A 236,296-nucleotide genomic window follows, 5' to 3' on the forward strand; every position below is an offset into this window, starting at 1 on the left:
GATGCATGAATTAAACCTGATTATAAAGATACATATCCAACGAAGATCAGCTTACACTCAATATTAATATGAACACATAACATAAACGCAATGAAGACATGCTTACATTCATGAATGTGAATACATGACATAAATGCTAAGTGGTGTAGATTTAACATACTTAAAGCTTGAGGTTGAGGAATAACTCGGGAAAATTCCATGACAATAGAGTGACTTTTGTGAAAAGGAAAAGGGATAAACTAGTGATTAAAGGCTTAAAGTAGTTTTGAAATAGTGAATTGGAAGTGCTCTTGTGCCGATTGAACAAAAGAAGTGACTACGGTTAAAATAAAAATAATTTAATCATGTGGTAATGTTTTAAATATGCATTTTTTTGTCAAGGCAACTTCTTGAGATATGACTCAGTATGCAAATTAGCTGAAACCAGTGGTGACAAAGAAGCTTCCTGTCTGGCTGTGTGTCTGGGGCTTTCAATGAAGGAAACATAGCAGTGACTGAAAAGAATTACTTGGTAAAATATATAATGGTAGAATACAGGATAATTAAATAAAGTGGTCAGGTCTGTCCAGAAGTGTAGATTTGGGCAAGAAATTTATAATTTAGTGATGACACATTGTTATAACGTCTTTAGAAAGTGCTTAAAGGGGAATTTTACTGTTGTGCAAACTGTGTGGCTTTTAACAAGATTTTTTGTGTATTTAGCAGGTGAAATTATGTCAGTTGACCTCAGATTGTCAGGACGCTGAAGAACCTTTGGCCACTGAAATATGATGTGGGGAAATGAACAGAGGGAGTGATTTTAAGTCTGATTTCAGACTATGTAAGTATTAATTAAGCCAAGAGTAGGACAAAACTTTTGTGGCCCTTAAGTTCTAATCCCGATAACATATTGTAGTGGGTCAGGGCTGTTCGGGGTTCTGTTTGTACAGTTATGTTTTGTTTATGTTGCCATAGTGACAGGTGACGCCCTCTCGCTGCGACGGTGTGTCCTTCCGAGGTCAGAGGGCGCCCTGCGTTGTTGTTGTTGTTGTTGCCGCGCTGAGCAGTTAGCTAGCGGCAGTGTTCTTCTGCAAATGTAAATAAACGGCTGTGCTCCCTGGCTAGCTCACGGAAGCAAGACCAAACGATACCTCCGTCTCCTCCTTGTCTGAGCTCGCCACATTGGTGTCAGAAGTGGGATAGCTCACCCTCGCCGTAATGGAGAGAGACATTCAGAGGCTGGAGCAAGCCGTCGAGGAGAACATTCCCCGCTTGGGAAACTGGCGATGGAAGAGAGAGGATGTGAGCGGCTATGTAAGTCCCCCGACGGGTCCCGATGGTGCAAGCGCACCGCGGCGGCGGCCCGTCGCGACAGATGCTAGGGCAATGCTTCATGGGCTACCTCTGTCGACCCACACGCCGAGCCCCCAACCGCGAGCAGTTATGCCTACCACGCCAGTTAAGGTACCGAAATACAACGGGCTAACCCAGTTAGAGCCCTACCTCTCACAAGTGCGGCTAGCCGCCAGACATAGTGGCTGGAGCGAAGAGGAGACTGCTACACACCTAGCACTAGCATTAGAGGGAGATGCACTGCAGATACTCCTTGACCTAGCCCCGGCAGAGCAGCATGAGCTCCAGGCCCTCACCGCGGCACTCGAGAGGCGATTCGGGCAGCGGCACTCCACTGATCAGAGCAGAGAGCAGCTAACCAACCGGAGCCGTCGACCAGGGGAGAGCCTGGGCACCTTTGCAGCAGACATGTTGCTGTATGCTCGTTGTGGCTACCCAGAGTTTCCAGCAGCGGCCCGTGAGGAGCTTAGCCTGCATGCTTTTCTGCGAGGACTTTTCCCAGAGCGACTACGCCAACACGTCCGCCTGGCCATGCCTCAGACCCTCCGTGAGGTGCTCCTTGAGGCTGAAAGGGCCGAGCAGGTGCTCACCTCGCGACCTAACCAGCAGCTGCCCCCCCCAAACTACCCCCAAATCAGAGCCGCAGCTGCGACGGGGAGGTCGCCGAGATGTCCCAGCTGCAACCCTCGGTGCCCTGGAGGCGTCCTCGTCGACCAACCGACCGCTGCTACCGGTGCGATGAGCCTGGCCACGTGGCGCGTGACTGCCCAGCACCAGCCCCGAAGACCGGAACTACGCAGCCTCAGGGAAACGAGGAGGGAGCGGTGTAGCGAGGGGACCACCGCTCCAGCTTCCTGCCCCCCTCCAAGGACGATGCACAGTGGTGGGCTGAGTTGGGCACCTCAAGGGACTCCACCTGAGCTGCTGTGTTGAGGACCAGCCATGCCAGGCCCTGGTGGACACGGGGTCTACCATTTCCCTGATACGACCTGGCGTGCTCCCTGAAACATCCGGGCCACTGGTGAAGGGTTGGTTGCCCACAGACACCCAGCTGATGACAGTGACGGGGGAGAAAACTGTTATGCGGGGGAAGAAACCGTTGCGGATCCGAGTGAAGGATCTAGAGCTGGTGCACGACTTCTGGCTCGCCGACATTCAAGACCAGTGCATCATTGGCCTGGATCTGCTGAGCCGCTGGGGGGCCTGCGTCGACACCGCAAAGCTGGCTATCACTCTTGGCGCAGAGACTTTTGCTCTCCAGCGCGGCCAAAAGCAGGGAGCGGGGACCAGACGAGACAGGCGTCGGGCAGCTGCCGCTCAGCAGATTTCGGATGCCGGTGGCTCCGGGTCATCTCCACTCGCCTCAGCCTCAGCCTCTCAGCCTGACAAACCTCCTTCGACCGAGACCATCGAGGCTGTTGATGACCTTTGGCAGCGCAGCAGCGTAGGCCTCAACGTCGACCAGCGCCAGCGGTTGAGGTGCCTCCTGGACGAGAATGTGGACATCTTTGCCGCCAGTGACAAAGACTGCAGGCAGACGAGTCTGGTCCAGCACACCATCGACACCGGCTCTGCTCAGCCCATCCGTCTGCGCCCACACCGGCTGCCCCTCTCGAAACGGCAGGTAGCGGAAGAGAAGATCCGTGAGATGGCTGCGGCTGGGGTGATCGAGCCATCCAATAGCCCATGGGCGGCACCCGTGGTTCTGGTGGGGAAGAAGGATGGCAGCCCGAGGTTCTGCGTGGACTTTCGCCGTCTCAATGCAGTCACCAAGAAGGACTCGTACCCGCTGCCGCGGAATCGACGAGGCCCTAGATTACGTTACTGGCTCCAGTTGGTTCAGCTCCCTCGACCTACGCAGCGGTTACTGGCAGGTGGAGCTAGCCCCCGACGCAAGGCCTAAGACTGCATTCACCATTGGACAGGGGCTGTGGCAGTTCAGGGTCATGCCATTTGGGCTCTGCAATGCGCCAGCGACGTTTGAGAGGCTGATGGAGAGGGTGCTCGTGGATATCCCTCGTAGCCGCTGCGTTGTGTACCTGGATGACCTGTTGGTGCACGGTGGCGACTTCGACAGTGCACTGTCTCACCTGAGCGAGGTCTTGAGTGCCATCTGACGAGCTGGGCTGCGGCTCAACCCCGCGAAATGCCGCCTGTTGGCGAGAGAGACCACGTTCTTGGGCCATGTGATCAGCGCTCGAGGTGTCGCCACTGACCCCGCAAAGGTGGCTGCGGTCCAGGACTGGCCGACTCCCTCGAACGTCCAAGAACTGCGGAGCTTCCTGGGCCTAGCCTCCTACTACCGTCGGTTCATCAAAGGGTTCGCGACAATGGCCAGCCCCCTCCACCGCCTGACTGACAAGGGACAGCTGTTTGGCTGGGGGGATGCCTGTGCTGCGGCTTTTGAACAGCTGAAGGAGGCCCTCACCAAAGCCCCAGTCCTAGCCTACCCCGACGCCCGGCAACCTTTCATTGTGGACACTGATGCTAGCAATGTAGGGGTCGGGGCGGTCCTTTCCCAGCAGGACGAGGCTGGAGAACGGGTGGTGGCGTACTTAAGTCGTGCCTTGGGGCGAGCCGAGAGGAACTACTGCGTGACCCGGCGGGAGCTGCTGGCCGTAGTGCTAGCAGTGCGGCACTTCCAGCCATATCTGCACGGCTGCCGGTTCCTCCTGTGCACTGACCATGCATCTCTGACTTGGCTCCTGAACTTCAAACACCTAGAAGGGCAGGTGGTCCGCTGGCTGGAGGTCCTTCAGGGCTATGACTTCGAAATCCAGCATCGGCCAGGTCGACAGCATGGCAACCCTGATGCCCTCTCCAGACGGCCCTGCGTAGCCGTCGAGTGCCGCTACTGCCTGCGACAGGAAGAGCGGGCCCAGGAGGTGCTGGGGGTGGCTACTGCTCAGGCCACAGCCGGCGGAGGGGGGTGGCTCCCATTGACAACGCAGCAGCTGAAGCGGGAGCAGGAGGCCGACGCGACGTTGGTTCAGGTGGGGGCCTGGCTGGAGGCGGCGCAACGCCCCACCTGGACGGGGGTGTCGGGACAGGAGCCCGAGGTGAAGGCCTACTACTCCCAGCACAACAATCTGGAGACCCACGACGGCCTCCTGTACCGGAGATGGCGGGCCCCTGGTCAGGGCAGAGATCTCCTGCAGCTGTTGGTGCCTCGGTCGCTGCGGTCGCAGGTGCTTGAGCTGGTCCATGGCTCGGTGGGGGCAGGACACTATGGGAACGCCAAAACTCTCCGCCGCCTCAGGGGACGGTTCTACTGGCCTGGCTGTCGACGGGATGTGGAACTTCATGTGCACTGCTGTGATACCTGCACGGCACAGAAGGGCCCAACTCAATGCTCCACTGCCCCCCTTCAGCAGTACCTGGTGGGGGCCCCAATGGAAAGAGTGGGAGTGGACGTCCTAGGGCCTTTCCCCGTCACCGAGTCAGGGAACCGGTATGTGTTGGTGGCTATGGACTATTTCACAAAGTGGCCAGAGGCCTACGCGGTGCCGGACCAGAGCGCAACGACGACGGCCGAGAAGCTGGTTCACCCGTTTTGGGGTCCCGGCTGAGCTCCACAGTGACCAGGGGCGTAACTTTGAATCGAAGGTCTTCGGGGAGATCTGCCGGCGACTGGGGGTGGAGAAGACGAGAACCACACCGCTCCACCCACAAAGCGATGGCTTGGTTGAGCGCTTCAACCGCACGCTGGCCATTCTCACCAGCCGCCACCAGCGAGATTGGGACCGACATCTGCCCCTGGTCCTTTGGTCGTATCGGACTGCGGTGCAGGAGTCCAGCCAGTGCACACCTGCCGCTCTGATGTTTGGACGGGAGCTCCGGACGCCTGTGGATCTGGTGTTCGGGTCCCCCCCCGAGCCGGAGATTGATGGTGGGCCAGAGATGGACTACTACAGGAGGCTCAGGGAGCGGCTGCAGGTGGTTCATGGCTACACCCGCCAGGCCCAGGCCAGCGCCGGAGTACGACAGAAAACAGCCTACGACACCAAGTGCCGAGGGGGGGTTTTCATGCCTGGCGACAAGGTTTGGGTGTACTGCCCGGTTCGCAAGAGAGGAGTGTCCCCCAAACTCTGCAGTCACTGGCAAGGGCCGGCAGAGGTCGTGGAGCGGCTAACAGACGTGGTGTACCGTATCCGCATGCCGGGCCCGGGGCGCATGGTGGTGTTGCACCGGGACAGGCTCTCACCGTACCGACCACTCGCTCCAGCAGACGCCGGAGCAGGGGATGATGGTGGCACCCCATGTTCTGACCCAAGTGACTTTTCCCCCGCCGGTCGTGACCGGCCGGTGCGCCAAAAGAAGGCACCTGGACATTTGCAGGACTTTGTGTGGGGTAATGGGGTCGTCGGGGACGACTGACCCCTTAGGTGGGGGCTATGTAGTGGGTCAGGGCTGTTCGGGGTTCTGTTTGTACAGTTATGTTTTGTTTATGTTGCCATAGTGACAGGTGACACCCTCTCGCTGCGACGGTGTGTCCTTCCGGGGTCAGAGGGCGCCCTGTGTTGTTGTTGTTGTTGCCGCGCTGAGCAGTTAGCTAGCGGCAGTGTTCTTCTGCAAATGTAAATAAACGGCTGTGCTCCCTGGCTAGCTCACGGAAGCAAGACCAAACGATACCTCCGTCTCCTCCTTGTCTGAGCTCGCCACAATATTGATAGATTAATAAGCAAAACTTTTCTGTGATTAAGATTTTTGGGGTTGTTGGTTTAGTGATGGGTTGATTCTGTCAGTTAGTTTGGGTTGTTTTCTTATTTTAATAGAGGGAGTTTTACTAATCATGGACATGTTTAGAACTGGGCCCTTTATAATTGTAACAGTGCACTTAGAAAAAAAACATGTCAGGTGATTATGTTTTGTGCTTTGATGAGCTAATAATCAGCTCTCCTTTTTCTCATTTTTTGTTTGCAAGATGAATTAACAGCGCTATAAAATTTTCGGGGGAGCAAATAAAAGGTGAGCTTTTCCAGATTATAATGGGCTGAGGAAAGGCCGACCTGTGGGAACTGATTTTTTTTCCCCCTTTAAAACAGTAAATTATTAAAAGAGCTGGTTTGGCATATATATTTTGGTTAAGTCTGATAAAGTAAAATCAAAATGTACCATTACATTAAGAGAAGCAAAATGAAATCAAAATATGGAAATTGTGTATGAAGAACATGACTGATAACTGTTCTGTCTTAAGTTTTGTTATAACACAGATTGCATTACAAGTGGGAAAATTGAGTTTTAAAATGAAGTTAACAATAGGTTTTTGGTTCTAGGCAGCTCTGAATGGAGTCAGGAGTTTAAAACATTTAACATGAGGATTAAACTGATTTTATTCTTGAACACAGGTTTGGAGGTCCGGAGGAAGTGTACCTGAGAGGAGAATTGCTGAGGATTTTTTAGAGAAATAATATGATTAACTTTTTTCTTCTAATTTTATAAGAGGTGGTGAAGCATTTTCAGTTTCAGTTATTTATGTGTCAAATAAGTCTTTAGCTTATTTGACACATAAGATGTGTCAAGAAGGGGTGATTTTGGGTTTAATTTGAAATAAAAATGACTTTCTGGGTGTTTGATAATTTAGCTATGATAAAACTTACTCATAAGTAATTGCTTTTATGCTTAAACTTAATTGATTGAAAATGCTTGTTTTCTCTGATCTTTTAGTAGAATAAGTGAAAGGTGACAGTGTGCAGTAAAAGGTCAATGTAAAAACAAAATGCTTGCAGAGACAGATAACAGGAAGTTAAGACAGAGTTTGCTTGGAATCTTTGCACTTGCTGAGCAACAGGTTTTTGTACAGGATGTTAATGATCAGATAAGAGAAGAAGAGAGCTTGTTAAAAGGGTGTCAAAAGTGTCGCTTACCCAAATGAATAACGTTGAAGATTATATATGTATAAATGATTGTTTATACACACATTGCAATTGTGCTCATAGGAGTTGTCACTCAGTCAAGTGAAGGTCAAAAACGTCGTTCAGCGTGACTGACTGAACTGATATATTGTAGGGATGACCTTGAGTGCCGATGGATAAATGCCAACACGCTTACACACATAATTAGGCGAATCCTTTTGATTAGAGAGTCCCGAACATGATAGGTTGAATCAAGTTTGGAGAATTAAGAGAACAATTGATGAACATAAAAGGTTATGGAGGCGTTGCAGGGAGAGGTGTTTTGTTTCCTTTACAGGAGATTTCTGGACCGCAGAGGAAAAGCAAGGAAAAGCTAATTATATCGGTTTTTAGTTAACAGTAGTTATTGAGGGAGTCAGTTAATTAGGTTAACTAATAAAATTAGTTAAAAAGGGGGAAACTGTTAAGAAATAAATATATATTCTTAATGCTTATTTGCTGATTAGATTGTTTTATGAGAGGCCCAGACTTGACTAGGTCACAGGCTGACAGGAAACTGCATGTTTTTGCAGTATATGAGGAGCAGACAGAGAGTGAAACTAAGTTCAGACGAAGGGTGACAGGTTGCCCTGACAACAGACCTCAGAAAGGGGAAGTTATTGCAAGCTGCACAGGAAATGTGACACAAAGAAAAGAGGAACTTGTACCATATAAGGAGTTGTTTGTATCGAAACTATGTGTGACGTGCTGCAAAATATATAGCGAGACTGGCTGCTGTTTTTTCAGACTTGAGCTGGCGTTTCTGTGTGTGTCTCCATTTTCCGGAAAATGTGAAATTAAGGATCATTTTTTGAGTTACACTTTGAGCCGTGTCTTTTTTGGCCGTTGAAGAATACAAAGAACTGGATTTAATACTAGCCACAGATATTCCTGCATCTACAATAACGCCCATCTCTCCTTCTCCAGGACTGTGATCCTGTTCAGTCCCCCGTGTTGCACATTCCACTTGTGAAATTACCTTCGGTGTCAATAAAAAGTGTGAACTCTGAGTTGCTGTTTCCTGGGTCCTGCTTCAGAGTCTGCTTAATGTATTCGCTATTTAAGGTCATGACAGTGTAATGATGATTAAATGAACAGTTACTTTCAATTATCATCTGGGTCATAAAAATAATGAATAGCTGCTAAAGTGAGACAACCTTAAGTGTCTGTGGTATTGAGATTCATCCCATCTAAGAGAAAAGATGCATGACATGGACACACCTTCTTTCCAATCATTCCCAGAATAGTTTCCAAAGTCCTTTGACTTTCTTGTGTTCCCCTCCCCTAACACACAACCTTTTTCCCAAAGTGGAACTTTAATTGGTCCTGACCCACAGTGTGAAGTGGAGATGACATGACACTTTGGCTAATGACACAGTCTGCCCTGTTGAGTAGGGATGGACATACACATACTCACATGCACTAATGAGGAACATGGATTCAGTCTGAAGTTAGATGTTCAAAGTGAATCAAAGTTCTGAAGTTTCTCTGAAATGGGGCTTTATTTCACACTAATAAAGTTCCATCTGTCGGATGCTAAATGCAGTGCTGCTGTGTGAGTGTTTGTGTGTGTGTGAGAGAGAGAGAAAGAGACTATACGTTCCCACACACAGTAAGACTCCTTTGCACACTTTGCTGCAGACCGCTGCACTGTCATTCAGAAGCAAGGGGCCCAAAATTGCAATCACTGACTGTAACTCAGCTTTGACATTTTCACCTGAAACCTTGTAAGCAAGATCACAGACTATGTAGAAGTCATGGATCATGCATGATATAACAGTTTAACAAGAGGGGGGGGAAAGCTGTAACTCAAATAAAAATAAATAAATAAATAAATAAAAAAAGGCAGCAGGCAATGTCAGCATATTTTTAAACATTCAAGAGACAAGTTAGCTTTTCTAAATCTTGATGTATTCCACCAAACTGCCAAATGGTTTCACAAATTCATGGACAGAAGATATAAAGAATGATGATTGATTTATGTGAATTAAACAATCCTTGGCAAAGCCACAGTAGTTGAAGGCATCATTTTATTTTTTATTGATGTAACTAAAATATTACTGCTTTGATTTCAGTCATACAATTGTGATAAAAAGATAAATTCATCATGCTCATGATATTACACTGGAAATGTGGGCTTAAGCCCGAGTTTAGTATTCCCACACACTGACACAACATTAAACCAAAAAAATAAGAAAAACTATTGTTAGGGATGTTATGGATGACATACACACTCAGCAGTAATAAGTAACGACGATAACCAATTACATGGTTTCCCTCTATCCTGCTATCTTCATATAGTCATTTATTTTCTTTACACCCTTTTTGTGCCTTCGCTGTTTTCTGAACTGTTCGCTCCTTCCCAATGGAGTACTTTGAAAAAGGGAGAATATATTTTAATTGTTCCTTCTGCCTCCTCCATCCATATCTGAATTCATTCATATTCTATCATGATTCACATCCCAGTAGTCACATTTTGCTCTGCTCAGCAAGTGGGAGTGCATTTATGTGTGCATCCATTCACAAATCCTGTGTTTCTGCAGTACGTGCCTGTATTATTGATTTGTTGCACCTGGCAGCAACTGCATCTCAATCCACTGACTCGTCTGCTGAAGAAATTACAGTACCTGTGTGTTTCCGTCCTTTTGTGCCATTTTCTCAAGCAATTATTCTAACATTCTAATTTTCACTCACCCACCTCCTCAACTTGTCACTTCACTACCTCATTATTTTATTGAAAAAGCCTTTTTAGTAAAGTTTCCTTGGGTCAGATTGCAGTCGTGTTATTTTGTATCACGCTTGCTATTAGTACTTGCACTCTTTCTCCTCCTAGTTGATTGAAAATCATCCTCCTTTTGTCTGTAGGACTCACACATTCAACATAAAATGTGTTATCATGCACACAGAGGTTAATTGGATGAAACATGAGCTAGACCAAATTACCCCATTATTTATTTTAACAGTGGAGGTTAGTCAAGGACACGATGGCTGTTCAGAGTGCATTGCAGCTTCTTTTTAAACATACAGCTCTCAAAATCATAAACTCTTTCCTGATTATAGAACAATGATTAAATAGCTTCTGGATGAATGTTTGAACTGATCTTTTTAAGAAATTACATTCCCTACTACGCAAGGTTGTCTTTTGGAAATGGTCTTTATCCGGGAATTACCCGAAATCCCATAGATCTTTTGATGTAATGTAACAACACCCACATTATATTTTCAAGCAAAACAATACGAGCGAGCATATTTGCACAATTTCAAATGAAAGACAAAGAACATAAGTAAAACTGATATTATATTTAGTAAAAGGACTAGATGTTGTAGTCCCTGATAATGCATTGCTTTAAATGGCGAGAATTATGAGGGATGGCTGTTATGAGGAAAGGCAGCGCAGAAACCTTACCAGCAGCACACATCGTTGTGTGCCTTAACTTTCGGTCTTTTACCCAAGCTAATCTGCCATTTTTGGGGGGGATTAGAGATCTGATCTAGGTTATCATATTAAGATTTGGGACACATTGTCAGTAGTGGACCTTGGATTCATCGGGTGTTTCGGCCATTATCACTAGACACCCTCATACAAGGAGGCCCTGCCAGGGTTGATCAGGCCCCGGAGTGTGTCATTGGTTTATGTTAAATTGTTATTTCTCTTATTCTTTCTTCTGTTTAGTTTTCTACAGTTTATTTTCTCCTATCTATTCACTGCAACTGAGAAATAACACTTACCTCGTTAGTATTTATGGAGCCTCACTTCTTCAAAGGAGAAAAGGCGATAGAGAGAAGTGAGACAAAAGGGACAAGATAGGAGAGAGCAGAGAGGAGAGCCGGAAGGGGGGCGCCCGATCTGGCTTCCCACACCTCCCCTCGGGCTGTACGCTCTACCTTGTTACAGTTGTGCAGTGGAGTCAGTTTCATCGGGACTGATTCTCAGATTGTCAAATAGTCCTGAAATCTGCTTCGTAACATCTTCCTTACAGCTGAATTTAGAAGATTTTATACCTATTTCATGCAAAAATTCCCAATGTATGGAGGGGAGAAAGGTTCTGAATTTCACTTTCAATCACTTTTATTTACACTGTTTCTCCACATGTTGTGCCTCTATTATTGTGAGGAAACTCAGTTGTATCTTCTGACAATTTAACTCTTAACAGTCACAGCTTAGGGTCTCAGGGACATGGGCCTCTATCCCATCTGTCACAGGCCATTTTATTCTAACCTTTACCCTAAAACTAAGTATTAACCTTTATGTACTGTTAAGGTCAGATTTCACCGGTTTTGACATTTGACAGCAGTAAAAGTTCCCTAAATGTCATTTGTTTAGCATAAATTTGATGATTTCTCATAAAATTACTAAAAATACACAAAATATTTTAAGTTTTTAAATCTTTAATAGTTTATTTTCAATCTCATATAATCAAATCATTATGGTTGTTTGCATTTCTTAGGTTAAACAGGACATGATAGTGTGTGATATAGATGTTTTTCTCTAAAACTGAGGGCTGTAAAACATTAAAACTCACCCACTCTCTCCCTGCTCTTTAAAAGCTGCTCTTTCTGTAAATAAAACAATATGTGCATCTTCCACATTGTGTGTCTGACAAGGTAATCAGCAACACAGGGGTACCACAAGGGACTGTCCTCTTCCCCTTTATCTTCACCCTCTACACCACAGACTTCAGCCACCACAAAGAGACCTCCCATCTTCAGAAGTTTTCTGATGACTCTGCGGTGGTTGGATGCATCGGTGAGGGTGATGAGTTAGAGCAGAGTACCGGGCTGTGGTTGACTCCTTTGTCACGTGGTGCAAGCAGAATCATCTGCAGCTCAACGTGGCAAAAACCAAGGAATTGATTGTGGACTTTAGAAAGACCAGGAAACCCTTGACGCCTCTTCCCCCTTCAATCCAGGGGGTCAACGTGGACATTGTGGAGGACTATAAATACCTTGGAGTACACATAGACAATAAACTGGACTGGTTTAAAAGCAACACAGCACTTTACAGGAAAAGCCAGAGTCGTCTCTATTTTCTGAGGTGGCTGAGGTCCTTCAACATCTGTCGGAAAATGCTCAGGATTTTCTATGAGTCTGTTGTGGCCAGTGCTATGCTGTTGCATGCTGGGGGAGCAGGTTGAGGGTCGCAGACGCTAACAGACTCAATAAACTGATCCGTTAGGCCAGTAATGTTGTGGGGATGGAGCTGGATTCCCTTAAGGTCGTGTCAGAGAGGCAAATGTTGTCCAAGATAAAGACAATACCTCCCACCCACTCCATGATATACTGGCTAGCCACAGGAGCACGTTCAGTGAGAGGCCGAGATTACCAAAGAGCACCACTGAACGACACAGGAAATCATTCCTGCCCGTGGCCATCTCCCTGTACAACTCCTCCATCTAACACACTGTAAACACTGCATTCTTTTTGCACACGGTCTTTTCTAATCTGTAATATTCCTGTCAACATTCTTGATATTTATTTATAATCACCTCTGTCAATTCTTGATATTTATTAGTGATTAGTATATATTGTGCTACTTTTCAAATTTCTTAAATCTGTAACATATTGTATTGTTAAATAGTCTAGTCTGTTTCTGTTACTGTTATTTATACTGGAGCAACTGTAACCCATCTAATTTCCTTAGGGGTTAATAAAGTATGCTGATTCTGAGCTGATTTGATTCTGTCAATGCTGAGTTAGAAAGGGTAAACAAATATCTGCCTTTACAAAGGTTTACCCTTAGGCTGTAAAACATTGTGCTATAGGAGTGCTACAGGGTTCAGTGTGTCAGAGAAGCTCACTTCTGACTGCTGACAGGTGAATTGTTGAGGATATGCTGAATTTTTCTGTCGGTAAGACCACTGTTTTAGCCCCTGTTAGCCATTGTTAGTTGTTGTTATTGAAACTGTTTTGGAAGTTGATGTGAATTTGATAAATAAACAAAAGATGTGAGAATGTAATCAAACTGTTTAACAGAGAGATTTTTAGGCTACTCGAGCCTAACATTAGCTGGGATAATGCTAGCTTATAGTAAGCTGTTGTTGTTTAGCCAACTGGTTGTCAGCTATCTGAAGAGGGCAGGGTTGTGTGTCTAATCTGTAATTATTAAGTAATTCCGACCATATCGGGAATAAAATGTTCATGTGTTGCAGTCCCGATTTAAGTTCAGGAGATGAGGTTTGAGGTGAGGAAGAAGAAAATGACATTTAATAAGATACCTGTGGTGCTGTCTTTTTCCTTCATGTTTTCATTTATTTGATGAAGGGGACAAAACATGGGTATGAATCTTTATATCTTGAGTCTGAAAGTGCAGACTCAGTGGCCATGATTTGTCTTCTCCTCTGTCTTTGGTGTTTTCTATATGTGGCCAGTCTCTTGCCACACATGTAAAAGGCTAATAGTCAGAAGTATGTCTTTCCTGGCCACTTTATTCAAATATTGTGGGGGGGACATGGTTGCTTCCACTCCTGGGTATTTTTATTAGAGTAATTCTAAGTTTATGAGAATGCATCAAGATGCTGACATAAATACACCACATTCTGTGTATGTCAGTTAAATAATCTCAAAGAATTACTGACTGTTCTTTTAAAACGTCCATCTGAATGCCAGGAAACCTGAAATATCCTTACATTTTAAAAATGCGCTCACTTATCCAAGCTCTAAAACCGAAAAGAGTGCTTCTGAGATATTAGGCATACAAATACACATACACAAAGAAAAAGAAAAATGTAGTAAGAAACAAAAAGACAGCTTGGAACTAATGAGGTGTGTGTGTGTGTGTGTGTGTGTGTGTGTGTGCCACATTGTGGTGCAGACTAGCCAGTTCCTTGTCTTGACACATGGGTTTATTCTTAGATATCTGGCTGCTCCAAGGTACAAGAGCCTGCAGGGAAATAGAACACACAAACGCACAAAATAAGTGTACATACACTAGCAAAAAAGGCATGTACACACACAAAACCACAGGGTTCAGTGCTGTCTGTCAGATGAGTGACTCTCTTTGCGACAGTGCTGCCTCAGTCAACCCCAGTACTCTTAACCCAAGGTCAGTTCTGACACACACATATACACACACAAACAGACACACACAAAAGTACAGTTCAAATCAGGACCCACACACAAGCTTTTCCAAGATGATCAGCCTCCTGGTGATCAGAGTGCAAAATAAGAAATGGTAAATAAATCAGTAAATAAAAACAACTTTCTTCATTCCTTTCAAAACCCTTTTTTAACCAACTGTCTTTATGTTGCTCAGAGTGTATATGTTTTAGGAGGAATATGCAATATATTTTTCAGGAAACAACATAGTTTATGGGAAATAAGGAGTAATAAACTACTGATTTTCTTTGTTTTAAATCCTAGTTAGCAGTAAAATAGTTGGTAGGATGCAGGGAATATGTCAACTTCTTCCAAACTAAACCAGTATCCCTAAGAACTCTCATTCAGCTTATATTGCAGTATCAATGTCAAGAACCATGTCCAATACTTAAAGCAGTTTGCCTGAATGGAAAACATGTAGAAGTACAAAGTTTGCATTCTGCAATTAAGACGTCTTTTTGTGAACCTTTATCATATTCTTCTGGTAACAGAACACACAGTATTGTATGCTGTATGAAGCTCATTCCTTCTTTTCACTCGTGTTATCAATCATACGTAGGGTGATTAGAAAAAATGAAGAGTGAGAGCAGGAGTGAATATGACAGAAAGATGGAATGATGAAGAAAGAGGGAGTTGTAGAATGAGCGAAACCCATTACAGCTGCTCTAAGCAGAGATTTATGTTCAGTAGAACTTATTACAGACAAAGAGTGAACGAAGAAAATGCTGGTGAGAGAGAGCTGGAAGAAAGCCATGCATTATTCATTTGGTTCCTCGCAGCTTTCACACTCATCTCCTCCAACGTTTTCTTCATTTGCCTCAGAGATCCTCCCCTTTCTTAACATTTGTTTCTTTCATCTCCCTCCCTTGTATTATCTTTGCTCTACATTTCTGACTCTCATTTTTCTTCACTTTTGTTGATGCAAACTAATTTTTGAAGTCTCTGCAACCTTTTCCAGACACGCAGGCCTGTGACCCTTGGGATACTTAGTATGCAGCCATGACACAGATGTCCTGGAGCCATCCAAATAGCAAATATCACAGTGAACATAGCTCATCCTGGACAGATGAGGAATTTCATTTACTGAGTAATTGAATAACTTCTTAATAGAAATATCATCCCTATACCCTAAAGGAGGCCTTATCCTGATGCAACCCTTAGTTTGAGACTAACACATTTTCCCAAGATGTCTCCAAAACAACTCTAATGCTACTGATTCTTCAGGGATTTTGTTTCTGTGAGGACAAAAAAAATGTAAAAAAAAATATGCATCAAACACAAATCTCTGCTCACCTAGGGCTCTGTGTGAGTACTCCAAACCACACTGTATTTAGTGACAGGGTCTGCTTCATGGCTGCTGAAAGCAAGAGCATCACAGGGTAGCTGACGTCATTAGCCAGACATCACTGAGGTAGAGCGTGAGCCTTAGAGCTAGCATTGCATAAGATGATTTTTGCATGTGCAAGAATTTGATCAATATTGTAATGTAAAGCAGACCATGTTAATCACTCAGTGTGTTTGCAATGTGATGGGACACTGTAGTGTTACAGTCACTGACAAACAGCAGTACTTGTGAGTTTATGCTTCCAGCTACATTGACATTGATTAGAAGTTCTCAAAAGGTTAGAATGTATTGTATTTTTTAAGCTGAATTTCAGCCTTAATTTCACTTGAAATATCATCCTCTTTAGCAACTAAATGCTTTATGTTTGTCTGTTCATGTTTTGCTTACATAGCAAGATATCAGCTTTTACTATGTTATCAGGTCTGAAGAACAGAAAGTTAAAAAACAAAAACACTATACATTGGAAAATGTTTGTGCATGTGGTTTTATTTTGATATAGATAGATAAAGATATTTTTTAGATCAACAGTAGTCAAGTTAAACTGACTTTCTAAAAATGGTTAGTTTATGCAAGGAGTAAAACAGTTTAGCTCCACTTCACTGAAGGAAAAGAAAGCAAGAGCATTAAGACAGGTTTGTTGTACTATTTATTTACTGTTGTATCAACCAAGAAGTCCGAATTGCACTGCTAAAAAGAGCTGATATATTAAACAATGCTAGAACTGCCCGTGAAAGTACTACCAGTAGTTCTGGTAGGATACAGTCATTAAATGTCAAGTAAGGGGAAAAAATGCAATGGGTGGAAAAGGAACGCATGCTTGCTTTAGTTTGGTACACCGGCATAAAGATGGGCATGAGAGATTAATAAAATGATTACGATGATGGAAACTAGCAATTTAAATCATGAGCTTTATCACGTTTGCATGTGAGGGACTGAATGACAAAATGAACTTTCACTCTGGGTCAAAATCAAAGGGTTTTTAATGTCCAAAAGTAGCTGATTTAAGCTATTTCGTTTAAAAATAAGTGTAAGTAACTGAGTGAATACATTCAGTGAATTACTGATAAATATATGATGATAAATAATTCCTATGACAATTTGCTTAACTACTTATTAATTGAATACCAACCCCCCTGTACTCTCTGGTAAAGTAATATTTCTTTTCTCAGCTGAATCCCTTGTGTTTCCAGTCGACCTGCCTCTTCAAATAAAAGATGTAAAAAATGTTCTTGTTCAGATTAAACCCTTCCTGTTCTTTCTGTTGCTCTGTTGTTGATCCGCCTTGGCATTTCTCTGCAGGCACTCATGAGGCCAGCTGTCACTGACAAGCCCAACCCTTCAGTTATAATATCCAGAGTAGACACAAGAGGGTTGTTTCCACTCTCCTCTTTCTCTCAGTGTGCAATGTGTTACTGCATGTGCCAGTTCAAGGTCACTGGATGGTCACATCCTGTAGTTTTCTTAAGTCACAGCACGCAGCATATGTGTTGCGTATGCAAATGTAAGTGTCAGACCAGGAAAAGACCTTTCAACATTATGCCCTGTGTAAATATATTTTTAGTGACTTGTTTCCACTTGAAAGTTACACCTAATAGTATGAATGGTCTTTTTGATTGAGATTTTAAAAATTCTATATTCAGCAGTCAATAAATTGCCATTTTAAATTTTAAGAAAAGTGATTGATAGTGTGAAGCCAAAACGATGTAGATGTTCATTGTTAACAGTACTTGGGCTGACTGAGCTGTTTTGGTAAAACAAGGCAGATTTTCTCACTTCAAAAGGGCAAAACCATCTTATTTTATAAAGGCAGACTGTTTGAGAGATTAAAGTATTGGTTTAGTGAGGTGAGTCTGGCCATAACTGTTCCTGTTATAAGAAATTTGTGACGTGTCTACGATGCCGTCTTTGATTAACGGGACTGCCGTCCATCCTCTTGCTCACAGTCAGCTGAGATTCCCTTCAGGTTTTAAGGGTTAGCAGATATAGGAAATGCATGGCTGAATGTTAACAATAACATGAAACTGAATTGCAGATTTAGGCTGGCTGGGACTTTCCATGATCCTCTCAGTATTCTTTCTCCACTTTCCATTATTTTCACCAGTGTTGCATTATGGCATGCAGTATTGACATTAAATTTTGTCTGCTCTATTCCAGAGTTTACTTTGCCCTTGATGTGCAATATTTTATTTCCTTTCTCTTCCCCCCGTATCCTCCATTGAGTCAGAGCAGAAGGCTGCCCCTACCTGAGTTTGTTTTAACAAGAAGCGACATCTGGCAGAATCAGAGTTATTCTTTCTCACTATGTTGGGAAGTAAGAACTCAGTTGATCATCAGCTCTTTTGTAGGGATTTACCTTTCAATGTAAAGCATCTTTAATTGACTGGAGTTGTGAACTGGCACTGTGTAAAAGATCTGAACCGATTTGACTTGAAGTAAACTGAATTTAACTGTATTTAGTGTAATTGAGTTAAATTAATGGACAAACATCAGACAGCTTTTTTTTCTATGTGATACTAAAATGAAATCACGAAGGTAAAGAATCGATCAGGATCCAGTAATTCTCGCCTGTAGCCAGATTTTCCTGCTAATTAGTCTGTAACTTTCAGGGTGATCCTACTAACAGTTACACAAACAAATATCCCTGCTAATTATAACATATGTTAATACAAAGGTATGTGTTTAATACATTAAATTTAACATCTAGCTCATCCTAATGTAACTAAATTTGTACTGATACTATTTAAGAAATATTCACTGTAGTCACATTTCACTTGATGTAGGGTCTAAAGTATCACAATATGATAGAGTGCACTATATACAGCAAGTATTCACTTTCATGGCATTCTTTTGAATCTGATATAGTGAGTATAATTATTGTTTTCCAATGTTATTAGCAACATTTGCAATTATGGTTAGCAATAAATGTAAATAGAAACAATGTTTAAATTGTCTCCATTTTGATCATAATTGGAAGTGGCTCTCTGACCGTGCAGTTCTGGCTGACGCTAAACGTAGCAGTCCAGACCTAAAACGACAAAACGTGTTTGTGTCTTTTAGATGATGCAATATTTTCACTGAACTAAAATTTATGAAGATCTGCCAATACGCAGACATACACTTGTGCAAGTACAGAGACTGCTGATTTATTCATCAGTTTCACACTCAAGCTTCTTCCTAGCAAAGTGTGGACAAAAGAGGGAGGGTGAGAGAAAGATTTTAACACAGAATTGTAACTAGGAACCATTGCAAAACAGACAAAGGTACGGTGACATGATGGAAATCAACAACGAAGCAAAGCAGTGTCTGAGCAAAATGTCATTTGAATGAGAGTAAACGTTATCTCAAAGTACCAGCCTATCCAACAACAAAAAGAGGAAGTATGGTGATGCTAATGCAGCAGCAGAGACTATATAGAGTGAGTTTTGGGTGGCGGCGGATAGAAGCAACTAACTGTAATCCACACTGCTGCGGCTTCTTCATATTTCACAAAACTGTACTAATCTTACCTAATTAATTGCTGTGCTTATCTTAAATGAAATGGTACGTTATTATCCTCAAACATAGCCAAGTGTTTTAATATTGTTTTGTGTGTGTCCAAACCTGACCAGGTCTTAACTGTACCATTTTAATGGGCCTAGAAGGTAAAAATGACAATGTCCTTTACCTGCATTAGAATCCATACAGAACTGAGAGATGGATCTTTGATGCTTAATGCCTTGATCTGGCGTCTTGATGGTGTGTTTCAAACTTGAGCATTAAGGGAATGTGAATTATTATTGTGCTAAATCAGATGAAGATAGAGAGCAGCAAAACAGTGATTTATTAGATAAAATATCTCACACATTATCCCTTCAAGCAAATTTCTGGCAGTGAAGATAAGAGGACCCCCTCCTGTTAGACCGTCTGCCATGAGGGAGGAAACTTGACTCTGATATTAAAGGAAGGCTCCAAGAGAGTGATAGATTTAGCTGCCCCGAGTTGCAGTTTTTCAGTGATCATTAGCACTCGCGCTCTTTCCATCCTTTCATCTACTGTCCTAATCATTCAGTCAATAGTAGCACCACCACCCCACTCTGCAATCCATTTTCTGCATTTAATATTTTTGGATAAGACACCCTCCTACTTTGCTTAAATATGTGTGCCAATGGTAGCTCAGGATTTGAACCAGCTTAAGAACCAAGAAGGTTATTGTCAGGCTGGAGGGGATTTTTTCCCTATTCTTCAGCTACTGTCATGAAATATATGGTCTTTCCATTCATTTGTCAGGTCATCCCTTTAAATTTGGTGTCATTCTCCAGTTTTTGCTCTTGTTCTGTCTTTCCCAATCCAGATTGCCAGTGACATAACTGACAGTGAACTCTAAATCTTTCTGGGTGACTCTTTATACTTTTAGAGTGAAAGTTGTTGGATGTGGTTGATGGACTGTATTTGAGAACCCAACGACATACTCATTTTTCCCTCCTCTTCAGTGTGTCTTTTCTCTAAGGCCCAGCTGCTATGACTCCATTCTTCCTTCTCCCTTTAGCTTCCTTCCCTCCCATTTTGAAAAATGGCAGACTTGAGCCAGAAGGCTCAGACATTTCCTTTGCCTTAAACCTTCTTATGAGACAGATATGTGAAGTGTTGAGCCATGACCCAAATGGATACACGAAGAATAGAGGATTATAGCAGAGAGAAAGGGGAGTGAAGAGTGAAGAGAAGTAGAGAAGCATGGTTTGCATTTTTCATTTTGTGCCTTCAAAAGAAAGCCATTGTCTTGATTGCCTAAAGCCTTTTATGCTCATAACCAAACTGCATTATCTGCTGTGCCAATTCCTTTTCACATGGTCATGATGTCTTTTGCCACTAGCCATTATGCTAATTCCATTCCATGCATTGGATCCTTATAGATTTTGCATACATCAGATTAACACTTATAAAGGTGTGACTGACTGACACCGCATTCACCTTTTGGCCTTGGAAATAAATTTTTTTTATTTGGGTGTCTTAGCATACTTGCTTAGTGAAGCAATAAAGCAATGGGGAGTTATGTAGTGTAAGTTCATTATCACTAGGAGCACTATTAAGCAAGGTTTTTATGAGTTTGTCTAACATTTTGTGTTATTATGAATGCATTCCTGACACAATTCCATCAACAGACAGTCAGTGCTACGAATAAGATGTATAGCAATGTACAAAGAAGTAAGAAAGGTCTCTGTGAGTGTGTGTGAAGTCTAGGACGCAACTCACATAGCTGGCATGCCTGCATTTTTTTACAGTTTCACTGCTACGACACTACTTGGTGGAGGAGATACTGTTTTCGAGTTGATAATTCTCTGCCAGTTGCACAAGAAGAAATTGCCAGAATGCATAGAAGGCAACGACCGTACTGAACAGGCCATTAACAGTAATTATTTGCCTAGTTGCATGTCAGGGTTTCAGAGGGGTTTGTGATTACAACATGCCTATGGCGTAGATTTAATGCAAAAATCCAACTTTAAAGACTACACCTTGGTCAGAAATAATGAAAAAATATTGTTTATAGACATCCTCCTTGGGGCACCTTTAATTATGTAACAGCAGCACCATTTTAACACTCAGTAAATCAAAATGTTTATTCTAAATTGAGCTTTTGTTGACTATTTCTCCTATAAACCTCCATGTACCAACAACCCTTGGTATTGTTGGTACATCTGGAAGTACAGTAAATGAAGGTTCTTACAAACCACTCATCAGAACCATTGTTTAGCTAATTCATGGAGGACCCCAGCTCAAGAAAACTCACCAGGTCAGAAAGTTTGACTCTCTTCAAAAAATTCCTTTGAAGTCCTGCTCAAAGGAGCTGTCCCCTAGATACATTGGTCTGTATGAAACGGAGAAAATCATCAGCCCATCAGTCTGTGAAGGTTCTCAGTCATCCAGGTCATTGTAGTCTAAGGAGCTTGGAAAGAAAAGCGTCTGGACTTCTCTAGTTTTCTTGAAGACGTTTCACCTCTCATCCGAGAAGCTTCTTCAGTTCTAATGGCAATGGTGGAGAGTCCCAGATTTTAAGCCCTATGGGAGTGTGCCCAAGAGGGTCATAGACCCCCTATTGATCCTCTACCTAATCACACAAGCCAAGGTGTGAAAACGGGCGTGGGTAACAATCAGCCAGGGTTTCGGCTGAACCCATTGTGAAACCTAGCCCCACCCTATCATGTGATTTACTGAGGTCCAGACACTTTTCTTTCCAAGCTCCTTAGATCAGCCCATCTGCTGATCTAAAATTTCCTCCCTCCTTGAGGATTCTGTCTACCTTTGATGTTTCTCAAATTAAGCCTGTTTCAGTCCTCTGTGACCACACACCTGATTTTCAAACTGGTCACTGTCTGCAACAGAAACTACTCTCTCCATCTGCAACTACTTCCAAATTTGCACAAGATGTGAAGGAAAGAAGTTCCACTCACCTGTCTGCACACTCTCCACCACACCACATCAGCTGCTCTCTTTCTGGTTTCCATCAGTTATGTCAATTTTATCCACCTCACCACATGTTAAGCAGTAATGCCCATATAAGAACTCCAACTCAAACACTGCACAGTAAATATTGACATATTCAGAATACCCCTAACATTCGCTAACCTGTGTTCTCTCTGTCAGATTTTCTGCTCCTCCTAATTCCACTTATCTGTTACAGACCTCTGACTCTGTGAAAGTTTCACTTGTTTCTGTAATAAACATTAGTAAAATTGCTGTCTCCAGATCTGCTTTTCCATCCTGCCAGTTTAGCCACTATGACAAGTCATGACTTTTCAGTTTTCTGTCTATTACCCAGAACCAATTCATCCAGATTTAATCTAATTCTTTAGTCAGCATTTCTCTCTTTACAGACTCTGTTTTCTCTAACTTTTATCTTATTTTCTCATCAACAGCTTTTCAGCTTTTATCACCAAGAAAACAGAGAAAACAGTGAATCAATCAATCTAGCACCTGCTGCAAGATTGATTGATTCACTGTTTAATTTCCAGCTTAGTATATTTTTCTTTGTGTGCCATTGTAAAGGTCGCTCCAAATGTTCACATTTTTGTCTTTGAATGTTCTCTGAATGTGCCAAAGCACACATTGAGGAGCATCCCAATATTCAATCATTTTAAATGAAAAAAAAAAACCTACCTCTGTGTAGGCACACAATAATGTATACATACAGTATATGTATGCTACAAAAATATCAGTTATTATTAAATCCATTGTCTCATTTGTAATGCACAGATGAGTTTGTCTCTTTTGATGTCATGGTCACACACCCACCCATACTCTGGTAAATGTTCTCATCTGTGCAAAATGCTGTATATTGATGCAAACATATGCTACCCTGTGCTGCTTGTTATCATGAAGCAGCACTCATATATCCATTTAGTGAATACATAATCAGTGCAGTTTATAATCCTGATTTGGCTCAAGCATACATTGTGATGAATGTGTGGCTGTAAGATGAATTGGCTTTTTCAGTCATGGAACCTATTTTTAGCTCAGTATATTATATTTTAGCTTACAAAAAGCTGTCTTTTTTGTCTTCAACTTGGTATTTGTGACCTATACCTTCTTTTTAATTTTGTAGAAAGAGGAAGAGAGGAAAGACAATTTAATGTGGCTGGACTGTAGGCTGTATTCATTTCTCTAATTTACGCCTCTTCATCTCCACCTCCATCCTCTGTCCTGCTGTCTGCAACCTGGAGCTCCACTTCAAATGCTTTATTGAAGAATGTCTCAATTCATAAAATTCTGCAAAGCAAAGAGAGAAGGTTGATGAGTTATATTTAAGGATACAAAGGTGTATCTATTGAAAATGTGTTTGTTTATTCATTGTATAACAGTCCATGCATACAGCTGAAGGAGAATCATGGAAGGACTCTTCAAACAAATAGACTTTTATATTTAAGAATTTGTTTTTATCAGATCTTCTGTGGAACCAGCTTCCAGTTTGGATTCGGGAGACAGAAACTATCTCTACTTTTAAGATTAGGCTTAAAACTTTCCTTTTTGCTAAAGCATATAGTTAGGGCTGGACCAGGTGACCCTGAATCCTCCCTTAGTTATGCTGCAATAGACGTAGGCTGCCGGGGGATTCCCATGATGCATTGAGTTTTTCCTTTCCAGTCACCTTTCTCACTCACTATGTATTAATAGACCTCTCTGCATTGAATCATATCTGTTATTAACCTCTGTCTCTCTTCCACAGCATGTCTTTTATCCTGTCTTCCTTCTCTCACCCCAACCGGTCGCAGCAGATGGCCGCCCCTCCCTGAGCCTGGTTCTGCCGGAGGTTTCTTCCTGTTAAAAGGGAGTTTTTCCTTCCCACTGTCGCCAAAGTGCTTGCTCATAGGGGGTCATATGATTGTTGGGTTTTTCTCTGTATCTATGAAGCGCCTTGAGGCGACTTTTGTTGTGATTTGGCGCTATATAAATAAAATTGAATTGAATTGAATCAACTGAATAAACAGTCTTCGTGTCTTTTCACCACTTGTATGTTTGTGTTTGAAATGAAAACCAACAGAATATTTTGTGCTACACTGTAAATGCAATTAAACATAGTTCAAAAGATTAAAAAAAATCTTGCCTCAATCCCTTTCTCTCTCTCTTGTGACTTTCTCCTCACATCTCTGGTGGTTGAGATTAAAATTGAAGAAGCGTAACAAAAATGTGCAAAGGACTGTTAGGAAATATCCTTATACTAGGTATTATCAGAAATCTAAAAAAATCATCTGCTTCAGAGCTGTTTAAAGTCTGCTTCAAGATTATCTTCTTGTGCTCCTGCTCCTTTTTTTTTTTTTTTTTGCCCCACATTTGTTCAACTGTGATGCATGCTGGATCTCATGCAGTGTGACAAATCTGTGATACTTCAACTTTATTTTCATTTTCAGAAACAAATCTTCCAAGAAGGGCAGATGGTGAATTTCAATTGTGTGTCTGACCAAAAAACTCTGAGTGATGTGCATCACATTTCAAATTTCCACTGAATGTCCTGGTTGAGATCAAGAAGAATGTCATTTAAAATCTGCATGTGCTTGCTCAGTCTGCACACTGGGCAAATGAAGTCTACATAACCCTGTGAATATTAAAAGTAAAAATGGTAAATGGACTGATTCTTATATAGTGCTTTCCAACTCTCTCGGAGTACTCAAAGCGCTGTACACAACATGCCTCATTCACCCATTCACACCCACTCATACAAGCACTTCTAAACAGTGCAAACTAATCTACATTCACACTCTGATGAATGCATCGGAGGGCAACTTGGGGTTAGTATCTTGCCCAAGGATATTTGACATGCAGACTGGGGAAGCCAAGGATTGAACCACCAACCTTCCAATCAGTAGCTGATCTGCTCTATACATTACCTGTATTTAAATGAATAAATACATTTAAAAACCCAGCTGATCCTCATATGACACATATGAGACTTGGAAAATTGTGAACTCTTGAACTGCAAACTGGTGGGTGATAGAGACTTTTTCACCACCAGCTATGCTTAAAATCCATCTTGTCCACCAAGTGCATTTGAAACCAGACTTAAGTTCAAATTGTGACTGATTGTTCCTATTGACAGAAAACTGCATGACAGATGTGAGCAATGGGGAAAAACAAAATTCTCTGCTGTTCCCACGATTCCCTTGCAATTGCAGTAACAGATTGTCTCTCATGAGGTGCACACATATCATAATCTGGCTTTTGTTTGTTGGTATTAAAATCCCCTCAGATTTATTCTAAAAAGAACCTGCTCTCTCTCTGTGTTTCTGATGGGAGTACTGTCCTTGAATTCCTCTTGCTGCCCATCACTAATCTTCTTTTGTAGACTCCTGTTTTCTGCGAGCACGCTGTTAAGCCTGTGTGTATACAGGGAGTGCAGAATTATTAGGCAAGTTGTATTTTTGAGGAATAATCTTTTTTATTGAACCACCATGTTCTCAATGAACCCAAAAAACTCATTAATATCAAAGCTGAATGTTTTTGGAAGTAGTTTTTAGTTTTTTTTTAGTTTTAGCTATTTTAGGGGGATATCTGTGTGTGCAGGTGACTATTACTGTGCATAATTATTAGGCAACTTAACAAAAAACAAATATATACCCATTTCAATTATTTATTTTTACCAGTGACACCAATATAACATCTCCACATTCACAAATATACATTTCTGACATTCAAAAACAAAACAAAAACAAATCAGCGACCAATATAGCCACCTTTCTTTGCAAGGACACTCAAAAGCCTGCCATCCATGGATTCTGTCAGTGTTTTGATCTGTTCACCATCAACATTGCGTGCAGCAGCAACCACAGCCTCCCAGACACTGTTCAGAGAGGTGTACTGTTTTCCCTCCTTGTAAATCTCACATTTGATGATGGACCACAGGTTCTCTATGGGGTTCAGATCAGGTGAACAAGGAGGCCATGTCATTAGTTTTTCTTCTTTTATACCCTTTCTTGCCAGCCACGCTGTGGAGTACTTGGACGCGTGTGATGGAGCATTGTCCTGCATGAAAATCATGTTTTTCTTGAAGGATGCAGACTTCTTCCTGTACCACTGCTTGAAGAAGGTGTCTTCCAGAAACTGGCAGTAGGACTGGGAGTTGAGCTTGACTCCATCCTCAACCGGAAAAGGCCCCACAAGCTCATCTTTGATGATACCAGCCCAAACCAGTACTCCACCTCGCTGGCATCTGAGTCAGACTGGAGCTCTCTGCCCTTTACCAGTCCAGCCACGGGCCCATCCATCTAGGGATGGGTATTGATAAGATTTTCACGATTCCGATTCCATTTTCGATTCTGTTTAACGATTCGATTCTTTATCGATTCTTTTTTTTTTTTTAAAAAAAAGGAGAACACTAAGGTCGATTAGCTTAGAACTTTGTTTTATATCTTCTCTTTGAACAAGATAGAAATTTAGCAGTAACATGGCCTTACAAACCCAACAGTGAGATCTTAAGAGATCCAGCCTATGGCTCTTCAATGGGGTGTCACAGGGTCCCCGGGGAAAAAATTGTAAGTGTAAAACAATAAAATAAATATTCTTCTGTAGCAATAACAAAGTATAACATAAATTATTCTGTAGCAATTACACAAGAATATCCAGTAATGTCCCTGCCTACAATTAAACACATTCACTTACCGAAAATCGGGGGCATCTGCTGTAGCAAATGGGTGCAAGCCTTTTACCACAAACTCAGTCACTGCTCGGTGACATTCGTCTATCCTGGCCTGAAAGGAGACGCTACCGGTAGACTGCAGCGACAACTGCCAGCGAGCGCCAGCCAGACTCTGTCTCTCTCATCATGGTCACCTAAATGCACAGTAATGGCAGGTTTTGTAATAAGGCAGATCGCGCTAACATAATATGCACTGTTAGTTGATTATTTACCTGCCGCATTAACGGGAGAGGACGTGCAAACGTTACCGCTGCTGCTGGGTTGAGATTCACGAGTCCGGAGCAGAATTAAAATCACGACATCCATTTAAGGTTATCGCGTGTTTTGTGAGCAAATGCTTTTGCATATTCGTAGTGTTTCCTCCCTTAAATGAAATATCTACTTTGCAAGTATTGCAAGTTGCCCTGTTGTCATCCGTTCTCGTAAAGTATAACCAAACTTTTGAGCGTTTAAGCCGCTTAGGCGTCGTGTTTCCTGCCAGGTAAATGACGCTCCGCAACGTGGTGACGTCATTCGGGGCGACTGGAATCGATAAGGGAATCGTTTGCAAAAATGGCAAACAATTCCAAGGAATTGAAACAGTGGGAACCGGTTTTCGATACCCATCCCTACATCCATCTGGCCCATCAAGACTCATTCTCATTTCATCAGTCCATAAAACCTTAGAAAAATCAGTCTTGAGATATTTCTTAGCCCAGTCTTGACGTTTCAGCTTGTGTGTCTTGTTCAGTGGTGGTCGTCTTTCAGCCTTTCTTACCTTGGCCATGTCTCTGAGTATTGCACACCTTGTGCTTTTGGGCACTCCAGTGATGTTGCAGCTCTGAAATATGGCCAAACTGGTGGCAAGTGGCATCTTGGCAGCTGCACGCTTGACTTTTCTCAGTTCATGGGCAGTTATTTTGCGCCTTGGTTTTTCCACACGCTTCTTGCGACCCTGTTGACTATTTTGAATGAAACGCTTGATTGTTCGATGATCACGCTTCAGAAGCTTTGCAATTTTGAGACTGCTGCATCCCTCTGCAAGATATCTCACTATTTTTGACTTTTCTGAGCCTGTCAAGTCCTTCTTTTGACCCATTTTGCCAAAGGAAAGGAAGTTGCCTAATAATTATGCACACCTGATATAGGGTGTTGATGTCATTAGACCACACCCCTTCTCATTACAGAGATGCACATCACCTAATATGCTTAATTGGTAGTAGGCTTTCGAGCCTATACAGCTTGGAGTAAGACAACATGCATGAAGAGGATGATGTGGACAAAATACTCATTTGCCTAATAATTCTGCACTCCCTGTATGAGTGTGTGTGCATCACTGTATGTTTCATTGATAAAAAGGAGTGTGTCTCTGCTGGTGTTCTGTGATATTTAGGGAAAGGCAAAAGAAAGAAAGACAATAAGATGATCCTGCCAGTTCAGAGTGAATAGCCATAGGTATGGGAATGATAGAAATGAAAGTGGGAAATTCCTCCTTTCCTTGTCTCTACCTAAGCGTTTAGTAAACCTTAGGACACTAATGCTCCATCACTTCTATCATCCTTTGCGACCTCCTATTAATGGGCAGTTACCAAGGTCACCAGTTCCCCCATCCAATTAAGGTACCTTTGTGCAACTCCTTCTTCCCAGTTCCTTGTAATTTGACCTCTGTCTTGTTCAGGCCAGCAGGGCTCACATCAGCTATTGTGCTTTCTTCAGTGACATGAATGTCAGGCCATCAATTGATTTGTCAGTTGACTGTTAGCAACACTTCAATTGTTTATATAGATAGATAACCATAAGATCAACTACCCAGCTTTAAGCTTAAAGACAAACACAGCAGATATATACTGTATTTGATTGTAAGACCTAGGTTTATCACATGTAGACCTACATGTGTAGGTCTTACTTACTTTAGACAGACCTATCTGTCTAAAGTTTGCAATTTTATCACAATGTTTGTGTAGTTAAACTAACCATGTCAGTTAAATTTAATGCATTCAATTAACAAAGGTCATTTTTGGGCCGAACAGACACTTGGCTCTATCGATGTGTTCCAAATGTCACATTAAGCTGATGCATGCCAATAGACTTGACCAACACAAACATATGTCTTTACTGTGTGCCGGAATTTTTTTCTTTGTCGTTAATAAAAAGCACGTTAATGACAAAAAAAGTTCAAAATGGTTGACATTTGCGTGAGTTTAAATTGTCATTGCCTTCCATTTGCAGTTGTGATCATAATTATAAGTGTCACAATTCTAGCAATGGCGATCTGTTTTGTATTATAAACTTATGCAATGTTCTTTTTATTTTTATGTAGAATAGAAGTAAAAATAACACAATTATTTAACTATTGGCTTTATTTCTGTTATAGTAGCAGGCATTTTTGACCAAACAGTCCACATTAGTGAAGTTTTACCTGTTTAATGTCAGTGTACTTTCTGTGCAGACTGAGCAAGCATATTCACAGTTTCAATAGCATTCTTCAAATGCAGGCGATTTTATCAAATGAAAGCCGTATAAAAGGAAATGAGGGGAAGCAAAGACGCCTGAATGACATACAAAATAGGTTCTGGTACAAAGTCAAAGGTACACATAAAAAAGATGCTATTAATTTATGACTGAACGAAGCAGATTGAAAAACCATCCTGTGGTCTGCTGTATCAAAACGTGAGATTCTTTTTGGAAATCATAGATGCCATGTTCACTGGGTAATGAGGAAAGGAAACATCCAGCTTGCTATCTGCACACAGTTCACCAGCATCTGTGTTTGAATGAGTGCACATGACACTGGCACCTTGCAAATCCTTGGAAGACTTCATTGTTGCTGGACTTTTTTTTTTAATGGAAGACATTGGTGATAATGTTAAACCACATTCTGCAAATATTCCAACAGCCTGGCTTTGTTGTAAATGAGTAGGAGTGAGAAGCTGGAATGTCTGCAGTCATGACCAACAGTATCACCTTTTGAAAACATCTGGCACATTATAAAACAGCATATACAATGCAGTGGGACTGCATTGAAAGGTAATGGCCTGAAGGTAAGTTTCATATATCCACATAGAGATCTGGAGTTACCTTATAGGATGGTCATGTGTTTTTCTTTCATTCTCTTATTTTCGGTTTAGTTTGAGCTTTTTCTAACTTATTATTCATACTAATAAAGATAACCAGCAGTTACAGAATAGACTTTATGTCAGGATTGCGTAGAAGACCATAAAAAAATCATCATCAAAGAAAAAACAGAAAACACAGTGCACAGATCTCTGACCATTCATTCACCCTTTGTAATGACTCTTTGATTAAACTCCTGTTTCTTCTCCAGCCAAACCAAGTGGATAATCTTTTACACATGAGTGGCTTAATTTAATTGCATTATTTCGGCATCTCCTTATTACGCTGGTGTATTAATGGTGTATGATCGCATTCATCCGTTTTCTTGCTCTTGCTCCCAAATGGGAAAACACAAGCTTGACCTTGAGAGGCTGCACTTTGGCTCAGGGTGTTTTGGTTATCATCGTGTGAAGACATGGAGGTTAGCTCCTGTGTGTCTGTGTCTCTTTCCTCTCTGCACTGTTTAAAAGTGCTGGAATAACTCTACACAGTTATTTAACCAGTTACGGTCCTAGTCTGTCTTACACATGCTAATATGGTCATGATTCGTATTGAGGTTGCACAGAGATGCAATAGATAAAGTATGAAATATAAATGAAAGAAGACGAAATAGTGTTAAAATATATTTTATATAGAAATGTAAGGCAGTGGGCAAACAAAAGAAAATACAGGCAAAAATGTCTCAGATTTGCATAAATAAATAATGATATTTTATGCCAACTTTTTGCTGAGTAGACAAAGGTTCTCTGTTCTCTTATTAAATTTTGAATTTTCAAAGTAAACTCCTCTACCATTGGTCCATATTTCCCAGGTTTACTACTGTAAAATTGAATCATAGTAGCAAAGAATTATAGTAGTCAGCCCATATTTTCCCATAATCCTTTGCCATTTACAGTAAATTACTGTATAAACCTATTACAGTATCATACTGTTGGTAAGTAAGTAAGTAAGTAGTAAGTAAGTTTATTTATTAAGCGCTTTTCATAGACAGGTAGTCACAAAGCGCTGCACACAGAGATTAAAATAAACAGTACGATAAATAGAAAAATGCACAATATACACAATATAGAGTTTAAATGTAAATTAAAAATATAAAAATGTAAAAAGCATTGGTCAACAGAAAGCTTGTTTAAACAGTAAAGTTTTTAACTGTTTTTTAAAGGATTCCACAGAGTCAACCAAACGTAGTTGTCGAGGTAGACTGTTCCACAGCCTTGGTGCCACAGACTGAAAGGCTCTTCAGACGTGTTCTGGGAGCAACCAACAAACTCTGAGTCTGTGAGCGGAGACAGCGAGCAGTAGTGTATTTTGTGAGAAGCTTGGATAAATAATCTGGGGCTTGGCCATTTAGTGCTCTGTACGTTAAAACAATAATTTTAAAACGAATTCTAAAATCTATTGGGAGCCAATGTAAAGAACATAAAATAGGAGTGATGTGAGCTCGCTTGCTAGAGCGAGTTAGTAGTCTGGCTGCTGCGTTTTGTATAGCTTGGAGGCGAGAAAGAGATGATTTATCCAAGCTGGTAAACAGGGAATTACAATAATCTAAACGCGATGACACAAATGCATGGACAATTTTTTCCAGTTCAGCTAAGGAGACCATATGTCGCAATTTAGAAATATTCCTTAAATGAAAGAAACAGGAACGAGACAGAGATTTTACGTGTGAGTCAAGGCCCAGAGAAGAGTCAAGTATTACTCCAAGATTTCGAATATTTGGCTTAGCAGAAGAACAGAAAGGGGCAAGAACCTGACTGATTTTAGAATATAGATCAGGAGGAGCTATAATCATGGTCTCTGTCTTGTTCATGTTTAAAACAAGGTAATTGTTAGAAAGCCAGTCAGAAACCTGAGTTAAGCACTGGACTAGGGTGGACAGCCTATCCAGCTGATGAGGCTTAAAGGACATATACAGCTGAATGTCATCGGCATAGAAATGATAAGACAGGTCACTAAAAGACTGAATAATGCCAGCTAGAGGAAGCATATAAAAAGAAAATAATAATGGACCCAATACTGAACCCTGTGGAACCCCGCAGGTTAGGGCAGCAGTGTTAGAGGAGAACCTATCAGTCCTAACAGAAAAAGTCCTGTCTGATAAGTAGGAAGAAAATCAGTCTAAGGCAGTTCCAGATACACCAGCCAGAACCTTCAGCCTGTTGAGTAGGATTTTGTGGTCGATGGTGTCAAAGGCAGCGCTAAGATCAAGCAAAATGATCACAGAACAATTTCCTGCATCAGATGCCATTAGTAGATCATTATAGACCCTTAAGAGAGCGGTCTCCGTAGACTGCTGCTTTTGAAAGCCAGACTGAAAAGGGTCAAAAATCTGCAATCGGCATAGTAAGGACCTGAACTGATTTTCTACAATCTTTTCTAATAATTTACTTATAAATGGCAAATGGCAAATGGTGTTGAGCAGTGTGATACTATTCAGATTTCAGAAGTCAGTTACAGTGTAGTGTCCTTTTCTCTGTGTTTTCTCCTTAACGTTTATCTTAATAAGAAATCTGATCTTTACTTAGGAGAGGGCACAACCGATCTGTTTCTGGGTGATGAGGAAATCATACACACTCACTCTGCTTCTGCATCTCAGTGGAATATATCCTATTTCACATACTGAAATATTCCTGCACTATACGCATACTTTTTTACTTCACCTTACACGTACACATCCGATTTCATGCACATTCTATGATATGCTGCACAGCCAACTTGCTGTACCTGTACTATTGAGTTATACCTTTTTTCTTCAAATTTTAGCCTCATATTGTCTGTTGCATACCCTTTCCCTTATAGAGATATCGCTCACACTCTTCTAGTAATCTGTTAATTGACCTCCAGAATTGAAATGAGAAGTGAAGTGAGGGAAAAGCCATGTTTGGCTCATTTGTGACCTGCAGTATTTAATGTGTATAGTAGAAAATGAAGAAGCAGTGGATGACCAAGCCAGCTTATAATCGATAAAGCACAAATAAAAACTAGTTGTTTCCAGATTATTAAACATGTTTTTTACAGGCTCTGTGCCCGTCTTTGCTGTTGCTGTGGAGAAAGAGCCAGCCTCCCACACAGCATGAAACATCTCCTTCATTGATGCTTGGCAGAGAAAATGCCGCTCACTCTTTTTCTGAAAAGTTCAACCTTGCAGAGTTTTTGAAAGCACTTTGCTCTGGTGAAACAGCTGCTTGGTGCTATGATTGTTTGCGTAGCAACAGCCTTTGTGTGCTGTGAAGCTGCTTTCATGTTCAGTAAATTACAGAAGAATTAATTATGTCTATGAAGAAAGACAGTCTATAAAAACCTCTCAACAGTAGGAAATAATATTACATTAATAAGTGTATGGTGCAATAAAATCTACAGCATCCAGTTAATGATTACAAAATTGTGTTTATGCCTTGTTTCACTCATCATTCACCTAAGACTTCACAGGAGTTATACTGCATAATAGTAACTACATTAAAAAATATAAGGTAAATAATTCAAATATAGTCTTATTTAAATCTGATTTAAGTGATTCAAGTTCCTTCATTTGAATTTCCAGGCTACTGGAAGAACAAAGCAAGCACAGTACTCCAATTCTTTTAAATCATTTAATAATACTTAATCATGTGGCTAATTAATAAGGGTTACAGACATGTTAACAATTGAACATAAACAGACGGCTTGCCTGCGGTTTGCTGTATTGTCATCCATACATTAATTTACTCAATCTGTAGTCCTATTATCTGAAGGCCAGGCTGTACAACTTGCCTCAGCTGTGAATCCCACGAGTCCCTACCATCAGCACTGCTGCTGTTGTGCTGCCAGCACCAGCACGCCGTGAAGGAAAAAGTGAACTCATCAGAAAAGTACAGCTTTCACCAAATGTTCAAATAACTTATTAATGGCCTGTATTGATTTTCTGCTATGGCTATATGTTACAGATGAAGAGTCCAGTTTCTCCTTTAATTTAATGCAGTTGCTTAAATAGACACTCCAGAAGTGGATTAATATTAAAAATGCCAATTGATTTCAGTCAGTGTGTGCAGGCGAATTGCTTAGCTTAATTCAAATTTTGTATTTGCACAACCGAATGGAAAACACAGCCAGCTTGTAGTTTAAGTAGAAGCTGATGTAGTATTTTCTCATAACAAGACATCTCCTTGGTGCTACTGCAAAAACAATGCTGAAGTCAAGCAACTGATGAGAAAGCAGATTTCCATGTTCAACACTTAAAAGGAATTTCAAAGTATACTGCAGACCTACAGTGTGTTCTCAGTCTGCTTCTCTCACTATGTGCCTTACTGACTGGCTGCTGGCATTTTGTATGCATCTTTTGAAGCAAACAGAGCTCTGCTCACACTCTTCAGACACCAAATTTCTGTAACTTTCTGAAACTATTCAATAATCGCACCTCCTTCATACAGGAACTGGTCAGATGTGTGGTGGCGAGAAAATTGCCAGGTTGTGAACTTCCCTCTCTTTCCGCAAGCCTTAAGAAACAATTGACTTTCCTTCTTCTGCTTGTTGGACTAGATTAAAGACTGTCAGGTTTTCTCTCGACTGGCCTGTCTGGCTGTTTGCTGCTTTTGATGACGGGCAAGACTCCTTTGTATTCTACCTGCCAACTTCTTCGTCTTGCCTGTGTGCCTACCTACCATCTGTCCTCTTCCCTATTTTCTATTGAATTTAAAAGAAGAAATAACACAAGTAAACATGTGATTCTTGACAAATTCTGTACTGAAGCTTTACTGTGCCAAACTGTGATGACTTAGGTTCACTTAAAGCTGATCATCATTAGCTGATGCTTTCTCATCTCTTTTTTCTCTCACATTATTAAAACAAAATTATCCAAACGTCAAAGTGTATTTGCTCCTTTTACTATTTGCATATTCATGTCTCTGAGTATGCCGTATTTAATTAACGTAAAACGCTTGGTAAACATTTCCGTTTACAGTCTCTGAGTTTGGTTTCCTGCTCACTGCATGTACTCTGCAGCCTGCAGCTACAGCTTCTTGTTAATCTTCAATATCTGCTGTTACTCCCAAACATCTACTTCTATGTTTTTCCATAACACAAAGCGCTTTGCCAGAATAAATAATTGAAGGGAAAAAAGACTTAGTTGATGTTAGCATGTTAGCAAACTCTATTGACAACAAACGTGTTCTTTCTTCTTCCCTCTTCCATGTTTCTGCACTACACTACAGAGAACCCACAGTGGGCAGGACCAGGCATGGCTACATTCACACAAAATCCGCCAATGCAGCACCTTCTCAGAGAGGTGTGGGAGTGTTAATTTCAACCATAACCATCATGAAATTAGTGGGAAATAATAAAATGGGGCGGAGGCAGTGGATAAGATTGCCAGACTTTGAAACAGCTCCACTTGCACTTGCTGTTTATGCACCAGGTTGCCTTACTACCACTGGGGTTCAATGCTGTGTATAGAAACAATAACCGCTAAATTTTCGTACTAAAAGTTGCAGATTATGTGGATTTCTGCCACCATTAGTGGGGCTGCACATAAAGTAACGGAAAACTGCTTTGTTGTTTCTCATAAAAATTAGGTGGTAGCTAACATCTCACTTTATGTTGGTTTTGTCGTTTGTATTGATGATTCAGTCAGGGTGGTCGAATGAGATACCTGACATTATGCAAAAAAAAAAAAATGACAGAGGGGAGTGTTTGTGGAGCTAATAGTGCATTTCCAGTAGCTTTAGTACACTATTGTTGCACAGTAATGAAATGCTAGATGTTCTTGATCGAATAAATTTTGTTTGCAGAACATGAAATAAATATGGAAAGGAAAGGAACAAAAACAAAATGACTCGAGGCAAAAATGGAGAGCCACAGAAAGAATTCCACATGTTCATTGTCAGGGAATGTGCTGCTTTTGACAGTGGGTGTGTGGGGTTTTTTTTCATCTCTCTCTGGAATGACAGTTACAGTAGATCATGAAGAGCTGACTAATTGCTGTTCTCCTCAATACTTTACCCTACATCTTTCTAGCTTGTCTCCTCTGATATCATTCTTTTACTAATGAAATGACATTGAAGACGTTCTCATTAAGTGTCTCTGCCCAACAAAGTAACACAGGGCTAATTAAGCAGAGGAAATAGTGTAATGGTCAACTGTGATAAGATACGGAGCAAAATGAATACGCGTATTCATTAATTGTTTAAAATTCAGCCTTGGTGAAACAATTTCATCAAACCTCGGGAGACTAATAACAGCCTTCCTGACAAAAAAAACATGTGCATGTGTTTGTGTGCACCTGTTAGTGAGAGAAAATCCATTTCAATAATGAGTCTGTCTGTGTGAACTGAAGCTGTGCAGGGTTGTAGGAGGTCACTGTTGCCTCTTTTGTTGCAGGAGGAGCGAAAGCAGTGTCGCATGAATTAGTGTGTGAAAAATCATGTCCACTCACACACACAGACATCCACATGGACATGAACACACAGAGATTGCTGTACACTAAAAGACCTTGCACAACACACAAAACCTCTTCAGAATATTCTGAGAATATCCTTGTACGCTGATTCATTTGTTGACCACTGGTAATACGTCTTTCATGCTAGGACAAGGCTGTAGCAAGGTCTATTTTCTCTCTGCCTTGCGGCGGTTCCCAGTTTTTCCTACCTTCAGTCGTCATATTTCAAAACCCATCTGTGCACCTGTTCTCAGCCCGCTAAGCAGCTCCCAGACACTTTTTTTTCAACATCCTAGTCATTTTTAAGATTCAGATTCAGGATACAGTATTGTAGGTCTTCTTAAATGTACTGCAAATACACAGGCTTTTCACAAGATGCAAACCATTAATAAATTATGAATAAATAACTGGTTTGGACTCTACTGGGAAAAAAAATTTAATTCAAATTTTAAAAAGTTGGAATAGAACAATATTCTTGTTCTATAATGACGTGAAACGAAGGGTCATGATCCACAGCAAATCACGCCATTTGTCAAACATGGTGGAGGCAGTGTTATGGCATGGTCATGCATGGCTGCCAGTAGAACTGGGTCACTAGTGTTTACTGATGATATAACTACTGACAGAAATCGCTGGGAGCACTATATAGAGCTATACTCAATTCCTATTCTAATCAAATGCTCCAACAAAGACAAGACAGTGTTTCCCAAACAGACTATGAATAATGGATCTAAAGGCTTCAGAATGCAAAGAAGTACCCTTTTTTTTTTAATGTAATTACATTTTTTATTTTTCTAAAGGTAAATCACCTACCCTCATTCCAGTTGAGCATGCTTTTCTTTACTTACTGAAGACCACAAGCAGAAAGACCCATAGACTAGCAGTAACTATAGGCAACTACTGCAAAGTCCTTGAAAACACTTCAAGAAAAGAAACTGCATTTGGTGAGGTCACTTAGTTCCAGATATCCAGCATTAATTGACTGAAAAAGATTATCATGTAAGCATTAAAGATCATGTAAAAATGGCTGTAACAGGCCATCTATCCATCCATCCATCCATCCATCTTTTTAATCACTTGTCTAATTCACCGCCACATCACAACAGCGCTTTCTTGGGTTTCAGGGGGACTGGGCTGTTTCCCAGGGTACACCATGGCCACATAGCAAATCTGTTATAGTTATTGCAATATTTTTGTTAAACCTCGAGCAAAGTTATGAAAATTCTATCACTGTCCAGACTGTTTGTGAAGGAAAAGAAAAGAAGGACACAAAAAGGATTGTGGGAAAACAAATACATAGATCAGCACAGTATTTGATCTATATTAACTCTGATGGGAAAAAGAACAGACAAAAGTAAAGACAAGAAAAGTGGAAACAGGAGAAACAAAAGCAGCTGTTTAAGGGTACAAACCTGAGTGACAAGGGAACCTACTGCCTACTGGGACTTCCAGATTTCAACCATGTAGAGTAAGCACAAGCACAACAGCTGGGCTAATCACTGCTCTCACACATCGTGTGTGCTGGCATATGTGTCCTATGGGGGGGTCTACACACGCTTGTGTGGTCGCTTACTAATGTGTATGTGTGTCTGTGTGCAATTAGTGCAGCTCAGTGATGCAGATGTGCGTGCATTTCCACATGTGTGTAGTATATGTCTCTGTGTGCATCATGTCACAGTGTGTGTAATGGTTAGGCTTCATCTACCATAAAGGAGTTGAATGTCGTGACAGGGCATGAAAAAACAGTCCTAAAGTTCTAGTCAGGATGGTTTACACATTCGCCTAACAAGTGAAAGGTCGCTGGTTGATTCCAGCTGGAGACACAAATCCCTTTTGGGGTTGCGTCAGGAAGGACATCTGGCGTAAGACTTTGCCAAATCAAAACATGTGGACTACCCGCTGTTGCGACCTCTTGTGACAGGGGAGCAGCCAAACGTAGCTTAAGTCAGGTCGTAGTCTTTGACTTCTACACTTATAGTAGCAGCCACTCTTAAAATTTTACACACAACAAGGAATAAAATTACCATTTTCATGATATTTCACGTGTTATTTATAGTTATTTTTCTTTGCTATACAATGGCTTTTGTCTGCTAGCATGTGTGATAGAGCAGTGTCATGAGCTGAGATGGTGTAAGAGAGAGGCATGGTGCTGAAAAGAGTTCTGCTCCTGGATCCAAAGCCAGTCAATAGCTGAACATGGACATGTACTGTATTAACCAACTGTGTTGTTGCACATGCAGTCTCGTGGGTTTATATTAGTTTCAGCTGTGTGGTGTCACACGTATCTACTTGTTATATTTCATTAAAGATGTATGTAGTGTATTTATCGTGTTTCTGTTTTTCATTAGCATGGCATTTATTCAAATGGGGTTTGAGCCAGATGTTGACTGTGTCAGCGCACTGTGGTGAGCTACAATAAAGCCATGATTTAAAAAAAACAAAAAGAATTTTACAATTAGATTTTATTGGCGATTCCATAAATACATGTTTTTAATGTCCTGGTAACTATTGAATAAGAGAGGCAGGAGTACTGACCTTAAATAGCTGGCTGAAGGTGTTAACAAGAAGACTTCTGAGTGGCAACATGTGCAGGTCTTTAGTTAAACTATCATTTAGGTATTGTGGTTTATATTAAAAAATAAATAAAACTTAACGACGAGTGTTTGTGTTTCCCCCAATTTACACAATTTATTTAGCACAATTTTATATATGAAAACTGATTATATTATTTTTTTACTTGTCATAAGGTTCACTAAACACTCTGGTTTTAAATAATTACAATTTTCAGCCAATTGTTTTATGGCTCCGGCTTTACATGGTTAAAAATTGAATAAACTGCACTGAAAAGCTACTATTGAGCAGTAATGATCACATTTGCAACACATTTCACATGGTGCAACTTTAAAAATAAAACTGAGCAAGAGGAGGAAGTTGTTTGTTTCATTGTTTGAATGAATGTGAAATATTACTAGTCTCATCTGGCAGTTGCAGCACTCTGATAGGCACTTGAGCTACACGGCTTTAAAATGACACCTTTCACCTGCCTGAGATGATTATTCTGAGGAACAGCAATCACCTCCATCTTCTATTTTTGCTGATTTGAAAGCATGACAGCCCTCACCACCCATATTTTTTTCTTTTTAAAGAGCATTTTTTCCATGGGGCAGCTGTTTCTTATCTCACCATCATCTTTTCCTCTTTCCCTGCTTCTGATGGATATGGGCTCATGTCATCAACTGCACGGCTCAAAGGTCATACATAAAAGTGGCCAGTAAATATAGTCAGAGAACACAATCTAAGCACATACAGGTCAACACGGTTTTTGTGAACAGAACAATCACAGAAATTAGGTTTTTGTTGAAATGGCCTCTGTTGTTTTTCTGTAGTTTGTAGGCTGTCAAATATCCCTGTTCTGTCAAATCTGTCTCAGTTATGTGCACAAGTTGTCTTTAGATGTTGTATGGGTCATGGCAATACTGAAACTGGTCAAACTCTATACTCATCACATATGGACACTTGATGAGAACCCTTTTGCATCACATTTTAAATTACTGAGTACCGTTAAGCAATATAAGCAGTGTGTTTGCTTCCAAAAACTACCCCTGGAATCTGGGGTCCTGTGTCCTTATACCACAATTACCCACCCTTCCATACAGGAACTTTGCTTTCTGTACTGACACCAAAGGACAAATCTCTGTAATACCAGAGGCTTATGAAAAATGGCAGAAGCAATCCCGAGATGAGTGCAGGAGGGTATTTCACACTGCAGCAGCTTAAAGCAAAAACAGACAAAATATTGTATACTGTGTTGGAAGTAGACTTAAAAATATCTTCTTCAGGGTAATAGTGCACAAAAACATGTCTAAAGGATTTTCACATTTCAACACTATAAATAACATTATAACGTACACCATGCTTGGCTGTTCTTCTTGGCTGTAGCATCCTCTGGCTATATTTGTTAATAATGAATATTAAACTTTGATAAATATATTTTTAACATCCATTTCAAGGTGACAGCACATATAAGCATCCTCGAAATGTCATTGCAACTCACAGAAAATCTCTCAAATAAATTTGGTGGATATAAAATAAATAAATGGGTTTTGCTGGTTTTAGGAGAAGATTGTGTAATTTACAACAACACATGGAATCCAGTTAGATGGGGGGATGGGTTAGAATACATGTCCAGACACACAAGCACACACACACACCACTCACACCCACGGAAAGAGGGAATGCCTTCATGCTGAGAATCTAACACATATCTTACTTCATGAATTCTCAAGGTGAACTTAAAACATGGATTGCTCTTTATGCTGATGCTCCTAAAATGTGAACACAAAGACACATAAGCCTGGATTAGACATAATTTAAAACAAATGTAATGTTAAGCAATAAAGAAACTATAGATGGATATGTATGAAATATGTAATACGAAATCAAAGGTGATAACAAATTAATATTCAATGTCACTGTTGTTCTTTTTTCTGATCTGCTCTTTCAGAGGTCTGTCTGCATTTGATATACACAGCTGGAAGTGACATCCTACACACACACACACACACACACACACACATTTTTTGTTGTCATTTTTATCTCTCTTTGCGGGGATAACACCCTGGGAGTTGAATCAACAGCTCTGTAATGCTGCACACATCACGCTTTATCTAAATGAGCTCAAAGGGCTTGTGCTTGTTAGATGTCAACACCTCCATTATTTTCTACAGGCTTCGTTTGAATGTGCTTCCTCATCATTTCATGGGGTTTTTAATGTGGTTCATCCTAAGAGCTGCATGTGTTTTCATTCACGTGTATCAGTGTGCAAGACTATTAATTGGGAAAGCCATTAGTGGTAAGGTGATACTGGATTATCTGCCTCCAAAGTATGAGCCTGCTCTTCTGCAGATGTGCAGTGCAGAAATAAACTTCTTCTTCTGAATACTTTCTGAGTATGATTATGGTAATACTTTAAATATATGACAGTTTATTAATTGTCTTTTTTCATTTGCTAGTTAAATAAAACACTTTGTGTCAGTGTTTGGAGGACATTGTGTACTGCTGTAAAGTCTCTCACAAGGCGAGAAATACAAAACCAGACACACAAACCAGGGTCTTTGACAACTACTTCAAGCAAAGCCCTTAGCACTGAGGGTTAGTGACAGTTCTGCCGGATGCAAGCCAAGCCTCCTTTACATCCACTTTCACACACGCACGCACGCACACATACATAGAGGGGTGATTAGGGTCAGTGACAGAATGCAAGCACAGCCCTTTTGTCTTTTTTCCCTTCATCTCTCACTCATTTCTATTGCTTCCTTTTGTGCTACACCGTCACCCAGAGGTGCTCAGGGCCAGTGACAAGGCCCCCCGAGGGCCTAAATCCTATCTGACACTGACAGCTGACCGCTGACAGACTGTCCACAAGGGAAGTGACGCTATCAAATACACACCAAACCCATCTTTTCCCCCCTTCAGTATCCTGTTTTCTTTATTTTTTGCTCCATCTTTTGCCTTATTTCCCTTCTTTCACTCACTTCACATTTGTCTTTTTTATTTTCTTTTTTCCTCTTTTTTTTCTAGACATAAACCGATAAGCCACACAAATTGTCATTTCCAAATAGATGTATTGCTTTTAATGTTACATAGCATCTGAAGCTTGTGGCTTACCTTGGTGTGAAATTTACGGAAGAGGATTAGGACCACTGGGGGAAAAAGGGTGGACACGTCTTTTTTTTCTTTTCCAAATTCTGAAAGTCTGAATTTTGACTTTAATCTCAGAATTTTGACTTTTTTCTCGGAATTCTTGAAAAGAAAAAAAAAATTGGCCCTAAATTGGGAAGTGCATGGACTTTTACATTTCAAAAGGCTGCTTGGGCCTTTTTTCCTAACAAATATTCATGGATTCTTGATACTTTTTATACAATATTCCTGGTGAAAATGTGCAATATGAAACTGATTTTTAAAAGATATTAGCCCTACTGTCCTACATGTTTGCCTTCTAAAATGAATCGAACTTTGAAGAACTGGAAAACGAATCAAAGTATGTTTGTGATACTGACAGACATTGCAAGATAATATTATTATTTGCAGATTACATAATGGAGAAATCAAAGAAAACTAGATTTTAATTGGTTCAACAAACACCATTTTGCTTAGGGTGTCCTTGGAAACCCTTAAGATATATTAGGAAAGCCATAAGTATTCTGCATACAACAGCTTCAACATCAGATAAAAGACGAAATCCCAATAAACAGATCAGCAACGATAAAACCTCAAAATGTTTTCCATCTCAATTATTTAATGAGACGTCAACATTTAAAATCCTATCAGTAAGCAAACTTCTGATCGCTTTTCCTGTACAGAAACTCCCTGAATGGATTATGAATAATTAATGGTTAGCTACTTCTAGATAAGTTGTCAGTTGATGTACAGCGTAGTATACTACTTGATCTGCATGAGTGTGCACAAAATATAAATGCTGCCATTAATAAATTTTGGAGTTTCAAGCAGCTCTGTGTATAAATCAAAGAAGTACTTGTTTGCAGCGTCAATAAGAACTTAAAAAGCTTCACATCAGGTACAAACACACAAACGCCCTCAAATTCTAGCCTTCCCTTCACGTTAGTTATTATAGAACCACATTAATATATTATTACTTTGAACTGAACTCTTGAACTCTTTGCTGAACTTTTTCTTTGGTGTTTCATTTTGGGACACTGCACTTGAAAAAAGAAAATCTAGAAATTAATAATTATATTGAAGCTTAGAATATCATGCACTAGAGGCAAATCGGTTTCTCAACTAGATATTCTCTATTTAAATATGTTGTTCGCATTGTTATTGTCATTTTTATTGTCAGAAAACAACCTTTCAACTGCATGAAGATAAAACAGCTGATATTTCTGGAGGTATTATTAGCTCATGTGGGTTTATTTCAATGTTTATTGTTACATTGTTTGTTTTTGTCATCTCTCTATGCTTTTCCTTGTGTGTCTCCCCACATTCCCCTCTCCCTACTGTATCCAGCTATAGGACATTGCTATGGTCCTCAGTTCTGCTTTAGGTTTCTTCCTGTTTTTTTCTTTCTTTTTAATCATCATCACCATAACCAGGTGCTGCTCATACCGTAGGGAAATGTTCAGTTTCTGTCTAAGGTCTTTAAGGTCTCTACCTTCAAATGTAGTCCCCTGAAATAACTTGAGCTTTGAATAAGTGCTGTGTAAGAAACTAGAGTTAAAAGAAAAGCAAAGAGATTAGAAAACGTGCATCCTGTCTGCAGACACAAGCTATAACACTGGGCGAGTAACGTAAGTGAAGATTTTGAAGATATGGTTACATCTCCCTATTACACTTATTAGCATAGTAGGCTAAGCTTTATGACATGAAAAGGGAAGCTAGACTGTAGAATTAACTGCTTGTCTTTTATATCCCTCGCTGTGCCATTTCAGCTGAAGCAAGCATTATTAAAAGTATCTGATGTGAAATGAAGACTGAGCCTGGACCCACACTGCAGGTTTTCATTCCTGAATAGATGCTCATTTTTGATTTTTTGGATGACTGTTCATATCTATTCTTGGATGTAACTCAGATCTGATACCAATGTGAACTGACAGCAACCCCTGGAAAGATGTGCACAAAAGAGCAATGAGAAAACATGTCACTTTTTCTGCATAAGACTGCCTTTCTCATTAAGTCTTGACTGAATTGAGACGTCTACACAAACAGCTGTCTTGTTTCTTGTTATTCTGGTCCTGCTTGCCAGCACTGGCTCAGTCAGATTTCTCAAAGGGAGTCTTTTGATTTAAGACTTTTTCATTTTGCCCTGTATCTTATTTGAAAAATATGAGGTATGTCTAATTTGTCCAGCCTATCACTTGCAGTCCATTTTACTGTGAACTGCAGTTGCTCTCTCTTAGTCCCTTCAATATTTATTTGAAAAATACAAAAAAGACCAATGTTTTTGTTTTTGTCTTTTTACCTGTCTTTGTCTAGTTTTTGCATCACTTAATGCTGAAGCCACATCATAGAATATCTGTTTAAAACTTGCTGAAAAATAAAAATGAACAAGTCCAAAACAGATGAGTAAAAGTTCGACACTGAGACTCATGCTCCTCTTTCAAAAATGGGGTTTCTGAGGTTGGGTACACAGCAAAATCTCCAGTGTCAAATTAACACTAGAGAGTGTCTATATGGGTCCACACCTCTGAGTGTTAAATACAACACTGTTGAGTGTTAAATTAACACTTTTGACAGTGTTATATGTTTAAAAGCAACCTAGTCAGTTTTGAAGATTAACAATGGCTAACACTGAGCAGTGCTGATTTTCTAACACTGGAAAATAACTCAAAATGTTAGAAATATTCCAGTGTTAGAAAATCAGCACTGCTCAGTGTTAGTCTTTGTTAATCTTCAAAACTGACTAGGTTACTTTTAAACATATAACACTGTCAAAAGTGTTAATTTAACACTCAACAGTGTTGTATTTAACACTCAGAGGTGTGGACCCATATAGACACTCTCTAGTGTTAATTTAACACTGGAGATTTTGCTGTGTACATGCAAAAGTTGGGGGGGCGGGGCGTAGTTTACAGTTTTATTGGTCGATCACCAGAGCTTGTGTGATTAAAAAGAGAGATGCAAAAAACCAACCAAAATAACAACAACAAAAAAAAGACATATACCTTATGCATAATTTATTGTACTATACTCCAGGGGTAATGAGGGCCAGAATGATCTGGAATATTTTTGGTGCAGATATCTGTAAGTTGTAATATATCAGCATCTTGCTAGTGCTACATAAGAGGAGCGAAGATAAAGGGAATAATGTTTAACTCCCTTTTTAAGCCAACAATTTCAATTTTGCAATGTCTCTAAAAAAGCTCAACAAATAGTAAACTTGTGTGTGATTTTTCAAACAGTATGTCTACTAACCAAAGGTACAGTCTCAGAGAGACAACGTCACTCAAAGCTGACGAAATATAAAAGAAAGAGGTGATCTTTAAAGGTAAGGACTGCTCAGTAACATTTGATGACCTAGAAATGTAAAGTGTACATGTGATGTCTATTTATGCATGTCTATGTCTATTTTATTAGCAGCAGCAGATATTGTGTCGTGATATGTATTGTGTTGCTCAATAACGTTAAGCTTACTAACTTTTTGTCAGGGTGCATGAAAATACTAGTTAAGTTTAAGTTTACAGTGATCTACTATGTTGTAGTGGTGCAGGGAAGCTGTGGTGTTCATCATCAGTGTTAGGTTACAATGTTCACTCACTGAATTCTACCTTTATACCATTTTTTTTTCTGTCTGCAAGGTTAGAAATCTACCGTGATAGCTCAAGTAACAGTTGCGTGTACGTTATTTAATTCATTTGACTAAATCCACAAAGAGCTGCAACACAGGTTAACTGATCACTTGCCTGTGCAGCCTGTACACAAAATCTACTTGGAGTCACAATAAAAATTAATGTTACTTATTTCTAATTGATTCTTTTACTCCAGGAGCACCCCTGCCACCCGCCTTAGGTTCCCACTTTAACCCTGTAATCATTTTTCTCTGTAGGAGGGGAGACAAAGTCACATATTTGTAATGTGTTTGCTTTGTTGAATATTATTGCTAGAGTAACAAATTTTGTTGCTATAGCATGGTAGAGGACCACATGGTCGTGGTTAAGGATGGCTTACATTTAGTTGGATTATTTGCTACTACTTGTTTGATGTGGGGCAGCTTTGTATAGAGTAATCCTTTTGGTTTATGGCTGTGCTCCACTTTTTCCTGTTACTGTTGTGTTTTCAGTAAACTTTGTGTGCTCCTCATATAGGGGCATCCATGTATGTTAAGGGAAGTCAACTTAAACTATCTGAGAGCATTTAATTTTTCTGTATGCAGTAGTTAAATACCAAAGCGATGCTGTGGTGTCTCAAGCTTGTTTGTGAGGTTGCCTTTTACTTCTGTAGATTGGTACACTGGAGTACCTTGATTTGTGGTTGCTGCATGCCACACTTGTTTCCAGTCTTCCCTGTTTTGTCTTTCAGGTCTAACGGTAGAAAAGACACTAGGGAAGCATTTTCTTCATTTATTTAGAGCCTGCCTTTGAGAGGGGGGGCCCTTATCTCCTTGCACTGGCAGTGAATCTCTCACAGGGTGTTGTCTGGGATTAATTGCTAATTGTCCAGACCTGACAATGTGTAGAAAAAGCCACTCTTGAAGTTGGCTTAGGAGGGGCAATGGTTGTTGCTGGACTTGGTGATGTTTTCCTGGCTGTCATTTCTAGCTAGTAATTTAAAATAAATCCCTGTTTAAGTCTCAGTCTTTACTTTATCTTGTGTTTTATGAGCTGCTTTAACAGCTTTTAGAAGAGTATTTTGTCCCATTGGTAATATAACAGTATTGGTTAATGTAGATATCCTTGTCTTGTAGCTTCTCCAAAAAAGTACTGTTCAGCAAGTTATGTGGAGCTAAACAAATTATTACTGCTTAAAGCCAAGATTCTTAATGTGACGAATGGTCTCGGGAGCTTGGAAAGAAAATGATTGTCCCCTGACCTGCCAAATCCCACTTTCGCCCCGACTGTAATAATTTTTCTCTTCACCTCTCATCCGAGGAGCAGTGAGACGTCTTCATGAAACTTTAAGAAGTCCAGTTGCTTTCTTTCCAAGCTCCTTAGACCACCATGACCTGGATGACTGAGAACCTACACATACAATGTGTTGAATGGGATAATATGTAAATATGGAGGCTTATTGAACTGTAAATTATATATGAAGAGACACACTTTTTAAGCATACCTTGCTCTATCGAGCCTGCAAATCAGTTCAGCTCTGTCTAAGAGAAATAATCGCTTATGGATTATGTTAAGTGGAAGACCAGCAGCAAAATTATTAAAGGGACAATTCATTTCTTCATTTGCTCTGCTCCATCTTTGACGTTATTAAAAGGTGAGTAATTCTAAAACCTTTCAGAATCCAGCTCACCCTTTCTGTCTGCAGTAATTGTCTCCTCAACACCTGTTTCTTATCCAATTTCTTTCTCACAGTTTAAGCTGGTGAGCTTCTCTCTGGCAGTCCAATGTACATTTAGGTGTTTTTCTTCTTTTCTTTCTAGGAGAAGATTTAATGAGAAAGTTGAGCAAAGAAAAATTTGACTGCATTCATACTCTTCATTCAAAGTGATGTATTACTGGGAAATATCAACTTAATGCAAGTGATCTGAAAATGTATTCTTGCATAATGTAGAAAACATCTAGATCCAAATGCCTGCTTCCTCTTCAGGCTTTCAAAACACAGCAACTCTAGCAGTGAGAAGTAGTTCTCTGGAGTGCAGAGTAATGAAAACCTCTTTCCGTTTCCTTGGTGACACCCACACATGAGCTTTGCCAGTCAAACACAGCAGCTAATGACGACAAAATAACACAAAAGAAATGTGGAAATGGTTCAGGTATGCAAAGTCTGCCATTGAACACACCGCTGAGCTTAGAGATTGGAATTTATAATAACTAAAGTGCTGTGCAAAATATTTCTTCTTCCGAGTTCACAATATATTACTAGAGAACAATGCAACAACATTGCTTATTTTTGTTATCTAAAATATTTTCCCCTATGGGATAAGGGCTCAATAAGGTTTCCTTGAAACTGCAACAGAGGTGCTTAAACAATTTCTGCATTCACTTGTGGTTTTTAGGGCACAGTGATTACATAGACTGCTAATCATTTTAGTAAACACAATCATGGCTTATTCAAGGTAAATTAAGATGACTTTGGTGACCCTCTGGTTATACACATTTCGCCATATACTGCGGTATCATGCAAATAGAAAGCATTATAACATTTTATTGCGCTCACTTGCTATCGGTGTGTTGTTAATGTTTGTGTGAGTCTACAAGATGACATTATCATTTAGCTCATAAAGCTTTGCAGAGCTTGTGTGAAATGAATACAGTATTGTACTGTTGTATATAACTGGCAACAACCAGGTTCTGGTCAGGCAGAGAATTAGGCAGAGTCAGTTAAATTACTGAATACAGCATCTTTTTCAGTGTCAGAAAGTGGAGAAGTGCTGCCGGTGTGAATTTTAAAAGGACAGCAGTTGTTTCACAAACTTAGTTGTTCAGGCATTTACTCCAAATACTGCAGGGGCTCTCAATATTTTAGGCCTGTAACAACCCAGAAGGGAATAGATTCATTGTACCTTAGTATTTTCTTTTCTTTTTTCAACTTTTCATGAGATTTCATGCTGATGTTCCTGTCTACAGATTTAAAAAACTACTGGCAGTGTAAGCCACAAGCTTGCGGGTGATGAGCTCCCTAAGAGTTCCTTCAGTCTGCCAGCTCAGTGCAGTATTTGAAGAGGTCCGAGCCAACAGTAGCAGTTAGCTGAGCCTTTATTTATGAAAGGGGATTTGCTTTCCTCATGTTAAGTAGCTGGGAGAGCAGCAGCCAAAGCAAATCACTAATACTTCCTTCCTCTTCCGCACCCTTCTCTCCTACTCTTTGCTTTAGGAACTTAAGGACATTGGGTACCAGCCCAGCAGGGTTTTAGCTTCTGTTATTATATCTTTATATTATAGACCGCATTCATATTCTGACTCATACTGTACAAGCAAAACAAGCGCCAGACAATTGTGGTTAAACTGCATTTCAGCCCTAAGTTTTAATCTGACTCCCTTCCCACCTCACCCTGCTCATGGTGTTGCAAGTGGTCGCTAAAGTGCTTTCCAAAGTAAACTCCTAATCATGCACTCCCTCTGCAACGCCTCTGCACTTTTAACAGGTAAAAGCCTAATCTCTCTACCCCTTGTTTTGTGTCAGCATCTGTCTTTGTCTCTGTGTGGGTTTATTTCTGCATGTGGAAATGATGTAATTTGTCAAAGTCTTTGTGAACAAGCGTGCTGTGTTTTTATTAGAAATAATATCCAGGGGAAATAGCTGCACTATGGCAAAGTTGCATATCTATTCATTTTTTCCTTGGAGCTGCTGTGATTTGAAATTGGCAATGTCCTGTCCCAGAAATCACTACGCCGTTGGAGTCTAAGTGCTTTGCTCAAGGGCAGGTCAATAGTCGTTATTGACTGCTGAGCTACTGTACTCTACCCACTCTGGTTTTTCCCGGACACTTCATGAAATTCACTATGTAGGACAGGCACACGCCTTGTGGCCACAGAGCAAGACTTTAGGCTGCCCAGTGGCAAATCATCAGGCAACTTGGGGGGGAAGTAGCTCCTGAACAAAACTGTTTATGGTGTGCTGATGATATAGTATGGTGGTTGAAGGAATAATTCAAGGATTTTCTCAATCCCACTGTCACAGAGGAAGAGTATGGGGTGAAGAGTATAACTTGCACATAGCTATGGATAAGGTAACCAGAGTAGAAAAGTAGCAAAGTTAGATTAGGCTAGATTAGGTTTACCCCAATTCCTTAAGGCTTTGGATGCTGTGTGGTTGAAAAGTCTTGGCGATATTGCGTTGTCCTTCTTTTCAAGAAGGGAAGTATGGGGTATCAGGCTCATTGGTGCTGGCTATTTGCATTTTTGGATGTATTGTTCATACTGGCAATAAGTCTGACTTGTTTCTGTGTGTTGGACTCTACCAGGAGTGCTTTTTCACTCCATGTCAATCTTTAGTGACAGAAAGCAAAGATAAGGGCTGAGGATGCTGCTCTACTTTTTATAGAAGATGTGCTTCCATTGGCTTTATCAAACCATGACTTCCAGCTTGATGGTTTGGTGCAGAGGGTTGACGTGGTTAGGATGAGAATTAGCACTTCCAACTGTAAGCCAATTGCTCTCAGCCAAGAGAGAATGAAGTGCCCACTTCAGGTTGGGAATAAGATGATGCCCCAAGTGAAGGAGACACTTGTGACTTGCTCACTAGAGAGGGAAGAAGGGAGAGGGAGATTGATGGACAGTGTGGTGAGGTGTCCTCACCAATGGCAACAAAGTCTGGGTGATGAGATCAGAGATACAAGCAGGAAGCTTCCTCCAAATGGTGTTTTGGTTCAGCCTTAGTGATGTGGGATGAAGAGTTTGGTCATTTAGGAGGAACTCAGAGTAGAGCTGCTCAGCCAGTTTAGCTGGTTAGGGCATCTGGGAATCTACAAGGCATCTGGATGCACCACATTAAATTTATCTACAAGGCATCTGGATGCCTTGTAGATAAATTTAATGTGGTGTGTCAGTGGGAAGTAGTGTATAGCTAACTAATACAAGTCCCATAAAAGCTAAAGAGATTTTACAGGCAATAAAGTTACTTTTTACGGAGAGCAGAGGAACCTGCAAAGTTTCAGGTTTTCACTTACATTTCTAGACGGAGATCAGTCCAAAATGAAAACTGCAGTGCATAAAAGCCTCTGTGTGCCTTTACTCAGCAGTGCTCTGCAGAGTTTTGCAACCTCACAAGTCAAGTTTCATACAGATTGTTTCATTATTATTTTTTTGTTTGTTTTTTTGGTGGGTATTGGCTCTATTATCCATAAGTTTGTATTTCTAATGGAAGTTTTTGCCCAGTAACACACGCAACTGCAGAATATCATAGGACCTACAGCCTGTACTGTAGCAACCTTTATGCCAAAAATGGTTAAATTGTTACTAAATTATGATTTGTCAGCACATTGAAATGTTGATCACTCAAATCCTCCAGTAAAAGGTCTCCATCTTTAGATGCTGGCTGCTCTTTCTCGTTTGATGAAAACACAAGGTCAGGTTTTGTCTTCTTTTCACAAATATGATGAAAGCCTTGCAACTGGCAAAATCCTGTTTTGCTGTCTGTGGGAATACAACATGCCGGTTTTTAGTTTGAGGTTTCATGTTCCAATCAGATGAACAATATTATTACCTAATGTTATGTTCTTTTTACAGTGAAAACCAGTGTTTACATGTGCATATCTGCATTTTCAAGTTTTATGTCATGCAGTAGGTTGTCTTTCTATTGTATAATTCCCTGTTCATATGACTTGAAGTGGTGAGTCTTTTTTTTTTTTGGCAAAGGCATACTCATAGGAATTTAAATGAAATATAAATAGTCCTCTTGTGCTTAAAGTCATGGTAAAAATGGAACCAATTGATTATAGCGAAGCATTTAGAGACCGAACTGAAAATGTGATAAATATAGATGACATAAATATTTGAACTCTTGTTATACTGTGCATGAATGGATCTGTTTTCTTGCTTGCACCATATTTATATATAATTATATTGGGGCATGCTTTCTGATTCATTATATTTCATCTCTGGAGTTTAGACCTCAAAGGTTGAACTCTACAGAAAGGTACAGAATGCAATTTAAGCTGGTTCTGGTCATTGTATTACAGCAGACAGATTTCACTTCACACTTACTGCTGTGATTCTTGTCAGAAAGCTAGCTGGTCTTTTTCTAACAAGAGGAGACAAACTGTATTGTTTTTCTCAATAATTCTCAATTCCTAAAACTTTTTTATAACTCACAGCTCTGTGAGCTCATCCTGTCTATATACCATAGAGGCAAGGGGAAGCAATAAAGAAGTCATTTGAGATTGGCTGCATGAGTTTAAATGCAAAATTAATGGGTACAGTTTAGCACCAGAAGCGCTGTGGTCATTCATGAAATACAGCAGATGAGAGACACATAAAGCTGACTTTGATTCATAAGCTGCAATGTTCAGTATCAACATTCACAGTTCAGCAGCTAATGAAATCCTGGCACACTGAAACAGCCATTTACAGTCTAAGATCGGTGACTTAGCAGAACTCGAAAGCAGAAGAAATGATATAAGGAAGCTCTTCAAGAAACTCAAAGGAGTCCAGTAGCTTTCCATCCAAGCTCCTTAAATTACAAGTAGAACAATCAGGTTCAGCAATCTGGATGAAAATATGGATTTTATGTATTAGAGGTCATGCATTGCATCTATTCAGAAAGCCTATTAACTGTAGAAAATGTTATTAACTGTAGAAAATGCTCTCCAGCCTACATACACTAGATAAGCTAGTCATTAAAACAACATAAATGTTTCATAGATGATTCAGTTTCTTCTTTTTTCCTTCACATGAAACTAGTAAGTGGTAACAACTGTTCCTAAAAACTATGTTGCATGCACACATCTTACTGTGTCGACATAAAAAAGACAAGTACTGACTCTTATTCTTTCATTTTTTCATAAACACACAATGTAGCAGCCTCGACAGCTGCCAGTGACAGCAGTATCCATAAAAATACATAAAGACATGTTTTCTTTTACATTTCGTACTTTAAATATTATAGGTTCAAATAAATGTTTGTGAGGAAGACGTCAAAATGTGCATTAAAAAATAAACCTGATATCAAAGACCTCAAGTCACAAGTGACTGGCTGCAGTGACAACACACAAAGGCTGAGTCACAGGTGCTTCTCTCTCCAAGATTTGCAGTGACACACTTCCTGCCCACAGAAAGACCCATATAAAAAGCTCCTTCCAAACACAAAAACACAATTTTTCAGTGTCTCAATCAGTTTGGAGTAAGAGCTTCTGACTGAAACACACATCATCTTCTCACCTCCTTGTCCCTTCAACTCTGTCACTTTATTCTCTTCTTTTCTTGCTCCCATTCTTTTTCATCTTCATACCCCCACCTTTCCCCTTCGCCTCCCGTATTGGATCCCATTTGTTGTTCTTCCTGTTTCTACATGTCTCTCCCTCATTGTTCTGCTTTGACTCAGAAAAGAAGTTTTTAAAAGAAGCAGGTGTTTCTTTCTTTGATTTGCTGGCTCACTTGCTTTGTAGTTTTTCATTGCCTGTCTGCCACAACATGGGACTGATGAAGGAATTGGCTGCTTTCTGTCTCCTCAGCAACATCAAATAATTTGCACACAGAGGAGCACTGGTCAGACTGGGGACTGTGTCTTTGTGCGTGTGAAAAGAGTGTGTGTAAGAAATAAGTGGAGCTCTTTTAGCCAGAATAACCGAGACTGATCAAGAGATAAATTCAAATTAAAGGAAAAAGAAAGGAAGAGATGTGTGTGGTGAAATGCTGGCCAAACAGCCTGCTCAGGCTTGATAAAAAAAATTGTCATCATGAGGTAAAATATGTCCTGTATGTTTAAGTCAGTTTGTTCACTTTTACTATCTAAATGCTTCCATACCCCCCCCCCCCCCCCACACACACACACGGTTTATTGCTCAGTTTTTATCTTCCAAGCACACCTGCAAACTGCAGATTTTCAGCAATGGAGAAAGAAAAAGGTAAAATTGGAAGTTCTTATAACAGAAAGTTGTAGAATCTAAGGTGAGGATTAAAAACAGGAATCGACGGCTGTAATTCATCATGTGTTACTCTCTCTCTCTGTCTCTCTCTGCCCTGTAGGTACTGTGAAGGTAGTTATTCTTTATTTATTTTTTTGTGCTGCACTTTTTTTCCTCTCTTTTATTCTCTGGCTTTTAAAAAGTAGGACAGCTCTACAGCAATACTCCAAAAAGAGAGGGAGGAGTTTTGTGGAGGGACAATGGAAGAAGAGAGAAAGGTGAATGAGAACGAGCGAGAGGACCAGACAAAAGGAGAGACGGAGCGAGACAAACTGCAGCCAAGTCCCCTTCATCTGATGGGCTCTTTTCCAATTAGAATATTAGTTGTATGACATATTTAATAAATTCCTATGGGAAGACTTCACGTCACTTTTAATACATTCAGAAAAAAAATTATGGAGGGGAGACATGTACAGCATAGCAACACAGCCTGCACCGCATTATGCTTTGGTGGTGCCCCTGAGGCTCAGAATGCTGTTTATACATGATAAACAAGACTGAAGCTGATCTACATACACTATTAAAAGGATTTGACTACATTTACATCTTGGTAATATTAAAAGGATTTCAAGAATAAAAGGAGACACAGCCACTGTTTAAATACAGAGGTTATGCTTCCCAATGTGTTAGGGATCTAAACTTGGAACTGGAGTGGTAGCAAGAAGAATAAATACTTTATTACCATATTACTATGGCATCTTTAAGATACTGAATTTACTTTAGGTGATGCTGATTCTAGAGCATCATGATTTCTGTAAGTGAATTGGTGCGATTTTACTTTTTCATGTCAAGCTTAGTTTTCCCCTTGTGGTTCTTTTATTTTTTTTAAACGATTTAATTAAGTCTAGAGTGTAAAGTTTAATTTGGAAAAATTATTTTCTCAAAATCTGACAAAGACATATTTCCCCACTGAGTATCTAGTGTAAGACTAAATTAAAATGGGACAATGATATTAGTGTTTACACATAAATTAGGACTTGAATTCATGGAAAACTGGTAGAAAATTCAGTCTCATCAACATCTCATCACATTATGTTGTGCTGTCAAATCTACCAGTGCAGTAATTTAATGTATGCAGTTCCTTTTAGAGCAAGCAGTCCTTGTGGGAGTTATTAGCTGAGCAAGAGGTTTTATGTGCACTTGAACACAGAGGCCTCTGTGGCTTTGTTCTAACAGGCACAAATGTTATGAAGAAGTCCACCATGCATGATTATGGTTTGATGGGCCACAACATCACTCCAATTAGAGACCGCAAATGCAGATAAATACAGTGATGACCTTTAAATGCCTGTAAAGAGCCACAACAAGAAATGGGGTTTGAGCCCAGACTACCTGCTTACAGTGCTGCATGACATTAACACAATACAACAAAGTACTTTTCTTTGTCTGTGTGGTAAACTGCCAGCTATTGAAAATGTATAATAAATGTGCAATTTCCCACTGTGATGAGTAGAGAGTCAGCAAGATATCAAGCTGCCACAGTACAAAAGAAAAACCTCTGCACAAGACAACCTCTTTGCATCCTGTATTACAACCCCAGTGTAATATAAAACAACAACAACAAAAACAGCTGTGTAAAATGTAAATAAAAACACAATGCAGTGATGTGCAAATCTTGTAAACCAATATTCTATTTATCACAATAAAACATGGAAAACATTTTTTTTAATTGTTTAACCTGAGAAAATGCCCCATCCATCCATCCATCCTCTTCCACTTATCCTTACAGGGTTGTCTATCCCAGCTACCACAGGGTGACAGGCAGGGTACACCCTGTACACATCGCCAGTCTGTCGCAGAGCACAGACAAACACAGAGGGATATATTAGAATAACCAGTTAACTTAACCCCACTAACAGTCCACAGACATACAGTTAGTGGGGACAGAGAGAAGGCAAACATAGGGAGAACATGCAAGCTCCACCCAGAAAGGCCGTACCCAGATGGTGGGGTCAAACTCAGGACCTTCTTGCTGTGAGTGCTAACCACCACGCCATCACGCAGCAGAGTGGGCATTGAATGTACTATTTACTAATTTATATTTACTCGTTTTCAGTTTAGTGGCAACAAAACATCTCAGCCAGATGTTTTCAGATGGTGAAATGTTCAGGACCCTGACTTTTCTTCAATGAAGCCATGCTGCTGCCAGTATTCTCTCAATGAACTTTTTTAGACCTTCCCTGAAAAAGACATAATCTGGATGGAAGCAAATAGAATTCTAGAAATTGCTTATACCTTTCAGTATTGATAGTACCTTTCCAGATGATGGTACCCTCCATACCTTTGGCGATGCAGGCTTTTGAACGGAGCACCAATAACAAGCCCTGTGATCCCTCTCTTCTTTAATCTGAATATTTTTGAAAAAGAATTGCACATTTTGATTAATCTGACCTCAGAATACTTTTTTTTACTATAGCTGAGTATATTTTAAATGGTCTTTGGCTTGCTCGGAGAGCAAATAAACATTTCTTGTTCATGTTCAATTCTTCTGCCCGCATTTGTGGATGGCGAAGTGAACTGTGCTGACAGGCAATGATTTGTGGAAGTGTTCCTGTTCCCATGCAACAATTTTCATGACAGAATGTTTACAAGTACTTTCAAAATACTTAAATGGTTTTCAAGATATAGTTAGAACCAGACCTCCTTATTTCCAGCCTGTCAAATACTTCTATTTTGTCAAAGCCTCAAATTAAGCATATTGTGCTTCTTTGTTATATGTGCCATGACATACTGAATTAAACAGTGGGCCCGCACTCTTATCATTGTCACAAAAGAAGAATTTTAAAGCAGTGGGTAAGCGTAATTTTTACTCAAACCATTATCTTATCCTAAAATGTGTAAACAAAAAAAAGTAACATTTTAGGTCAAAACAAATGAATGAATGAAACCAAAACAAACCAGTAGTTCTGACAGACAAACTTCAAACCATCATCATCACCAATCATCAACCCTCCAGCATCTTTAATATTGTCATCATGGCAGAAAACCCAAATAACTTATTGTGCTTACTTGCAGGATGCATTTAGTATTATTATTTGATGCTTTACATTACATTGTAAGACTAGATGACAAGTATCAAAGGCTGTTGGTGAAGGATATGGAAGGTGTTGGGGTTTTTTTTGGTTAAATGTAATTGTTTGTCATGAGTAACTACACCCCAACCACAATTTTTCATTCACCTTGACCCAATGTCAAGGTAAGTAAAGTCATATCTTAACATTACCACCAAGTAAGCACAGCATTAATTCTGCCATGCTGCAGAGTTAAGCTCAGCCAGCATTTTGGGTATATCAGTTGCGCTATTGATGCTGCGTCAGCCTACACAGAGATGCTGCTACCTCTGCAAGCTACTTCGCAAACCTAGCTGCACCCCAGGTTCTCTATTTCATGCTATTCATGCTATTTCAGTGGCTTAATCAATGTGATGTCTCTTGACATTGACACCTGCTCTGTTCTCTGATGGGGCTTTTGCGGAACATGTTGCCAAATAGAAATTACAGTAGATGGAATAACACTCCAGTATTAACCAAAAAGAGCCTGATAGAACTATGTTCATAATCCTACAGTGATCACAAGAGTCAGTATTTTCTGTGAACATCTTAATGATATGTCTGTTGTCGATTATCATTTCTGGCTGGTGCCAAATAACTAATAATGTAACATAAGTAATTTCCTCATTTCATGAATAGAAAGCATCATCAGGTCACATAGTTGCTGTAAATTAACTCAATACACAAATAATTTCTTTAGATAAGGTTACATATAAAAGACTTACATTTGCATAATAATGATTTATGGGGTATTTATTTGTGCAATTAATATAGATATACTGATTATAATGAATTTTCATATTGTTTGAGAACACATCTCACCTTCTTCTGTTTTTTTTATCCATTTTGTGGGAAGTTTTCCTTTGCAAAATATTAAAAAGTTGAAACTGACTATATGTGGGATGACGATTTGTCATGTATCCAAGTTGGATTCAATTTCACACATTGAAACAGTCACTTGTAGAGAACAGTAGAGTGTAGAGTAAAGTAAGTACATAAAGCAAAACTGCATAAACTGTGTAGAAATTCCTCAAAGTCCATGTCCATGGTAGGTAGTCCTTATAGGAAAAATCCAGAATTTAAATTTTGGTGCACATGTTTATCGCACAGAAAGTACTAAACCCAAGATCTGAAAACTGCTGTTCACAGATGCTGTCCATCTAATCTGACTGAGCTGGAGGTGTTTTGCAAAGAAGAATGGGCAAGGATTTCAGTCTCTAGATGTGCAAAGCTGGTAGAGACATACCCTAAAAGACTGGCAGCTGTGTTTGCAGCAAAAGGTGGTTCTACAAAGTATTGACTCGGGGCTGAATAATTACGCACACCCCACTTTTCAGTTATGTATTTGTAAAAAAATGTTTGGAATCATGTATGATTTTCATTCCACTTCTCACGTGTACACCACTTTGTATTGGTCTTCCACGTGGAATTCCAATAAAATTGATTCATGTTTGTGGCTGTAATGTGACAAAATGTGGAAAAGTTCAAGGGGGCCGAATACTTTTACAAGCCACTGTAGCTGGCTTTTAGGAATCCATTTGCTCAGTATGATAATCAGGTTCTTGCGTGGCAGGATTCAGCAATTAATTCAATAACTTGGTGTACTTTGCACTTCTGCTGTTGTCTACTGTTTGCTAAGGTTTAGCTCAAACTGAAATTGGGACACTAAAGCAGACAACTAGCCCTCTGTGATTTTTTTCCCCTCTCCACCTGCAGTCTAGTTCTCAAGTCCAAAAGAAATTTGTCAGCTCAGCACCAGAGAGGCATCGAGGACAGCAGTGTCTCACAACCTGTGCTGATGCTGCTGAAGATTATAAAACACTCTCTTCTGGTCCTTAGTCCTGATTGGCAGAGTTATATTTAAGACCAAGTTGAATTCCATTAAGTACTTGGATGGTGCTGCATAAACTGCCTTTCACACTGTATCTAAAAGCACCGCTGAGTAATTTTCATGACCCTAAATGAGAATTGCCTCATGTTTAGATGGACATAATGTGTGATTGCAGACAATGGAAGAGGCCACTGAAATGAAACAACCCAGTATCTAAAGAGGAAATCTGATCAATTCCCCTAATTTTAATGTATTTCCTTCTATGTTCTACCTTCTTATACTTCAAACCATACACAGGCTGCAAGTTACATTGTAAAAAAAAAAAAAAAAGAAAAAGGAAATATATATTATATATGGCATAACTAACGGTTTCTTTAGCTCCTTTTTAAAAAAAATCTGCTCTTAATGATTTTTTATGTAGCCCTGCTTATTGCTCTGCCCAAAAGTACAGTTGTTCAAATAGCCACTTTAGACATGTTTCAAGAACAAGCCAATCAGTATATTCTTCCATGTTAAAATACTTAACTTTGGCGCAGAAAAACTAGGTTTTACAGTCTGGTAAACAAAACCAGTTCACTGAGAAAACTTTCTGATATTGTGTGGGGTGTTTGTCGCATAGGGAAAGAAAAAAACTTACGATTTTTAAAGTTTTAAATGATGATTGTGCTGTGATGAGACTATTATCGGAAAAATAAACTGGTAAAGGAAGATGTTTCATTTAGAAAACATTACATTACCAAGGCTGTCCTCAAGGAACTGATCATCAACCACTAAAGTGAAATTCTTTATAGCCTGTTTATGGCTTCTATAAATTCTGTATGTGTGCGCCAGTTGTTTGATTCACAGCACTGAGTGTACAAAGCATTCTTACAGTTGTTTAGTTGTTGTGCAAAACTGTTATGTGGCTGGTTGTACATCTTCAAAATAAGCTAAGCGTTTAAACAGCATGGGAATCTGAGTCAGGACCTCATGACACTAAGGTAATGAGGATATACTGTACCAATATGCTGTTAATAGCAAACTAAGTTATCATGTCTTTGGTGTGAAGAGCGCAAGATAGGCTGCCGCCACAAAAGCATTTCCAGTAAAATCAAATTATCTGAAAATGTCACTCGGGAAACACAGCAGTTCTTACACAAAGAACTATTTCTCTTTCATGTGCCTTTCTTCTACACTTTACTGCTTTTTTCCTTATAAGTTGTCATTTGTTCTATGTCTAATACGAACCATTCGGTGAAAGCATGTGGTCTTCTCCATCAATTGCCTTCAAACAAACCTATTTGGAAAAATACGTACGTACATATTTGAGAGGCAAGGACCCATATATGAAATAGCTCCTGTTATGTAATGATGCTCAACGGCAGCTTGGGAAAGTGCTGGTCATGACTCTTAGTGTTGTTGTGAGACTTGAAAACTACTTTGTAGTTTTAAAGCCTTCCCTTTGCCAAAGCTGAAATGTTATGAAATGCTTTTTTCTACCGAGCAGCAATTTTCAGCTGCAGGCAGTTTTCTTCGCCCACTGTGGTGATTATCGTTGGATATTATGAAAATAGCCCTGAAGTATTTAACAAAAGGAGACTTTTTCTTATAAATGTGACTTATTTTAATGCAAATCTGTCAAGCTAAGCCAAATATAATTTTATGCTATTTACTATATATTGGCCTTGAATTCTCAGTCTCCTACATTTGTAATCAGCAAAGTTATCAGACACAGTTCAGAATATTTTCAAAGGTTCTAATTCATATAAAAACTGAATTTAATTTAATGTATGCTTAATGGAAAAATAGACTAGGTCAAAGCTCCTGACTGTCAATAAAAGCAATAATAAGACCATGATGTGGATTCTAGTAAGTTTATTTCCACTTCTTCTAATTGAACTTTTTATTGACTAGTGAGGTGAGCATGAGTGAAACTGAATTATGTGATTAATAGTGGAAAAGTGAAAAACTACCCTCAGCCTAAACTCTCCTCAAGCAAAACTAATCTTAAATAATTTCTTCTTCTCTGGGACACATAAACGACAAATCAGGGCCCAGCCGCCTGGACTTTATTAATGCTGTTTATCAAAAATTGTCCATTGTGAGGGGTAATGGAATGAAAGAAATTAAAGAAGTCATTGGAATTAACAATGGAGGGCTTTGTCTGTCACGCTGGTGAATGAAAATATAAAAATGAGGGGATAATGTCCATTTGCAAACACAAGAGAACTATAACAAGAAAATAAAGCTATTTTAACTGTGAACAAGCATCACATGAATGTTAACTCTGTATTTCAGATGCTTTGAACATGTGGTTGCTCCCACCATGACCTGTGAATATGCCGAGCAATGCCCAGAGCACCTACACTGTAAAAGCACAGATAAACTAGAATAACTGCCTTGTAATGCATTCAGAGTGGGAAGAATGAACAACCCAAAAAATTAATATATCTGTTTTCACTGCTTTTGCCAGCTGGGTGGCAGAATTACAGGTTGTGTAAAATACATTGCATCTCTGATATCACCTTACCTTTGCTATTATATTGCCATAAAGCACTTTTTACCCTTTTCATATCTTTTGTAAGAGTAAGAATTTCAATTTTTTTATGATTCACTCCACGCTTTGCTACATTCTGTCAGAACAGACTCTTGATTCCAGAGTCACACAACAGTTACACAATCTCTTCTGCTAAATTTCTGTCTCAATGATGATTAATTAGCTACAATAAAATGGATGTACCACTTTATTGTACACAAAAACAACATTTAGATGATACCCCCCAGTTCGCTCCAAGGATGAGATACAAATCCCTCTGGGGTTGCATCAGGAAGAGTAAAACTCTGCCAAATCAAACATGCAGAGCTACCCGCTGTCGCTAACCCTTGTGAATGAAGGAGCAGCCAAAAGTAGCTTTTATTGCAGGCTTCAATAGCTTTCAGGTTTATCTTCGCTGCACTTCCAACACTGGAAAAGCACTACTCTCATTACTATTTCATGCATACGTAGGAATGAAGACGTTTAAAGAGATATTCCATGTCACTAAAGCCACTTATCAGTGTATAACAGGAGGCAGGAGGAGAGGTGAAGAAGAGTGATTCAGGAAGCAGTGCCAGGTGAGTTGATTGGCACACATGTTGTGCATTTCACATTAACTTTGGTCCCCCTATTTCTGCAGTAAGTGGAGGGTTGGTGACACATGCACAGCCATGGAGAGCTGCTTCTGCAAAGCTGGCCCACAGTATCACTCTATGATCAACAGATTTGATTTGGGTTATCAAATATTAAGCTTTAATCACCCAACTACTAATACTTGCTTTTTCCCCCCTCTGTACCAGCAAGAATAACTTTTATATTTTCATCCCTTTTCAGTTCAGTTCGTTTTATTTATATGGCACCAAATCACAACAACAGTCGCTTCAAGGCACTTTTGCAAATGCCCCTTGAGGTCACTTTCATGTGAGATCCACTAAATAAATTTACTGGTATGTTTGCAGACTGGTCATTAAACATTTCTCTAAGGCCAAAATACAAACACTGGCTGTATATTACACTTGTAAATGTTGCAGTAATTGGAGCAATGTTTCATTTTCAATAATGATGTTTAAATTTGTCTTTGGATAGATGACTTTTCAATTTTTATTTTTATTGATCTGCAAGGTATAGAAACTAGTTTGCTACCTGTGCAGTGACAAAGGGAAGAAAAAGATATAAAACTTGGGCAACTCAGAGTAGCATGATGAATGATAGCACTATGATACTGCAATAATGCAAGCACAACAGTGATCACATTTGGTTTAAGTTTAAGACCTTATGTGTGTTATACTGTTTTTCTGGTTACACATTTGTCTTCTGGGGCTCGGGATATTGGGAGAATCTTGATATACGAGTTTCTAATCCAACATAAACACTTCTTTTGTCAGATGGTTATAAGAGTTTAAAATCAGATAGCTTACACTGGTGTTCTTTAGATGAGGAAAATGAGAAAAAGAAAATATCAATTTATAGAAAATATCACCTGTCTCTTCACTTTAACAGATCATTCGTGTTACTTTATTGATTGTTTTTCAGCAACCTTGTGAACTTGACAGCAGTGGCAGTGTAGAGCTGATTGATTTAGGCTTTAAAAAAAGAAGTATATATTCTATATAGCTTTTAGCAATCGTGTGTGTGTGGTGTGTCTACACGATGCGTTTGGTTCCATTTTCTGATTCACCGGAAACATACAGTGACGTGTCCGCTGTGTAAATGTCAGCCTTGTTTGCAGTGCAAGTAATGAACAAAGTTGTGGATCGTTTGACTGAGAGAAATCTTGTATATGAGGGAGAAAGGACATGTAAAAAAGGGGCAGAGAACCTGCAAATGAAAAGATTAAGCAAGAAAGAAACAACCAGTGGTGGAGAGATAAGAGCAGATTATTGTGTAAGAGAGGAGGGAAAGCACAAGCAGAGACCTAATACACAAAGATAGAAGAAGTGAGGTAAAAGAGGAAAATATGAAACAAACAAAGAAGAAGAAGATAGGGAAGTGATAATATTTATACAAATTATTGTATATTTTAAGACAGAGGATAGTCATAAGAGGAAAGAAGACAATATAAATGAGGCTGAAGGAGTAGTTAAAACACGCTAAGAATGATTAATGAGTTAAAAAATAAAAAATGCAGTATGGGTGACTGATGTCTTAAAGAAATGCTTTTTGTTTTTCTTTTTGCTTGAACACATTTTTGGGGAACTTTGTTATCCCTGGAGACTTATCTAATTTTCTTCAGATTTTTTCCCAGGTTTTAGACAATAAAAAAAATGATTGTACTTATTACATAAAGTGAGAAGAGCAGGGTAGCGCATTTAAAAAGAAAATCCTTTCAATCTTCGCTGTATTTCAGCTTTTCTTCTTGCTCGCAATCTGTTGGTCATTTTATTGTTCCTTTGTCCTACAATGCTTCCATTTTGCTTTCCTTTGTTCTCCATTCATGTTCCTAGACTGTTACTTTCTTTACATAATTACTAGATTTATCTGAAGTAAATAAAACCAGTGAGCTTTGTTGGCAATTGAAATGGCTTTCTTTTCCTGCCTTCCTCCGTTATCTCTATTATTAACTGGGCTTTCATGCACCTGGACTGCATCATGAAGTTCAGTCACAAGGGAAAACCCTTCTAAATGGGGAAGGACAGTGGGGGAGCCAAAGCAGCAGAGAATAAAACTAAAAAGTTCCAGTAGTTACAGCCAATTAGGTAAAAGTCCAATAAAATTCCATTTTAAAATACAAATCCTGGCAGTGTCCTCACACTTCCTCTCCACTCCTTCGCACCAGTGCCAACTACAGGAAAAGGAGGACAGAGGCAGTCACTTTCTTTTATTTACCAACAGTCCTTCATCTAACAACTGGGTCGGAACTTACCTAAATGGGCAGAGCTCCTAACTCTGCCTGTCGCTGTTCTCTGTTTGACAAGCGTGGCTAGTGCCTCACCATCCGAGGAGATAGCCACGCTCTCCTGTCCCCTCCTCACAGTCTACCAAACGGTGTCCCTTTCCTTTTCTATTTCAGGCTACATTGCTGTAACCTGTTCCAGCCGTAGTCCCTGGTAGTGGTCGTCGTCATCATCATCATCATCGAGTCCTTTGTCTGTTACGTGCTGCTCTGCATGGCTGTCTCCATTTCGTGTTCCAACACCCCATGATTGCTCTTTCATCCTTCTTGCCAGGTCCTCTTATTGGTCTTTAGGTGCCCGCAAGGCTCACCCTGATTTGTCAATGGCAGAGTCTTTCCAGGGCATGAACTCCCACTGGTGTGTAAAATTAGTGATAAAGGGGTGAGGAGTCTCCCAGAAACAAGTCAAACAAACATCACAATAGAAGCATGTAATAAAACTGTAAGAATAAAAACACTCATCATTTTGAAAAGATTAAAAAAAATGATAAAACACAGCAACCCATGTAAAACAGGACAAACCTATAAAAAACATCTCTTCTCCAGGATTGACATGTGTTTACTGCCTTCAAAGTCAGAGATCAACTCTTCTGAAAATCCCCTTTCAAATTTGTCACATAGATGACAGTGTTTACCTACCATCTCTTTTTTGTTTTGCTTCAGTTGTTCTGATAAACTGTGCAAACTATTTTTTCTTTCGTGAATTGCTGAGCTCTTCTAACTTTAAAGAGGGGACTATTAACGCTCAAGTCTTTTTTTTACCAAGTCAGAAAATAATTTCTAAGATAAAAACCATAGAGCACCAGAAATAGAAGAAACAAGCAGAAACGCTATGCTAGGTTGCACAACAGAATGCAAAAACTTTCATTTGCAAAACTACAAATCTACTTTGTAGAAAGCCTTGGACAAACAGATCTCAAATAGGGGAATTCACAACTATGTAATAAAAACATCAGTTTTTCACATTATGGCCCTTTCTTGGTCCTTTGTGTGTCTTCTTTAGTTCTACAAGCATCTGATGTTTTATAATGAAGATTTTTATTAGTATTAAAATCTGATCTTCTCGGCTTTATTGTAATATAGTATACCTAATGTAATGCTCTGGACTGTGCCACTTGGTACTATGGTATTTTGCACTGCTCTGTTTTTACTGCAGCCCAGGGCTACTTGAAAGTAGATGAGAGGAGAAAGGAGGGAGGAGAAGAAGAAAAAGAGGAGCCCAGGGCTATTTTTTTTTAGCACAATCCCCTCCCAACCCCCAAAATAGTTCCCTGTTTTTAGGCTGTCCCCAATAACAGGAGTGTGGCTGCAGGTGAGAGAGAGAAATGAACACATGACTGTTCTTTCCAGGGCATTATCATAGTCCTAATTCAGGGTCATTTTAATAAAAGCAAACAGGAAGATACTAAGACAGGCATTTTTCAGTACAAGCTTGTACTCTCAATGTGCCTTTTTTTTTTAATGTGATGGACAAAGTATAAGAATTACTTTACTACCTGTGTGGGATTATGAGAGATGTTACCTTTGATCCTCATTAAGAAGTGTCTGCATTGATGGTGTAGATGAGTTTTCATGCATCTGAAATCACTAACACTGACAAACACGCACACAAACAAGCATGCATACATGTTTTGGCCTTTGTGTTGCTGCAGACAGAAACTTGACCCTTTGCGGGTGAAACTCTGCAGCTTACGTGGAGATTTTAAAAAGAGATCGAATGAACTTGCATATGTGACTGTTGCATAACAGCTGTTTTATGTTTGAGCTCTACTACAGTTGTTAAATGTTTAAAGGTCACACTTTGATATTGTCTTAAAACAGTTGCATTGCATATATGATCGTGTTAAATGCATTCTCAGTCAAAAGCCTCCAGCCCAACAAAGACACTTTGAGCATGTGATGTTACATGCCACTGATAGGTTTTTATGTCTGGGATTAAATGTATGGTTGGATATCTGCTGACCTGGCATGACTTGGAAGGTTTTCTCTGAGAAGAAGAAGAAAAGGTGAAAGTGCACTATGTGTGTGTGTGTCATCTCAGTCAGTGTTTAAGGACACAGCCGACTGCAGGCTGGTCTCTCCTCACAGCTGATGTCTGATACTCTCCCCTCTTTCATTTTGTTTCTGCTACAGTTTTTCTGTCTTGACATTTCAGACTAATTCAGTTCAGCAGACTGATCATCGCTGCCCTCCAGAAACCTCACCACTCAGCAAGGGCAACCTTTCAACAAACCTGCTCATCTTTTCTCACAGATTCCCATAGATTTCCTTTATTTTTGGTTCACTTTCCTTCTTGTTTGGTATTAGATTTGTGCATTGTGTTTTTCTTGAAACATCAACCACATTACAGCCGGTCTGTTTTTAGCCAGTATAAGGAAGAAATATAGTTTTAAATTTCAGTCCACTTTTGTGTAGACCTCAGTAAGTAGACTTTTTTTTCACTTGTCCCAATCCAATCATCCAACCTGGAGAAAATGGAAATTTAATGCATTCTCACTGAAGGGAGATATCAGAAGATAGGCATAAAGGTCTTCTAATGCTGGCTCCTTAATGCATCAGACATGCAAACATTACAGCAGATAATGGCCACCCTTTGAAGAGAAGGCAAATTTGGAGCTTGAAGGGTTTGAGGAGCAATGTGTCCAATGTTTTCCGTCAAGTGAACAAGAATTTGGAAATTCTGTTCTGCACAATGTTTAGTTCAGGTTAATTTTCACTTGCATTTGACTTTTGCTGTCAGTCTATGGTAACCTTGTTAAGGTTAGAAACCAAAAACCTAAATTAAATAAGATTCAGATGAGGCTTTCATTATGGTAAATGTGATGTCAAGGGGTCCTAAACAAGTGTCCATAAAGACATCAAAATGATATATGCCATAACCCTTGCACAGCAGTTTAAAGTACACCGTTTGCATATTTAGTACCCAGTGGGTTTGACAAAACGGCTGTATTCGATGTCCTACGATTGGGCTTGGGAACTGTTACATCCTGTCATTTATTTAGTTTTTCTGTGGGTCTATTTAGGTTTAAAAAAACAAAACATTTCAATACAGACAAGGTACGCCTGACTGTAGGCGAGAGACAGAAAAGTGATGATGTTCCTTAGTGTAGTGGTGGAAGACTGGCATTTACAAAGAGTGCAGTAATTAGTTTTAGATAGGTGTTAACATTGCCCCGTTTGCTGTTTAAGGACAGCGCTAGCAAGCACTCTCTGCTTATGACCAAAAAATAAAAAACAACAACAACAACAACAGATCCTTTTAGATCTGAGTTCAGCCTTCGACACAATTTCTCACTCTGTACTTCTAAGCAGACTTTCCTCTCTCGGCATCTCTGACACACCCCTCGCCTGGTTTCAATCATATCTCCTCGACCGTTCCCAGTTTATTCAACTCAGATCATTCCGCTCTCGTCTATTCTTCACCTCTGGTGTACCTCAAGGCTCAGTTTTAGGCCCTCTTCTCTTCATAATATACATCCTCCCTCTAGGTACCATTTTCCGCAAATTTGATCTTCAGTTTCACTGTTTTGCTGATGACACCCAGTTATATCTCTCTTGCAAACCTGATTCCTCCCTCCCACCTTCCTCCCTTTCAGAATGTCTATCCGAGTTAAAATCCTGGTTTACCTCTAATTTTCTAAAGCTCAATGAGGATAAAACTGAGATCCTCCTTATTGGCACCAAATCCAACCTTTTGAAGGCGAACCATTTCTCACTCACCATCGATAACTCCACAGTTTTCCCTTCTCCTCAGGTTAAGAGCCTTGGTGTCATCCTAGACAGTTCACTTTCCTATAAATCTCACATCAATAATCTCACGCGTTCTGCCTACTTGCATCTATGTAACATTAACAGATTGCTTCCTTCTCTTTCCACCCAGTCTACGTCCATTCTTGTACATAGTCTTGTTACCTCCCGTATTGACTACTGCAATTCTCTTCTGCATGGTCTCCCCCAAAAATCCCTCCATAAGCTTCAACTGGTTCAGAACTCTGCTGCTCGCATTATCACCAGAACCCCCTCCTACCAGCACATCACCCCTGTTCTTCAGGAACTTCACTGGCTCCCTGTGAAATTCCGGATAATATTCAAACTTCTCCTGCTCACCTTCTAGGCCATTCATAACCTCGCTCCTCCTTACCTTTCTGACCTGTTAACCACTACCTGTTCTGCCCGTTCACTTCGATCTTCTTCTTCTATCCAGCTTGCTGTACCTTCCTTCCGCCTCACCACCATGGGAAGCAGAGCTTTCAGCTGCTCTGCTCCCAGGCTGTGGAACTCTCTGCCCCCAGAAATAACATTGGTTCTCTCCCCCAGTTTAAATCCCAACTCAAAACTCATCTGTTCAAATCTGCATATTCACTGTGAATCCACTGTTTGTTAATTTTATCTTGTGCTTTTGTTTTATTGTTCTTATTCTGCCATTGTTTTACTAAGTGTTTTATCCTATTGTAAAGTGTCCTTGGGTGACTTGAAAGGCGCTCATAAATAAAATTTATTATTATTATTATTATTATTATTACCCCCCCCCGCCCGCACTTTCGTGTTGGTGGAAAAATGCACCATGTCGGCCAATCAAAAAATGATATGGCTACATGACATTTGGTTGTTTAGGAAGAGGGGGAAGTTTTAGGAGTGACGGAGAGAGAGAGAGAGAGTTTTGAGATGTGAGAGATTTATGACGTTTAGCGTGTTTGGAGTGTGTAGTTAATGTGTTGTCTTGTGTAGTTAGTGTGTAGTGTTGTGGATAGTTTTGTGTTGTGTGTCAGAACAATGTGGCGACTGCTGTCTCCAGGTAGAAAAAGGAGTGATGCACCTGCTGCTGTCAGACCTGCAGGTATCAGGCTGTGATGTTCTCCTTTATAGTGGACAGAAATTAGTTTTTGGGAGTGGCACAAATAATTTGTGTGGCATCTTATTGAATGCATAACAGCTGATTGTTCTGTAAATAGTTTGCAATGGTTATTTTTAAAAAAAGGTAAAAGGTAAATGGCTGCAAATAACTTTGTTGTTTGCAAAACTTGTGCGTATGATTTTAAAATGGACAATTTATATTTGCATTTAAAGTTATGAAATATGGATTCAATAAACATGTTTGTGGTTGTTACAGTAAAAAATATAACGTTTTCTACTTGGATTTTATGTTTTTTGTCTGATTTTAGATCAATTGTGTTAATACAGTATGTCAAAATAAAACATAAATGTAAATTCAGACACGTGAGGTTGTGCTGAAAAGGATGATACCAAACAAGGCAAAGTAAATCGTTTGAAATGTAGAGGGAAAATCAAAAGTAGTTAAAAATGGCCAATTATACCCTGGACCCCAGAGGGTTAAACATTTTTCTTTTTAAAGTAACGCAATAGTTACTTTTCAAGTAATTAATTACTTTTAGAATCTTGTAACTCAGTTACTAACTCAGTTACTTTTTTGAAGAAGTAACTAGTAACTATAATTAATTACTTTTTCAAAGTAACTTGCCCAACACTGATGGACATAAGTGATTGTGCTTTTCTTTTGAACAGCATTTTATTATTAAATTGTATTGTTTTGTGTGCACTGAAAAGACAAACACTTGAAGTGACAAACAAGAGACGAAAGGTGCAAAAACAGTCAAAGTTGGGTGAACATGTCAAACATATTATGGATTCTCTGCCAGCTCAGCTGACACCGTCTGCAGAGAAGGAGAGAGAGAGATGCTTTGTGACTCAGCATTATTTACAGATACTCTGTTTGGAAAGATTATTCACCACAGTCCCACTCCATGTGTATTAGTGTGTGTGTGTGCATAGATATATGACTGTCTTTTGCAAATATGAGAGAACAGCCTTTATTGAATTTTTAATTTCTTATCAGTGTGTATACAGCACTGATTACGATTTATCCACACAAAATGACCATTCCTGGCACTGAAAACTCTAATTATAGGAACACGCCAAAGACAGCTGCCACTAAATACACAAGTCATCCATGCATCTGTTTTCTGCCACTTATCTGGGTCCAGGTCGCAGAGGCAGGAGTCTGAGCTGAGATGCCCAGACCTCCTCCTCTTCAGCCATGTCCTCCAACTCTTTTCCCAAGCCGACCAATAGCCAGTGTCTTCCAGGGTCCTCTCCTTGAAGAACGTGCCTGAAACACCTCTTCTGGGAGAAAACCCAGTGGATTCTTAGTCAGATGCACCTCAAGTGATTCTTGTTGATATGCCCCTCTACTTCTAGCTTCTCAAGAATGAGCTCCTCCTGCTATCTCTAAGGGAGAGCGCTGCTGTCCTTCTGTGGAAGCTCAGTTGTATCCACAATCCTATTCTTTCAGTCACTACTCAGAGTTTATGGCCATAGGTGAAGGTATAAACCGACTGATAAATTGACAGTTTTGCTTGTTTAGACTTTCTTCTAGAACATCTAAATCAATGTTGTCCTGTAAACAGCTTTTATACTTCCCTAAACTTTCCAAAGGTTGCCTAGGTGTTAAAAAGGCTAGAATTTCAAGTTCTTTGCAAAGGTTCCTTCCTCGACTTTCCACTTTGCCACTGTCTGTTTATTGTGGCTCTCAAGCAACTGTTCCCTCTATACTGACAGTGATGGAGGTGATGCACCAGTAGGCACGTAAACAAAAACTGAAAAAAGCTACTTTTTGTTTTCTTTAATTTTACACTTCAGTTAGAAAACCTTTCTAACAGATGTGCTTCCTATCCTTGCTGGCGTTATCAGCCATTAAACTCTTCAGTGAAGCTACATTAGCGCATGAGCACTAAGATGATGCAATCAATTAATTGGAGAAACGTACTGGCACTTTTTCACATAATTTGTAAAGCACTCTGCTTTTGCTTTGATGGTATTTTAAGTGCCCACGTATAAACACTTTATGTAAGATGTTTTGTAGTAGTAGTAGTTTGAGTAACACGCCATTAGTGGCTTTTTTACCTTAGCTGTAGGTGTCCAGAAGAATCACATCACTGAGGTTTAATTGGAGCTGTAAACTACTCCTGGAGGACAGTGCCTTAACAAGACAAAACATCCCCCTCTGGCTTTTTGTGTATGACTGTGCATCTCATTCCTGTTAAAATAGTGTGGCCTTGTATGCACAGAGGTGCGAGTGGGTGTGTGTTTGTTAACGAGAGAGCAAGACTTAAATCCATATTGCACATGTGGGTTTCCTATTCTTACTCACTTTGTATGGCTTTATGTGTGTACAAGTATATGCATAACCGGATGATAAATTTCTGGTTTTGGCATAAAGCTTTATTCATATTTTAAACTGCCACATCCTAATTATACCAAAATGTAAACTATCCTTCTTCAAAACACCAGACTAGAATTATTATAATCACGACAGTCAAATAAAATGCAGAGATAACGACCACGTCTCAGCCTGTATCCTACAAGGACTTTAATGTATTGCAGTTTGACAAACTACCACATGCAGAACTTTGAATTGCTTGCTTTTTCCCAAAGTGAACAACAATGAAATTCCTTTTCTTCTGACTGCTTCCCTTAAGGGTCACTACAGCGGATCGTCTGTCTCCATTTCACCCTACCTGTAGCATCTTTCCACTGTCACAATATCCTGATGAGTTTAAGGGCTCAGTCACTTATTTTGGCTCACACCAAGTAAAACACTGATTCGGTTTAGTAAATTGATGACAGTAAAAAGATGACAGTAATGGAAATGCTCATCTTGGGGTTTTAAAATGGAGCTTCAAGACCAAAGGTGATTTCATGGGAACTGTCCATCTTTATATTGTTGCCATTCATACAATACTAAGCTCTTATATAACTCACATAGGTGTGTTTAAAAACGTGTGCATTTCTGCTCCAAAACTTTAAACTGTGATTCTGTGGATATTTATTTGCATTTGGAGCAGCCCCAAGTGGCACTTCCACTTTGGCTTAATTTTTCAGTCTCAGTGGATGTTTGCTGCTTAATGGACACTTTACTGTGCAACTTTGTGGCAGGAAAACATTAAACTAAACATTCAGGATTAACATTTGAGCTAAAACTTTTAAAAAACCAGATGGCATCAGTCTCAATTGAACATTCTGCAGAAAGGGCAGAGACAAAAGTGGAAAAGTTACATTTATGGATGAAACGTTTCTTTTTTTCAACATACTCTCGTTAACATTTGTGGAGTTGTATAGCGTATGCACATTTTTGCAACATTAATGCTTAACTTCCTCAGTTTAGGAAACTCCAAAGCTTCCCATGGATTACCAACACGCTACTTCTGATGAGTAGGGATGGGTATCATTTAGGTTTTATCCGATACCAGTACCAAACCGGTACTTTTGAAGTGGTGCCGGTGCTTAAACGGTGCTCGAACCGGTGCTTAAAGAATGAAGAACACAAACTTTGTCCAAAAACCTCTCATGTTTAGCTGTTTTTTTGTAAAAAGATAACAATGTTAGCCTTTTCTGCACCTATAGGGGATTTATGGCATCACTCTTGGCTGGAAGCAGTGATTAATCAATGGAAAAAACACAAACTTTGTCCAAAAACCTCTCATGTTTAGCTGTTTTCCACTTTTTCTTTGGTCATTTTAGCCTTTTTGGCCAGGGTGAAGGGAGCATCTGCCATCAAACAAGAAGACAGCCACATGTAACTACGACGGTGTTTGCTAGTTCACCTTACATGCGTTAATTTAATAACGTGGTTAGCTTACACACGAACAACATTAAGCTACTCACGCAGAGAAGAACGGCTGCTGCTGCCATCATCATCATCCGTCATCATTTCTGCTACACTGGCAGGGCTAGGGGCCAGGACTCTAATCTTCGGGTTTTTGGGGGATGTTGCTAACTCTGGGTCCGATAACAGGCAACCCACCCGCAGTAGATGTGCTCGGTGTGAGGTCTCGCAGCAAGCTATCAAATACGGTGCATTTCTCGGCTTTTAAAAAAACGCTATGCGTTGCCAAGTGTTTCATCAGATTTGAGGTGTCACCTCCTTTGCACAGTATCACCTTAAAGCACTTGTTGCAGGCTGCTGAGTTTGCATATTTTGCTGTGAAGTACAGCCAGACTTTTGACCGCTTCGCCTTGGGCATTTTTAATCTGTAGCTCTGCTCTAAAAGAACGTACGTACCTGGGCCCGCCTACTATCCTTGGAAAGGTAAAATGATTGGCTAGAATCTAAAGTGTATGACATCTCAGGAAAAAAAGCACCGAAATGTGCGCTGCTTTTCGGTCTGGTTACTACCGTTTATGTCAGAACCGGTGCTATAATGGCACCGGATACCGGTACCCATCCCTACTGATGAGTCATAATTTCTCCTTAAGAAAGTAGATTGTGGCTAAATAGGAAGTACTTATTTGAAGAATTTGGCTATTCATTTTAACAGTTTAGAATTGTATACATATATTTTTATTTTAGTGGTACAAAAAGGTCAACAACTATATTCAAAGGTATCTTTTGAATTCCTCTGATATTAATGTTATTGATCCTGTTGTTGTAAATCAACAAAGTATAGCAGATCATATTCTACATGATTCAACAGAGTATGATAAGCAGAGCAGTTATAAAAGAGACACCGAGCCAGAGTTTGCATGCATGAAATTATTGTAGCAGTAACCATGTATTTAGACTTTAAATGTATTTCTTATTTCTCCTTTCTACTTGAGATTAGTGGGACATGAAGTTAAACTAAGGACCACATACATTTTTCTTGCTCATATGCCTATAGTGGCATTTATGCCCATAGGAATAATTTGTCACAAACCGGTCTGAGTGAAATGTGCTAAACGGTTGCATTCCATTTGCAACCACACTGCCTATTACACATTTCACAGCATATTTCTCCCTTCCTTTCTGCAACACATTAGGCTTTTCAGGTTGCTACTGTTTGTAAAGAGTTGGAGATAGTGGAGTAATGTTTTTTGCCTTGAGCTTTCTGCCTCAGAGACAATGCAGGTTAATCAGCATAACTGTGAATGATCCCAGTCTGCTAAATGGCTCATTTTATACTGTTGTCCCTCTACCTGTATTCCAATTGTGTCATATCCCATCAATTTAAAGCTATACCTTTATTTAACCTATGTCCCCTGCATATGCTTGCTGTGCTCCTGCAATTTTAGCAGGATTGTTTGATTGACAGTTGTGAGAATTTCTGTGCTCTGAGGAGGCACCCAGGGCTGCAACACCTCTGAATTATGAATGAACAGGCTCAAGCTCTTACCTTCCTGTGTCAATGGAGCATATGCAGTCTATGGGCGTTCTATTCAGCTTTTCTTTATTAACACCTTTTAAAAATAATTTGGAAGAAATAAATGTAAAAACAAATGCACTGGCCTGAAACGATTAATTGAACAGTTTAAATTTCCATTTAGTACATCTGTTAGTGTGATCTTCAAAGTTAACATAATCCTCTTTCCCGAACCTTAAAAACCTCATTTCAGATACCCATGCCTTTCTCTGCTCTATAGCATCACCCTGCCAAGCCTGTAGTAAATCAGCTGGTGAGCTGGCTGCATCACCAGGCAGAATTTATGGGCTCATGGCTCATCATCTCTAGGGATTTCACCTAATAGCACCTATGGGTTAATCCAGGAGTCTTCTTTGCGATTTCTTTGACACTCATCATGCAGCCCATTATTCATCCCATCTGACAACTCTTGTTTCCCGATTGTACTCCTCTAACCTCATTACCCAACCATTCACTTCCTCAGTAAACCACCTTATCTGTTTCTCTGCTTCCTGACTCTCCAGCTGTTTCTCTTATAAGACCTGTGACACTTGGTTTGCCCTCTGCCTCTGAGTTGGGAAAACTTTCCTCTGGCCTATTAGCTTTGCTTCTGCTCCTCTTTAAATGACTTCCCAGCTTCCATTCTGTTGTCTATTCTCGTGTTGACTCTATCTGAGTCTGAATCTTTCTCTTTCTCAGAATGAGAAAGGAAAAAGATTTAGTCATAGCAAGAGCTTGTCTATTCTGTTTCACTGCTTGATTCTATATTTTCCCATCAAGCTAGTATCTGTCACTTGTTTTAGTGTCCCTTTCAGAGCCCTTTTGTCTGCTGTAGTCTGCATCTATCCAAATCTATACCCCGTGGTTGCTGATCCTGCCTTTTGAAGTGTTATACCCAAGTTGCCTTTATTTGTTTGTTCAGGGGTCTCTTCAAAAGTCTGTTTTTGAAGGTATAAATTCTTGTTTTTACACATGCAGATGTGTACTAGATGTCTAAATTCATATACTCTTGGTGATTTTTTGCTTTACTTCAGATTTCCCCCCTGTGACAGGGCACTTAACCTAAAACTGGATTATCTGTTTTCACATAAATTAATATACTGTGTTCGCCTTCTTCATCTGATAGGACTGATGATAAACCTCTCTTAAGAAAGAAAATTAAGACATGGATTATCATAACAGCGTGACATGTTTTTGGACTATTTTCAAATAGACATTCCTGTAAGCGAATATGCCAGTAACGGAGGGGGGCAGAGTATCCGAGAGAGAAACACACAGTGTGTATGGACCTATAAACACACATGCTGAGGGAGAGAGAGGGAGAGAGAGAAGAAGGGAGAGAGAGACAGAGGCTGAGCTGATCCTCAGTCGGTTTGTGAGGGAACAGGCGAAAGAGAGACCTGCTCACACGCTGACACACATACACACACACACACACGCACACACACACAGGCACACTCTCAGTCTCATACACTCTCGCTCTCTTACTCGCGCTTGGGGGGGGGGGGACGGGAAGGGAAGAATGAGGAAGAAGTCCGATCTGCTGCGAGCCTTGTCCCAACAAATGCGGGCATGCTAATGAAGCACCGCTCCGGTCATCCGATCATACAGGTCAGCCAGGTCGAACTACATGGAAACGAGGAGTAGGCAACAAACGAAGATAACAGCAACAAATAACCAGGCGCTGCATGGGAATCCAGACTCTTCCCTCCTTTCGTGCGTCTCGATCGGTGGATACGCCGTCTTGGCTGGCATATAAGAGCTCCCTGCGTCTCCATTACCATTCCCCACCACTGGCTTACCTCTACTACTACTACTACTCCTCCTCTTACTCCTTGTTCTACTAATATTATTAGTAGAGCTACAGTGCAGCTTTTACTACGGACTTCTCCGGATCGTGGCCACTCAAGGGAATAAAAGGTAGGCACTCTGCAGTTTTCTGGGTGTGCTTCATTACGGATAATGACATTAATAGCAATGTGGGCAGCTTTGCATACATTTTGCGGCTTTGTCTTGTAAAAGCAAGTTTTACACAGGGAGGTAGAGTGAATGGGATGGAAAGCGGACCCTTTCGTCTCGTGGAGCTCCGACTGAAGACTGAAAGCACCATGCGTCGGAAGGGTTTGGATGCAGTGTGGAAACGATGTTCCCTCACTCCCATTCTCCCCCACCGAGCTTTCCACACTGCGCCTTTCTTCCACTGTGATTTGGAAATGTACATAGATTGAAGCTTGGGCTTAGAAAGCACCGAGTACGATGGGAGGTGCTTATCAGTGTTTTTTCGCCAAAGTGAACAGACAGCATGGTTTCATGGGGTGTATTATTTTTTTTCCTTTATTTGCTCTACACATCCACGCTCCTTCCACGCTCTCCACTCCTCTAGCCGCCTGCCCCACTTATTTATAGAGGAGTCATTACGGATGCAGAGCACGTTCAGACAGCCATGCTCTCACCTTTTTATAGGCGTTCAATGTGGAAGTTGGGTGACAAACATTCGCAACCAAAGCTAAATTTCCCTGCTCTGTATGGTAATCCTTGTAAAGAGTGAATGCGCATTGAAAGACACATTTGAACAATTCTGCAGGTTCCATGTCCTGTGCGCCAAGCAGTGCAATTCGGAGGTGATGGAGTGCCTTTGTGCATCAGTGGAGAGCAGGTTTCGGGGAAAACCTGCGCGTGGACCCGGTGTTTGAGTTTCAGTGGGCTTCTGATTTAGTACTTTTTTACTAACAAGTTGGATTTAAAGACACAGAGGGAAAACTGGCTTAATTTTTGTTTAATTTTCTGTCTGCTTTTTGGAAAGGTTTTAAAACCAAACGGTAGCAGAGCTTCACATATTAGTTAATGTAAACCTATACCGTAAAGTAATTATTGCCCCCGTGTGACACTCCAAGTGTCTCATCTGTTGAGGATTGCTTGGCAAATCAGGAAGATATCATGTAGGCTTTCTAGGCATTTCGCTTTCACCTGACATGAGTCGGGGCTTTAATGGTCATGACACAGAGGAACTGGAGCTCGTTCAGTGTGGATGATATAAAATATTTATTTTTAACAATAAAAAAAGAATGTCAGTCAGCCTTTACAGCTTTATTTAACTCCTAGCAGTGCTGCATTTATTTATTTATTTTTAAAGAACTCGTCCTGCTGCAGTGATGTTAATCCAGAGTAGGAATTAAGACAAAACAGTTTAAGATTTTCGGTAAGAGACCCATTTTCCAATAATAAAATTGGAACTTTTCCCATATCAGACACCAGATTCAGGTCGCCTCTCAGTGGGTGTACATTAGGCTTGTTCTTAACCTGGTTGTGTGAGAATGTACCACACATGCACGCAACTTCCACACTTGGTGACAGCTAAAGCTAAGTCAGTGCTCAGTGTCTGAGAGGAAGCTGAGTCTGTGACTAGACGTTTAACTGTATCTGATGTAAATGTAATAATTCTGTATTATTAATGCCATGAGTGTACTGAAAAAAATTCCAAGTCGGATATAATTTTTTTTTTTTTTTTTTGCATTAAAGGACGGGAATTTTTGTTTTAATCCTAATAGTAATAGTTCAGTTGAAGGCTTTGTTTTCCTCCATGATTGTTAGGTTATGCTAATATTAGGTCAAAATGACTTTTTTTCAAGAATGACATCATTTGAAAAAAATATTTCCATTCATCTTTTTCCCCACACATCCCTAAGCTGTTCTGCTTCTTTCAGCAAAAGAGACCCTGCTCACTTTATAGTTTACAGTAAACAAGAACAAATTAGGTGATGCTTGTAAAAATGCAACACTGAGGAGAAAATCATGAGAAAAACAGTAAATTTTGCTACATCTCAGACATTCCCTTATAAAGTAAATGCTTCTTTCTCACTGTTTTGCCACATTTTTTGTCAAGGTGTTTATGCTAATACAGTCAGTTTAACACTCAATGGGCAAGTAATTAGCCATTCAAGATGAGCTCAGAGACAGGGTCTATCTATTAGAAATCAATGTGCAGTTTGGTGCAGTCACTGAAATTTATCATTATCTTTAGTAATTAATTATGCTGATTAGTGGAAATCCTTAGCTTAATTTGTGGGAGTATTGCTATAAAATAATGCTGGTATAGATTCAATGAGATCCTGGGAAAATTCCTCAGAGATTTTGGACCATATTAACATGATAACATGACATGGTTACTGCCAGTTTGTGATGAGAATCTCCCACATCCCAAAAGTGCTGTCTTTGGATTGAGATCAGGTGACTATAGAGGTCATTTGAGTACAGTGAAGTCATCACCATGTTCAAGAAACCAGTTTGAGATGACTTGGCCTTTGTGACAATGTTCGTTATCCTGCTGAAAGCAGCCATCAGAAGATGGGCATAGTCAGCAACTATACACATGTAGGCTATGGCGGTTAAATGATGCTCTATTGATAGTAAGAGGGCCAAAGTGTGTTAAAAAATCCCCCAGCAGCAGCAGCAGTGTGAACCAGAAAAGGCAGTATGGATTCATGTTTTTTTATTGTTTATGGCATATTCTGACCCTACGATCAGCACAGAAATCAGACACTCATCAAAACGGGCAACACTTTTCCAGTCTTCTATTGTTCACTTTTGATTAGGCTGTTCTTAGCTGACAGGAGAAACACCTGGTGAGGTCTTCTGCTGCTGTGAGTTCAGAGATGCCCTACTGCATGCCTTGGTTGTAATGAGTGGTTATTGCCGCCTTCCTATTAGCTTGAAGCAGCCTGGCCAGTCTCCTCTGACCTCTGACATCAACAAAGCATTTTCACCCAGAGAACTGCCACTCACTGGATATTTTCTTCTTGTTTCAAGCATTCTCCCTAAACTCTAGAGAACCTGTCTCACATCAGCAACCAGGGCATGTTCAGATTCACTTAAGTCATCTTTCTTCCCCAACTTGAATGGGTTGTCCTGATATACTTAAATGCACTGAGTTGTTCCTCCTTGTGTTCTATGTGCCATACATGAGCACATATCAGTAAAATCAAATACAAATACTAAAATAGTAATGGTGGATAGAAAATTTATTAAAGGCTTTGTAAAGATCATTACTTATACACTAATGGTTGTTTTTGTTATAGAAATGCTAGACTCTTTAATTCCTTTAAAAGTGTGCTAAACTGTGAAAGTTAAAAAAGCAATACTCAGTTCAATAAGATCATTAGAAGGAAATGAACATGATTTATTGATGTACAAATTCAGTTTTAGATATTTAGTGGTTAGACTCAGCTGGCCCATCACACCAGAATTTAATCCCAGCAGTGATAGAGATTAGGGCAGGACCCCCGGGAGTTTAGATGCTGGTAGTGGAGATGACGACACAGGCTCGAATGGAGGCTGAGTAATAGGGAGGAGATTGGTTGCATGAAGGCATCTGCAAGATGTTTGGACTTGATCAGTGTTGTCACAATCAGCTTGACAGCATGGGAAACTGGAAATGGTGTAAAGCTTAGATTAGCTGCAAAAATCAGGGAAGCAGAGATGTGTGACAACAGATCTTCCTTATTTAACTTATGCATAGGCTTCATTTCTGTAAGTGCTATGTGTTTAGTCTTAGTCAACAAAGCCAATGGCTATTGTACCTTTATTTTTGAGTGAATAGCGTTTACAGGAAATGGAAGCTTTCTGGAGTCATTAGTTGATTTGAATACTGAGTATTAGACATGGTGATAAAGTGTCGGTGAAATAGGTCCAAATATGTTTACATGCATTGTGTCAAAGAAAAACATTTGACTTTTTATTAGATGTTTGGTGTCGAACATTTTCATATTTGGAACTCTTGGCTTAAACAAGACAAAACTAGACACTTAAAAAATAAAGCTATATAGTTTGTTGATTGCTGTTCAGAAGAGAACTGGTGCACTGACGTATCTAATTATTTACATGTGGTGACTGTTAACTAGAAAGGAAATGCTAAGTCCAGTATTCATTATCAGCTTCAACTTCCCTTTATTTACTGAGCAATTGCACCCAAGTAGTGTCTGCAGGTTAAATAACAGCAACTGACACAAACAATAGCTTGTATCCAGCTCCTCAAGGGAATGTAACTCTTAAGCTGCTAGATGCTTCTTTATGATCCCCAAGCTAGTCACAAACATTGTCTGTCAGCAGTTTGTGTGCAGTGGTTTTATTAGTGTGTTTATTTTCTTGATAATATCATCCTCCCTGTGATAAAAAACAGGTTTTTGACAGTACTGCAAGAGGTCTAAAGTGGCACAGTCACAGGCAATAAAACAAAAACAGAGCTGGAAGTCCCTAAAATGCTCCATAAAGCTGAAGAAACCTACTGTGAAATTTTTTTTTTTTGTTACACAATATGATGTCACCTCATGACTGGTGGAAGGGCACTGTCAAATATATTTTTTTCAATGTTTCACTATTTCAGATTACAAAATACATGAAGCTATTGTGAAGATTTAATTGGCTGCTGGTGGCGTGTAACGTTGTTACTGCATGTTCCTTAATTTTTAGGAAGCCTGATGACATAAACTATTTAACCATATAAGATAAAACCACAGAATTCTTGTGAAATTTGAACCTATTGAAGAAAGGGGAAGATGTCATCTCTTTAGCAAAATGTACATAATGCAAGATATTTTTACCCGCGTGCTTCCTTATGTGGATTATACCATAAACATAGAAAGGGTTAAAGATGGCAAAGTTGAAGATAATTATGTGCCTTATATCATTTCCCATCTCTTGAATGAGTAGGGAACTGTAAATAAGGGAAATCATTTGATAATTTGTTTCAGCCTTTAACAATTTAGTTCTTTTTTTTGGTCTTGCACAACTCCTGTTTCTTCATCATTGCCCTCCCACACATTCATGTCTCTTATCACAACCCAGGTATTCAGATAGTCATTGGTCAGACGTAAAAGTAGGAAATAACCCAGTGTACTGCAGTGGCAGTCTGATCATTTCCACCTCTACAAGTGTAATAATATGACAGGACGTCTTTGCCGGGGGACTGGCTGTTAGAGAGATCCAGATAAAAGGGCTCAACATCATTCTAATGATGGTAAATGCAGACCATTAATCTTCAGTTGTTTCCAGGCGATAGTGTGTGTGTGTGTGTGTGTGTGTGTGTCTATTTTGGCCTGTGCTTGCACTCACATTCAGTGGAATATCCCTGTGGTTTTATTTCATTTGAAGAGGTGAGATTATGTTAGATTAGCCTCCTGTTTGCTACCTTGTATTTTTTCTTTTCATCTGCCTGTCTCTGATTCTCCTTATCGCTAAACTAGGTACTGTTTTCCACATTACACTCCTCTCCTTCAGCCCCTTTCTTCTTACGTCTCTTGTGCTCCCATTTTTATTTACTTTTCCACATTTCTTTGTCTCGCTTTCACTCACTGGTTTAAATATTTCATTATCGCCGCCTGTCCCATAGCGAGGAAAATGCATCGCAGATTGGCTGAGAGCAGCACGCTGAGGCTGTTACCTTCACTCACTGCATTCTCAAGCACACCATTTCATTTTATTTTCAATTATTTTACCACTATGTTATTTGCAAAAATATGTGATTCCGTTTCAGATAAACATTAGAAGTTTATGCAAAATGTGAGGTCTTGTCTTATGTATTCCTCCTGACTTCTCTCTGTCCTTGCTCTGTTTCCTGTTGGTCTGATCAGCTGCCTTCTTGGCATCTTTGGGTGTTATCTTCAAAGGCTCTCAAGACATAACAGTTCTGGGCCAGAGAAGCAACAGCTTGTTTCGCTGCAGCACATGGTTTTCGTTTCGTTAACTTTACGCTTTCTGTCTTTGTTGTTGCCTCTGGGGAGTAAGATTCAGTGGTCCAGTTTCTGTGTCTGTTGTCTTTTTCTGAGGCTGGATTTTCGTCTGCTGTGTTCTTCTTGAAATGGAGCCAAGTTTTTGAGGTCATAACACTAGGGAAAATCATGACGGATATTCTGAAACCTGATATTTCAATTAGAAAATCCAAAATAGCAGCCACTGTTCAGCCACAAAGCCACTCAAGCACTAACAACAGACACGTTCCCTAAAGTTTGGCTCTGATACGATCCAGGTCATTATCTTTTCCTTTATCAAGTGGCCATTAATGTTACAGGATGTTCTTACAGGATGTATTTTGCAGGCAAGAAACAAGCCCTGAACTGTAAACAGCGTGGGTGATTATCTTATGTCATCTGAAGTGTAATCTTCTGATAAAGCGTTAAGCAACCAAAACTGTGTAAGGTAGGTCTATCAAGGATTCCTGTTCGTGAGGATGAATTTTAAGCAAGCCAGATGGAAAAAATGGAGGAAGGAACAGAAACTGGAGTGCTTACCCAGGGTTAGCCAATGAACTGTGTTATATTAGGAACTGTGGCATGCGCAGCTGATAGTATATACATAATCTACTGCTTTATTTTTTAAGAATGCAGACTATTAACTATGTTTTATGGTAAAAGCTAGGAGACTCAAGCCCCAAGGGGAAAGGAAGAAAGCCTGGAAGTAGTTTAAATGACCAAACGATCTAAAAACAGCCAGCAACTGCTGTATTTTGTGCAGTTTAACACAATTCACCCTTCCTCTGTTTGTGAGAGGGCTCTGGCAGCTACAGTGTTGTTGTCACTGCAATAATTTATTCATCCTTATGTTTTTTCCTGTTTGTCCTATTCAGAGTCACAGACCCATCAAAATTGCACAGATGAAATGAATCATTTGAACAGATAATAACACAGGAAAAACACTATAGTGAGCAATAAAGGCCATGGGTTTTTAAGCAAGTGAGTTGCCGTGGACCAGTAAGTACCAGAAAGTACCAAAAGCAAAGTATTTCAAAAGCTGACTGAGCTCTCCTCCACATCACAGATAAGAAAGGCGTAACGGCACTAATTGTGACCTTCCATTAGTAGCTTATGCTGTGCCATTTGTACTTTTTTCCTGTGCTTATGGACTTCTAGTGCAGTTTTTTTTAAGTTGGAGGGCTGAATTTCCTAGTTCTCACTTGGAATTTTCAACTGGAACACCCCCTAAAGTTGGAACACAAACTTTGGAGCAGCCTCACCAACCCTGACTTCACAATCCAAGATGGCGGCATGCATGTAAACGGCAATAAAACTGTGAAACTTGTTATCAGGACAGCCATAGTTGTGTATTTGTGACTGGCTAAATAAGCCATATGAACAGCATTGAACAAGTTCTATCCATAAACGTGCTGCAGTGATGTTTTTAAGCCCCCCAAAATAAACAAGTGTGGTGCTTGTGGAGCAGGGCCTGCTGTGATTTTGGCCTTGTTTGGGTGTGTTCTGCCTTAGGTTACAAAAATGGTGGCAAATAACTCTACAATTAAGAGAGTGCTTAAGGTCAGAGAAAGGTGAGTTCTAGTGCCAGAGAGCCTTGCTGGGTTGCAGCTAGTGGGCTGTGTGTGGTGGCTGCTTACTGCTGCTCTGTGGAGAGGAGTGTGTGTTTTGTTGACTTAGCCTTTTTTTTTTTTTTTACTTATTTTTCAGTTTAGTGACTAACTCCTGGGTTTGGTTGTTTCCTTCCTTTTAAAGGTGATAGTCGTTTGTCCGTCTGTTTCAGTTTCATTCGTAATAAAAACATTAATAAAAACCTTTAATTTAACAAGTTCACCTTCACCTTTTTTTTTTCAACCCAGACACTTCTTGTCACTTTCCCACATCCCCTGTATGTTTTAGGGGAACGTTAAAGGTCCAATTGCTAATTGGCAATAATAAATGAATGGCTCTACCTCGCTAAGCAGGAAAACAAACCCAATTTTCCTTCCTTTTCTGACATTACTACTGGAAACATGCAAAGACTTGTAGCAATATACTGCTTCTGTTTGACATAAAAATGTAGCTGCACCAATTGAGCAACATCAATCGTAGTAAAATTCCCACTCACGGCTAATTTAGAGGGATGGTTTACTGAATTTCTACACACCTACCCTGTTCCAGGTTCAGTTGTAATTTTTCTTTTGTCCTTTTTGACCATATCTACAAATTTTGCGACCTTTATAACCTCCAATTGTGTCGTGAAGCTTTAGAACATACACTCTATTGAATGGAGAAGAACTGGCTTTTGGTGTTATGTTCAGCCAACTGCCTTTTAGAAAAATGACATCTCTAAGTGAAAACAGCCAAATTCCAGAGCACACTGAATTATTGATCAGTTGGAAAAGTAACATAAAGGCTTTTGTGACCACACAAGAAGCCCGTATAAGGCAAGGAGCTGCTGACTTCCATTAACCAAGGGGGAAATGGTTGGTTATGATCTTGGCAAATTGAAGTTTAATTAAGTAGACATGTAATTTTGTTGAGAGTTGATTTTCCTAATGTCTGAGCACAAAGCTCTTACACCACAGCAGAGCCCACTCAGTAAACATCGAGGCAGCAGTTAAACATTTGGTCCATTTAACCCAAATATTTAAATTCACCACTGGTGGATTTCACATTACAAAGTAACAGATTTAGCCAGCAAACATCTTCAACACCATTAAGCAAGACACACACACACACAAATACTCTCCATACTGTATACTGTATTATATTCTCAATGGATTCTTGAAGGATCCTTTATTGTGTGTTTAGCTATGAATAACGTCAGAATGGATTCTTGGCTTAATAGGACAGAAAATTTTATTCATGTTGAAAAAAATATATTTATATTTATAATAGTTATTGTAGTAGATTGGCAAAATTGTGCTTTGTACAGCTATTGTCACATAGGAAAAACAGTGGTTCCTAACTGCAGCATAATCAAAATTATTGCGACAGTATGCAATGAATTTGTATGTATGCAATGCGATCTCATTACCCTTTAAATCATTGCTTCAAAGATGAGATCCAGGGCTTTTACCGCTTGCAGTCACTTGCCATTTTCAAGGAGACTTTGGTGCGTCAAGACACTGATAAAACAACAGTAAGACAGAGTCAGTCTGCTATCAGTTTGTGATTGAATGGGGTCAAATGAACAATTACATACAGTCTGTTTGTGATATTAAAGTGGCAAGAATCACAAGACTGTTGCTGTTAATGTGCAGAAAAATTAACATTAAACAGAAATTCACAATAACTACATTCAGAAACCAGCCAGAACCTCATACCTGGACAAGGTTTTCTGAAATCCCTCCTGACGTAGCTGCTGCACCACACTATATTAACTGCAAATGGATAAAGGTGCTAGATGGAGGCCATTACCTGACTGACTGCAGTCTGTCTGAGTCAGACCATGTTTGTTTGGAGACAGGTTGCCTACCTGCAGGCAACCTCCGCAATCAGCTTGCGATGGAGAGTGGTCACTGAGAGGTTGGAGGTGTTGCATGCTCAACTTGTGGGTGAATAGTTGAAAAGAAAAAAGCTTGTTTGAAAAAGGTTCTGATCTGAGCTTTGTTTTGTCTCTTAATTCTGGTTATTGATCTTTAATTCAATGGATTACCTCTTTTATCATTGCTTTATTGCTTTTCTTAAACAATTAAAAAGTGGTAAAATTAATTTACACTGCTGTTTTGTGTAAATTAGTTTTAATTTGCTACACTTGTTCTGTTTCAGCATGGTCAATGCATTTGGCAAACTCAGATCTCTCAAGCTGTGCTGTATGTTGTGAACTGCAGCCAGTCAGAAGACAATTTAATTTAATCTAATTTTTCAGAAACTGAATGAATTGTGGGGCATCACCAAGGCAAGAATCACATAAAAAGTCTATTTATAACTGGGAGTAACACCAAGCTGGAAATGAGCACAACAGGCCACCTTTAATTTTAATCAAGGACATTTTATGGTTCAGTCATGATGACGTGCTATAGCAAAAGTCAAAGAACATTTAAAATTATTGGTAAGACCTAGCATGAACATTTTTTTCTGTGAAAATATGGATTTTTTTTTTCAAGATTCTTTTTATTGTATTTAGACATAGAGGCATTGAAAGTATAGATACAAACGTGCAAAATCTGTGTGGCTTTAATTCTGTGGAATGGTCCAGGAGAGGATGTGTGTTCTTCTCCTGAAGTTTAAACTAAATTATATAACCATCCGCAACCCAGCATCTTTTATAGTCATGCAAATGCTGATCAAATGAGGTTTCACTAATTCAGGAGACTCAAATTTAAGCAATTCTAAGTTTATCCTTTCACTTGGAGCAATTTAATATTTTCTGTTCCTCCTTTCATTCAGATAAAGTACTTTCTAATATTTTGCCTACTGCTCTGCTGTCTGACCATCACATTGTTGCATACAAAAGTGCATACAATACAGAAACAGATGAGGCAAAGACTCCAAGGCCACCAAGATAGAGACATGCCAGAGAATTGCCTTGAGTCCACTAATAGACTCATCATGTTATAGAGCAGAGTCCCAATGCTCCAATATGTTTGATTAATTCCCATAAAAAATGAGCGGCCTTATGAAAAATATCCACGTTATTTTTCAGTGATTTGTATTTATGATGATACATTTTAGGTGTTGCAATGCCAGATTTCCAATTATGTTGTTTACCTTGGAGCAAGAATTTAGTTCTCGGATACGAGTCTGATGTTAGGACTAAGTTGTATCAGTTTGCATTAGGGCTGCCACGATTAGTCGACTAGTCACGATTACGTCGACTATTAAAATCGTCCACGACTAATTTAATAGTCGACGTGTCGTTTGAAGCTTTGTAAGATCCCAAAAGACGCAGGAATGAGTAGTAGGATTTACGAGTGTAATAACGGACTGAAACAGAAGATGGCAGCACTGCATGTACAAGGATGCCAGCTGCCGTTAAACCCCGAAGAAGAAGTTGTGTCCCATAATTCATAGTGGCCCAGAATAGTTGTCAACAATGGCGGCAGCTAGTTAGTTTTAATATTACTCTTATTATTCTTTTTGGGTCACAAAATAAAGTTTAACATATTTTCAGGCGAGAATGTAGCTGTGTAAACCTCAAATATCAGCTCAGTTTATCAAGACACCACATATTTTTAAAAGCGCTCCGACGTTTTCGGTGACGTCTGTTATCCACTAGCTCGATAGCTAGCCGGGGGCAAGGCTCACTAGAGCCCGTGAGAGCACTGGACTCCCGGCAAATCGTTTTCAAATCCACCGCTGTCTTTCGTTACTCAGGTTAAACATATATAAGTCACTTAGATAACTTAAAAATGTTATTGTTTGGCTTTTTTCAGTATTTTATTTGTTCCTGAGTAAATCGGTTTGGCTGAGATTAAAGTTATAGTTTTTACACAGCTGAATAAACGTCAAGCAGACAACTGATCATCAGAAGCCTGAGATGCTCGAGAATATACTCTGGTGTACTGTTATATTTTAGATAGCAAGGAGCAGATGGCTGAGTTTATTAAACTCCACCGAAACAATCTGCAAATTTCATTAACATTTAATAAACTATCATCTTGTCTTTATTTTTAGTTAGCACATACCTTAAACACTTAAAGCTGTAAGCTAATGATAGTTATATAAGAGCAGATGCATGTTGGTGCAATAAGCTGTACGTTTTACGTCCAATAGATGCATGTTCTGATTAGTCGACCTGTCGCAAAAATAATCGGTGACTAGTCGACTATCAAAATAATCGTTTGTGGCAGCCCTAGTTTGCATATTCTTTTTCTAGTTTCTTTGGTACCTGCCATTAAATGTCACTACATGGGCTTTTTATGACAAAAGTGATTAGTCTGTGTGAATGCCTACACTTAAAACACAAATAAGCACACGATTAATTTGTGAACTACCCACATCTCAATGCTAAAGTGTGTTTTGGAAACAATAAGCCCAAATCAGGCGTTAAAAAAATACAATCTGAAATAATTACTCAGAATGCTACACCTTTTCTCTGAAGTGTTCACCGGGGGAGATTGATGAAGCTCTGTGGGCATCTTTTGGGTGTGTGATATTTAAAAGATGTCTTAATAAAGCCACCTTATTCACAAGTTACTGTTGCTGAGAGAAGTAGACTGTTTTCATAAAGGCCACTGCCAGCAGTGTTATATTAGGTAGAGCAGAGTATTATTGCTACAGGACCGCTGCAGGGAAGTTTCAGAAGCTGCTCCCTGAAAAGCCAAAGTGCTGAGCTCAGGAGCTCAAGTTTATCTTTGGTGTGATTATTCAAACTTGGTGTCCTTAAACAACTATGCAAACATCTGCCCTGAAACATGTCTGCTAATCTCTGTGGTGTTGTGTTTACAAGGTCCTAATGCATTCATGTGAACTGAGCTATTTGGTTTTAGTCACACACCTCCCAACTTATCATGTACTTTATCAATGCTGACGTGCTCTTGTACAACATTCTATCATAATATTTCATGATGTTGGCACCTTGCAGGCAGCATCATTTAGTGTAAGTAAATTGAAGTAAACAAATATCTTCCAGTGAAAATCACTACATTATAAAAATCATGTTAAAGGAGATTTAAATGTTAGAATTCCCCACTGGTTCCTGTTTTCAACAACATTCATTTGTCTTATTTCTAATAATACTTTGTATTTTCTCCTGTTGTTTTCTCTCTGAAGGTTCAACATCCTCATTAACACCTCAGAGTACTGGTCTTGACACCAACATGGCCCGTCGGGATCACTCCTCCCGTCTGTCCCCGACCATGAGGTTAACAGTTGTTACGGTGATCCTCTTCCTTAATCTCCATCCCTCATTGGCCGGGGCACCCCCTGAAGCAAGCCTGGGTGGCTCTGTTTCAGCTGTGTCCACCAATAAAACTGAATGCAGTAAACCTGAGCAGTGTTCACATGGGGTGATTCTACCTATTTGGGAGCCCCAAAACCCATCATTTGGAGACAAGGTCGCTCGTGCAACTGTTTACTTTGTGGCTTTGGTCTACATGTTCCTGGGTGTGTCCATCATCGCAGACCGCTTTATGGCATCAATAGAGGTTATAACATCACAGGAAAAGGAGATCACCATTAAGAAACCCAATGGAGAAACCACCACCACTACTGTCCGGATCTGGAATGAAACGGTCTCCAACCTTACCCTCATGGCTTTGGGCTCTTCAGCACCTGAAATCCTCCTGTCCATTATAGAAATTATTGGTCATGGGTTTGAGGCTGGCACACTGGGACCCTCCACTATTGTGGGTTCTGCAGCGTTCAACATGTTTGTCATCATCGGTATTTGTGTGTATGTCGTTCCTGATGGCGAGACGAGGAAGGTCAAGCACCTCCGTGTGTTCTTTGTCACGGCCACCTGGAGTATTTTTGCCTACATTTGGCTCTACCTGATTCTGTCAGTGATCTCACCTGGCGTTGTGCAGGTGTGGGAGGGGCTGCTCACTTTCCTCTTCTTCCCCATTTGTGTGGTGTTCGCCTGGATAGCCGATCGCCGCCTGCTGTTTTACAAGTATGTGTACAAGCGCTACCGCACTGGCAAGCAGCGTGGCATGATCATTGAGACCGAGGGTGATCGTCCACTTCCTTCCAAGGTATGATGCTGTCACTGTTGCCACAGCTGTTATCACCAGGGTTCATTTTCCACAGACATTTTTTGTATAAAGCATATAACTGTTTATTGCATTTAACTAGTCAATTACTGAAATCTGGGGAATGCACTAAATAAAATGTCAGAAGGGGTAAGAAACACCTTATTACCTACTATTCTTTGCCATGCTTTGGCATGTACAGTTTTTTGCAATGAACACAAGAGTGAGGACAGGACAATGAACAGTTTTCTTATCTTCAGTTCAAATAAATTAGTTTTAATGTGCCTGACCTTTCCTTTTTGGAACCTCCTTAAATTGCTTGATTTGCCCTGTTAGACTGTTGTTGTAGCAGTTTCTTATTCCCATATCTCACCAATGTCTTACTACCAAGTTTTGCAGAAGAAAAAATGCCTTCCTTAGTGTTGTATAAAAATCTTAACAGTTATAACTAAAGCATATCCGACATATCTGTGAGAAGAGTCAGCTAGTAAAAACATAATTAAGCTGTCCTCATCCAAACACATGGTGGAAAAGATAAAGAGTGCGTGAAGAGTGTTCATGAGTAATGTGTACCTCAAATCTGTATTACAGAATGACATTTTGCCATGCTAAACTGTTGTTATGAAACACGCACAAATACCTTCTTAAGTATTGTCAGCTATTAATTTCTCGTTTTGACTATTATCTGATGACACATGTGAAGATGAAGTGCATCACACACATCTAATGAAATCTTCAGTGCTGTGGAGTAGGTTGTGTTGATTTGCTACAGTTAATTTGAAGCCTGGTTGTCTCTTCTTCTGCATTTGAAAATTGCCCATGTTGTTATTGCTTGATGGCATTATAAAGAATCAGTGCTCCGTAAGTATATGAAGAACACTTTCATTTCATCTTCTGAAAAAGAAAAACACAAAATGAAATTCAAATATGTTCCTGAGGGAAAAAATTAGTATTTCTTGCCTTCCCGTTTAAAGAGACGAAGGACGTTTCATCACTGAAATGATTCTCTACGAAAAATGCAATGTCAGTGAAAAACAGAATACTTCTTTATTCTGACAGCTACAAAATAAAGTGACATCCAAATACTGACGACTAATATATTACCTACCCATCCTTTGGGATCTGGTACTGCTAGCTTACCAGGGTTACATGTAAAGTAAACCTTTGGAAATGTGAAAGCAAAAGTTTCAAGCAGAAACGGCCAGTTCTTGACCTAAATTTGGCTGACAAGACAAATAGTTTTAAGAATAAAACAGTGAGAACTGAGCTTTGAAACACTGACAGATAAAACCCTCACTGACCAGTGTCTAGTAGCACCCTTCTTTGCTTTGATTGAGGGGTGTTATTGGACACCAACATGTGCACATGACTGGATTCACACAAACACTCACTATTTGATTTCATGCTTGTTGTTGTGTTCTCATCACATACATGCAGTTCTCACTTGACCTTTGGGATTACAGAAGAGCGCCTAAAGAATTGATATATTGACAAAATCTTAAATGAGGTGTACTGATTACTTCTTCCTTCCGTCCTTCTATTGCTTCTGTTTTAAGGTGGACATTGAGATGGATGGAAAGATGCTGAACTCTCATGGTGTTGACTTCCTTGATGGTCCACTGGGCTTAGATATAGATGAGAAGGACTTGGATGAGGAGGAAACACGGAGAGATATGGCCAAGATCCTGAAGGAGCTCAAACAGAAACATCCTGACAAAGAGGTTTGTAACAAAGTCAGAAATATATCTTGCTATTGCTGCTCTAGTTGCACAAGACCAAAGGTAATCTGCAATATATAAAACTACTGCTGTTTGCTTTCATTTTTACAGGGTCAGATCACCAGTCTGTTGCAGAATATTAGATAAATTCTTAATAAATTCAGGCATTTATATATATTTACAAGTGAATTTCACACTTATGTATTGGTAAATATAGAAAATTAATAGGAAACCAAAGACATTTCCAAATAAAATATGCAGTATTTTCATTTGTTCTCTCACAAAGAAAATGCTGCAGACTTACTATTTACACAAAGACGAAATTTCTGAATTCTGAAAACATTTTCAAATAACATTTTTTTGTCCTTCTACAAGAAAAAGGGTTTTGCGAAAGAGAACTAAGTGGTTGGCTTGGCATGTAATTTACATCTGTTTTTTTCCCCCAGACTGTGCTTGACTTACTGTAAGTGTTTGACTCATTATAACTTTACTGCTATTTGACAGGTTCTTGTTCAGTAGTCATTGATGTGACACGTAGTTAGATCTTATTTATCCATCCAAGCTTGATGAAACTCCACCACATTGGTTCAGTGACACACAGCTTTTAAAAACATAAAATAGGATAGTGTTTCAGCAGTCTGGGAGTCGGGATTTATACCCCCAGGAAATCTACTATTAATGCATGTTGTTGCACTCTTTGTGGCTTTTTATATTTTCTCTTACCAGGTGGAGCAACTCATTGAGCTTGCCAACTACCAAGTCCTGAGCCAGCAGCAGAAGAGCCGTGCTTTCTATCGATGCCAGGCCACCCGACTGATGACAGGTGCTGGCAACATCCTGAAAAAACATGCTGCTGATCAAGCACGAAAGGCTGTGAGCATGCACGAGGTTCGCTCAGAAACTGGCGAAAACGATCCTGTCTCCAAAATCTTTTTTGAGCCCGGTTCTTACCAGTGTCTTGAGAACTGTGGCACAGTGGCAGTGAATGTGGTGCGGCGTGGCGGCGACCTGGGCAAGACGGTTTCTGTGGAGTACCGGACAGAAGATGGCACAGCCAACGCTGGCTCGGACTACGAGTTCACCGAGGGTGTAGTGGTTTTCAAGCCTGGCGAGACGATGAAGGAGGTCCGTGTGGGGATCATTGATGATGACATCTTTGAGGAGGATGAAAACTTCTTGATTCACCTTTCCAATGTCAAAGTGTTGACATCAGAAGGCGAGGAACCTGAGGAGGGCGAGTCAGCTAATCACGTTGACTCAGTGGCCTGTCTCGGCATGCCATCCACAGCAACTGTTACCATCTTTGACGACGATCATGCCGGCATCTTTACGTTTGAGGAGCCCGTATGCCATGTCAGCGAGAGCGTTGGCACCATGGAGGTGAAGGTGCTGAGAACCTCAGGGGCTCGTGGCGTGGTCATGCTGCCATACAAGACGTTGGAAGGAACAGCGCGAGGTGGTGGAGAAGACTTTGAAGACTCTCACGGCGTCCTGGAATTTCAAAACGATGAGATATTGTGAGTAACTTTGATCAGTCTCTCTTAAAATCATTAACTGGTTTTCATGTAGATAATGATCAGCTTCACTGTCATTATCCTCATATTTTTCGTAATTGTTTATTATGCATTTTGTCAGTGTAATGTTGCAAAAGTTATTGGTGATGAAGTGAAAAGGCGATGGTGTCAGTGCGATGTGGTGGTTGGGATGAGCAGTAAGGTGGACTGCTCTCTCAGCACACAACAAAATCAACATGCCCCACCCCCTTTATGCTTTTTGCCTTGTCTCTGTTTCCTACTTTGCCTTACTTATGCTCTTCTCTTATTTTCATCAGACTGTTCAGACCTCTGCCTTGGTCTCTGCCTTGGTCTCTGCCGTGCTGCGATGTTAGTCTTCTGTAGAGTTTATTGATTTTTGCACTGTGTAGTGTAGTTTGACTTATAAGTTCCAGTGCCGAGAAGTTGGGAAAGTGATTTATTTGTTGGGTGGTCAGTTGTTTGAATTTCAAGTAATTCGAATGTCATAGCGCTGAATTTGAACGAGATGCATTGAGCTTTCTTTGAGTAAGTCATGCAGTGGAAAACAAAGAGGACCTAGACACTGGAAAAGGTACAAGAACTCAACAGACAGCAGGGAGCTGGAGAAATGCTAAGGAGGGACATCTATCTAGTCAACTTAATTTAGATTAAAAAAAAACAACAACAGTTGCCCTTTTAGGTGGCTTAATAATGTGTGAGAACATCCCAGAACAAACCACTCACGAAGCCAGCTTGAAGTTTATTTGTCATCTTTCTTAGTTGAAAAGGGCACTCCACTGGAGCTCCATTTAAAGATCCCTGCTGTGAAATAAGAGCGGCACAGTTTAAAGCTCTTCTCAACCCAATGCTTAAAATCTGATGGTGACTCATGGTGAGGTTTGTGATGGCTATTTGACCACATTTGAAGAGGACTTTTACCACACTGTTGATTTTTTGATTTTGCTCACAGCCAGCTGCTGTAGTCGTCATCCTGACCCACACCAAGTGTGGGAAATTAGCTCCAGCTGTCAGTCTAATGTTTGTATAATACTGGTCAATATGCTTTGAAACTGAAGATAATCCCACAGTCTTCTGTTCTTGCATGATTCTTGTGTATATTTTTTTTCAAAACTGAAGTCCTTTCATTACCAACCATTATAAAGATTTTTTTTTTTTGCCAAAACATTAGATGACATGCTGACTCAAAGACTGACTCAGATATTGACAGTACAACTGTACAACTGTACAGCTGATACAGGTAAATGGTATTGTACTTAGACTGTAGCCTTGTATGTTAGTCTCCTAATAGCTGTTTTAATCTTGTTAGCAGTAAATATCAAGCTCATTGTATCATTATGTTGTTCAGACTTTATTTACACATTGACACGGTGGTTCTTGGCCAGTTTTGGTGGCCATATTAGTTTTGCTCTGGACTATAGTTTTGTATACATTTGTTCTCCTTGTAACTGTGATTGACTTGAATCTCATGTCTTTAATGGTCACGCGTGCTTTGTTATAATGCAGTCATTCAGTGTTGCTAAAGTGCCTACACACATGCACTCCTGTAGCTGTATACATGTAAAACTGAATGTCTGTTGGTTCTTTTAATAGGAGCTCTGTATTGTGTATTTCTCACAGTAAGGTGAAATTTCTGGGCATTGTTCTGTAAGGCTGTTGGGCTTGTACCTTTAGCGAGATATATACCCTGTAACATACTTCAGCAGTTTACCTTGTTACCCTTTATGTTTATTTATGGGAGCTGTGATCATCCCTAATTATCATCACATGTTACCGGCTGTATAACAACCGTCATTTAAATATCCACACCATCACTGTTTCGTTGACCACTCAATCTATCCCAGTATAGCAACTGGAATGAGGCTGAAGTAACTGATACTGAGTATACTGATGAAATGATTTCACTAAATCAACTGTACTGCTTCCTTATAAAATGGATTTCTGACCTATAAATCAGATGCTAAGAGTGTTTAGTTAGTGAGTCTTTGCCCATACTGTTTATCTTAGCTTTTCTGGCTGTGGAGGAGGTTCTTTATCTTCACAGAGAGCATGAGCACGACTGTGCACTGCTGCTGGTGTGGTCTCATAATAAGTAAATGAGATTTTAAAGCTGATATTGAACTACAGGAATAAACTGTATTTGACTTTGTTTAGCAGTGCGGAAAGAGATGGAAAGCACTGTGCTCTTTTAGCTGGCTGGCTTCAGTTATTGGTTACTGTAGTTTGCCTTGGAAACCAAAGGTTTGCTTACAGTGCTTGTTTGGAAATGTTCAGTTTGTATGAGAGATGGAAGAAGAGTTGTAATGACATTAAACAAAGTGTGCTGCCATAATGAATGAATAGGAGAGACGCTGTCTTAGTAACAGTAGTCTTAAACTCTTTCTGTGTCAGCCTCTACTGTTTTAGGTCAGATTTGAAGCAGATGTCTGCAGGACTTGCTTTTTCAGCCTGTGGCAGACAGAATAGTTTCCACAGCTTATAGTGCTTACAGCCAGGAATAAGTGGGTTTTAATAATACTTTGTCCAAATCAAATGATGGACTGTACATCCGGCTATCATGGTTACTGTGTGTGTGTGTGTGTATGCTTGTGTGTATATGTGTGTTTCTTTAGGGGAAGACTGAGTTGCTAAGTGATGACTGTAGACTACAGGAGATGTGCCTGAAGTGAAAAGTATTCTAAACATGCCACAAATGTTATCTATATTATGTATATTATGTAGAAGCCATTTTGCTATTGGGAAATCAGGGGTTTGATTCCCAGACAAGTCCTTTAACCACTTGGGGAGTAAGTGTGCCTATAACTCATCTGTGGTGACTTTTTTATATGAATAAGTTAAAACTGTAGGTGCTAAATCAAAAGGAAACCCCAAAGCATTATAAATAATAATAATAGAGAGACCAAAAATTAAGACGTCATGTCATGGCGAGCGATAGAATATCTGCAATTTTAACAGTAATTTAACCAAAACTTGAGCTTTCATTTAAGAATAACACACATGACTGCAACATGGTAACTTAATTTGTGCACATGCATAAATCTTAGTTAAAGTATTTTAACTTTGTGGTTTTATACTTGAGTGTACCGTCCTTCTTTCCAAGCCTTGGAGTCAAGCAGTTGGTGCATATAAAAAGGAGGATGCTACACTGTGCCTTGTCTTCTGGATAAACTTTCACGCCTTTAATGTGATGCGGTTTAAACATAGCTGCTCTGGATATATGGCCAGAAACTGGTTATGCTGTTGCAAGCACAGCAAAGGAACTAAACTTTTAAGGACAGATACATGTAACGAATAATATGGTAACAAATAGTAACGACAACTTACTGTTCCATACCATTTATGGCCCTAATTATTTTGCAACACTTGTCCCATGCTGGGCTTTTTTAGAAAATATGCATTCCCACAGAAATACACAGTGTAAGTCAGAAATGAGCCATTGGGGCCCTGACATGTCCCTTTAGGGAAAAGCATTGAATGATTTTGCTGAGAAAAAAGAAATTACAAAATAGCTGATCTAAATATGATTGCCTCGAGGCTGACTCTACCCTGATTCTGTTTTCTGTGACAGAAGAGAGGAAAATGAGGTAGAAAGAGAGAGATAGGGGTGGTACTGTGAGGAGAGAGATTAGTGTGAATGGAGGCAGTGATGGGAGCGTAGTGGGGTGGACGGAGGAGGGAGTGAGAAAGAGAAAAGTTGTAGTTCTCTAAAGTTGTGGTAATTTTCTATACGTACTAGCCCCTGCCTTTTTTTTTCTCCAATTTTCTTTTTCACCCCTTTGTATCTCTGCGTCTGAAAGAGGACCTGTGCAATTTGTCTCCAGAGTAGCTTGTGAGGTCTTGCCTAGTGTGTTTTGTGAAAGACGGAAATGTACATGATTGTGCTTGTGTGTGTGTTTGTGTGAGAGAGAGAGAACAATAGGAAGAGCACATAGACAACACCACATCCAGTGCTCAGTGCTGTCAAATTACCTCTCTACCAGCTCAGTGCTGCACATTTGTGTTTGTGTGGGTGTACTTTGCTATCCACCTTGTGGTTTAATGTGCCAATACAGATGCTTGAATTTACCAGCTGTGACATTGACACTGGTATTGTTTTCACTTTGTAGGTCTGTCTATCCGTCATCATGACAAGATGTTGCTGGAATTACCACAATGATGGTTTTGAGCCCTTGGGAGATGTTTATTTGTCTGTCTCTATGCAGATTTTGCCACAATAATAGTACTGCAAGATACAGTGATGAAGTTTTCAAGTGTAAACGGGATGTAGTCAAAGAACTCCTTGGGAGGCAGTAATTTAAAGTACTACTACTAGGGCTGCAACAACTCATCGAGTAACTCAAATAACTCTATTACAAAAATCCTTCGGCCAAATTCTTTGCTTCAGTGATTTAATCCATGTAAGCGTTTCTGCTACATCTGTAACTAAAATCAGACCTGCAGTGGAAATGTATTTAGGAGTGTGCATAAGAATAAAAACTAATACAACATTAACCTCAAGTAGCCCCACAAAAAGACTGATAACACAAGCCAAAGTGAGGATGGTGTCATCATTGTTTAGAATGGAGTCTGTCTACACAGACAGCAAAGAGGCGGAGCCATCAAGGTGAGCTCAGGTGGAGTGAAAGAAAGAATGCTTCTAGTATCCAAAACTGCCTCATTAAAACCTTTACTGGGAAAAAGCAGATGAAAGTCCTTTATCAAACAATCTGATCAACAAGTGAACTGCTTCCACCCACAGCTGTTTGTTTTGCGTAGCAAGAAATCTACAAGAAGCTACAATAAAGGCACATAAATGGCAAATTTTAAAACTAAATATTGGACAAAATAATTTGCATGTGTTTTTCTGTATATGCCTGTATTACCACTGCTATTGTATTGCATACATGCTATTATAAACTAGTATCATAACACCTGTCTTATGATGAGCAGTTTTATCCAGAGCACCTTCCAACGGTCTAAGTGGCTCTATTTTTATTATAGATGATCCTGATGGAATTGGCAGACTACTTAATGCAAACTAGGCCAGCAATTCAGTTTTTCTAAAGCTTGTCATTGAAACAGTATTTTTAGAAAATGGAAAGGGCAGTCAGGTTGGATATTATATAGAAAAAATTAAAGGAAAAAATTACAATCAACGTGTGTTTCATTAGTAATCAGCGAAGCAGTGTTTTCCAAGAGAGCGAGCCCTCGTTTCATATGCCGTCATACTGAGGTCAAAAAGTTGAGTAAACAGATCATGCAGGTGAATATGCGCAATGACATGCGAATGTGGAAAAACATGCATACTTACACATCTAAACAAACTGGTGGTGCACACACTTCTACAGAACACAACATCAATTGTTTTGCTGTGCAATCAGTCACTTTTTGACCCCGCGAGGGAGCAAATATATGCACACATAGATACATACCAATTATGCAATTTCCATAAACAGGCAGCAAGTGGAGAAACATGGTGTAGTTGAGAATCAAATTAGGCTCCCTCCTACACTCACACACACATGCATACACACGATGAGCAGACTGGGAGTTCACACTCTAATAACCAGGACAGATCGGCCTTTTGAGATGCATGGTTAGAAGCTATAGAAATGTGGGATGTGTCTGTGTGTTTTTATGAGTAGGCCTGTGTGCTTTTTAAAAATACATGCAGATGGTAAAGAAATTTTTTTTAACATTTTGCTTGTCATCGAGGTTCGGTTTGATCAAGGTTTACTTCTAAGATTCACAGTAGCATCGATATAGATTTCATTGTTCCCTTTCTTGAATTGTTTCTCTATGCTTAAGAGAACTGCGTCACAGTAAAATGTATATTTTAAATGTTTTGTCAAGTTTGCAAAAAAGAAAATCCTAAATGAGAACCACACAATAAAAAAAAACACTTGGCTAACACCTGCAGATCATCAAACTGTCTCCATCTTTTCATTAACAGTTTGCATAGTTCCTAAACCTCCAGCATGCATGATGTAATTGTATCATTATAAAATGCACATGCCAATAAACAAACAGACATATTTATGGACACACATACATTTGAATGCTGGTGGTAATGAGGCTTGATGGGGTTTGTAGGTCACATGCATGTACCCATACACATTGCACCCTTCTGTCAGAGCAGTACCATTAGTGAACATTTCTGAATTAATTAGTAGAGAAAGATAACAAGTGTTGTGGGAGAGCACTTGTTTTTCCACTTAAGGACGGATGATTAAAACTATGTATGTGTGTGTGTGCGTTGGTTGAGCCTGTGCGGTGTCTGTGCAGTGTTTCGTATTTGTTTTAATAAATTCCTCTGTTGCTCTGGACAATGAAGCAAAGTGTGAAATAATATCTGCTTGAATCTTTTTCCTCCTTACATGTACACACATTCAACACAGACACACAAACAAGCGTGCACTTTACGAGGTGTGAAGTCTGTGTTCTCGTGTTACAGAGTACATTGTTATCGCACATCTCAAGGTAGGAGACACCTGTGATCTTGCGTGCGCTTTTACCGTGCATGCATTTGACTTCAGCTTGGAAATGATTTTGTTTCTAATGCTTAAACGACTGGAGTAGTAAACTGACTGAAACAAATCACGTCCTATTGTGTGAAATTCAATCATTTTTCGCTTGCCATTTTCTGGTAACAGCTTGACACGTGTTTAGATGAGAGACTATATATAAAGGATGGATGTAGCCATAGCGTCGTTGCACATTTGCTTTGGATTTTGCCTCAGTGTTAGCACTACTGATGTCATCCCATTTGTTTTTTTGGAGCTGGAAATCACCCTGATTGCAGTGTTAAGCTAGCAAACTTAGTTAGCAAGCTACATCCATAAACTGGTGCATATCCAGTGCAGACTCTGCTAATTAGTGCTATGTCGCGGACTAATAAAACACTTAACAAAGCTGAATTTTATTGGAAAGGCCGTACCACACAGCAGGCTATTATCAGATATTTCCACTAAAAATGTTCCACCAAAACCACAAACATGGTTGAGATTTCCAGTTCTGTGACTTATTTTTTGGATGACTTACTGACTAATTAAAAAGATTAGTATCTTTAATGGATGATTAAGATCATAGCTGCAGTCACATGAAGGCACAAGCATTGGGAAAAAGTGTAGGAAACATGTAGCAAATGAGGAGAGAGGCTCAAGACTGACATCATATCTTGGCGTTTTTTCACCCTACTTTCCACAAAATCAGCTTTTATCTCCGGCAGGCTGCCACAGTCTTTCTCATGAAGGAGAGCACAATCAATGTTTCAGAATCCTTTGTCAAGCTCATTACGCTAACCCATAAGCGGTTGCTTTGTTTACTGTATATACCTCTAAATCATTGCCAAGCTATTGCTCACATGGAAAAACACACATCATTTTAGATGGACACTCATAAACATAATGAGGGAACTGAACCGGACTGAAATATGCCATTTCCACTTGTACTGCATGATTGTTTGGGATATACAAGTATGACAATTAGGCTCTTCAGTGTTTTTTGTATACCGAATAACAGAAAAAAGTAGAAGAGAGTGCAAGCGAAAGGGGTGAGGACAAGAGAGGGCAGGTCAGCAGCTTGACAAATGAGCCCTAACCAGCTGCCTCCACAAAACACTATTGCCTTGGCAACGGCGGGGATGGAGAGAGAGAGAGAGTGAGAGGGGGAGAGAGAGATACTCAGAGACATAAAGGGAGCAAGAGAGTGATAAAAGACAGGAGAGTGAGAAAGATGGGAAAGAGGTTGGTCTGGGGTAAAGAGATAAAGAGCAGAGGCATAGACTAAGAAGCCAGATGGGAAACGATATTTTCTCATTTATTCTTACAGCTGCCAGATGTAGCTTCTAATTGTGTTGTTTGAATTTTGTGATTATAATCTATGAGCGCAAACTTTGCACTGTTTTTTAGCTGCTAAAAAAGTACTTGATGCACTATTGCAACACACTCAGCTCATGAATATGTATCTTAGCAGTTTTAGGATACAGGGAATTTTGCAGTCGTTTTAGTTTTAACAAAAGCTATTAGAAGTTTTTATGAGTAGATCTATGTAAAAAGATGTCACAATACATCACCAACCATTCTTGAATTACAGCTTTCACTTACTTGCCCTCCAACTTGTTTGTTATCCCTCTGGCAAATATAGCTGCAACTGATTGTGTCACATCTTCCATTCACAAGTTTGCCAACTAGCACATTCAGCTACAAGGAACAGCGCTTCCACTGAACAGCCACTCCCTTTACCCTGTGATGACTCGGTTGAGATCCACTGCACACTTTAAGAATTCAAGCACTTAAACATGTATAGGCATCTACGACTGCCGATACCAAGTCCAGGACAAAACACTGACAGCGACGTTTTTGAGCTCACAAACATGCAGTGCTGTTTTCACAGTAAAGAATTTCAAGAAGGATGTGACTCTTAATGAATTAATCCCTACAACAAAGCAGGAACTGAGGCATTTGCTTTGAAGTGGTGGTTTTAACACAAGAGCATTCTGCTTTTAAGTCAGTCTGGTCACTTGCTTTACCTATTTTAGGTATCATGAGCCATTTTTAAACCTGTGGCATCACTGTGTATATGGTGTAGCTCTTTGCTTGGTGCTTATCCTTATGAAAGAGGGGCTTTAATAAGAGCACTGACATATTCCCTGGTCTGTCTGTCTGTCTCCACTAAGTAGTTCTAATGGATGACTATGAGCAGGCTAATGCTATTATGTTGATGTTAATTTTTTGGCGAGCAGGGTCTGTGATATTGGAACTGAATCCCACTGGGTTATTTATTCTTCACGTTAGTCGCAGAGGAATCGCTGAGGTCGGAAGATTGCCAAATGTGTGTTGTATGTATATGAACTTGACAGGTTAAGTGAAACAGATCATTGTTGTTTATACCATGGGATATTTCAGTTGTGTGTGTTAAACTTTGTGTGTGAGAGTTCTTTGAATATTATCAGCCTGCCACAGTCAAAGATGGATATAACCTCTGTCTGAAAAGTGAAGTCATTTCATTGCGTTATTTTTACTGGCCAGCAGAGGGCGACTCATGTGGTTGCAAAAACACTTCAGTTTGTATAGAAATCTGTGCAAGAGCAGTACTCTGATCCCTTTCTCTGTGACGTTGGGAAACATGGATTTCTGGGTTCAATTACTAGATTTAGTTAATTCATGTTCATTTTCAGCAATATTCTCCTTATTAGTCCCTCTGAGTTGCATTTGCATGTCCTCCCTGTGCTTGTGTAGGTTTCCTCAGGAGGCTCATGCTATCACAAACATGTTCACTTACTTCACCTATCACTGTGTTCTTCATGAAGGTATTGGCTTACATTCTCTGCACAGTGGCTTCCTACTGCATCATAATGTGTAGGACAGCGGTCCCCAACCTTTTTTGCGCCACGGACCGGTTTATGCCTGACATTATTTTCACGGACCGGCCTTTAAGGTGTCGCGGATAAATACAACAAAATAAAACTAGTACCGGTACCGAAAAAAAGAAGATTTATTCATAACACACGTGAAAAGACCCAGGAAAACCGAGTTAACGATAAAAACGATAACAAAATAACGCTGAAAACCGATAAAAACCCTGAAAACTATACATTTCACACCTGAGCCTCAACTCTCGCGGCCCGGTACCAAACGACTCACGGACCGGTACCGGTCCGAGGCCCGGGGGTTGGGGACCGCTGGTGTAGGACAAGTTAAAGGATCAGTTTCACTACAGGAATAAATAAAGGATATATTACCCTCATACAATTCGATCACCAGAGTGGCTTTAAATCCAAATCTCCAGATTCAGTTGGCAGCCTTTAATAGTTGTAAGGATACAAAAACCTGCCAAAGGAGAGCTTCCCCAAATCCCCAATTATTTAGCAAAGGCCTCTTCTCTGTATGATCAGTATAACCTGTATGGCCAATAATCACACCTCTACATACATTTTTTGTTTTACATACAAACGTGAACAACTTCAGCGAGGAAAACAGTATTTTTTAGAATCTAAAGTTAGTTCACATTCCTTTTCATTTAAAACCAAGGTATTGCAAGTGGTGGGAAATGTTGTGTATGTGTCAAAAGCAAGCACATATGGCATCCTTCTGTTTAGTGAGAATGTAATTAAAACATTACAACAGGACAGGTCAGGTATACAGGGAGTGCAGAATTTTTAGGCAAATGAGTATTTTGTCCACATCATCCTCTTCATGCATGTTGTCTTACTCCAAGCTGTATAGGCTCGAAAGCCTACTACCAATTAAGCATATTAGGTGATGTGCATCTCTGTAATGAGAAGGGGTGTGGTCTAATGACATCAACACCCTATATCAGGTGTGCATAATTATTAGGCAACTTCCTTTCCTTTGGCAAAATGGGTCAATAGAAGGACTTGACAGGCTCAGAAAAGTCAAAAATAGTGAGATATCTTGCAGAGGGATGCAGCAGTCTCAAAATTGCAAAGCTTCTGAAGCGTGATCATTGAACAATCAAGCGTTTCATTCAAAATAGTCAACAGGGTTGCAAGAAGCGTGTGGAAAAACCAAGGCGCAAAATAACTGCCCATGAACTGAGAAAAGTCAAGCGTGCAGCTGCCAAGATGCCACTTGCCACCAGTTTGGCCATATTTCAGAGCTGCAACATCACTGGAGTGCCCAAAAGCACAAGGTGTGCAATACTCAGAGACATGGCCAAGGTAAGAAAGGCTGAAAGACGACCACCACTGAACAAGACACACAAGCTGAAACGTCAAGACTGGGCCAAGAAATATCTCAAGACTGATTTTTCTAAGGTTTTATGGACTGATGAAATGAGAGTGAGTCTTGATGGGCCAGATGGATGGGCCCGTGGCTGGATTGGTAAAGGGCAGAGAGTTCCAGTCCGACTCAGACGCCAGCAAGGTGGAGGTGGAGTACTGGTTTGGGCTGGTATCATCAAAGATGAGCTTGTGGGGCCTTTTCGGGTTGAGGATGGAGTCAAGCTCAACTCCCAGTCCTACTGCCAGTTTCTGGAAGACACCTTCTTCAAGCAGTGGTACAGGAAGAAGTCTGCATCCTTCAAGAAAAACATGATTTTCATGCAGGACAATGCTCCATCACACGCGTCCAAGTACTCCACAGCGTGGCTGGCAAGAAAGGGTATAAAAGAAGAAAAACTAATGACATGGCCTCCTTGTTCACCTGATCTGAACCCCATTGAGAACCTGTGGTCCATCATCAAATGTGAGATTTACAAGGAGGGAAAACAGTACACCTCTCTGAACAGTGTCTGGGAGGCTGTGGTTGCTGCTGCACGCAATGTTGATGGTGAACAGATCAAAACACTGACAGAATCCATGCATGGCAGGCTTTTGAGTGTCCTTGCAAAGAAAGGTGGCTATATTGGTCGCTGATTTGTTTTTGTTTTGTTTTTGAATGTCAGAAATGTATATTTGTGAATGTGGAGATGTTATATTGGTTTCACTGGTAAAAATAAATAATTGAAATGGGTATATATTTGTTTTTTGTTAAGTTGCCTAATAATTATGCACAGTAATAGTCACCTGCACACACAGATATCCCCCTAAAATTGCTAAAACTTAAAACAAACTAAAAACTACTTCCAAAAACATTCAGCTTTGATATTAATGAGTTTTTTGGGTTCATTGAGAACATGGTTGTTGTTCAATAATAAAATTATTCCTCAAAAATACAACTTGCCTAATAATTCTGCACTCCCTGTAGGTCTCAGTTTCACTACTAGGATTTGGAGTTTGCTGGTTGAAAGGGGCTTGGTTTAATGCTTGCACTGCCTTTTGTGTAAAAGACATTAACCCAAAGCAAAACATTTCTTTGTTTTACAAGAAGTTGGGAAGACAGACGGTGTGTGTGTGTGTGTGTGTGTGTGTGTGTGTGTGTGTGTGTGTGTGTGTGTGTATGCGTGTTAGAGAGAGAGAGCGAAAGCGAGATCATGCATGTTTTTAATTTGTCCATTAACACCTGCTCCATATGCAGAACACACCGTCTGTATGTGTTCTTTTTTTCTTCCACTTCTTTTTTCTCAGCATGCCGTTCTCTTAGCGCAGTGTTGCTGCGGGTAACCACAATAATGGCTGGTGCAGTATGTGGTCAAATGCTGCCAGTTGTAGTAAAAGCTCAGACTATTTCACGCTTTGATGAGTTTCTCTTTCCATCTCTCTCTCTCCCTTTTTGTGTGTCACTTATTGCGGTGCACACAGAGAAAGTGAAGAGTATAGAGGGAAGGGGAGAGAGCGAGAGATCAATGGATGTATAGAAGAAAAGTTCACAAATAAAGGACCATAGAGAAATGAATGGAGGACAGTGAGAAAAGGTGACAGGAGAGTGCTAACAAGAGCTCACATTGCAAAAAACAAGGACAAAACTTGACAAATATACTTGAAACAAACTGCAGGACCACAAAATAATGTTGTGAAAGATAAAAGTGCACTGTTCTGCTACCTCCTTCTCATCCTCATCCTTACTAAATTTCCTGTATCTCTTAATCCAGTGTCTCACTATCTTCATTCATAATATAACTATTACTTGCACTCATCTTTAACATGTCTAACAATAATAGTAATGATGACAAATGTGATTGTGCAAATGTATGGACCATAACAAAAAAGTGTTGGTTATGAGCTATCTAAGTTACCTTAGGCCTGAGTCACACAGGCCTAGAGACCTTTCAGTGGCTCCCATGGTGAACCATGGAGACACGTACCTCCACAGTACCTCGGTTAGCAAATGTTTGTTGCAGTAGGGAGAAATTTTAAAGGTCATTTTTCTTCATTTCTTGTTTCCTTAGCATTTTTTCCCATTCAGGTTTAAATCCAGTCCAGCCAGCAGTTGGTGAGTGTGTGTCTTCTATACAAAGTATAGTAACTTCTGCAGTCTGCTAACAAGGAAAGAAATCACAAGGATATTTTTGGTGCAGTGCCCTCATTGTGACAAGTTTCACCCAGCAACAGCCAGCAACAGCCAGCAACCTCCAGCAACCACTCACCAACCAGTCAGGGAATATGCATTTTTCCTACACAACAGAGGTTGCCAGGAAGTTGCTGAGTATATGACCCAGACCTTAGCTAGCTCTGATTTGATTCTAGATATTGCCAGTTGGTCTATCTAGCACTTTTTCCACACTTACATATTTAATCACAGTCTAATTGCAATTAATTATTTGTTAAGACAATGGCAATAATCAGGATGAATTTATGTTTTATCCTAATATGAGGCTGACTTTTGTAATTTCAAGTAAAATGTAACAGCTATTGCCTTGACATGCTTTCACTAGGAGTCATGATTCCCAGAGGATTAATCATGATCTACAGTATCACCTGCTTGTACCTCACTTGATCCTTTTTTTTTTCTCATTGTGATGAAGAGAGATGTGAGCTTGCAGTGAGATCCACCAATAAATCTGCTACAATATAATCACACATGATATCTTATGGATTCTTGGCTGGAATTCTGTTCCGTCTCCCTCTGTACAATTCCCATATCTTTTTTTTTTCTGCGAAGATTCTCAAGTAATCAAAGTGATGGAGTATCTAGAAGTACTTCTTGACTGTCTCTGAAACATGTCTTTTTCTTTCTTTCTCCTGTCCTTTGCTCGCACCCTGTGTAAACCACTTTCTGTTTACAACATGTTGACACAGCCAACATAGTTTTGGTCAGTTAGCAACAAGGGGAACTTTCCCAAAAAAGGATTAGACTATGTTTGGCCACACTGGACTAACATTGGTACAGATGTGGTAAATGATGTAAGGAGTCCAGCGGCTGGCTGCAGACTGGTATGTTAATGTGCAAATCACTGTTATCCATTTGATAGAATGTGTCAATAAGTGTTGAAATATATAAAATGAATTTTAAACAATGGCAAGATTTGGAAAAGTGGAAATCAAATTCGCCTTCTAATATTGTCCAAAAGCAAGGCACTCTTTTAATTATATGCCATTTTTAAATAGTGGAAAACAGTTATCTTTGCTCATCTTTTAATATGTAATTCTGTGTTGAGTGAAAAAAATGAATAATAACCCAATGGTAAAATGTATTCCCAATGACCAGGTGTTGTAAAGGAGTGGCCTTGGAATTGTGGCATCATACCAATAGCTGTCCTACTGAGGAGGTAATCTCCCATACGCTATAGGTGCTCCAGCTTCGAGCAATAGAGATTTGCATTTGTTCTGAGCAGCTGAATGAAGAAAAAAAGAAAATGGTAGTTTCTGGGGGAAGGAAAGCTTGTCCTGTATGCCCTTGTGTGAAGAAAAATAATAAATAAGAAAATCCACTTAGAGGAGGACAAGTTCAACACTTAAGAGCCACCTTCTTTTTTCATTGCTCAGATGGATGCAAACTGTTTTTTCTCGTATTTCACTTAGACTCTAGAACAGGTTTTCTGTTAATGAGCGCAGCAGAGATGTATGTGCAATGCTAATGAGCGACAGGCAAAGGGTGGAAAATGAGGAAAAGTCTGCATACTCAACTTAGCAGACAATATCTAAGACAAAGCCATTAAAATTTTAAATTGTAACATGCAGTCGTTTAAAGTATGAACTACTATCTGTAGAGGTTACACATTGTTCAGTCTTACTTAAGATTGTTTATTTTTGATCTAAAATGATTAGATGACTACGGCTGCAAAGATTGCAAAAATAATTGACTGTAAAAATTTGCGAAGTTTTATTGTCGACGCGTTATACACTAATATATATAAATTTTGATTTGATTTGAATACCACATAAATGTGTTTTTGTAACTGCAATACACTACAGGAAGCTATGACGGCAATATGACCTCTATCGTCTGCCAAGGCTACACTTAGTACTAAAAAAGAAGAACGCAGTGTGAACGCAAAACAGAATGTCACTGTCGCTACCTGATCCGTACCGGAAACCCGATCGGTACCACGCATGCGCAAATCTAACGCCACTTCCTCTCTTTACCATTAAAACTTTCATTTGTATTACTTGATATTTTTATTTATTTAATTTTTATTCTGACGGTCCTATTGAGTAATGTTACTTTTTTTTTTTATTATTTTCAAAATCATGTTTCTTGGGTCATTATTTTAATTTTCTGGTAAGTGGGTGAGAGAGCAGTTGTTATTCACAGGCGCGCAGACTTAAGCAGTTGAGGTACTGGAGCCAAGAACAGAAAGTTTGCCCGCAGGAAGCTGAGGTAAGAGTTATTGAAGTAATTGTTGACTAATCAAAGAAAAATGACAGATTAGTTGACAACCAAAACAATCCTTAGTTACAGCTGTATACATACAAAGATAACACAAAGAAATGTGTGTAAGATAATACATTTATGATGCAATGCAAAGCTCGTACTTTTCTACTGGAAGATTTTGTCTGCAAAACTCGTAAAACCTGAATGATCAGTGATTTCGGTTTGCATCACAGATGGAAATGCCAGCAAACCACAAACAGTGGTGCACCTAGTGTGACTATGATGTTTGTCTCTGTACATTACAAAGAAGACGTAAAACCCTGTGTGATTAAAGTAAACAAAAATGTCTTAGGACAAACTGAGCTGAGTTAACCAAGTGAAAGTTAAACAGATTTATGGTGCTTAGTGACCCATATCACTGCAACAGATTTGATGCAAGAGAGTGAGTCTTGCCTGGAGCTTAGCTTGAATATATATCTGATAGCAGTCGCACTGAGGATAGTCACACACGCTCACAGCCACAGTTCTGCTCTTCTGATAGCTGCATGGAGAGAAAAGACACAGACCATGCTCCCTAGTAATGTGCACTGCTAGACAGGCACACATACACACACATGTACACACACACCCTCAAACACACACTCTTGCTGCAGCAGCTGCAGTGTTAGCTAATCTGTACAGGCTCTAGTGTGCAGAATCCTGGGCTTACAGAGATCTGATACCAATTCATCTGTCTCTCTTTTTCATCTCTTTCTCTGACTGTGTCTTTCTGTAGTGTTCAAAGCTGTAAATATATTACATCCCCATGGTCTCTTACCGAAATGGGCTGATCAGGAGAATCCAGGCTCTGTTCTTTGATTGATTTCACCTATTAAATCTGTTCAGTTGTGAGCTGGGATTTAGATAAACGGGAGGAGGGAGCTTAAAGATTTGAAAGACATCCGGGGAAGCAAAATCTCAGATCTTTGCATTTATTACGTTACCTTTTCAGATTAAAAGCTTCTGTCTGCATTTGTAGAAGAGTGCTATATACTTTCCTATAGGAGGTTTAAGTGGTTTGCAATGAATAATAATGATAAAAAAAACACCAGTATTCTCATAGTTTGGAAGAAAATTTGCTGTACAGCAATCCTGGATTGATGGTGGAAAAGCCTTGTCATACCACTAGATGAATTTTCCATGTAATCTATGATGACAAGATGTCCTAGTTTGCCAGGGACGGTGTCTGGATTTTGTGCTCGGACTCAGACAAGCCCAGAAACACAGCCTCGTATCTGAAAAAGTTGGATGCTGTGTAAAGCTATTAATAAAAATGGAATTTAGACCATATATTTAATATTTAATTAAAAATATTAAAGACAGCATTTGAAATATTATTTTGGAGTAACCAAGAATTTGAATTCTTCCTTTTATGACAACTTTTCTCTTACTCCCGTTACACTCATTGACACAATCAGGCATCAAACTGCAGGTCTTTATCCAAAAACTGAAAATGCATTGATGAAGTGCAGAATAACTGAAGTGTAACCAGACTGCTTTTGGTTGCACTTCAGTTTCCAGTCCAATTAATTGCTCTCATGCACACAAGGTGACAAAAGTGGTAAGTGATGTGAGTGAGGAGTGTGTGTGTTAGAGAACGAGTGACTGTCAGATGAGCCAAACAAATCTTTGACTTTGTGCCAAAATGTCTGGTGACCTCAGTTACACTCAGACTTAACAGATGTGGATTGCGGCGATAAACCTAAGGCAGGAAGACTCCCTCCTTCCACTGTGCCTTTCTCTTTGCACTAGAAGCTTTTTAATGACTTTAACAAACATTTGAATCGTATAAAAGGCGTGTAATTAGCCACGAGTCACATGCACATGCTGTTTCTGTATCCTGAAGTATAACATCCCAGAAAGGGTTTGGCCTGGCAGCAAGAGGTGGCTTTAATTTAATCCCATATGGTGCAAAACACTTAAATCCTAAGCCAAAAGTAGAAGGTAAGCAAACCGTATTCACAATTAAAGCTCAAGACCTAAGAGTACTAATATCACTCCCTCTATGAAGCTATAGCTAGAAACTAGCTATCATAGCTAATTAATGTAATTGCTTATGTTAAGTAGTTATGTTTAAACTTAAGGGAAAAAATCCACAAAGTGTGGCTTTGCTGAGCTATATTTGTGTCATCTAACATTTTCCACAATAGTGGAATTGTTTCTTTAACTTAATCTTTACAAGAACCAATAACAAAATAATGCCAACAGAAACCGAGATGAATATAACCATCGTGGCATTTGGAGACCTTTGGCCACAGTGTTGTGTGTGACACTGAGCTTTTTTTTCTGTCATTTTCAAACTGCGAAGTGTACAAAACACTGTAGAGAAGATTTGTATGGATATAATTGTGTGTGTGTGTAAAAGCACTGGCAGTATACTTTCTGTGGTTTTGTGGCTGTTAAAAGCTAGCTTGTGTGTCAGGTTTACGCGAAGTAAACATCTTTGAGCGGGAGTAAAAGCGGGACCCTGTTAAGTCAAATTAACAATTTGCCATCAGCTTAAACACTGACCTGACAAGTAGGTTTTCTGCGACTGAGGGAGAATGAGCATTTGCCATATTTTTTTTAAACGTGTGTGTGTGTGGTATATATCCATAATGCATGTGTATAACAATGCAACAGATAACTCTTTATGTCATTTTGGGTCCTCTGGGATCTGACCTCACTGAGTTCTCCCGCGATCCCTGGAAAAAGAATGTAATTCGGGAATTCCAGCTGGGATTTCCCTTACAGTTTTTCCCAACCTGGAATTTAATAGTTCAGATTAAGCAGTAGGATTTGGTGTGTATGACTACTACCTTAATGCCTCAATATCACAGTGAGCTGTCATAATTTAGCAATGTGTGGTTCTCATAGGAACTTAATCTAAATGTGAGGCTGACAGTCTATTGCTTGTATCGTGTGTAAGGTGTTGAATCTCAGTGTTCAACCTCTGCAGAGAGGTGGGATGCTACAATAGAATCTCTACAGAGTTTGTTAAGGTGTATTTTGTGCATTTAGAATCACAAAGCATGAGAACACAGAGAGAATCTGTGCAGGCACAGAGGAAACATGCAGCTCCTCACAGAAAAACCCTACCTGACCAGGGGAATTTGAACCCAGGATTGTCTTGTCGAAGGTCAGAGCCACCCCCTTTTTGAAATTGATAAATATCCTCTTTCCCTGTGGTTCCTGTCTTAAGATGAAGGCATTTGAACATATGGGTGTCTCCAAGTTTGTTAAGAGTTATTACAGGTCTTTAATAAAAGGAGTGGTAACCAATGCAGACCGGACTCTAGAAAAGCTTGTGACAGCTCATGATTAAGAGAAATGAGGTTATTGAGAGTTTAATGATAACAAATGATCCATGAGAAGAGAAACGGAGGAGAAGCTGCTGACATTCAACTTTTTTTTCTAATACAAGACTAATTACAAAAACACAGTTTTTCCTTGGCACTAAGGAAAACAACCCCAAAATGGCAATAAGATCATAACCAAACTCTCCATGGAAATGTAGGCTAATGAAATTCTTTCAGCATAAGCAGCTCTTAGGGCAAAAAAAAATGCAATGCCTCTATTAAATAATCATAGGAAATATGAGGTAATTTTGTGCCTATAAAGTAAAGTAATAGCTGTGACAATCTAAACATCTTTACAAGCTTTACCTGTGAGCCAAGCAATCGATATGATTTGACATACCGTGCTGATTCATAATATTTATACTAATATAAACCCCAAGACAGCAAGGAAAGCAGCCAGCAGATAGAAGAAGAGCAACAGACAAGAGGCAGCCAGCAAAGCATGTTGAATGAAATGAAAAGAGTGAGGCAGGGAGGGGAAGACGGGCAAATGAATCCACTCTACAATCTATCAGCAATGGCAGGTTGTCTATATGTTGGAGGACTGAGCTATCCCATAATCCCCGGGTGGTCCTGGTTTCTGTCTCCGCGGTGACAAGCGTCTCCTTGGTGGATGAACGAACTGTCAGTGAGTGGAGGCCTCGCATCCGTGTGTGTGTGTATAAAGATTTATGAGTTCACACACTGACAATGAGAAACAGCCTGCTTCATACATGCGCTCTCTTTCTCATGCACACCCACGCCCCCACATTTTTTCCTAGATCATATTATAAATGACTGTTCTTAAGACCTGTGGGTTAATCACTGGGGCTCCACGGGCTACTCACATATGGCATGACTAGATATTAAAAGTTAGAAATATTGTGGCCCAGTGGAAGAGAGCACCGGTCGATGTCAAGGGAAATTTAATGAAGGCAGTTTAATTTTCAGTTTGAAGATGAATAAATTTATGCTTAGCTACATTCAAATTTCATCCATTTAACATTTTAATGATTGTTGTTTTATAGTGAAAAATTGTGTAATTGTGCATGTTTGGCTCTAGCTGAGTAATAAATATAGTCTAGTCTTGAAGTGAAGCTGGAAATTGGGCTTTCTATTATCTCTTGTCTTTGAGGAACACTTCAGATTGAGTGGTTTGGAGACAAAGTAATAGGAGCGACTGAAAACACCAGTGATGATGTAAGGAACTACTGAAGGAAATTCACCAGTGATTTGCAGATGCAGCCTGTAGATTTTGTAGCCCGTGCGTTTTTTTATAACCATAACTTTCACTATGTAATGCTATGGAATGTTGAAATGTTGTGTGGTTCTTCAAAGGCACCTTCACTGCCTTGATGGAAAATAAGTCTAAATGTGATTTTAGGATGAAAGTTGAGAAGTAATATTCGAGCTTTTTTTGTCTTGGTGGAAATACAGACTTATGTGAGTGGTATTGTAGTCCCCTGGCACAGAGAGGTGCCTTTAATCTTGATGAAGGGTAGCGGTGGAATCACAATCATCTCCAAACACACAGCCCTACATACACAGGGAAACAGACAAAGAAATACACAAGCACAATTACACTAAGATCGATTCCCAGGGAGGAAAGTTGCAGATGTGATGTTTTAGGTCTTTACATTTAAAGCCATTGTATTTGTACCCCTAACATATTTTTGTTAACTGATCTTTTACAGTTAAAAACAAAAAAAAAAAATTGGCATTAGAATACCTGGATTCGAATCATTGGTGACCTCTTTTTGTCCTCATTTTAGGTGTTTAACATCTAAATATGTTTATTTCTACCATTTAAAATCCTACTAGACACACAATGTTTGCAATAATAAGTCTGTTTATGTGACTGCAGATAGTTTCTACTGCTTTAAGAAAGACACTTCTGTGGAGTAGTATTATAACATAGATAGGCCAGCAGTGGATGTAGGCTATCAGCCGATCTTGTTTCTAATGTAGCACACTGACTCCCATGATGCTCCAGAGGACGAGAGACTGGGAGTGAGAGAGAGAGAGAGAGAAAGGCCTCCGGCTCCTCTTGCTTCTTGTACTCTTTCACAATCTCTCATATGTCCACCTCAATCACACTTTTACCCTCATTTTAACTTTCTCTTAGGGATACTTTAAGTCTTTCATCACTCTCAGCTCTTTTCATGTGATCTCTTTGAACTTTCTCACACTGTTTTGCTTATGCTTTCAGTATGCACGGTAATACTCAATGAAGAGCATTACAATAAAGACATTTTTCATTCTCTGTATGAATACATAAGCCCTAAAAGAGATGATCTATCGACTCGTTTTTACATTTTTATGAGTAGATGCCATGTTTTAGGGCAGCAAGGGCCGGGGACTTTTCTGTGTGGAGTTTGCATGTTCTCCCTGTGTCTGCGTGGGTTGTCTCCAGGTACTCCAGCCTTCCTCCCACAGTACAAAGACATGCAGTTAGTGGGGTTAGGTTAGTTTTGGCAATTCTAAATTGCTCATAGGTGTGAATACTGTGTAAGTGTTAAAGGTTGTCTGTCTCTGTGCCAGTCCTACAACAGACTGGCAACCTGTCTAGGGAGTACCCACCTCTTACAGTATGGTAGCTGGGATAGGCTCCATAGGGTAAAAGGTGGACTTTTTCTAAGGAGAAACTGCATATCCATCCTCTGTTCAGTGATGTTTTGCTGTGCCTGTTCTTCGTTGACCTACCTCTGTTAGAGGTACAATTTGTTATTTTGTGACTCTGGAGATGATGCTAGCAGCCTAATATTGCGTCCCATTTCAAGAGCCACCTGCTTCAAAGGACGCAGCTGATGGGGGGTGCAAACTGAGTCTGCATCTGTACATTAAATAAAGTGATTACAAAGGCAGTAGTATTTTTTGTGCTACTGAGCCAACTAGAGAAATAGAAGTAGATTTTTTTAAATATATTAACCCTTTCATTGGAGAGATTTTGGGAGATGGGAGATTTTGCTAATAGCATATCTATCAATGTCAGATCAATAGAATGAGATATTACAGTGGGCTCGTGGTAAAAATTAAGTGCTTATAAAATTGAAACAGAGTGGGTTAAAAAGATTCGATATTTAAGATCACACTTTTTTGTATTTTATCATCGGGCATTTTATTTTTATCAAAAATTCATGTATCATCTGGACTACTGTCCTCCATGGATCAATGTAGGCGGTTTGTGGGAGTGTTTGACGTGTTAATGTTTTTGATTTCTGGCTGTGAATTTTCTTAAATTTGATTCAAAAACAAGCAACCCAAAGCAGTCAGAATTGTTGGCACCACTCTGCGAGCTAGTGGGAGTAAATGACAATCAATACAAACCACTGCATAAACAAAAGATGAAACAACCAACTTGGTATTAAAAGAAGTGAATGAAGGGGAGGAAGAACAAGCAGTTGAGGACAGAGATTCTTTTGGATGGTCTGCTGACAGTATCCAGCAATGGAAAATGGAAATGGAAAATACATTGATGCTAATTTTAGTGCTAAAAGAGTGTTTAATGTTTAATGGTCAAAATACAATACAAATGTTTTATAGGTTGTACTTTTCAAACAAGGTGGCAAAATGTGCTTCCTGAAAAACACACATGAAGGTTTTCATTGTTAGTTTTCTTCAGCATGTGTAATATTTGATCAATTGAATAATTAGCTAAAACCCGTGTTAAAAACATCTTAATTTGTCTTATATTTAAGCTTTTAGATATACTAACAAGCTGAAACAGCATGTGATAGCTAGACAGCAGATAATGAAGGGAGGTAAATGGTTTTAATGTGCACATACACACACACACACTCTTTAACACTGATTAGCCTACAGTTGCCCTTCTGTTTTGTCTGTTGTGTGTCACACAGGGAACAAATAGGGACAAGCAGACATTAGCCATGCCCTGCTGTTTAAACACAGACCTCTGTGCGTGTTATATCCCTGTCTGATCAACAATGTCTCTCTATTCTGGCGAAGGTGTGGTAGGTCTTTCCTTGGCACAATTGCAGCAAGCGGTTTAGGACTGAGCCTGTGTGTGTGTGTGTGTGTGTGTGTGTGTGTGTGTGTGTGTGTGTGTGTGTGTGTGTGTGTGTGTGTGTGTGTGAATATCACTCTGTGCCACTTCCGAGCCTTTACAAAAAATTCCTCCATTACACACTCTTCCTACATCCTCTGCTTCCACCATACAGTAAAACAAAGCTTTACATGAGTGGCCCACACACACAGACTGCACTGCCAGCCGCCTTCTCTGTTTTCTAAAGATCTCAGGGTACAGTCCTTCAGATTTATTCAAATGCTGAAAGCACTCTTTGATTAGTCTTTTCTTGAAAAAAAAAAAAGAATGTATTCATTAGCCTCATATGAAGAACTGAAGGCATGTATTGGATGTTTTACCAGGATTAGGAACAGCATGTATTTTCTCAAATATGAGAAATATGCAAAGCTCCTCATGCTCAGTTTGAGTCAATGTCCATTGGAGAAGGATAAAATGGAAGGATTTCCACTTCAGCGATCTGATAGGTAGCTCATTTACTCTTGGACTGCATGTGAACTTGGTCCATATCAGATTAAAAAGGGCTCACATACCATATGTGTTTTACTTCCATTCAAGATGTGCTTAAAACACCAAATATTATCAGCTTTGAAGAGAATACTAAATGTAACACTTTAGTGTTACATAGAGCTTTAGTGATGCAAATCACAATTGTGCTCCTCACAGTGCTTATAATTGATCTCTATCCTCAGAGGCTAAGCACATCTATATACATTCACTTCATGCACTCACGCTTAAAAGCATATGCACACCAATAAAATGCTCTATAAGCAGTACACATGTCACCATTGCGCAATTTGTAGCCACTCTTGTCACCTTTATGCTGTTTTCACACACAGCTGCATGCAATCATAAGCACAACGTGCACAAGCTTGCCTTTTCAATATGCCTGAAATAGTGAGGAGTCAGTGGCGAAGGTGAACAAGAGCAAGAGAGGTGGGGTGAGTAAACGAAAAAGAAGTGGAAAGAAAGACTGAACAGAAAAATCCTGTTTCCATTGCTTCACACGGAGAGAGGGAGAGAGGAAGCCATAAGGGGGATGGCAACGTGACAAATGTCTGGCCATAGAGTGAAGCCAACAAGAGACAGAACTAAAGAGAGGGAGTGATGAAGGAAGAGCGAGAGAGAGGAGGAAAGGAGAGAGAGCAGAATATGTAATTAAAGCTGTGACTACCAGGGTCTGAAATCATTTCTCCCAGTCGTTGTGTTGGACTTGGCTTGTGGTGCATTTCTGGAAACTCCAAATGACATAAGTCATTTCACAGTATGTGCGCGTATGTGTGTGAGTGGGTATGACTTAATGTACAGTATTTTGGTATGGTTTTTCGCATATGCCAGACAAGGTCGATTATATGTGTTAAGTAGCTATCTGAGTGCATGCCTTCCAGTGCCATGTGACATGCACTGTATATATTTCTGCTGTATCCTAGCTTTAAAGTGATTTGTTTTCCACATTGCTACATCAGTGTGTTTATAATGTGTCAATAGAACCCCCATGACCTCCAGGAAGACATAAAGAAAGTGGAGAAGAGAGAGGGTCAAACGTAGCTGCTGATATGAAACCAGCCTTTTGTTAGACACCTTACAGTTCACTGCACTGATGTAGGACCAACTACTAGATGGCTGGTCCAGTCCCTGAGGGTCTTAATCTGTCCTTTTCCATGTCTGTCACTTCTGCTTAATTCATTGCAGCTTATATGGTGCTTATTGTTATGTGTGTCAATTTCCCATTTTTCCAAGACTGTACAACATAAAATCTTACTGTTTTAATATGATAAAAGAAATAACAATACATTTAACGCTAAGGTAGGTGGTATTGGGCAAAAATGCCATTGTACAGTTATATGTCAGTTGTTCACAAGTGAACTTCCACATCGCCTCTCCAGCTCTGTTTTTAAGCTTTGGAAAATCTAGATGGGACTTTTTAACCAGTACAGGGTTTTTCTGTCTGGTGTTCAAATGCAAATCATGCACACTGTTTCAATGTCAGAATATCCTGCAGGAAAAGTCGCTATTCCAGCATTTGCACTAACTATGTGCAGTCCAAAACCTATTAAAAAAATAGAAGACAGACTAAAAATGGACCAAGAGATTAAATAATGTGTGGGATAGCTGGAATATTTACACAGGTGACCTATGAATTCTGTTTAGTGCATGGGTAATCTTAGAGTGCTGCATAATTTGCAATGCTTTATTATTTTACCACTAAGGGGTTTACACATTCAACTAAGACACAAATACCTTGGGGGTTGCATCAGAAATGGCATCCAACTTCAAAATCTGCCAAATTCACTATGCAGAGCCTGCTGTGGCGACCCCTTCCAAATAAAGACGCAGCTGAAATTATGCTTTCTACTTTACCACAGACTGCTAAAATGTCACCATTCTTCTTTCTATCTTTAATTGCTCCCCTTCCATGCTTTGTTTTTATCCTTTTCTTTTCTGCTCTTCCTCGCACCATCCTTCTCTCAATTATCCATGCGTTCCATCATCCCCGTTGTGTTTTGTCTAGTGTAGATTTATACCTGCCTAAACAGAAGAAGAACGGTACACCTTTAACTCTCTTCAGTACCTTCACAGACAAAAGATGCTCATAAAACATGCCGTGCACAGGGACAACCATACATCACCAAGATATTTAATTAGTAAGACTTATGATGATTACTTTACCGTGCCATTGAAAACACAAAAGGCCTGCAGTGCTCTGGCATTCATTTCCACTTGCTGCCTGTGTGTGTGTAGGTAAGTATGTTTTGCAGTCTTAGCATGCTAGCAGTTTCCACCACACCGAGACTATTTTAAGACTAGTGCTGACATGAAGAAAAAAATCAAAGAGAGAAAAAATGAAGGCACAAATGCAAAATGTTAAATGACTAAAGAGAAACAGGAAAGAAATCAGGAAGTAAGAAGGTTACTTTGGATGTGTATAGAGGATGAAGTAAAGGGGGAGTAAAGAAAGAAGACTATATTGATACTGTATGGTAACTCTAATGACTGCAAGAGTGCCTTTAAGCAAAGACTTTGTCAGATCCCTATAAACTGCCAACCCGCTCTCCCTGTCTCTCTTTTCCTTTCGTCCTCTCTCTGGGGACTCTCTCACAGGAATGTTTCCATTCCCAAGCATTCAAAAAAAGACGAAGTTGCAGGGGTCAGTGTGCATGTGTGTTTGTTTGCCTGCTTGCGTGCATATTTCTGTGTGGAGAGTACAAAAATGAAGAAGTTCTTATGTTTCTTTACTTGTGTTTGCGTACAGTCTCTCTCTTGCTCTGCGTGCGTGTCTGTGTGTGAGTGTGCGCGCACGCTGGTATTGATCAGGTCTTGCTTCCATCATTGGTTATTGAAGACAGCAGCGGGCTCAGTGCACTGCTCCACATTATTCACGGTCTACTCACACAGGCTCTCCTTTTGTCCTCTTTCTTTTGCTCTAATAGCAGATCATTTATTCCAATAAATCCCAAATCAAAGTGGACCTAATGTGAACCCGTATGACTGGAAGTATTTGAATTTCACATTGAAATTCAAAGATTGTTTTTAAATAAAACAACACATATAGTCATCCTGATTCAGCCCCTGCTTATAGGAATGACCATTAAATATGCTCAACCAGCAGAATATCCCTTAAAAAACAGTCTCCTACTCTACCTAAGCTACCTAAACATCTAAGCTCCTCTTATAATATGCAATATTTATACAGGGATACATTACAATCTTAGTGCTATAGCATGTCCCCACTTCTCTCTGGTGTCAGTCAGCCTCCTTGTTCACCCCTTTCAAATCTCCTGATCATATAAAGTGGCTCTGTAGTGGAAATCAATAATGAGCTCTCTCATGCTCTCACCTCTAGCAGTTGTCCAATGAAGAACAGCAACATGCACAGTCTGTTGTTTTTAACACACCAGAAAATGAAATAGGTGCAAACACTGTCTCAGTACTGCAGAACCAAATGGAGATGGACCATCGTCATGCTACACTGTGCAAGAATTCAATAGAGCATGGCTTAACAGAAACAGTTACATATCAAGACAACCAAAAATAAAAGCAGGGCAATTGTCACAAAAATGTTTTATTCCCTAAATTGTTCAGATATGTTCTCTGCCTGGATATCACCTGGGGAAACATGGCTAGCTATAATGTTCTATATAGTGGAGTCAGTGGGGATGTTTTGGAGGCTCTGTGGGGATTTTATAGCTAAACAGAGTCTATAAAGGCACCAGGAAGCAGAGACAGTACTATTATTTGGACTCTTTGTAAAGAGAAATACACTAAAATGGATTACATTACACTCTTTTTGAGTAGAATCACAATTCATGATCTGAATTATCATTCTTCCATGTTTACTTGATCTCATCTAAATATGTTAAGTTTGGCTAGATGCAGAGCCTGTCACTTTAACTTGAGGCTAAAGGCCCATCTCAAAACTCTCAAGGGAATTTCATCTCTGGTCTAAGAAGATTTGGCAGCATTGTTATATATTTAGTACATTTGTTAAGGTTCCTTTGCAGCTTACCAGCTAGCTGCCCTGTCCTATCTTGGGTTACCAGACCTGAAGGATGAGTGAGTCTCCCATTCAGTGAATAACCTCTCAACTCAACCATGTTGGATCTTTCTAATAAAATACTATCACATAAGTCTTGACAGTGACATAATTCACCCTGATTTGTCCAATTCCATGACATTAAATCTTCTTATTTCCGATCCTGACTCTAACATTTAAGAGCAAGGAGCGGAAGGCTGCTCTGCTATTCTACATTTTCCTTTTCAAAATGCTTTAACTGTTGACTGTCAATGCTGTCAGTGCACACAGCTGAAGAAGGATCTTTGTGAAGGCAAGTTGGCTGTAGTGTGTGGAAGACTGACTGACAGAGATTGAATTTCTAAGTACAACTTAAGGACTGAATGAAATCTTCTCAACTGGTGATAGCTGAAGATTCGACTCATCAGTAGATTCTTTGGAGACACAAAATGTAACGGACAAGAGGTAACGAGAGGTTTTAATAGAGACAGCAGAACATTAATGTGTTACATTTAACAGAGACCTTGGAGACAAGTACACTTACTGGAAACAGAAGGCTCGAATGCCATGTGGAATACAGAGGTAGCAGGTGTTTCAAATACTGAGTAGAGTCTTTGCAGACATCGCTGCCCAATACACTGCTTAACAAATTTATTAGACCCCCACCCAGTGTAAGGTTTACGGCACAGCTGCCCTTAATTAATAACACTGGTAATTACTAAAATCATTTTATGCTCCTGTAATGGTTACTCCACCAGTATACACAAGCTCTTTAATCAAAATGAAATCAAATCATTTGAATCAAAATACTTTTAATTCTAAAACGTAATTATTGTTGTCACCCATTAATTTTCTGTTTTCTAGTAAAACAGTACAGCACATTATAATTTTTTGATTAAGATGCCAAATTACAGTTCTTTACTTGTGCTCCTGAACAGAGAATATAGTTTTAGTGGTTAAATGTTTTCAAATGCTTAATTAATTTCTGACTGACAAAACTAAAACTTTTGACAAGGTTTAGTTCTGTAACTTTATGTGATCTGCCTTGTAAATAAAACCACTTATAGATGATCATGCCTCTGTAGGATGACCTATTATTTCACAAATGCTTGTAATACCACACAGCAAGTCCAGGTGCTTGGTTTTCTATACCTGAAAACACCTGAATTCAAAGATCAGGAGGTGTGGCCTAGTATTTTTGTCCAGTGCGCCCCAGGGTGGCTGTGGCTACAATGTAGCTTGCCATCACCAGTGTGTGAATGTGTGTGTGAATGGGTGCATGACTGGATGTGTAAAGCGCTTTGGGGTCCTTAGGGACTAGTAAAGCGCTATACAAATACAGGACATTTACCATTTACCATATAATGTATGTCACAGGCATTTTGTACAGAGTAGAGTAAATTCTCCAGTACAGTACAGTTATGTTCTATTCCCTGCACACAAGAGAATGGTGTAGTCTTTAGCAGAGGACTGATTTTCATCTTTAGTAGACTCTACATAAGGGGTTCTAAAGTTTATGATTATGGAAACAGCTGGGCTTTTACTGCTCAGCAGACCATGGAGACGGCGAGATATTTAAATGTTCAGTAAACGACTTTTCTGTCAAAAGTGGAGATTTGCATAATCAGCAGACTCCATAGAGATGGTGGATCTCAATAGCCTGTCAGTACTGTTCATTATACTCTGTGGAGATTGCATTGGGCTTCTAATGTATAGACAATTTTACAGAGACAGCTGAAGGATCTGCTGTTCAGTAATCGTGACTTGGGTTTAAATGAGTTCAAGTCCCAGGATATCAGGACATGCTTCTCATGTCTGTATGGACGTGAGATTGAATCGTCTATGAATATCAGTTCATTATATAGCACAGTCAAAAGATCATGCCTAGTCTCTCAGGTGGTTACAGAATGAATTACTGTCTTCCATTAAATACAAAAGAGTTCAAAGGCTAACATTAAATGCACATAGCACTCTGTGCCTCTGACTTGGACTTTACCTCCCTTTCCCTCTCTCTCTCTCTATGTATCGCCCTCTCTCTACCTCTGTCTCTGTCCTTGAGGTCAGTTTAACTTATATCAAGATACATACAAAGAGTTCAACATTGTTTGGCTTTGAACTTTGCCCTGGGTATTATTACGGTGATACTTACAGTGCAACTGTTCTGAACACTGAAGCACTGCAAATGAAATGTATTCTTCTATGCCGTAGTGATTCTCTGTCAGTGTTCTTGCTATCTTGCTGTATCATGCTGTACAAATGACATTTAAAAACTGAAAATGAGAACAAGAAAGTGCATGATGCTTTGGTCAATCGCAGGTCATGCACACTGCTTTTGGGTTTGTATTTATTATTCTACCAGCAGTCTTCAGTGTTTTAGAAGTATCTTGTATCAGAGGCTGAATGTCAAGAGGCCCTCCTAATGAACTTTAAGCCTGTCCTCTGCTGGGAAGCAGCATGGTACAACATCTGTCATAACACACACAGCCTCACACTCGCACACACTATACAGTATGCATGCAGGGAGAGACAAAGAGCAGGACAACAGGTGTGTTTTATGTTGCAGTTAATGAAGCCCCATCCTTTCCTCACTACAGTTCTCACCTTCAAACTCTCATCTTCTCTCCTTTTTTTCCCCTGTTGTGTCTCTTTGACCACGTAGGGCCTTTTTTATATGTCATATTTTTCCATTTCTGTCTTGGTGTTAAAAAAATCTGTTTTTTAGTTTAACCACCATATTTGTTGTTCTGTCTTGTTTTTGTGAGTGTTGCTCTCACACTCCTAAAACTGCCTCTCCTCATCCTCACCTTTTAATAAAGATCTTTTAATAAAACAGAATATTCACAGCATAGTTATTGTTCTGTTATGATTTGAAACACAGGATTTAAGTTGGTTTACTGTTTAAGAGACTAAAATTTCAACTGTTATGTCAGTGACTAAAGCATTCATGTATCTTCTCTGAGCTGTCGCAGATTTTATCAGCGAATGAGCGGTCTTCCCGTTACTTATTCCCACTGGTCATTCCCACTGACAGTCCCAGCAGTATTCTGGTTAAAACAGGGGCAGCGATCTGTTTCCCAGTGGATACCGGCCTGCTTCCGTTCCCCACTTCCACGTCCTGGTTCAGGCGCATATTAATAGCACCTACCTACAGTGATGTCTGAGCGTGTGTGTGTGTGTGTGTGTTTGTGTGTTTCATCCTATTAAAAGTTGAGCAGTAGTGAAATGGATTGTCTAGAAAAGGCAAAACCTCCAGTTTTTTTTTTAATTTGTGGGTATAAAATCCATGATAATGAAAAAAGTCAATTGAATATCAGTGATTTTTTTAAACTAGGTCTAATTTACCGTCTGTCAGACAATTACTGTGAGCATTTCTCTACATATACATATACATATAGTACATATAGTTTTATAGGCATGTTTATAATTTTTATAATGCCTTTTTTATTGTAAAAAAAGTGGGGGAAATAGCATCTAAAGTATTCATCCAACAACCTGGACTAATTGATTGATCAGATTACTGTGCATTACCTATTTTCTCCATGACATGGTCTTCTTTAATTTGTTTATGTTATGCTTTCTACATAGTTTGATAACTGTAAAACCAGTTTTTGCTTAGAGATATCAGTAGTTATCTCTATCTACATGCTGACCCCCTAATAACCAAGTGAGGCACCAAGCCGCCACTTTAAAGCAATGCTTTCCACAACAGCTGGGTGGAATTCCTCTGGGAAAGCGTCTTGATGTCTGTGGTTCACTGTGTTGAGTGCGTGTGGCTGTGTGTATCTGTTTATGGTTGTGTGTCTATGTGTAAATGGATTTCACATTTATGTCTAGTATGTGTATATATCTGATGCAATAGGGGTATCATCATTAACAAGGGAGCAAGCGTCATAGTTGTGCAGTCAGTGTCATAGAGGTTAAAATGGCAAGCATGCACACACATAAACACCTTCCAGCCTCCTTGGTGTATTACGGATTTGACCTCTAATATGCTAATTCCCAGGGCACAGTAGGTGTTCACTAGATGCACACATGCATACTTATCATAAGCATAACTGCAAGTTTTTGAAGGAAGCTTAGCTACAAAATAAGACCCTAATGAAAAAATGTGGCAAAGCTACTTTCTAAATATGTGTGCGGACATGCTTGTTCCTCTACATTCCATCAAAACATGGAGATCTGGAGAAAGTGAAAGCAAACAATGCAATGTCTGACCTACTTAACCACCATTGTACACGCAAACACGAATAGACAACTGCAGATTCTTTTGACAGAAAGATCCGGTCTCAGTTGGATTGTAGAATCACATATCCTTGTATCTTTATCTTGTCTGTATTTGCTGCAAACTTTAATGTGATCAGCCTTCTGAACCACAGGCGCTCAAAACAGAGACACACAAGCTGGAGACCAAACCAAGCAGAAAAGTCTCGTTCATCTATGCTGTAAATGATGTAATGGTGTTCTCTGCTGTCTTCCCTTGTGGCTCACTTGGGATGTTGCATAGCTGTACTGAATGGAATTTCTTCTGTTTAGTGAAGTTCACTACAGCAAAGTTGGTGTTTAAATGTTGTCTGAATCCTACCATGAATTGTTTAAACTTGGTGACAGAAGATCTACTAAAACTAACACATAGTTTGGTTTATTTTGTTACTTGTTACCCTCTTCTCCCTCCCAGACACTGCTCTCTCACTCTACCCCAGCTTAATATTATCATTGCTAATCATCTATCACCACTGGCTTACACAACACACTGCTTGTAGCTGGGCCTCTTTTTAAGTGGAATCTCGTGGCTAAAAAGGGGGAAAGCACTTCAGGTTTGAGGGCAAACAAAAAGATCATTACTGATCCACCTATTCAGTAGGAAATGTGGCGCATTTGATTTGCCCTATGGCTCAGAATACATGCGATAACCATGAAAAGCAATGTGATCCAACCAAGAAATACAGTGAAAATGATCCTATTAACTGATATCCCAAGCAGTCACATCAGTTTACATATTTTCAGCATGCTAAATGTGTGATCTGATTTTGTTAAGGTATATTTTACTAACATTTTTTCAGCAGACTGAATTGCAGACACATTTCTCCTGGAATTGACTAAGAGTCTGGTCTACTGTAAATGAGGATAACCACTTGTGACAGCAGTAGTATTAGACACATCAGAAGACTTCCAGCTCATTTTTTACCCCTTTCTTTAATCATGCTATAAAAATATCTACAGTCTGCTGTGGAAGTCCAATTTGCTACTACCTGGAGTGTGATTTAGACTCAGCTGTGAGTAAGAAGTACAGTGAATGACGTAAGACTGAGTACTTGATGCACTTTGATTCCATTTTCACTTAGGTGTCAGGTGGCATAAGGCAATTTCATACATAATTTCACTTGTACCTATATTCTTATGCTCCCGACAAATTGCCATGTATGTGCTAATGTCCTGGAATGCCATAAAAGATAAGTTCCAGGTGGGAAATTAATTTCAGCTGAATGAATAGAGCACATTCGCTTAAAGATGTGGAGCGAGTGACAATGAGAAATTATTAGAGCTCTTATGGGAAACCATGACCTTTTAAATCTGTCTTTGCTCTAATTATTTATCTGGCTTTTTCCAAAACAAGTTCACATTTTAAAATGTACTTAAGCCAAAATCTTTTAGGTAGTGTGTATTTTTTTTAATATAATATAGAAAATTATCAGACTGTTGCTTACAAATGGTCCCAGCTTTGTTTTTCTAGCTTCACAATAAACTCATATTGTGCAAAAGTGCATAAGAAAATGTAACATAAAAAAAATCTGAAAATTGTGCTCCAAAGAGTTACTCATAAATAATCCAACATTACTTTTGCACAGCTGCACAGCACTTCTAGTCTGTTGTGTAAGAGAATGACGTCAGTGCGATGGGCCCAAAAAAACAGCAGCCGTTAAGCAACCAAGTTTTAAGTTCAGCTAAAGCTGTCAGTCTGAGAGAAATAATAATAATAGTAGCGTAATGTCATTAGGAAATGCTGCAGTAGTTTCTCTCACCTCTCCCATCCCTCTTTTACTTGCCTTTTTCTGTCTTTCAGATTCCTTTCCTGCAGCCCTCTGTACTCCCTAAAACTCTTAACTTTTTTGTTGAATCAGCACTAGCAGACTTCTCTACATGGTCCTAGTAATCACGCTGGCATTTCTGCAAGTCTCTACCTCGCCCTCTCTCATTCACTGTTTCTTTCCTCCACTCCCTCTCCTTGTGTGTAAAACTTTGTGTCTATTAGTGCAGAGATGTTGCAGGGCTACAACAAAGCTGTGGGGCACAGTCATGCACACGCTCACATGTAAAATACAAACTGCACCCATAAATAATATACAAAGTATACACTAACACACACACACATTTTTTTGTAGGATATCAGTTCACTTTTGAACTGTGGCAGGTGGAGAAAAGCAGCAGGCTGTGTGTGTTACTGTTAATTCCCACGGCAGCTGAGTGATTAGTGTGCTGTTTTCCTCTTCTCATTATCCACTTTGTGTCTAGCCCCTACATATTACAAGAACATTCTCATCAGATTGTCTTAATATGGTACAAACTGACTATTGTGTAAGCATGTGTTTGTGTGTGGTATAGCTGACAAAGATAGAAGAGCTGGTATTTGTCCATATGGTGACAATGAAGAGGATGAAAGTCACAAAACCGGGGGATTAAACAACAATAAGTTAGCATTGGCTACTTGTGCTGGGAAACCTTGCGGTAGTAAGCCACTAACAAGCTCCATTCTGTGGCTTTACAATTATATAAAAATCGAAGCCAATGAATAAGCATTCACCCTCTCTGGCTGGTCCCCTTGGTTCCTACAGAGAAGCAAGCCTTAAAAAGGCTTAATGAGCATGGCCGTTTAGCTGTATAGTTCAATCCAAGTTAAAGCTAACGTAAGTACTGAAAACCCTCTTTTGGCTCTGTTTAAGAACACTAAAGTATACCGTGATTAGCTCTCTGTGGCCGTGTTGCAAAAAGAAGGCTGGGATACCCTCCTGTTAAGCTTGCAGTTGGTCTAATATAGACATTCAAGATAATAATAAGCATTGTTTAAGTGTTTATTTCTGTAGTGGGAACAAGACTGAAGAAAGCCCTTCTAGTGAAGATATTGCCAAAGCCATAAAAGAAAATGATGTAGCTTTCAACTGCGATCTGTGTGTCTGTTTTGCAAAGCCATGAAGTAAATCAGTTTGATAGAATGTTTCAGGAAGAACTGTCGTTTCTATAGTGAACTTATAAGACACAATGCATCAGCTGCACAGCATCTTATTATGGGCCATAACAGAAGAAATCAGGTAACACAATCGAACCAAATGCAAAATGATTTTATATACATTTTGAAAAATGTAGGTATAAATCTAATTAAGTTCTTTAGTCACTGATTTGTTACTTTAAATGTCTCTTATTTAACTGCCTGTGGTTCCAGAAGGCTGAACATCCAACTTAGTACTGAATACAGCCAGATAAAGATGCAACGATATACAATTCTACAGTCCAGCTGAGACCAGATCTTTCTGTCAGACTAATCTAAAATTGAGTATTAGTGTGTGTCTGTGTGCAGTTGAACCTTTTAAGCAGGTCAGACGCTCCACTATTTGCTTTGACCTTTCCCCAGCTCTCCATGTTTTGGTGGGACAGAGAGAGGCACAAGCACCACACGCACATTTTAAAAGCAGTTTTATTTTGAATGTTGTCACTTTTTCACCTTAAGATCTGCCATTAGTAGCTGTGTTTTCTTCACGTATTTGTAGTTATGCATGTATGCATGTGATGAACACCTACTGTGCCCTAAGAATTAGAATATTACAGGTCCAATCAACAATACAACAAACAGGCTGGAGGTTTTGTGTGTGTGCTCGTGTGGTGAATCCATAAGACCCACATTAATCATTACATTTTTAAATGTTCAAATTAAGCATGAACCTCTGACGCTGAACAGTTACAGTTACTTGAGTGCATACAGTGTATGGATGTATCCTCCAAAGCATGCTTGCTAGCATTAGATGCTGACTTAACTCCACTCTGTCCTGCAAATATAGGCTGAAATAAATAACATACAATACATACAGCTAAGAAGATGCATGTGTGTGTTTGCATTTTTAAATGGGATTCATACTATCACGTACATTTGTATACACAAATATACATCACTTCATCACTGTGACATCTAACTGCTCTCAACACGATATCACGGCAAAATGTATAATAGACACGCTGGTCCACCGTGTCCGTTTTACGCTTTGCCTCTCCAAAAAACATATGAAGTACATTCCAGGGTCCTTAATCGATTAATTAGAGACCCTATTAAGCTAAGCAGCTAATATATGTTTATGAGTAAATGTGTTAATAACGTCTGTTTAAACACTTTCTTGTCATGATTTTTATGTTGCTGTAAAATAAAATATCTCCTTTACTGCAACTTCTGCATGTGTGTCTATTTCACGATTTGAGCATGAAATGGACACAGTGGACCGACGTGTCTATTACATCATTTGCCATCTGAGCTATAGCTTCTCTCACCATAAATTTGTCTGACTCTTCCCCTTGACTGTTGCGTGACACCGCCTGAAAAACCCTGGGGCTGTACTTCCACCCCCACTGCCTGCTCAATCACATATATGTAGAAGCAAGGAGCAGATTATATATTTATAAAAACGTTTCTATTATTAATAGATGTTACATAATTGTATTTTAGCCTATACGTGGGTCATGAAAGGCTTCCTAGTTTCCATCTGCCCATCCATAGGATTCATTCTTTTTATCCTTTTTGTATTTCTTTGTTTTTTATTTCTGTGTTGTTTAAAAGTTGCTAGAATATTGTGCCCTTTTTGCTGATCATTTTTAGTTACCATGTATTTAGTATGTTTTTCTCCCTGATGTCACTTGTGTACCCTGCTCAGTACTCAATTACCAGTTATCATCTGCTCACGGTATTCGAAGCATTAAAATACATGAAGATCTTATGAGTAGAGCCAGACGTACAACGGAGCCTACAAATCAAATTGTACTCTATGATTATTATACGTGAAAGAAAGGTGATATTACCATCCATTGTTTCATTCTTATTTATTTTAGTCATTCATGAAAATTTTTACTATCTTTCAGTTTTTTATTTGATTATTCTGTCACGTTTCTTGTAGCATTCATTTGTAGCATTGGTTTCTATTTGCTGCATTCTCTGTAAAGCATTAGATTCATGCATTTAATCAAATTAATAAATTCATTCACTTATCTATGAACATTTAATTGTCTCTTCCTGAAAAAAAACATGCATTAGTCATTAAAGAGTCCCTTGAACCCACTTTGAGACTGCTCTATCACAAACACATTATAAACCATAATGTTATAAAGCTTAACAATGGAATATAAGAAAGGAGTAATGCCCATTAGTACATCAGTAAATAAGAGCTCTATATATACCAGAGGACATTACTTTAAAAATAACCTTAGCCCTGCAGGTTTGTATTAGTTTGATTGAGGTGCTGGAATGAATTCAAAGTCCTGTGGTTGATCATTAGAAGGCAGATAAGCCTGGAGCTTCTCTTTGAGGACCAGATGGGTGCATCAGCTGAATCATACATACTCCAAAACACTAAGACTCTCTGTTAGCCGGATCCTCTCAGCATCTCTTTCAGTTTATATCCATTTTTTCCTCTGTCACTCTGCTGATTTTTATTTTTTATTTTTCTATCTCTAATAGCTTCACTGATGCAGGTAGTTTCTAATCAAAATCCAGTTTAAAAATTGGTTTATTGATCATCTGGATTATCTATTAATCAGCCAGATGTGTTTTTTCACTGCAATCATAGTCTGGAAGTCAAGAATCTGTGTTTTTGTCAGCATGTTTTTTTTCTGATGTAACTAAATCAGAGGGACTAGGGGGCTTTGGAGTATTTTATTTGATCTACTGTTAACTCAGGCTCATTTGTGCTATTATTGATGCCTCTGAAATGCCACACTGACCATGCGATTTTGATACCTGCTGGTTATAAAAGTGAATCCTGGAAAAAAAAATAAACCCACTGGGTTACTTAATGTAATACCTGGTTCTTTGATAACAGAGTGAGGCATTTCACCATGGTGTGACAAACTACGGAAGCTCTAATGACACCAAGTCTGTCCATGACAGTCGTGCTCAGGGCTACTCATTCTAATGAGCCCAAGCAAGGGAAGTATTGTTAAACCAGCGATTATGTTCTTTTTCTAACTTTGCTGAAGGGGTAGAGCCCTGAACATGGCTTGATAGGTCTGTGGTGGACAGACATGGTGTCAGTGGAGCTTCCGTAGTTGGTCACGCCAAGGCAATTCCCATAGTGAAATGGGAACCCAGTACATTGTTTATTAATACCTACCACATTTTCAAAGGATTTTCACAATCTAGTAAGAGTTTGCCTTAATGAAGGTAAGAAAATCCACATCAGTACCTCTTGTCATCCCTGTGATTTTGCCAGAATCTAGAAAAGAAGCCAGGCAATAAATCCTCATGGCACATTAACCTATTTTAAACTGTAACTTGTATTATTACAAGCTGTTCAACCACGGGGAAAAACTGCAGGCATCTAAATAGGAAAATATGCACAACTAGCCTAGTGTTTTTGAGATCCTTCTGGTCAGCTGGATATGTAGCATTGCTACCTGTCAGCTAAGCATACTGGAGCAAAGGGTAGGAGACTAAAGATAGACTCAGGGGAAATGTAACCCTGCCCAGTGTGGCTACATTCTGACACTTCCCCATAAACACAAAGAAAGAGGAAATCCCAGCTAAGGTTTGATTTAAGTAATATGTGACAGTATAGGTCCTGCCACACAGCCTCTGCTGTCATCTTTTATTCATCTGCCACTCAGCAATTTTGTATTTCATATCCATGGTTGAGTGGAAGTGTCTGTGTGCAAGCATATGTTGCCATATAAAGGGATTTCGAGGATAATAGGTTAATACCTATATTTGTGTAGTTTGTAAAGCGTACATTTTGAAGCTGAAGAAGAGGTTTATGGTGGAATAGCTTTGCTATGCATCTCACTTGCCTCAGAGGAGCCACAACTACAATGTGCTGTGGGTAATGCTGGGACTAATGGGTCCTTTTTGGTGATTTTGATATATGCAAATAAGTTTAGCTATGGTAAAATATCTTTATTTGGATGATTAGGTTTGCACGTTTTTCTGATAAAAAGCATGATGAAGTGATTTTTATTCCTAGTTGAGTCATTCTGGTATTAATTTCATGATTCATTTCTTGTTAAATCAAAAGCACGAAAGGTGTCATTCAGCTTGATGGGAAATTAAATATGCATGCATGCGTGTGTGTGTGTGTGTTGGGAACGTGACAAATATGCATGGAGCAGCACTAATCAGTGGAGACTCGATGGTTCAATTAAGTGACCAATCAGAGCAATCAATGGAGAATCAATTAGCTACAAACCAGCTCAACTGTCTAGTGTGTTGCATGTGTGTCAGCTTGAGACATGCTAAATGAGGTTAAAAGCTACTTTTAGAAAGCAGAGCACTTGGATAAATGAATACAACTTCTTGATTGCTGGATAGTTTTTTATTAGATAGTGCACGTGTGTGTATATTTGGACTGGCACCATGTCCAATTAGGTCCATGACAAAAAAAATGTTTGAAAGCAGAAAGATCCTCTAAAATCATAGCAAATGAAACACACCACATTCCATAGTACTGTCCTTAGCTGCACTCTGAGATTTGGAAAAATTGACACATCCATCTACAAAATGTGCAGCTGGTTCCAGCTTTAAATGATGGATGGCTGAGAGAGATCTGTGGGATCTGTGGTTGGTATAATGAATGTTTCACAAGGAGCATGTCTGAACTGGTGTATACAGAATATGTGTGAGCAAGAGAGAGAACACGTTTCAAGGATATAGAATTATCTTTAAATTGAATTCATTTATCATTAGCTCCATACTATGTCACTGTCTTTAACTTTTACATTTTCTTTGTGGTTAATTCTTTCATCTGTAAAATATAGTTTTTAATCCAAGGTCCCTCCTGGTGTCAGCCATTAATGTTACATGCATTCAGATGTAGAAAGTGGTAGGAAGACTGAAAGCTGACCCCTTTGACAGTAATAACACACCAGGGGGAAATTGGTGTTCAAATTCAGCTGCAGTTCTGTTTGTTAGAGTATTGCTTTGATCAGTCAAGCTGTCCCCATTGTTGAAAGTACACCTTCGTTCTCATCACATGCTCTGATGGAAGCTGTTTGAGGTGCATTTACAGCTGTCAGGGTTTCTGGGTCGTTGACCCAGTATTTTCAATTCACGTTCACTGTTTATCTACTGCCTGTTCCACTTCCTGTTTTATTGTGTTAGCCTTGGTCTGTGTGCATTATGTTCAGTCCTCTTCCCATTTATCATTAGTTCATTAGGTTCAGCTGTTCTCCAATCGTTGTCATTGTTAGTCATGTATTTAAGCCCTCTCTTCCCTTCAGCCCTTGTCGTGTCATTGATGTTATGTTGTCGTTTCCGCCTGCGTTCAGCCAGCCAGCCATTCAGTCAGTCCTTCAGTCCTTCAGTCAGTCGTCCAGCCAGCCAGCCATTTCCTACCTCTGTTCTGTTCATCCACTCCTTATAATAAACCTTCACCAGTCTTCACCTACCTGCGAGTCCTGCGTTTGGGTTCCTTCTTCCTCACCTCCACACAACGCCTGACAACAGCTGAGTTATTAGGATTTTCTTACTCGGGACAATCTCAAATACCTTGGAGATCAGCAACATAACAAATCAGGAGTTAAATTAAGTTCTAAAACGTTGGGGATTAATGACTGATTTGTAAGTATTTCCCTGCAAATCTCTGTAAAAACCTTTCTCTGTGAGTAGGAAAGAATTTGGTGGCATGACAGCTGATGGGGCTTGTCATTGAGAATCATATCTCAACTGAGCAGATGTTTTTTAGTATTTTTATGGTCTCTTCAACTGACTCAGTTTATAACCTCTCTCTAAATTCCTTCTATTTTCTGCCCCAAGTTAATCACTATTGATCATGTATTGATGTTTCCCATCCATCCATCTTTCCCTTTCTCTTTCTTCCACATGTTTGATAACCAAGGTTTCATCCCCCTCTCTCTTCTGTCCCCTTTTTAATTTCTATTACCATCTCTTTTTTCCCTCTAGGCTTCCAGTTTCGCCACTCTCTTTTTCTCTTTCCCATCCTTGCATTGATGTTCCTTTTTTCTTGCCTCTTCCTCTGTCTTTTCTCAATTGTCAGTTCCTATTTTGCTGTCTTTGTTCTTCAGTCCTTACCCTCTTGTACACTTTCTTTTCAGTCAGTGGCTTGATCTCATTCCGTAGCTCCATCTTTTTCTTCTGCTGTCCATTTTTTTGTCTAGCCTGTAAAAAGTCATTGTTATATGTGTTTTGTTCTTTGTGTCATTACTCATGTATTAATTCAATACATTCTTGTTTTTTCTAGTTTTCATTCAGTCACTCAGCCTTCCCTTCACTCTTCCCAGAGGCCCTCTCGTCTTTAAGTAACTGATCCCATGGTCTTCCTGTGCTTATCCCCCATCTCCGTGCCTTCTTTTAGTTTTTCAAATAACTCATCTTGCTTTCTCATCTATCCGTTCATCTTTCTGGTCTTGGATTCGGAGGTTTGCCTCACCCTCTCTCACTCTCCGATCCTTCCAGTCTCTGTTATCCTTAGTGCAATGAATAACTCACCCCCCACCCCAACCCTGTGCTTTTGTAAAGCCTCCGGTAAATGTTGATTCTGTTCCCTTTGCACACACTTTTCTTCCTCCTACAGGTTTCTCTTTCTCTTCCCATTGCATACTGTCTTTCTCCCATCCATACCGAGCAAAGATTGAATCAGCAAGGAGTGGGAACAACTGTCAGACATCGTCTTTCTCTCACTCTCTGTGAAGCTCAGGAATTTAAGAAGAATTTTATTGAGTGTCCCTTTAAGGCAGCATTTCCAGTTGGAAGGGTGTGCATATGTGTGCTTGTGTCTGTTTCAACACTTGCAAACAGTTTCTCTGAGCATTGCATTATTTGACCTTTGGGTGAATTTGATGGGTCATCCACTCAGATTGAAGATTGTAGCATTGTATTCACCCATGTTAATGGTTCAGACAGAAAAATTTTGTTCCTGTCGCTTATAACAGAAGTACAAGAGCAGGATTTGATGATATACTGTAATATAAAACTGTACCACAATAGAAGACTATATCTGCTTTTGGAAAACAACTACGTCCTATAAAGCAAAGTGCACAGTTGTTTAACCTATTTTCTTTTTTCTGCTTGGCGTATTTTATTAATGCAGTTGAGGTCCTAGGCTCCAGCATGTGCACTCAGCATTGACACTTGGTTCTAAATGTTTTTAATGTAGGAATATATGTGATTTTTGCCGTTGCCTTTTTTTCATGTCTTCTTTCACACTCTCTCCTTTCATCTTCATATCGTTCCCTCCATATCTTTCTCCATGCCATGAGTAGGCGGAAATCGTCGGAGGTGAGAAATGAGAGAGTGTGAGTGTGTGCCGGTAACTATGACAACCCTTTCCTTAATTGGCCAGTGGCCTGGTAGAATGATTGGCAGCTGTTGTCAGTGAGGGCTGTTCATTCAGACTGGCAGCCAGGATGGATGGGCCCAGATGGGTCCTTCAAATACAAGGAGAAGAGGAACAAGAAGCAGGATTTAGTCTCACTGTTTCCAATTTGAGCCTTGAAATCAGTTGCTTGAGAAAATGAAGCACAAGTTGTGGCTGATTAGGGGGCTGCTTGGTGTGTATCTCACATCTTATGCACAGGTTTGTGGCCATTTACTGCACATTTCTATCTAGATAAACACATCAAAAATGACACATGAAATTATTGCTCTAATGTGTTGGTGGAAAATAAGAATGTAGTATGTTGAAATCCCAAAAAAGAGGAGGTTGAGATGGATAAATCGCACAATAGGTTGGAAACAGCAAAATAAATTAGGTGAGATTTTAATCAGATAGAAGCATCAGTTCAGAAAACACTTCCATGTGCTGCTCGAGAAGGCATTAACAAGGCTTTCGGTGTATACTTGTGATTTATTTTTCTCTTGTATATTGATGTGGAGCATGTAATTACAACTGTTATGTTTGCGCTGCATTTATGTGTTTAATTCACTCATATTCATGAGTGTCTTGAGAGTTGTGTATTTGCACATGCAATTTTAGAGTTGATAGCGTTTTTCTCTGCCTCTCAAAGCACCGACCTGCTGTCTCTTGATCATTTTCTTTTATTCAGGACAAAAAGGGTATAATTCAGATCTCTCTTGCATGCTTTCCAAATTGTTGTAAAACCTTCATTTATCTACTTTGATGCACAAATCACTGTTTCCAGTCTCACTGGGGGAAACATTTGATGCTGCCTTTTTTTTATCCCATTCAAAAGTTTGTGGTAAATGTTCCAAAATATAACTGATGTCTTACGTGCACATTATGATGTTGATTTGTGTTTCAGCAAGACCTGAAATTGTGTGATTGAACAAACTAACTTATATTAAGCATTAAAAAGTACCTTTGCATCAGTGTACCACCAAGCTGTTTGCTGTACAGTCTTACACGGGCTGGGAATGTTAAAACATGACTGGCCAGCCTTTCATTGTGTTCTGCTGACTAACACAGGCCCCTCACACACACACACACACACACACACACACACACACACACACACACACACACACACACACACACACACACACACACACACACACGGAAATATGATTTTCCAGCCAAGGAAGGGCAGACAGAGCCCCCCAAAAAAGATGTTTTCCTCTTAATCACTCCTCTTTCTCCTTCTCTTCCTCTGACTCACTGTTTTTTTCCTGTGCTATACTTCACACAATCTTTTTTCTCACTCCTGCTCCCTCTCCCACACGCACCTAGTCCCTGTGTATGTCTCACTCTCTTTCTGTCACTTTCTCATTGTTTAGAGAACCAGGGTAAACTTGCTGCATATTTTCCATGACTTCAGGCTCACACTTAAGAGCAACCTGCAACTCTAGACTACACACATAGCACACCTACTTAAACGTGAACATGCAAATACTGAAACGCAGAGCCACAGTAAATGGAGCAAACTGTGATTGTGAAAATGGCTGACTGACTGTGGAAAGTGTTCTGACACACTTTGAGGGCACACGGAGCGTGTCACACTTGGTTCATGGCTTTTGAGAGAAACGCCCACGCTCACCCTCACAAATGCTGAAGGACCTGAAGTGGGGGTTTTACAGTTTGGTTTATTAAGACCCATAAAAACCAAAGGCTGTCAATACCTACAGTCAGTGTCTGCTCATAACTACTCAGTATTTCATTTTCTTTTGAGACCAAGAATTATCCACACCTGAACAATCAAATGCAAACAGATATTGCCTTCCATAAAATTCTTAGCTTTCCTGGTTCTGTGGAACTGAGGAACTAAAAGTACTTCTCAGAATAGAAGTGAAAAGAATCAGATGTTAGAAGGTATTCATGGAATGAATGAACCAAAGTGCAGAAACCAGAGTTTTTATTCACTGCTTAGCCCCCAATTCTAGCCTATCATTGTTTTTGACTTGAGAGTAATAACAAGCTACATGTTGAACTTACTGCCAATATTAGTTTGCTATTTGGAAATTATCATTTGACTGGTGCAATGACAGTATTGTGTGGTGGTTTGTGATTATTTGCTCTTTTGGAGCACAATTTTACGTGTTTTGGTCAATAAAAGATTAGTGTAAGAAAATAAAGATATGAGACCCCACCCCCAAGAAAGACGGAAAGAAAGTGTCCTCTGCTCACACCACATTGCACACATTTACCCAGGGAGGAAAGAAATGTTAGTTTATAACTGAAACCCAGCTTCACTGATCCAGTTTTTAAGCTTTAGTTTAGTTAAGTTGTAGTTTTAGTTTAACCAGAGTTAAATGAACAAACTGTAATGCTCACTTTAAGGAAAAGACTGGGACACATTTCTTTACTAACCTTGTAAAAGAAAACAATGTGACAAACAAATGCATCGGATAATGTCAATTACTAAATTGCCATTTAGTCGTAAATATTTAAATAACAGAACCGAAATGTTAAATATGAAAAGAAAATGTGTTTGTGTTATTCACATAATCTCTTTGCGCTGGTCTCATTTCAGCGCAGTGTGAGACTCCATACTGCTATCCTCCATGCTGTTATCCTCTCCTCCTCTCAGTCCGTGTGCACCTCCTTTTAATGCTCCTCACTCACACACATCACACGTAGAGCTGGCAGGACACAGGTGAAGTGAAATGATATCATTGGAGTGGGCAACACCACATTTGTTACAATAAAAGCTTTCAAGCAGTCAAGTGTTAATCCAAACATAACGACAGTGAGAGCAAGCAAAGGATAGAGAAAGGATCATCTTTGCTGGAACTTTTTGTCACTGACCACAGCTTCCAGTTTTTCCAGTCAGGATAGCACTGATGTCTATTTCAAATAGTGATGCAATCTTTGGTTGTTTTTTTAATTTGTTTTAATATATTTTTAATTATTCGGTTTTATACATACTGGTCCTCTGTTGGCTCTCAATAACTGGCAAGGAGCAACCTCCTGTACCCCCATGGTATAGCCTCCTTGGGTTAATAACCACAGTGACAAGTACGCCATTACAGCCGTAAATAGCGCACACGTGCGCACTGAGACACATGCAGCCCATCCCTGCAGTGTTTTGTTGTGCTGTTTAAGAAGCTTGTATCTGGCTGTTTCTCCACTCTTCTTTGCTTTGATGTGAAACTGGTGCAACACTACGTCAGGGAACATTAATATTATATCACCTCACTCACAGGCATGCATTAATGTATGCCTATGAGCAGATGCAGTTTCATGTACATACACACTTACCCAATTTCTTATCACACATGCTGAGGCTGCTGCACCACTTCACTGCAGCACTGCGCATTCCTTCTCTCTCTGTTCATACAATTGCCTTTAAAGTAAGATGAGTGATACAACCATTCAATAATTTAATAAAAGCAGTTCATATTAGGAGTATATTATTATTTGTGTGCGCGTTTGTGTGTCTGTGTACATGTAGATTGGGATGGAGAGGCTCAGGTTTTAACCTCCAGTTTTCATTTTTATTTACAGTGAATGCCATACTGCTTGCACATACATACTTGCTCACATGCACACACACACACTTCAAGTATAAAACACTGCTCTTTTTCTTCTTTTCTCTCTGTCACCATCAAGCTCCTTTTCTTTTCTCTTCATTTTCTTCTCCCCAACTAGATGAATAATAGAACAGGCAGGGTTTGCATGGGTAGATCAATGACAGATATATAGCCCTTGCCTTTTTTTTCAAACGTTAAATGGAATCTGATGATTTGTTTTCTGCTTCCGTTCCCATTATACATTGAAATAAATGAGAAAACATATAATGGCAGGAAGAGATAAATGGGGGAGTGTGTGTGCGCGCGGGGGGGGGGGGGGGGGGGGGAGAGAGAGAAGGTCAAATGGGGAATCCCTTACTAAATTACATAAAAAAATAAGCTATGTGCAAAACGTATTTTTCTCTCTTACTTTCTTTCTTTCTATTCGTGTGTGTGTGTGTGTGTGTGTAATCATAACATGTTAAACGCTTCCATATGACACACACACACAGAGAGCACAGAGGGGGTGAAAACTTTCCATGTTTAGCTTTAACATGACAGATGTTGACTGTTACTGTGGCACTGTAGCCTACTGTGTTCCTTCACACACAGGCACAGATGCAGAGAGCTATTTTTAACCTTTTTATGACTTTGCAAACAAAAAGTGTAAAAGGACACATGCACAGACACACACAGTCATTTACAGATGGAAAATTTGTAATGACACATTTACACACAAACACACATATCTAAACAGAGGTATTTCTTAGTGGTAATTTTTCTAGTGGTGCTCTTCTCACTGATGACCTACCCTGACCTAGCAGACTTGCCTCCTTTTCTGTTTATGAAATCACTTTAAAAAGGCTGCTATTTGCCTGTCAGTGCAAATAATTAATTCCAATAAGTCCAATAACATGTGCACTGTCACATTTGTCAGATGTATCCTAACAGCAGCCATCACAATTTTTGTTACTAAATATAAAAAACAATTTCTCACACAGTGAACGTGCTGACACATTAAATGTATATAGATAGAAAACTGTGCACCAACTTTTCAGCATGATGAAGATTTGTGTCACACACTGATAAAGAAATCAAACAGCTTGTGTACTAAAGTAAGCTTGTTGAAGCTCTGCAGCAGCAGCATGCTTTACTGATGTTGCCTCAGAAGCTGCTCTCCATGGAAAACCTGTGCTGGATCTGCTGCGACAGATTGGGGTTAACACTTTCAGATTCTTGGAACCAAAAAATGCTGAATGATATTAAAAGAAACAAAAAAACAAAAACTGATGCAGCAGGATTCTAATGTGTATAGAATCAGGCATGAACACAGGACTGTACAAATATTTACTGTAAAGGCACTCACTGCCAGAGCCCCTGCTGGCATAATCACAACAACACTAGGCAGATATGATGGTTTAATATTTTCAAGGATAGCTGATATCAGAAAACAATAAACCCCAACAAGCACGCTAACATAGTTGAAAAACCCACAGCGGAGCCCTAAATTTGAGAGCTAAATCATCTCCACTGCCAGAAACAGCCAGAAGTATTGTTTAATAATTTTATTATTGTATTCTTGATACATGACTCTTGGTGGCATTTTCTGTGGTTGTGGGGGAGTTTTAATGGCGATTACACCCAGCAGCCTCTGTGTGAAGCATCCTCCAACAGGTCCTAGTAATATGGAGCACTAATAACTGCTATGCTGCTGTCCAACTGGCAAATTAAGGGGAAAAAATTCTGATTTATTTGGAGCAGTTTGTTTATATGCTTTTACACTAAAGCAAGCTGCAATGGTAAAACTTTGGGATAAGAAAAATAGCCCAAACATTGGATTTTAAAACTCTAATACCCATTAGGTCCAGCTAATATCTAAATAAAAGCTGTGACTTGACTTTTAAAAATTATACATAAGACGTTTTTGACCTCTAAATCTCAACAGACGCTTGATCTGTGTTTTTTCTCTCTTTGAAATTAATTCTTTTTCTTGACCCCCTGTTCGTATTATGCTTAGTAAACTATCTGCTTTTTTTCTGTCTTTCTCTCACCTCATCTCATATGTCGGATTAGATCACAGACTTTGCGTTGCCTTGACCATCTGTCCCCTGAAACCAGACTCCTTAAGACTTTCAAGCCTTGGACTTTCATAAGCACATTCTTACGCCTTAAAATATAGATTTTCAGTAGTCTGCTGGAAATGTACTTTTTATTTCATTTTTTATTTTTATTTTTTTTCACAGGCCCCCCAAAAAAGATAGCAGTATAGTACATGCCATTATATGAACACCAGTTACTGCTCTGAGGAGGTAAATACATATTTTATTCAATTTAATTATATTTTATTATTATGAATCATAACAACAGTCAACTCAAGGTGCTTTATATTGTTAAGTAAAGACCCTTTTTGTACCTTCTCTTCATTTTTTTTATTAAATGTTTGGAGAAACTAAATCTTCTCTTTTTCTTTTGGAAGCAAATATGACGAGGCGATTTTCTGCCCAGGTATCGACAGTGAACAGTGGCATCGTCCACCAGGCTCAGCTGATTACAGCATCACTGTTATTCAAAAACACACATTTAGCTACAAATTTGTTCTGGATGATTTTTTGCTTCAGTATCGTGAACATGGGCACTGTTTTATAGGTTTAATTTATTATGTCAAAACTGTTCATTTGCATAAGACTATTTTCTAAGCCTGAGTGATAACTGTTAAAACAAAATAGGTGCAACATTTGACAGGATGTCAGTTTATCAGAAGTTTGTCTTTGCTTTGCACTTCAGTTATAGGTTATTTTAAAACTAGACTTCCTATCTTGAAGTGAATGTGGCATACCTGAGCTGATGAAGGCTGATTGATTGTAATAGGTTGTTCATCCTGTTTGGTTTTCATGCTTCCAGCACTGTGATTACTTAATACACATATTAACAGATTACATCAATGGTATGCAATATACATAATGCAGGCTTACTATGTCTTACTGTGTTAAATCAGGATTTAAAAGAGAAAAAATAAGATTTTTTTTAAAAGAAAAAAACTCTTTTTTTCTTTTGATCTATCTTTACATCTCCCTTGCCTGAGGCAACCTCAAGCCTAACTCTGTAAATGTAAGAGAAAGCAGAGGCTATCAGTCTTGCAGTGGTGTAAATACTGGCTTCTGTTTATCAAAGGTCACATCCAGCTGGGTTCATAGTAAAAAAATTTAGACCTCACTGTTTGTGTAACTCCTCTACTTTATTTAGAACTCACCATTAAAACCTCACAGGTTTGAAACTGAACTGTATTAAGCCTTAAGAGATATTAATGTATATTTGAAACAATATTTGCATTTTTATCTACTGGGGGGGTCATTTTTTTACACTAGTAAAAGTAAAAGTCATTTTAATACAAAGAACAGCCCTTGTTGATTTAGAAGACTCGTGGAATCTCAAGGGTATAGCCTTTCTAAGATGATGATTGAATCTGCTCAGAGGAAATTGAACAAATAATATCAGTAGCATACTGCCTGAAGAAATCTAAACAAAAGGCAGTTCCTCATTTGCAATCTAATTTTCGAAATTGTCCCCTACTTTCCCAAATTTACTTGCAGCAGTGTCTATCTATGTGCCAACCTGTAATAGCCTGTAATTGCGCAGGTCCCTACGGAGAGGCAGGCAGCCATCATGGCTCTGAATGACAGTCACTTTGAGAGGCTGGAGAAATCTAATAGGCACTTAGAAACACAAAGCCTTGTGTGTGGATGTGCATGTGTGTGTTTGTGTGTAAATCCCTAAGGTCTTGTATGATCCACTAAGTCCAGCTAGGAGGTCATTGATCCTTCACCAATAAAGCCTCGGCAACCAGGGTCACATAATCTGCAATCAATTGTCAACAGAGAATACAGTGTTTTAGACGGGAGCTGGTCTGAGGTGGCCACTAATGTGCAGTCCTTGAGTTCATACAGCACTTTAAATTCTCTTGATGGATAGCCATATTTAAGGTAGAATTGTGTTCTGCTGCCTCAGTATGAGTATAAATATACATTCACATTTGGCCATTCTGCTTTGAGGACAAGAATGCAGTGCAAGAAAACACAGACCTTTAAGCTTTAAGTTTTAATTTAAAAAGAAAAAAAAGGGAAGAATATATAAAATCATAGAAAAATTTTGATTTTATGAAAAGAATCACAATAGTTAGTGGGGACAGGTTAATTGATTAATCTAAATTGCCCATAGGTGTGAATCTGCGTGAATGTGAGTGCAAATGGTTGTCTCTGTGTGTTAGCCCTGCGACAGACTGGCGACCTGTGCAGGGTGTACCCCGCCTCTCGCCCTATGACAGCTGGGATAGGCTCCAGCACCCCTCCGCGACCCTGGAAAGGATAAGCGGAAGTGAATGGATGGAGGTTCATATAGATGCTTTCATTGAATGTTGCAAATTAATATCTAAGCAATCCACCATCTACCACACTGGGAGAACAGCTGTGGTACAGGGTGTGGCAGTCCCAATAATATAAAGTCTTGTGCAAAGAATAAAGCGTTTCTTGAATGTTCTACTGTCGGTCCACCTTGTTCCATAATATTTATCTGTCAATCAATAACACAATTCCTTTATGCATGTCTTCTTGCCTCTTGTTTCATCTGTGTACATTTATTAACACAGGTTCATGACTCTGCTCCAAAACATCTCAGATTTCTTCTCTGAAACCTCAGCAGTTCTATTCTGAGAGGTGTGCTGACATTGATGCCTTGCTGGATGAACAGAATGCCAATACTATGTGTATGCACATTCATGTTAGTGTAAGTTTTCACTGTATACAATGACTCCAGTCCATTAGAACAAGTTGCAACAGTCGGTTTTTGCTGGTTTCTGTTTAAATCTTTAAGTATATAAAAGCATCACCTGAATACATGGTTGTGGATGTGCCTGAATGTATCTGTAATTTCACAGGCGCAAAGGTTACCCATACTATAAACAGCTCCATCTATATGCTCATGTTCATAAAGGCTGGCTTTATGACTGTGCACCTACTGACCACAGTGCACTGCAGGGTGGACAGTTTGTTCCAAATGTAATTTTCCAGCCAATTAGTAGCATCGTTACATAGTTAATTTCGAAACCCCTCGCAGTGTCTAACTGGTCTGAGAATGGAGATGGATGCTGCTCTTTCTCCCTGCTGGGAATCCACCTGTTCATTTCAACCTACACACTATATGAAAGCAGACTGCTTGTGCTTCTCTGTGTCCTGGCTCTTCCCCCCCCCCCAGTGTCATATGTGCTGTGTGAAGCAGGCAGGATAGGACCCAAAAATGCAAGACTCACAAGCAAAGCTGAACTTAAAGGCAGTTTTATTGCCGATTCGCAGATAGCGAGAAAACTGGGAAGACCCTAGGCAGGCAGAACACACAGCATTGAAGGAGATTGCAATAAGGAACAGAAGGAAATGCAGATGATAACTAGACACAGGGAATAAGGGCAGAGAAGAAACACCTGGGAAACACAGCTGGACATAATCTAACTGATGAGACAGGGGGAGCAAAACTGAACATGACGCACACACGTGACTATCAGAATAAAACAGGAAGTACGAGAAACACACAATGAGACAGAAGACTAAGACAAACAACTTAACATGGGGAGCCAATAGCTGGAGACAATAGAGAGAGCCAAGGCGCGAGGGACAAAAGAGAGAGAGGGTGAGAGACAAAGAGAGTGACACCAAACTTGACATTCATAAACACACATGATAGACCATGCACCGGAGACGCAGGGGAAGACATAGCAAGGAGAGACTAAGACAGACTGAACGGGAAACAGAACAAAATTAAACAAGAACTAAGAACTAGATACATAAAACTGAACATTAGCATCTCAATAACCTGCAGGAAATGAACAAAAGACTAAGCAAACTAAAAAACCTGGGTCAAAGACCCACTCTGTCAAAAATGTAATGTTCAGATTTCTCATAAACAGCATTGCATAAAAGTGACATTCTGACATTTTTAACACTGAACAATATATCATGTAAATCCTCCATTGCTGGTGTTTTACTTTTTTCGTTGCGTATCCAATCCTGAAGGAAATTTCTGGCTATTGAACTGCTAAATGATTCACTATGATGACCAGTTAGTCACATTGTTTCATCAAAGTTTCTTGTTGTGGAAATTATGGATAACAGCCATAGTACTCAGTAAAACTCTGGAATCAAGTGATTGTCTTTGGTTTTGATGCTGCCTAAACACACTTTTCACATTATATTTCTTACTAAAAACATTTTACCTACTCATAGGTCAGCAAGTTACCTTTAGACTAAAGATGATAGATTCTTTGATGAGACCTGAGGCAGATAACTTTAGAGTATCATGGGGAGCGTTTCTTACATGTGGATCAATGCTAGTATTAATTTGCTGGTCACTGAGCAATCCTCCTGGCTGTGTTTAGAAATCTTTTTTATTTTGCGAAGTGAAATGGGACAGAAAGTGTTTTCTACAGTCATTGGTGGAAAAGAAGAAGAGTTGAATCCAGGAGCAGATGGGGTGATAATTATGAAGTCGCTAATGTAAAAGACCAAAGAGGAAACAATTTATCAGTTGGTTGCACGGGCACCCTCACGTACACACACAACATAAACCCCACAAATTCAGAAATATAGTCCACATAAGCCTTCCTTTGGGGGTATTTGATACACATCCATAAAGAGTAGCTGTCCTCTCTTCAACGTACAGTGTTTCCAGCTGCATATAGAGACCATGCAGCTTTTTGAAACAATCCATGCTCACAAACAAAAAGAAAACGTGTGTACAGTACTTTCAGGTTTATCTGTCTTAGTGTGACATGATCTGAATCAGCATGGATGCTTCTAGGCAAAACAAGCAATAAGCAAAAACAGCAGTGGGTGGTGTGTGTGTGTGTGTACATATGTATGTGTTGTTGTTAGAAAAGTTGCCAAGTCACGAGCTGGTTACCTTCCAGGCAAGGTCAACAACTCTGTATTTCTATCATTGTGCTTTTGTCTGTCTTACACAATAATACGCACACGCACATGCACATTACATAATCACTGTGTACATACATCCTACACATAATCACAGCGACTCAATCTCTTTTTTCTTAGTCTCTTCTTCCAGCACTATTATAAATTATTATATTTTAATTTGTGCAATCTTCAAGCTTAACAAATACAAATAGACAAAATACCATAATTCCATGTAAATAAAACATTAAAGGCAAATCTCAGGATATGTGGCGACTTAAGACACTTAAGGCATATGCACTTGAGCCCTGAACTCAAAGACATTACCCTATGCAGCTGTGTGAGAACGCAAATGTCCAATGCACTTAAATCAGACATTAAAAGGGCCTTCAACCTGTCAGTCTCTTAGTACAAGGCCCATTTAATGCACCAATGTGCACAGATGTGTGAATGGCACAGCTAATACTCCTGTGAATTCAGTGAGTGTGTGGACAACCTGTGTCCTGCCTCCTGCTTGCTCTGCTCAGTCAGTACTTTCCCCAAAACCAAACAGGGTAAATCTAATAGAGAATATGGCTGCAGTGTTTCCTGCTGTGTGCCACGCTGTCAATGTTCCAACTTAATTCCCCAATATTTTCCTTAGTTGTGAGAGGTATACATTTAATAAATAGATTTCTAAAATCTGACTGATTTGAAGCACTTCTTTCAGTCGGGTTTCATATTACAAAGCACCACTGAATACCTTACAGTATATATAAGTCACATTTTAAAATTCTGACAATAAATATTTTTGAAATATGTAAAGGTTCATGTGCCATCTCCAGTGTATTTTGCACATTTGTATGACAGTGAGTACAGTTTGCAGTGGATGTCACTCATACCTTTAGTAGCAAGTAATGGTCCGAGACAGCAGGCCCCGATGACTGGCACTGTGTGGGGGTGAGTGTGACCCCTCTGCCAGGCCGGTGTGATTGACATGTGTCCGGTAACATCAGAAAAGGAAGGATTGCTTTGTCAACATGCACCCGTCACTGTGGCATAACGATGATGTTAGTTAGTCTTGCATGCAAAGTTTTGTGCTTGTTTTGGTGGGAACACTCCCGGGGGAGTCCAACACAAAAGTCAGTAAGAAACTTAGGCAACTATTGTGGAAGTTGTACAAAGTTTTATTTCATTTAAAGAAAAAAAGCAAGTCAAACTGTTTTGTAAACATTACAAACAGTAATGTTATGACAATATAATTAGGAAAACATACAAAATGAAAAAATAAGCATATATAAAAAGTAATTAAAATGTAGACAGAATGCAAAGCAATTAAGCTGGGCTTGGTTCATTACCTAAACATGTTTTAGTTTCCTATTTAGACTCCCAATGAGGGGAAATCTGAAGAAAAGAAAAAAAACATGAATTTAATGAATTTTGGGCTCTCCACCATTTGTTCTTAGAACTGAAGAATCTTCTCAGATGAGAAGTGAAACAACTTTTCAAGATCCTCAGATTACCATGACCTGGATGACTGAGAACCTACACTGGCCTAAAATGGGGTCAGATTAATCCCATCATATAGTTTTTATCATCCGTTTATCCTCAGATTGGTCTTGTACGACTGAATCACAGTTGCATAAGTGCATTTTGAAAAATGTATTGCAATGACATGACTTGTGTCTTACAGCATCCATCCCACTGATGTGCCCTTGAGCAAATAATTTCAGCTTCAGAATGGCAGTCGAATACTCTCACCTTTTCATTGAATTTAATGTAATTTTAGGGTGCGGATTGACTTCAAAAGAATATCAAGCTAACAGTATGGCTATGGTGAAAAATGAAAAGCTGAAACTGAAGTTGATATTTTTATTTGCAAGTTACTTTGGTGGTTTTACATCAGATTCCTTGTGACCTTTACAAATAAGTTTTTGGAGCCGGGACTGATGAAAGTCAATAACGATAATTTTATTTTATTTTCGGATCATTTATCAAAATGCTCTGCCTGCTTAGGAAAGCTCAGCCACTCTAATCAATAGAACTTTCCCCGATCGATACAAGAGCTTAATCTATTAGCTGAGGCAGGTGCAGAGGAATAAACTGGTTGTCAGGACTGACCTTTAGTGATGAGGATAAAGCCCAAGCTCCAAGCTGGAATTCACTTTTATTTTTATTGACCATCTTTGTTCATGGTTTTATGCTGAGCAAGCAGTCTTAACAGAGTGATCTAAGAATAGGAAACAGTCAAATGCACTAGAGTTAGATCTCATGTATACAAATCATGCACACTTAAAGGCCTATATACTTGCTAACACACATATGTGCAATTGTTGGAAACAACAGTCCTTGTCTGGTTAGTTATAACTGTGAAAAAGTGCAATAGTAACAGTCAATCAATATTTAACCTTTGACCTTTGTGAATTTTGAACCCAAAATCACTCTCTGGAGGGGTGTTAATTGTTTAGGTCAGTATATGCAGTATATGTATTGACCACTGAACAAAGATACCACCTGAACTAGTGACTGAACCACCTAAGATATTCAGCATGAATCTTTTCATTTCCATTTGCTTGCTTGGACTTGTTGTCTAACAATCTATAATTTGAAAAAGCCAAGTCATAAAAGATTTCTCACCATGTATGTGTGTGTGTTTTCTTTTATATTGTAAATGTTACATGTGTCCTGAACTACACTGATTCAGGTTGCGTTTCCTCCCCACATGTTTTGTTATATAATTACAAGGACACAGTTTCTTGCCTTTGGAGTACCAGTGCAACGACTTTTTTTAACATTTGTTTAAAATGTTATTATAGCAATATTAAAATGAGTTGTTTGCTAAGCAATAATTAGTCCATGAAAGTTCAAATTTCCTTTGTGCGCATGGATGACTTTGTGTTTTTGTAAAGAACGTGCTGAATAAATTATTCTAATTTTAAATGTCATGTTTGAGAGTCTTGGAACTTAAGACAACAAAAGCATGCATGAAGGAAAATGGTACAAATTATTTTTTTTAATTGGCGTAAACACCTAATATTATTGGAGCAAAGCTTGTAGTGGCAATAAAGTTCCTTTTAAACCCCCTTTTAGTTTCTATGTTTTGTTTACCTATTCTATTCCATTCTATTAATTTATTGTTGTTATTTAGTCATTTTGTAAGCCATCTGTAGCACACTATCTATAGTCTATGTCATGTTTCCGGCAGTGCTACACTCAGTTGAGTCTCAAGGGAAACAACATTGGGAGCTGAGTGGGGTCATCTGCATGTGTGTGTGTGTGTGTGTGTGTGTGTGTGTGTGTGTGTGTGTGTGTGTGGATTGAGTGAGGCAAGCTCTTCCTGTTTGTGTAACAGGTTTAAGCCAAAGGACAGACAGTGGTGAACAGAATGCAAAACATTTCAATTTGGTAAAGAATGCTTGTTTGTTCTAACAATTTATATTTTATAGAGTTTATAGAGTGTATATATGTTGCTATGACGATAGCTTTCTTTGTGGTGTTTTGCATAGGCTTTAATTTTTTCCCTGCTGGACTCCAGGATGCTGATACAATATTAAATGTGCCTGCAATTACTGAATTTTGTTAAAACTGTGTTGGATTCTGATTTTTAAAGGTGAAAAGCAAATAAAAATATTTTCAGCATTTAGGTTTATTCGTGACAAAGGAGGATGAAACCATCTCAATAGCAAGACAAAATGGGGGAAAAAGAAAACTGATGCTAGGATCTTTAATCTTAAATATCCATCTATCTCAAGATAATGACAGCGCCATCCCTCTTTCAGCTCCCTACTCATTTAGTAGGAGGCAAAATAGAAAATTAGATGAGGGGTTTATTTTGTTTAGAGGCGATTGTAATCTGGATTGTGTGTGCAAATATGATTGTCTTCAATTCCATTCTTTCTCTTAGTCCCAGAGAGCCAAACATTAAGTTCATCCTGCAATTATCACTGAGAATTCCAAGCTGATATATGGGTCCAGTTTCATAATTGACCTTTCGTCTGATTTGATTTAATATGAATCAAGTCTCCACTACCGGTAAACTGATCAAGACAATATTTACAATAAGTAATTAGCTAACACAATTATTCTCTTCTCAGTGCCATCTATAGAAATCAGACCAGCAGTTCCTGTTCTTCCCTCTGATATCACCTGTGTTTTTACAGTGTGGAGGAAATAGATGATCTATGTGCACCAAGAACCGGGAAGAGCAGGAACATGAATCAGATTTTGCTCGGCATATTTTAAGCTAAAAAGGGAAGCTGGTGATTTGTGTGGCTGACAGACTGATTTCTTAACTGCTGTGCAGGCTGAGGGCGGTATCTGAAGTTTGTGACCTGGTTTGAAACTTAATGTTATACTTAATCTTAATCAGACAAGCTATGAAAGCAAAAGATGTACGATAGACAGACGTTGATCAACCAGGAGTTGTCCCTTTTCACATCAAGATTTCTATTGTGTGCACATCCTAGATAGCAGAGGTAGGTGATTACCAATAAATTACTAAACGTCTCCTCTCATCTTCTTCATCTCCCTCATGCTCTAAATCTGTCCTCCAGATGAGCAATAGATAAGACTCGTGGTATTTTGCATGGCAGCTTTGGCAGCATGTTAATCATAGTCCAGCATATTGATTCAGTCATGTAGGGCTTATAAAGTGACTTGTTATGAATTCCCAATTAAGTTTAACACCCACTCTTCCTCATGCGCGGATTTTAATGTAACAGGAAACTTTTCATCATAGTTTTTTAAGTTTACTTTCTTGGACTGAAAAGTCTTTACTCTGTTTTTTGTGTCCTAGAAAGTTGTGTACTGTTCCTGGAGAGTGCACACTGAACAGACACAAATATTAATTGTTTTTGCGCAAATTACCTCTCCAAAATTAAACTCCTGTGGCCCAGCGGTCCTTGAGGAGCCATCTTAGCATGCTAAGTTCTGTTCACGTCAGTCACAGTGTTACCATCTTATCTTGTCTGTTTAACAGGCTCCTATCAATTTTTCACTCAGTTTATTTTTCACTTTAATGTTGTTTTTCAAAATATGTTATATCAGCCATGCAGCAGATGACACTCATCGGTTTATAGCTCACTTGATTTACTTTATGATGCCGTTGTAATGCAGGGGAGACTGACATACTTACATCCTTGTCAATCTCATCCTTTTTGTCATTTCTGTTTTATCTTTGGTCAGTACGACTATATTATCATAAGTTGTGTATATGGGTGTGCGTATATGCGTTTGTGTGTGTGTGTGTGTGTGTGTGCTCTCAAAGATTGTATATGGGTCAGCTATCTGTTTATGTCCTGAAGATGAAGCAGTGTGCGTGTGTGCACGCATTTACGCCTGCCTGTTGCCAAGTGCCTGACATGTCTGCTGTATCAGATTGCCACAGTGCTCAAGTCTGTGTGTGTGTCTGTGTGAATGAAAGCAAAATGCACATGCAGTTTCCCAGATACACTTGTGAAGACTAGCTCAAGGTCGAGTGTGTGTCTGCTTTGGTTTTGTGTTATGTTGTTGTTGTTGTTGGTGTGTGTGTGTGTGTGTGTGTGTGTGTGTGTGTGTGTGTGTGTGTGTGTGTGCATGACAACTGCAGTCGGTCAGCTAAGCTTCCACGGCGGAAGAGATACATTTGACCTCATCTGACCACATCAAAGAGCCAAAAACATTCACACAACATTTCTATCAGACTCTTAACAAATTACTGACCTCCGCACTATCTGTTACAGACTAAGATTAGACTCCTGCAGCTCAAACAAGAGTGAAGTGATAACAAGAAGAAAGGTAGACCTACCTTAAAGGCCAAAATATAACATGGAAAAACATTTTTTTTGTTTACTTCTCCTTCAGTAGGAGATGGTTTGCCTTTAAAATGGAATCGCTGTGAGTTTTCTGACCCTGCCTTATGCTTCTTTTGACATTGACAGGTATAGATTACAAATTTACATTGTATTTCATTAGACCTAAAACATCTGAGACCATAATTTCATTAGGAAAGTGTTTATTGATTCAGAATTTTATACAAGTGGACCTCAACCAGGGGTCGCCTCCGGTTGAAGAACAAAGTTGTAAATCCACATTCGTAAATTAAGCTTATTAGTTTGTGGCACATTTTGTGATGAATGATCACTAACAGCATTTCTGTGTAGGCACACTTTGCTATTTACACATTTGTAACATCAATTTTTTACATGCAGTTTGTCCTGTTTTGCATATGTAATTATATTAAAAGTGGAGGAGAAATTTAAACCTGTGCATTTAAATTATTTCTTCTCTGTTTTTAAAAAAAAGAATCAAAGCCACACTTTTTTTTGCCGTTAAATTAAGTTAACTTGACCATTTCCCATCAACACAAGTCAACCATGTTTGGTTAAAAAGGGAAAGAACAGAAACAGAAGGAGCGGAGGAGAGAGGAGAGGCGAGATCTGACTGTAAATTTTCCCTGACTGTCTTCTCTGTGACCTGAAACTCCAGGTTCCATGCTGACAGTTGTATACATTCAAACATGTACACACAACCTTATAAGGAGTTGTTGGATATTTCTACCAACTATTTCCATGCCAGAAAATATTTAAATGTGGGGGCCAAGCCTAGACTCATCAAACTATCTTTTTTTAACTGGTTCGGAAATTAATGTCCACATAATAAAAAATTGACATTTTTTATATCACAATTCCTCTCTCTCTTTCTCTCTCAGTGAATATCATGTCATGCCCCTGGGCATCTCAATGCAATTTTTAGTTATTTAAGAAAAGTTCAGAGTAGAGCTGGGCAACTGCTTTATAAGCTATGCCATGCCTGTTTACATAATTCAACCTATATTATCCCACTGTGTAAATTGGAACTGAAAATTGGCTCCTACTAATTGTTGTTTTTTAATTAAACAGCGGGTTTTAAATCTAGATAGATTCACTCCTGTAATAATAATTAAAAGTGCCAGGAGAGACAAAGCAACAAAGAAGGCAAAAGCAAAATAAAAGCATCACAGTAACAAGTGTAGGAAGCAAAGATATAACACAAAAACAAGAAAGCAGTAAAATAAATGACATTCAAATCAGCGTAGCATCTTTTTTTTTTGAAGTTTATACACTTGGGTCTGTCTTTGCAAGTGTTATCTTGAGGCGTGCCAAAAAAGCAGTTTCAATCGACAAAGAGGGAAACAAAGAAATTGGGAAAAGGGAGGGGGAAGCAGGAAGAGTGAAAGAGTTATTGTCATTGAATCATGCCAATAAAGCTTTCTGAAGTGGACTCAGAAACAGAGAGGTGGTGAAGAGGGGAGGTGAATGGGCCTCTTCACTTCATGCCAGTAAAATTCATTTGAAAATTGGAGTGGAAATGAAAGAGATTTGGAGTCTGCGTGTAAGTGGGAGAAAAAGAGGCAGTTATTGCCAACGTGAATAGTGTGCCACTGCTAAACTTAATAAGATAACAAGAAGAGGTAGGTGAGGAAAAGAAGGAACGAAGAGGTTTTGCAGATCTGTGAAACGAGGGGAAATGTCAACGGGAGGAAAAAGAAAAGAGTTTTTTTTCTCCCTCAGAAGTTTGTAAAGGAAAATGGCACAGGGCAAGCCGTTAACAGAAAGACAGTGAAGCATACTGTGTGGTTTCCAGCCCTGTGAATAGCGCTGCCATTTGCTTTACCCCTGCTGTCTTTTGTGCGGTCAGCCTCAACATCAGCAACCAGTGCATGCTGTTTCCTGGTAGCAAATTAGACCCAAGCATGTACAATGTTTTCTTCAGACAGGAAATGCTAATCAGTGACATTGCTATCAAAATAATTGTTTTTATAATATTGCCATCACGTCCAAAATCTCTACAGGGTAGTAATAAAAGATCATTAAATCAAGGAGGCTTGTTTCATGTAATCATCTTTCAATCAATACTTCATTTCTAATTAAGAGTTTAAAATTCTCTATTAAGAATTATATACTGGGAAAACCTTATTATTGAATTAAATTCAAGGACAACAAGTTAAATTGTGGTGGGCACATGAAAAATAGGATCAGTTGAAGAAAGAAATATTTTGGTAGTAATAAACTTTGTTAAATATAGGATGGAGCTAATTCCACAGACTGTAGATAAAAGATAGGCATAGACACCATACCTGTTTACAGAGCTGCATTTTGAACCAGAAGTGACCATATTTGAATGAGAAGGTGGAATTATCAGCTTTATTTAGTGGACTTAAGGATGATGCATTCATAGACTGTATGGCTGCATCGTCACACACACAGAGATATCTAAGTCTACAAATAAAATATTAGAATTTCAGTGAACAGAACTGGAGAGCAGGCTTCTACTCTAATAGTAATTTAACCATTCTAAAAGCCATATCATTTTTCAGAAAAACTTAAAGCTTTAATATGTAATTTAAATCGGTTTTATAAAGCTGGACTGAAGCGGGAGATTAGCTCTAGAGACCCAAAACTTTTTACAAATTTTTCCAGGCATGTTTATTTCTGTTCTCAAGTTGAGCATTTTCCCATGGGGATTCATTCTCTTTTGGCATATTCATATTGGCTTAATTTTTCAGCCCTGGAGGTTGCTGTTTGGGAACGTTTGCTAGACTAGGTTATGTTTATATGAAGTAGTGGATCCTGCAGTCTCTATACATGCCAATGTCATTCATCTTGTCAAAGCTTACAGGTTCAAACTGATTGTTTCTTCTTTTAAATCACTGTTTCAGGTCTCAGTGCAGTGCAGAATGAGAACAGCAAAATGTTGTCAAGCAGCATAGCAGAGATCAGTTTAACTTTGAACAGCTCAAATTCACTTTTAGATAAATATGCATCACAGATCAGTAAATATATAGGCTTATACTGCCTGTACACCACTTCATAAAATGAGTTTGATTCTTTTGACATAGTGTGTATTGCAGAAATGTGTTATTTGTATCCCAGGGTTGTCACTGCTCTCTTCTAGTCTGCAGAATATTTGTCTGAACTTCCTTCCATACACACACTAAATACATCCCCTAGCTCACTGACTGATCGATTGTGTATCTGAGGATAACGTGAATGGAAACAGAAAGAAAATCAGTAATTCTATGGTAAACATATTTACCATAGCCACGTGTGTCAAACAGGCACAGTGGTGAAATGGAAGGAAATAAGAGTCACATGAATACTGAAGAGTAAAATGTTGCTGTTTGAATACACAAGCTCAAGAGAGAGTGAATCATGAAAGGCATAATTGCGAGAGAGCGAGAAAAGGAGGTGTAATCCTCTACCTATGCACCACAGATGGAATTAGCTTTACCCTTTTATCACTAACAACCTTAAACCATGTTGGACAGCCATTAATATGTAATCACAGAGGAGAATATAAAGCACCTGGTTATACAAACTATATTCTCCTGTGTGATAAATATCTTAAAGGGAGAGCATTTAAAAACAGAGAATGTGTAACACCTGACATCTTCATTGCATATTACATATGCAATGTTTAAATGTGAAGTGACGTCTGATATGTTTTTTTCACTTTTTCCATAAAGATCTGATTGTGATTAGATTCCCTTGTGGCAGCAATGTACATCAATATTAGAAGTCCATATCTTTATGCTGTGAGGGTGTTGTGGTGATGCTTTCTGTCCTTAGAGCGTTTTTTTTATAATGTAAAGGTAGAAGCTGTCTTTGAAAAGGGAAATGCCTGTGATAGCGGTAATGGAGACCGCGGGATCAGGGTTAGAGTTTTGTATGTATAAGGAGATAAAGTGATCAAAACAAGTGAATAAGATAGCTATAGAACTAGCAGATGTATTGAGTTTAATCAGTCTGAACCGCATGAAAATACATAATTTTCCTTGAACTTTCTAAATATTGTAACAATTCTAAAGAGGATAAATTGAAAGTGGGCTTAACCATACCTGTTTTGGAGCCTTCAATTTGTTATTTTTACCTCTTCAGTCTTGTTCTATTGAAACTGGATGTGATGTTGGATCTTATTAGCTAAGCTTAAATTAATCTAAATCCTGGGTTTAAATGCTCCTTTAAAAAATCATTAATTAAAAAATATCCACGGCAAACTTTCAAATATGTTGATCTTGTAGGTAAGAAAGAAACACAGAGGGAGAGGCAGAGGGACCATGAAGTGAAACATGACACCAAAGAAAATGAAACGATCTCTATTCAGTCTTTTGATGAAAACGTTCACTTCATGGTTTTCCCCAGTGAAATCATCAGCCCAGTGTTTTGACACCTGTGTCTTGTTGTGTGAGGAAATAGATAAGGAATGAGATCCCCCACGACAAGTGCTGTTGTGTCAGTGTAGGTGAAGGTTTTCACATCTGACTTAAAAAAAAAAAAAACTATAAAAAATAAAAAAAACTAAACTTTGAATGTACTGAAACTCTGCAAGGCTGTGTCACTCTGGGAGATTGGGAGAGAGCAATGAAAATATAAACTTGTGTTTTCCTGCTGTTTTAAATGAATATGAAGATTTTCAATCGCTAAATATTTTACCTATTCCATCATCTTCAGATTACACCGATGCACCATATCAGTTCCCTTGAACATTCTTTAATAAAGCCTCCACAGATATAATGCATTGCAGCTAGAATATGATGCAAGAATGTTTCTTAGCCTTTGGCTGGATCATTGCATTTTACACCTTTTAGACCTCCCCTTTTTTACATTTTTGCATTGCTTTTTCAAGCTAGCGTACCATTTCAGTTAGCAATATACATCTGCTCAAACTGACATACTGTGTATGTTGCTATAAGTTGTTCATAATAATACAATTATGTTACAAATTAGACTTGAAGTTAGAACATGAGAGGTGTAAATAAATGTTACAACATTTTTAAAAAGCCTATGATAGATTTGAGACTCAGAGCACAAGCTTGCTAACTATGGGCTAAACAAATGCTCCTTGTACTGCAGGCAGTCTACAATTACATCAAGGCCCAGTTGGTTGAAGGGAGATGTTTTCACTGCCGCAACTGTGGCTTGTGGCTGCAGAGGCTCTTCAGTCCACTTGACTCTGCGTCACTCTCCATCAGTGCTGATCCCAGCATGCAGCTTAAAGCTCATAAAGCCCTGGAAACGATGGAGCACTGCAGCCCGTTTGGCCGCATCAGCTGATTAGCATTCATATCCTCTCCTGCTCTTTTTCTGCTTCCATCTAACTCACTCACACACACACGCACATACACACATACACATGCTGTGTGGCTGTCTCTGTATCCTATCTCATTATGTATGGTTTGTTCCTAGATACTTAGCATGATGTATGCCCTATATTTACATTTTACTGTTCTGTGGCCTACCCATCTGTCACTCCTTCTCCTATGCTTCACTTTAACTATTTTATCAGTCTAATTGCATTTATAATTTGCAGTTTGTGTGTATGTGTATGTGCATGTGAGTGCGTTTAGTACTTTGCTGAACTCAGCATCTTAAAGTAATCTCTTACTTAATTATGACTGGAATGGTTAAAGGTAACATTAGTTAGTTTCTCCATATCGTTCCCATTTTCTCACTTTCTTTCGCTCTCTCTCTCTCTTTCTCTGTCTTCTTCTCTATCTGGTCTCAGAAAAAAAAAAACACCTATCGAAAAGTAAAGAAATAGTTGGATATAGGTGACACACATGCGCACACACCCAGACACCGTTTCATTTCCATTAGTGTAGTGGGCAGTATCTTTAAATGCTCTCATTTCTGGGAAATTCTTACGCTAGAGCTGTCGTTACCCATAACTGTAAGGGTTTACATTATGTAAAGGGAAGCACGTTGCAAAACGCAAACAGATTTCCATCCCAGTAAGATTAATAAATATACACACATATAAACACACTAGTACGTACATGTTTTTTTTAATCAGATGTAAGCTCTTTAAAAACATTTCCTCTGAGAATCTGTGTGTGTGTGTGTGTGTGTGTGTGTGTGTGTGTGTGTGTGTGTGTGTGTATCAGGGAGTCCCGTGGATTTTCCCAGCTCCTTATTTGGCCAGCAAGATATACTGCAGATAGGAATGAAGGGGGAGTGAGATAGCCAAACAGAGTGTGGAGAGAAATAGAGAGAAGATAGGGAAACTCCCAGTGATGATAGAAAGTAGCTTAAATGACACAAGGGGAGGAGGGTCTGATGCAAATACAAACATACGCACACACACACACACACACACACCTACACAGTTCTAGCTGACTCTGGAAGATGTAAAGGTTTTCAAAGGAATGATAAACTTTTTGATAAACTCTTCCTCTAAGCATTTGAGGGATTGGCTATAACCAACCAGCCAGTCATACTCAAGCCAGGATTTTTTTTTCTTTGTATGTCACAACTCTCATCTAGAATTACAACCACTTATTTTCAGAAGACCACACTGAGAAACAGGCTAAACGTGCAGATTACATCTGTGACCTGCAGGCTAACAGTATATACATGGCACAACTGTGTAATCAAAAGCATCAGTGAACACGTTAAATGAGAGGCTCTTTTTCTTAGCCAGTAATAAATAACATTAAAACAAAAACGTCATATAGTCAGATGGGCAGATAGGCAGTCAGATGAACTGGAAACCCTATAGTCCACAAGGAACTAATTGCAACCTTATCGCAGGTGTGTTTGTGTAACCTTTTTTGTATCCATTAGCCTCTATGCACTCTGGATTACACGTATTAGTGAGCAGAGTGGGTCTTATTAGAGAAGGCATGGCTGATCGCTGTCAGCTTATTGTTGTAGTTTCCCACAGAGGCCAGCACCATTATCAGCTTTGTCTTATAAAAACACTGCATGCAGACGGTACACACCAACACAGACCTCCTTTCTTGTGTAAAGTGGCACCACCAATACTCTTCCTTATAAAATGACTGCCAAATTCTAATTTATGCAAGTGCAGACATCAATATATACACTTGTTCTCTGTATGTTACATAATGACTCTTAATGCAAAAGTGAAATTAGCTCAAACTAAAATAAATGCACACACACACATACAAGCTGACACACAGATACATATCATGTACACTTATACACACACACAAACACACACACTTGCCTCTTTTGTTTAGTCTGTGACCAAAGTCCACCCACCAGCAATCTGTTCCACACAAACAAACCAGTTCACAGTCTCAAAAGCTAGTTCTTTACACACAAGCACATGCACACGCACACAACACACTCAACTCCTACTTTTCCAAACTCACTTTTAAACAGTTTGGGCAAAAGATAGGCAGCCAAACCTGCACACAAACAAACACATGTTGGCTGTAAACACTCAGCTATGTCATTTTCTTTAAAAGCACTTGAAGTGATTAAGGTTTTAATCACAACTTTCGACACAAACAGAGATAAACATGCGGGCTTGTTCCATCATGGTGATGTTATTTGGACTTGGTTGTCCTCTGCCCTCCTTTTTCCAGCTGTCCATTTCACACACACACACACACACACACACACACACACACACACACACACACACACACACACACACACACACACACACACACACACCAACAGAGCAGCAGAACTTTCCCCCTCAAACTTAAAATAAAGCGGTGGTTCCTCAAATTTTCCAATCCAAATACGTCGCTAAGGCAGGTTGCTGAGGAGAAGGGAGTAACCCGAGCTAATGCCTGTTGTGCTCTACGACTTCCTGTGTGGATGTATGGGGGATGTTGATGTGTGAGGCTAGGGAAAATGCTATACTAGTGTCACATACGTGCCCTATAATATAAATATATTTTAGGCTAAACACACATCTGTAACTGGATAGAAAATCAAAAGACCACTGAGCTGCATAGACTTTAAGACATATTTAATTTGTACCCTCATTATGGTGATACAATTAGATGGTGAAAAGTTAAAGCTTAGAGCAATTACTCATATTTGTAAGGCAAAAAAAAAGAGATAGATGTCTCCCTTGTTCTGTTTCCAAAATGGTAACTAAGTGTCTTCTCTACTATTGTCAAACTGTCCAAACTCAATGAGCACCAGAGACTAGAACCTACAAAAGCATTGTGGAAAATGAAACCAAACAGGAGTATCTTGGATCACCACAAAGGAAAAGTGAGGGGAGAATTCTCTTTTGGTACATTGAGGTCACCCAGTCCCAAAGGTATGTGTTTGTAGTTTATGTGACTCAGGTCAGTTGTTTTGGAGCAATTCTTTGTCTGTTTAATTTGTTGTTTTATCTGTTTGGCTATTTCATGATGAGTTCTGATGTTATACCAGCATGGACAGAAATCCTATGTATGAAAGGCTATGAGGTGAAACGTGGAAGGAATAAAGGGGGGAAAGGAGGAGTGGTGGAGTGTTGGAGAAGCAGTGGAGTAGAGATCACAGCTGCTCAGATGTTCCCTTAGTTTATCATACGCTTTAGCAAAGTCAGATGGAGGACGTCTCTGTGGAAATACACAGATGTACACACATTGTATTCCCTGGAGTAATGTGTGTGCCTGAGCTTATCTGCATGTGTGTGTGAATTTTTGTATTCCTGCAGCCGAAATTTAGTGTGCTCATGCATGGGCGTGAAAGTGTGCTAGTGCGATACATTTGTGAATGCTGCCATGCAAGTGTGATACCACCTCTGTCTGAGTGAGTGTGTGCTGTGGTTTCCCTATACCTGTGGGGACTAATATGACTTTGGAAAGGGGAGTGGAGTCTTCTTTTTGACACTTGGCTAATGTTAGTGTTTGGTTAGGTGAAGCTAAAAGACTATAGAGTGCACAACTTCAAAGAGTTTGCACATGTTTATATGAAAACCATAAACTGTATATTTGATATGTGACTGTCACACACCTTTGTTCACATCAGCTTTATTTTATATTATATTGTAAAGGAAGAGGCAAAGAGGCACTAGTTACTACAAACAGTGTAGGCTATCAAAGTCCCTCTCACACATGTGCACACAAATAAGTGTAGTGTGGGAGCCCGTTCTCATCCTCAGGGTGTCAAATACTACAGTTTTGTAAAACCTGCTGGTGTCTCAGAGATTCACACAAGGTTGGTACTTGTCATATATATTGAATGCACCCTTTAGCTACAATCTTTCAAAATGCAGGGTCGATTTTGAACGGGCATACCTTAAACCAAATCATGGTCCCAAACCTAACCAAGTAAGATTTGGTATCTAAACTTGACCAGACAGCAAAGGAAAACAGAGTGCAAAACACTAAGTGGGTCACTTAGTAGCTTGGTAGCCTGGTCATGACTTTAGCCGCTGTTACCCATTCTGCCCTCTGTGTCCTTATGAGGGCTTCTCTACTTTTTCAAACTTCCAGCTCCCGGTGTCCATTATTACCAGCCCCACTGACAAAACTGCAGTTTTTTTTAAACAGCCTGGGAATGACAAAATGTTGAGTGTATGTTAAGTATGTGGCCTTATTCTAAAATGCACTCACTTGTCATGACAAACTCAAAGACACACACACGCGCACACATGCATGCACACACACACACATTATTGGTCTGGAAACAATCTTCTCCACCCCTGTTGGTTACCCAAACATGTTGTCACCATGGCAACCAAACAGCGTGCCGTATAGCCAGGATGATTGGGTAGGAGATGAAGGTGCTGATGATAAATCCACTACATTATTAATCAATTATATCTGCGCTGATGCACTGTCTGGATATGCTTGTTTGTCATGAGTATGTAAAGACATACATAGTGTGTGTGTGCGTGTGCGTGTGTGTGTGCGTGAGTGCGTGTTTGTTTTTCCAGTAAGCTGGTCATCTGTTTGCCAGTTTCAACAGAAAAGTCGTCATTCTCAAAGTTTGCAGAAGAAAAGCCTGAATCCAAAACTTTTCATTTCAGTCTTTAGTATATATTCATATATTCACATATATATTCACGCGAGCTGTCACTAATAGAATGTTTTACAAAGGCACTGACAGATGAGGGTAATAATACAAAACATTTGGCCTGTGCCTGATGCTTTTGTTTTTTAGGGGAAAATGGAGCCCAGATCCCTATTCACATGAGACTGCTGTTGTTCTGGGTCCCTCTGTGATTTGTGTTAATTTCAGAGTTCTGTGCTCTCAATCCTGTGCAAATCTGCCAATATTTAAAAAAAAAGGAAAAAAACATGCTTAAAATATGGGCCACACAAAATTGTTAATTGCTTTCAAAAGGAATTAAAATTACAAAAACTATTATTGGCTCTCAAAGTTGGTTACTCTTGAGTAAAACCTGCCAATAGTGTCAGTCCAGATGGTGTAATTGTAAATTCATAGGAAGTAGAAACAGAATTTATTCACAAGGGGAAAGTAAACATAACCTGTCTCCACTCTATCATTTGGGTGTGGCAAGTGTCTTGTTCAATGGTTCCACCTTGAGGCAGCTGTTCCAGCTGTTGTGCGAATGTTAGCTGGCAGCCTGTGGATGAGATCTTCTCCATCCCAGAGGGTGGAGACTGCTCTCCATCTGCAGTTATAGGACAGTGATAAATGGACTAATCCCTCTAGTGTAATAAGTTAACCTCTGACATTTGCGTGTTGGTGTTCTCAATAGTTTAATGAAATGACTTTCACTGCGTTTGTATATGTAATACAACGATTAACCCCTGGCCTTCCTGTGTATAATTAAATTATTATCAGAGCTGCTGTGTGTATTCAGTCACAAAAGAGGTGTGCTGTGGATGCTAAGGCTGTCAGTCCTGAAAACTATAAGCTAGATAAGTGTGGGGCATTTGTAATTACCAGGTCGTTATCATTTTATCCTGCTATATATTTCTGATCAACTAAATTTAAGAAGTAAATATGAACCTGTTTAGTTTAGTCTTTGGGTCCTTTTTATGTGGAGTTTGCATCTTTTCCCTGTGTTTTGTGTGGGATTTCTCTGGCTACTCCAGGCTTCATGTTAGGTTAACTGGAGAGTCTAAACTGGTGTTAGGTGTGAATGTGCAAGTATCAATGGTTGTCAGTCTCTGTGTGTCAACCATGCAATAGATGGCGACCAGTATGTACCCTGTCTCATCTCCAGTAACACCTGGGATGGGCTTCAGCTCCTCTATCACCCTGAATTGGATAAGTAGAATGAAATGGATGGATAATGATATAATCATATAATAATCATTATGGAAAATGAATACTTTCACTTACACCTCAATCACAAGTCTTTATTACAAAGTAACAAATTCCTCTGCTAACTTACACTTAATTACTGTGTTATTACTGTGTAATCTAACTGCATAAATTCCCCAGCGTTACCTGAATTCAATTTCTTGCCTTTCCAAGTTCAATGACGTGACTCTTCAATACAGCAAGAACACATACTGTATTGTACTGTAGAAATACAGTGTAGTACTGCTATTATTTTTTTCTCTCTCAAAGGCATCATTATTTACTTTAGTCTACTGTAAATAGAATAGCAGTGCAATGCAAAATTTTATAAAATACTAATTCTGTTGTATGGTATTACTCCTTAAGCCCTTTTCTGAATATTTCTTGTTCTGATGTTAAAGACTGACACATGTTTCTATTTGAAAGTTGTTATATGCACTGTCATACACCTTTTACTTTTCACATGGCTGCTCAGTGGTGAGAGAGGGAGGGATTCAAATTCTGCTAACACGGTGTTTGCTGACGATTCCACATTGGTTGCAGGTCTGCGATGAGAGATAACGCTTATATAAGCTCGTGTGTTCATGTTCCCATTTCTCATGCTATAGGGCAGATTTTGAGCTGTCTTTGTTATTGCCTGTAGTGGATTTGGATTAGAATATGGGTTTTGTTCCAGACTGGAAACACAAGATAAACACACTCATAAGCATATGTCCAGAGGCACTCAGTCACACAGCACACAAATGCTACATTCACCGCACCCCACTCTGTAGCACTGTGACCTGGAATATTAGCTGCCATGCCAAATGCGATCAAGGCCAACTCCCACAATAAATACACAGATACACATACTCTCTCCAGAATTGCTGGTATACTTTATTGGTGGAAATCTATTTTCAAAGAAAGAAATCCCTGCCTTGTCTTTGTTCTTCGACAAAACACTGTTAAAATTTGCCGGAAGAATGGTCAGTGTGTTGTTTGTAATTTAGATGGAGACCAACAGTGGAATGAAACTTTGAGAGAGAAAGATGGTTATTTTGCTCGTGCTATTTTAGTCGTGGCGTGTCAGCATGTTTGTTGTTCACACTGTACTAATTTCTAGCCAGTTTCTCTTGTGTTAAATTGCAAGGCACAGCTAATCTTGACCTCATCTTGTTGAAAGCATTAATTGAAGGTGATGAATAATGCTGCAGAGATCTTTCTGTTCTAGTGCCGTAGATATGCCTAATTAAAAAATGTGCTGAATTTCTACACTTTAAATAGAGCTAGAACCACAAATGCTTGTCTGCTATAGCATATGCCTGTAGCATTCTTAATTTTATGTAGGCTGGATATCCCAGCCTTTAACATCAGATACAACACATTTTCATGGAAATTGAATTGTTAAGTTTGCTTAAGTTTCCCACAGTCATCAAGGTTTAAAGGGAATACTTGTGGAAATAAAAAGTGCATTGTCAACATTGCATCCCAAAAGTTGACTGATTGCATTTGACAAATTCATCATCATGTCTCACGACTGCTCACTCACCAAACTGACTAGCAGAGTTGATAAACTCTCCAGCCGCTGCCACAGTTCGTTTAGCCGGTAACATTCAAGATTGTTTTTCTCTATACTGAAGATGCCTGATATCATGGTGGATTGAAAGATTTAACTGAGCTTTGATCAGGCTGGCAGAGTAAAGAGTATATCAGTTTGATCATTCCAGATGGATGTGAGCTGCTCCAATAACATAATAATAAAGATTAGTCTGACATCCAGAGGAAATATGCAAACTTTTGATAGTTTTAAAAGCAAAAGAACAGCCTTCAGATGCGTCCATGTGAAAATATTATGTAACCTGATAACTGGACGTGTATCTGTGGGAAAGTCGAGTACTGCTCTTTTCTGTTTCCTCTTGGTTTTCCAGTTTCCAGCCTGTCCTTTCCTCACTTTTCTGCCTTCTCTTCTTCTCTCCTCCATTTTTCCCCTTCTCCCCCCCCCTCCCTCCTCCCCCTCCTTCTCTTCAGCAAAACCATCAAGGTGAAAATAATTGACGACGAGGAGTATGAGAAGAACAAAACATTCTACATAGAGATTGGGGAGCCTCGCCTGGTGGAGAGCAATGACACCAAAGGTCAGGAAGAGGGTGAGCCTCGTGATCCTGCGAATAGTGAAGCCTTGACCCCAGAGTGTCCGTCGCACTGCAGAGGCCGCATGTTCTTAACACATGGAGGCACACAGGAGGGGATTTATTGTTCTCCTGCTGTTGTGTCCTAAATATGACAGCGAACATGCGGCAGACTGTACGTCATCTCATCAACCACATCCACTACACCTTTGTCTGTGTGCATGTCTGTGTGTGCCTTTTGTGTATATACCTCGCCATGATGTTTGTTTATCATGCATGCATTTACCACCTCCCTCTATGTATGTGTACGTGTGTTGTCCCATACAGGAAGACCATAACCGTTAGGATCTTAGACCGGGAGGAGTACAATAAGCTATCCTCCTTCTACATTCTGCTTGAACCCCCCCAGTGGAGACGAAACAAGAAGGAACAGACAGGTGTGACGACTAATGAGCACTGAGAATGCACTTTCATGAATCCTGATTCAACAGACCATCACCAGAAATAAGTTCCTCATTCATTCTTATAACGCAGTTCTCCTTTGTTACTGTAGTTGCTGAGTGGGCTGTTAATGTTAACTGTTATCTCTGCGCAAAGAATAACTATAGTAATTCCGTGCGATATACTCAATCTGAGCAAGTTTTCAAATGTTCAGAACGTATAATTGACAAAAATTAAAGCTCATTTTTACGCTGTTCTATTACAGTGCTATGTATTGGGAACTGATGGAGTTACTTCCAACTAGAAAAATATAAAGCAGTTGTGGGTGGTGGTGAAAAAGCTCCAGAAACACTAAGTAAAAAATCTGATTTCTGGAGGGAGCATTTGGCTGTCTCTGTTCAGTTTATTTGGCAGTGTTCTTGAAATGTTGGAATTTATTTTATGATTTCTGATTTGCTTTTTCCAACCACCAACCCAAAGCCTAAATATTTAAAATTTACTTTTAAATATGACAAAGAAAAGCGGTAAATTTTAGCATCTGAAACGTTTACGCCACAGGAAACAGTTGTTTGATAATTAAAGTAGCTGTTTAAATTTTGACATAACTTATAATTAAGGTGACTAATCGCTGCAGGGCATGGTCTAATATATCTCATATATAAAGAACATACATTAATTAAAAAATAATATATTTTGCATATAAACAAAATCTCAAACAATATCCAGGGAAAATGTAGATTTTATCATCAGGTTATCAGTGCACGAGAGAAGCCTTGTTCTTGTCACTGTAAGCAATACAACATGATTTTCCTCAGCTTTGTAACTGGATGAGCCTTTGCATCTGTGCACATTGCCAGCATAGCTGATTACACAAATCCCCAAACATGGAAGCAAAGAAAAGAGACTACAGAGTCAGCGAGCCAGCTTTGTTTCAGTCTTTTTTATCATATTTATTTTATGTAAACCCTGATAAGATATTTGAGACAAGAGCACTTAGAAGGAAGAACTGGCACTTTACAGCTGGCAACACTATAAAACATAAAATCAAAGCATCAGTTGCACTTATAGCATATTTCTGAAGTGACACAGAGCAGCACCCTTGTGTTTGCTCTTGATTTAGCAGGTCTGTTGATTTGGGATTCAGCCTGAGCACACACAGATCAGTTGTGTTGCTCCCTTCTGGACTTCTCTGTTTTTCCTCCTTTATTTTTTTCATTCTTAGTCTTTTTGCTCCTGAGCAAACTGAGCGGGAATTACACCTGTCCTCTCCTTTCTTCTCCTTTCCTTTTTCTCTTATCTACTTTGTTCCCCCCGTCATTCAGCCAAGAGCTTTCTGAGATATGTTTTCTGTTGGCGTTTGAAAATGTCACTGCTTGGTTCAAAATGTTCTCGTACAGCTGAATTATGGATCACTGGGTTAAAAAAAACATATAGAAGCAGTACCTAACAGACTGTTAACTGTGGGGTTAACAATTACCTAAGTACACATAACTGACGCAGGACTTCTCTGATTATAATGGGCATGCTAGTAGATGGAAGAGCAACTATTGGCCCATATCTATGGGAGTCATAATGACTGATAATAGCCATTCACTGTGCTGATAACATATTAATGGGTGGAAAAACCCACAGTGACACAGGGCTGTTCTTCTTTTGCTCATGACATGTTGACATTCCACAGAGCCACTTTTTATGAAGAACTTTGTAGCTTTTCTACATTCTAGAAAATTAAATATTCTACAGACAGAAGCTGCTTCCTAAAGTTTAATTTAATCCTATTTGAGTCATATCAAGCCTTTACTCTTCCAGGAGGAGGAATGCTTCAGTGTTTCACACATCATTGTTAAGCAATCTGGTGCAGTTAAACCAGTGATCAAAATGTTTTGTAATCTAGTAGACTAGTCAATTGAAATTTTATAAGCTCCCAAATATATTTTCTATAATAATATGTATTTCCTGTTAATAACACTGAAATGTTGATTCTAAGTTGTTCTATGATGTTGATTTAATGATTGAATCGAACAGTATTTCTGTTTCAATGCTTCCACCATGTAGTTAGGCTTTAGATGTGCATGTTAGTGTTTGTCTGCATCTCTGTGTTTGCCCTTAATCACTTGCTGAATCTATCTCCAGTGTGTTTATCCATTATCTCATATGAGATGCTCATCCCCCTTGTTTTTTATTACAAAGTAATTTATTGTAAAGTTGTTGGGGTTTTTTAAGTGAGAAATGATCCATTTTATATATATTGTTATTTTAACACACACTACAGAGATTGATAAATCACATACTGTTAAGGAGTTTGAGATATATCCTCAGTTTTCTGTTTACATGTTGTCTAAAATGAGTTTTATGACCTTAAATGTACTTTAGCTCTTTTGGGTACATTCATTAAAAGTAGTTCTTTCTCTCTCTGTTTTACACACTCACACAGAGCAGCCATATCAGTGTGCTAATGGCAGCATGTGTTTACCAGGCATCAGCAGTGTTTATAGTGATGAGGGGATCAAAGACAAGGGCTGGATATCAAATTATCACAGTCAGGAGATCAACCACACCTCCGGGATACACAAGAACACGCAAACACACACTGTCTGTGTGTTTTATGATCTGATGTGCTGGTTGTCTGTACTAAATGAGCCCTGCACATCTCTTAATGGCATTAACCCCTTTTTCGTGTGTTTGTCCATCCTGTTGTTTATCTGTGCATGTTCTGTATGCATATAGCCACGTACACATATCACTGTGTGCTTGCATTATCAACATTATTGTTTTTGTCTTGGTCATAGAACATTTGACCAATTTTCTATCCTCCCGAAGGTATTTCAAGGTTTTGTGTGTTTTATGGAGAAGGCATTGGACTGTGTCCTGCAGGGGATCCAGTAGGGGGTACTTAGCGCAGGTATCTGGCCTCTTGTTAGGGCCATTCAGCCACAGCTACCCTTTTTCACCAATGTCAGTCATAATTTTTACGGATATAATTTCTAGGAATAGCCAAGTAGCAGATGGTTTCCACTTGTTCTGGTCTCTGCTTTTTGTAGATGTGGTTCTGATTTTTCATCAGGTGGTTGCCTCCAACTGGCACTGGAGAAGTGGTTTGGAGTCAAGTGTCAAGTGGTGGGAATAAAAACTAGCACCTCCAAGTATGAGCCCATAGTTCTCAGCTATGTTTCTTGTCAGGGCCTAGCTGCTACCCCAAGTGGAGGAATTTAAGTATATCTTGGGATCTTGTTGGAGAATGAGGGGAGTGGTGGGAGATTGACAGACTCCTAGAAGCCTCTTAAGTGAAGTTTTTTGAGCATGCCACAATAGGAGGAAGGCTCAGGGCATACCTCAAAGGGAGAGGTTATATCCCTCGACTCACTTGGTCTGCAATTGTAATGCCTCTGTGTTCAAGCACCTGTTCAAGCTTGGTGAGTTTGAAGCAGTGGCTGGGGAGAGGGAGGTCTGGGTGTCTCTGCTTAGACTGCTGTTTAGTAATAAACAAATATACTAAATATTTGTATATCTTTTGTCTTCAAAAAACAGTATTTGATGAGATTAGACAGAAAAAAATATCTCTAGAAATACGTCTTTAAAATTAGAATTCTTATGTTGCAGGGTTACATAAAATCTATGAAAAACAAAAAGTGGACCTTATTTACTCGGTATGTTTTTGCAGCAATATTCCACTTCTAGGCTTCTTCTTCCTCCTGCTACATTTGGATTGACAGTCTGACCCTCAGGGACAAATTAAGAGCATGGTGCACAACCCTGTGAATGTCAAAAGAAACAAGCATTCAAATGCTTGCACTTCTGAAATCATTTCGTCAGGCATGGAAACTGCAGGCATTTCCGCTGAAGAGTGGTGAGACACAGCTTTCATCAGCAGTGATAATTGACTTTTATCAGTTCTACACAGATGCTGATGTTTGTTCTTTGTCCATCAGAGCCTTTAGTTTTCAGGCCCCTCTTTTATGGAAACATGAATTACAAGAGTCCAGCCTAGATGTAATAAATGCATGAACTAGTTTTTCAGCATCACTCGGAGACTGGATATTTCTAATTTTAGAGATATTGCGCAAATGGAAGAAAGCAGTCCTACATATTTGTTTAATATGTGCATTAAATGACATATCCTGGTCAAAAATGACTCCAAGCTTCCTTACAGTGTTACTGGAGGCCAAGCTAATGCCATCCAGAGTAAGGTTAGATCTGGTTAGATACCATATTTCTAAGATTTTCTTGGCCAGTACAATAACCTCAGTTTTATCTGAATTTAGAAGCAGAAAATTAGATGCCATCCAGGTCTGTGTGTCTTTAAAACATTCCTGCAGTTTAACTAATTGTTGTGTGTTATCTGGCTTAATGGACAGATAAAGTTGTGTGTCATCTGCATAGCAGTGAAAATGTATGCTATGCCTTCTGTTGATACTGCCTAAGGGAAGCATTTATAATGTAAATAGAATTGGTCCTAGCACTGAACCCTGTGGAACTCCATAATTAACTCTCCATTTATGTGAACAAATTGGAGTTGATTAGATAGATATGATACAAACCACTGCAGCCTAGTACCTGTATTACCTGCAGCGTGCTCTAATCGTTCTAATAGAACATTATGGCCAACAGTATCGAACGCTGCACTGAGGTCTAGCAGGACAAGCACAGAGATGAGTCCACTGTCAGAAGCCATAAGAAGATCATTTGTAACCTTCACTAAAACTGTTTCTGTACTGTGATCTGTTAGCTGTTTGACAACTACTCTTTCAAGAATTTGAACATTTAAAAATGTTCTGTATTTTGTCAAAACAGCATTGCACTGTTCAAAGACATAGGACCACTTACACATTACCTCTACAGGGTTGTTCTGCCCTGGAAACCCATGCTGCGAAGCTCCCGGCACACATTTTTGCGCTGATGTTAATGGCAGAGGTTGGTTTTGCTGGTTATTGAGTTGCCAGGGCATTTGTGACTATTATGACTATTATGCTCCATGCACCTCAGCAGTCACCACCTTTTGAGTGGTCTGTAATTTCATAGCTGAGCTACTGGGAGTTTTACCCCTCATATATAAAAGGCATGACTCCACTGGACAGGCAGGCGGGCAAAATCCTAAAATCTCCCAAAAATGTTAGTATGGTGGTGGGATGTGGTGTGTGGCTCAACTGCACGAGAGGGATGCAGTAGCGGGTTCAGGGACAGTACCAGGGGAAATTGGCTGGCACAGCTGCCATCAGCTAATCACAATTCTCCGATTTATTTTAGGAGGACGCTAGAGGAGGAGTTCCAAATTCAGTGTATGTGTTAGGCACAGGATGTAGAAATAAATGTCTGAAATAAAGTCTGGGTTTAGACTTTTATTCAGCCTGAACGACTGATGGCTGTAGCTTAGGTGGTAGAGCAGGGCATCTGCTATTCAGAGGGTTGGTGGTCCGATTCCCTCCAGTCTGGATGCCAAATATCTTTGAATGAGGCAAGTAAAGGCAAATAAAAGTGCATTGACTGCTCAGATAGACTAGAAAAGTGCTATATAAGAACCAGTCCATTTACCATTTAACAGAGTGTTGAGTCTCAGGCAAGCTTGAATAATGGTGACCTTGACCAAGGTCAGATTCTGATTTTCTGAAACTCTTGTGAACATGATAACTAAGGATGAACTAGGATTTTCAAATTAATAATCTCTGGTTGCAGCAGATGAGTCTGGTTCTGCCGGAGGTTTCTTCCTGTTAAAAGGGAGTTTTTCCTTCCCACTGTCACCAAAGTGCTTGCTCATAGGGGGTCATATCATTGTTGGATTTTTCTCTGTATGTATTATTTTGGGGTCTATCTTAAAATATAAAGCACGTTGAGGTGACTTTTGTTGTTATTTGGCACTGTATAAATAAAATGGAATTGAATTGAATTAGAAAAGTCAAAATCTCAGAAGTCTGAGGACCTTTTCTCAGAAAATCTTGTGGATGAATGTGGTAACTCAAGAAGGAAGTCACCACATTTTTTCAAGTTTATACCATAGGTGCTCAGGAGGCTGAGGGGTAGCACTGGCAGCTTTTTATAACAAACACAGTTGAATATGTGAAAACATGGGACTATGTTGTTTTGTATTCTTAATTTCCAATTAGTGTTTAGAGAGGTTGCAATTTCAGTAAACTATTATTATTATTGTAAACTCAGTAAATTAGTACAAAGTACTGCAGAGAGACTGTGGAATGTAGAATTGGTTTTCTTAGAGCATTTTGGCACAATCCAACACATTTTAAATTGGCTTTTAAGTGTCCTACCCCTGAGACAGCTGCTGAGCACAGTCCAAAAGAGGCACATTCACTCTCCAGTGTTGATTAATTTGCAAATTGTGCCGTCAGATATGAATCCCAGAAAACAGCTCTGACATACAATGTTTTATGACTGGGAGAATATAGTCAGCTTTTCTTCCAGCAAGGTCCCGTTTCATCTCTTGTTCTTTTATTCTGAACCAAAGATAAAAGGCTGATATTCTTGTCTTTTGATGCGGCCGTTTCATTTACCTGTGTTTTGCTTAAAGGAAATTAGGTTCACAGAATTCATATAGTGTCTAAACAGGCAACTGATTTGACATCTGTTGCACTGATATAAGGAGCTACATATTATGCAAAGAGAACAGAGGGGAACCGTGTAGTTCAGTAATTTCCTGTAGTCACTTGACTTTACTGGAAATAGAAGAGATATTGATAACAAGGCTTTTTTAGGACAGTAAGCAGAGTACATAAAATATAATCATAGGAGTCCATGAAATTTTTTCTTGTTATGCTGTTCTTGTTATTCAGGTATTCAGAAGCACAGAATGCTGCAGTGTCTTTACTCATACCTGGTTTGTTTGCTAAGTTTTTTATTGTGATCAACTCAGTAGTGATAAGGAGGATGAAATGAGAGAGACATCACTGCATGAACCTGGTCTTTATTTTCTTTACTGCAGGGCAGAGAACGTGACGCACAAGATTTAGTCTGTGCATATCCAGATACTTTATGACTGATTATGCACAGATGCCCTAGAGCAATGTTTTGCCAATAACAATAGCATCACCCCACCTCACATTTCAGCTTAAACCTCATCAGTTTACCACAACTGTAGCTTGGCTCCAGTATTTTGAAGGCATCTTAAGTTAATGTGTCAGTGCTTCAACATTCAGCTGCCTTAAATTTCACTTATTTTTCAACCCGAGTCTGCTTTTACTTAATAGAACCGTAGCACATTGACAAAAGATGCCTTTCAATGTGTTTTTGTCGATTATTTTATCCTCTTCTTGTACTAGTTTCCTCCATCTCCCTTTCAACAACTTTTGGAGAGAAGGTATGAGTACTTGTTCAGCTCTGGCTTGTTTGTGCAGGTGCAGCTGGATATTTATTGTTTGCATGTGTAGGCAGATATCAAATTGGGTGACAGTATTGCAGATGTGAAGTGTTGGTTTCTTTCTTTAAATAAAGTAAATGGATCTTGGACTCCCACAGAAGATGTTTTGAGTGATCACATGTTTTATGCACATAGTTTTGTTTTTTTTTCTGAGGGTAAACTCAATTGAATTTACATGGAATTTTTGAAGTTTCTGGATGACCCTCAGATACAGCATCATTCAAATTTTGTCCCGAGGAACCTCAAGCAGTAGATAGTTCACCACAACCCATGAAGCTAAATATTTCACATTGGGGAAAAAAGTGCCGCATGAGGAAGGAATATTGCTGAGAGGAAAAAGGCTGAAAACACACATGCCCTGCAGAAAGTAATAATGACCCCATGTCCTAAAACATGCAAGCATGTGTACAGTATAAAACATGCACAGACAGATACAATTTATACTAATGCAAAGGTAAACATATGTGCATTGTAGTGTGCCCACACATGCATAGAGATACATTATGTGCATGAATATATGTGACAGATTTTGTCTGACAGCAATGTCATCCCCTCTCATACTCCTTTTCCTTATGTCCTTTTTCAGCCCCTGTCTGTGTGCATCAGTATTTTTGAGTGTTTAGTTATACAATAGTGCATATCGTTAATTCCAGCATTGATTAAGATGGTACATGTGTCAAAACAGCATCAACTAATTGGACACATGATACTCTTCATCATGCCAGTCAGTATGTTTATGTACATGTTTCTATGTATCTCTCCATATTCTGTTTGTTTATTAGTATGTACATTACATATCCATAATGCACAAACCCACAGAACCCTGTGTTGTGCAGAACAGTAAACATCATTAGAAATCTATTTAATGAGAGCTTGCAAAACAGAGTCATTAACTCTGCAAAATCACCAAGCAATACAGCAATATGCAATTCTAAGTAAATTTCACATATGCAATGATTAATGATCATTTCACATTAATGCTTGTGTTGTTTTGTTTATTTTATTGAATGAGGACACTGATTACAATTTTTTTTATTTCATATTCAGTGCTAGATTGTTTAAAATGGAAGAGTAAGTTAGGTTAATTAAATTGCAGGCTCCTCAAATCATTCAATTTCTCATTACTACTCTAATTAAATCTGTAGAAGTTAAGATTATTTATAAGAGCGATTGTAAATTTTTGAAATCAGTATTGTACAGCTTATACAATTACTACAGAAAACAACACCCAGCAAGCACATATTCTTGCTGGGTGTAACTTTAAAGAGGCACTGATTAAGTCATGTCGTGTATGATCTGCTGGGATGTAGGTGAACTGTAGAGCAGCAGGATAACGAGAGTGCCCTGTATGTGATTTGCCAATTGGATGTGTAGAAGGGTAACAGCTGAGCCATGTATGCCTGGGCTGGCTCTGAGGTCAGCTGATCTGTCAGGATTGCAGCTGAGCTTAACTTTGATCCAACAGGCGAAGCTTTCCATTTACCAGTCCGCTTACATTTCAGGCCTCAACTATGGTCACGAGATCTGGGTAAAGTTGCAAATAAAAGTGGATGGATGATTTTCCTCCATATAGCGCCTGGGCTAACCCTTAGAGATAGAGTTAGGAGACATCTGGAGGGAGCTCAGACAAGAGTCACTGCTTCTCTGTGTGAAAAGGAGTCAGTTGTGGTGGTTAGGATCCCCGCTGGGCATCTCCTCTGGGAGATTTTTCCCTGAACTAGAAGGAGACCCTGATGAAGATCCATAACCTGCTAGAAAGATATTACTTCTCACCTGGCATAGGAATGCATTGTGATCCCCCAGGAGGAACTTGAAAGTGTTGCTGGGGAGACAAGCGATAGCATTTAACCCAGCTTCTAGCTCAGCCTTATTGACAGCACACAGCACTTCAGGAGTCTGCCTCAGATACATTATCCAGACATCCTTCAACTCTAAACAAAAACAAGTACCTAACTGTAGTGACTAACATGGGTTGTCACTCTAACAAAGCTCTGAAAAGAAAATAAAAACAGCATAAACTCCAGTTGTTACTTTCATATGCATTTTCCTGTTTTTTCCCCTTGCTACATTCATTTACCTGCCCTCTACCCATTTTTGTTTTATTTTCACTATCTCTTTTCTTGTCTCTTTTTTGCTTTTTCAAAATGTCAAAATGACATTCTTTCTTATCTATATCCCCATACTCTTCTCCTTTATTTGTATTTCCTTCTTTTTTCCCTTTCTTTTCCTTAATCTCATGTAACGTACCTGGTAAAACTGTGTTAAGTCTTTAAAAGTTCTTCTCGTCCATCTGCTTTTGTGCCTCCTTCTGTGACACTCTTCAGAATTGTGACAGTATAACAACTGCTTCTTCCTCCGTCTTGTCCCCTGCTGTACTGTTTAATCCTGTCAGAGGCCCTGTCTTCTATTGTCTCCTTCCTGTCTTCTTCCTCCTTCCATCTGCATATCTCCTCCTTCCCAAAGCACTGAAGCTTCTCCCCTCTGTTCCTGCTCTTTGTTTTTCTCTTCTTGCCTTTCCTCTTTTTCTTCTACCTTCCCCAGTGAATCTTGAATCAATTAAACATGACAAAAATTCTCTCTGATTGTTCTTTCTTTCCTTCATCTTTGCCCCTTACTCAACCTTTCTACTCTCTCCTTCCACTCCAAGTCACTTTCTATCACTTCTGTTAAAGTAGGGGCTCCATCAAACATGACAAGGTGTGAAATCCCACATGCACACCGAACACATGCTACCTCCTGTCAGACACGTATTGACAGATGTTTCACCCAGACAAAGAGGCAGACACAATTCCTAAACTAAAGACAATACCGTGGAGAAAATTCAGAAAGAAACACACGTAGACTGAGTGAAATTTAGCACCATTTAAGTTCAGAAACTGAATGTTCCTTGCCAGGGTGTACATTTGAAGCTAGCATCTGTATATGGTGTTGGACCACATATTTTTGCCTAGAATTTAGACTGATGATTTACCTGGATCAATTTTATGCTGATAGAAAAGCTTTATATGCTAGTCACAATAATTAAACAAGTTCAGACCCTGCTTCTTTACTTGATCTCTACAATAAGCTTCTCAACTATCCAACAACAACTCTTGTTGGATAGTTGAATATCAAATATGGTCATGCTGTAATCACTGAGTCTAATCTAATTGTTATGGTGTGCCGTACTATATGGAGCCCCAAATCATTGTTATCTGATATAACAATAAAAGTACATTGGGGTTGGTGAAGTGTATGCCTCTCAGCTGCTCTTTTGTGGCCTTCTTTTGATAATTTCACACATGAACTCCAAACAGTATCAGAAAGATCAGATTTCTTTTACAACTATATTTCTATGAGGCTGCCCTAGCTGCACATGCACAACTGGATATGCATGTGAGGCTTAAGTAAACCATGCAGGAAGTTCTACTACTCACACTCAAATGGTATCAATCAGGGATTAAGGAACTTGCTATTAGGAGCTTGTAAAGTAAAGATTAGTTTGATGTCCAAGCTGGGTAAGTTGGACACTGTATAATGTCTTGAAAACGGGCACAATGTATGTGTGAAAACAGCTTAGAGCTTAGATTTTTAGAATTAAAAGGTTTTCTTTCTAAAGAAAAAAAAAATCAGAGACACATCTGCAAAAGGTCGCATAAAATACGAACTTGTAACTGGCAAGTCTGGCATTGGTATTTGCAGTCCATTGTGGAAGATAGGAAAGAACAATAAAGTGAAATAATAATAATAATTCTGTTTCCTAGCAGGCAAAGTTGACAGTATAATCTTTCTACATTTTCAAAAGTACAAATTGTGACTTCTTGCTAGCGGGACAGAGAGCACTAACCTGTACTAACTGTACCTCATGGGCTCATTTGTTCCCACTGAATATGCCACAGAGCACAATTAACTCAAGAGCTGCGTCATATTGTCAGTATTGCTACCTGAATTAGTAATGTGTTCCTTGTTTTTTTAATTTCACAGTTTACTGAATCCCCCTTGAAACAAAGCCAAATCAGGAAGGAGAGGAAAAAAATTAGAATCAGACAGAGAAAAGGGTGAATACAAATTAGAGATTTTAATTATGAGAGCCGGAGATGAAAAAGAATTTAAAGAGTAGGACAGCTGAAGTTGGAGGTATAGAATGTTACGCAACAAAAATACACATACCACAGCGTATACTATCCTCATATTTTAGGTCTGTTTTCATCCAAATATACATTATCAAAAAGTTTAAAAGTATGCAATTTTGAATCTAATTATGTACAATGCTGAATTCAACGCATATTTAAATGCTTTAGTAATATTTCTGTATAGCTGTCCTGACTTAAAAGCATATTCAGTGGTATTAATTGAATTAGCTTCAAAGGAGCACAGAGAAGGGCAACGGGGGAAGAAATCCGAATGATAAATTGTGCAGACAGTAGCTTTGACAAGAAGCAGCATCTTACCCTGCAACATTCAACCTCTGTCAGGTTCATTTACAGATACGCTCACACAGAAGGAGTGTAGCTAACGAGGATACTGCCAGGTCATCCTCATCTCACATGTGACTTATTGTATGCTGGTAATAGAGTTCATTAAATTAGCTTTGGTGCAGCTGTGTGTGTTTATGTGTGTGCGCTAATCACTATATTGTAAATTCAAGTTAGCTAAAAAGCGAACATTGAAAGTCGGCTGAGATAAAAATTTTATTTTTAGAGACTGCCGTCATATCTGAAGTGACTGTTAGTATAAAAAATACACATGGTTGTTTACAGACACAGTTTATTGTAACCCGTCGAGCTTTGGCCAGGTCAAAAAAGGAAGTGGGGTGACATAGCTGTAATTTTAAGCCACAGAATCCTTATATGGTGAAGGTCAATGTGGACTGATAGGTCAACAAAATGTTGGACTTATTACAGGACACACTGCACCATTAAAGGAGAAAAACAGAAATGTTAGATGACCATTGTTATCTATTTGGTAGTGAGGCAGAAGTGAACCAGCTATATTTGCCCTGCAGTTTAAAGGCTATGGGCAGACAGTGTGGTGTTGACAGTGGTTCTAAGGTATAGGAACAGTGAAAGCATCTGCATAGACTGAAGAGGCAGGTGATATTCTCAGCTAATTTAATTTAATCTGTTTTGTGTGCTACAGCTGGCTAACAAAGAAGTCTGCTAGGAATTTATTCCTGGTGAATGCTTTGTTATTAACAGGTGGCTTTTGTATACTGCAGTAATTAAAAAGAAAAATAGCAGGCTGCCTTTTGGTTGCCCTAGACTTTACTCTGTTGCTACATAAACACGCAGGGCACCACAGTTCTAAATTGTGCCCCTTGCTTGTGGAGTACAAGTTTGATGAAAGTGCTCTTGGCAGACATTTGCATGGCTGTTTGTGCAAGTGAGCTATAAGCTCCATGCAGCAACCCAACTGAGGGGAACAAATGACCAACGGGTTGGTGTAGACCCACAATGCAGTGCACAATAATGGAAGGCAACAGCATGGATAACTGTTCCCCCGTGAAAAATATGATCAAGGCCATTCTGTCTGACGCCTCACCCTTTGATACCAGCAGTGAGTTCTTTCTCGACGGTGATTCTCAATTACTGGCACAGACCATAAAGACAGAGAAAAGAAAAGAGATGGGGGTGGCGTGTGAAAGACAGAGCGACAGGGATAATGAGATAACAGGGGAACTAATGGAAGTATTTTCCATTTAGTAATGGTGCTAAAACAGTTGAAGAATATAAAGCTAATTAAATAAGTTAAAATTGCAGACACTTCTAGTTAATAATTTAAGACAAAGATTGCTACATAAAGTGGCAATTATGAATAAAGTGCCAATAATGGCATATGATCACCAGCTCTCTTTGAAGAATTAGTGATCAAAATGTATTTGTACCTGGTACCTTGGATGCTGAGGGTTTGGTATGATATGGTAAAATGGCAAATGGCCTGTATTTATATAGCGCTTTACTAGTCCCTAAGGACCCCAAAGCGCTTTACACGTTCAGTCATCCACCCATTCACAAGCTACAGTGTAGCCACAGCCACCCTGGGGCGCACTGACAGAGGCGAGGCTGCCGGACACTGGCGCCACCGGGCCCTCTGACCACCACCAGTAGGCAACGGGTGAAGCGTCTTGCCCAAGGACACAACGACCGAGACTGTCCAAGCCGGGGCTCGAACCGGCAACCTTCCAATTACAAGGCGAACTCCCAACTCTTGAGCCACGATCACCCGTGTATTTATTACAGAAAAAAAGTTTGGAATTTTAGTGTAATGTAAATATGAAGAAGATGGGTTTCTGCCATTACCCGCCAAAAATTTGAGCCACAGCAACTGACACTAACTGACAATTAGCCTCCCAGTACAGCTGCTGTATATGTCCACTAGTCTGTTTTTCTTAGCTTTTAATGACACATTAGTTTGAGAATAACAAGTACAGTGGAATTACTGTTAACTTAAGAGGAAAATACACGCATCATATTTGTTGTGTTTGTCTTGAGCATCATGAGTGTCGCATATTAAGGAACGACCGAGAGATGCTGCTGAAAATGAGGCGTAACCTTGAGAAGTTTGTGGGAGACTTTGTGTTTGAAGAAAGCTGAGATCCCCAAGCTGGTCTGACAGAGCTGTGTGGGGTATGACGTACATGAAGCAGTGTGCACAGACACACAAGTGAATGAAGAAAGCGTCCGAGCTAACCCAAACAGACCATTAGTCCCATCACTCTTACTTGCCTATGTTCATTCCTTAGAGAATAAGATGGATTATCTGTGGCTGCAAGTACACACACAGCAGGGAGTGAGACACTGTATTGTTTTTGTTTTGACCAAAACCTGACTCCGTAGCAACATTTCTGATGTCGCATTCCTGCTGGACAGACTAACAGCCTTCTGTAAGCACCAGTAAGACCTGAGGTGGAGGACTGTGTGTATACATTACATTATATGTGGTGCAGCAACAGTGGAATTGTCACAACTCATTTTCTTTTGAAAGATATGATAGTGAAATGCCAACCCTTCTACCAGCTACAGTAATTCACAGTCACCACCCAGGACATCCTGTGGCAGCTGTACAGTGCCATCAGTGAGCTAGAGACTGTTCATTCAGACAGTTTCATGGTGGTTGCTGGAGATTTCATATACATAAACTTAAATTGTTCTATCCAAATTCCAATAGCGTGTCCACTTTCCAACCAGGCGCAATAACACATTTAATATGGTGTATACAAACATCACATTTCTGTTATGCTTTTTCCAGCATAGAGAACATTGCTGAAACGCAATAAGGCAAATCCAATCAGATCAGTAGTTGCATCCTGGCCAGATACAACTACAGCACTTCAGGACTTTTTTGCAAGTACTGATTGGCGCATGTATGCTCCAAGTGTATGTGTGTTGTCACAGTCATCAAACCCTTTTTCTGATGTCATCAGAGAGCCTTAAAGAGCTGAGAATGAAGGATGTTGCCTTCTGATTGGGGGTAAAAGTAGTGCTCAGGTCGGCAAAAAATGACCTCTACTGAGCCATCAAGAAGACTAAGTTGGCATACACAAGAAAAATTGAAAGAAAATTCTATGATTCCAGGGACACTGGGCCCATTTAGCAGGAGATTCGGGCTGTAAAATAATACCTCAAGTGGACGACAAAACCCTCCCACCAAAACCGGCTGAATGAGTTCTATGGGAGGTTTAAGGCACTGAAACTTACACCAGAGAAGAAAACCTGCAGGTGCTGAGTTTGTATACAACTAATGTGAAGAGATTCATCCGACTAGTCATGGATCTTATCAAAGCCAGCCTCCCACCTTCTCTGGAGCCCTTACAGTTGGCATACTGTGCAAACAGTAAATGCTTACAGTAAGACCTCATCAAACTGAACACAGGGGTCACACGGGGCTGTGTGCTCTGTCCGTTGCTCCATACTTTGCTGAAACACGACTGATGATACAACACTAGCGCACATCATCTCATCAGCAACTACGATGAAATAAGTAAACAGGCTAGAGGTTGCAGGCCTGTTTGAAAAGGTTTTGAGATGTTAAATGAAGGGACACTGCCGAGCTCAGATGGGAATCTGAGGTTCTGTCTCCAAAGGTGTAGAGGTTGGTAAATGAAGCAAGTGAGAACCCCGTTTTATGGAGGCAATGTTGGGTCTCGATAAAAGCTGTTTGGGGATCCTGAACAGCTACATCACACTTTGGTATGTTAACTGCAGTGTGACTGGCATAAAGACTGGAAGAAGAAAGTCCTCTTCATTGTAGTATAAGAGATATCACTCCACTAGAACAAGATCATCCAGAATGTGACCTTGAAGTTGTACCTGACAACTTCACCTGACATGGTTTCACCTGACATGCTAACTTTTGAGAAAACTGATTTTGAAAACTTGAAAAAAAAATAAAATAAAATAACAATATCAGCTTATTTCTTATTTGAAACTACTTCTTCTGGTGTGCTACACAACTAGCTTCCCTCACTTTATTATCTTTTTTTCAGCTAATCTCTTCCATAAATCCCAATCTGCATGAACACAACTGACTGGCTTACTGCTGTTTCTTTTCTAACTGTTTGTGTCCTCTGTTTTGTTTCTTCAGAGGAACAGCAGAAAGACGAAGAAGTGGAAGAAGAGCCGCTGACAGGAAAAGATGAAGAGGAACGCCGCATAGCTGAAATGGGCCGTCCAATGTTGGGAGATCATGTCAAACTGGAGGTGATCATCGAGGAATCATATGAATTCAAGGTAAGGCGGTGCCACATTGACTATATTTCCAGTGCAGGAACTTTTCAACCCGAAGGGGAACTAAGTGTGTTTCTACTGCAGGAACAAAAGCCGGGGCTCCAAAAGACTCTGTTTAAATGGTAGCATTTTTCACTTCACAGGAACTCCGGGGGATACAGCTTGTAGAGGTGAATTGATTGGTTGAGTAAGCAGAATTTTATAGCAGCCACCATTTTTAAAACTCTGTAGCCATATATAGAGTTGTGTGTTGCTTTTTTCATTGTGCTTTGGCACATTAGCATTGATTTACAGAAAAGATATGGGCTATATTTGGCCTTTATACTAGGGAGAAAGCTATCCTGTTATACAGTGACATTTAGTGTGTAATCTTTTGCATTGCTGACATCAAATATACCGAAACGAAGCCTATATAGTCAAGCGGGAGAAAAAGACATCCCAAATCTATTGCTTTTTCATATATCAGCTGACTGGTTTGCATAGTTTTTGTAAGTTTGCACATGGCAGTGGACACAGATTGCATGCAGTTTAGGTACTTTGAATTGAAATGAAGCCTTTGTGTGGTGAGATAAAGATGACAGATCTCATCTGAGGACAATAAAAAAGTTTAGATGGCAGGAAAACAGAGGATGTTTTACTCTGAAGTATAACTTTCGGATTCAAACATCCTTGAACAATAAGATTTCATGACACAATAGGATATTTAAAAGCAGACCGATATCTCTGCTTTCAAAACCTACGTGTTGTCTGTAATCCAACAATTTGGAACTTTGAATACACGCTTTAATTTTCTCCCATATATATTATTGTTTTCACATGCATGTCTCAGTAATCCTTATCCTGTCTTTCAATTCAATTCAATTCAATGTGCTTTATATTGTAAGGTAGACCCTACAATAATACATACAGAGAAAAAGCCCAAAAATCAAATGACCCCCTATGAACAAGCACTTTGGCGACAGTGGGAAGGAAAAACTCCCTTTTAACAGGAAGAAACCTCCGTCAGAACCAGGCTCAGGGAGGGGCGGGGCCATCTGCTGCGACCGGTTGGTGTGAGAGAAGGAAGTGAGGATGAAAGACATGCTGTGGACATGTCTTTCATTCTGTGTGTCTTCAACTAGTTTAGAATGCAACAGCTAGGCTGCTGATGAAAACTTCATGCAATCATGCTTTTGAGGTTGTAGCTCTTAAACTTTGGAACAGCCTTCCTCACATTATTAGGTCGGCTGAATCAGTGGTTTGTTTTACATGACTGCTCAAAACTCCTTTTTATAGGTTAGCTTTTCCTTAATCTTTCTCCCATTATTTTTGGCCATAGTTCTCATCTAATAATAATAATAGTAATAATGGATTGCATTTATATAGCGCTTTTTGAGACCCTCAAATGGGTGTACGGAAGGGTGTATGTATTGGAATTAATATAAGACCATATGGCTGACTGCATGTCTGTATGCTGGAACATGTTTGCTTATTTTTTATTGTGTGGTTTTAGTCAAACTGTGGAGCACTTGATTTTGATTTACAAATAAAGTTATTATTATTAGTATTATTATTATTATTGTCTATTGCGAGTGTAGTAATATGCTAATATGTTCACAAAAGGGCAACAAAGGATTAAAATAAAGCTCATATAACATATTCATGCACAATTTTTTCTGATACATATAGGAAATAATTGGATATTTGTTATGTTTGCTTAATTTCCTCCTTTCCCTTCACCCACACAGACTCTTAAGACAAGTGCAGATGTAATTACCATCCATGTTACATTTGTGTGTGTATGTGTGGGACTGTGTGTACTAATGCATGTTCTTTGCTCCTGCTCCACCTACACAATCACTCTAAAAAGACAGCTAATAGCACCCACTAATAGCTTGCCACTTGACAGGATACTATAGTTTGTCAAGTAGTTCAGTGTGTATGTGTATGTGTGTGTGTGTGTGTAAAGAGACCCTATAGTTATCTGAAGTACTGTCCACTGGCAGATGTGGAGTGACATTAGAGACTGAACAAGGATAGGAGGTTAAAGGAAAAAAAGGTTTACAATGTTTTTACCCTTGTGTTTTTAATATAGCACAATAATAATAAATAAATAAATAATAATAAAGTCTTGAGCCACTGATTATTTCTTTAAATATGGTGCTGGGAAAATGAGAAATGTCTGGAGCAATTTATTGAAATGTGGGACTAGAAATGGAAATGCCTAGAAGGCAAAAAGTCTCTCATAAGACTTTCAAAATCATGAGAATTTCTACACTTCTCATGAAATTGAACTGCAATCTACAATATGACTACATTTACTCTTCAACACAATCTAAACTCTATTAGACAAGCTTTCTTATTTCTATGTCAGAGCCTCCATGTTGTTCTACAGATGGGTATAGGCACTCACTCAGGACCTGTATACCAGTTTTTGGCTAAAAGCTCATTGGGAATTATGTTGATACAAAAGTATAATTTTATGCCTGTCAGACTGTGTTATCTTTTAATTTTACTTGTGACTTTTAGCTCGATCATCACTGGATTATATAGCAACACTTGCTGGAGGATTAAAACTAAACTCCAGTTCAGCTTACTGACTGAAGATTAGAAAAGTATTGTAAGAAAAACTGTCATCCCAAAATATTAACTTATTCCTTCTCAAGTCATTTATGTAGTTATGTAATTACTGTCATCCAAAGAAACAACAATTTATTTTTAGTTAAGTTATAATTAAATTACATAAGCCACAAAATACTGACTTTACAATGTGCAAATTGCAGCTTTTATCTCAAGTATAATTTTCAATAGTACTTACTTTCTTTTGATTTTGACATAATTTAGTTTTCACTCATTTAAAGCAAACATTGTGTCTGTTAGATTTGTATGATGAAACCAATCTTGATTATTTTGACCCCTTTCTTAGATAAACACAGAGTCAAGAAGTCTTTTCATGTGTCTTTCAGAAGAAAAATACATAACGTTCCTCAGTCCCAGCATGGGGCCCTCCCTAAATAAAGGGGAAATTCACATGGATACACACAGGAAACCCATGCATATGCATGTTTCAGTCTGACTGAGTCCAAAGTAATTGAGGGAGCGAAGAAAAGAGATGGAAAGCAAACCTGATAAAAGTAACAGCATTAGAGAATGATAAAATGGCAATCGTAGAAAACGGTATTGTGCACAAAACCTAGGTGAATGCAGTTAAGCGAACACTCCAGATACAATAGGCAGAGTAAAGCTGGCTATGTGTCTGTGCATGTTTGTGTCCACAGCTAAGAAGCCCTATTTACACACCTAAGCTCCATTCAACACAAGTAGCATCACAGCTTCCCTCAGAAAAGGAGAGTGCATTCCCCCAGTGCTCACTAATTAGTATATGTGTGTGCATGCTGGATTGTTTGTGTTACCCCAGTCTGTTTTAGCTTCTTCCTATTGAAGAAGACTGTAATAAAAATGTAAATACTGTAAAATAATGCACATGGAAGGAAACAGTGGAAGGAAAATGGAAGTAAACAGAGACGTATATGGAAAGAAAAACAAACAAGTCTACTGTAGATCTAAATGTTTATTTAATAAATGGCAGTGAAAACTATATTTTGAATTCTTGCAGAAATATCACAAATATAAGGCTGGGGAAAATGTATAAAGCGATGCACAGGAATGATGCAGCTGTAAGAGAGTCTTGAATTTTAATATTTCACTGCAGTGTGCGTCTTACAGCTTCAGTCATGAATTGTATGAAACTGATACAGAGTATGTTTATGTTTTCACCTTTATTATGTCACTGGAAATTCATAAAAAAATGCATTTCCTGTGAAAGTTGAGTGCCAGTTTCTTATTTCATGCTGTGATGAAATCCAAGAGATTTCCTATGCTAGATGCAAATGACTGATAATCTGTCTCTCCTTTGGCAGAACACAGTGGACAAGCTGATAAAGAAGACCAACCTGGCTCTGCTGGTGGGAACCAACAGCTGGAGAGACCAGTTCATAGAAGCCATCACTGTAAGCGCAGGTAAGACCAATGGCGAGACTCAGAAGCCCTGTGTCCAACTCTGATTTTAACTGGAGTGTGTGTGTGTGTGTGTGTGTGTGTGTGTGTGTGTGTGTGTGTGTGTGTGTGTGTGTGTGAAAGAAAGTGAGAGAGTGTGGTGTAAATTCTTTTTAGTATGAACAGCTGCAGTTTTACAGTCTGTTGAGCTCTCAGACGTCCTCTGTTCCCTGCATCCTAACAATTGGTGCAACCTAAAATATCAGGAACCTCAATCAAAATGTCCCTCTCTGTCTAAAAACAAATTAGAGTAATTTCGTGGTTTCATGGCATCATGTGTTTGTGTGTGTGTGTGTTTTGGTTACTGGAGAGTGGATTGGCCTGTGTGGTTTGGACAAACACTAACCAGATGGGTGATAACGTCGAGAGTAATCGTGAGAGTGACTGTGTGTGTTTCTGCCCAACAAAGGCAGAAGAACAAGGATGTGTGTATGTGTGTGTTTTGGGGATAGAGAGGAGTAGAGAAAGAAGCTCTGTAGTGTTGAACAGAAACTGATGATAGTTTTCTGCCAGGCAGTTTTAGAGAGTATCATCTGCTGTGGGATGAGTTCATCTGAAATCGCAAACTGGCCAGTTGATTAAATCTCCCATGAAAATCATTGGTGTTAAGAATCATCGTTGCCTGCAGCTGATTTTTGTGCAGGCCTTGACCAAGTAAGTATAAAAAATAGCGTCTGGCCCTACCCACATTTGATACAGTAAATTTAAGCTTCTAGCGTCTGGTACATAACCAGCTGAAACACAACATTAATTCCTGTCAGCATCAAGACACTAAATGCCATGTAATGACAGATGCTCCTGGAAATGGGTGTTTGTGCAATGTGTAGTTTTTTTTAGGCTTCTGTTTCATGTGTGTGTGTTTGCCCTGCTTTTTTAAATAATTTTTCACAGAACTGAAGAATGAAAAAGTGTTTTGTTTTTCTGGTGAAGCCAAATAAAGTGTATCCTAATCTTAATCTTGGGGGAAGAATATTTAAAACTAATGTTACATCACTGCCAGGATCTGATATAAGCACAGGTGGTTGTGTCCTGTGAAGAGTGAAAGCATCAGACATTATTATGCAAACAGAAGGTGACGCGCCTGCAGTGTGAAAATGCCTTTGAGAAACACGCACAGTGTGGAAAAGAAAATATATGCATTAATTTAAAGATAATCCAAGGAACAAAGAACATGTATAACGGCAAAGGATGCTTTAGCTATGAATATGGAAATTTAGACATCAAAAGAACACGTGCAATAAATAAAGTAGAGGCACCCAGTTCAAAAGAGAGTGACAGAGGGAAAAGGGACAAGGGAGAACGGCACCATTTTTTCACATTCACTGCAGAATTTTCACAGTTCAGTGGTTACTTGTGTGAATTTGCCCTCTGGAGGCAGAGGGGCATTACTGCAGTTCATCAATGGAAGCAGAAAGGAGAAATAGCGAGTAGAAAGGTATAGCTGTAATCTGTTCTTTATGTATGACTGACTGTCATTTCTTGTCGGTCACTTCTGTTGTGGATTTTATTTGGAAAAGGATTCACAAACAAATGGCAAGCTTTTGCAGCTCTTTAAACTTTAAACATCCTTAAGCAGCGTCTGTTTGTCTTGTTTCGTTCTTTCTTTGCTTTGTTTTCTTTATTAAGTGTCTTGCTCAACGGACAGTATAGCATATTGCACATTTACTTCACTCCAAAGTATTTGGACATTGTCACATCTACTGCTTGACTCCAGGGACAGATGAAATTAACAATGGTCATAGATGAGGTGCAGATTTTATAATAAAATGGCATATGGTGCTAACTACTGTATTGTGAGATGATTATATATTAAATGCATTTTGACTGAACTATTACTTTATTTCTTGTTCTAGATGCCACCATGTTAGTTTTGAAACCATATTAGGACAAAAGAGTGGAGTGCTAATTTATCAGCTAAAAGCTAGTTAGCTTGGTTAGCAAGTTGCCTCCATAAACTACTTAGCTAGCTAGTCCTAATTAATGGACTTGGGATGTTAGAATTTTACTCAACAAAACTGAAGCTCAAACTTCTTGCAAGGACTTTATAAAGATCAGATAAACGATTTAAAAATAGCCCGGAAGGTATTTTAAAAATCTCTCAAATTAGCTGAGGTGACGCTAGCAGAGACCACTCAGCATCAGCTTCCTGTGTCAGGACATCAATCAAACCGTACATGACCCAACACAATTATTATTATTAGTTAGTTAGTTTTATGTAGCAGGCTTGTAAAAACATTGATGCTGTAATGCTGGGACATTACATCAGAGTCTATGGGGATTGACTCCATTTTGAAGGCAGGCTGAAGTTGTGCCTGGAAGAGTTAGAGCTGGCTTTATTTTCAGCTCCAGAGAATCTCCATTAGCTGCTTTCTACTGATAATGTTCATCAACCGATTTTTTCAAATGCGCAAATGTAACACTGACTGAAAAATTACTGAACATCTATGCTGTATAGCTGCACTTACTATTCAATACACCAGTGCTATTCAGTACATGAAGGGTTGGTTCAGCATTTCAGGATTTGCCTTCTTGGCACGAGTTTGCTGCATGCTCAATAATGTACGTAAGGAAAAATCGGAAAGTTGAATCAGTGTATCTGGATGGAGCACTCAAACATTTTCAATTATTCAAGATAAACCAACGTGTATTCTTTTTCCACAGCTCAGACTGCCCGAACTCATCAACAATGTTTAGGATTTCAGCAACTATGTATATATAAGCTGAATTACTATCAGAAAGAAGTCAATCATTGTTAACACAGTTAAAATGGGACCGTTGATTTGTTGCGATAAAAATGTCACCGATAATTACGGTGCACATCAAAATACAAAGTTGGATTTAAAGAAAGAAATCGTATTTGCTGCTGCATTTAAAACTGGGTTTCTGTCAGGGCATTGGTTGCCTGGATCTTTCTCAGTCACTTTAGTGTCTTCAAATAACTTTATCCTGTGTGGGCGTGCGTGTGTTTGTTTGTGCTTTAGTTAGCCAGCCTGTCAGCCAGCCTTTGTTGGTGAGCTGATGCCATTAATGAAAAGGGTTGTCTTTGCTCTCTTATCTGGGATTAGCTTGTCTAGCCTGACAGAGTGCTGTGTGTGTGTGTGTGTGTGTGTGTGTGTGTGTGTGTGTGTGTGTGTGTGTGTGTGTGTGTGTGTGTGTGTGTGTGTTTTAAAGAGAGAACTGAGAAAGCAACTTCCACCAAAGGACAGACTTTTATTGTCACACCCTTGGTTCATCTTGCACACATATACAGTACAGTTTCAATATAATATTTACTTTATTGTACAATCCACAATTGTAATGCTTGCAGACTAGAACAGGTTAACTGTAACACAGAAAAACAAGCCCACACAAGCACATATGACAAACAAAATCAGGTTCAAAATCATGTCAGACTGGAGACTGATTGGTTTTTTCTGAGCCTTTAAACCTGCAGCTGATTGCACTGTGTGAGTTCAAAGTGTCTAAGATTACGAGCTGATTGGTTGCTTGTAGATCAAACTGGCAGTTTGCATCCAGCTGTGAAACAACTGAGAGTGGAAATGAAAGCGGAGGAGAAGGAGAGGGAAAACACAATAAAGCCAAAATAACTGATGGAACAAATAATTTTCACAGCGTGAAAATTATTAATGAAAATAGAAACAAATGCTTTTTCATGTATAGTATGAAAAATGCTTACAATAATTGTTCTGCTATATTATTATTGTGTAGTATAAATGTTTGTTTAGCTGTAATCAACTGAAAAGTCACACCTGCATTCACTATCACCAGCTTCATTCACTGGGTTTTGCACCAAGACTCATTCACAACATATTTAAAACTTACAGAGTTAGCACAAAATCCTTTGGATTACCCACACGACTCTTATCCAAAGGATAAAAACATAATACAAAAGCTGTAATTTTATACAAGTTACAGTTTCTTATATAATAGTATGTATAAATGAAAAAAATAAAAATAAAGATGTTGAAAATACCATTTCCAGATGATATTGCACAGTGGATCACAAGCTGATTGTACTTTTCCATATTCAAAATTCCATCAATTTTCACAAGATCTCCAACACTACTGGCTGGAATTCTGCCCCAAACGACCACTGTCTCCAGCATGCTTTACAAATGGCTGTAGACACTCACTATTGAACCTCTCTCCTGATTGTTTCCATACATATTGACAACAGTTTGAATCAGAAACTTAAAATTTGTCCAGTCGTGGGTACTCAAGAATAACTTCCCTTCCACGACACCTCTTCTGATGAGTCCTTTGCAAACAGTAGGTGGGTCAAGTGATGGGACAGATTCATCTCTCAGCTCTTGTGTCAGATCTTTGTGGATTGTTTCCTATAGAGCCGCTCAAGAAGTTATAAGTCGAATAAGGCTCGAGGCTTATTCAGTGTAGTTCATAGCAAGAACAGAGGTGCAATGAAATATTTATATTTCTGAAACAGTGGCACATTTTTTAATATTTCACTTTATACCAATTTCCCACACTTTTACCACAATGTCCATTTTTGTGTGCTTTCCTCACTTACAGTCAGAGATTACCAAAAAGGCAGGAGTACTAACAGGGAAAAATAACAATGGTCCGAAACTTGCAGCACATAAGGAAAATGATTCAATATGGCTCCAACAACTCTCCTTCAGGCTTTTAAAAGGTGTCAAGAGAGAAAGACGAGAATAAAAATAAGAAAGGGCAATTATTATCTTAACAAAATGAAATGAAACAATAATCTCACACATCTAATTTTGGACATCTTGTGTTGTTGTGAACAAATGACGTGAACTTCACACACATTTTTTCCAAACTTGCCACACACACACACACACACTCACACAAACAAGAAGCCCAGATGAAGACGTGCTGTTACTTGGCAGCTCATCTCTTCAGACACACACTGCTGGTTTGACCAAGTCCAGAGCGGCTGTAACTGATACTGTGGATTTAACACACAGAGAGATAAGCTGGCTTCGTCTAATCTCATCTCTATCCTTTCCTTTCCCGCTCTCTGTCTGTCTGTCGGTCTTTTTCTGCTTCTTATACTCTTTCTGTCCCTCTCTCTATTATCCTTCCCTACTTTGTCTTATCTCCTCTCAAGCATATTAGATTGAATTTGAGATTACAATGACTTTAAATGAGCCTCAAATATTCCTTCATCTTAAACAAAAATCACTGAGACAACATCTTGTTGTCATCATAGTCCTGCCTTCCAAACGCAAGTTTTATAGTCAATCAGGATCTCATCCTTTGAAGCCCTCCAGAGAGTATGTTGGCAAAAAAACAATGGGGAAGGGTACAAATTTTGCAGAGCTTTTCTTCTAAGATTGCAGCTTTGTAATGACATTTAAAATCTGCCAAGTCTTGACCTTAAGGTCACCAGATCGTGTAACCAATTTGGCACTTACACTGACACACAGTCCCAACCTAATTCTTCCAAATCCATGACATTCATCTCAAATCAGAAAACCTGCATTCAGCCAGTTTTTAACCTCCCTTCAAATGTCACTGTGATTCGTGTGTGTACAATGACCTGTTTCCCTCTGTGTGTGTCTTTTTTGGCATTGTGTGGCTCATGGAGAATATTCCTCAGACAAGCTGGAAGATAGCCGGAGATTATGCATGTATTTAACATTGTGTCTTTACAATGCAGGGCCAAATCATCCACATTAGAGAGCAGCTTGATAGTGTCGAGTCCCAAACGCATTATTTTCCTTTCTTTTGCAGGCTGTCATGGGGCCTGTTACAGTTTTTGCTCTTATTTCATCCTCATTATCATTATATTTGCAATGTTGTGTTTCAAAATTTGAGCATTTCTTAAAGGGTGAGGCCATATGTATTGTCCAGTAAGAATACACACTATGAGTGCAAAGATCCCAATGACGATGATTTCCCATTGTGCATAATTTGAGCGATGAATAAGCACATATGTGCATAGGTGTGAAAAATCTGTGGAATAGTGTGAGAATTTATTTTCCTGCCTGATTTTAGTTTATTTGTAGTTAGCGTGAAAAGTCGAGGCCGAGAGGCGACATCATGCAGATGCGCTAGCAGACTGGCTCCAATGTTTGAATGTTTTTATATGATTGAAATTGACCCGTAAACATTAATTGTCTGTCTCTGTAGTGTCTGGGTGCATAGCAGAGATAAAGATCTGAGGGTGATCAGAAGATTAGTTTAGCAAAATTCTTGTATCCAAGTGTGAATTTTTCACTTTCACTGAAATGCATTTTTTATTTATCCTTCTGCGTGGAGGAAGGAATGTGGCTGACGTGTATACTGACGTGAGATGTCACAGATGCGCTGCATTAGTTGTCCTGTACTAAGATTTATTAAGTTGGCCTATTAGCAGGTTGATTGTGTGCAGCGTGGGTGAATGGACCATATTAATTGTATGCATAGATGACTCAGGAAACAGCTGTTCCTCAGCCCATCTCACACCACAAATCAATTTTTATTTCTTAAAACCTTGGAACTCGCTATTCTTCCCTGATGGTAAGCAAGTGATTAGTTACCCAAGCTTATCACACACTTTTCAAATCCACCAGGTCTCCTTGGATCCATACACTTTAGGGTTAACCCATATGGAAAAGATATATATAAATTTTATAAACTTTGTATCTGTCTTGTGTGAAACTTGTATGAAAAGCATACAAGAGTGAAAACAGATATAAGATCCCTTGAAAAATTATATAAATGAAACTTGTATGTTTTGGATACTTCCTAAAACAATATATGAAAGTAATGAGAAAGTGGCCACTTCCATCCATCTTCATCCGCTTTATCCGAGGCCGGGTCGAATACTTGAACTGAGATACTTGAACTCCTCCACTTGGGGCAGGAACTCATCCCCAACCCAGAGTGGGCACTCCACCCTTTTCCGGCTGAGAACCATGGCCTCAGATTTGGAGGTGCTGATCTTCATTCCCGCTGCTTCACACTCGGCTGCGAACCGTTCCAGTGCGAGCTGGATGCCTCCACCCGATGAAGCCAACAGAACCACATCATCCGCAAAAAGCAGAGATGAGATTCTGAGGCCACCAAAGTGAAAGCCCTCCGCCACTTGGCTGCACCTAGAAATCCTGTCCATAAAAATTATGAACAGAACCGGTGACAAAGGGCAGCCCTGGCGGAGCCCATCACCCACCGGGAACGAGCCCGACTTATTGCCGGCAATGCGAACCAAGCTCTTGCAACGGTTGTATAGGGATCGAATGGCCCGTAGCAAAAGTGAAACCTACTCATGAAAGTGGCCACTTTCATGAGTAAATCATATAAGCCTTATATGATTCACTATATGAAGCAAGCTAAAGCTGATGCAAGTCTTTTATAAGTTTTTTCTATTTCTTTTCCATATGGGAAGGTTAGGTTAAAATTAGCCACATGCCAAAAAAGGGCATTTTCAGACATTAAACTAAAAACCAAAAGGTGTCAAATATGCATTGCAATTATTGTTTCACAAGCTTATTCCAGTGAGTATGCCAGTTTCCATGAAAAGAAATTGATCTTAATCTGTCTTAAGTGGGTTGCCAGTGGATCTGGTGGCTGATAAGTGGTTAAACAACAATAAACACACTGATTGCATGAACACGTGGGCCCTGGTTTAGTTTTGAACACAGTTTTGTTTAAATGCAATGACCAATACCGACTGAAGAGCACAGACGCAAACAAAGGGACTACTAGATGAAGACAAAAAAATCAATGGAAAGGAAATCAAGGGGACAGAGAGGGACTGTTAAGACGGAATGATTGGAAAAAAGTGAAACAAGGTAAAAGAGATTGATGTACAACCACTCCATACTCCACTGCCCTCTAATTACTAAGCCCACACCTTGCTGTTCATCACCTGGTCCATGCGGGTGTGTTATTTATGGGAGTGCGTCCACACCCGAGGGAAACATAGGTATTCGAGGAAAAAACACAGAAAGAAGATAAATCCACAGAAATGGAATTCTACTTATGTTCACAAGAGAATTTTCTGGCAACAAATGTTATCAACAAGAACAAATACGCAGATTGAGAACGTTTAGAAGTCTTTGTATTGTGCGTTCATGCATAAGATTTAGGTTTTTTTATTATTTCTGAGTGCTAATTAAACCGATGCTGATGCTTTGTTTAAGTTTTGTTATGGGATTTGGTGCTTTTGACAAACATCAGAGAGAAAAATTTTACAAACTGTGACTCTCATGCTGGTGTTTGCAAAAAAGAAAGAACTTTGTTTCTCTTACATTGATGTCACCACTTTTCTATCTCTTTTGTGCACAAACTGTAATTTCCATTCTTTAGATGATGAATCACAATGAATGGTTGAGTCACCGTTGATTTGTTATTTGTTTACTGTCTGTCTTGAGTGAAGAAATTCACTGATGGGTTCTATGTGACAGCTGCTCAAAACCTTTGACAGCACAAATAAAGCAAATTCAAAAGCATATCCATGGATGGCATGAGTCTTTGCTGGATGCAGTAAAAGACCATCTCACCAGTAATTAAAATGTTTTGAATAACAAAGTTAGGTTAATTAGTTTTTTTATGTCATACTGAGAAAAGATTTAGCCCAGTTTAACTGTCAAGTGTCTACTTGAAGCTCTCCTGTGACTCTGGTGCCTGACAGCCTGAGTCTGTTTGTGTGCATATGTTTCAATGTGTGCCCTAGACAGACAGAATGACAGGACCAGTGGAACATGAATATAAACATGAGCATGCCAGCATGAATTCTGATAGACGCACCAAACACACACAATCAGTCTCAAAGCTGTCAGAGTACAGTAAAAAATGGTCCCTGGTTTTATTTGATCAAAGAATGTAGGAGCTAGCTAAAATCTGTTTTATCGGCAAACGAGGCTTTGAAGATTATGGACATGTCCTCAGAAATGCAGGGAGGTTCTTCAGAAGTCCTAGGGTTCTCTCGAAATTTGAGTTCTGCCTATTTTTAACAACCATGGTGTCTTGTGTCTGTGGTTTGACTCAAATTACAAGTGTCAAAGAAACACACTAACGAGCAGCACAAATCACAGCACCACGTTTGAAGGTACCTGGATGACTGACATGCAGTTGTCTCCACTGTTTGTTTGTTTTATTTCTGTGGTATTCTGTGCATATATTGGGTATATGATTGTGTCTTTTGGTATTTCAATGTGACAAATTTTCCTTGATGTCCTTGTTGGGTCTGTGTTTCCACAAGCCCCGCTGGTTTAGAGACTTATTCATCATGAAGAAAACAAGACAGTCAGCGATCGATCGATTTACTTGCAAGGGATGCCTCGTTGGTATCTACCACAAGATGACCCCCAAATCCGGCCTCCGCTTGCTGCCTTTTATTGGGAAAACAGTTCACACAATACACAATAGTTTACACGCACCTCCCCTCGTGACTAGGGATGGGTATCGTTTAGGTTTTATCCGATACCGGTGCCAAACCGGTACTTTTGAAACGGTGCCGGTGCTTAAACGGTGCTCAAACCAGTGCTTAAAGAATGGAGAACACAAAGTTGGTCCAAAAACCTCTCATGTTCAGCTGTTTTTTTGTAAAAAGATAACAATGTTAGCCTTTTCTGCAGCTATGGGGCATATATGGTATCACTCTTGGCTGGAAGCAGTACTTTGTCCAAAAACCTCTCATGTTTAACTGTTTTCCACTTTTTCTTTGGTCATTTTAGCCTTATAGGCCAGGGTGAAGGGAGTATCTGCCATCAAACAAGAAGACAGCCGCATGTAGCTATGATGATGTTTCACCGGATTTGAGGTGTTACCTCCTTTGACAGTATCACAGTATCAGCTTAAAGCACTTGTTGCAGGCTGCTGAGTTTGCATCTTTTGCTGTGAAGTACAGCCAGACTTTTGACCGCTTCGCCTTGGGCATTTTTAATCTGTAGCTCTGCTCTAAAAGAACGTACGTACCTGGGCCCGCCTACTATTCTCGGAAACGTAAAATGATTGGCTAGAATCTAAAGTGTATCACAGCTCAGGAAAAAAAGCACCGAAATGTGCGCTGCTTTTCGGTCTGGTTACTACCGTTTATGTCAGAACCGGTGCCATCATGGCGCCGGATACCGGTACCCATCCCTACTCGTGACCCCCCTTGGTTACAAAGACAAGGCACTGTATGTATATGTGTGTGTGTGTGTGTGTATGTATGCAGGTAAGAATGTGTGTGTGTGTGTGTGTGTGTGTGTGTGTGTGTGTGTGTGTGTGTTTGAGTGAGTGTGTGAGAATGTGTGTCTCTCTGTGTGCATGTGTCTCTGTATGCATGACTTCCTGCTCACCAAAAGGATCATAAAAGCAGGAAGCAACATCACAAGAAACAGATCTTTCAGATAGGATGTTTCTGCATAAAACCTCCCACAGCACAGAGTGACTGGAGAGGTGCTCAGGGACAAAGGAATGTCTTGATCCTATAGATTGAACTCAGACCTTACAAATTTAAGAAGCATAATGGCAAACATTCAACAATTAGACTTAACAGTCCTGTTGTAAGGACTGTTCCCCTTTTCTGTTGATTTCAATGCGCTTGGGCATTTTTTCACAATCCTTGCAACAGCAAAGAAGCTTGACAGAATTAATAAAGTGTTTCTTTCTGTTCTTTTGCAATGGGAAGTGATCTGTTTAACTCTGGGGTTTTCTGGCAAACAGCTTGTTTGGCCACATCAGTTTCAAACCTCTGTGCGCTTGTTTTTTAGAGTCTGGATGTGTGTCTATAAATCTGAGAAACAGACAGTGGCATGATTTTTACAAGTCCCAGGAGCACTGACCATATCACTTAAGGGACACACTCCAATAGGCAGACATAGTCATGGAAACGCATCCTGCTTGGCTGCAAGCATGTAGAGAAGAGCTGCAGTCTGTTATCTTCTTCCTAGATTATGAGAGCACAGCTTTTGGGCATGCCCAGTGACCAACTACAAGTAAGAGATATCTACTACTGTAGTAGGGTGAGAAATAAAAAATATTGATATCTATGTGGGGCAGCGCCTGGTGTCTTTTGCTTGTTTGGCCTTCCATTTCTTCAGCATTGTGTGATTTTAAATTGCTCTTTCATTTCATTTTGTTTTTATGATTTTATATAAACCCCCAAAAGGCTAGCAATTGCTTTGTGGAAGCAAGCAAAGCTCCAAATAAATATCAGAGGATGTCAATAGGATATCAAACATGCACTGAATGATGTGAAGAGACTCACAATACCATTTAGTCATATTTGAGTGAAGAATGAAGACTGAAGGGGATGAAATAAGGACTTAACACAGAGTATTCAATTACATAATGGCTGTAGAAACCAAATGAAAGAATGAAAAGAGAAAATTGAAAACTAACTTTAGAATAACAACTTTATCGGTATGACACATAACAGAAGAGTGACATAGGAAGAGATGGAGGAAAGAGAGTGTGCAAGTAAGGCATGGGGGAGAAGACTGAGATAGAGGGAGGAGGAATGCATTAGCTGTCCTATACTATAATTTATGAAGTTGGCCTATTAAAAGCTTGATTGCATGTGGAGCGGGTGAATAGACCATATTATGTATATACATAGATGACTCAGGAAACAGCTGTTCCTCAGCCCATCTCACACCACAAATCAATTTTTATTTCTTAAAACCCTTAAACTCGCTATTCTTCCCTGATGTTAAGAAAGTGATTAGTTGCCCAACCTTATCACACACTATTTTATGTGATTTTGCATTGCTCTTTCATTTTGTTTTTATGATTTTATATACACTCCCAAAAGGCAATTGTTTTGTGGAAGCAAACAAAGTTTCAAATAAATATCAGAGAATGCCAATACGATATCAAACACATGCCCCGAATGATGTGAAGAGACTCACAATGCCATTTAGTCATATCCATCCATCCATCCATTCATCCATTTTCTTATGCTTATCCGGGGCTGGGGCTGGAAAATGGAGAGAAGCAAAGACCTCCCTCTCCCCAGCCACCTCCTCCAGCTTATCCGGGGAACACCAAGGCATTCCCAGGCCAGCTGAGAGATATAATCTCTCCAGTGTGTCCTGGGTCTGCCCCAGGGCCTCCTCTAGGTGGGACATGCCCGGAAAACCTCGCCCAGGAGGCACCCAGGAGGCATCCCTGTCAGATGCCCGAACCACCTCAACTGGTTCCTTTCGATGTGGAGGAGCAGCGGCTCTACGAACCTCTCACCCTACCTCTAAGGAAGAGGCCAGCCATCCTTCGGAGGAAGCCCATTCCGCCGCTTGTATTCGCAAGCTCGTTCTTTCGGTCACTACCCACAGCTCGTGACCATAGGTGAGGGTAGGGACGTAGATCGACCAGTAAATTGAGAGCTTTGCTTTTACACTCAGCTCTCTCTTTACCACAACAGACCAGTACAGCGTCCGCATCGCTGTAGCCGCTGCACCAATCCGTCTGTCGATCTCCCGCCCCCTTCTCCCATCACTCATGAACAAGACCCCGAGATACTTAAACTCCTCCACTTGGGGCAGGGTCTCATCCCTGACCCGGAGTGGGCCCTCCACCCTTTTCTGGCTTTTTCTTCACTCATATTTGAGTGAAGAATGACGACTAAAGGGGAGTAACATAATATTCAATTACAAATTACAATTACAAAATTGCTGTAGAAACCAAATGTGACCAAGAATGAAAAGAGAAAATTGAGAACTTACTTTAGTATAAAAACGTTATCAGTATGACACGTTACTGAGTTGTGACATAGATAAACAGAGGCGAAAGAGAGCATGCAAGTCAGGCATAAGTAGAAGATTGAGATAGAGGGATGAGGGTGCAGTTTGGTTATCTGATCATAATCCGTTGCTTGTTCCTCATTGGTTCATTGTTGTTGTGAAGCACTTTGTGATCCTTATATAGAAAGGGTTTTATAAATGTGGGGGGGTTTTTTTACTAATTTTTAGAAATTTATGTATGTTACAACATAGTGGTCAGCTACGACACTAACAAATGTGACAATCACACGGTGACACTTTAGGATCAATGAATAAGACCCCAGCCTCACAGGGCTACAGATGGTCAACGACTACCTGGCAACCTCAGTCATGAGTAAAAAATAAGTATTCCCTGGTCAGTGAAGGCTGATGGCAGTTGCTAAGAAAATGAATGCTGAAGCTCCACTCACACAGGAATACAGACCGGTTAGTGACCCCCTGGCAACCACCTGTCACTAGCATATTACTGCACCTGTTTGAATGGAAGTGATGCTGGCTGAAGCATGTTGGCTGGAGTACTGAGGCACAACTATGCTTTTTGAAGTTGTACTACAGATAGTAGCAAAAAACTGCAGGCAACATGCTAGCAACCAAAACGCTGCCAACCACTTGGGGAATACACATTTTCCCTTGCAACCCTTTCCCTTTGAAAATTGGAAAAGTTGACATTTTTAATGTTATTGTAAAAGTAAATGAATGAATTAAATCCATAGTTTTTGAACAACTCTGTCTTTTTTGCTATATAAGCCCTTTAAGATGACTTAATTGGACATGATTTTTGCGTTTGTGCATATTATTGAGCATGTAGGAACAACAGTTCAGCAGTCATTATCTTGTCTCCTGTTTTCACACAATGGATGCTAAATTTCAAGACAAATGAGTCAACTAGCAGTGTGCTGCGTATATCCCAGTGTGAGTCAAAAGCACTGATTGAACACTGAGCCCTTTAGGATGCACTTAAAGAATAACAAGACAGTCAAAACAGGTTGGAACAGCGCATATTTTCCTTGTGTTAGATCAAATTGTTTTTAGACTGTATGCAGTAGATATTTTATCTTTACTGGACATTAGCAGTCTGCTAATGTGCTGGTATTTCTGTCCCTCAGATGCTTGCACCTAAACATACTGAGCCAGAAAATAAAAAATCAAAAAAAGACCAAAGAGCCAAATAGTGAGACCAAGGCTGTGATAAAAGGGCACATATAAACATTAACTGAAGTAGAAAGAAAGCCAGAGAGAAATGGCTCCATTCAGCCGTAACAGACTGTGTGGGAGGGAAGGAGAGCTGCTGACAGTGAAAAGTGACATAACTCAGGTAGAGAGTCTTGTTTTATAATTCATTGCAGAGTGTGTGTGTGTGTGTGTGTGTGTGTGTGTGTAAGAGTGTGTGTGTGTGTGTAAGAGTGTGTCCTGCAAACCATTATTGTAGATGAGGGTATTGCTCTTTCCACTGCCCTTATGTTCATTTATAGTTGATGATTTGAAACATTTATTTTTAATTACATTAAACAGTGACCCAAGAGGAAATTATTGGCCTTATTAGAGTTCATTTATTTTTATGTTAATCCAAGTTCATGTGTGTAGTAACTGCACAGCACACAGCCAAGATCGGGTGCATAACTCAGCAAAAGTCTTGCACTACCCACATTTCTTTATATTTTGCTATTGAAATGTTTTGTACAAGAATAACAAGCTTGAAAGTCAAGTATTGATAGGACTGTTTTTATTCTTTAATACAGCGTAACTCTCTTCAGCAAGCCTTTGTTCAAGTAGCCTTTGGAAATAGATCTTCAGGCTTCTTGGAGGATGTTCAAAGCTCTTCTTTGGGTGTTGGCTGGCTTTTGTTCTGTTCTCTGCCAAGATGATGCTGTAATGTTAAACTCCATGACTGTATGTTTTTCTATGCAGGTATGCACTATCCACAATGTGTTTGGGATCACTGTCACGCTGAAAAAGCCATCCATTACCAATCGGAAACTTTCGCATGGTGAATCAAAATCTGATGGTCTACTGTGTTCATAATTCATAAAAGATCACACTACTGACTAAAATGCAGCCCCAAACCACAACAGAGCCTCTATTATGTTTTACAAATGGCAGTAGATACTGTTGCACCTCTCTGCTGACCTCCTGTGTACATATTGACCTCAGCATTTTATCCCCATTTCCCTTTCTTAAGAATTCCTTCTTCACAGCCACCCTTCCATTAACACATTTCGGATGAGCCAAACATTAAATGAATCAACCTAAGGGTCTGATGCATCTATTGAGTCCTGTGTCAGGACATGGCTTCAGATACTGTCCATCTGCTGTAAAACGTTTTTAGGACTGCCATTTCTTTTGTTCTCCCATTATCCAATTTCCCCAGTTTTTATGGACACACTTCAGCTAGTAGAGCTTTGGGAATCACCTTATTGATGCAAAAATACTATTTTAAGTCTGTCAAACTGTGAATTTTTTCATAGATTCGATTAAAAAAAATAGTAAAAACAATTTTGTTTTTGAAATAGATATTTTCTATTTAGATCAATAACAGCTATTTGTTATGTGTAGATTAGTTTATTAATGGGCTGAGGGGCCTTTTTTATTACTTAAGTGGGTATACGAACAAAAAACAAACCAAAAATTTCATTTGAAATTGATCAAGATGAACAACTGGATTGAAAATGAGTAAAAAAGCAGCCAATGTCCAAAAAATTTTGAAAGACCTTAAGAAGCCTAAAGAACTCTTATTCAAAACCACGTCTCACTCATTGGATGCAACATATGCAACAAAAATCAAATGCAGCTCAAGACTTTTTCACAGTACAGTATGTTTAAGACTTAAATATCAGGCTTCTTGTAATATCATAATAATAATAACAGAAGGAGCATCTTAACAGTCTTGCTGTCTGCCTCTTTTTGAAGGTTTCTTAAAATATTCAGACAGTGATTATTTCCAGTTGTTTCATGAGCATAACAAAAAAAAACAGCAGTCAGTTTATTAACATGCAAATGGATTGTTGTTCATGACAATCATGAATGTGTAAATGCTATATATTTAAATGTTAAGATGTAAGGTTAAAAAATAACTAAATATATTTTTTAAGGTCAGACCTCATACAACTCCGTATGAGAAAGCAGCTGCAGTTTGAAACCTCTCCAAACACTCCTGGGTTTAGAGTGCTAATGGGGTTTTATTCGGTTGTTTGGAACATTTTAATGCATCACCACCTCTTTGAATGTTAATAGTATGCAGTGACTGAATGACAAGGGTGAAATCAATAAGAGATTATAGCTTTCCCTGGAATCACCAAGTCAGCATGTTTCATGGAAGCAGCAGGTGGTCTCGTTTTATTCATTCATTTATAAATGGATCAGAAAAACAGCCAGCTATACAGCGAGCGCACAGACTTCTAATAGCATGTGAGCATTTCTCTTTTACTGAGTGAGGAGAGTAATTTAAATTTCAGGTTCCAGCTATTCCCTTCTTTCAGCAAACATTCAACACACTCACACAGATCCGCACATAGCAGCCTAACCAAACGTGGTTGGCTGTGGTGGAATTTCAGAGAAACCCTCCCCCCTCCACCATCCTCAACAATACAGTACCTACTGTGGATTACTTCTGATTCCTAGGAACCACCTTTTCACAGTGTTCGAAGTGGTCCTCACATGTAGACAGAGGTTGTACTTCACATCAAATCAGGTAGTACAACCTGCCACAAGAGCTGCCGGTCAGACGGCAACAAGTAATCCGATTTGCAGAGAGGATTGCTCTTGGTGCTGATCTTCCCTCCATCCAGGACCTGTGCAGGTCCACGGTTAGTAAATGGGCAGAAAACATATCTGCAGACCCCTTACATCCTGGACATAAACTGTTCAAACTGCTACCTTCAGGCATGTGCTACAGAGCGCTGTTTGTGAAAACCAGACTCCACAGAGGTAGTTTCTTCCCCCAGGCAGTTACTCTCATTGTCATGATGCGCTCCGTGGCAGGTAAGGTGAGACCCAAACGCAGGACTCGGAGACCAAGGATCAACTGAATGCAGCTGCTTTTTGTTGCTGTAGTATGAAAATGCAAAAATAAAAAAAACACATAAAAACTTGGACCAGGAGGAAACTAAGAACTCGGAACCTACAAGGGAATCATGGAAGACACAAGTAACAGAAAGGGACCAAATATGAACAACAAGAATTATAGAACTAGAATTGTAAATAATGAAAACTCAGAGGCTCTAGGAAATATAAAACTAAAGACTAACTAATACCATAACCATAATCAACCCAAAAACGTAGTCAAAGAACCAGGACCGTGACTCTCATGAACACTATGAAATAACTCCCTGCTTTCATTTAGGCCATATGCACATATTCACATTGCACTACTCAGTTTGCATAGTTTCTAACATACAGCCTATTTTTAAAAAATGTTTATTTTCTTTGCATGCAGGGAGCAAAGTGTACTGGAGTCTAATTCCTTGTTCGCGTGTACAAACATGGCCAAATAAAGATGATTTTGATTCTGAAAGCAGAGGTTTGGTTTGCAACCACACACACACACAGGGATTTTGCTTTTCAGGTTATCAGGCTAAATCACTATAGACTATAGATTCAAACAACATTTTCAACTACAGCAATAGGAAAGGCATGGGAGTGCAGGGATGACATTGAATCTGATCTGTGATGTGCCTGGGTCTCGAACTTGTGGATCTTATTTAAATTGGTGTAAACAATCTGCGATTTTAACAAAGACTCAAGGATTCAACTAGCTACCATGTATGTTTTTTTCCCCCTATTTCTTCCCAGGCGAAGATGACGACGATGAGGAGTGTGGGGAGGAGAAGCTGCCCTCGTGTTTTGACTACGTCATGCATTTCCTCACTGTATTCTGGAAGGTTCTGTTCGCCTTCGTCCCGCCCACAGAGTATTGGAATGGCTGGGCCTGCTTTGTAGTCTCCATCTGCATGATCGGACTGCTCACCGCTATCATTGGTAAGACTTTAAATATCCTGAGGGATTGACAAGAGATACACAACAAATGATGGTTTGTTCAACAGCTGAACGCATCTGTTTTCTTCTAAGTATATGCTGTGAAGTATAGTGATGGAAATTATTCCTTTCCTATCCTTACAGGGGACCTGGCCTCTCACTTTGGATGCACAGTAGGCCTGAAAGACTCTGTCACAGCAGTAGTATTTGTTGCATTGGGAACCTCAGTACCAGGTAAGCGTGTGAGCACTTATCCTTTATGTTTATATACATGTATGTGTAGGCGTACATGAATCCATCACAGTATATGTTTTTGCCATCTACTGGACCTTGTGCCAGCTTTAATCAAATCCTGTTCTCTCTTTATATTTGCTATTTAGCTTTGTAAAGTCATTATGAGGAAAAGATCTTTGTTCATCAATGATCCACCTCAAGGAATATATATTGATATTTTCAGTTCTTTGCTCAATTTACTACACAAATCAACAAAAGCTACAGTGGAATGAATATCAAGGCACGCTATTAAAACTTCCCAAGTTCGAGAAACACTAAGTAGCTAGTAATTCTTATATATACAGTAGCAACTTTCATAAAGATGAGATATATTTCAGCGTGATCTGTTGCACTATAGACTACAAAGTATGCAGGGGATTTTTATGTTGGTTTATGGCAAATTATACAGTCTCAACTCAAATTCACTCATCCAGAAAAGAAATGTCATGGTTATTTAGTAACAGGGAATGGGACTTGGGTAATTATCCATTACTAGAAAATGATAGTTGTAATTCTGGCATCATGATAATATTCACTAAATTTGCTTTTCCTGTAATGACAAATAGATTTGAAGAGCTTTTCCACATGAAAGCATCTTTGTATTGATGTTCATTAATATTATTTTTCTGCTATTACAAATCCAAAGAAAAACAACATAAAAGTAGATCAAAAGAACCTCAGAGCTCACATTTCCCGAGCTCTTATTCTCAGTGAACTTGTACCAGAACTAACCCAGTAGTTCTCAGCGTCTTGCCACAATATTTTTTGTATATGGGTCCCCGTTAGACAAAGCAGTGCAGTCTGCCGACAGCAACATGGCTCATCTTGCGTAAGTGTGAAGAATGACCAAATGCGATGGCGGGGTGATTATATGTTTTAACCTTGGTCCCCACATGCACACACAGACAAATACATCACACATACAGTGTGTACTTCACTGCTAGATGTATAAACTAGAACATGGAAAAACATAAACGACTGCGCGACTTGAGTAATAGACAAGCACACTCATCTATCTGAAAAACATTAAAGCTTGAAAGAGATTTTGCACACTTGTGTACACACACCCCCACACACAATGACTTGTACTGTGACCACCATGTGCTATTATCATAAGGCTATTTGTCATGTCAGGCTCAGGTGCTCCCTGTCCTCCCATTTAGGGAGCTTAGGGATAAAAGGCGTGTGCTCCATACTACTTTATACTCACACATATATACATACACACATAGTACATTAGCATATGGCTATACATGTAATATATGCTCATACACTAAGAAAAATATACACTTGATATCAGCTGAATTTATGGACACATACACAGAGATGCTCAAGTCACAGTACTGCACACAACGTGTAGAGCTGCCGAATGAAAACAAAGTGGCTCAGCCTTTCTGAAGCTCTCAGCCTTATTAACAGAGCCTCCTGTGGCTTCACCACACATGCGCGCACATACACACACACACAAAGAAACAGACCTCAGTTCTGTGGCTATTACAGTTAATAAAACCCATCCTGTGCTGTGGTTCTATGTCAGTTAACCTCGTTTATCACAGTTAGCCAGGCTAACCCACACATGGAGAAAGGGAGATAGAAAGAAAACAACTAAAGCGGTGCTGATAGGAAAATTTGAAACTAAAGAAGCTCACATTTGTTTGTAGTTTGCGGGTATTCGGGTAAAATTTCAGGTAAAACTTTGTTGGTTCGTGATTCCACAGTACACTTAATGTGTGCAGTGTATTATCATGACTCCTTCAGAAATTTGATCCGAGCATATAAACTGAGGAAAATACGCAGGGATTTAAAAGAGAAAAAAAAGAGACACATACAGAAGATTAAAGCATTGTGCAATAAATGTTGGTTCAGGACAGTGAAGCTGATAGTCATCATGTATCCTCACAATATTCTATCACAATAAATATGTCATGTAAGACATGATTTTTGACAAATAAATGTAAATAGATAAGATATTAATGATCAGTCACTGATACTCGAATACTCTTTGACCCTCTGTCAAAGTAACAAATTAATAAATATTCCTGAATGTTTTTCAATTAAACTAATAAGAGCTGCCACACATCAGTCTCCCAGCACTGTCCAGTTCAGAGCAAAATATCTTTAAAAAGATTTTCAACTGGTTTATACCCCCTGAGTATATATACCCCTCTGTGTATTGTTCAGTATTTTGTGGACCAGTGATCTATAATAAGGAATCTCAAGAGGGCCAGATTTCCTTTGGATAGTCACAGTCCCCAGAGGATTAATGCTTCTGTTTTTATTCCTTTATTGCTAACACCATAAACATTCCAAATGCCAAGATTTTCCTGAGCATATTAGTTGCATGTTCTTCCATTTTAAGAGGCAATGGGGAAAAACAGGAACAGAGGGGAGAGGGGAAGAAGGAGGAGCATGACGTCAAAAAGAGAAGAGCGAGACAGTGACTGATTGACAGAGAGGTAGTGGAAAAGGGCAAAAAGCTCTCCAGGGAGCCATACTGTCACATAAGGAGCTTCAGAGTGGAACCTGTTTCACAGTAACACACACTCACGTCACTGCTGAACACGTACACACCCACGGACTCACCCACTCAATCAAGCTCACAAGCACTCTAAGACCATTTGATGCACAGGCGTGCATGCCTTTGCCAGCTGGTAGAGACATGGCATCAGATTGGACCCAGGTGGCAAACTTCGCAAACACACAGAGACACAGTGTACATACAGTATACGCTCTTAATACAGAAAACACACACACACACAAAGACAGCAACACACAGAGCCTTGACACACATCCATAAGCCCAGCAGACAGGTGTTAGTCTCTTTCACAGGCCAATTGTCATATCTATCTCCACCCTCCTTGATCCTCCCATCATCCTCTTTTCCACAGCCAGGTTGGCTGCTGCTTCAAGTAATCCCTTCCTTCTCTTTTCATCCTTTGCTTTCTTCCGTAATCTCAGTTTTTGTCTCTTCTTGTTGTATCTGGCAGAGAAAGGCAAGATGACATGAATCACTAACAAAGAGAAGCTAGCCAGAAAAGAGTGCTAACTGACCATTTGGCTATTTGCTCACCAAACAGCCTATTGTTGAGATCTGGCAGAGTCACCGTTGCTCCTTTCAGTGCAGGAAGGAAGAGCATGACTTTGGAGCTGCTGTAGTTTGGCAAACATTAGGCAGGGGAAATTTTTAGGACTAAGCAGCACATTGCTTCTTAGTCACCAGGCCAAAATCTGTTTGTTCCCCCTAACTGCAATTCAACTTTGTAAATTCTTGATCTCGGAGCAAATCGTGCATATGCTGGCTGCTGTAGAAGAAACACTGCAATTGGATTAAAGATTGTGGCTCCTAATTTAAGGTTGCCTGTCTAAAAATAGAAAACAAGATTTATATAGCGCTCTGTATGTGGTCTGTATTAATAGCTATATACATTATGCATGCATGAAAAGTGTCCTTATCTGTCCATGCAGTCTTGTGTAACACAGAAATCACTGCAAATTTACCAGATCCAGAGTAATTTTCATAATTCATGGCGGGAAATTATCCCATTACAGCTGCTCAGTCATGTGAAAGTCGTAGAATGCACGATGCATAATTCAAGTCTTCCAGTAACAGTCTTACTGGGTTTTCCAGCAACAGCATGGCTGTTTGTTGGAGAAACATTGATTCTAACAGACCAATATCTTCACTGCAATGTGAGCAGTGTTTCATCGTTTGTAATCTTAAACCTCCTTTTCTTACCACTCTTAGATTATTCCTGTTTGTCAGTGGGAGCAATGGGATCTTGATTAATTCTGTGTTGCTGTGAAACGCAGAACCATACACTAATGGAAGTCAAACCGATTCCTTAGAAGAGCTACAAAGTCATCCATCTTTTTGTGCAGAAATCTTACCTTGTCCATGACGATAAAAGTGTAATCCAACTTATATCTCCTCTTTCCTCTCCTCATCTATCCTTTGCCTCCCCTCCTTGTACCTTTGGCATAGATATCCATTGTTGTTATTCTGGTTGAAAGTGGAAATAACATAAAAAAAAAAAAAGTTCAAATACTCTATGATAACAAAGGCAACTGTTACAGGCTACAGGCACAGTTGGGGAATTTTGTGATTAGGCGTGTCAGTCTGTTTGCAGTGTTAGACATTAAGTCAGTAACACTTAATTTACACTGAATGGAACATTTAGTTTTATTTATTGCTTTACACTTTCACTCCACAAAAACGGTTGCATTCATTTCTTGGTGACGGAAGAAGAATAGGAAAGTCAAAGTTTTTAATAAGTCATCAGAATTAAGAGTGTTTTTAATCTTGCAATCAGCTGTATCTGATCTTTTTTTTTTCTTTCTCATTAACTTGAACATGAGAGATTGTAACAACGATCACCAGTTACTTTATGGCCAATGACAACTCTGTTTTTTAGCTCTTTTCTCTCTCTCTCTCTCTTCATCCAGACACATTTGCCAGTAAGGTAGCAGCTATCCAGGATCAGTATGCAGATGCATCCATTGGTAATGTGACAGGCTCCAATGCTGTCAATGTGTTTCTGGGCATTGGGGTAAGTCCAGTACATTTAATTAAAGATTTATTGATTGATAGCTACTTAGAGAAAATGCAGTAGTGCTTGTCATTTTGCTGTAGTATAAATTATTATGTTGTGCTTGGTATAAATGATAGGTTACTGCATGAGTCCTATTCTTTAATTCTGCATGAATGAGTGTGTGACTGACAAGTGGTATGGTCTGTCACACCCATCTGTCTCCTTTGGCAAAGTCTATATTTGCTTTTGTTTCCTTTGTTGTACATGCTCACCGCGTCTCATGTTATTAAATTCAGTTTTGCTGCTGTTCAACAGGTGGCGTGGTCCATTGCTGCCATCTACCACAACAGCAGGGGTGAGGAGTTCAGGGTAGATCCTGGCACGCTGGCTTTCTCGGTCACACTCTTCACCATCTTTGCCTTTATCTGTGTCGCCATGCTGATGTACCGACGGCGACCAGACATTGGTGGAGAGCTGGGTGGGCCCCGGACTGCGAAGGCCCTTACCACCATGCTGTTCGTTAGCCTGTGGCTCCTCTACATCCTCTTCTCCTCACTGGAAGCCTACTGCCACATCCAGGGCTTCTAAGATGATAGGAGATGTTGAAGAGAAGGGTGGGACAAAGCAAGAAAACATGGAGGAAAAAACAAGGGGGAGGTGGATGAATGGATGAATTTGGATTTAGGAATTAAGGCTGTCTCGTTGTTCTATAAGTCCCCCCTTCAGCAATAGATTTAATGATAGATGAATGGATGGATGTACAGATGAAGGAGTGCACATTTAAACAGATAAAGACAGAATGGAAAGAGGTACAGATGCATGGAAGGATGACAAAAAACATGAGATTAATAGGAAGCGAAATTATCCATAATGGTGGAAGCTTAATGAGAAAAGAAAAAAAATCAAAGATATATATTCGTGTCTCACTCTAAAAGTGCAAACCAATCAAGTCATCTTATTAAACGTGTCCCAACCATATAGAATTACAATGAATTTAAACACTTGGACTAAGGTTAAAACAGAGGTACGCACCATAAAAGCTCCTATTGAGAACGAGTGGTTTCAGCAGGAGCCCTCTTTCAGTGTAGTGCATCGTATCCAAACACTGTAACAGGCAGGAGTGAGACAGACAAAGAAAGAATAACTTTATCAGTATGTGCATGCATGACCAGACAATACTGAAAACATAATCAGAAGAAACCGGATACATTGCCACAATTGTTTCATGACAACTAACTGTGTGTGTGCTGGTGTGTAACAGTGGGTGTCCCTGCTTGTGTGTTGTGGGAAGATGGTCAAGTACTGTGAAAAAAACGCCTCTCGTCTTGCTCTCACTGCGTGAGGCGAGATATGCTTTCGTGTTCGAGGTCTTTTTGACTCTCGCTCTCCCAGCCTGTAGAAATGCCGAGTATGACTTTCGCAGGAGAGCAAATTCAGTGAGATGAAATGTTTTAAGCGTCACTGAGGTTCGAATTGTAAATATAAAGAGCTGATCGTACATTACAGCTTCACAGTTTTCCTTCTGAATGTCTCAGTTACGCCATGCGCTCCTGATCGGACCCTCTTTCTGTTGCTTTATACTGTAAATGTAAATGAATTAAGGACTAATTTGAACCAAGAAGTGGTTAGTGTGCTTTTACCTTTAATAAGGTCATGTCTGAGAAGACGAAATGGCCACTCTACCGTCGAAAACTGTTAGAAACTATTATCACTGCATAAATATCTAGGTATTTTTGATTTTACTATGGAACCACCTGGTGTTCCACCTGTGGGATTGCCGCCATCATTTCTGAATCATAACTTTTAAATAGCCTGAAAATTCTAGCTAGCGCCCATTATAGGCCTTCTTTTCCTTCATTTTCTGCCACTTGGTTTACTTAACAGCTTCAGTCATTATCTCTGTGCATCGCCAACCTGGCTGGTCGCTGGACCAATCAAAATCTTCAAGGGCTTTGTAATAACCACTAATCCCTAACCCTGACCCTTGATTTATAATGTTTCTCATAGATTGGTCATTAAGGGGAATATTTAACAGGCGCTTATATTGCTAAACCTTACACATTGACTTCACAGTTAAAAGAGCTTTGCTTCAGACTAGCGCAGGGCTACATGAGATAATAGCTGCACGTCTTTGTTATGTTACCACACCAGGCATCAAGAATTTCCTAGATATTGTAAAAGCAACCTGCTGCTTCTAAGTACTCATTCAGACAAGGCTTCAACTTTTCATTCCAAAAAACACTACTAGTCAAAAACATTTTACTCATAATATGTCTGGATGACGAAGGCCTTAACCTAAAGAAAGCAATTACCATCTGGCTTTGTCATATTTCTTTATTCAAAGGTAAGTTGCTTTCAAACAAATAACCTTAATGTGATCTGTGAGATTTACTCATTCTTGTTGAACTTGACACATTAGTTCAGCTGCCAGTTTTCAGTCTTAACACAAAAGCCATCAGATAAAGGGATAGCTGAAAATGATTTTCTGTTGGGCCGGACGTCAGCGTAGAGGACGGGGTAAATGTGGATATGTAACACAGGTTACATCTAATCTCAGACAGCCTGTGTTTGACAAGCTCACACCGGTTTCAGGGCAATAACAGAAAGCTAACAGGGATACAGTTACAACACTTGTCCCCACAAATCTCCTCCTGCTGTGGAGTATATAGCCCAGTGTTTTAATTCTCAGTAGCCAGGTTACCATGGTAGTCCACCCTGGTTAAAAGCTAATTAACTCCTAAAATGTATAATCTCTCTTTGTGACATGGGCACAAACAGTCTCTGTTATTCTATTATATATGTAGCATACTTTTGTTAGTTTAACAATGTAAACTGATCTTAAATTATTACCACTGGTCTGTGTGCATGATGTGACAGAGGCCCACTTGGACTTATTTATCACCCTAATAGTGTGCTAGTAGCTTAAAAGGACACCGGGGCATATGAAACACTACGTCTACTGCGTGCAGACCAAACTAACTGCCAGATTGTAAGACTCACAAACTAAAATTCCAAAACACTAAATGTCTGGGAATCTTCTGCTTTCTGTAATTCAGTATTAGACAGACAACAACCTCGAACACCAAGGGCCCAGAATTATGTACATTTTAAAGCCTGTCTCGACTGTCAGAGAAGTTTAGACTTCAGACTGTTAACTATTGCAACATTCAGCTAAAATCACAAAGATCTCAGCATACACGTAACTTACAGTATATGTAGGCATAATAAAAGTCCATAAGTCCAGAATTTCTCTGCTTCTAATGTGTTTTTTACTTGATGTATATGATAAATTGTATTTATAATGTCATCTGTAAAAGTAAGTAGTCCGGACTAGATGTAATCCATTTTAAACTTGGCAGGATTCTTGTAAAAGGAAGATTTTAACCCCTGAGAAAGTAGACCTGGGCTGGCTTAGATTGGATGAGTTTGGCAAATCCAGATAATTGCAACGATATAAATACTCTGAATATAGCTTTTGAAAAAATTATTAATTACACAACAACACTAGGATGAAAATTTGAGAAGACAGTGCTACAGAAACATGGCTTTGTTGCTGCAGTTTTGTTTGTTGTACAGTTTGAAAACTACTAAGAAAAGACATTTGGTGTATATGTCGTTTGATAGCTACAGTATAATGAGATATTGCATTACTTGCATTTGTCAAACTCAGCACAATCTGTGGCTCATCATTAGGGTAGCTGTTCTTAAGTGAAGGCCTTGGAGTGGCAGTTTACCCCTGTTTTGCCAAAGGGAAAACTTTATATCAGATATTAATGTTTGCAGTCCAAACTGTAAAGGGTTTTCTAACCAATGGATCTTTCTTAAAACACCAAATATAATTCATATTTCATTAGTAATCTGAAAAGCATTAAAAAAGGCTTGATGTTGTTTTAACAGAACTCAAATCTTTTTATTTAAATTTGTATGTATTTGTCTCTTCACTGGCACGAGCTGAGGGTTTATACACTGTAAAAAAAACTAAATTATGCTAGCTTGCTTTTAAAAAAAAAGAAGGAATAACGATATTAAAGCTGTATGCATCACTTTTTGAGTACCTTCAGCAAGGTATTAATTGTCTTTGATATTGCTAAATCATGTTGGAATTACTTAAAATGTGCCAGCTGCCTAATATTTTGAGGTGAACTCTAGCGTGAGCAGGAATCAAATGCTTGCAAAAATGCAGTTTCGTGCATTAAATTTATGGCTTGTAATTTTTATTTTTTTTTAAATGCTAAAAGTTTTCTTTTATGGGAATTTAGCTCTTTTGCTGCACTGGCTTTGCTGCACTGGCTTTGCTGCACCGTCTCTCTGGGTGTATTCACTTTGGCTTAAAAGCTAGTCTGACATGAACCTTATTGGCAGATTAATGACAGCTGTTCACAGAGTTTGAAACAAGGCTGGAAACTAAACATTGTTAGCTGTTGTTTAGCTAAAGACTTTTCTTGGCTGTACATCATCAAATATTAACTTTCTGGTTGAAGTTAACTTTTTTTTCTATCTGCAACTAGCAACTTTCCTGCAAAGACTGTAAAGCAATTTGTTCCAGCTCAAGTCACAATAATGCTTGAGTCCAGCTTCATGCTTTGGTTTGAAATTCTGCATTTTAAAGGGTCAAAAGTTAGCCAGGTCATCACTGTATATATTAACACTAACAGCTAGTAAGGAGTAGAAAAATGAGCTGTAGATTGCATTTGTTTTAACTTTTGTTCTTCTGTGGTGGGGTTTGAAACAGAATTGGGCAGGTTTTTAAATGACGGACAAGCATTGCACTGGTTCTTGTCGCTTATGTGAAACTCCTACTATGTTGGTTCATTTACAGAGTTGCTTCTGATGTAAACAACAGAGATTGTGTTTTCTGTCTCTGATTTACACAATAATAATGATGTACCTGATGTAAAAATACAGTGGTGTTGAATCAGTTGTAAACCATTAACAATGTTGATTCTAATGTAAGGGTTGACGATATGTTTGTGTTGCCATTTTCACTTTTTAACTGACTGTCTGTCTGACAGACCGAGGAATAAATAACAGCAACATCGGACAGACAAAATGAGCAAAAGGAAGGACAAACGCCCCTACTGGTACAAGCGGAGCAATATTTGCTACAGAGAAAAAATGTACCGCTGGAAACAAAGGCTACCAGAGCTATTCTCTACCTTAAAATGCAACATTTAACATGTAGAAAAAAGGATGGTGATGTAGAGAAGAAGAAAGAAAAAGAAGATGACACGAAAGAAGATGAAAATAATAATAATAATAATTAAAAAATGAAGTTACAGCCATATGTTGATTTCTGGGTCAGAGAGACTGATGTGGACTTCTCCTGCCCAGCATGTGTATTGTTATGGTGTCTTTATCTGTCCCCGTGTCTCTCCACCCTTTCTCTATCTTGCTTTCTCAATCTCACTGCTGCCAAAGTAACCAAAACAGGCAGTTCTCCTTTTGTTCCGTATCTTCTTCCCAGCTCCCGTTCTACCCTCTGTCTCCCTATGCCATGTTTTCCATATTTTGGAATGTCAATGTGCTACTTGTTGACACTGTGCATGAATGATAACATGTCTGTATATAGTTATAGAGAATTGTATCCCATTTCCTTAGTGTTAACTAAAAAAAGGTTTGAATGTTGTACAGATTCAGGTTTTCCTTTTTTCTGTTCAGTTACATTTTGTAATGTATGTAGAGCTTAACAACATTTTGTTTTTAATTTAAACAGAGATGCGATGACTTTTCTTTTGGAGTAACTTGCACATTACTAATGAATTCATCAAGTTTTTTTGTTAAAAAAGGCAATATCTGCTGTTATTGAATGAGAGATGAGATCTTAAAGAAGTTATGTATCTTAAATAAGTAATCTATATGGGAGCTGCATGGGTTATTTGTACAAAAAAAGAGACACTGCTTGCTACTTCTAATACCGTGGCTGTATTCTCCGACAGAGGATGAGGAATACTGTATGTATATCTAAAGGTTATTTTGTCATTAAAGAAATAATAATAATAATAATAATGTGTATATACTGTACAGTGTTATAAGTGAGGTGGACTATACGACCATCACACTAACCATAGAGAATTAATTCTACATATTTATTTAAAGGAAACAACAACACTCGCTACACTCAAGAATGACATATATTGCCTTTTTGGAGAAGTTGTAGTTTGCTTAGAGCTTATTTCTCTATCGCTGCCTCACTCTGCCCTCCCATGCATCCTCTTTCTTCATTCTTGGTTGGTTAATTTTTTTCCTTCCATCTGCTGCCATTTACTTTTATTTTGGCATTGGAGGCTTTTGAGATTGCCTTTTGTCAGTGATTGTTGTTGTTTGATTCGGACAGCGTTATGTTTTTAGTTTGTCTTTTTGACTCGTGTCTCACTTATGGTTGCTTTTTATGCCCCCTAAATCATTATCTCTAGAACTGCTTCTATTCACCAACATCCAAGTATAGTTATGAATATCTGCCTGTGTCTGCATCTGATTTAGTCTCTCAACGGATAATTTGTTTGTATTTAAATCACCATCTGTTTTCCGAGCTGTCGATCATTTATCTTGGTTGCTGAATAATTCTCTTTTCGTTTTTCTTTTCTAAATTCTTCCTTTGTGCCAACAAATTCTGGTTTTTATTTCTTCACTCCTTCCTTTCATTCATCTTCTCTTTCTTTCTCTGTCCTCTTTGCACTTTCGGGGTGTTTCAGGGTTTTTTATGTTTGTCACTTTGATTTGATGTGGGGTTTTTTCTTTTCTTAACGGAACAGTAACTTTAATAATCATGTTTGTAATAATTTTTAAGATTTGTTTTCTTTTTGCCGCTGTTTCTCTGTGTGTGCGTGTATTAATTTTCTTTTCTTTTTTAAATTAATTTCTGGTCAAGACCAAATGATAGGAGGAAAGTTGTTGTATGTGTGTTGCCACTAACTGTGACTGCTCTCCATGGTACATGGTAATTCTGATAAAACCAGTAAAATAAAGTTTGGGATACCCTGTTTCAGAGACCCTGTGAGTGCACTGCCTTTCTACAGTGTGTGTTTGTGAGCATGTGTGTTTGTGTTACATCCTGTCTGTATTTAAAAGCTTTAGTATCAAACATATTTATTATGCAAATTTCTATTATTAGCTACATATTCAATAAGTAAATAGAAGCTGGAGCCAGCTCGTCTGTGTGTCTCTTGTACACTTGAACATCCATATATATAAATGCTAAATAAGAGGGGCCCTAGGATGGAGCCTTTGGGGACCCCACATGTGATTTCTATATTTTGTGATGAGTATTGGCTAATTGACACATAGAAGTTCCTGTTCTTAAGGTAGGATTTGAACCAGTTGAGTGCCGTGCCAGAGAGTCCGACCCAGCTCTCTAGACGTTCTAGTAATATGTCATGATCAACGGTGTCAAATGCCGTACTAAGGTCCAATAGTACCAATACTGTGGATTTTAATAACTAAATAATTAATTTGGATTAAAATAAAAATCTACCAGTGGATAGACTGTTATTGAGACTACCTTATATAAATTTTATGCAGTACAGATAGAACATTTCATCTATCCTTTAGAGTATAAAAATGTTCTAAATTCACATTTGCACTGGGCTTTTTTAATTATCTGACAAATTATGTCCCCTGCTGTGTAATTTATAGTAGTCATAAACTTTATATACAGTACTGTGCAAAAATCTTGAGTCACCACTCATTTGTTTATATATAGCTTGGAAAAGAGGGAAATTTGCAAATAATTTGCACATATAAATGGGAAATTTGTATATTAGTATATTTCTAATGAGGTTTGACCAACACAATTCACTTTTGCTACTTGGAAGCAAAGCACAAAGAGCTGAGGGTTGGCTTGTGACTTTTGCAATGAAGTAAAATACTGGTATAGCCTTGAGATGACTGTTGCTTGGTAGTTTATAAATAAAATTCAACCAGATTTCATTGAATTGAATCGTGACATCCCCCTCTGGTTAGTGACATCCCACTATTAAGCTTCAATCTGCCATTACCATTGATGTGAAACCAGACATGAGGATCTAACTGAGAAACAAAGGGATACTGTATGCTTATAGGCTAAATCACACAGTAAAGTTTGATTAACAGTCCTTCTAAATGGAATTAAACTTTATTGTCATTGCACATGTCACAAGTACAAGGCAACAAAATGCAGTTTGCATCCATCCAGAAAGTGCTTTTGCAATAATATAGATATATTACAGAATGTGGATCTATTATAGGTATGTTACAATGTACACAGTATGAAGGTATGTTATGAATATACTATAACTATGAGTATGTACAGGGTACAGCTGTAGTCATTGTACAAGCTATGTACAGGCTATGAACAGGTTATATATGGTTAAAAAATATGAAAACTATACAGAAATATATAATTTTAAAACAATACAGATTGTAGATATACAATTGCGAGTATTAATAAACAGTTGTAAAACTATAATTTTCGTATTGTACAGTATCATTGTCTATACAGCATTTACAATAGTGCAGTTGAGATCAGTGAGATATATGGATAATTTATACAGTAGTTATATAAAGTGCAAGTGGTTCTAAGTGATGGTTCAGTCAGTGTTATTAGGGTACAGTCGGCCGTTTGTTTGTTTTGTCCGATGTGTGTGTTCAGTCCATGAGTTTAATGGGGGTCAGATGTCAGGAGGCAGAGTTCAGGAGTCTGACAGCTGTAGGGAAGAAGCTGTTCCAGTACCTGGTGGTCTTAGTCCCAGAGGGCAGGAGAGTCCGTGTGCTGGGTGACTGGGGTCTTTGATGATTTTCCCAGCCCTTTTCAGACACCTCTTCCTCCAGATGTCTTGTATGGCAGGAAGTGGTGCTCCAGCGATGCGCTGTGTGGTTTTCAAAACCCTCTGCAATGCCTTCTGGTCCAAGATAGAGCAGCTCCCACACCAGACTGTTATACAGTTGGTCAGGATGCTCTCGATGGTGCAGCAGTACCATAATTTTAAAAATGGCTATCATTTTATATTCAGTAAATGGGCTTCTGTGGCCATAAACCCATCAGAAAAGTGTTTTGAGGTCACAGAGTGAGAGATCTAAAGGTTCATATAGACAACAAAAGGCTTTTCCACTGTTGTCAGTCAGAATGCAGGCTTAATATTACAACCCTTTTAATACTAATTAGTCATTGCAAATATTGACATCACACATTTCACTTACCTTTCCAAATCACTACCTTAACTTGTGTTTACTACCTAACATCCAGTTACTATATTACATGCAACCTTGTTACTGTCACTATCCTGATACATCCATGCTGGCACTGTTTGCTGCTGCAGCTCAGTCCCAGTCTATCCTAGTTAAAAAACATTTTGCCGAATCTTGCACATGACAAAATTGATTTTCATAGTATGACCTTGACTGGTATTTTCTGAGAGCTCCCTCATAAATCTGTGTAACCATTTGCTGTAAATTGTTATTTTCTTGATCTGAATGTCTTCTAGGTTTATTTGAACTAAAAGCAGCCAAACGGCATGTTACACTTGCCTAAAGCACTCACTGTAACTTAGGAAAAACGCCTTCCGGGTAAAGTAGGGGGTCTGATTGGAAACTGAGTAAAAAGAAAAAACTGCAGGGCTTTTAGAGAAATAAACAGAATGTAAATACAGAGAAGTTACACAATGGTCAGTAGAAATCCTTTATAAGAGCTGATTGATAGATGAATTGTGTTTAGGTTTCTCCTCTTCCTTAGCTGTCACTATGATGGATCATGCCCATTCTCTGCCTGCAGGCATGATGGATTATTCCAAACACAAATAAATCCTCTTCCTGTTTGTTACATTTAATTTTATTGTATTTTATATTAGTTGTGGCTGATATTTTATTTATTTTAATCCTGTCCTGTCTAGCACCTTTTGCAAACAGAATTGTGATCTGAAGCACTGTGGTGCAAAACATATTTTGCTTTTGCAAGAACAGCTCTATAGGCTCCTCTTGTTTGTGTGAATCTTTATTATTTTATTATTTATTATTAACTTTATTAACAAGTAATGACTAGAATGTAATTTTTTTAAAAAGGGGGGCAGGGTGTCGCCAGGCAGTACAGCCAGCAAAGCCACATGAATGGCCTTCAACATCCATGGTGATCCACAACACCCTAGTCAAACAACAGACACGCACAGTAAAAGGACAAGACAAACTGGTCTGGGTCTGAGACAAGGTGCACCTGGATATCCTAACGTGGGTCGGCCCACCCTACAAGGCAAGGGGGCAGACCACTCCCACACAACAATGGACCCACCCTGAGACCAGGTGAACCATGGTGTAGCTATTTAAAGTGCAAGAGACTAGGTAAGAGACAAGAGACTAGGTAAATTCTTTTTTATTTTTGTTGTTTGAAGGTTGCGTGTGAATCAGCAAAATAGACCGTGTTGCAACATGTTTCGTGCCGTTACTTATGTAAAGGTGTTTGCCTTGGCTGTTCATTATTTGCCCTCTGCTGTGTCTGTCTGAAATCTCATTAGCCTGTCACATTTGATTTCTAGACAGGTTCTTGTCTGGGCAGCCCACTGCTTGAAGGTTAACATGCTGGGAACTTAATGTGAATTTATGCTTGTGTATGTGTGTGTGCATGGTTGATCCTGAATGCTGAATAAAACCTAAAACTGTCAGAAAGTCAAAGTTGGCTGTCAAACTATATGCAACGACTTAGTGAGAGACAAAGATTTTCTGTTTAAAAAAAAAATCCTTTCTTTTAGCTCTCTGTCAGTCAGTGCTCATTCAAAGCCTGTGTTCTGAACTACAAGTCGCTTTACAAAACAATCAAGTACTTTAAAGGTAGTTTGTTGTATGCTGTACTATACCTTTAAGATATAGATAAAAATTGTACATCTTGAAACATTGCAGGTATTTACTTTAACGGGCTAATAAAATAGCAAGTTGTCCATGGGACAGTGATTAATTTGCTTGGGTTTGCAATAGTGAACACTACTGGAATGGATTAGACTGAATAATTCCCTAACAGGTATGACCTGTGATTCTGACTTTTGTCACAAAAGAGATATACTAAAAGATATTTGTGGGGACCAAAAATTTTGAAGGCATTTTGTGAAGGCACAAGTTTGAAGGCATTTTGAGACTCAAAATGTGGTTTTAGTGTCAGGGTTACAGTTGGGCTATGGTTAGGTTTATAGGCTAAAGGTTAGAATTAGGCATTCATTTTTGATGGTTACACTTAGGTAAGCGACTAGGGAAAGCATTGTGTCAATTAGATGTCCTCACTAAGATATAAAAGGCAAGTGTGTGCACGTGTGTCCAGTGAAATAATAACTTATTAGTCTGAACATGCAGTTTGTAAATACACTATATGGACAACAGTACTGGGACATTTACACATTACACCTACAGCAGCTGCTCAGCCATGGAAGCTCATCCCACGAAGCTCCAGGTGCACAATTTCTGTGCTGATGTTAATGAAAGAGGAGTTTTAGAACTTTGGGGTTATTGAGTCAGTCAGAGTGTTCGTGACTTTTCCATAATATGCACCTTATCGCTTTGAAATAACACAAATGACTCACGTAAATAAAAATAAAAAAAAGACTAATTTGTTATGTAAATCCAAATAAGATTCTTATTTTCTTGGAAGTTACTTTAACACAGTTGGGCGGACCATGTAAAGTAAAAAAAAAATAATAATAATCGACTGTTCAGTAAATCCAAAAAAAGGAGGCTTTAAAACAGACGATGGTGAGATTTAATTTTCTTTCTTTTCCCCAGTGATTAATTTTAGAGTATCTTAAAATGCATTCTATTATAAGGTTTCAACAGTCTAACTGGTAACTTGTGTTTGGTGTCCTTGCTTTAAGTTGAAACACCTCTGCCCTGCTTCAGTTAAAGTTTGGAAGGTACGTACTACAAGAAAAAGCTTTTGTGTTTCTGTTCATGGAGTGAAACTGTGGAACAGTCTGAATATGGAATTAAAGCAATGTCCAAACATAAAACTGTTCAAAAAGAGTTATAAAAATATGATCTCCTCGAACTATAAAGAAAAGGAAAATATTGAAATTAAGTGAATGTCTCTATTTAAAAAAAAAAATAAAAATCATGATGTGATGTGATATTATAGTATATAGAATATCAGAAATCTGTTCACTATTTTTATTACAAATTATATCAGTAAGGAAGCTGACTAAATATTAACTAATAATTTATGGCGTGGGATTAAATAAGTGTTTACTTCTTCCCACTCCCTTTCAACATGTAAATTAATCAGAACGATAGCTATATTGAAATGTATTGATTTTATTATTATTTTCTTTTCTAAATGTACCTGTGTATTGTTTACATGTTTGAAATAAATAAAAATAAAACATGTCTAAAATATTCTGAGAATATGTTGTTCTATCTAAAATTACAGAAGATACTTGACATCAGTTTTATCCTTACCGTGTATTCAGTGAGGTCCCTTTGTGTTAAGTCCTTCTAATATAAAGGTGCTGATGGAAAGTACCTTTTTATATGAGTTTATTTTTGTAAGCATCTTTGTCTAAATGTTTTCCTGGGATCATGCCACTCTTGTACAACATTTTCTAAGAGGGCTGTAAGTGAAGAAGAGCCTGGCCTATAGAGACCCTTTATATTTCAATATGTCAGTTTATTCTTGAATGTCTAGACAGTCATTTTATCTCCACATATACTCATTCCCTTTATATACTTATTTATTCTCTTACATCTGCTTCTGTCTCAGAGGATGACAGCTTAGTCAGCACTGGAATAACAATAGCAGCTAGGCTTGTGTGCAGATTTCCTAATAGAAATGTATTGCCAAACAGCCAGTAGAGACTTGTTCACAATGTAATTTAAATGTATTCTTATGGTATATTTTATTGGTGGGCAAATAGAAATGTGGAATTGTAAATATATTTGAACATTTAACAAAAATTATTCAATACTCAGATTTTAAAGTTTTAAAGAAAAATGATAACCTGTTTGAGATCAACGTCACTAATTTACAAGGACAAGATGCTGACATTTTTGTTGCTGTTGTTTGAAGATTAAGAAATTAATCTTATCAGACCAACTTTTCCTAAACATGTGACATGGGACTGAATTTGTGAAGCTATGTAATTCCTTGCCAAGAAATGGCAAGTGGAGATTTTTCATCAAAATGCATGAATATATAATTTTATAGAAAATCAAGTTTTACTTAATAAAAGGAAAGGGAAACCTAAAACACTGACATGGATCCTTCCAGGATCATGTACGTCTGAATTACACATGCAAAATTAAAATGTTGTTTTTGTGAAGTAAAATTATGTATATACCAGGCAAGACTTCAGGTGCAGGCTGTGCAAAGATGCCCCTGAGACAATCCAGTGCACAACGGCAGGGTGCAAGATGATTCGATTCCTAATACAGATGGACAAACTGTTATTGCACTCTGCCAGTGCAATTGCCCGAGATTAAAGGATATATATACTTTTTTTTAAACTTACATCCTAACATATTATGAGGTGTTTTTATAAAAAATACACATTGGCTATTGTGCCTAACACATCCATGTCTCTCTCTCAGCAAATCTACAGGTGGTCCAGAATTCAACATCAAGGACTTCTGACATAGTGGTTTGTTTCTATATTAAACTATTTCTATAACTGTTTCTATATTAAACTAATTTCAAGCTATTTAAATAAAGAAATTTTAAAGCAGTTGTTGAAAGTTTTCATTTTAGAAAAGCCATTGGCAAATTTCCGACTTAATTTTTCTCTTGACATATCTCTGTGTTGATCTTTTCCCTTTAAATATTTTCCCTTACTCTCTCCAACCGCGTTGCCCCGCATACAGGAGGTCAACTGGCATTTGTGTTGTAGAAATGTCAGGCCTGTGGGAAAAGAAGAAAGAGGAGGGGGGGGGGACATCACTTAAGGTCTATGTAGACTCATCACACATGAACTCTTGCTTGCATGCACACACACACATAGAATAATTAGTAGATGCCTTCCAGGCCATCACTAGGCTCCGACACTGCAAATTTTGCCCACTTACCTCTGCAAATAATGGCTTGATTGAAAGGCTTAAAGTAGTCACATTAAGCCCACGTGTGTATGTGTATGAGTACCTAACCGCAGGTGTTTCACACACGTGGAACAGATTGAAATTAAATGTCAGGGAAATACCAGAGCATGAACTTTTCAACCAGATTTGTGTGTGTGCGTGCATGCTTGTGTGTGTATACATGCACTTTTCTTTACAGTGGCAATCTAGTTTCTTCTCTCCTCAGGATTTCTCTCACCAAACACAAATTCCAGCTCTCTGGTTTCCAAAAAAAATCTTTGCAGAAGAATATGTAATACATATATGCAAAACCAATGTGCAAAGAAGTCTAAATGCTTAGTTCAACAATCCAGCAATGCCAAACCACCACCTTATGTAGTGGCAGCAGATGAGCTGATCAGGAACAAGTGGGCTCACTACTTCCAGCTGTGTGAAGCCAAAGGGTACGAACTCAAAATAAGTACTGCCTCTGAAACACACTCCAGAGTTCATCCAGCTGGTTTTCTCTTCTTTAACATTATCAATAAACATTGTTGGGTCTGTGTTTCCACATGCCCCGCTAGTTTAGAGACTAATTCCTCATGAAGAATGCAAGACATAACAGAACATCTTCAACCGTTTTTTTAACTCGCTAACGAGGGAAGCTTTGGTCAGAACCAGCTCTTGGAGCTCACGCTCCTCACCTGTCTCCAAACCCAAATCCATCAAAGAGTAGCTGTCCTCGTAGCCTTTTTATTGACATGACAGTTACAATACACAATACAACACAAGCACCTCCCCTCGTAAGACCCCCCAATGGTTCTAAGACAAGGCACTATGTGTGTGTATGTGTAAGCACCTGTATGCATGTACAAGAACGTGTGTGTGTGTGTGTGACCTCCTGCTCACCAAAAGGATCATAAAAGCAGGAAGCTTACATCACAAGAAACAGATCTTTCAGATAGGATGCATCTACAATAAAACCTCCCCCAGCACAGAGTGGCTGGAGAGGTGGTCAGAGACAAAGGAATGTCTTGATCCTATAGTTTGAACTCAGACTTTACAAATTTAAGAACCACAATGACAACATTCAACAATTAGACTTAACAAACATGCATATTGTTTTCACTGTGTTTTACAGGTGATGTCATTTACCTCAATCATGAGCCGTACCAAGGCCTCTGAACACGTTTTTTTAAACTCATTATTCTGGTCCATACTAAGTCTAGCTTCTTCAGACTTCTGCTTCAAATGTCTCCGCCTACCATTCATGGTTCACTCGGATAATTATATCTCTACTTCCCGTGGAGTGTTCTTCATTTGGCTGGATGTTGTAAAAGGGGATTGCTTTGATCCTGCAATCCTCTACCTCTGTTGTCTTCCGTGGATTTCCAGCTCTTTTTATGTTGCTGAGCTCAACTGTGTTTTCTTTTTCTTTTTTCCAGAGATTGCACCAAAACGGGGGATTTAGCCACTCATATAGTTTCCGCTAGGTCTTAGTTGGATTTACTTTATTTTTGGATGGCCTGTTTTATTTGTAATAAAATCACCCTTGACAGCATATTGTGGTTTCACAACGTCATCGCTCAGATTTTAGGAGATTACTGTGGCTTTGGCACCGTTAGGAACCAATTGTCAAATCTCAGAGAATTTGAAACATCCGTGACCACACCAACAGTCGCTGCTTACAGCTGACCATAATGGACCTTTAATGAATAAATTGTTCACTGAGATTGATTATCTATGTCAAGCAAGTTCCAACTCAGTGAAAGTTAATTTTCCCCTCATGAAATGAATTGAATCCGATGGCTGCCTTGAAGGTGGGAAATCAATCTGAGAGCCTATATGGCTCTGCAATAATGTATAGTGTATTCAATTTAGAATTAATGGGCTAAAACATGCACAACCACTAGAGTGGTGCTTTTAAACTTAAGTCTTATTCAACTCTTGAAAATGCACTAATCAGTATTTTTCTCTAAAGAAGATGGATAAAATAACTGTCGTGTAAAAGAGTCACCAAACTCTACAGCTGTATGCTACTCTGTGGCTTTTGGTTAATACATGTCTGTATTCAGTTGAAGTGTGAAAATATGCACAAAAAGAAATTGTTGATTCACAGAGAAGTACTTTTTAAGCAAGAATAGATACTGTTACATTTATGTTTTATCCTTTACTGCATACACTTTTGTACTGTAGAATCGTTTTACTAGCAGACATAAACAGGGCAAAGCCCCCTTTTCTGAGGAATTGGGGGGATGGTCTTCCTGCACTAGTGACGGCACGATAAGGTACAGAAACTTCAGGCTCACTCCACTAACCAGAAAACAACACTATAAATCATGATGCTAGCAAGAGCCCCCCACCCACCACCACCCACCACCAAACACACACACACACACAGAGGATTGTTGCCATGGTGAAGTAGGAAGAGACATCACCTATTACAGGGAGTTGTCCGAAAGGTGTAGAAGATGAAACGTGAGCCGGACGTGAGCTGCTCCCCCAACTTTCTGACCAATTATGTTAACATTCTGTTTTTATACAATAAAATACACAATACAAATGTTTACTGCTAGGGTGAGGCATGCTTTAGTCCCTTTCCATTAGTATCTACTCAGATCAACTTGGCACGGTTGGCCACGTTTTTCAGGGTTTTCCATTAAGTCATAGTACCTGGTACCAGGTACTTTTTTAGTACTTGTTCAGCAAGGGTTCCAAGTGATCCAAGCAGGTACTAAAATGTGACGTGGTCAGACTGCATGCCACCATGGCTGGTCAGTAGCGTTACTTGATAAGTCATGAGAGGATATCATTCACGAAAATCAAAACTGCCTATTTTGAAACCCATCAGCGAGGGAAATGGCTACAAAAAAACAACGCGGTGTTCCCTGGGAGTGAAGAAAAGCCACGAACTGGGCAGCAGGTATATCTTCACCTTGACCTCCATCTTTGTTGTAGTGTTTGTGTTGCATAGTGATTATGTCATGGGACGCGACATAATTAATGCTATGACAACAACCACGCACATTTGGAGGTGCTAACTTGTAATGGAAATGTTGATCTGAGTCAACAGATCAAGTCAAGTCGCTCCGAGTAGGTACTAATGGAAAAGGGACCTTTGTCTCTTTTCTGAAAATTTCTGAAAATCTCTCTCCGCTTTATCCCCTTTATTTTTTACGAATGTGTTAACCATGCCTCTGTTTCCAGGGGCAGGATCCTTTTGGGATTCCTGCTCTTCGTCCCAGCACACCTAGTGTTAATGAGCACACCTGTGATTCATTATGTGATTCCACTGCCTCTACTTAAATGGAGAGAAGCCCTTCATCCAGTGCCTGATCATCAATCATCACCTTTAATGTCCGTCTGTGCTGGAAATCCTGCTATGTTTGTCTTGTGTCTTGTGAGAGTTGTTCAGTTTGTTGGGTTGCTATTTTGCAGATCTGAGCCTGTGCAAAATTAAGAGCATTTGCCTCAAGATATTGTTGCATATTTCCTGCTTGTAGATAAACTATTGAACTTTTATTCTAAAGGACCCACATTTGAGTCCACCTGCGTTAATCCCCTTGACCAAATGATATGTTTTCTCCCTTGTGATGCTCTACTTTGCCACCTTCAGGTGCTGTTTGTTTTTTCTGCCTTCAGTTTTGTATTTAATAACTGAAAGCATATTTTGGCTTACTCCTGGCTCTAACTCCTCAACAGATGTTTGTGTAACCCCTTGAATTAAAGCTGAAAGCCTCCACATAAATTACATGTTGAATGTATGAATTAAAATCCACTGTGGTAATTTGTAGAAGCAAAGTTACACAAATTGTGTCTCTGCTCAAGAAATGACGGCCCTAACTGCGTATTCCTTCCCTCAGTTTGTTACACCACCTTGAACCATGTCTTTGGTTCTTTGATCCTCTCTCCTCTATTTCTCCTTCCTTTCCCTTCTACCTTCTAGCTCTCTTTTTCTTGGCCATCTTGCTCGTCTTTCACCCTTTGGCTTGGCAGAAGTTGATCACCAAGTCCTCTTTTCTTTGATTTGCAGACACCCACACATGAACACGCACATACAAAGCATGATCTAACACATCCACTGACACAAATACACACAGAGTACACTTAGACACACAAACGTGCACACTCGACAGCAGGTTACCATGTGTCAGTGACTGTTCTCTGCTAAGAGGCTGTGGGCGATGTGCTGATGTCGAGTTACTGTGGCGATTATCTGTTGCCTGGGCAACACTTTCACAACAACCAAATGTAGCGTACAAGCACGGACACATGCTAACGCACACCTCTACTCAGGACTGGAGAGGGGAGACGGGAAAAGCAACATAGTCTCACTTACACAGACACACATGGAAGTCCAGACATAGGTGCTCTCAAATACACCTGTATTTACTCCCACATAATCGGAGCCTGCAAAGTGGAGTTAACTTACTTTAACAGAGAATGTTTAAGTTGGAGGCGCCTATGAAATGTTTTTCCATATACATTCCACCAAGTTTAGATAGGTAGAGAGGCAAAAGACAAAGGTAAACATACATAACGAGCAAGATAAGATACAGAGCTGTTTATTATGTACATGTTGTAGGTCTATAGATATCGACAAATTAGTATAAATGTGTGTAATTATGCTATATCTGCTGGAAGTATGCATAAATACCACTGCCGAGGTGAACAGGTTCAGTCTCTCATCAGCAAGATTAAGCGAAACAATTAAATAAATATAAAACTCCTGTTCTCTGAAACTGCAAAATATGGTTTTGGCATTGGATTCACCCACTCAGAGCCTTTCTAGTTGATTATAATGTCAGACATTCTTATTAGGGTTGAGTAGTTCAGGAGGGGTGGGTGGTCTGGGAATGGTGTGCAATGTAAATGTTAGGATTGATACTGATCCTTTGTGTGTGTCTGTGTGTGTGTTTTATTTTTTATTTTTATTTTTTGCAAAGATAAGGTAACTGTGTAAAATAAGACTGTAAGTCCCAGTAAACATGACTGCAATATTTTGTATAATCAAGACAAGCGTAACAGCACTATCCACACATTTTCCCCTATTTGTCTAGATGCAGTAATACAAGTGCATCATTACTGGCCAAGCACGTGAATTATTACACTTTTTCCAAGTTCAGTTGGAGGACACCGGCGGGCATGCAATGAAATGTACAATTTCCTGCCTATAATCACTGAATTGGAAAATATAACACTTGTGTATGCAAAATTGCTCAGCCCTCTCTTTTTCCTGCATACCAAGATCTATGTGATGTAATATCTCGAGCTTAGCCTGTGTGCATCTGTTCCAGGATCTCTTCTTGGTCTGAAATGTACCAGATAAGCCTAAACAACCTCAATTAGCTTCTTCTCTTGTAGAGGAGCACCAGTTTTACCCTGACTCACGTCTTTACTTTATCTCAAAGCACTCTTTGAGATTGGAATGTTCATTTCCACTGCTTGAATCTCTGATCTTTTTCTTTTAATCACTACTACATCTTGTGGCACATACATGAATGTAGAACACAAACTGACCAGTAAATAGACAGCTTCACTTCCTTCAGCTTCACTTCTCACCACATCAGACCAGCCCGTCTTCTGCTCCAATCTTCTCACCTGAAGGCAAAACCTGAAGGTACTTGAACCTCTTCACTTCAGGCAGAGACTGATCTCTAGCCTGGTGTAGGCAGTAAACCCTTTTAAGATTGAGAACCACAGCTTCAGACTTTGATGTGCTAATTCTCATCCCAGCCACTTCACAATCAGCTCCCTGAGCATGCGCTTGAAGTCATCGTTCGTCAAAACAACAGGACTACACCTTCTAACAGACAGTAAAGATGAGATCTGAAAAATGTAACAAATGATAAAGGTCAGTTCATTGAGAGACTTTTACAAAAGAGCAATATTTAAAGTTTAAAATGAGAACTGGTTACATTATTATCCTGAAAAACAACAGTAGGTTGAGTTTAGATTGTATGCAATTACCAGATTGATGTTCCTAGAAAAATAGCTAGCTCTTGATGATGACGATGATGGTAATAATGCTTGTTTTGTAGCCATTCTGTTTCTTTTCTAAATTGATGAATCAATGACACCCTCGTCCCCTGAGATATGTCCTATTTTTTGATGTTTTTATGAATACCTGGTTATAATAGCAGCATTTTACCTTGCCAATAAATTGGCCTGAACAGAGATGAACAGCTGGAAAAAGACAGAGCGCCTCAAGAATAAAAACACAGACTGACAGAGTCAGGAAAATTGATTTTGAAAAAAAAAAAAATGGACAGTTAAGAGCAGAGATAGAAAGTATGGAATGAAAGTTTAAAATTAAACAAAGAGAAACAGAGAGTACAAAAACACAGTGTAAACAATAAACAGTTCATGAGAAAATATGCTGTGTGAATAATTTCACTTTTAGATGTGCTAATACTCTATATAGTGTATATGAATACCCATTTGTGCTTACAAAGCCAGTCAGATTTGCATTCATTTGAATAATAAAGTCACACTAATTTGATAGCTGCTGAAAAAAGGGGGGAAAGGAAAAGAGGAGAGGAGAATAAAACAGCGAGAGAACTAAAACTAATAAGACAGCATTAGCAGAGAAGAGTCAAGTAAGTGGAACTGCAAAGTGTGACTCATCTACAGTTAGCAGGACCTAAAGCTCGCACACACAAAAACCCATTAAACACTTGTGCTACAATCTGTCATCACTATCATCTCTTATTGTCTATGTAGCTCACACGTTTTATGTAAACACAAAACTATAATCACTCTCACATTTTATGTCCAACACTCGTTATTTTGCCTGGATACATCTTCCTTCAATTCAGTTATACAGAGATGCATGCTCACACACTCACGCCAACACACCCACACATAGAAATCCTTACACTCTCCCTCTTGTCTTGACATTCACGCAGTGCTGCAGCTATACACCAGATAAGGGCTCCTTCCTGCAGTCTGTTCGCCCACCTACTGCATCGCGCACGCCACAGTACGGAGACAGAAAGCATCTTTTCAACCTTTCTAAGTGAGACACACTTGAGGGAGAGTGCCATCTCTCCTGTGAATGTCCCCTTTTAGCGCATGGACTTCCTGTCACATACATAGTGACTGTCTTGTGCAGGTGGTGGACTGGTCATTATGCTTCTGACCTTTTGAGACAGACTTAAAAGAAAGAAAGCCATGTAATTTCAGCACACTTTTCTGCAAGCCAAAGGTCCAAAGTACAAAAGAGAAAAGAAAAGAAAATGCCAGTCTTTTGAAAAGATTGCCTAAAAGACTTTAATTAATCAATGGAAAATACATGAACATATATATATGATATATATTTTATTACATAGCAGAATTTGTGCTAACTGTACCACAGAAATATATGTTTCCTTGGCTATAATGTTGTCAGTTCATAAATCATTTCTATTCATTTCTTATCCAAGCCAGAGTTGGATACAGTACATTTACATTGTAAGACATCACAATTCACACTGTACCAGTGTTGAAGACATAAGACAAAGGTGTTATCAACATGCTAAAAGGGGCACATTTACACCACATACTGTCAATGCACTGTGACGTTTCCACCATAGGACGTGTGTGAAATGTCACTTTTATACCTGATTGCAAGAAAACTAGAAAACTATACAAGATGCAATCTAAAGTTGCTTCTCTTGTTGCTGATTAGATGCCATATTTGAAATTCAGTATTAAAAATTATCCATTTTTTTCCATGGTTCCAATTCAGGGGAGCTGGAGCCTATTCCAAGTGTCATAGGGCAAAAGTTCAGATACACCTTTCACAGGTCAGGAGCTAACACAGAGAGACATACAACCATTTACACTCAAATCTACATCTATGGCCAAATTTGAATCACTAACAGAAGCAATACTGAAATGTATTAACTTTATTTTGTATAGTATTTTTTTCTCTCTTATTTTCTTTGGTAAACGTACCTGTATATTGTTTACGTGATCGAAATAAATTAACAAACAAACAAACTAATTAACCCAAGTCCATGAGTGTCTGTTTGGTCTATGAGAATAAACAGAAGAGCCCCAGCCAACCAGCGGATTCAAAACCAGCACCTGTTGTGGGGGGAACATTGCTAAACTTGGCGTTAGCAACATGGTTATACTTTTTTTTTTAAATTTGGGGATTTTAATGCCTTACCTTGTTAACATTTTTATCATTTCCATTTTAATGTCTGTTATTAGTATTTTTAAAGATAGTGTTTGGTCCAATGTTTTGGTCTCTGGGTTTTGAGTTTTACGTTTATTCTCACTTTTCCAGTTCTTTCATTTTTTATTATTATTTTTAGTTTGAGGTTTTGATTCCTGTTTTTATCCAGTTACTATAGTAGCAATCTGGAGTGTTAGTTCTTGTGCTCTTGATTTTTTTTTTATCCTCTTTTCCAGAATTAAATGTCTTTTCTGCGATCCTCTCTTTTGCTTCATTTTTCAGTTGTTCTATGCTGTTTTATGTTAGTATTTCAGTTCTGGTCCAGATATCGTTTGTATCATTTTAAATCCCTGCTCCCATTCCTGTGTGTTTCTTCTGTTGATTTTTGGTTTTGTTGATGTTTTCTATCTCATCTGGATTTCAGATCGGCTAAAATAAATACTTGCTTGTAGAATTCTTCCTGTACTTTTCTCAGAAATTTGTTATTGATAACTGTTAGTGCCCTTTTGGTGTATTCAATTCTGAAATTAAAACTTTGACAATGTAGTAATCATGGGGTGTTTTTTCCTTTGTATAGTGTAACTGTCCTACTGGGAATGTACCTTAATAGGTTACCAAATGAAATAAAGTATGAGTGTAAAAAAAAGTATCAAAAAGAAATCAAGAAAAACATTTTGCAATCAATTATTTATTACTGTTCACAGACAAAAGGTGACCCATTAAAGAGGGTATCAACACAAAGAAAATCCAATTCAACAACAAACAAAAAAATTCAAAGCTCATATTCAGTCAAGGCTGCTGAACTTTGCGTGGTTCACAGCACTGCAGACAAGTCTGTGGAACTTACATTTTGCTTAAGCAATATTTTTTTTTTATCTAAATAAATTAAAATAACTTAAGAACGATACATAATGGGTTATTTTATGATGCCATGATAGCAGAATTTTGATTATCAGCATTATTGGACTGAAATCTTCTCAAGGATCTCAATTCAGATCTTTGTGTTGGTACATTTCCAAGTGTACTTCTAGGTATCATCCTTCCTTCATCCTTCTGGCTGAAATTTGGCTGATGGCCCCTCTGCTTCAACTACAGAAACAGGACGATGAGCATTGAGGTTGAGCTGTGTTCGGTGGTCAGTTGTTTTTGTAGTGCACTTAATGTAGTCTTGTTTGTTGGCATGAGAGCATTAAAGCACTCAAAAAGGCAAGTTTAGGAACAGAAGCATGTATACTTCTAAAAGTCATATGGCTGTTGCACTTTCATGGGTTTGTAGCACTGTGCTAATTGGAATTAAGGCTTTGCTCTAGCTGTGATTCTACAATACTGAGTTTCAAACGTTCCTCTCCCTGTCTTCCTCTCCTTTCCATCATCACCTTTTCCACTATTTGTACTTCATCTGTTCCTTCAGCCTGGTCTTTAAGATGCACTCCTTCACTTTTTTCGATTCCATTAGCCACCCCTGCCTTGCTTTTACATCCCAGTTCAGTTGTTAGCACTCTCAGTCTCTCACTAGCCTTGTTAAAGTAGTTTTCCAGCTCTGCCACAGGACCCTTAGCAGAGAACAGGTGATCCAAGTATGCCTGAGTGTACTGATCCGAGGTGATCAGATCCAGGTTAATTGAGGAGGGCACTGTTGTAGAGGATGTATCAAGCCCAGAGACTCTCCTTCTTTTCCCTGTTAATTTAAGACAATTCAGTTAATGCAAATCCACTGAGACTGACAAAAGTAATTTCACTACTTACTTAGACAAAATCTACCTGTCTCAGTCTCTATGGTGGACAGAGGGATGGTCACACTCTTTCCTGTTTCTCTGTCGGTCACAGTGAGTCCAGTCATGGTGCCTTCTTCTGGCACCTCACTGCAGGGGTCAGATGCTGCAGGAAGACTCCCTCGACATTTTACAACACACACTGTTTTTGACTTATAACGCCTGGAATGAGGAAAGTGGAGAGTGACGGGTTTGCAGGAAGAATTGGGATGGAAGAAGAAAGGACAGAAAATGTCAATCAAGTGACGCATTTATCTCTGAGTTAACACCATTGCTCTAAAGTTGTTTCATAACATATACTTTATAAAATCTTAATCATTAACTTATACAAACATCAGTTTATTTCCACAGCATTGCAAGGATGTTTCGTAGTTTACCCCTTTTCACTTATCTTATGTAAGGCTTTCAAGCATTGCCTCTGTGGTTTCAGATTTTTTTCTACTGTAAGCAGAAAGTCTAAATGCAGCAGAAAGTTTAGAGCTACATTTTTCTGACAGCTTGATTAGCGTTTTTGTGGTTCTGCTGTCATATTTAGAGCAAGCTAGAGAGGGTGTCTCATAGCAGATAAACAGGCACTCAGCGGCTCTAGTATCCACTGTCAGGGTGCTTGTTAGGGTTCTGCTACCGCTGAAGTGTGGTGTGTTTGCTGTGTAACAATGCCTCAAATACTTTGTGACAGGCCTGTACATTCGGCCACAGTGTCAATGACTCATCTAAACTGATGTTGTTGTTGTTGTTGTTGTTTTCCTTTTTAAAGTATCATTCCAAATATGTAAGTGTTGAAGTGATTGTTACACAGCAAGGAGGAAAAGAAGAGAAATTTCTGAAAATGCTTTCAGCCTAGTCGAGATGTTTAGTTGACACAGTCATCAGATGCAATTTCTGAACTATGCTGTGCCCAAAAGTGAAGTTTTGGAGCATCTAAAAAAGACACAAAGTCATCACATACAGCATTATTGGCTGGAATGTTGTTGTTGTTAAAGCAGTAAAATTCTCCTCCCTGTCTGATTGGAGCATTTAGTGTTTTACCTGTAAGCAGGCAGGATCTGTGTGAGATCTTCTTTGTATTGCTGCAGTGCTGCCCTTGCAGACAAGGGCTCAGCCTTGCTCTCAAGGCGAGCCAGGTGAACCAACATTTGGGTGTGAAAGGATGCTCCGCTGGCCCAGTGTCTCAAAGACCTGAAGGAATCAAAAAAACACTAATTGTGAGTCCTACTTCATCTGACTGGATAGTTCTTTGTAGAGTATTTCTTTCTTTTAGTCTGTTCTATGTAGTTAGTTATTTAACTTGTCCAGTATTTTTTTACTCTATAATATCATCCTCTGCTCTACTGTATTCTCTCACCTGGAGTCACAATCTCCCCCTAGCAGACACGTCTTCAGCTGGGTGAGGGTGAGGCTGAGCTGGGCCTCAAGTCTGACAGCATCCTGGATCAGCCTGCTTTTATCATTCAAGCTGACCCTACAGCGCTTCAGGTATTCCTCCATCACCTCCTGAAGCTCCCAGACTCTCTGCTGCAGGAAGAAATTCAAAGATGTATACCTCAGTATTTTAGAAGCAATTCATTTGGTGTTGACATCCTGCAGCTTTTTACAGTTATTCTTATCACCCTTAACATACAGTATTTGTAGGAGCATGCACACAGCTGGCTGAAATGTACTGTTATAAACCAAACTAAGTAACCCAGCTGAACAGGTAACGGTTAACACATTAAACATTCCCAGTAGATTAACAGTCTTTATTCTACATTTGGATTTAGTTACATGGTGAATTGTCACAATATTTTCTTCTAATATATAGCTATAAACATCCAGTGACTTAATGATGCATTTATTCTTGGTCAAGAAAGGTCAGTTTAAGTATGCAAAAACTGTTGCATGGGTCCGTTTTACAGAGTAATGGGATACATGTAAACCTGTATAACTTCAGTTCAGAAACTGCTCCAAGAGCCAAGATTTGAATAATACTGATCAACACAGTGGGAATACACAGAGAAAGGATATCATCATGTATTGTTTTTATTGTTTTGCTTTCTATTTTCTATTATAACTCCTTCACTAGTTCCTTTAAGGCTTTACCTGGCATGACGATGATCCTGCTGACTTCCCTTTAACACCCGGCTGTTTTGCTGACGTATATGCCATATCCATAACCATAGAAACCACAAATCCCACCAAGCCCGCCAAGCGTGGCTCATCTGAGAAAGTTGACAATCGACTAATCAGGTCCCTCAGGTAGGTGGGCGCTTTGTTCCCAATGTCGTTCTGCAACTGGGTGAAAAGAACAAACTTTTATAGCCTGCTGAGTGGTAACAGAAATCCAGCACACTGTTTTATATTATCTGCGTCAATAAAATTAACAGCTGTGAACAGCACCTTCTCATCGTGATATTGGTCTGTGTAGGCTATTATATTCATTTGTAAATTCTTTACAGTCCCAGTAGGACTCCTTTTAAGTGTCATTTTAATCGCAGGTATCAAGGCAACAGCATCGTCCTGCTCCTCTTGCTAATATTCATCTGGGCCTTATGACTGAGTGGCTTTAAAGGTGATCAGTGAGCACTTTCACACTTAACACACAACACTGTTTTATTTTCTCTCTCTCCGTGCTATCTCAGTTTTTTGCTTTCATGAACAGCATCACAACTTTCCAGAGCTTACTGTCGCACTTTCTTTTAAAGCTCTTTAACCTGCTGCAGTTGTTCCTGGAGGCGGTCCTGGGAAACAGAGCTGTCATCATGACTGGCTAAAAGGAGCGGGTGGACGACTCCCAGGTCAGGTACTGCACCACCTTCCAGCATGGCATCGTAGAGGAGAGAGCCAATAGCGTCCTTCACTTGAGAAATTTCTTCTTCAGTTGAGAACAGCTGCCCCATAGTGTGTTTTTGTCTCCTTCTTTCTTTTGTTTTAGTGTATTTACATCAACAAACCAGAAAATATCCCAACTTTATGACAGCATCTGTGGAAGAAAAAAGAAAGGAGGAAAACAAAATATTCTAAAATTAGGGGGCTTACCACACCTTGCGAATAGCTGTACAGTCTACAAAATTCAAGACACAAACAACAGATCTATTTGATTCATGAGCTGTCACAGGATTCGCAAATTACCTCCAAATATCACCGTAATGTTTCGCACTAACATTCAGCAACGTTTTGGTCCCATCTGAGCTCTCTGTTACTGCAGTGACTTGTGTTTTGGGCAGCCGACCCTTCTACTTCCTCTATGCTGCAGTCGACTGTCACCAAGACAACACACCTGCACAATATTGCTCAGCAGTAAACCTAGAGCTCCCCCTGGCGGCAGATACCTGCAAGTGCAAGCTCGGTACATCTTCAATAGCAGTGAGTGCTCTCAATACGAGAAGGTTTTTGGTTCCTGTCAGCATTTGGTATATGGAGAACCAAGGCCTCTGAGATTACATTACTTTTTTAGATGATATTTTAAATTGCAGGCATCATAGTGAAGTTATATGAAGGACCTCCTGAAATAAGCCGGAGGACTTTGGGAATGAAAGTAATAGCTACTCTTTGTGGCAGTGTTAAACATTGAAAAAATAGGCCAAGGTCTTTCATCTTTTTTTATTTAGCTAAATGGAACAATGGCCTTGGTAGTGGTGTGATACTGACTTTTTTTCTTTCCTTTTTTTTACTTGATGAAATATGGGGCGAGGGGATTTGGGACTTTATGTAGTGTGAGTATTATTCTTTGTTAACTGGGACAAGGGCTTGTGCGCCGTCAGGTCAGAGTTTTGTGTATACAGCTAAATTAAATGCCCCACGTGGTATTGCAGACCTTAGATCAGGTCAGTGTCTACATGTTGATCATTTAGACAACTCACAGTTCCCTTTCAGTCGATTCACTCGGTACAACACGTAAGTATGGGATATCACGCCCTTGCGTGTCCTGGCTGAAGAAACCCTTATTCACGCCTTTAAGGCAGATGACGTGTGATGACACGCGCACGGCCCCGCCCGCACATATAGCCGCTGTCATCACAGTCATCCCTCAGTTCTTACGCTCTTCACCTCGCTGAGAACACCTCTGCTGAGTTGGGCTAGCGTTGTCTGCCGACTTAAACTTAGCTTAACTGCCCTTGTTGGTGTTAGCCTCTACCACGCAGTTGGTGTGTAGGCTGCCCGCGGAGCGCTAATTTCAAGTTTTCCTCATTGTCGGCCCAATGTGCCGCCGCTGCTGCGCCGGTCGGCCACGATGACACCTCAAGTGTTCCCGCTGTTTCTCATTGTTGTGCCCCAGAAAAGGTGCCTCCAAAATGTATGAATGTACATGTTTCCATGTTACAATCAATAAAGAGTGTTGTTTATTCTCAAACAATCACAAATAGGCAGCACAGGCAGCCTGCAGGCAGAATGAGCCAGGTCAGGCAGGTGATGCAGTCCCCTGCAGACACACTGGGGGGCGACAACGCCCCGCTGACGGTGCTGCCGGTCAGCCGGCTGGCTGCTCACTTTCCTCAGTGGCGCGCTTGTGCTCCCTCTCCGTGGGTGCTGCGAACCGTTGCCATCGGTTGCCGGTTGCAGTTCCGGGTCAAGCCGCCTCGTTTCCAAAGAGTCGTAAACACGACTGTCACCACCGAGGCGGCCATGATGCTCAGAGAGGAAATAAAGGCGCTATTGCAGAAAAGAGCAATACGAGTGGTCTCCGCTTCGGAGACAGACAAAATTTGGTACAGCCGTTTTGTTGTTCCGAAAAAAGGGGGAGGGCTTCGTCCCATCCTCAACCTGCGAGTCTTGAACACATATCTACGTACGTACAGCTTCAAGATGCTAACACTCAGACAGCTCTTTAATGCAGTCGGCCCGGGAGATTGGTTTGCAACAATCGGTCTAACAGATGCTTATTTTCATGTGGCTATACACCCAAAACACAGGCAGTTTCTGAGGTTTGCATTCGAGGGCGTAGCCTACGAATACCTAGTGCTGCCGTTCAGGCTGTCGCTCGCTCTTCGCACCTTTACGAAATGTGCGCCCCTCAGAGAGAGAGGCATCCGCATCTTAGCCTACCTAGACGACTGGGCTCTCGTAGCTTGCTCCAGAGAGCAGGCGGAGACACAGCTGTCACTGGTTCTGTCACACATTCAGACACTGGGGTTCTCTGTGAACTTTCAAAAGAGCTCGCTAATCCCGAGTAGGCAGATTTCTTTCCTCGGTTTGGAAATATGCTCGCTGTCCAGCCGCGCACGTTTGTCACAGCACAGAGTGGCCGCGTTTCATCGCTGCCTCGCTCAGTTTCAGCTGGGACGCAGACTGCGTTTCCAGACGATATTACGCAGCCCAGCGCCAGCTGCACATCAACCACTTAGAGCTGTTAGCAGTGTTCTTAGCTCCAAAGCATTTCCGTCCAGTCCTGGAGGGCCAGCATGTCTTAGTCAGGACGGACAATTCAACAGTGGTGTCTTACATAAACAGGCAGGGAGGAACACGCTCTTTCCCCCTGTTGAAGTTGTCTCGCTCTCTGCTGTTATGGTGCAGTGTTCATTTTCTGTCTCTAAGAGCCACCCATGTCCCGGGCCACCTGAAGCTGGGGCCGG

General features: G+C 39.4%; 2 protein-coding genes across 4 annotated transcripts; one reads left to right on the plus strand and one right to left on the minus strand.

Annotated features, from left to right (window-relative positions):
- The first annotated feature begins 75,387 nt into the window (after positions 1–75,387).
- Positions 75,388–213,814, plus strand: slc8a1b (solute carrier family 8 member 1b). Of its 3 annotated transcripts, none has more exons than XM_084948197.1 (11): positions 75,388–75,961; positions 88,480–89,402; positions 90,956–91,120; positions 91,844–92,634; positions 164,159–164,268; positions 180,198–180,343; positions 184,240–184,339; positions 201,841–202,026; positions 202,168–202,257; positions 206,740–206,843; positions 207,141–213,814. In XM_084948197.1, the coding sequence occupies exons 2-11, from the start codon at positions 88,527–88,529 to the stop codon at positions 207,411–207,413; spliced, it is 2,841 nt and encodes a 946-aa protein (XP_084804323.1). In that variant the 5' UTR covers positions 75,388–75,961; positions 88,480–88,526; the 3' UTR covers positions 207,414–213,814. The 3 variants fall into 3 exon arrangements, with proteins under 3 accessions (XP_084804323.1, XP_084804322.1, XP_084804324.1); XM_084948196.1 differs by lacking the exon at positions 164,159–164,268 and adding an exon at positions 163,731–163,849 and having other exon boundaries at positions 75,390–75,961; XM_084948198.1 differs by lacking the exon at positions 164,159–164,268 and adding an exon at positions 163,731–163,837 and having other exon boundaries at positions 75,392–75,961.
- Positions 213,815–229,647: 15,833 nt separating this feature from the next.
- LOC146375195 (uncharacterized) lies at positions 229,648–233,979 on the minus strand. The gene is made up of 7 exons (XM_084949466.1): positions 233,856–233,979; positions 233,438–233,706; positions 232,827–233,018; positions 232,093–232,262; positions 231,777–231,926; positions 230,737–230,909; positions 229,648–230,653 (listed from the first exon to the last, which is right to left on the minus strand). The coding sequence occupies exons 2-7, from the start codon at positions 233,621–233,623 to the stop codon at positions 230,259–230,261; spliced, it is 1,266 nt and encodes a 421-aa protein (XP_084805592.1). The 5' UTR covers positions 233,624–233,706; positions 233,856–233,979; the 3' UTR covers positions 229,648–230,258.
- Between the last annotated feature and the right edge of the window lie 2,317 nt (positions 233,980–236,296).

This window comes from Perissodus microlepis, chromosome 13 (assembly GCF_051167445.1).
Source record: "Perissodus microlepis isolate ML-2025 ecotype Zambia chromosome 13, ASM5116744v1, whole genome shotgun sequence".
Classification (NCBI taxonomy): domain Eukaryota; kingdom Metazoa; phylum Chordata; class Actinopteri; order Cichliformes; family Cichlidae; genus Perissodus; species Perissodus microlepis.

Bases quoted from the DNA above. Each gene is read 5' to 3' on its own strand.
- LOC146375195 (XM_084949466.1), bottom strand. From the start codon at position 233,623: ATGGGGCAGCTGTTCTCAACTGAAGAAGAAATTTCTCAAGTGAAGGAC. The intron at 231,927-232,092 runs GTGAGAGAATAC...TGATTCCTTCAG, and splicing joins GGGGGAGATTGTGACTCCAG to GTCTTTGAGACACTGGGCCA. The intron at 230,910-231,776 runs GTAAAACACTAA...TCCTCATTCCAG, and splicing joins CAGATCCTGCCTGCTTACAG to GCGTTATAAGTCAAAAACAG.
- slc8a1b (XM_084948196.1), top strand. From the start codon at position 88,527: ATGGCCCGTCGGGATCACTCCTCCCGTCTGTCCCCGACCATGAGGTTA. The intron at 89,403-90,955 runs GTATGATGCTGT...TTCTGTTTTAAG, and splicing joins ATCGTCCACTTCCTTCCAAG to GTGGACATTGAGATGGATGG. The intron at 180,344-184,239 runs GTAAGGCGGTGC...CTCCTTTGGCAG, and splicing joins AGGAATCATATGAATTCAAG to AACACAGTGGACAAGCTGAT.